Raw genomic sequence first — 288,358 nt, 5'->3', positions numbered from 1 at the left:
GTAATAAAACAATACAATTTGGCAAAAGAGATGAAAATTTTAAATTGGATGGCCTATAACCCCAAATTAAAACCTGGAACGTACGACTCAACATTCAAACACTGGATACATAAAGGTATCGCAGCTATATGTACTATCATCGCGAGGGGGGAGATCCAATGTTTTGAAACTGTAAAACAGAGATATAATCTGGAAAATCAGGATTTTTGTAGATACCTGGAAGTAAGGGACTTCTTTGATAAGGAGATAAAAAGGGATTGTTTAAAGGAAGGGAATGCAGTGATTGGGATATTTAGCAAAGCATATAAACAAGAAACCGGCAGAATAATCTCAGATCTATATAAGGGCCTTGTAGCATGCAGAAATACGTCAACCATATATCTAAAGGAACAATGGGAAACTGAACTTGGGACTGAAATATGGAATGATGCATGGCATAATATATGTAAGACACAACATCCAACCACTAACTCAAAGATTTGGAAGGAATTCTGCTGGAAAAATATTTTTAGATATTTCATAACTCCAAAGGTTAAAAGTAGAATCCTTTGTAAACAACAACTATGCCGGAGGTCATGTGGACAGACTGATGTAGACCATGCCCATGTATTTTGGAACTGTAAGAAGATGGATAAGTATTGGAATGATGTATGGATTGTAATGAAGGCAATATTAGGATGTAAAGTAAGATACAAGGTAAGCTCTGAATGATGAACTGTTTGTGTTGCTGCCATCGCTGCCTTATGAGGCATTTTGTTTGTTTGGAGCTTGGTCGAGTGATTTTAACTTAGCTACACAGCATCAGTTGCTTACCTGAACGACAAATGTAAAAGCCGGTCATTAGTTCCATAAATGCGGTTAGTTTACTATGATAATAATATTCCAGACTGATTGAACAAGTCTGGGCTTTCAACTAAGGGTGCTCCGATCGATCGGCCACCGATCCTTATCGGCCGATATTCGTTCTAAATAGTTTGATCGGTGGTCTCTATAAAGGCCGATCAGAAGCGCCGATCAGATGAGTTGGGAAGAGATCCAAACAGAAGTAGTCTCTTTGTGCGGTCTGCCTCTCGCTCTCTCTCTCTGTCTCTCGTGCTCTCTCTCTCTCTCTCTCTCTCTCTGTCTCTCGTGCTCTCTCTCTCTCTCTCTCTCTGTGTCGCGCTCTCTCTCGCTCTCTCTCTCTCGCTCTCTGTCTCTCTCTCTCTCTCACTCACTCTCTCTCTCCCCGGACCCGTCTGTTTGCCTCCCATTGCACACGCGGGTGTGAGGGATATTTTTTTTTCCATGCCAAGAAGACGACCGGCTGAATTCCCAAAAAGAAGAACTAAGGGTTATTAACGTTATTCGGAATACAGCTGGGTTTCCGAGACTAGCAGATGAGCTGTATATAGGCTACTGTAGGTGCTAGTCAGTATCCACTGAGTGGACTGAAAACGTTAATATTTACTTTTTAACTGACTCTGAATGTTTGCTCCCTCAATCCAGATTAATATTGAAAAATATTTTGTTATGTTATAGTTTTTATAGTCTCTAAAGTTGGAGTAAATTGATAAAGGCCCTGTGTTTTCCGTCTATTGGAATTGATTTTTGTTGCCTCAGTAGGCCTATATATAATATATTGTTCTAACTTGGTGTATTGTGCACATTTTAGCTTTTATTCTAATTTTTATTTTATAAAATTGTATTTATTTTATTCCACAGGAAAGCTATATTTGTTAAGATCTAAGCTGCTCCCAATAACCAAGCGTAGGCTGCTATGGTTTAAGTTGTGTCTCTAAGAGAGAGAGTGGAATATGTTGCACATGTTGCCTGCCAATAAACAGTTGTCAATTCATGATACTTTCTCATCTCTTAATTTTAATACTTAATATACAATGTTGTTAAGAATAGTTAAATAAATAAATAAATAATGCTACACGATGAATAGAAGGCTTCAAATAGACCCCGTGATCGGAAACGGCCGATACTGCTTCCAGCGATCGGTGATCGGCCCCAAAAATCCTGATCGGAGCACCCTTACTTTCAACAGATTAGCCTGCTAACACCAGACTTGCTGCCCCACACAGCCGGCATCAGCCTGGCTATGTGTGTGTGTTGGGGAGTGGGGGGAAGGGGATTTACCCCAAAACAAAACAGAGCGGCCTGACCAGCTTGGCTATTTTCAGAGCTCAAACTCTCAGCAGCCGTGACGGCAACAGTGGATTAACTGGTATTGATCAACAACACTTCTGTCCAGCAGCAGCAGCTAGCTACTGTGCAGCACCGCGCCTGTGTACTAGCCGGTATAAACTGAGCACGCATTTGATCAGTAAACTGTCCTTGACTGATTTAATTTTTGAGGTGTTAAATTTGTCATAACTCAGTTTAAGTCATATACTTAAGTAACGTAAGTAAGGAGATTTTTATCAGAAGAGTAACTGTAATGTGATTACTGAAAATAAAAACTGAATCCCTTACATTAACACTGTGGATGACATGCGCCCTTATGTGGGTCTAAGTTATGTAACACTAACCCATTCTGATATTACATAAAACTACATCAGTTTGACATTTTTTTATATATATATAAAAAATGCCAGAAGCAAGTAAGTATATAGTATAATATATATATATATATATATGTATATATATATTATACTATATACTTACTTGCTTCTGGCATTGGGTACGGGGAGCATTTTCCCTGTGTTGATAGAGTTTGTTGTCTGGAGCTGGTCCCTTGCGTAGATTGCTGACCAACAGGTGATCTTGATCTTCTACTTTGTTCTGTTTGGTGAGACAGGCCTCCATGAGAAGGTGGTCTGGTCTGCTCTTCTGAGGTGGGCTCCTGAATTTGACGTTTGACGGCATTAGACGTTGTCCTGACATTGACAGCTGGGTTGTCAGAAAATAATATTTCAATCTCTGACAACAAAGCCCTTTTACTAATTTATCAGTATTCATCCTCATCAAATATGCTCCCTTAATAATGCTACCATAACATACATGCCCAAATTGTCAGTTTCCGCAGTTTCACATTGACAGAGTGGTGACTACCCTAAATACACTGCAAAAACTCCTGATCTTGCCAAGACTTACCATCTTATATCTAGCCATAAATTCTTACTGAACTTGTTTTGAGAATAATGTACTATGCAAGAGCTGTTTGTGTAAGATGATAAAGATTGTTTTAAGAATATTTGACTTGTTCTTTCTTACTTGGTTAGCAAATCTTAAAATTAGGTATTTTACAAACAAATTAAACTAAATTACCACATTGCCTCTTTTCAATGAGTTTTTTAGCTGTGGGAACTTGTTTCAAGACTGCCCAGTAACTACTGTTTTAAGAATCACACTTGGGATTCATTAAAGTCACATTATTATATTTATTCCAAATACTGGTGATGTGAAATCACTACATTAATTCACAAAGCAATAACAAATCATAGATATCAACTAGAGATGGGACAATATATCAAAATTCAATGTATCGCAATACAATACTTATCATGGGGCAGAAAAATGAATGGTGATATTAGCTCCATTCTGTAGTAATGAGACGGCTTGACCATCACAATTTTATAAGCTCTCCATCAAAATTATATTATTTCTCTGTAACAGTTGGTCCCATGTCTGTAACCCCTTTTGTTGCTGAATTCAAACATACACCGAGGTCAAGGTTCAAAGGTCAGTATTTCAAAGAAGGAGCCATGTGGAATCTTCATATTGACATATGTTACTCTCCAGGTCGAGACCTTTCCAACGATGTATTTGGTTTAGCTCTACGACAAAGAAACAAAAAGCTTCATTTTATATATTGGGCCTTCAAAGTGCTCTGTGAAACTAGGCCTGGGATGGCTTGTGTCCCTGAAATGAGAAAATTAAAACTTTGTCGTTGAGCTAAACCAAATACATTGTTGGAAAGGTCTCGACCTGGGGAGTAACATATGTCAGTATGAAGATTCTACATGGCTCCTGCTTTGAAATACTAACCTTTGAACCTTGACCTCGGTGTATGTTTGAAGGCTTATAATTCAGCAACAAAAGGGGTTACAGACATGGGACCAACTGTTACAGAGAGCTGTTGACCTCAGCTATCATGTGAGTATAGTCAACAACTGGGGGCACTGTCAAATATGGGTAAAATATGGTTAAAATTAATTTTCACCCATTTAACAATTAAATATTTAAAATCTGATTACACAAATGTGTTTACCATCTCCTTAAACTCCTCAGTGTACTCTCAATTCAGTATTTACAACTTCCAATTGTAGGAAAAACACTAATATTTTTTAAAAACTACAATTCCCTAGAGCCGCGCCATGCAGCTTGATACAAATCAGCCCACAGTTGTAGTTCTTCCGGTTTGCAAATTAGGGTTGTAAATCTAGGGTTGTAAAAAGATCTACTGAATATATCAAATATCTAGTACAGCCGAACTAGTAATTACACTGCATCTAGATGATCTATGTTAAGAAAAAGTAAAGATGTTGGTTTATTTCAGATATTTTAGCCAAAACAGGAATCGACACACACATGTTGGATGACGTGGCTCATGGAAGGGCATTGCGGGCGGACTTGGTGCGTTCTGGAAACGCTCCTGTGGGTCGTATTAGAGGGTAGGAACAAACGACCTATGGGGTCGTTTTTTTGGGGAGGACAGTCTCGGTCACACCTATCATTTTGAGGAATCACATTCACGCGGGTTGGAGGCAGAAGACAAGGGAAGCCACACGTTGGATTCCGTGGAGGGAAGGTATCCCTTCTTATTATATTAAAAGCACATTAATTTGTCACGATAGAGATATTGTTGAAGTTGGAAATTCACTGAAAATTTTAAGCTACCTTAATACTGCAATAGCAAATGCGAAAGCTGCGAGGTAGGCCAAGCAATTATTTGGCATCTTTAGCCGCTAGCTAACGTTAACTTAGCTAATGTTAGCTTTTGGTAGCCTGGTGTCCAGCGGTCCAGCCCCTATGAATCGCAGTCTTTAGCACGTTTTGAATTTGCATGGCGATTCATAAGGCCTTTACACATGTATTATTCTACTGATATGCATTTTAATTGTTTTTTTTATCCACTTATTTAAGAAAGTTTGTTATCATGATCTATTTTGTTAAGTCTTTGGATAATCAGTCTAATTCATTGACAATAATTTAACCAATTAAAGGGAACATTTTCAACCGTTTTAAATGTCATGCTTGTCATTTCAACAAAATAAGTGGCTTGTAAGTTACGGGGTTTGTCCTATACTTTTAAGGTTGTATCACAATTATTCCAGTAAGTGTCCAAAGGTAATAGTAACACATGAACTCATTAATTAAGCTGCTTATTTTGTTAAAATGACAAGCATGACATTTAAAACAGTTGAAGATGTTCTCTTTATTAATTTAAGTTAATAACTATGAATTAAATTGATTATCTAAAAACTTAATAAAATATATCATAACAGACAAATTTATAAGTGAAAAAAATAATTTTTAAAACTCATAAGTAGAGTAATACATGTGTTAAAGCATTGCAGATAACAAGTTGTGCTTCTATTTTCATACTGGTAGTTTTTAGCCTGCAACCTGCTGAGCTGTCTAGGATTCTCATTCCCTGTTGCTCGTGCACAGTAGATCCCGCATTAGCTTTCAGCTAGGCAACTTTCATAACTTTTGACTGCTGCAGGACTTGAGATCCAAGATAAGCATCATACTGTAAAAAACGATCTTGAGGTATCGGGGATAACTTGTCCTAAGCCTGTCTGACTAAACTAAACATCATCTTTTTCTTCCCACCAGGTAAGGAAGCGACGAAAGGGACCACAGCAAGGGGACAATGGATAATGTTACAGTGTCAGTTTTAAATGGTATGTCATGTTTGGGTGTTAAAAAGCTAAATACTAAGTTTTGATTGTAAAATGTTGGATAGTAATGATCCTGCTGTCTTTATAGCTGCCAACATTGATGAGGCGTTGCTGCACACCCTCACTCGTGATGATTTGAGAGACCTTTTTCCTGGGCCAGAACACTTTCTTAGGAGGAAAAGAGTGTGGGCTTTGATCAGCCCAGAGGTAATTGGTTATCTACTTTGCTCTGAAAACAAGTTGCACAAGACATGTTGTTTCTGATTGTCTCCATTGTTTAACTTGTAATTTTTTTTTTGATCTGCTGTTGTAGGATGAGAATCCCATCTTACAAGATAAAGCTGGCTCTGCTGAAACAGGAACTATGTCTTCACCTAGTGGAACACTTAACAGTCTACCCCCAAGCATCCACTCCTTAGGTGAAGAAAAGCCCAAGGAAGACCCTACAGCTACCCAGTCCACCAGAATATGTGATCTATACAGACAGTGAGTTGGAACAAGCTCGTAAGCACTACTTTGAGATGGCCCGCACTGGCAGAGAGGGGGAATGTGTCATGTCCAAGGAGCTGAGATGCAGGCTGGTGAGGAACACAGTCACCAGCATGATTTCCATCCTGAGGGCAAGTCTACAAGGAGAGGAGGTCCGGTACCCTTCCAAACATGAACTCACTGCCATGGCTAAGAGAGTAGTGGAGTATTATCCCATGCTACAAGACAAAGAAAAACCTGTGAAACATGTAAGTCATTAAAATTTGGGAGTGTTTATTTCTTACACTTATGAAGTATTTATCGATTTATTTCTTCTTTTTTTATTCACTGTCGTTTCTCTGTGACATTTTTAAAAAAGTAGTCAAGGCTTTCATTTTTATTTTTCTCTCAAAATGATTCAAATTTTATTTGCCACAGATGAGCATTTACGGTAATCTTCACAAGAGGCTGCTGAACGTGAAGTTCTACACCAGAGAGGGGCCGTCCAAAGAAGAGGCGTTGCATTGACTTCTGAACAGGTGACACGGGAGAAGATTATGACGCTGACTCAAGTGGTGCATCAACAGTTCTATTGGATCAGAGTCCTGGGACCAGTTCTGATGATAACCACAGTACATGTAAGTGGAATCGCAGAGTTTGACAATGATGATGAGCGGTAGGGCTGGGCAAAATTATGAGAGTGTTGGATATCATAATATTTTACAGACATTGTGACACTAATTGGGTCTTGATATATTGTGATGTGAAAGTTGATGTCTAATTTATTTTCATTCATCAGGTTCTCTACTCGAAAGAGCATATCCACACATTGTTGAATGCATAACATTACGCACATTACAGTTGTATGTATTATAAGTATGTGTGTGTGGGGCGGGTTACGATAGTTTTGTATGTTTTCCACTTTATATTGTCGGATTATTTTTTACAGACATCACCCAGCCATAGTGGGCTGTTTTTAAAGGGTGTCAATTTTGGTTTTATGTTACACTTGATGATTAAAACCCATAGCATCATTCACATTGACATGTCCCATGCCCATACTGACTTGTGTTTTCCATTTTAGCGGACAAGGATAGTCTGCCAGCACAGGCCAGGCGTTATAAGACTCTGCAGGAGATGTACAAGAAACAAAAACCGAACCAAGATGCTGTCTCCCAACTCCTTGACCTTGAGTTTGAAGCAAGAAGAACCTTCATCGACAGTGATGCCCTGAAAGAAGAGGACAGGCCCACAAAGATCCTGGATGCATATCCATGCTTCAAGGATCTTAATAATGTAAGTGAGTAACTTGCCATTTTTGCTTGTCCACAACCAAACAACCAAAATTGCAGATTTTAACGCTCATTCGCACTGTATGTGATGGATGAGCTGCGTCGGATCCTGGATAAGGGCAACCGCAAATACATAGCAGAAGTAAAGAAGAGATGGGAAGACTTTTGCTCCAAAGTGCAGTTTTGTGCCTGGTGCCTAGCCCTACGAAGGGGGTTCCAATTGTTGTAGATGTTAATGACGGTTTATTATGTTTACAAACATGTTACCAGTGTTGGGAGGAACACATTACAAAGTAATGCACTGCTGTAACATTAATTTTTCCTGTAACAGAGTAGTGTCAGGCAATCTTGTTTCAAGTAGTGATGTCTCAATTCAATATTGTAATTCTAAGTAGTGATATAAATAATATGTTACTATTTTGAGAAGCAACAACCTATGTGTATTGTTTTTTGTTTTTGTTTTTTTGACCTTTGAACTACCCCAACACTGTTACAAGGCAATCTTTTTCAGATGGCAGTGCAAGTTGAATAAATAAATGTGGACAATGTCAGTTCTGTGTGTGTTTGATTTCATTTAGTGGAAATGCTTTGCCTCATTTTAAGCCATAAATGCTAAGGTTGGATTATTCTTGATTCAAGAGTATCTTGATTCAAGAGTATCTTGAATCAAGGATATTCATTTGTTTTGTAGTTCTGGTTTTAAGATCCTTTTACTTAAATTAAGAAATGAACAAACAGTAAAATAAGAATTGACAGCTTGTTTTGAGTATATTTGGCTTATTACTGTGCTTTGAATCAGTGTTTTTCTGCTTATTTATGAGGAATTACATTCGATTTTAAAGAACGTTCCTATATGTTGTGAAAATAATTATTAGGAAAAATTAAATATTAGGAAACACCTTTTAAAACCATGATATTCAATATAATACACACAAAGCAAAATACAGAAATTCAGAGGTTGTTTAAAACACACGGCACACTAAGACTAGTTAAGTGAATACATTATATGTTTAAAAAATCCAAATGAATAGAAAAAAATTTAGTTGCAGAAAAACATTTGCTGCAACTGGTGGTGAAGGTGGCATGACCTTACGGCCTCAGTATTTCTAAAATCCTGTCTAAGGCCTTAATAAGAAGAGAGACTCTTCTGTACAGCTCCTGGATGCATAGGTGCAACCCCAAAACACACCAGCATAGTATTTCAGCAGCAGCACTTGTAGTGCTTGAAGTAGTACTGAGAGTGGTTGTAATAGTTTTTGAAATTGTAAAGTAATTGTTGTTAATGTGTCAATAGATGTTAATAGTATTCTTCAAATGCCTATAGTGCAATATTTAAATTTCTCAGAAACTGTAATATTAGTAGTAATTATAATATGTTGTGCTATTTTTAGTAGTAGTAGTAGTAGTAGTAGTAGTAGTAGTGGTAGTAGAAGTAGTATTTGTAGTAGTATGTGTACTACTTGTAGTAATAGTGGAAGCAGCAGTAATTGCATTAGAAGTGCTGATAGTCATTTAGCTGTTCTTTTCTTTGTTTATTATTTTTGTCATTCTAATATCATATTATACTATAATTTGTAGTCTAATTAAATTGTTATATCTGAGATGAAGCTCTATTTTCTATTTTTTTAGTTTAAATGTACTGCCTGTCTTAGGTTGTGATCTTGTTCCTGTGCAGGCCACAGTCATGTTCTCACATGACTAAAACAGCCAATCACAAAAATTCCCCAGCCTTAGCCAATCAAAAAATTGGATTTCTTCTTCACCGTCTAAATCAAATTTCACCTGCACCTCAGAGTGTGTCCAGTAGGGGGAGCCCAAGAGCACTGGCTAAAACACATTTTTCTGTGTTTACTATCTCAATGTGGACATCTTCTGAAACTCATACAGATCATTCATTAGGACTAAAGGAGCCTATCCAAGCATTTTCTTTGTGTGGACCGGCCAAAATGTCCTCACAAGTAAAAACGTCCTCACAACGAAGGTGTTTTACGTCAATGGTTGTTCCTCACAAGCATAGAAAGACAAACACACACACACACACAGCCTGCCTCTGATAAGCTCTGGGCCAGAGAGAGTTGGAGGAACATTCATTGAAATGTTGCCAAAATCAGGAGAAATCTGCTACCTGGACACAAGCCGGGACTTGATCAACCCCGGCTGGGTCGCCTGGGCAAGGGTGTCTGATTGTTGAAAGACCCAAAACACCCAATGACCCCAGGTAACATCACTGATGATGTGTCCAGATGCATCACAAGATGATGTATGTCACAAGTATAGCCTCCGTTTTGATGAGTTGCAAACTGTGGTTGTGTAAACATTAACTGTGTGTGTGATATTGAAGCATGTAGCATTATTCAACAGCAGTTGAACGCCTCTCTCTTGTTTGGCTTCCCACTACTGTAATTTTTCACATTTTTGGTCAGTCTTGATATTTGGCAATAGAGAATACATATTTTTTAATCAGTTACACAGAATACAGTTGCACCACTTTAGCCCGACAACTAAAGTTGTCTTATACAGCCTTCAAAGCTTCACAGGGAGTGTGACATCACATGCTTATATTATATCATTCAACAATATTTGATTTTTGTCATATTTGCGTCTTTTGATATCATTCATGTCTTTATTACCTTGACTTCTTTGTCTGTCAATATGGTGTCTGCTGTAGTAGAGTCCAGGGTTGTTTTATTTATGTAAAAAAAATAAACAAACAAGAAAAGTCACTCATCATTCATCAGTATGCATAACTGTTACGGCCGTAGTGTGGGTGTGTGTGTTTCCTGTTCTTAGGCTGGGGATACACTAGACAACTATTGCCCCGATTTTAGCCAGGATTCACAATCGGGCCGAGTCTGTCCTGGTCTGCACTAGTCTGCAGATTTTGGGGCAGTCGGCGTGGCCAGTTGGCACAGAAAATCTATAAGTGTATGAGGGGTACAGACTCTAATCGACAAGTGTGTGAGGGGAACAGACTCTAATCTCTTGCCTCCCGACGTGAGTCGGAGCCACTACGATTATATCAAACATGTTTGATTTTTACAAGCGGAATCTGGACGCAGTCGGGTAGTGTATACTCATCAACAACTCAAATGCGAATGGTTCCCGTCAATACACAATGAAAACTGAGAGGAGGGGGGATACAGGAAATAGAAAGAAAATGGCGAACAGAGAAGGGAGGAATCCGCGGGTGCACTGGACTACAATAATGGAAGAAAGGTTAATTGAGTTGTGGCAAGAACACCAGTGCCTGTATAACGTCAGTTCCAAGGCTTACCACAACCGCACAGACAAAGACAAAAGTTGGGCTGCAATAGCCGAAGCCCTGAACCTACCAGGTGAGTGAAGATTACTAGCTAGCTAGCTAGCCAGCTATTGGTTATAGCTACAAGTGTGTGTGTGTGTGTGTGTGTGTGTACGAGCGAGAGAGAGTTACTAGCTCTCTACATTACTTTACTAGCTGCCTCACTAGTTATTACTACAATTGTGTGTGAGAGAGATAGAAAAGATAATTAGCTGGTAATATTTGTAGCTGGCTAGCCACACTACCAGTTAAAAGTATGTACACACCACATTTTCCGTTATTTTCACCATTTCCCACATTTTAGACCAATAGTACAGCCATCAAAACCATGAAATAACACAAAGGGTATCTGATATTCCAGATTCTTTAAAGTAGCCACCCTTTGCCGTCATTGAAAGGCAAAGGCTTTGGAAAGAATGTCAGACATAGGCATCGACTTCACTATTTGTATTTGTCTAAGAAACTAATTTCAAGCATTGAAGCATAAGCCTTTATATCAAGATGGCTTTTACAGAATGAAAAGCATATTACATTCAGTCAGGTGGGTCCAAACATTTGACTGGCAGTGTACTTATTGCCACAAATGTGTGTGTGCTTGTGGAAACTGTGTGTGTGTTTGTAGAGAGAGAGAGAGAGAGGAGTGTAGAGAGACAACAGAATGCAATGTCGATAGACAAAAATAGTTATGATGTGGTAAAAGAACACTGTACAACATCTCTACTCACACTGTTCTGAACTGTCTAGAAGAGTTGACTGTGTGGAACGTAATTTACATTTCAATTTGTAGTGTTGGAGGTGAAGAGGAGAACTGCTTCACTGAGAACTCAATATAGCCGACTGCTGAAACCCAAACCAAGTGGGAGTGGTGAGACAAGCCTAACATCGAAGCAGAACTGGAAAAATGATGAACATCCTTTATGAGGCCCAGGAGTCTGACTGTTTCCAACATACCCACAACCTTCACCATACCCACTGCTCTCACCATATCCACCACTCTTACAGCCACCAACTCTGTTTACATCTCAACCACCTCCACCAGCACATACCCCACCACCACCACACCACCAGCATTACCCAGCACCGCATGAGCATGCTCAGCCTCAGCCTCAGACCTTCACAAGGATGCTGCAAGATTTTGAGGACCAACGGTAGATGTAGACTCAAGACCGTTACCATTTCTAGTTGATGTATGTGTAAAACTTGGTTGATATTACATGATGTAGTCCCTTGGTGTTAAACTGCTCCCACTTTGAAATACTTTCACTTTGCCACTCGAGGTTGATCCTTTTCAGATGGCAAATAGGACAATAAGATGGTGTATTTAACTTTTATGGTCAAGTGATGCTGGTGAGTGGAGTTTGTCGTTTGAGCCTGAGTGCAAGTGCTGATTGCCAAGTTCCCCGTAGTGGCCGGTGACCATCATACTCGCTCAACAGGACCACATGACCACGAAAGTTGAATATGCACTGTGGATCCTCAAAAAGGACCTAGCTCAAATGGTGAAGCAGGGTTATTTAGTTCACACCAAGGTAGATAGCAATTTGAATACTTCAACATTCATACATGCTCAGTCACATGTGCCTTATTTACATTGTGAGTTGTACAAGTTTAACCAAAGTGTGTAGTATATTGTTTACTTTGTAGAACTACTGCAATTATAATAACTGTGACTGAAAGAAGTTTCTTCATAACAGCAGCCTATATTTTGATGGCTCTTGGTTTATTGTGCCTACTTTTGATTTTGAAAACTCACCACCTATGCAAGTGGTGTTGCCAACTACCTTATTGTGCACTTTGTATTTCTTATGTTTTTGTTTATTCTCAACTACCTCATTGTGCACTTTATTTTTCTTGATTTTCACTTGAATAAATCCTTGAAGCATAATGAATAGACTCCTGAATCTGATTGCAGTATCAATTTAATTCTCAACCTTCCTCATGTGCTAGTGAATAGCACACACCTTTTACATTTGCAGGTGGACCTTGACCCATGTTTTACAAACTGGAAATCACATGGTATCCAAAAACAATTCAGATATAACATCCGATATATGTAGTAGTTTACCTCAATTGGCCTCACTAACTCAAAATGAACTAAAATGCATGCCACATCATCAATAAGGTTACATGGAGTCAACATTACACTATATGCATTCATGCCTTTAAACATATGCATCCTGCCATGGAACAAGGCCTGCAGGGGAAACAAAGTAGTCCTTTATGGTGTCACGTTGCTGCTTGGCTTGGAGGCTGAAGTTTCGCGCTCTTCCTCCTTGCCAAAACTGCAGTGCTCCCAGTCCCTCTCTCTTTCAGTCTCCCTCCACGAACCTGTGGTCAGCATCCTCCCTGTCTGCCAGTCCCAGTGGTACATATGCCTCTGACCGGCGCTCTCGAAGGAAGTTGTGGAGGCAGACTGCAGCCATGGTGATCTTCGCTACCTTGTCTGGGTGAAGAAGGATTGTGGTGCGGAACACCCTCCACCTGTTGGCCAGGATACCAAAGGCATTCTCCACAACCCTGCGTGGGTCATAATTTGTATTTGAGTGTGTATTTGTGTTGTTTATCCCTCCCTGCCTGAGGGTGGTGGTGTTCACCCCGTTTGTGTGTTCTCCCCAGTTTGTTGAGTTGCAGGTGGCGGCTGGTGATTGGACGGGAGACTGATGGCGCCTACTTTAAAAAGGGCGTCTGTCCGATGCCGGCTCACTCCTTCTCCTTCCTGGCTCCCAACCAGACCGTGCTGTGTTTTGCCACATGAATGCTGTATTGACCTAGTGGTGTAGATTGACTTTGTTGTTCATTATGTAAATAACTTCTGAAAGAGCAGTCCCGGTAGCCGTAGGGGTGAGAAGCCTTTTCCTTTGTTTTCTTTTCTCTTGTTTATGATAGGGAGGCAGGTAAGCTGCTTGTACTTTTGTTTTCGTTTGCTTAAGTTAGGTAAGTTAGTTATTTTTTTCATCATAGATCGTTTTGTTTGTTATTTTGGCTGTGCTCCCCCCGACGTTTTTGCTACCTTATTGAAGAGTGATTAAATAAATCAATTCTGTTTGAACTGCACCTGCTGTGGCACTGGTCATCTTTGGGAGTGGGGAAAGAGGGGAGTCACTTTTGTGCTATGCCCGGTTTTCCCCTAGGCCGGGCGTAACAGCATCCTGCCATGGAACAAGGCCTGCAGGGGAAACAAAGTAGTCCTTTATGGTGTCACGTTGCTGCTTGGCTTGGAGGCTGAAGTTTCGCGCTCTTCCTCCTTGCCAAAACTGCAGTGCTCCCAGTCCCTCTCTCTTTCAGTCTCCCTCCACGAACCTGTGGTCAGCATCCTCCCTGTCTGCCAGTCCCAGTGGTACATATGCCTCTGACCGGCGCTCTCGAAGGAAGTTGTGGAGGCAGACTGCAGCCATGGTGATCTTCGCTACCTTGTCTGGGTGAAGAAGGATTGTGGTGCGGAACACCCTCCACCTGTTGGCCAGGATACCAAAGGCATTCTCCACAACCCTGCGTGCCCTTGACAGATGGTAGTTGAAGATCCTTTGCTGCTGGTCCATTTGCCTGTGGGAGTAGGGCTTCATCAGGTCAGTGCGGAGTGGATATGCGTCATCTCCCACAAACATGAAGGGTACCACAGCATCCGAGTTCGGTAGTGACTGTGGAGGTGGGATGTGCAGAAGTCCCCGCTCCAATGCTCTCTTGAAATCAGAGTGGGCAAAAAGACCTGCGTCTGAGGCCCGCCCTGAGTGCCCACACTGACATACAGGAACCTACAATTGGCGTCTACAGCTGCCATCATCAGGACAGAAAATCTGCATTTGTAGTTCCGGAATGTGCTCCCGCTGTGTGCCGGTGGCTGAATATGAATGTGTTTCCCATCGAGGGAGCCCAAGCAATGAGGAAACTGCCACTTTTGCTCAAACTCGTCAGCAATTGCACGCCACTTTGCCTCAGTTTTTTTGGTGTCTGCAAATAAGCCACAACAAGAATGAATGTAGTTATTCGTAAAGTCATGCTGTATTATGGCAAACTAACCCCAATGAGGTACTACCCAACACCCATGAGTTCCATCAAAAACATCCATGCTGGACCAAGTGAATGAGGCATGCCAGTTTCCTTGGTTGATGTCATTTACTCCTCCCAGCCCATCTCACACCCAGCAATTTGTTCTTAACTGTTCTGGCTGCGCATTGTATGGAGGGATGGGCCTGGGAAGAATGAATAACATACATCCAGGAGGCTGGCTTTCTATATGCACATGGCCCTTTGAGATGTATTAATTAGACAACAATTAACATGTCATAATGGCCCAGCCTACCTTCAGACAATCATCTTTCAGCACCTGATGCAGGGCTTCACAGGTTTCACATACAATCTTGGAGACAGTGCATGCCCCCATCCTGTATTGGAAGCTCAGTAACTTGTAGGTTTCACCTTTAGGAGAGAATTAAAAACATTTAGGAAAAATAAACAAACATGTATTGTAATCAATGACCAGGAACCACACAAAGCAATAATATGCCATCACAGCTACACACCTGTTGCCAAAAATCGAAGGGTCAAAGACCTCTCCCTGGCAGTGATGGCCCGTCGCATTTTGGTGTGCTGCTTGGTGATCAGAGGTTCGACTTTTCCAAGGAGGATATCAAATTCCTCTGAGGTCATCCTGAGCATCTGCCTGAAGCCAGCCCTGTCTTCTGCCTATCAACAATAACAAACAGAACAGTCAAGGCATGGAAAACTGACATCATGTAGTGCTGTAACATGCCCCATGGGCATGCCATAACAAGCCAATACAGCAAGGGCGTTTACCTACACCAAGGAGCAAACAAACTAGTTTGTTCTTCATACATTTGTAGATTTCAACCTTTCCTATTATTTGTACATGTCCGGTTGGTGGTCACGACCGGACACCGTACATGGTCCGGTTTTGCAACATTGCTCGTCTGGCAACCTATTTGGCCCATAACACAAATCTGTATGCTGTCTTGTCAAGCAATATGATGGCAATGTGACTGAACAAAGAATGTCATTATGAGCCCAATTAATGTTATCTCTACCACAGTGTTGTACCTAGCCAACATAGCCTACAAACTTTCTCAACTCCCAATTAATAGCTTTGGCTCCAGTATGTACCAAAAGGTATTTGATTCACATTTGCTACTCACCTGCTAACTCCCTCTGCAGTCTGTAGAGTCCATACTCCCCACGTCTACCCCTCCACGACTTCACCCAAATGCGTTTTGCCCTCTGTTTCTTCTTTTTTTCGGCGCAGATGGTGGCGCATACAACAACAACAGCAAGCTCTCTCCCCTCCATGTTTACTCTGCTACCGGTGTCTCGTAGTCTACCGCGAGAGCTCGTGTTTTCATGAGAGTTTGGTACGTTCAGATTGGTTCAGTTGCAGTGACAAGTCGAGTAGTGTGTGATCCCTCATCTGGAGTAGTCGTTAAGTGTGTGATCCCCAGTTTTTCAGTCGTCATAAAAAAATCTGCAGAAACTAGTCAGTTAGTGTACACGCCCAGTCTTTTCATAATCTGTTAGGATTTTAAAAGTTGTGTGGTGTATTCCCAGCCTTACCTGTCTCTCTCCTCAGATCCCCCCCCCTTCCTACCGCTGCAGCGATTGCGTAAGTGAGCACAGGTGTGCAATGGAATGGAACCATGGAATGGAACCATCATTAATGTTATTAGTTACACCTGTGTTTACCCTGCTATGACACTTCAAAATGGCTGCTGTGAAAAAGGTCTATTCTTTGTTTTTGCTGCCGTTCAGGGCGAGGTTGTCGTCTTGGCACCACAGTGCCAGGAGTCTGACCTCCTCCCTGTAGGCTGCCTCATTGTCATCGGAGATCAGGCCTATGATTGTTGTGTCGTCAGCAAACTTAAGAATTGTGTTGTTGTCTTCTCTGGCCACGCAGTCATACGTGTACAGGGAGTACAGCAGTGGACGCAGCACACAGCCCCGAGGGGCCCCCGTGCTGAGAGTCAGTGTGGAGGTGGTTGCCAGTCCTCACAGTCTGTGGTCTCTTTGTCAAAAACTCTGAAGTTGAAGTGCTCTCCACAGAGTTCCTCTTCTCCAGGGCCTCTAAGTTTTTAGAAGGGTTGATCTGAACCCTTTAAGGATAAATATACAACTTTTGTCTTGCCCCTCCTATGGATGACTTTATGACACTGCACAACTTAAAATAATCTCTAGCACTAACTACTAACAGTATGATCTCATTAAAAATGTATAAAGTAGACATCTAATTTGTTTCTTACCGTCAAAAAACAATTTCAATATAAAAAGACTAGTGTTAGGCTATATATCAAGTTTAGATGTCTCTTAATTTGAGATCCCCTAACCCATCTGTAATATCTTCGCTGGGCTTGTTTCATCTCCATAAAAGATATTGCATATGCTGTTGATGGTGCAAATGCCATTTGCAACCTTTTTGGCTGGCAGGACATCCCAAGTAGGTGGGTCTTCAATCCACTGCACTAGAATATAAGCCATTCTGCAAGAAAACAACAAAATGTACATTTTTACAATTGTTACACATATCTCAGGTAATCGTTTCAAGTTCAAGGTACAAATGTTCAGTTATTCTCTAATCATTTTATTATGCTCCACAACTGAGCGTAACCATATTGTTTGCCATGGAGATAATCACTATTAGTTGCGTGTGTCTGGTATGACTGGTCTTGTACTCAAGCAGTAATCAGTACCAATGTTTGGGATTTAGCATTCTGTAATATCTCAAAGGGAAAACATCCACTGCTTTTGTGTACTAAATATTTTTACAAGCTTTAACAAGCCATCACCAATAAATATTTTGTATATTGTTGCTCTATAATAACGGTCAGGATTAAAACACAGCTTGACTTGCAAAACTATAGGGTAAGGACCCTAACCGTAACCTGTGAGGGTTAGGGTTAGGGTTTAGCCGGGTTGGGGGCATTCAAGATATGCACATATAAAATGATTAACTGTAACATTCTGTCATTTATAATGTAATTAGTCAAAATATGAAGTAAGGCTATCAAAAGCTTAAAATCAATAAATACGCAATACCTCACTCTCCAAGTCCTTCTCAGGGGCAAGGCTCTGGAGATCTGCAGAGAAGACCTTGTAGGGACCCATCTTTGCCCACAAGATTTCGCCCTTTGTCCCATTCCAAATGTCATCGATCACTGAAAAGTTAAACCATTTAAGTCTTTTGTATAGAGTAGAATGTCAAAATGGAATATAATGTTTACGTGACATTACTGAAAGCTTTAAATACCATGTATACCGTGTGTGACATGAGTCTATTAGGAGAGGCAATGTGGCTGGTGCAGGTTCAGGAAAGTGGATGGTGGGATGGGTGCTGGCAGCATCAGGGTGCTTTTCTTGGTGGCTGAGTGAGAGACCGGGGGGGGGGGGGCAATATATGGCAGAAACATGGAATGGAGAGGCCAGAGGAGAGGACCCTTCAAATCTTCCTCTCTTTGCTGGAATCCTCTCCTCTGGCTCTATGAAATGCGTCAGCTGGTCTATATTTGCTGTCGTCATTGCCGACAGCGTTGCCATTTTCAGGGTTTCCAGCATGTCACTAGCCATTTTTCCTCCCTTCCGCTGCTGTTCTCTGATGTTCTTTCTGAGAACAATGTCACCAGGCTTGAAGTCGCCCTCTTCACCAGTTTCCTCCTTTCTTTTCCTTATCTTTTGCTGGGACTTTGTGACATTTGCCTTCACCTGAGTATATGTTTTGTGTTGGCCCTCAAAAACCACCTCCTCCGTTGCTAATGTCTCAACCTGCTGAATCTGCTGAAGTACAAAAGTACTAATGTTAATAAATTAAGTTAGCCAAATTACCATGAAGCATAAAACACCAGAAACAATTAGAGCCTCTTACTGCATATTCCATTGGCACCTCAGATGGGTATCTTGCCTCCTTGCCAAACATTAGGAAATACAGGCTGTATTTTGTAGTCAGCTGTTTCTTTGTTCGGAGACAAAACATGGTTGGGGCAAGATACTGGTCCCACTTCTTGGGGTGATCTCTCGCTAGCTTGTTGAGGGACTTGAAATATTCCATACATAAACATTAATATAGGTCATTTGATATTGCAAAATTAACTTTTATTAGCATTCATGATATCCATGTGGGTAGATTTGAGCAAGGTTTTACTTACCTTTGGATGGTGCCATTAAGCTTTTCCACAAGGCCATTTGTTTGTGGATGGTAAGGTGAACAGAAGCACCTCTGGATGCCCAGCCGTTCGCAGAGATGACAGTTCACCTTCCATTTGTTCATTATAGTTAAAAAAAAAAAAAAAACGTAGCGTGGATATGTCATACCAGGATATGATAAATGTTGTATATTTAAAATGTACTTTATTTTTAAACTCTGTGCCCTGATCTGTAAGGAGTCGCACCAAATTTGTATACAAAATCAAGAATGCAAGTGGTAAAGTTCATACAGTTTATCATAGTCCCAAATACAGATTCTGGGGTAAATTGAATTCCCCTGTTAACTTACCCATTTGCGGATGTCAACTTCTATACCAGGCCAGTAGTAACGACTGATTATGGCATGGTGGGTTTTCTCAATGCCACAGTGTGCACCAAAACTACTGGAATGAAATTCTTCAAAAACTGCATCCGGCTCCTTTGCAGTTAGAACCACCGTAGTCAGGTGCTCCTCTTTATTCTGCTTTCTACGGCATACGTAGTAAAGCTCTCCATCTGGTGAGGGTGGAGCTCATGAACTGTTGAGCACAAATTGGGCTAACACTATAATTACAGGATATTGTAAGATTATAGGATTACTTACCCTTTATTGTAAAGTTTGTAGCTCTTCTTTTGATCACGTATTTCTGGTGTTTAGTGATTCCCTGAGGGAATCTGTTATGGACTTTGTAGTCCATCAGTTCTCTTTTAATGACAGGATCCATTTTCGTTTGCTTATCAATCCAGTTCTCCTTCTTCCAACACAGTTCTAAATTCTGCTCCAGTTTATATACCATAGGCTTCCAGGTGATTGGACGAAGACCGAGAAATTTTGACGAATGAACATTGAGTAATTAGGGCGTATGTTTTTTTTCAGCGTCTTTTTTGTTGAGTTATTTTCTTCACAAATTTAATATAGCCTAATAAAACATGACAATGTATTTGTTGGAAATGGAAATGTTTGTGTCGTGTCGACTGTCCACATTTCTGTGTAGGTCTATTTAAGTTAACAGTTGGGCTGAAGCTACCTGTCCTGTATAGCGCAGGTGAATTGCACCACACTTCTGCAGTATTTTGTCTGTGATATTGAATCCCGTGTGGGGTCTATTTTTTGTCTTTCTTTGGGGGAAACATTCAAAATGCGGTTGATGAAGGTCACTATTTCAGCTGCATTAAAGAACTTACACATCAACATCACAATCAGATGAATATTTATTGAAATAAAAGTTACAATTGGCACAGAAATAATTAAGGCATTTGCGAGGTCAGCTAAATTTTCTCTTACTGGTTACAACATCTGCCGTCGCTACGAGTAACCACTGACGCATTCAAGCTAAGGTCACCAGTTAACGTAGAAACCAGTTAATATGTAACGCCGGAAAGACTCTGTGTTAGCCGCAAGCTACTTTGGCTGTGCTTTCTTCCGCATTGTGTCCCTCCTCTATATGACACTGTAAAGCCTCATTGGCTTAGTCTGTGATAGACAAAGGGGTCTGGAACCGGTTTGGTGAGTTTCGTCCCAAACGATTGTGTATTGGTCGAGCTACTCTGAATGACAGCCGCAATGTGCTATCAACAGTAGAGATTCAGTGCTAAGTTCCGCCTTTACATTCAAGCCCAGGGCACACACAACACTTTCACAATTGAACTAAGAAATGGTTGTATCGGTGTGATAAAATCCATTGTGAATATCACAAAAAACCAAACAATCCATTGTTTCAAGTTCAGCTCTTTCACACTGAGGTTGCCAGTTTTGCCTCTGTAAAAGTGTCACATATCAAGGTTGTAGTGCCAACAGGAAAAAAAATTGCTGTGAAACCCAGTGATATTGTCCGCAAAGTTGTTTTCATGGGGCAGTGCAAGAGAAAGGTGTGCTACAGTGTTTCCCATTAATTACCTAGACTGTGGCGGCCCGTCTAATTTGTCCCGCCACAGTCTCATAATGAACCGAAAATATTTTTACACTTCTCATAATAACATAAAAGTTATCTAACGTTGTGTTTTGCGCCGTTGCTTCAGCAAAGCATCTCTCACTCCCAGTTAGTCAGCCCCTCCCCCGCTGCTGTAAACTCGCACGCTCACACACTATGGCTCACACACACATACGCACTGGAACGTTCCTGGCTGCATCCGACTCGAGACACCTTTTCTTTTGTTGAGGACACAACATCGTTTCCACTGCAGTTATCCACTAGTCTAAACACAATTTATCATTATCAATGTACGACAGCAAACAGATAACGTTACTGCAGAAGTTATCATTGATAATTAAAGTTAAAGGCATACTATGCAGCAATTGTCGGTTACTGTTTGTAAACAAACCATTCAAAGTTGGCCCCTCCTCCCCGGCTCCACGAGCGAGAGAGAGAGAGCGGTGGTCGAGCGAGCTAGAGAGTGAATGAAGAGAGAGAGCGGCGCTGGCGAGAACAAAGCCGGTGAATCAGAGGAATAAAACTTTATTTTCTGATTGTTTCACAGCGGTTACGTTCTAAAGCACAAATAAACACACCCACACCTCCGCACAACCCTGTGGGAAGGTGCCGCATTGCCGGACTTTGTTTGAATGCAGTCCGCTGTGGCAGAGGAGCAGAGGAGAGAGACGGAGAAGCAGGGGAAACACTAGAAATAGGTCTTTTTTTGGCTAAAAGCTTAAATTTTTCTACTACAAAGTAGAAAAACAGGGAAAAATGAGACTATGTGCCCTCCTCATCCAGTATTTATTTTCTAAAAAATAAACCAGTTCAACACAGGTAACCACTTTGGCTTCATTTCTTTGATGGCTCAAATGTATGCTCTAGTCGATTTTGTGTTTTGACCATTTGTGAACTGCGTTAAACTCCGTCTCATTTACCATGCTTTGTGGGTGTGACTTTTTTGCCGTGTCATCACCATTCATATCTATACAATGTGTTTATGATTAAATTGTTTACTAGAGCACAAAATTGTTTACAAGAGCACAAAGTTCTTCATAGATCTAGCCTCTTAATTTTGCTCTCAAAGTGCACCAGATTGATGCATTTAACTTTAAAATGTACAAAATTCTTCCGGGGCAGCATGCCCCAGGACCCACCTAGAGGGTCCGAGGTCCACCCACCACAGTCTCACAAAATCCTGTGGGAAACACTGTGCTATCTGTCATTACAGCCAAATAGCATAGCGCTAGACTAGGAGAAATGTGTGGTGGTGTATCAACTGAACTTCAGTGAAGTTCATTATAAAAGATCTTTTTATAATGAACAGTAATATTGGATATTTATATGATGGTCAATCTTCTATATTTATCTTTTTTATTTATCTTTTTTGTTTTTTACTTTTGTAACTGCATGGGCTGACTTATTTGCGACTTCTATTGTTTTTGTATTGAGTGTATGTATTTTCAATTATTGTTTTATTGTGCCTGAGGTGAGACCAAGAATATATCAGCCTTGGTTAGACAATAAATTTCTATTTGATTCCTTCAACAAGATCTGATGTCGTTGCCTTTTCTATACACAGCTTTCCCTTGAAGACTTATTCTTATAGTATTTTTTATCAGACTGATTGTGCTCGTTTGTTTGTCTGTTTTTTTCCCATAATAATGTTTTCCCCATTATGATTAACGCCGATTATAATTCTCAGCACATAAATGACTTCACACCTTTTTTGAGATATCGCCGACTGCTACTGCTGCTCTACTACTGCTGCTGCCTCTACTACTATTGCTACTAACGGAATGGTATCCAATTCCGGACACTGTATCCAATTCCGGTCACTCGGTCACTTGCGTCATTTCCAGTGTTTCCCCGGCATTTCTATACGGAGTTCCCAACCGAAAGGTACGTGACGTAAATTTATACATATTTCAGAAGCTAGGTGTCAAATTTCATAAATATCTATACACATTTAAGCATATAAAAACATTAAGTTACGAACTTAGTCACGAACAAGAAGCGGGAAGCCTTAAATCCCACTTTGGGCGACGGTTACATCTGAGTCACACATTAACAGGGCCATTGATAGCCAGGATAATTTATGGTATTTGTCACTCTAACGATAATTCAAATTCATATGTGTGCACGTGAAAATGTGTCCGTTAATTGGCGAATGTATTATTATTATTGTTAATATTACCACTATTATTAAGACCAAGTTGAGTTATGCAACTTTATTTTACTTTTTGCTGCATCATCTTGGTCTTGTGTGTGTGTGTGTGTGTGTATGTGTGTGTGGAGGGCTATCTAATATATCTAACAGTTTACTGCTGTTTTATTTTTGTGATATATAGAGGTTGTAGTGATATGTTAGTCTATTAAGATGCATAAGAGTCTTGCAGTCAACTTTGTGCCATTTTTTGTGTGAAAAGAAAAGAGAGGCTGAGGCAGCAGCAGTGCAGAGTAGGGAGAGGAGCAACACACACATAACAGAAAAGGTATGTAGGGTGTGTGTGCATGTGTGCGTTTGTCTTTTTCTGCAGGTGGATCAAGGTGGAGAAAAGTGTGAGAGAATGATGCAGAGGTAGCAATTCTTGCCATGCTATACTCTGTAAAGGTAAGGTGTATATATTTGTGTGAATGCATGCAGTTATGTTTCTACATATGATATTAAACTGTTTGATTCCAAACTATTTTTAAAGCAATAGTACTGTTTTATTTATGTGTTTGCAGATGCCTAGCATTCGCTACTTGGCGAAGAGGGAGAGGATGAAGCGGAACTGGGCCCCGGAGGCTATGGAGCAGGCCATTGAAGAGGTGCGGGAGGGCAGGTGCAGTGTGAGGCAGGCAGCCCAGGTGTTTGGGGTCCCCAAGTCCAGCCTGTGTGACCGCGTCAGTGGAAAGGTGGTTTCCGGCTGCCAAATCGGCCGGAAGCCATCCCTAACCCCTGAAGATGAAAGTTCCCTGGTGGAGTACTGTTTGTACTCTGCCAGTTATGGGTTTCCACTGACAAAGCCACAGGTCCTGGCCCACGCCCTGGCAATATACAACCACCGTCATCCAGAAGGCCCCAAGACCGCCATAAGCCGGACGTGGTGGGACAATTTCCGCCAGAGGCACCACCATCGCCTGACAATGAGGATCCCAGACACCATTGACCGTGGGAGGGCGGCCTGTGCCAAGAGGGGACCCATCGAAGAATACTTCGCCTTGCTGTCCACCACCTTAGAGGAGCACAGGCTGAGGGAGAAACCCCGTCAGATTTCTAACTGTGACGAGACGGGGTTTCAGCTGGACTCCAACAGGAGGAAAGTTGTTGTGCCCCGAGGGAAGAAACATGCTTACAAGCAGGCCCAGGGAACAAGAGAACACATCACCGTTCTGACCTGCTTCAACACGGCTGGGGAGGACGTCCCCCCTTTTATCATCTATAAGGGGGGCTACCCGGGGGGACCTTACAACAAAGAGGGAGTCCCCCATGCCCTCTATGGGAAGTCGCCAGCGGGGTACATGGACTCCGAACTCTTCAGGAAGTGGTTTGTCGAGCATTTCCTCAAGTACGCCACCCAGGAGCGCCCTCTGCTCCTTGTCTTGGACGGCCACCAGTCCCACCTGGATCCAGAGCTGGTCCGGGCGGCACAGAGGGAGGGGGTTATCCTCCTGTGCCTGCCGCCACACACGTCTCACATCCTGCAGCCTCTGGATGTGAGTTTCTTTGGACCCTTGAAGGCAGATTTCTCTGGGCTTGTGGGAGATCTGTCGGTAGTTAGCTACTCCTTCGTGGTTTCCAAGAAAACGTTTTCAAGGGTCCTGAGAGATTCATATCAGAGGCTAAAGGATCGGAGAGTGGTGGTGGCGGGATTCAGGAAGTGTGGCCTCCACCCTCTGGACCCTACGGCTATTGACTGGTCACGGGTCATGCCGTCCGGGCCACAGCGTGGGACTCTCCCAGAACCACCAGCCACGCCTGCATCTCCTAGTGCACCCCTGCTGCTACCACCCCATCCAGAAGTCCCCAGAACCCCCCAAGCCAGAACCCCCCAAGTCAGGACCCCCCAAGCCAGGACCCCCCAAGCCAGGACCCCCCCATCCCAGAACCCCCCATGCCAGGACCCCCAAGCCAGGACCCCCCATCCCAGAACCCCCCATGCCAGCACCCCAGAACCCCCCCACGCCAGGACACCCCACCCCCGAACCCCCCATCCCAGAATCCTCCACGCCAGGATGCCCCAAACCCCTTCCTCAGCCATCCCCTGGTAACAGCAGGGAGGATATCAGCAGACCTGGCCCACCTCCTGACTGAAGTCAACTTGACCCGCAACACCGGTAAGATCAGGAGGAACATCACCAAGGCCCGTCTGCTCACAGCACAGGAGATGGCAGATGTCATTGAGGAGGTGGAGGACCGCGCTGCACGTCTGGAAGCCAGAGCTCTGGCCAGGGCAGACAGGGAGCGGCAGAACGAAGACATCGGCAGCTCGATGGCCACTTCCTGTACCCCACATGGCAGCTCCCTCCCCAGCCGCAGAAGAAGAGTATCCCTCTGGGCTGTTCCCGCCAGTTCTGGCCCCTCCATCGCCGGTCCCTCAGCCCCCTCGGGCCCCTCTTCACGCTCTCACGGTCCCCAGATGCCTGCCTCTAACCGCCATCCACACACTCACCTGCCTGAAAACCACCATCCCCCCACCTCTCCTTCTCCATCGGCTGTTCTGAACGGTATGTTGTGTTTGCTTAACAGTTTGGTTTCATAGCAATAGTAATAGATATTGATGTTATCTTGAACATTCATCATCACCTAGCAATGTTACCATATCAAACCATACAATTTCTTTCAATTCTTTTTCAGTGCCAACAGTTCCATCATCCCGTGGCCTCCGAGGGTCCAGGGCACCCTCCTCTTCCTCCCAAGGAAATTTTTTTCCCAATCTGTTTAAGCAATGTGAAGCAATGTAAGATGCAACTTAAAGGTCCCATATTATGAAAAACACGTTTTTCCTTGCCCATACACATACACTTTAGTCATCCTTCAACCTAACAACCCACAGAATGTGAGAAGTGAATGCCTCTGCATTGTTGCCCTGGCTTCCTTTCTGGGAAAACATGTGCTTCTACAAGCCGTTTTGATTTGGCTCCCCTTGTGACGTCCCAAGGGGAGCAATTTGCATATGCCGACCTCCGAGCTGGATAACCACTCCCACTCCCCTCTGCTCCTCTGTGCACTTTCAGCCGCCATTGTTTTACTTCGCTACTTCGCTTAGAAGATATCAAAAGCAAGAGCAAAACATGCTAAATGTTGCGTTGTTGGCTTCAAGGCTGAACACAAAGCTCTACATTGCCTCCCAGCATCGGAAGATAAAAATATTGTTTTTACAATAACGTTCTGACTACAGTAAACTTAGTCCAAATTTGCATGTTTGTGCTAACCGCTTTACCTCGGACTGCTTCGTAAACGAGTGTCAATACAAAGCAGGATTTTCATCAAAACTGCTCCTGAAAGGATGTGGCCCAACAGCAAATGTGCAATCGGTAAGTGTCGCCACTTTGTGATAATATTTACAGTTGGGTACATTCAGCTAGGCTTGACAACATGTCCCGCTTTGCTAACGTGTGTAAAGTTATGTTCCATTTGCTTGTTTGCGACATTGTTTTCATGTTTATTTTTTAATACAGTCTATGGTGCTTTGTTGCTAAATCAGTTGCCTTGTCTGGAGAGATGTGTCCGCTAACGTAGCTTGAGAATGAGAAATGGATAAGGTAGTTCATGGTATTTCAGTCCGATTAGCATCGGGTAGCGATTTAGCTCCAGTCTGATGAGAGAGAGTTTGATGCGGGCCTGTGAATACGAGGAAGCCTGTTAGCCACAACGACAACAGTTAGCAATAGGGGCAAAAACATGTGCAGCTAGAGTCGGTTGTAGGCTACCTCAGCCGGCCAAAACGAGCACCTCGTCTCGTTAACCCGGTGCCGTTAGGACACATGTACTATAATCAAGGTTAGGGGCTAGTTGAAGCAAGCTAATCTAGCGTTAGCGCTAGCGCGTTAGCGTTGGCGCTAGCTAAGGTTAGCTCCTCTGGCTCACTTTGCGGACACATCTCTGTACACGAGACAACCGCAACTGTAACGTGGCAAAACTCGAAAAGTACTTTGTCGATCAGGGACTCGTCATCATGAATATTTCACTTCTAACACCAAATGAATGGATGGTTGATGAGATGTAACATTTCACGTTCTTCTCTTTGCACCTAGTCTTGTAAATCTAGTCTTGTAATCAGCTAGGGTTGTGGCAACCTAGAAAACCTAGAAAACCTGAACAATGACAAGAAATACTACCTCTCTGGAGGTTATAATGTCCTATTTTCCTTGACTGTGGAGGAGACATTTAGAATCAACTAAATAGTAATTATTGAGGCTGTAGTTTGTGGTAATGTAGTTTTGGATTGCAGAGATTTCAGAGTTGGCTCTTCAGCTGTCCCCTTTGTTCCTCCACAACCTAGCCTGACCTCCCCACCTATCAAGAGACCATCCAGGAGACCCGTCTTGACCTAACAGAGGAGGAAGAGGAGGATGAGGAGGACCCTGGGTCTGCTTAGCCGACCCCCTGAGCCAACTTTCAGTATGTTTACCAACACATTTTTATTGCACACACAAAACTTTGTAACTATGAAAATTAAATAAATATACAAATGTCATAAAGTATAAACTATAGTATAAAGTAATCTATAAATGAAAATTGCAAATTTGCTTCACACTAGTATGTGATGTACACTCTTGTAATGGAACTGATGATTTCTGTGTTTCTGTTACTCCACAGATTACGTCGATGAGTTGATGGACCTCATCTTTGATCACGTCTTCCAGGACCCTGCACCTTATGTGAGCCAGGTTTTCATGATCCCCGTCCCAGAAGACCCGTGCGCCCAGTCTGACAGGCCAGCCAAGGAGGACGTCATTGCAGCCACGTGTCTCGGTTCAATCAAGAGGCAGTCTGAACCCGACGTAGCTGGCAGCATCAGGGAGCTCACAGCATATGCACAGCACCACACACACTGGTATCACTACTCTGACCCTGCGACCTAGAAAGCCCCAGCACTAGCTGACAAAGGATCTGTAGGCTAGACACTGAGAAGAGGGTACACATACTGTCAATATATTTCATTTGAATACTTAGTCTCTTCTTTTGTTGTTTTGGTTATCTGGCATGAGGTCAGGTTGTAGTTGGGTGTTTTCCACGAATACATAACAGATAACTAAAAACATCAAATTATAAATCATTTTTGTGATTGATACTGCACTACTTTACTACACTGCAGTAACTGCTACAGTGGAACACTCCCCTGTGTACACTCACAGATGTAGATTTTGTAACATAACAGCACCCCATTATGGTCCTGCAGCAGTGTTATGTTTTTACATGTGCCTTTTTTATGCCTTTTCTATAATAAAATAATTTTATTCTGTATGAACAGTCAAGTGTTGTGGTTACTTTTTGGTTTCACGTTTAATTTACATGGGTGTGTAAAGGGAAAAAAATATATAACCCCACACACACTGTCTACACTTACATGCAAGTGTAGACAGTGTGTGTGGGATTATATTACTTTTTCAGTAACTTTTGTCCGATGCCCCTGTCACTAAAAGACTTTTAGGTGTGCTACAGTTGTTTCTCTACATGGATGTGTAATAAAGTAGAACACAGATATTTTACTCAAATTTATTGTCATGTACAGTATTATCCAAAGTCACATGTTGGCCATATTATTTGGCAAATCAATTCATGCACAGAATGCATAAAAGAAACTTATTGTTCTATACCTCTGCTTTATAAATGTTCATTGCATTCTGTAGTGAGAACACATTCAAACATACAGGCTCCAGACCAGGATGATCAGCATGCATGTAGGTGGATCCTGAAGCCGATTCATTCTTCTGGTAACCTAAGGAATGAGAAAGGGTAACTTATTGAATTTTGCTAGCTTCATAAGAACATTACACTGACAATGACGTTTATATTATATGTTTATCATTTAGCACAGACAATGCAGAGTAAATGTGAGTACTGTACAAACTAATGTAACATACGACATAAACAATAAAGGTGTCAACTCTAAAAGAGGTAAGATGTTATGTACAGGGGGAATGACCAGCAGGCCTCCATGAGATGCAATGTTTGAGTATTTCAGCTACAGTTCTAAAACTGTTGAGCTAGCGTTATAGATGAATAACACTGGCATAAATTACGACAGTCATATGTCCAAATGGTAGATAGCGTGGGACATAACCATATGTTTACGTAATAACTACATAATGTCTGGTGTGGATTTTTTTCCTATCGCTAGCCAGTACAACGGCAATTGTAAGACACTTCATGGAATAACATTACAGCAGCTATCCAAGTAGCCAGCTAAAAGCTACCGACACCTACTGTGTTGACTAGACAGCCTCAAACCACTGGCACCGGTGAACGTCAGGCTAAAAATGAATCAAACAAACCATACGGTACAGTTACCGTGTGAGACACTCCGGCAGGTAACGTTAGATATCCTTTTTATGGGATATAAATTTGTCCGCTATGGCTATCCAGAAAGACAACATAGCCGACGCAACCACATACACACGCACGGTAAGAAAGTACGAAAACAGTGAAATTTCAACCTACCGTTCAGAGACATCCTGCTGTAACCGTGTCTGTAAAACTTCGGCAGTTGCCTCCTCTTGTTCAGTTGACAGATTCCTTCTCAAACATGTACGGTTTTACATGTTGTGTCACGGAGTTTTCTTCTACAAGGAGCTGCCATGCTGGTTTTGGGTTTTTTCCATGTCTGCACCCTCCCCCCTCACCCAGCCGATCAGGCGGCCAATCAGAGCAGCGCCTCATTATCATAGCAGCCCCGCCCACTCAGAACAGCGCATAGTTAATGAGGGGAGAAACTGAGAGGATGGAGAGGCTCCACAGAGCCTGGATTTGTGTGTTTTTTTGCAACAGAATTCATAACCTTGTTTTAAAGACCACTGAGAAATGTTTTAAACAGCTAAAAAGAGCATAATATGGGACCTTTAAAGTTGCCTGACCTTAAAGGAACATTTCGCCGTCATTGTTGTGGACATTATGTCAATCTTGAAAGTTTCCTGAATTAATTGAAGCAATTTTTTTTCAAATCGACCAAATATTGCCGGAAATATGCCATTTTTCTGCATGTTGGGCTGTTCCGAGTTGTTCCAGCAGATACTACAATACCCAGAGTTCATTGCAAATGCTGGCCTCCGAGAACCATGACAACTCCCACCCCCAGGTGGAGCTGAGTGTCCGCTATGTCAACGTAAAATCCAGGAGCAGCTTTGTTGCTAACGTCTGTGGCAAAAGGAGTTTAGTTTTTAGCTTTCTTTTAGTGTTTTTTAATATAAGAGAAAAATGCCTTCTTGGTGTGCAGTGCCCAACTGCAAAAGTGTTAAAACGGACGAGGGAGGACCGAGCTATCACCACTTTCCAGTAAAAGACGCTGTCCGTTGCAAGGAATGGCTCCGACTTATACAAAATCCAAAATACAGTGAAGACTGTCCGGTGAGCAAGTTGAAGAATATCCGTATCTGCAGTTTACATTTCACAGAAGAAAACTTTGTACGAGATATGAAGGCCGAGTTGATTGGGGGCAGCAAAATAAAAAAATTAAAACCTGACGCCAATCCATCCACCGGCCGACGTATGGATGTAGGTGTGGTTGTGTTGCAGCCACCAGGAAAACGAAGCAGGACAGATCAGGTGAGTTTTCCAAATTTCTAGCTAATTAACGTTATAATTTACGAATACAGTGGCTTTTGTCTAAGACCCATTCATACCTAGAGCGACAACTATAAAGATAACTATAAACTATAACAATGTGCTCTTGTTAAAGCATTCACACTACAACGATATCGGCGCCGAATATTCAGATTAGAAAAATGGAGCATGATTAGTTTACCGACGTGCTTTTATTTTACTCGCTCGCTAAAGTAAATAATGACACAGCCGAAGGATTTGGGTTCATGGATTGCCGCAAAAGAGAGAGGAGATGGCAGATAATAATGCTCTTTTACGGCGCTTTCATGACGTTATTGTGCTTTGTTTATATGAGAGCTAATGGTACTAATGGCCACCAAGTGAAGCTATTCATTTCTTTACCAGTAACTTAGGTGACTCTGAGCACCATCTACTGTGGATCAAAGAGTAAGTGTCCTGTAGCCCAGGTTGAGAGAAACACCTGTAACGTCACTGTGGCTAAACCGTCTACTGGAGGGACACATATCGTTACCTCCCGGTCATTAGGATAATAGCGCATTTCTGGTTAAATTGATCAAGACATGATGTTATTTTCTTAGTTAGCTAGCAAAAGTTAGCGAGTTAACTGTTCATTCCAATCAAATGTAGTAATACTAAGATTCAAAAATCCATGCAACAAGCACAGAATCTTATAACTTCATTGTATCACTTTTTCGCCCTTAGAGTACCTCTTCGACTGCCCAATCATCTAAAACGTCAATGGTCCTAGCAACAGCCAGTGCCAGAACCTCGGGGCAGCTTGGGACTTTTTCAGAGGTAAGATGAATATTCAACTGCTGGCGTTTGCATGTATTACAACATGCAGTTATAAACAGTGTATAACAATGTAGATATACTGTAGGTAGACACTAACTTATCACTGTGACAGTTTCATTTGGGTGGTAAGTATTTATGCCAGGGTGTACTTGTTGTGTTTGTGTGCAGCAGTTTTGAGGTATTCAGTTTGCTATTCTCAGTGTTGTTTGTCGACAAGCGGTCCTTAGTGTCTGAAATTTTGGGGGATGTGGGTCCTTACTGTTAGGAAGAGTGGATATTGTGGTCTTTTGTTGTCCAGGTTTTTTAGCCTGTGTATTCAGACATGAAGCTGTACTAAGTTAGTACATAATAATAGGGAAGTCTCTACTGCCCACATCTTTGCAAGAATGCTACTGTCTGCATTGTTTTGGGGGTGGGGTTGTTACTACTAGGACAGGAGATGGTGGTCTTTTGTTGTCCATCTGTTTGTTTTAAAACATTGTTGTCATCATGACACCGTTTCAGGATGTGGTTCCGTCGACCTCAACAATGTCAGCTGGACTCTTGACTTCAACACCAACTAAACCTAGAACATGGAATGTTCCCAGCAGACATTTGCCTGTAAGTGAAATTTAGCTGAAAATACATGATGATTGCACGGCTTAGCTACAGTGTCTTAATTTTTCAATGAATTTATCACAGGATCCCAGGATTGTTGGCAGCCAAAAACCAGCCAGCCTCAGCAGTCGACCTGGACACCAGTGTGAGCAGTGTTGGGTACCAAGACCCGTTTGATGACAGTTACCAACCAGACACTGACATCTGTTCCACATCTTCATCCACATCATCTGAGGATGAAGCAGGCAGAGATGGCTGGCGAGAACCGAAGACGATTGTTTACCAATCCAAGATCATGGATCTCTTCTGTGCCAGACATGCGGCAAACCAATCAACAGCACCAGTGTTACCTACTTTGGCGCTCAGATGAAGGTGAAGTGGGACTGTCTTGGAGGGCACCCTGGCATATGGACTTCATCCCCAGATGTCCGTGGAATGCCAGAGGTCAACCTATTGGCTGCTGCATCTGTGCTCTTCACTGGAAGCACCATTACCAGTTTAGAGGACTGGCCAAAGGTGTTAAAACTGTCAATGATGAGCCCAACTACATTCTATGACATCCAGAAGGCCTATTTGAACCCCGCCATTGAGGACCTGTACACAAAGCAGAGGGATGAAATTATGGCCAGGGTGTTCCTTGAACAGGAACCTGAAAGAGATGTACAGGAGGATCAATCAACACCAAAGTTGGTTCATCTGTCTGGGGATGGAAGGGATGGGATGGGAAATATTTATATATACAGCATGTATGTTGTATATCATATTTCTTTATTATTTCTATATTATTTTATTGTATTTTCAATAATACAACAACATTTTTTTGTCTTTCTTTCATCTCAGACATGACACACCTGGCTTTTCCAGTAAATTTTGCCACTACACTTTCATGCTGGACGACACCAAGGAGATTGTCCATACAGAGTTGGTGCAGGTGAGTTTCAAGCTTCAAAACATACACCACTATGATTCATAATATGCCATTATCATTTGCTCATGTTCGATTGTAGCATAGCATGGCAGGTGGTTGTGATCTTAGGTGTAATGAAAGCTTTTGCCTTATTTCTGTGATTGAAGTGTCAAAGCACTCCAAGTACATGCCATAACCTTTAACATTTTTGGCTATTAGGTCACAGAAGCCAAGAGTAGTGTGGGAATGGAAGCCTTGGGTTTCAAACGTGGACTTAAAGTGCTCCAAGACATGGGCTTGGAGGTCGATGTGATGACAACAGACTGCTCTCCGTCAATATGAAAGATAATGAGAGAGGACTTCCCAGAAATCATCCACCAGTTTGACCTAAGACAGTGATAAATGTGAGTTGTTCTGAGTTGTTCTAACATTCATTATCATAGTGGTAATAATGGTAACGACAGGTTAGTCCATTGTTGTGTTATAACTGCACCTACAGTGGATGTCCACATTGTGCTCATCCTGCTGAACTTATTGTTTTTTCAATATTTCAGGGTTCCAGAAGAAACTGCTAAATAAAGCAAAGAAGAGAGGACGGGGAGCACTTGTTGAGTGGTCCAGGTGAGTTTATGTATTTTACACACACACACACACATACAACCTCAATCACCTGCATTCATCCAGAAATCATATTTTATTAGAAAGGACCCTAATGCCTGTATACAATGAAACCAAAATAGAGGCACTTTTTTATACTGTCTTCCATAAATTTATATACTTCTCATTTTTACCATCAGGTCAGTTTCAAATCACATGTGGTTTTCCTCTGCGTAATGCAAAAGCAACACTGAGGTAAGTCATCCAAAAAATGATTTCTGTTTACTTTAACTGTTCTTCTAACTACTCTTTTCCATGCTGAAATGTGAAAGTTGAAAAAGTTATATGTATTCTTTTTTTCACCCCACTATGAATTGTTTGCTGTTATCTACTGGGTACATTGATCAACACATTGAAACCTGTGACACCTTTTTGTGTTATTTGATTGCATTGAAAATACATGTAGTTTATGTACCTGTGTCTACAAATTCCCTTCAAAGTTGGCATTATGTATTGTACAGATTTGTAAACTTATAATTCTATAATTCTTTTTTTACATGTGCCAAATACAATCTGAACTGATTCCTGGGGGTGCTGTTTGATTCACTTGTTCATATTTGCCAGGCTAAAAATATTTTTGTACACACAGGAACTGCAGCGTCGTTGGGTTTCCATACTCCACCATGTGCTGAATGTCCACAGCTGGACTGAAGATGGGGAAGCCCAACAGTGCCTGCATGCCCCACTGACCGAAGCAGACTGCAGAAAGAAGAAATGGCTTAGCGAGGACTCCCTGGCATATGAGGACTTAAAAGCTCTCGTACTGGACAAGCGTCTCCTGGCAGACCTCAAACAGATGGGCCTGTTCAAACATACTGGTGAGCAACCAGCCGTCTATATTTTTCCTACGATGTGTTACTAGTCATCATTCTTAAACCACTGTTTGTGTTATCACTCACAGGTCCCTTGGAGGTGTTTCACAGTGCCTTGTTGAAGTACATGCCAAAGAGACAGCATTTCCAGTACATGGGGATGAGGGAGAGAGCCCTGCTTGCCATTCTTGAGCACAATGAGAACATAGTGAAGAGAGAACAGGCAAACACCACTACTGGTAAGTGATACTTAAGTCTGTCCCATTCCACATTGACACACTTAGTCAAATCAGTATTTGTAGTTGGACAACTAACTCAAGGTGTAATCCTCCGAGCTCCTAATGTTATTGTCCTGTCAGTGTCGATTTCACAAATATCATGCCATTGTTATTACGATGTAAATTGACAAGTAGACAACCATTACCCTTTCACTGTGCATATCAAGTAATGTGTTATCCAATTTGTTGTACAAATTTCCATTACAGGCCAGCCCAGATTCAAACAGGTGTACTGCCGGCAGTCAAAGCAGTGGGTGCTGAAGATGGTGTTCAAGCCGCACACCTATGTCTTCAGAGAGCACCTCGTGGAGCTTGCCTTGGCCAGACGACATGACCCAACAGTCCTGTACAAAGTCTCGACGGCATCAATGCAGCTACCAAAACCGGTACTTCCACAAAACATTGCTCCAGTCCCAAAACCGGCAAAAGAAGACATGATACAGCAGCATAGGTCCAGATTTACGAAGTAAAAAGCACCACCCATGCATTTATTTTGGAACCGTTTGTTCACATTTTGGGAAGACATCAGTTGATTCATTCTGTCTGTAATAACCTCATCCTGTTGTGGAAAATGTTTTTGATTTATTTTAGTATAATAGTCAATATAAATGATAATAATTATAATAAATTATTTAATTTATGTAAATATTACATCCAAATATAAGCCATGTACATACTTTTTTTTATTGTAATAAAGTTTTAACTTTTTAAAATTTTAAATCGACCCAGAAAAGTTATTTCTTTACATACTCACAGAAGATGCAACTGAAGCTGACTCTGTCAGGCCATCTATGGTTGTGTTGTGATCGATGTAAACCTGCATTTACTATGCCCACAAATATACCAATAAAGTACTCCCTCACCATTTTAGAATGTAATTACACAACAGACTGAACAATGTTGGGGAAACAGCATGGAGAGAGCAAAAGAAGAGGAAAAAAGGTTATTGTCCTGGCAGTTTGGTAGCTATAAAAAAAACATTTCGGTAGGCTACTCATTGGACAGTAACCAAAAGAATTTAACAAAGAACAGAAAACATGACAAATGTGCAGAGATAAGTAAAGCACATAGTACTGTAACAACACACTAAAACATAAATGTAAAAAATCCCCAAGGTTACGATATCTAACTTAGTGGTCAGCTGGAAGGAATCAAAACCAACGATAGCAACATTACAACTACTCATTGGTTTTTACAACAAAGAGCCATGGCAGATGTAGAGGAAATGTAAATAAACTGTGCACCGCTAGGCCTGTAGGTGTCACTGCAGGCTGGTTGTATGTAAGTTTTCACTACTACCTGTGTTAGCTTCTCTCAGAGCAAAGTATAAATACCAACCGGTGCCTAGTGTCTGGTGAGAACAATAATTTCACTGCTAGGGTGATGACCTCTTGTAAAAAATAAAGCATAATCAACAGCAGTTAACTGAGTTTGCTTATTGAAGAAATTCCACCACACTAACCAAGGTTACCATAAAGTAGTACATATAGAGCTACAGAAGTGGGATAATTTCTTTGGTAATCCATTTGGCTCACGTTAGCCTGCTATGTAACTACCTGCACATTTAGCCACATTTAGCATTCAATGTCGAAGATTATTAGGTTACTTGATCTGAGCTCGTTAGCCATGTTGTAAAATATGTACTTACTGCACGGTCATACGCCCTCCTGGACCCACTGGCTTAGGTTGCCTCTTCCAATTTAGCTTGGGAATGCGGAAAAAAGTCTCCAAGACACCTCTATCCAAATGCGGACCCAAACTCTAATGTTCTGTTGCACAAATTGAATCTCCCTCTGGCTTTGCTTGTTCATCCAACAGAAATTGTCCCCGTTGAAATTCGTGGCAACATAGGGACTCTGCTTCAGTAGGCATTGGTGTACACTGTAAACAGGTACACCACCAGTCACTGTTAGCCCGGGGCGGTTCCATGCTAACATCTTCCCCGGCCGATGTAGCTGCAATGCTAACATCGTCCCCCGCCGATGTAGCTGCAAGAGACGCCACTGGACGGGCTTGCTCCTGCAGTTCCTCTTCAGTGTAGTCTGGTTCGTACAAGCAGGGGTTAAAGTGGGATTTGGCAGGTGGGGGAACCCTAAGATCCGGTGTAGCGGTGCAGCGGGGAAAATTGACTCACCTCAAAATAACTCCCAAATTGATTTGTACTGTGAGCTCCGGTGGACTTGTTTTCTTTGTGGACAGGCTGTGTGATCAGCTGACCTTTTAAGCACCCATTTCTTGACATTTTTTTCTGGATCCCACTGGTCCAAAGGAGGCCCAACCAAAGAAATTAACATCAGTGCTGAGACCTTGTTGATTTGTAGTTGTGTCCGTAGTGGCGTTATCACCCTAACATCCTATTAACCCTAAATGTTCCCAAATGTCACAGTGACAAAGGGGAACATTTTTGACATTTGCAATTGTCCATTTGGGAACCCTGACCACCCCATTCGAAAGTATGCCAAATGTCAAAATATCCCTTATATTTTGACATTTGGCATACTTTTGAATGGGGTGGTCGGTGTTCCCAAATGTCAAAGACCGGACTTTAAATGATGTTTACAGGTCATGCTTTAAATTATGTTTAAAGGTCATGCACTGATCACATGCACTGTGTGTGTGTGTGTGTGTGTGTGTGCGTGTGTGTGTATAATTAAAGTGAAGTGCATTTATTTGATTTATTGCCCATATTTTATATATTTATTGATATTTTGTCAGCCACAGCAATACTTACTGAAGCTTATAACCTGTGTTTTTGAATCAACTAAGAATGTTTTTCTTTGTTTTTTCCTTCAGACATGACTCTGCCAAAGAGCAGCAACTGCTGCCCTGTCTGCTTGAAGGTGTATTCGGCTGTCGAATCACCTTCGCCGTTCTCACAGGATAGCAAATATAAAGGAGAGGAAGCTCCTGCTACTCCTGGCAACCAAGAGGGTGAACATCAGGAACAAGGCCTGTCCAGTCTTGGGATGTGCTTACAAAAGTACGAGACTGGACAGGCATCTGGTAGACAGCCACTCGGAGCTGAGCCAGGACGAGGTGGAGTGCCACTTGGACGAGGTCAGGAATAAGAAAACAATTATCCTCCTGGCAGCTCTGAGGGCGACAAATCCGTCCCCGGCCATGGTGACCACCCTAGACCTGGAGGGAGAAGAGGAGGGGGATGAGGTGCATATGGGGGAACCGCCGGAGGAGGAGCCCATGTGCACTGACCCCGAGTGTGTGAAGCTCAAGAAAAGCCTCACACAGAAGAACCAGTGGATGCAGAAGCAGCTCTCCATCCTCCAGAGGAAGTACAAGCGCCTGGCAAGAAAGCACCACCGACTGTGCAAAGCTGGCTAGCCCTAGGCCTGAGTGTTTGATTATAACATGATGTTACGCCCCTGGTCTAAGGGAAAACCAGGACCCAACACGTTCGGTGCCCCCCCCCCCCCCCCTCTTCCCACTCCCAAGAATGGTCAGCCGCACCACAACCAACGTTCAAAATGTAGCAGTTTTTATTTTCTTTAAACTTCAGAGCTGAGCCAAGCCCAAAATAACAAACAAAACAATCCTAATTCAAAAATCCCTAACCTTCCCTAACAAAAGAAATAACGTTAAAACAAAAGACAAAGCTCTAACCTAACTTCTACTCAAACAAAACAGGAGAAAAATGATGACAAAAGAAAGGGCTTCTCACTCCTACTTACTGCTACTTTTGGTAAAGAATATTTACAGCATAGTAAAACAGATCCAACAGTTTTACAAAAGTGTCTAACACATTCTAGCGGGGTCTACAGCGGAACCCACAAACTAGGCCTACTCACAATGCTACCAGCTAAAGACACACACACACAGCTCAATGATTCAGCAGGGCGGCCTCCATTGTTGGAAATGGGATTGAGCGCGAGAGAGAGGGGAGGAAGGTTGGCTTCAGCTGGTTTAAATCCTCCATGATAGCCAATCAGCCAGCAGCAATCCCATCCCCTAAACCAATCCAGGAGAACACCACCACCTGAATCTCATCACACACACTGGAATGCACACATTGAGGAGAGAAGAGAGCTGTTAACCCACACAAACACAAATGACCAGTCATAACACCCCCCCCCCCCAAAAAAAAAATTTCAAACATTTTCCCCCTTAAGAAAATGTTTGATTTAACCAGACCTAACCATAACATCTAGATAGTGCGTCAGCCATAACATTCTCCAAACCTTTCTTGTAACGAATTTCAATATTAAAGTCCTGCAGTAAGAGGGACCAACGCATCAGTCGCTGGTTGCTGTTCTGCATCCGAGTCAAAAACACAAGTGGGTTGTGGTCAGAGAAAATGACAGTCGGCATGGAGCTAGAGCTAAGATACACAGCAAAGTATTGTAAAGCCAATAGCAAGGATAAGGCCTCCTTTTCAATAGTGCTATAGTGCAATTGGTGTTTTTTAAGGTTTTTGGAGAAATATCCGACCGGATGGTCAATGCCACGGTCATCCTCTTGCAGAAGCACTGCCCCAACTCCACGAGCGCTGGCATCAACTTCCAGCTTAAAGGCGCGGGTGAAATTTGGAGCTGCGAGCACAGGCGCACTGCAGAGGAGAGCTTTGGCAGCCTCAAAAGCAAACTGACATTCCTCTGACCACTTAAATGGTTGTTTGGGACATGACAAGCTCGTCAATGGAACTGTAACCTCAGCAAAGTTTTTGCAGAACGCACGGTAATACCCAGCCATCCCCAAAAAATGACGGAGTTCATGGCGCGTTTGGGGAGCTGGGTAGTCTAAGACTGCTTGCACCTTGGTAGCGACTGGGCTCACGCAACCCTGTCCCACCTGCTTACCCAAATACGTAACAACAGCCTTACCAAACTGTATGTATAGACCACTATATCATCCAAATAAACCTCACAGTTGCGAACACCACTTAGCACCATGTTCATCAACTGCTGAAAGGTGGCTGGAGCATTTCTCAAACCGAACGGCATTACTGTATATTATAAAAAATTATCAGGAGTTACAAAAGCACTGATTTCAGACGCACGGGGTGTAAGTGGGACTTGCCAATATCCTTTAAGAAGATCTAACTTTGTGACAAATTTAGCTGAACCTACACGGTCAACCAAATCATCCATGCGTGGAAGTGGAAACGAATCTGGTTTAGTGATGCTGTTCAGTTTACGAAAATCATTACAGAAACGTGGAGTCTGATCAGGTTTGGGCACAAGTAACGAAGGTGAACTCCACGCACTACTGCTTGGAACAGCAAAACCATGTTCAAGAAGATAATTTACCTCCCGTTGCATTAAAGCACGTTTTGTCGGATGGGCACGATAGGCGCGCTGCTTTATGGGTTTGTGATCGCCCACATCAATATCATGACTCAATACATTAGTTTGACTAGGAATGTCACCGAAAAGGGTTGGATAGTTTTTGATAAGCCCACTAATATCACCCCTGGCCGAATCAGGCAGATGCACCAAATATGCATCTAAATTTGACAACACTTCAGAATTTCAGAGGCGTACACCAGAAACAGAATCACATCTGTCATCTAGCCCGTCCTCCCTGGGATCATATGGAGATTTAGCAACAACCACGGAGGCAACAGGTGCAACTACAGGACACAAACTAACTCCACTTCCACACTCAACATAACTTTTGAGCATGTTGATATGACACACTCGAGTTTTCTTTTTACGATCGGGGGTTTTGATCACATAATCAGTTTCACTTAGTTCAGTTAGTTGCAGTTAGTTTCACGGGTGGCAAAGGGCCATGCAAGAACTTGGTGCGCTATATGCAGGGGGCCTGGGAGGAGATGGGCTTGCCAGGAAAGCCCAATTTCATCGACCTACGCACGGCTGTGTCCGCACACGTGAGTTGGTTTTCTTCAGTCACTCGTCCTGCAGCAGTATTGCAATTAAAACTGCTGGCTTTAATAACAGTACCAATCTTTTTGTGTCCCTCTCTTCTACTGTCTCCAGGCAAAGAATGTCCACTCAGCAGAGGTGAGGTCAAAAATGGTCACTTTCATGTGCCACAACACCTCTACTGCTGACAAATTCTATGCCCTAAATCTGGACGTGCAGCAGTCCATGGAGATGCGGCGGCATTTTGAGGGGGCCGTGTCTAGCTCCACCACTCCTGCCTCCACCTCTGCAGCCGCCTCCACCTCTGCAGCCGCCTCAACCTCCACCACTCTCAAGGCCTCCAGGAAGAGCCGCCGCCACACTTCTTCATCCGACTTCACAGATGAAGAGGGGGAGGTCCTCTATCAGGAGTCTGGGGATTCCTGCCTGGAGGAGGAGATGGAGCAGATGTTGGAGGAGCAGCGGGAACAGGAGCAGGAAGACGAGGAGGGAGACGAGGAGGAAGCCCCGACTCAACGTGTAAGTAAAGACGTGCCAGTGTCTTTTAACGTGTCTTTATCTCATTTTGTCCTGTTTAAAGTTGAGGCCTGTAAAGAATTCCAATCGGGACACCCAATGTGTGTTTTGTGTTTCCTCACCAGACGCCCGTAAAGCCCAGCAGCACTTACGCACGCTACCAAAAGGTCGTGATCAGCCTCAGCCCGATGGGGGACAAAATGAAGGCTGCACAGAGGGCGAAAGACAGGGCCCACAACAGCACCAGGAGAGCAGCCATCAGGAATGCCAGGAGGGCTGAGCAGCAGGAGGAAGAATCTGCTGGACAATAGCCCTCTTCCCCAACTACTAGTTGGTTTTGTAAATGTTTTTTGTAAATGTGTACTAAACGTTGTTTTGCTGTGTTTTGGGTTTGCTGTTGTTGTTTTGCTGTGTTTTGGGTTTGCTGTTGTTTTTTGCTTAGAGTTATCAGTCATTTTTTGAGATCCCATTAATGTCACCTACAGTATATAGCCTAGGGAATACTGTATGTATGGAGGCACATTTTGACTCGTTCTGAAGCTCTTTTCTTTCTACTGCAAACTCACCAAGTGCACTTTGGGGTAAATCAGTGGTGCATATGGTTCATATATTTCTTGCATGATAATGAGAGACACTTAATATATAGAAGATCTGGAAGGTCAGTTATTTGTTTTATATTTTTATACCACATGGTGGCATTGTTGACCTCAAAGTGAAACAGCAATTTCAGTGTCATGGTTGTTTGAATAAAAATTTGTTTTACTGTTTTAATTAAAGTGGTCTGCTGCTTATTCCATTATAATGACCCTCATAATGTATTGAAACAATATTGAACACATATGACTATATTGACTTATTGTTATGAAATATAAATATGTGCCATAATAGAGGCTCCTCTTGAAAAATGTTCCCCTTTGTCACTGTGACATTTGGGAACATTTTTGACATTTGCAATTGTCCATTTGGGAACCCTGACCGCCCATTCGAAAGTATGCCAAATGTCAAAATATCCCTTATATTTTGACATTTGGCATACTTTTGAATGGGCGGTCAGGGTTCCCAAATGGACAATTGCAAATGTCAAAAATGTTCCCCTTTGTCACTCTGACATTTGGGAACATTCAAAAGTTTGCCAAATGTCAAAATATAAGGGATATTTTGACATTTGGCATACTTTTGAATGGGGTGGTCAAGGGACATTGCAAATGTCAAAAATGTTCCCGAATGTCAACCCAAATGGCACAAATGTTCCAAAATGGACAATTGCAAGTGTCAAAAATGTTCCCCTTTGTCACTGTGACATTTGGGAACATTTTTGCCATTTGCAATTGTCCACTTGGAAAATCATATCCGTAAGTAATCTCGAACCGTAAGTCCGATCGGAACCAAGTTTTCCCGCGCGGGTCCCGGCCGAATATTAATGCGGATCGCATTGGTTCCCGATTTTTCGGGGCCCCCGTTTGGGCGGGAAGGGAATGTCCGTTTGGGGCCCGAAATTCCCTAATGTATGAATGGCCAGGGTTGCTAAATGTCAATGAGCTCCTAAGGCAGGAAAGGGGAAAGGCGACGAGGCAAAATGTCCGCTCAGAACCGAGTTTTGAGTTGCGTCCCTAGTCTGCTAACCTCACGCCGCCAGATGGTTTGTTACGTGATCTCGCGAATCCAGCTGCCTCGCAAGGTAGCTAGTCTGCAGCATGCTCCGCATTATCATAAGTAATTATCGGCATAAAATCCATTATCAAAACAACATTAATAAATGAATTTTCCTACTTCAAGTTTCAAGTTTCTGGTCAACTTACTGGTCAATATAAAATACGAAGAGCGAGCAGAGCATGGGCAGTGACTCAGCCGCTCGAATGTGAATCCCCCAGCCAGAGTAACGTTACGTTCAGCCTCGACTGCGTAGCTGGTGGACGCTAGCAAACTAACTAACTAGCTAACTCGTGTTCGTTTGGGGGGGGGGGGGGGGGGGGGGGGGGGGGGGGGATAAAAAACGAATATTGCGATCATGTTTAAAAACTAAACCAATTGGTTATACTTTCACATTTTATACTTTTTATCAAAAGCATGACTGATGAAATTTGTCCATCATGAGTCTTAGAACAAGATCATGGGCATAACAGAGGGGGGAAAGTGTTAGCTTAACATGAAGGCCACGAATTTAGCCTTTCCAGGCTATTAAAAAGCACGACCTACATAGTTAACGTTATTACATTACTACACCTAAGGTTAATGGAAAAAGACTTAATTAAAGACATAATTTTAACTCACCTCCTGGCGCTGTAACAAATCCTCACCACACTCCGCTCTCCTCGTTGCAGACAGTAACGTTGAGTTGCTCCCCCTCAAGGCCGTTGTCAGGTACATAAAGTTAGACTCCCTCCGCCGGTGGCAGTAGTCCTTTCTTGTTTACCACAAAGTGTCTATATTTTAGGTGGAATTTAAATTACTTATCTGCAGTGTATAACTAGTAGATTATGTCCATGCTTTAACCTTGCCATGGTTTAAAGAAGACAGTTTCTCTCTAACTCAAAAGTCGCGGCAACAATTTTTTTCTCTAGCTCCCATCCCCTCACCCTGCCTTTTTTCTTTCTTTTTTTTTTTTCAACTTATAACTTACAAACCCAAGTTCAATCAACATGTACAGATCTGACAAAAGTCTCAAATAGTCAACACAATGAATTACTTTAAGTTTAACTTTCGAAAACTTATACAGTTGAGTTCAAAATCCAAAACTTGTCAGAGCTCTTTGAGTTAAAGAGAAGAAGTAAGTGGACATAACTAAATGGGGCTGTAATGTTTTACAGTGTATCAACTATCGTGATAGCAGCACTAACCAGTCTGACATAAAGATAGCTGATCCTATTAGCTACCAGTGATAGCAGCACTAACCAGTCTGACAGAAAGATAGTTGATCCCAGAGCCATATATAGAGAGAGTTGCGTCATCTCCGTTCTCTCCAATGGACCATTTTTTTACAGCAATGGCGGATCGCGGAGCCTCTCAATAGTTCCCGGAAGTTAGCGGCTAACACTAGCAACGCAGTAGAGTTGAAGCGGAATGGACCGTTTGTGATGTACTTTGAAAGGGTAAGATGTTTAAAGAATCAGATTGTATATTATCAGCACATCTGTATCAAATTAACATGTGCATTAAAGCATGTTAGTGGATTATCCCCCTCTAAATTAGTAGATTTAGGGAACGTTAACAGATAACAGATTAGGCTAGGATACTGAATAAAGTTAGCAACACATAACGTTAACCACGAACAGCCTATTAATTATAAATTCCGTTCTCTTAATGCCATTTCATCCAACGTTGTGGAATTAGAGAAAAATACTTAACATTGGGGCATGTGTTTGTAGAGTGGTGGGTGGAGGTGGTGAAATGAGGATATCCATTTTGGAGTAAGAGCTAATAATAAAGTTAACGTTACACAATAATAAGGAAGAGAGCTATGTTTGTGATACATCGCTATTGATATGGATTTAGAGTGCATATTTGAGACTTCAAAACAGTAAACAAAAACGTAACTTATGGGTTGAGTGTTTTTAGGCTTTGTGATTCTGTTGACTATTACCTGTCTATATTATGTTGCAGCTCAGCTGATTTTGGATTGATGGCAAAGGGAGAGGGAAGTTGGAGGACCTAAGTGAGATTGAAAACACAAGGTAAGTTTAAAATAGGCCAGCAATTTTGAAAAATGAATCATACTAGGCTAAATGGGGAATCATACTAAATACTAAAAGTATTATACTACAGTATTATATAAGTAATCATACTAACCATGTATTCTATTACTGTATTATATAAGTAATCTTATCTTGTTAGTGTATATTAGTAACCTGCTGTAGGAGCACTGGACATGTATACACTCATTACATATATAAAAGACAACCAAGAACATGAGACAACTTTATATAAATTAATATCACATCAGTAACTGATGCCACTTGTCATACTTTGTTAAACATCAGCAGCAAAAGCTGTTGATGATCACAACTAATGAAGTTCCATAACTTAAGTTGAGGAACAAAGACCACACCTCATCTCCCAAGGCAATTTCCCATCCAAGCCTATATAGGTGTGTCTAACCCTTTCTCCTCTGTCTTTTTCTCCCTCTCTCCCTCTCTCTTTCAGCCCAAGAACCACAGGGGGATTCAATGGAGCCTGAAGACTCCCTGCAATGAGACAGCACCCTCACCCTGCACCCTGAGTCTCAACTCCCTGGGTTTTACAAGCCTTTCCCTGTTCCTTATTTTTAATAAACCAAACATTAAGCTTCCCAATGGTATGGTCTTTGTTTGTGAAAAAGTGCAAATGAAGTGTTTGAATATTATTACCTCGCATATTTTTTTGTTGTTGTGATCTTTAGTGATAGTAAGATTGCTCCTGCTGACTTGAGCCAACCATTTTTTTCTCCTCTCCGTGTCAGTGGGGAAACCGTACACTTATTTGTGGTTTCCATAACATTTGGAAATAAGTGTTTATTATCAAGGATGGTAACCAGTCAGTAACTGTGTCCACTTGGACACGAGACACTTTTTTAATAGTTTTATATTGTTTATCTTCATAGTTTTTATAGTGTGTTATATTGATCTATATCGCCTTCATCTTTTCTGCACCATTTTTATTCTTATTTACCTTATTATTTTACTGTATTATATACCTTATTTCCTGTCATTGTACTGTACACCACTGCTGTGACACCCGAATTTCCCCTAGGGGATCAATAAAGTGCAATCTTATCTTATCTTATCTTAGCTGCTGCTAACCATATATCATTTTATCATCCCCAGCTCCACCCCAGCATCCACCTGTAGGCTCTGATTCTAGGTCTCCCCCGGATTGTCCCTCCCTGGCTGCTCTCTTTGGCTAGCTAGGTGCACGCTTGCAGGGAGTGACAGGATTAGAGCCTAGACGCCATACTAAACTCTGTATATTTGCATTCATTCTCAATAATCTGTTAACGTGAGTTGGCAGACTGAATTATGTTCAAGGTCAATTTGATAGAAAGAAATGCCAGCGCTCATAATGTCCTTTCGTCTTTTTAATACATGGGCAGCTAGATAAAAACTCACTGATGAAGTAGGGATTGACATAAACCACACTAGCTTGTGAAAATACATTCGTACATTTGTACTCCTTTCTCTGAGCGATTGGAGCATCCCCATGCAGCACAGCAAACCATGGTGGAGACTATATGCAAGGACAACACGGAGGAAAGGGCACAGACAACCTGCTTGACATGCTATTCATGTTTCTGAGTTTATTAGAGATTTATTTAATGAATTCACTGCGGTAAATAAATGCATAGTAAAAAGACAAAAGATACATAAAATGTATATATTTATATGTGTATAAATATATGTGTTTTAATGTGTCCTGTCCTGTCTGGATGGGATGTGTTTTAATGTACCCTTTTTAATAAGCAGATTTCTGCTTAAGTCATTAAGATTACTTAGGCCCTCAGTTACCATGGGATTACTGAAACCACCATGAATTAAAGAAATGGTAGAAAATTAATCTAATCTGAATTTTGAAACATTCCTTCCCTTCCCCTCCCTTTAAATATATCAATAAACATTAGGATGCGATTACTCTTGACTACCATACAAGTTTTACTTTTTAAAAAAACATTGATGTAACTACATACACATGTCGGTGTGCTATATAAATATTGTATATAAATATTGTAAATCAATGCATTTATTGACTACTAATTACCAAAAATCGCAGTTCTGTCTCTCTGTATTTACGTTTTCAAATTGCCCGCCAAGTACTTCCTGGAACTATCTGAAGCTACGTGAATCACGTGACGATCAAGCATTTTGGACTTCCGTTGACGCAACTCTCTCTCTATATGGCTCTGGTTGATCCTATTAGCTACGAGTAATAACAGCACTAACCAGTCTGAAAGAAAGATAGTTGATACTATTAGCTAACTTATCAGAGATAACAGCACTAACCAGTCTGGCAGAAATACAGTTGATCCAATTAACTACCAGTGATAACAGCACTAACCAGTCTGACAGAAAGATAGTTGACCCTATTATTTTTATTTTTTTTATTTTTTATTTAACCTTTATTTAACCAGGCAGGTCAATTAAGAGCAAATTCTTATTTACAATGATGGCCTGGCAAGAGGACAGATGGACCTCTCAAAGGGTAAGGGGAAAGGGAGACCAAAAAAAAGGTAATAAAAGAAAGCAAAAGAAACTAAACAAAAAACAATCTAGATAGACGTCAAAATGGTCGTCGGTGGTGGATGAGTTGAAAAAGATAAAAGATATTTGATATTCCATACCGTTCTGATATAATTAGCTTCCAAAGTTTAGTCAAAGGTTGTGGGTGGGGTCTATTTGACAAAAATTGCCGTAACTCATGAGTGCATTGCGCTACCTTCACCAAATTTTGTACACTTGTGCAGATGTCTACTCTGAGATACAAACCAGAATTTGCTGTCATTTTGCCCATAGGGGGCGCTACAGCAACATTTTAGATTTTAAATGCCCATAATTCAGTAACTATAAAACATAGAAACAAAATTATTTTTTTCCTGTATCCCTTAGGTGAAGCCACATCATATTCATAGGCCCCGCCCATTGCCGCCATATTAGACTTTCCGCCATTTTGAATTTTCTCAAAAACCTATTTTTGCGAAGTCCTCCTACACCGTTGAACCAATCTACTCCAAATTTGGTATGCATCATCTCTGGACTCCCATGATTAAAAAACATTAAAAGATATTTGGTACTCCATATCGTTTGGCCGCTATATGCCAATCAATTTTATGCCATGGCACATATTTGACAAAATGAGCCATAACCCATGATTGCTTAAATTTGTGCTATCTTCACTGAATCTGGTACACTTGTGCACATATCTACTCTGAGGAAATGTGCAATATTTGGTGTCTATATCTCACATTTAACCCAGAGGTCACCAGGTGCTTGGACCCCGTCATTGCCGCCTGCGGCTGTATTTATTATTATTATTATTAAATGTCGCAGAGGCAGAGAAACCCAGTATGGGAACTGGGAAATAATCAAAACACACACCAAACAAACAACCAACCAAATAAAATTACAAGTCATGAAAGCAGAACAGACAAATTTACCAGTTACCAGTGATAACAGCCGATAACAGCACTAATAGTCTGACAGAAAGATTGTTGATGCTACTATCTACCAGTGGTAACAGCACTAACCAGTCTGACAGAAAGATCAACTAAAAAAGAATAACAGAAAAGCCTGTCTGGCATAGAGACAATTTATGATTTCAGCTCGGTGCTCAAAGAGAATATTTTGTCTAATGTTTGTGCACACAAGGAATTTTGGCAAGAATGGCTAAATGTCTTTTAAACAGGCTTTTCATTTAGCTTTGTGGCTAGCTTTCTGTAGAAAATTGCTAAGGCTAATGTTAACCAAGCATCTTCTATAAGAATCTAGCTAGCAGGCTAGCTTTAGCGCACTAGCTAGCATAAAACAATGACTGCACTTTAACATCACCCACTGTACATCGATTTTGCACTGCGAGTGGAAAGAGTGGGTTGGCTCCACATGATTCTCGTTCATGAAGGATGTAGTGTCTAGTACCACTAGAGGGCATCCTACATTCATCAAAGTGGAACACAGAGTGGCTTTGAATCAATGAGAACCGTGTGGATTAGAAGAAACAAATGCCTTTATTTCTCGTTCATCAGTCGTCAATTCGTGAATTCGTGATTGGCAGCGAATGAATATCTGTCAAAATAAAAATCACCATAAGCACATTGATTGTATTGAGACCTTTAAACACTTTTATTGTTATATTATTCCTGCAAATGGTGCATTTTGCGCTCGATGAGGCTGAGTCCTCCACGAAATAGGTCCAGACATAACTCCTTTTTCTTGTATAGCTCATTGCTGCTGTACTGTTTTCTTCTCCTCTCTTGGTGTTCTCTGTTTCTCCGCTCACCTCTGCTTTTGAACAGCACTCTTTTGGGGATGTCTTCACTGACAGGATGACTGTCCTCACTGACAGTGTCGGCCTCCCTGCTAGCCCTGCCCTTCTAATGCAATTTAAGTTACTTATTTGTACATTCCATTAAATTGAAAAGGTTATTTTGTAAACTAACACATATCATCTACAATAAGTAAAACAAATGAATAGTAAAGAGTGTTTATTTTCATGGCTATGCAAACAAAATAGATTATAATTGATAATGGAACAGAGATGATTAGGATGCACACAGTTTAGGATGTAGCCAAAATGGCTGGACTGAATTAGTCACCTCGCTAGTAAAATTACGCTTGTCTGACTGCTTATTTGGTTGCCCGGAACTGCCATACCACCACTCACTCACTCACTCACTCACTCACTCAATAGCTCATTGTTCACAACTCAGAAGTCACTGAGTCACTCACCCACCACAAATGATTCGTGAACGGATCTTTCATCACTGAAGGAGAAGAGTGTGGGCGAAGCATCGATTTATAATAAACAAATCTGTAGTAAATATTATATAAATATTCTAACAGTAATAAATGTAACAAATGCATCTATTTTCTCACATTTATATTAGTATATTTTATATTGTTATATTTATATTATTGTATTTTTTCAAAAACTCACCGACACGTCTATTTAATAGGCCTACATACTGCTCTTTAAAATTACATAAAATGATTACACCAAATTGTTTTCAGCAAGTTCCACTACATTCATGAAGACCATGTGGCAAGGTACTGCTGTCATGCCATTAACACATTTTAGTAAATGTTGTATTATGGGATTATAAAATCTACCATGTCACCTTTTTTGCCCCTAGTCTTGTGTAGTTTGTATTTTTTTCCACAAGATGTCCCCCTCTGTTTAGTTATCCCCTCTTTGTTGGTCTCTAGATTTGTGAAGCTCATGGTCTCCTGGTACTCATGTCATGATATTTTCACATTTCTAATGCGGGAATTAGGAATTATGGGACTGCAAAATCCACCACCATAATCACCATTAGGCAAGGCAAGGCAAGGCAGCTTTATTTGTATAGCACATTTCATACACTGAGGCAATTCAAAGTGCTTTACAGAGTAATAAAAATGCAGTAAAGGTAAAATATTTACAATTAAAAAGTGCAAAAGTACAGACAAGAGATACAAAAGATAAAAGACTTAAAAAGTAAACTAGTGCAGTTCAGATCAAGTGAAATAGAAAGATAAAAGAACACAACAAATACTCCCACTTTTAGATGCACATTGTGAGTGAACCCATATGTTTTTCTTCTTATCCCCGTCCTTCCTGATTCTACTCTTGATCTGATATTTACGTCAGATCTCACTGCCTAAGGCAGACGAGAATCATAGATTCTCCTCTTGGTCAAAAAACCTCACCATCCACAGATGGATGAGAATCATACAGGGTAAAGCTCTGTCCCCCTCACATGTGTTCACTCATGCGCAAGTAAGCATTACCTGGACAAGATGAATGAAAATTTGTACTTGCCCGAGTCAGCTCTGTTGGGATCCTGAACAGAAACAGTTAAAATGAAGGCTATTTAAAAGCTAAGCTGAAAAGATACGTTTTTAGCTATTACAGGGTAGAGTAGGCAGTGTAAAATAGGAAAGTTTTAAGCTTTGACTTAAAAGTGGTCAGAATCTGGGCTTGTCTAATATCATCTGGGAGGTTATTCCAGGTCTGTGTTGCATGATAACAAAACGCTGCTTCACCGTGTTTTGTTCTAACTCTTGGGACAGCCAGTAGGCCGGCCCGAAGAGTTGCCGAAGAGCTTTTTTTGAAAGCCCTGTGAACAGACCATTGCAGTAATCCAATCTACTGGAAATAAAGGCGTGGGTAAGCCTTACTAGGTCTTGTTTGGACATTGTTCCTCTGACTCTTACAATATTTTTTAGATGGTAGTAAGCTGACGAAGTTACCGATTTGATGTGGCTATGTCACGGCTCTTGCCGTGACTCTAGTTTTCCTTGTGTTTCTCTTTGTTCCCTGCCCCCTGTGTGTCTCCGCCTCCCTGGTTTGTCTCTCTGTGTTTGTCTGTGTCTGTTATGTGTGGCGTGGGCGTGGCTCCCTCTCCCTCCCAGCTCCTGGGCTCCAGAATTACCTACACACCTGAACCTCATCACTCATCACCTCCAGTATATCTACCCCGGCATACCTTCCATTCTTCGCCAGATTGTTCCACCAACTCCGTGGTAGACACACTCTCGGTCGCGCTGCATTTTCATGTCTGGACTATTCTTGAGTACCTAGTTCTGTACGTGTTGATCGTATTTCTCCTGTGTCCAGGATTTCCCTACGAGTCTCTCCACCTGCCCACGCCACACCTGCCAGTTTCTCAGCTTTCCTGCCTGTCCGCCTGCTCGCCACACATCTACCCGAGCTCCAGCCAGCCTGTTCGCTCGCCAGCTAACCCGCCAGCTCGTCTGCCAGCCCAGTTCAGATCATCTCCTCTACTCCGACCGGCTGCCTTCATCCCACTACACCCAATTCCAACCTCCAATAAACCTTTTTCCTTTTTCTCCTACCTGTTGTCCGTGTCTGCATTTGGGTCCAAGAAAACAACCCCCTTAACAGGCTATTGAAATTTAAATCTGAGTCCAGGATACCGCCAAGATTTCTGGCTTGACTCTTAGTTATGAGAGACAGGGAGTCAAGGTGAGAGCCGACATTCTGTCTTTCTTTCTGTGCTCCAAAGACAATTATCTCGGTCTTATCTCTGTTTAGTTGGAGAAAATTTTGCCACATCCAGTCATTGGGCCCAGTAAATGTAAATAAGGTTATATGGCATCACTCTATGTCCACATTGAATATATATATACCTATTTAATGAATAAAGACATCAAATAACATTTTATGCCAAAGATATTTTCCATGAAAAATCAATGATAACACTTTTGGAATTTGCATTTTCTGAACTGCGTGGACCTGAGAACAGGACAGTGCAGCTGAGGAACATCTCATCTAGCTCTGCCATTGAATATATTAATATCATATAATATATTCAATTTCAGTAATATGGATTTTTACAAACTACAAAAGCATTTCAATTGTTTTTTTTGCACAATGTCTGCATTTCTCATTGTGTGGCTCAGGCAACGGTGGAGGATAGGGTGACTAAAGTCTTCTGCAGTGGCTTTTCCTGTTAATATGCTGAAGTAACTCAGGAGCAAGGCATTGAGGTTGATTTGGCAGAAGACTTGTGATATGTCCTGCATGAGGACCATAGAGCCATCACATGTAATCATGACTGGATGTATGTTTCTGTGTCCATACTGTTTGGCATGATCTGTCTGAAATGCACTTAGAAAGTACAGAATAGAGGCAGTTGTGTGGTCATGTAGCTACAGGGAAAGGACGCCGAGCCAACGCCGAGGCCAATCCTTGCTTGAGTTTCTCACCACCAACTCGTACACATAGAAACGTCCACATGTGAGAAGGACAGAGAAAGGGGCAATGCACTGTGCAAACAATTCATTTGTGTTTTGCAGTTGCTCAAATACTTTTGCTCGTATCGCTACAATTTATTAACTATTCGGAAAATGCCTAAAATAATAAATTTAGATCGGAAGGGGCATTTTGCTTAATTAAGAGAAAAGGGGCAGGTGCCCAAGCACCCATAGCCCCCCCTCTGCACGTGCCTGGACCTGAGCTGTGCTTTGTTTTTGTTGGATACTCCCTGTTGCATCGAGATACAGTATGTCCTTTTTTTGATCGTCTTTGGAAAATGTCAGTGCTTCTCTTAGACCAAAGCATTACACCTTTTGGATGAAGAAATACTTCTTGAAGTATCAGGTGAGTCAGTTTTTTCCTCAACCATCATCTGGACATTCAAGTTTCATTTTGATGTTTCCTCTCCTTCTGTCTGTGTCTCCAGGAGATTGACTGAAGAACCCCAGGAGTTGAAGCTTCATCTCTGTAACCAGACTTAATTATGGATTCCTTCAATTTTTGTATGTTTTGAAGATGAAGAGCCCCTGGAAGCATATCCTTGATGGTAAGCAATACCAGTGAAGGCAAGATCACTACCCACAAAAAATATTAATAATCAGTCAAAACAGTCAAAATTTTTACTTTTACCAAACTATCTGACTACATATACAATCTGGATAGAGTCTACATCCAATCTGGCTATGCAACAATACAGAAATTTACTGGCTACACAACAATCTGCGGCTACACAGAAATATAGCACAGTACAAACACACAGTAGGCTAAACCCCATCAAATTTAAAATCTATATGAAAAACACTTAAATTAACAATCTAAAAGAAAACAAAAAATCTATGATATTGTCACTTTTATTAGCAGTCAGGTTTTTACTTGTTTCTCAAACCTACCTGATTTGGCAGTGGTTTCAAAAAGTTTCTCCTTCCAAGCTGTAGTCAGCATTTGATTCTTGTTTGAGTTAACACAGGTGAGTGACGTAATCAACACAATTAGTACTTGAGACCAACAGAGAGGGGGAAACTAAATTGAGGAGGACATCTAGTGGAAATAACTAAAAACTACACAAGACCAGGTTAGGAATTGTGAGATATGGTGGACATAAAACACCACAAATGTGTGAATGACAGGAATACCTGGAAACCTCAGGAATGTAGTAGAATTTGTTGATAATTTGATTTAATCATTTTATTGAATTTTAAAAAGCAGCATGTATAGAATTGAGTGGCCATTTTGGACAACTTTGCCATCCCATAATTCCAAATTGCTGCAGTAAAAAAAAATGAAAGTCATGACAGATACCTTGGGATCTGGTCTTCATGAATGTAGTGGAGGTTTCTTATAAAAAAAATTGCTTCTGATCCCCTTCATCCTCCAGATAATATAAAACCACCTTATTTGCCTCATTGTGCTAGAGTGCTGGAGTGAATTAAACTATTTCTCATTTGGCAGGGGATGCCATATAATGCCCTCAAGGACCCTTAGTGGATTACTTGTGGATAAAGTTGCAATTTAAAGCTGCACTAGGAAAGATTTTGATGTAAAAATACACCTGTCTTATCAGCCTCAATCACAAAGTGGGACTGCAACAGAGAAGAGCGTCACATCTACGCCGTACAGTCACCTTATTTTCCCAAATTAAATTCTTGTGTAGGGTATGGACACTGGCATGAAATGTTCTGAGCGCACACGAAGCGACAAATTGAAACTTAAAAGAGAAATACAAAACTTGTTCCAAAACAGCAGTGAGCCAGCGCTCCATCCAGAGAAAGCTGGACTCACCAATGATGGTTAAACCTGCTGTGATTATTTTTTCACCATCCCTACCACCCACTAAGAAGAAGATATTTTGGTCCCATCAGTGCACAGTTTAGTGACATCATGTCACTAATGGCTAATGAAGTCCATCAAAACATTCAAACAGTTATTGCTCATGCTGTGTTCATGCCATGTCAGATTTATTGGAAATATGACTTGCTGACTTGGGGGAAAAAAATCACGTGAGCCTCCTAGTTACAAGTAGGACGTGGACATTTTTTATAGGATATCCAGTTGTAGCAACTGTTTGTTTTGCTTCTTCTGATATATATTTTGATCTTACAAAAGGGTAGTAAGTTGTAGTCTTCAATTGTCGGTAACACTTTATTTTCTGGGTCCGCAATTTCTTATTTTCCTAGAAAGGAGCTGTTAATTTCTTGGGAAGTTTCCTGGAAAGAACCATGACATTATGCACTAATTATAGGGAAAATAGAGAAAGAGTTCAATGGTAGTTGGTAAGTTTCTCCAATTTCTTCTGTTGTTTCCAAGACAGAACCATGAAATTATATAGTAGTTATATAGAAAATTAGAACTTAACTAAAATTAATTAATAATTCAACAAATAACTATATTATATAATGATATGAATAATGACTTCTGATTATTGACCTCTGCCTATTATTTTTCCAGTAAATAGTTTATAGTTTGCAGTTCTTTCCAGGAAACTCTTTCAGAAATCGACAGTATCTTATCGACTCCACCAGACTGCTGACATTTTCTATACAAATGCTACATCATTTCATGATTCTTTCCAGGAAACTTCCTAAGAAATTAACAATTCCTTTCTAGGAAATTATTAGGAAATTGTGGCCCCGGAAAATAAAGCGTTACCCAATTGTCATGTCTAGGCCTAAATCTAGTGAGGATTATTCTTCCTGTACGCTTCCTCTAATGAAAGACGTGCTCATTGGTGCAGCATCAATGGGCAGATAATGTCACATAGAGCAACGGTTCTCAACTCCACAGGAGGTCACAAGAATTTTTTTGGGGGGAAGTCCAGGTGATTTATAGAATGTGGACATACTGTAGTTATACACAGTTATTATCATAGTTGTAATCTTTGTGATAAATGCATTTTTCTTGTGAGATAATGAATATTTGCTGACTCTAGGCTTCTCCCAATAATAAATCAAGTAAATTAGCCTGAGAGGGGAAAATACAAATCCTCATTTGGTGTAAAAGTTAACCACGCTGCACTTTCATGCTTTGCGATAGGGGGGTTGTGAGTAGGCATCACAGCCAAAAAGATATAGAATCGCTGCTCTATATACCCAGTTGGTAATCCATACATGCAGCAGGAGACACCAATATTGCATATTCTTAATTAGAATGACAACGACCAATGAAACAGAGCTCTCAATTGTGTACATCAATCAATGTTTATTTCAATTTGATTTTGCATCAACATATTTTCAGTTCTTTTTTTGTCCAGTAATTTCTATTACACTAGTATAATATCAATAAGAACGAAAGGTGGTAGAATCCATTTAAACAAGACGAACTTTGCTGCCATCGTTGAGAAAACCAGAGAAATGCTTGGTCAGGATACTACAGTGTGAAGAACTACAGAGTTCCAGTGATTTAGACAGAGCCAGAATACCAGGTACAGTACCAGCAGTAACAGGTACAACATATACAGAGAAAAATATCCTAAGAATGTTTTTTTTCTTTTCTTTTTTTGTTTCTCTTCACTCCCAGGGTTGAACTGTACAGTCGATATAAAAACCAAAAACATACTAACAAAACACCCTGTCAGTAGAAGTCAGATTGTTGTTTTTAGCTTTTTTGTCTTTTTTTGTTTTCTCTGCCATTGAAAGTCAAAGTTAGAACTGCACTGAACACAAATCTCATTGACGGTACAGAGACGGTAGAGAAATAGATTTTTTTTTTTCCGTCGTGTTCAAGACCACACCTCATTCAATCAAAGACAATGGATGTACAATTCTTAAAATCCATGTCGCTCGGCTTTCGGATTTCAGTCGACTGAGTTTAGTGAAAACGAATGGGGTCTGGAGGCCGTCCAGCCTTAAGGAATGTCTCACCAGCCTGAGAGGAAGCAGGCAGAAATGACGATGCAGATGTATCTTGTATCTGTTTTTTTTTTTTTTTTTTTTCCTGTATGTGTGTGCTGTGGTACATATTTCACGTGACTATGATATAATGCTTCATGTGCGTATATGCTTCGTGTGCATAAAGGCCTGATGCGTGAGAGATGGATATCGATAATCCTCCGTTCGGTTCTCAGATCAATTCAAAATAGAGACAAATACACAAGTACAAAATATCCTCCTCAGTTAATGCCATTTGCCAGTGTTATGTGGCCACTCACTGACATGTACAACACAATCACAATATGATACAATGTATCATGAAACATTTCTTGTTTTTAACATACGAGAGCCCTCGGTTGCGAGGCCATGGCCATCAAATATGGGGTTGGGACAAAGAAGATATCATAGTCAAGAGCAATAAGTAAAGAAAAACAAGATATTTTCCTTCTGCTCAAATCAATACCAACGTCTCACACGTACATAGATTCTTCAATGGCTGACTCACACCTGAACGTCACTGCAAAAACAACAAGATGTTACTCCTCCTATCCCATTGACTGCTTGCCTGAACAAATAGAAATGGTAGTGATTTAATCGGACCTCTTCTATCCACTCCAGTCAAAGACAAGATAGTGAGCGTCAGTAGAAGCATGATGTGAGACCATGTAGAAAGAGGATCGCTCTGGTTTACCGAGATGAAAACAGAAACCCCCACAAACCACGGCAACATTTAAAAGTTCATTCATTTTCGATTGCTTTGGCAGAGAAAGAAGAGTTTGTCTTTAGATCGGCTTGTGTGATGCACTCTCTCTTTCTCTCACTCACACACACACACACACACGCACAACCCAGTAGCTCACCAAACTCATACATCTGACAAAGGCAGCTGAAGATTTGAATGATGAATAAACAACCAAAAGTTAAAAAAAAAAAACCCTAACTATTTTTTCAGTTCCATGGACTTTGTCTCATCTATTCTCATCCACAGGAAACATATCATGACTACCACATATTAGCTCTTTGTTAGTTAGTTTACAGTGAGGGGATTCACCCATCTTGATTTGTATGGCACGTGAATAATACATATGTTTATAGATATAAACACGCTCAGTTCAGACCTCACAGAATATGCTTTGAACTCTCTCAGCAACCAATGTTTATTTCCAAACCGTTGCATACGTCTCACACCAATCTGTTCTCTGTTTTCATATAATTCTAGTTGGGGAATATTCCTTGTTGTATAATGTCTTAGTAAGTAGCAGCAGCCAAAAAAATGAAATTAGTGTGATTAGACTGTGCAGAGTTAAGTGTTAATATTACTGATTTGTGTTTGCACTGTGCAGACCACAGAGTTTTCAAAGTAATTTGTAAGGACATAGTTTTAGCATTAGTCTCAGTGGGTCTACGTGTAAAGAAAGCTAATATTAATATTGTGTCAAGTTTGTGTGCTGGAAACCAAATGAAATTTTTTTTTAAAAAAGGTAAAAGAACAAATTTTGGCTTAATAGCAATGCAGGTATACATTTCCCTTTTTATATATAGTTTTTTCTCAATATTTCAAAAAATATAAAGTTTTTCATAGTTTCTGTTGTTGGCTTATATCATTAAATAAAAGTTTTTATTTTTCGTATCTCCTCCCGTTAAAGTAGCATGCTGCTTTTTAATATGGCAGTTTGATATTTTTAATAGTCATCCATTTTTGTTTTCATGCATTTCTTGTTGGTTTCTTAACTTTTAGAGTATCTACACAGTGAGGTCCTGGAAACCCACCCGCTCACAACCGCGCGCGCACACACACTCTCACACACACACACACACTCACGGATGGACTTGTCGGACATCTCCAGTCTCCCATCTCCGGTTCCTCCAATGTTCCTATCCCCTCTCACCATCCACCGTCCCGTCTTACTACACGTCTAGACAAGTAGCTAACCTGTCCTAGTCCTTCGAAAATGTGACAATGCCGTACACAAAGACAGAGGCCCGTCAAGACAAAGTCTCTCTTGTGTGTCTCTCTGAATCGCTCTCGTCTGCAGAGTGAAGGTCCTTGTCCCGGCGTAAAGCTTCCAGCAGGCCAAGGGCAGCCTCAGCCCAGTGTCCTGCTATTAGAACTGGTACCATTTCTTGTCCTTGCACTTCAGCATCAGCTGTGAAAAGAAAGGAGACAAGACAATACTGTCAGTGGTGAAGAGTAACTAGTTATTACTGCATCAGTTGCTGTATTGAGTAGATTTCTTTAGAATAATGCGACGTGATTTTGCTTGTCTTGTGTAATTAAAGGTACTATGTGTAGCATGCTTAAAGCTTAATGTATCGTTATCAAATTAATTGTGATGCCTAGGTATAATTACCGTAAACAACTGAGACCATGGTATTGCTAGTGTTTCAAAAAAAATAAAAATATCTAATTGCAATTTGGGACTCTTTCCTTATATTTCCTTAGGTTATATTCTTTATGGACACTGGACATCACAGGTGTTCATGGGGTACATCTTTGTACAGCAAGCCTGCAGTAAACACACGTGTGCCATGCGTCTTTGTGCACAAATTACACCTCGTGGCTAAAGTATGATACTACAACAGGGGGCAGCGCTGTATGGGAGGCAGCATTGTAAGACGCATGTGTTCATGTTGGAGGGACATTCATGTACAGGGGGACAATCCAGCGCGGAACACCGGCTACTTGGCTAGTATTGAAACTTCACGATTCACCCCCTCTGAGACTAAAATCATGTATAGGCCTAATCAGGTTGCCTTGGGTCTTCTGGATTGTTGCCATTTGTGTGATGTTATCATCATCTTGGCTCAGATGTTGGGGATTACTGGAAATTTTGAATGTACAATTGATATACTTGGGTTTAATACTTTAAGCTATTATATTGATCAGCTTCAGACAAAACAGGAGGTGAGCTTGAAACTAGCATGAGGTATGGCACTTACAGTGAAAGTCACACCTTTCACACATTTTTGGACAAAATCTTGATTGCTTTGGCTTGAAAGTAAATAAGTAGTTGTATATATTTCTTCTGTAAGCCACTTTCATGTAAGTAATCTAAAAAAAACAAAAAAAAACACCTACTCTATCATGAGTAACTGGAATAGCAGCAATATACTGTAGCAATATTAAAGTGATAGCATAGGAGACAAAAAATACTATATGTCCATATAGGAATATTATAGGAATATCAGAATGATTTTGTTTTGGATTATAGGAAATTGACTTCTGCAACAAGAGACACTGAAAAAGGGGTCAGGTTTCAGCTCTATAGGAATATTAATGGAATATGTGACCCGTTCTATCATTTTCAGTCGGAAGTCGCAACAGCGCATTTGTGGATAAATGTGATTTTATGAGAAAAGATCGATTTTTGGCTGTTTTGGGGTTTCATCAGATTTTAATAAAATAAAGCCTTGGCTTTCATTCTGTGTAAAGATTATTGTGAAATTCAAACGCTAAATATAGTTTTGAAGCTCATAAAGGTAAGGTGACAAGCAGAACTACTAGCTTAGTTTGTCAACAAAGCTCGCATTCCTCATGTTGCCAGGTTCACGGTTTTTAATGTACTTGGAAATGTTATAAATGCTGTAGGACTTAAAACACTGTTTATAAAGTTTGTCAGGGTTGTATTGTGGAGTTTTGTTATTGGTTTGTTATTTTGGACTAGTTTCGTTGATCATTGGGCTGTTTATGGGTTGGGTTTAATTGGCACTGGGAGGGTTTTGTCGCTAAGAACCTGGCAACACTTCTCCCCGTCCCTCTCTCCCTTACTATGTGTCCCTTAAAATTATGAATGAACATCTGCATAGTAACAGGTTGACCATCGTTCACTTTATTGTCTAATCAAAATTATTGTTTCATCCGCGGGAAAACGTAGTTGTCAGGCATCTCAACCTGTGTGTGTGAATGATTTCTTTATTTGAATAAATGTCTCAGAATTGACTTCAAACTTTGAGGCCCTTTTTCTCAAAAACATCGTTTGGAAACAGTCAAGACATCAAGGGGTGCAACTCACTCAATCTTTGGAGTACAAAGATAATTTTGATACCACCAGAAAGCTTAAATTCTCCTCTTTCCAACAGTGTATGAAACTCAAAATGCTTTGAGGGGTCAATGTGACTGGAAATGATAGAGCAGGTCACATATTATAGTGATTTTTGTTTGAGGAGCGCTGCTGGGAATCATCGGCAAATCCCCCTGAATCTCCATTTTTTTACCTCATGAGCGTGTTTGGAGAAGGTTTCTGCGCTGGTCATCATGAGGGCGGTTCGTTCTTCCAGCTCCCCCAGCCTCTGGCCTCTCTCGTCCAGGGCGATGCGGGCCCGGGCCAGGTCACCCACCACCCCGCTAGCCGCTGCCTTCATGCCCTCCACCCCGCCCTGGCCGGGGATGTGCTGGGCCAGACTCCGAGAAGCCTTCCCCGCCGCCGCCTCACCAACTGTGGATATCAAGAAATAAGGAAAGAGAGGAGGAAAGGGAGATGAAGAGAAAAGTTTGTTACAAATTATTGTCTTTTGGGTATATAATATAAAGTAAATTCTACAAGTTAGTACGGGCTATATAGAGTCAGGCTAAACAAAACAGGGCAGGACTGGAGAGGACAGGACAAGACGTTGCACTGTGTGTATCTCTTTGTGATCCATAGTGGGTATGCATACATAAATTACCGTGAACACATGTTACGGGTCCAATTGTAGAAATCAGCTCTCAAGGAACTGAAAAAAGGAGGGCCAGGTATCTTGGAAGGATGTCTTTTAGGGTTCCGTCAAGATGTTAAACCAATAGGTTACAGACATTTTTGTTCTGTCTTTCCAATTGAGTAATATGACCTTTTTAGTCAATGATATTAATATAAAAGGTTTAAGCTGTTGGGGTATGTGAGTTGTGGCCAGATCGCCTAGCAATGAGATGGAAGTCATAGGCAGCTTGCTCAAGACCTCCGACCATAAGGACTGGATACATGGGCAAGTTCAGGTGGCATAAATATAATCATCTATTGAGTTTGGGCAGTGTGTACATACTGTATGTTACTGTTACTGAACCCCATGTGGTAGAGTTTGTGCGTGGTGATATGTGATCTGTGTAATATCTTATACTGTATGAGTTGAGTTTTTGCATTCCAGTTACATATGGTTAAGGTCAGATGTTTGTCTTATGGTGTAGATATTGTGGTGTTAAAAGTTTGAATTGACTAAGGTTATGATACAGAGGGGGGATTTGACAGTGAAATTGATAATTTTTTCTTCTTTTATTTGGATATACTGAAAGAGACAGTGGTCCAGCATATTGTATTTTTCTTGTATGTGGTTGAAGGTCATGAGCAAGCTGTCATTAAATACATTTTCCAGGCAGGTAACTCCTCTCCATCTCAATGCTGGAAATGTAAAAGGCTTGTTATTGATTTGGAACATGGGATTGTGCCAGAGAGGGGTGAGAGCGGAGGGCGCAGGCTTGTTGCGTAATGTATTGCGGCTGTGAGTTTGTATGGTTTTATCAATGAATGGTATGTCTTCAATGGGTAGTTCTTGAGCTATTGTTTGTTCAATGTCTAGCCAAGGTGGGTTTGTGTCGTTTGTCCAATATCGGATATACTGTAGTTGGCTTGAGAGGAAGATTGGGGTATCGAGTCCCCAAAGGGATTTGGGTTTCTGGAAGGTTGAATAACACACTGTTCACATTAGGTAATGCTTGTTGTGGCATACTTCAGTCAATGTCAGGATATGTTTAAGTAATACATACAAGATACAACAAGAGTTAGGGTTTCGATTTAGACAATACATTGGCATTAACAAACATGTATAACAACATTACTTAATGCAGTTGTTTATTGTGCATTTAATATTAACTCATCTTCGTTAATGTCACTGTTCATGCTTAATTCATGTTAAACACATTAGTTAACATTATTAACAAACATGTATAACATTAATGCATTTGTTCACGTGCATTACCTAATCTTTGTTAATGTTGTTACTCATGTTTAATTCATGTTATTAAATGTATTAGTTAACATTAGTTAATGAACACTTAATGTAAGGTGTTTACATATATGTTTGCTACTGTTATTTGGTCTTTTCCAATGGTGCCGTTAATTATGATATAGCAGCCCTCTGGGTCAGTAATAGTTGTACTCTGGGAATATGAGATATTTGCTGATCGAGATAGTCACGCTGCATTTTTTTTGCAGTTGAAGTTGGCATGGTTTGCCTGGCCAATTCACTTGGCAATACGTTTCCGAGACTCTGGGTCTCACAGAGGCAGCCAGTTCCTCTTTTATTCCAGGAAGTTATGTTAATGATGTTAACAGGATGTTAATGTTAATACACAATGTGCGACAGGAAATAAGTTGGGGTTGGGGCTATTACACTGTCATCGTCATCATTAGCTTCTTATTGTATATTGATGTTGGACGGGGGTGGAGAGGAATATTTAAGGTAGAGGAAAAAAACATTATGGCAAATGGATATTGTAAACAACAAGTTTGTGTTGTAAACAACATTGGGTAGAAGGGAAAATAGAAAATAAATAAATATAAAACTAAAAGAATATATAAATAAAAGAATGAAATAGAGGTAGAGGGGAAGATAGAGAGGCATAGAGAGAGAGAGGGAGAACAGGAGAGAGAGAAACAAGGAAAGAAAGAGAAAGGAAAACCTGCTCCGGGGAGAGAGAAGGGTCAGGGTGGGCCACCCCAAATTATTGTACAAATTATTGTTGACATGGAAATAAAGCACATTATGGGTTACTATGGCTATGAGGCATCTTGAGAACTTTGCTTGTAAAACAGTTGACACCTTTCACAGAGAAGGAGACCCTTCATGGAGAAAGAGAGAAAAAACATACACAGCTCCTCTCTGTCGAAGGTTTGGGCATTTCCTCCAAAGAAGCCCTTGAGGAAGCCTCTGTTCTGGGCTTCTGGTGTTTCTATGGGCGTAAACAGCTCTCCCAGCATCTCCTGAATAAAAATAAAAAATAAAAAATAGAATGAATTAGCAAACCAAAGTGCAGAGTTTTCTTGACTTTTACCTACATTTATCAACTCAACAAATACAAACAACTACAAATGTAAGTCTTAAGCTGATCAATCTAGATGATGTTGATGGCGTTTCCATATACTGATGACTTTTAATAAACACAGATCGGAGGCTGACTGGGGAAAAACAAACCAGAAGCTCAGTGACTAACATTTGCCTGCAGGTGGCACTATGGTAGTGTCATGTTGACAGCTCCAGCTCCACTGATGACTGCTCTCATTAGTGGGAGTGCATTAGAGGTCCTCGCAAATAAACACATCCATGAAAATATGCACACATGCACACACACAAACACACACACACACATACACACTGTAAAACCCAACCCATGCAATCAGCGCTGTGGAGCTCAAAGCACATATGACAAGTGTGACATTTCACTTCAATGGCCCCTGTCACCATTGGGCTTTACCAAAGGTATCAATTATGGCACCCGCTTACTTGCTGCACCAATGCTTCTCTGAACTCATGGAGCCACAATGTAAGATGCAAATTCCCAGTCAAGCAAACACACACACACACACACACACACGGATGCAGAGGTACTTAGGCCTACATGTGTGCATATGCATGGATGCCTTTCCCAAAACAAAACAGCAACGTTCTCAGACCTTGCATGTCACGTATATGCTTGCAAACATGAATATACATGTAGATACAGAGATACACGCTGAGTATACATTTTCCCACATGGTGACTAATGTGCACATGCACACACGCACACACAGACAGTGTGCTAGCTGACCTGCAAGTTGTCACACATCTCCTGGCTGTATGTAATTCTCTGGACCTCTGTGGGGGAGCTGAGATATAGCGCCTGCCCCCCATTTGTGAAGCAAAAGGTTCTCGCAATGCGCATGTCGGTCAGCGGTAGGTAATTGATGTCCATCAGCGGTCTTAGACTGGGCAGACTGTGGACAGAGCGAGGAGAATAACAGACATGTTAGACAGAAATCAAGACCATCTGTATAATCAAGATTGCATCGCCGGGCAGCTGTGAACTCAATCAAAGTAAACCAGACCAGACATCAAAGCCACTCTAAAAGTCTAGCAGCAGACAAAAATAACCATAAACACAGAAAAATACATCAAATCAGGCAGTAAATTCAGCTAAATTGCATTGGGGTTGCAGCTTAAATTCCGTGCACAGGCTTAACACGGACAACTGGTAAGAGAGATGAGCGTTCACTCGTAATTTAAGAATGCATGAGGTCATACCTGAGGGTCATGACATGTCCATTAGCGCAGAAGCAGGCCAGGCAGACACTGTTACACACAGATACCACATCGGCCCGCAGTACAAAGGAGGACTCTGTGATGTTGTGGACAAAGAGGCAAGACTGGGAGGGCATCAAGAACACTTTGGCCTGCCGCTCAGAGCACACCACAGCCAGATGCCCCTCTCCACAGGCGTCCTGGGAGGACGACGGTGAAAAGTTGATCAGCTTGCGCCTCCGTGGTCGGTCGGGGTCCTCGGGGGCATTGAGGTCTCGCCAAACCTCGTGGGGACTCTGGATGAGAGCGCCCACGCAGTCCAAGAAGGCAAAGCGCAAAATGGAGCCCTTCAGCATCAGGACTGCGCCTGGGAGTGTTCGGTGGAGGCAGAGAGGGAAAAGATAAGGCATGAGGCCTAAAACAATACGAGGCTCCATTCCCCCATCTCTCTTTTCATTGTCATCACAGCCCCTCTATTGTTTCTCATCCAAAACCTGAGACTGGATTGAACTCAGAATGTGAAGTGACGTGCGATTGAGAATCTCAGTATGAATGGGAGGTATATACACTCACCGACCACTTTATTAGGTACACCTATCCAGTACCAGCTGTTGCTATAGCCCATTTATCGTAAGGGCCAACAAGTTCTGAGATGCCCTTCTGCACACCACTGTTGTAACGAGCTGTTATTTGAGCATTTGTGGCCTTTCTATTAGCTTGAACAAGCCTGCCCATTCTCCTCTGACCTCTCTCATTAACAAGCTGTTTTTCGACTCTAGAGACTGAAAAGGAGGGCAGCTGTTTCTGAGATGCTGGAACCACCACGTCTGCCACCGACAATCATACCATGGTCAAAGTCGCTTAGTTATTGTGAGCAATTTCATGGAGCATCTATTTTCAGTTCCGTGTACATACACAGTTTCCCATATTCACACCAAGGAGCTTCCTAGTCCAACCACTTGTCTACGGTTGACTACTAAGTAATCTATTACATGGTGCATGTTGCCTCAGCCAAATTATACTCTGTACCAGAGCATTATGTAATTTCTCAGAAAACATTTACGGTGTTACACTAGCCACTTTACAAATCCACAGGAGCACTTAAGATTTCAATGTCCTTGGAGCACTTTGAAACTACAAGAGAGGGTTGAACAATACTCACTTCCCTCTTCACCAATTTTCCAAGGAATTGAACAGACAGCCTTCCTCTCTAACGTTCAGTCTCAAGAGAACAACTGCTGCTTCAAAGGACCCTGACTGATGTGTCTATTGCTATGTCTTTACCCTGAGTAGTACACCTTCACACAGCAGGGCTTTTGGAGCACCTAGACTGGTAATACATGTTTGATACAATTGCTCTGACCAGTTTGGTATAGTCAGTGTGAGAACACACAGAACTGACGTTGTATTAGGGAGTGAATGTAAGATAATCTTGCAAAAAAAAAAAGCAATGATGCATTAGCAACATTTTACAGCCATTTAGATGAGAAATTTTGTTAGCTAGTTAACGTGATAGAGCTAGACTGGCTTATCAGGCCGACCACCTCCATATTCCAACATACCCTGTTTAGTTTGGTAACCTCCAACCAATTCTACTCTTCCTCTTGCAAAACATTTGTAGTTCAACATCTGTCAGGAGGTAGTGTATGCATATCCATAAAAAAGTGCTTGGTACAACAATTAAATAATTAGTAGAGGTAGGGAAAAAAAGAGACCCACACAATGGATTAGTGTTCATTTTGATAAGTAGATAGTTGTATTCTGAAGCCCTGGTTTTGGTATTAATGTAATTCCATGTGTTGATTTAATTGAATGAAACTGGTCTAAAATGGCAGGAAATGCATTCTGAATTTTCAAAAATTTCTGGTGTAAAATGCAGTGTAGAGGCTGCCAATCTTCTCGCTGATGATTTGTTTGCGGTAATTATACAAATGACTTGGAATGAATGTGGTAATGATTTTAAAATGCAACATGTAGTGTTTAATAGCCCCCATTCATACTGCCTCAGTTGCCCTTTTATCACGCCTTTGTGAAACCCAATCTGGAAACCCACTGTGGCTTACCGCTGGGGCCGATGGTGACGGGCTCCTCCAACCTCTCCTCCTCTTCGGTGGGAATGGACAAGGGGATGAGGAGGACCACGCCCAGGCTGGTGCCCACCCACAGGCAGGGCGTGGGCAGGGCGTCGCTCTTGCGGCCGTAGGACTCTCCGAACTGCAGCGTGGTGACAGCCTCCTTGGTGTCCCGGTCGATGCTGGACACGCTGGAGCTGCGCGAGCGGCTGAAGGAGTTCTCACGACTCTCTGCGGCAGCCGGCGAACAGAGAATCACGACATGGGCGGACGGAAACAATGGGAGAAAAGAGAACGAGTTGGAAAGACAAAGGAAGAGGGGAGAGCAAGAGAGAAAACAAACCAGAGGTAGAAATTTGTGATATAACAGTAAATGAGGGAGGACACAGAAGTGGAGGACACGGACGTGAAGAGAGAACGGTGGAATGGAGAAGACAAATAGGCAAAAAGAGAAAAAAGCACATAGTAAGATGAGAGAGAATGAGAGAAAGATAGAAAAATGTCAAAAAGTCAGATATGGTTTGCATGTATATCGTAATGTAAAGCATTGGAAAACAAGAATGAAAAAAGCAATACACAGAGAAACAAAGTGACCGACCACAACAAAGACAGAGGGGTAGCTGAACAGAAACACATTGTCAAATCCAACCCTGCACGCACACAAACACACACACACACCTACACACACACTCTCTCTGTCATGAAGTCACAGCTGTAGTGTTTGGTTACAGTTCAATCAACTGGGACAAAACATAACCATGACTCATCCATCTGTGAATTAATGAGAGTGAAAGCAACATGAAGAAAGCCAGGGGTTCACTCGGTTTATCCCGTTTTATTCACTGGTTTTCACTCACTGTCGACTGATGACATATTCAGAGTCCTGGTGACACTGTCGACTGATGATATATTCAGAGTCCTGGTGACACACTCGGATATATTTTATGTGCTTGTGCATACACCCACACACACAAGAATGCACACAAAAATGCACACGCATACACACACTGACAGCACCAAATATGAAGACTCCTTTGACTCTTTTGATTGCTACCCATTCAGGTCCTCCATTATATATTTATAGCTTTAGCCTCCATCATAAAAGTATTTCTGTATTGCCCAAGTATGATTCCTGCACTGATGCCTCAATTATTTAGAGCCAGGCAATGTGCTGTGCTGCCTTCCCAGGCTAATGCTACACAGACTGCAGACTTTATGTAACAGCTACGGACTGGTGCAAAGCCCGATGTCCACAGTTCATTCTATAAGTGAATCAAATTTTGGCAGATCATTTTGAAAATGTTGCTTGGGAACCACATAGGGTTAAAAGAAATCCTGCTATCTATGGGGGGAGGGGAGGGATATATGCATGCAAAACTGAATGCTGCCACATAAGACATATGCGCTGTTTTAGAGATGGCATCTTGGACATGCTGTCCTATGGGCGACAAAAATAAGCCCTCGGAGAGCTTGTTCAAGGTGGTAACATGGTGAATAATATGGTAATATGGTTCCCCACCCCAGGACAAGAACAAGCGCCTCTGGGTATCCTTTAGACGAAACAGGGCCACAGGACGGACTGACGAACGGACGGACGGACGGACTGACGGGACGTATAATACTCAGCAGGACAGCGGTTGGCAGGTTGGCGGTCGACGCCCCCTTACCTCTCTCGCTCCAGCAGTAGGAGGTGGTGGTGTAGTGCTCGTCGTGGGAGTACATACTGACTCCGTGTAACTGCTGAAGCATTGCCCTCCTGGATGCATAACCTACTCATCCCCACAACATGAACCCCATAGAACAAACCACCCCCCCCAAACACATAAACACACACAGCCAGCCAGCCAGACAGCCAGCCAGCCAGCCGGGACCGGCAAACGGACGAGACGGACAGATGAACAGCGATGCCAGAGAATGACAGAGAGGGGAAAGAGAGAAAGATGCAACTGAGCGAGGAGAGATTGGTTAGAATATACAGTGACAGAGAGAGAGGGAGACCGGCCGAGAAAGACAAAGAGGCAGATCACTTATTTTCCTCGTGGCCGTACAACCCACCCACCCATCTCCTCTCTCACCCCCTCGACAAGACAAGACAAGAGTAGCATGTTTCTGTGAGTGATCCGTAACTGTGATAGAGACGCAAGGCATCCCTTGGCTGCATGCAATAAACCGTGGTGGATTCAGAGCTACTGTACGACAGCGTTGCACGATAACCAAAAAAATGCAATACTACTTCGATACTGGTGAGAAAGGCTGAGTTACATTTTGAATTTTAGAAACGTATAAATGTGTCCTGCGAGCTGAAATTCCATTTCGACGTCACCACCGGAGGGTGTCGACGCGTGGACTGGAAGAGTTAAAAGAAGAAGACGAAGGATTGGGATAGACAGTGCCGCAGTCTGTCTCTTGACAGACGGACTGCAGCAGATTCAACAGACAGCTGAAAACATGGCAACAGTATCAAACAGTCCACCACATCTTGAACTGGATCCCAGCCATTTCCATACCCAACCGACATAAAACCCCTGTGCAAAGATTGCTACAAAGCTGAGCAAGTCAAGTATGGAAACACATCCTTGTTTACTGTGGTACCGCAGTAGTATTGAATTGAGTTGGTGTTGAAGTCAAAATTCTGGTATTGTGACAACATTGCTGTACAATGCCGCTGGCAGCCACAGAGAGAAAATAGCCTTGTGCTGTGAGCCTGTGCTGGGTGATGGCGAGGGTAGCAGCAGCTCAGTTTTGCCATGTGTCACCGGGGTGTGTTTACGCTGTGTGACTGAGCCTGTGGGGTGTTGGCTAATGAAAGTCAGGCACAGTGGCACTCTGACAGGACACAGGGACCCCTGGGGGCCCCTGCAGGGAGCTAGAGGCAGGCAAGGGAAGGGAGGGCTGGGGAGGGGAGGGGATAAGGGAAGGGAGGTAGAAAGAAGGCAGACAGACTGAAAGGGTGAGACAGACAAAGACAGACACATTTACTCTTGGCACAGATAGATACATGCACATTCACACCCACACAGACAGTACAGAGACAAGGACAGACGCCTATAGCTATGCCATGCTCGTTCAATGCTTTCATCATTTCTATGTACCACCAAGGCCTGAGAATAGAGCTGAACAGAGTCAGTTTTGAAAGTCAGACATCTCAGAACTTGGCCGAGGAATTGTTGAGTCATTGGTATTGATCAATATCCTATTAACCCCCTGCAGAGGGGGCAAGGGAAGTGCATCCTGATGAATTTAGGGTCACACTATCGGAAGCAACACTTCCGAACAAATCATCCGCTGATTACACCCCATCTCTACTTTACACCATTTGCGCATTGATTCTCTTTTGCCATATCCAAAGCCAATTAAATCAAGCCAATCCTGTCAGACATTTTCAATATTTAATCGGCGCGCTGGCTGTCCCGGGTGTCTGACCGGGACGGGAGGGATGGAAGTGTTTACTGTACATTGTGCCTGGCGTCCCTTGCCATTTGCCTCCTCTGTCGCCTTGCCTGGTGTGCAGGCCTCATTAGCATCGGCCTCAGCTCTCGCACCGCTTGTTGACCTTTAATTATGCCAGTGACCCTGCTGGCTCTTCGCTGTGGTAACCCAGAGCTAGTGATATACCACCGGGCCAAGGGTGGTTCTCTTTTCCGACGCAAGCGATAGGTAGAAAACACGTGACGGTCTGCTGAGATGCAGAGAAGAATAATGCCTGTGAAACATAATGGAATGGATTGGTGTGGTTTCAATGTGTCTCTCCTTCGCCATTATTTACTATATACCTGTTATACTGCATTCATATGGCAACATATGTCAGAACGACTTCATGGTTCAAAGCAACTCGTTTAAAGCCACGATTCAACTTTTCTGTAGACTTTGGTTGCTCAATTAACACAATTGCACTTAGTGAGTGATACATTTGATTTATCTTTTTATCTTATATAAAAATATCATTCCTTAAATGATGCGAAGTGACAGGAAAATACTGAATAAACAACTAAAGAATACCCCCCCAAACACACACCAATATCACAAATTAGTTAAACTACACAATACTTGAATCATGAAACAGCAACAGCTATTTGACCAAATAAATAACACACAACAGCTCATATCTATGGTCTAAAAATATATAAGGCCTAGTAGGCTATGACACAGCATTCATTCCATCCATCACTTTTTTTTTTTCTTCTGAAGCGCGCCAACGCATTACGTCTGGCAAGCACCGCCATTACCAGCTATCATAGTATGCACAGATACCATTCCTACGCATATGCTGCAACTGACAACGCTGCCCTCTAACGAAAAACAGATTGGACACGTTTTTAACTCGACCACTAAAACAAGTGTCTGCCAAAGAACCAGAAACACAGACTGATCAGCCAACAAATACCAGTCCCAGAGCCAATGGATCATGAGGTGAGGTGAGGGTGAGAAGTGGCTTGCTCAACTCAGCTACCTTGTAGACATATTCAGCAAAACAAACAAGATCAACACAATGCAGGTTGAAATCACAAACAGTATTAGCCAGCATGAACGAGTCGAGGCTGTCAAAAGGAAAACACCGTGACTCATCGGGAGTCGCTGACATGGTTGAACAGATGCATGCATTCATAGAAGAAAGACAGCTAGATTTCAGGACAATCAAATGCCAGGCACCTGCCTAAGACCCCATTTACACTTGTCATTTAATGCGTCTCTTATCCGGATTGTATCGATACGGTTTATCTACATTCCATTTACACCTGGCCACATCAATGCGTCTCCGTTACCTAGATAGAAATCCCATTACATCTTGCTCTGCTTTCCCGCAATGTATGCCAATAAGGGAGGCCCTAATGTTCCGGGATTGTGTAGAGACGGCAGGTGCCACAGAAATTCAATTTTTGTATGCATTTCTGCATATTCTTCAAGTCCACGTTTCATTGTACCTGTACCTGTGCATTGTACAATGACAAAGGCCTGTACAGGATCTTTGCTTGTTCTAACACAATGCCACTAAGTAAGGTTTCCCCCGTTATCGAGGTGAAACGTCAACCTTTAAATCGGACCATTTCTTTTTTATTTTTAGTTAGCCCTCTCGGAGCTGGCGGCATTAACTGCTGCTCTGACATGTTGTCACTCAAACTTTTTTCGTTGGTGATGCCCGAACTGAGGCCACCAGGAAAATTTCTCTTTGGCATCTTTGCCATTTTCTCACAAAGAGAATGGAATGACAAGCACATTTACATAGATTTGTTAGTTAAGGGGGCGGAGTATGAGGCTTGTGCACGTGCGTACCATTTCAAGATTATTGGGATGTATTAATGGGGAATTGCGTGCTGATGTGCGTAGGCACGGTTTTATTTTTTGCAAAGACAAAATGTTGGTTAAGGAGGTGATTTCAACAAATCAATTCTGCCGAAACGGCAATGAAAAATCGTTGCATGAAAGGTTCAAACTTTAGGCCCGCCCACAAAGGCGCTGATTGGCTCAAATGTTTCTCTGAGCTAGAAGAAGTCGTTGATGAGGGAAACACCAGACTCTCTGAATCGCTCGACAAAATCTGAAAAGTGGGCGGGACGCGATTCTTGGCTAACTTGAGGATACAATGTGTCTCAGGCAACATCCGAAGGTGGTTTGAGCAATCAGATTACTGTCTCCAATGCGTCTCGGTTGCATTTACTCTTGGCTTTTTTGCGATCGGCTAGCTATCCAATCAGGTCAAGACACATGAAGTGGCTAAGTGTAAATGGAGTATAAGTTGCTGGATAGGTTTGAGAGTTACTTGCCTGTGCTCAGAGGGGCAAGCAGCTTCTTACCAGTGGATTAGTGAGAACACTGAGGCACAGCTTCCAGCCACACATCCACACTCACAGAGCTCCTAGACTTACCATCTGATTCCACCCTGACAGTTCGTTTCAAATAAGCGGCACCGGAGACATTCTGGTCTGAGTGCAGCGCTGAGTACCGAGCACGTCAAAATGCAGCAATGAAACTGTTAATACCATTCAGTGAAGCTGGCTTCTCAGCCATGACAGCCCTGAAAATTAAATACAGATCCAGACAGACCATTGAGGATGACATGCGCGTTGCCTCGTCAAAAATATCTCCATGCATTGATCATATCATTAGCAGGCACCAGCAGCAGTCCTCACATTGAGTGAGTAGGTATTGCAATTATGCTATGAAAATGGGAAAAATGTCAGTGACAAATGGCATGTTTCGAAAAAAAAAGTTTCGTTTTTGATTGTTGAGGAATGCACATTTATTTTGTGTTATGTTTACATTTAAAAACGCCATGGCACTAGCAAAAAGCACTTTCATTTTACTTTGTATAGGCTGCTATGTTTTTAACAGATTTTTATGGTTTTTTTTTCATAGGAGTTTTTCCTTTCCATGCATGGAGGGTCTAAGGCTGGTGGTGCCAGGTAGGTTAGGCTATGTTGAATAGGTGGCTGTTATTATTGCTGTAATCTGTTTTTGTGTGTCTTGCTCTTCCTGATCATCCTATATCCTATATCATTCTGTTCTATGGTTGATTGTTGATCAGTTAGATCTAGGCTTGGAAGCACAAATGTTAATCACTGGACTACAGATATTTCCTTGTTGATGACATCAGAACTCAGGAAATCAGAGAAAACGATGTGTGTCGCTAAACTTTCCAGTAGTATTTAGTTGCTGAAAGCTCAGGTAAATGGCATTTTCTAGTAGGAAGCTCGAATCTACCATCCTCCCCATATGACATGAATGCAACATTAGTGCACTGTTTGTTTTTTCCATGGTCATATTGTGATCATTAAAAGCCATATTCAGGTCAGCTAGGGTCAGGGTTGACACTTCACTCCTATATACCTGGCTAGAAAATCATTTTCCACAAATCATGCCTGTTCTTTATTGCAGTATTTAATGTAAGTAAAAAGTTCTATTATTGTGAAAAAAATTGACATTAATATTCTCACCCTCACTGTGAATGTCGCACAACATTCAGAATAACTATCTGCCACGGCCACAAATGCACCATGGGACATAGCTTGTTATCGCTGCTCTCCTCTGTGGAAAATATATTCTATTATTTTGAACGACATGCAGCTATCTTGTCAAATTCTACTGCAAAGTTTTACGTTAAACTACTCTGAAAGTCAGTCAGCTTCTTTATGAACATGTTCAGAGGTTAAAGATGTACTGAATCGACTGTGGAACAGTGATTTCTACCATGTCCGCATCAATTTGGTTGGTGCTGTAGCTGTAGCCCAGGAAGTGACTTTAATAAAACATTCAGCTCATGCTCATGGAGAAACTGCTTGCTTCTGAGCTCCAGGTCACTGCCATATAATGAGTTCGATGAAGAAGGCAATGTGAATCTAATCACAGAATTGGTATGAGTCATATAGTCCACAATGAACAGCACTGGGCCTATCCTTTTAATTATTTTATCTCAGCATGTCTGGAAGATTTCGCCAGGCGCTACACATAGCAAAGCCAACACTTGTGTTGCTATACTCATCTATTTTGTATCCCGTTACCTCTGTCACTGTTGCTTTTTTGTTAAGGATGTGTCATTTTCAACACAGCATACCTACACTGCCCATCAAAAGTTTGGGGACACCGGATTGAATGTACTATGTTTGTCATTATCTTAAAGCCATTTTGATCTAAAGGCCTCTATAGAGTACAACAGGTGGTGACATCACGTGGCACAAAGACCAGCCAATAGCAGATTGCCAGTGCAGTACCCTACTTTTCACCATTAGATGTCAGGCTTCACCACAGATTTGGGTTTGGGCTTTAGTTACTCTTTAAATGCTTGAAATTTGTTTCTTAGACAAACATAAATAGTGAAGTTGATGCCTATGTATGCATTTCTTTCCACAGCCTTTGCCTTTCCATCAAGGCAAAGGGCGGCTACTTTAAAGAATCTAAAATATAAGATAGTTTGGATTTAACACATTTTTGGTTCCTGCATAATTCCATTTGTGTTATTTCATAGTTTTGATGTCTTAACTATTATTCTAAAATGTGGAAAATAAAGAAAAATGTGGTGTGTCCAAACTTTTGACGGGCAGTGTATGTGATGTAACAAAAATGTGTTGACCCAACTAGAAACCTTTCTACCTTTGTATCTCTTATGCACGGCACATATCCACAGAAACCTTCAATGTCTCTCTGAAGGGAACATGCCAACATTTCCAACCTGTGTCTGATGCTTCGCGTCTGATGTTCTTGCGGTGTGACGGAGCTCGCTAACTCGAGCGCCGGGTGGCTAACGGTGACATTTTGGGGACTGTCACGGTCGTCTGTCTCCTGTGGAGAGATTAGCCTGTCCTGAGCTGACCAGGACTTTCTGTTAAGCCGACAGGGCCCTGACTAAAACGATGGATTGGGCCGCGCCGGAGTGACCTGGCCTGAAAGAGTTTCCGGAAGCTTAGCCACTCCAAGGACCCTGTGTTTACAGACACAGCAGCAGGTACAGCAGCACAACATGAAATCAATGCAGGGGTGAAGGGTTATGACTCAACAAAGTTACACAGTAGATTGCGGTGTCTAATATACCACGTTTTATGATGATATACGGAAGATACCTTAGTTCAAGTACATGAAAATGCATGGACAACGCTCATGGAGGATGTCTAGCAGTTCTCTATGCCAAGCTGCTTAGGGTAGCAAAGCAAATTTCCACTTATGCACACTTAAATTAAAAGGGCAGTGCATTCTCTGCCCCAGTGGGCTAGCATTGTGTCACTGTGTATGGAGTATCCATTTCCTAGAGCTGCACTGCAAAAAATGACCAGTGATTTTATCTTGTTTCCAGACCTGTCAAGCTTATTTCATGATATTTTTTGTCAAATGATCTCACTGCACTGGCAGTTAATCTTGCTGGTTTCAATAAATTTAACTTGATACATGCCAAAATGACATCTTTCAAGAAATCATCATAAAACAATGAAAAGAAAATCTTGGAACAAGACAGTTTCTCCAAGATAATTTAACTTTTACCAAGTAAATGTTCTGATTTTTCTCCTGGAAAAAAAGTCACATTTGTTGAAACCGGTGAAATTATCTGCCAGTGCAGTGAGATGATTTCACTAAATAAATCCTAAAATAAGCTTAAGTCTGGAGACAAGATACAATAACTTAACAAGTTTGTCAGTTTTTGCAGTGAGCAGTCACTTTGGCTAGCCTGTAGCACACTCCGGAAGCATTTCACTGCTGCCACATAGAGAAAATATCTAGTTCCTAATTGGGGTAAAATGGGCAACATGACGAGAGAATGGCAGGAATCCTGTCAAGATGGAAGAGCTGTGTACATCTCTTTTGTCTGAGTAGGAGGATGCTGTTTGTTCAAAGTCAACGGACACCCAGTGTTGCTGTTGTTCTTGCTGTCTGTCGCCCTGGCAGTGACCGACTGACTAAATGTATGATTTCATATAATGGGATGTTGATGCACGATCCAGACGGAGGCCATTTTCCTGCATCACTTCACACAGCTGAGGTAAATGTCTCAAAACAAAATTGGTGGGAGTGTGTTTCTGAGTCATCGCTTGACAGCTCGTTCAGAGGAATTTGTTTTTATATCCTTTATTTCTTTTGCTTTTCTCTGCTCTGTCTTGTCTTACTGTGAGCTGAACGATAAAATGCAGCCAGCAACAAGGCTAAACTTAAGCCTTTTCTGCTTTAAATTATTAGTAATCATAGAGTTCCTCATTTTTTTTTATTGTGTCTCTTTGGTGCCAAGTGATAATTGCTGTGGTGTGATCACTTGTCAATCAAACAGTGTGGGTGGGACTGTGACGTCTTTTTCCTTGGATTTTCTGTTGATGAAGTTTGAGTTTCTCTAGGTGGTTTGCTGTTTAAAACAAATAGAGCAAATGTAAAAGCTTTAATGAACTGGGTACAGGTTGAATCGCGATTCTGTTATATCAATCGGCAATAGAGTCTAAAACAGACATTTAATCATAAGAAGATCTGGATTATTACGTTAAATGAGGATGGGCAAGGAATGTATTAGCTGCTGAAAACAATGGGGAAAATTACAATCAAGGTGTTTGGCTTCAGGCACTTAGATCAGCAGATGATAATGTGGAGTGGCTAGATGAAACACCTAGAGGAAGATAGACAGGTGAAAGAGCGCAAGGCACCAGATTACCTGTTGGCGTCACACACAGAAACGCACATTTACACACACACACACACACACACACACACACACACACACTTACACACACATACACACACACTGGTCATGGGGACATGCAGCCTGTTGTGTCGTCACACTTTCAGATGGTGTGAGTCAAAGTGAGGGTGTGAATAACAGGAGATCACATGGAAGAAAATAAATGCCAAATGTGTCAAAGGTAGATGAATGTCAAAAATGCCAGTGTGCATAATATCATACTTGAACTTCTGTTCTGTGCTTCTTCTTTATCTTGTTATGCTGACAATAAGAGGAAATTTGAGAAAACAATACTGCACTTAAAAGAAATTATTCAAATAATGTACAAGTACACATTCTGTTGCCCAATTTCTTCCATAAATACTGAAATTAGTGTGTAACTTCTGGTCATTTGAATTTGAAGACTTAGGGAATATGTACATTAAATTATAGTTACAAATTAACAGATAAAGTACAGTATAGAAGTCCAAGTTTGATTCTGTCTGTATATTTAAATGCAGTGTTTTTGGCATTTGGCATTCTTCCATACGATCCCAGCAAAAGGTTTGCTTGATTATATTTCAGCAAACATGAGCAAACATTTTAAATAGCAGATATTTATTCAGCAATTTCCTCCGCTATTAGCTTGATTTATCTTTCAGAAATGAAAATCAAATGGGATGGAATGCTACTACTCTCCTCTCTAATGTTTCTGTATTATGTGGCCACACTGTGTAAACTCTATTTGCACTCCTTGAGTTACCTGATTTCCTCAGCAAGTTCCAGGTAGACATCCATTTATTTTAAAAGTTTCAATAAAACAAAAACTCATAAAACTCATAAACTTCTACCACTTTAAAGAGTAACTAAACCAAACCCAAATCTTTGGTGAAGCCTGGGTTACGCACTGGCCATCTGCTATTGGCTGGTCTTTGGTGCCAGGTGATGTCACCACCTGTTGTACTCTATAGAGAGTGACATCACCTGGCACCAAAGACCAGCCAATAGCAGATGGCCAGTTCAGTACCCTAGTTTTCACCATTAAGTGTCAGTTTTCACCAAAGATTTGGATTTGGGGTTTAGTTACTCTTTAAACACTATTCATAAGAAGAGGGAAAAAAAAAACAGTTGAGAGAAAAAAGGCACAAAATATAACACCACCACACTATGTAACACCACCGAACTATGACTGTATGGGAAAAAATATATATTACTGCGAGATCCAATGCTAACACTTGAGTGCTACTTTTACGATGAAATGGGTGCCCAGTCTCATGCAGGAAAGAAAAAGAAGCACTGTTGAAGTTAAAAAATGGTTAAAAACATTCAGTATTCCACCAACCCTCAGGCCTGTTGCATGGTCTACACAAGCAACAATGCAAAGGGCAACAACGCAAAATGTCTTCCAAATTTTAAATGCAAATACTGTTAAATGCCTCTTAGCGGCCGAATGATAATTAGCTGCCAATGCCTGTTGATTGGTCCAGTCGTAGCTCAGTGTGAAAGCTACCATGTTGGATGGATCTTGTAATGGCTAATCAGATGAAGGAGGTAATCAAATTTTGACGCTGACATTCTAAAATATTGCAAATGCCTGCCTTCATCTAAGTTCAAAATGACAGAATATTCCTTATCACTTAGCACTCTCAACCTATTTAACTGGATGCACATACTTCTTTTCAACTTTTTCTTTTGTCTGTGATTGAGAATGTATAAAAGTAGACATTCCTCTACATTTTTAAAACACTAATAATGGAGCTCAGGGTCACTGGCTCTGGACTAGTGGCCTTGCTGTCCCTTGTGTATAAGTGGTTTATAACCTCAGACAGGCTCAAGGAAGCCGCTCGATGTGCCTGTCCTATGTAAGCAGAGAGCTTGTGGTTGTTGCCAACTTGCGTTAGGATAAGCTTGCCCTGTGTTAACTATGTAACCAGGCCTTAATCCCACCCGCTTACCCCAAGGTGAGAGGTTGGCATGCACTTGTGTGTGTGTGTGGAGGGGGGGTGGGGGGTGGGGGGGGTTATAGGGGATGAGGGGTTTAGGGGTGGGAGTTAGAGGCGGGAAGACAAGCACACACCTTCAGTGTGGGATACAGGCAAAGAGATCTCCATGCAAGCAGCGGACTGGGCCTTGCGGAAGGGCGGTCGGCCGGGGCCTCTGCGGGTAAGCCGTGGCCCCTCGGGACCCATCGGGACGCGAGGCTTCCCTGCCGAGCAGGGCTGGGAGGTGGGGCTAGTGCAATGTCCATTGACATGATCTGTAACAACGGCAAAGCATTAGCAAACAACACAAAGAGGGAAATAATGAAATAAAAAAAAATAAAAAAGTCAAATCCACTGCAAAAATATCCATCTTGACAAGTCATTTAGTCAAGTATTGAGCAATGAAACATTATTATTATTATTATTATTATAAAAACAAGTGTAAAAAAAATCTGCAAAATTCAATGAGAGTTTCAATGCAGTTTCAAGAACTGTATTGAGAATTTCCTTGAAACAAGTGACAGCATCTTAGAATAAGGCAGATCACTCCACTAGTATCTAGATAATGTCACTTGATTCAAAGAAAACAATCGAAACAAGCAAAATTATCTCAGCCTTTTTTCCACCTGTTTGAAGAAAAATAAGATTTTAAGACTCAATATTAATCTAAATGACTTGTCAAGATGGATATCTTTTGCAGTGCGAAAGAGGAGTAGGCCGATGTTGAAAATCAGATTGTCAACAAGAAAGGTCGAAGCAAGGGAGAAGGGGAAAGTGAGAATGAGAGAGAGAGTTATAAGGATGGAGAGTGCAGAGAGTGGGTTTCAGAAAGTGTGAATAAGGAGGAGAAAGAGATGTTGGCAGTAACAGAGAGAGAGAGGAATGTAGAAGCAGAGAGTGGGTACGGCTTCATTCAATCTGTGCCAGGAAAGAAGAAAATCAAAAGCAAAGAAAACAGGTGATGTTTGAGTACTCATTCAGTAGGAAGGGGCATTGAACAGGCGTTTTTCATCTCCACTTTGTCAATTTTTTTCCTTTGTGCAATGTAGAAAACCTTGGCTCTAGCTGTTAGCAAACTTAGTTTCTTTTTTTTTTTTCTTTTTTTAAAGGGAAGGGAAGGCCAGAGACTCCCAAGGCCAACACCGGCAGTGGTGCAGAAGCTCAAATAAATCATAAAAGAAATATATTTTCTCATTGATTCTAATGCGAATCTACGGAAGAGGGTAAGGGCCACGTGAAAAATGTACTTGAGTTCTGAGTTTAAAGTCAGAATTCTGAGTTTAAACTCATAATTCTGATTTTGAAAAGTAGGGTACTGAACTGGTCATCTGCTATTGGCTGGTCTTTGTGCCAGGTGATGTCACCTTCTACAGAGTACAACAGGTGGTGACATCACCTGGCACAAAGACCAGCCAATAGCAGATGGCCAGTTCAGTACCCTACTTTTCACCATTAGGTGTCAGGCTTCACCACAGATTTGGATTTGGGGTTTAGTTACTCTTCAAACTCAGAACTCAAATACATTTTTCACATATGGCCCTAATCCTCTTCCGTACAAATCAGTGTTTCAGCCCAGTTGGTTGATGTGTCTGTGCATGCATGTGTGCTTGCCTTCGTGTACACAAATAATTTGTCTCGAGCCGAGACTTGTTAATGAGACAGAGAAAAGCAAAGTGGGATCCTGTTGATTGGGTTCACTCTGCGGTTCTTCGCTGCCCGCAGTTTAGTCGGCCGGACAAAAACCTCTGCGCTGCCAAGACAGCCATAATTAACCCCCGTGTGTCGTCTACGCCTGAGCGCTCTCACTTTCCCTTTTCCTGACGAGTCAAGTAAATAAAACTGTACCCTTGTCTTGACTGACATCCCTGGTGGCAGCAACGCCGCACCTCAACGTTAAAGCGAATTTGGTCTGACAAGAGGATCTGATGGGAGCTCTTCTGTTTTATTACTCTCTCTCTCTCTCTGTGGAGAACTTTGCTCATGAAGAGAATTAGTGGCGTTGTGTTAATTAGTAAATACACTGGGCACGGTTCCCTTGTCACTGTACGGCCAGTGTTTGGCACTGGTCGTGTATCTGTGATCCAAAAATCAAAACCCAAGATCCCCCGTCGGGCCTGTTGATGCACAAATGATTCAATCTCAAAGTGAAGATGAAAAGCTCCGGGGTGCCACCCAGTCCGCGTGCAACACTCGGCCAGTTTCGCGGCAGGATGTGCCGGGGCAACGCGCGGCTTGAAAGCTGCAGATAATGGCGCACTGTAAACCAATAAGGGAGCCGCAGAATGACACCATTGTGTGTCCGGCTCGAGGTTTTTGTTATCGTGGATTTCAATCGGAGATAGTGGCGAATCAGTCATTTGCCCCGAAACACTCTGCAGGAAATCAGGAAAAATGGCACTGTACCCTTATACCCCCAACCCCCCCGCCCCACCAACACACACACATTAATGCACTCTTCCATCGAGCACACACACATGTGCATACACACTTGTGCACCTACACACACACACATACACACACACACAAACACACACACATTCAAGTATATTGTAATCACATAGCAGTCCTGCTATGTACTGTCCTGACAGAATATTTTGTCTGTTAAGAGGTTCATATTAATTGCAGGTATTAACAAGGTAAAAGACTAAGTAGGCTTGTGATTATAGCGTTCTTCCCCTGATACTGACAAAATGCATCCTTTTGACCAGCCCGGTCTCTTCAATCTGCGTACAAATAACACGACATGTTAACAGCAAATTACGTGTTGGTGGAACGCAAAGTGTTAAATTTATGTGTTCCCAGCACGCAACGGTTACGTTAAGGAGACACGACTATAAACAGGAAGTAAAGTTATTACAGGAAGTAATAACAGTAAGTAAACTAACCCTTCAACCGTAAGTCACATTTAAATTTTTAATGAACGTTTTCCTTATTTAACCATGACCAAACCATTTCTCTAACCTTAACCAAGTTGTTTTAGTTGCCTAACCATAACCATAACCGTACTGAGCCTCGCTGGTGACGTCATGACCGTTCAAGGTGATGCGTGGTATTTGGACGCATCTGCTCTCCACAGAAGTTAATGGGAAGGTTTGGCGTATCACCTGCACGCAAAATTGGACTTTGGCGTATGCACTGCATGCAATTTGAAAGTGTAAAGTTGTGTTATTTGTATGCAGATTGAAGAGACCGGGTTGTTTTGACAGTTTGGAGGCCTGCTTGAACCTCACTGTTAATTTAATGATGGATTTTAAGTAGAGATTTTTTTCTTTCGTCAAATGGCTCCTCCTTGATGATAATGAATCTGCGATAAGGTAACAACTTTACCAAGATTAATATGGTTCCTGTTTACCCTTTCATCTTCCAATTTGGGTGAGTTTCTCACTACAGTTGGTACAATCAAATATGATGCAGGGTTAAATGCAAAAAACAAATAAAAAGTAGGTTATAGTGACACTTTGAAAACCTGTCAGAAAAAGAAAAAGTTATTAAATCAAGCAAGTCATAGGAATAAGTAAGAACCGCCACATTTTGTGTTAAAGAAGCATAAGTTCTCAGAGGGGATAGTATGTGTGAGGCTGCAGGAAACCTGTGATTCTGATGTATATATAGTTAGAGATGTATTGAGAGAGGGGCGATAACTCTGAGTCTCTGTAATGCAGGTGATCCAGTCACAATGGAGAAAAGACCGTTTGAGAGACAGAAATGGTCCAGGTACAATGGGAGAGGTAGAGAATGATCCAATCACTGGAGAGCAAGGCTGTCGATGAGAGGAAAGGCTGCGTAAAAAACAGAGGATGGTCCAATCATGATAGAGCGAGAGAAAGCCTCCGCTTTAGATATGGGCATGAGTTACGAATCACCTTTAGAAACACTTGCAAAATGTACAAGAAACAAACACGGGAAGATTCAAATCAAATCAAAACACATTAAGGGTCAAAGTGGACAAAACACTGCAGGCCAACAGTCTCATGGGCTAGTTGGATAGAAGAAGAGAGTGATAAGGAAATTGAGTGAAGAAACTTTGCGTGAGCACAAGTCACTACTAAAGCAACATAAAAGCCTGTCTGAGAAGAAAACATGATAAAAGCGGGAAAGTAAATGACTCAAATGAACAGAAGTGAAAAACTGCTGGCTTTCGCCTACCGTACCAAGATCAGTCTTAAGATCTGTTGGCAGACTTAACTTTCTGCCGGGTCCCTTTACTGAAACAAAAGAAATAAGAAACAAAGCACCAGTTAATCCCTTCAAATGAAAGACAAACAAAAAAAAGTAAGTGAAATCAAAGTCAAAAGGATGCCAAACCAAAGTACAAACAAACCGAACAAAACTGAAAGTACTGAAATGAACGGAGAACCAGAACGTGCAAATTGGTGCAGTTGCACATGGCAGGCATATGCAGTCAAATTCAAAATGCATGCTCCATTGTTTTCCCAGGCCAGTGTTCCCAGTTATCTCTATAGGGTCAGTGATATCTGTATTGGGTCAGTGTTAAGACCTTACCCAATGGACTCAATCGTCTAAGTCTTAACACTGAAGCAGTTGGAGCAGTGGTTCTTACCTTGGCCATTATTTAGGTATTGAGCCTAGAATTGCTTAAAATGCAGTTTGGGACCATCATAAGTTGCAGCCCAACTCCTGGTGGGTCCCCAAAAGACAAGAAGAAATATGTTCTCATTGTTAGGATGAAGCTACGTTTCTCAAACTTGGGTCCCTGTCTCTGAAAACATCTAAAATGTGATTGACAAACCCTGATAAAGTGCTGAAACACATCGGTTCTGCGTAAATCTTTGTCCTCGATACTTTAAGTTTCGCTAGAGTTTCCTCTTTCATTGTAAAATTGGGACTGGCCGGGATTTGACGAGGCCTGGGATATCTGACATGGAAGCACAAATAAACAGGGGGAGCTCACACCAAGGTCCATACAAAAAAATCACAGTCAGACATCGGAAGAAACAAAAGAATCTGTTAAACATTTTGCAAGCATTTTGCAGTAGATAGAGGGACTGCAAAGGTACAAGTTCAGATAGATGGTCGTCAGTTTCCCCTTCAAAGAGGAGACAATATGCCATTGTATCTTTGTGTTGAATGATGAACCTGGCATATGGAAGACACAGGATGGTGTTTACATGACATTGGATAAATTTCATGACCCCGAGGCCTCTTTGACAGCGTGACCATGAATTTGCATTTTTTTTTATAACGCTGATCATTCTAACAATACTTGAGACTTTGGAGCACTTTTTTACTTTAGGTAGACCGGACAGACACAAAGTCACTTTGAGTCTAGGCTCGCCGTATTGATTCTTGTCATCGAATGATTCCTCTGAAAAACTATTTTGGCTCAGCTTGCAGCCATTTGGTAATAGAGGGCCATAGAAAAAAGGAGTGGAGTGGAAGCAGTGGCGCATATTGGTATTTTAGTGGGGAGACGGTCCCCTGTAGAGCAGTCTTGCTTTATTGATTAGACCTCAGGGACAAAAACACAAAAAAGTGCACTGGCATTCAAAATCAGAGGCCAAAGAAGTAGTAAGTCTAATGGAATACGCAGTTTATTTGTTGTGAATAGCCTCATGGGCAGCTGAGGATCGAAGGTGATTTTGAAGTAAATAAAATGTCGCTCTTTGCAGAGGAAATTAAGGTGGTACGATGCTGTAATTGAATTCTTCAATCAATTAAGTTTCTTTTTCCAGTTTTTCAGGTAATGCCTTTCAGATTAGCGTTGCCAGTGAGATGAGAGGTGAGCTGTGTGTGTGTGTCTAGGTGTGTGTGTGTGTGTGTGTGTTTTGCATAATAAACTACAGTGACCAGATGTTGCAACCACAATACATCTAAAATGTGCAGCGGCAGGAATACAGAGGCAGGATAGGTGTTCTCATAATAAATCTGTTAGACACAGATGGTCTTCGTGCATCTATTTAACAGCTCAGTCACCCCACTATAATTCTTGTTTAGATGTATTAATGGTTCATAGAATTTGTTTAAATTAATTTAAAAAAAACAAGTGGACCAATATAAATATTGATATTTTGTGACATTTTGGGGTTATTCACTGAGCTAAAGAGCCTAAGAGGTTGGTTAATAAAAATATTAACCAAAAAAAAACCAACTTTTTTGTACCAACAGATGTAGCCATTGTTAAAGTCCCGCTTTTTACCGTGTGCTTGCTAAAGTATTGCTGCTCTTCAGCTTCGACACCACGAGGAAGTATTTCATTTCAGTTGTTTGGAAGTAAAAAGGAATGGCCTTGTAAGTTTGGTTAGTTGAGAAACATCAGAGTTTTGCGTCAAAATAAAGTAATTTGTTTTTACTGTATTACATTCAAGGAAGAACTGTCTGTCGATCAATGCAGAATAAATGCATGAAGAGGGACTTACAATAGTTACCTCCATATAAAGATTACCCTATTCTATGGTGACTAATCATATGATTATCTGCAAACATTGATGTGCGCTCTGTTTATGGCAGAAGTACTTCTCACTCTGGGATTGGTGCCTTGTTCTTGGTATCTGAACATGAGCACTTGTATGAAAACATATTATTTTGGAGTTAATCAGGTCAGACCTCTGATAAAGGTACAAAGCAAGCTGAAGCCATGTTTATCAGCACCACAGCCTGCCTCATGGGCAGCATGCAGTTAGTTAACAGACGAGACGGTGATGAACATTAGAAGACACCGAGATGAGGTTGTGGGTTAATCGACACACAAACAGAGTCTGTGAGACACGATGAGTGAGAGTCAGAGTGCCACAGTCAGGTAAAGCAGCACGCTGCCTTTCGGTGGCAGAGATGTATGGTTCCCTCCAGCGGAGGCACGATGATCGACACCACAGAGGATGAAGCGCGAGAGGCGCCGAAGAGCGAGGAGGAGGAGTACCCGGCCGGAATATACCTCCTTCCTCTTCCCAAGCCCGCCTGCCTCGCAGCGTTGCCCGACGATGAAGGATGCAAGGCAACAGCTCAGATCTGGCACATACAAACAAACATCACCACATCTGCCCCGCTGCAGTCGAGGCGGAGGCAATGCAGCGCCTGCAGTCGTCCGCACAAATGCATGGAATACAACGACAAAGCTGCGACAGACAGCCTACTACTAGAAACACAGTCCCTAACTGCTTGTTCACACTGCGAGCAACTTGGTGGACGTGTCGCATTAATAGTAAATAAATAAAAAAAGTCAATAAAATAACTTAATAAAATAACATCGATCCCAACAATGGATGCAACTATTCTCCACGCAACAATTTTGAGATGTTTATTCCTGTAGTCTTTCAAATAAAAGAGAACTGGGAAGCTTTGAGTGGCTATAATCAACGTCTTGTCCATTTTGTACTTGCCAGGCAGAGCAATTGTTCAGGAAACATTGGTAGGGAAACAGGAAAGCACAGAAAACCGATGAGTCGTGGCCAACTTCCATTGGCCATCCTTTCCCTGGTTGCTCAGCTCTATAGGAAATGAATGGACTCCCGGTGATGTGTTCATTGTGTTGCTCGCAGTGTGGAAGCACGGTTAGCATGCAAGGCGCAACATCAAACCACCCACCCGTCCAAACCCAGCCCAAATATCCCCTCACCCTCCCTCTGTACCTCCATAACCCCCCCTTCCCTTCCTTGCATCATCCCCATACAGTAAAAACCACAAGCAGATGTCTATGAGGGGGACGGGATCCTTGGGACATCCCTCCTCTTACCATTGTCCAGTAAGTAAAAGACTGGACTGCAGTGGCTGGCTCTCAGACTGGCCACAGGCTCTGGCAGGATGCGGGGGTCATTGTGAAGGGAGGTTGGGTAATGAACTGGAATAGGAGATCCAACAGAACAGACACAGACTTTTCAGGGAAAGGGGGAGAGACAAACACAATGGGTGAATTGGGGAAAAGAGAGACTTGCAGGTAACAGTAAGGAAAACAGTCAGTTGAGAGGTTATTAAAAATAAAAAGGGTTTAGATGAAAGTTACATGCAAGATAATACTATTCAGATGGCGCTATGATATCCATTAAGTATGACAAGCACAACTATTACCACCATAAACTACAATGCCACTACTACTACCACCACTATTACTAGTACCTAGGCTTGGGCGATATCCAAAATTTAATATCGCGATACTGTGCCACCAAAATATCGCGATATACGATATTATCGCTGTTTCAGGTTTTTTTCCAGGGTTGTTTTTTTTTTTGTATTTTATTTTATTTCTTCTAAATTACAGAAAATTTCTAGGCTATTAATAATAATAACAATTATCATTATTAATAGCGATATTCAATATTGCTGAAAATATTGCAATATTCACCAAATTTTGGCCCAAGCCTACCAAAACCACAACTACCAGTTACTTGCTGTTAAAGTGCAGCTGCTACTACTTCTATTGCAGCAACTCTGAAACTAACTTGTCAACATGTCAGGTCATTAGTAATAGATAAGAGTATGACAAAGGATAATACGGCATTTTTTGTGAGTTGTTTCATGCTCGGACTCGAAGCCTCAGCACTGGCAGCGGTCCCATACACAGTGGAGTACAACACAGAGAACATTTCAAACAGATTCCTAGATGAAAAGTTGTCTTGAGCTATTGATTTCATGGCTAACCACACACTGTCTCACTGCATCATCCATCTACCATTTAGGCCGACTTTGAGCATAAAAACACAGGGAAACAAACAGAGCAGTAACACTTTTCTATGACTACAAGGAATTATGATTCTTGCACTCCCTTATGGCCATGAATAGATATCACTTGTACAAGTGTGTTATCAAGCACAGGTGTCTGACATGGGTTATAATACAATATAATAATATATATTTCAATATGAGTCACGTTACAAATACACATTTGTGTATATGTGTATATAACAATTGCTTATAGTATAGTAAGAAAAATGATCCATGCAGCATCAAAAGTTACCATTGTATGCTTTAAGTAAAGTGGCATGCCTTCTAATGCATCTAAAATAAACCATGAAGAATTATCATTATGTCTTTTTCGGGGAAGGTGACAATGTTGAGTGATATATCTTAAAATACGCTACATTAGAAGTAATCCAACATTAGTGGGATGTCAGATAACCTCTGATAGATAGCTTGTCATAATCATTAGATGTTTGTACTTTATATAATTTTTAATTTACATCTATAATGGTTTTTGACTGCTGATATACTGTAATGCATCAGGTAGCATTATGTGCATTTATAAACATGATGATAAGACATTATGAGTGCACTGTAAGGCCTTAGTGCTTTTACCATGCACTCTAGATATGGTAGTAGTAGAAAGTGCTACCAACAGGGTTTAGTTGAAAAAATGTTTGTAGGTTTTTATCGTATCGTATTGTATTGTAGCGTATCGTAGCGCATCGTATTGTATCATTTCGTATCGTATCACATCGTACCGTATCACATCGTATTGTATCACATCGTATTGTATCACATCGTACCGTATCACATCATATTGTATCGTTTCGTAACGCTTCGTATCACATCATATCGTTTCGTATCATATCGTATCGTATCCTTTCGTATTGTATCACATCGTTTCGTATCGTATGTATCGTATCACATCACATCATATCGTATCCTTTCGTATCGTATCATAACGTATTGTATCCTTTCGTATCATATTGTATCATATCCTTTCGTATCCTTTCGTATCGTATTGTATCGTATCGTAGTTTTAAGTTTTACCCAACCGCCTCGTTAAAAAAAAAACGAAGAGCTGCCAAGAACTGAGCAGGTGGCATCAGGTCCACTACAAGGCAGCGCTGTAAAGTTTCAGCCATCACCTCCTCATCCTCCTCCCTTTCTCCCCTGAGGAGCTTGCTGCTAAATATATCTTGCTGGGTCAGGCAGCGCTCTCTGGTATCTCAGCTTGTTAGCCCGTCTCACGCCCGGGCCCGGCTGATCAAGCCTTCCTGCAGTCACACTCACCATCGAGCTGCCTGAGAAAAAGGTAACACATAACCCCAAAGCAAACAACAGACCTCGGGATGTAAAATTAAATAAGAAAACGGGGAGGATATGAAGAGGAGCGAGCTCTCATACAGGAGTAGGGCCAATTACCGGGCCTAATGACAAAAAGAGGATACGTCTTGGGAGAGGAGAGGTGAGCAAAAACGAGAGGGAAGGCAGTTCGGAGGGGAGGGGACGGAGGCCTGCAGTTACTGACACGCAGGGTGAATCAGGACGATGGCGGGCTTTCTTAATAAGCTGTCCACAGTCTGTATATGGCCCCAAATAGACACAGCGGGCCTGGTGTGACAGGGAGGGCCAGACAGCCTCTAATGGCCACAGAGGAGGGGGGGGAAGATGACATTCAGCAGGAAGAAACAAACCATGACTACCGCGGCTGAGCTGCGCTTCCTAATTTGTCTACAGTCGTGATCAGTTCAGGTGTACCCTGCTTCACCATGCCAGTGGTTCTCAACGTGGGGTCCAGGGACCACCAGGGGTCCTTGAGGGGGTCTAAATGCTGTTTCAGAGGCTTTTCTACCCTTTCAGATTCATATTTAAAATTTGACTATTGACTATACCAAAAAACTCATTACATATTCAGTGTTTCCCCCAGAATTTTACTCTTGGAAGGGTAGAAAAGCCTCTGAAACAGCATTTAGACCATGTGACACTAAAACTACTATTAATAGTAATAATAATAATAATAATAATACTCATGCATACTCAATTATACAGTGTATACGGTATGTAATCATACAAACACACAAACTACATCATATCCATCATATGCATTAGATGACAATGACTGGCTGATATGCATAAACACTGGCCCGATATATCAGCAAACTGATATATTGCTTCAACCCTAATTACCACTGCATTCTCTGCCATTTCATAATCCACAAGATCCGACGCTGTATCACACTGCAGCGTAACGCTGTCTCTGTCTCTACGCTTTCCATCCACATCTTTCCATCTCCATCCTCCTTCCTTTCGCCCTATCTTTCTTATTAGGAAGTGACAGGGCTACAATGGGACAGCGTGACCGTGACCTAGTTCACACCGCCGCACTGACATGCTCTCTCTCTTCACCAGTCAAGGTTCTTTAGAACAGAGGGGGAGAAAACCTTGTCTAGGTGTCTGTATTCCATGCTGAAATTCTGCCCAAGAGGGTCAAAGGCAAAGTGGGATGGTAAAGAATTGAGATCAGAAAAGAATCAAGGCTCTGAAGGAAACAGGAAGTTCATGGGCGACAGTCAAGGGCGACAGTCATTCTCTGCATCATTCTGCACTATACTGAAAGAAGAAATTGTGAAGTGCAGCTGTTGTATGAAAACCTTAGAACTCCAATGTTGGCATCTTTCATTTTCTTACTTGAATAGAAAGTTTAGCAAATTTTCTGAGCCTAGGATTGATAAAACCTGTTCAAATACATCCAGGACTTTTATCGACCTCTACCAAGCCGGTTACCAGTCTCACTTTGCCAGATTTTTCTGCAAGAGGTAGGTAGCAACTCGCTCGCTTCATCGAGTCCGCCATTATGAGAATTTTTCCGGTGCAGAATTTGACAACCAGCTTTAGAAAAGAGGTGAAAACAGCAACACAGCTGCTGTTGTATGGATATTGGTTTATATCATTATGTCTCAATGAAATCTCCACATAGCACACATTAGTTTCAGGATTGGTTATAAGGTCTGATATCGCTTATTGCAGGTTTAAATGAGCATCAGTTGGAATATTGCAACTCTTTTTTTTTCATTACGGATACGTTTGCATTTTGAAGATTTCGTCAGCCAGCCGCAGTGGAACACATTATACAAACTTAGCCCCAGCCTTTCAAAGTTCACTGGATTGAGGGCAAAGCAAGACTAAACCTTTATAAACCTGCTCCTGACAGGTTTCTGTGTATACATTACACTCAACAAAGGCTTATGGAAAATGACTGTTCCCAAAGCATAAGAAGCGTCTCCAAGCCGGCACAAACAAAGCCCCTAGAGCTCGAATTCTCTGAACAAAACATCACAGGCTCATGAAATATTTACGCACAATGGCACCTCTCTCGTGCCTCGGAATTCACATTCTCCTCAGGACAGATGTATTCATCACCAGCTAATGACATCTAGTTATAAAAAGATAAGCCCTGGCCTATCCTTGTTTGTGAGAAAACAGTGTTTCACCTCAACTCTCATTTCTTTCACAAGCTATTTCCCCCAAACATCCTCCACTCCTCCCTTCACGCTCGCTTTTCCCCAGAACTTGTTATACTTCGCAAACGTCACAAAGAGCGCCTCAAATCATCCTCGCTCTGCTGGCAGGTTGGAGAGATCAGAAGAAGATGTTGTTTAAATCGCTTGCAAATTGGACGCTCTTCTTCTCTTCCCTCATATTGACGCATCGAGACGAACGTTACAACAAAGATGTCCTGCAGTGCGACGGACATATTTAAAGTGTGTAAGAATTACTGATGGTGGCCCTGTTAAAATTTTTTTTGAAAGAAAAGCAGTTTGGGTTTTCCTAAATTGCAGGGGGAAAAAACAAACTAAAAAGTAGTTTGTCAAGTTTTTTCTTAAACTTATAGGGTGAAAAACATGCGAGTAGATTTGTTTTCTGTTAGATATTAGAAATATACAAATTAACCACATGCAGTAAAGAAAGATACACACCTAAACCAAAACTTTAAGTTTGTTATGTGGCCAATGAATATTGTGTCCATGTAAGCGGCTTTAAATTTGTTAATTTAGAAACCACAGCCTTATCAAGCAGACGGAGCTTAGAGAACACAGCAGGTCTGACAGAATGCTTGGCAGTGTATTAAACACACTTACGCACACACACACACACACACACACACACACACACACACATACACACACTCAATTTGACCTTTAAGTTTTTAATCTACTCTCCATTTTCTGAGACGAAGAGTCTTCCCACAATAGATACATAAACGCCTGCTGGGAAATGTTCTCATTCCTTCTCTCCATTCTATACTCCTTTCATTCTCTACAACCACCGACTCATTCCTTCTTTTAATCCGCCCTGTCTCCCCTAAGATAACCACACCCACCTCAACACAAACTAGGGATGGGACGATATATTGAAATTCAATATATCGCGATACAAAAATGTGACAATACGTATCGTGGGGCAGAAAAATGAATGGTGATATTAGATCCATGTTATTCTGCTGTAGTAATCACAAATGAGACGCTTCACCATCACAATTTCACAAGCTCTCCATCCAAATTATATTATTTACACTTTGTAATGACATTTTTAAATTGTTGTTTACATTCTAGCAGCCAATGCCATCGCTAGAAAGATTTGTGGCTCAGAAATAAACATAATTCTGCACCAGTCACTTTGTTGTTATTGAACTTTTATTTATTACATCATATTGTGGTTGTATTGAATCGTGAACTCCATATCGTGTATTGAATCGTATCATGAGATAAGCATATCATCCCTAACACAAACACACTCATAATTCATACTCTTATCTCTTTGTACAACCCTCACTCAATGAACTATATTTGCATCTTTTCTACCCATCGTCAGCCAGTGTCCCCAACTTCACTCTCCGCCATCTTTCCTCCTGGGTGTGATACCTAACTTTAACCGAAGCAGGGTACAATACGAGGACTATAACACCAGCTACCAACATGAAGTGTATTTCCATTATTATTTCCATTATCACCATCATCACTGAATTCACCTCTAAGGATGGACATCTATTTCTTTACACATCCTGCAGCGTCTCATGCGAGTCAAACACCACTTCACCCTAACTGCACCACACCCAGCAAGCATTTATTTGACTGATGGCGGCGGGCAAGAGGAGGCTAAGTTCAACGTCGAGCCAAACATTTTCACCGTATGATATTATGGCATGGTAAAAAAACATATTTAAACAGCTTTGGAAGCTTTTTTGATCTGATATCAGAAAGATATCTAGGTTCTGATTTCACAAAATCATGCAGGTAGCAGGATGACAACTTTCATTTTGCTGCTATTTTTATATGGGTTTCAATGCCGTATCGACATCTATTCAACATCAAAATGGTTGCTGGGTCTGCTCTCTCTAGCCAACTCTCTCTGTCCATCACTTGTCTTTCTCTATCTGTATAACCATGGGCTGCTGGCTACTTCTTTGCCATCCCACATGGTCCTTTATGTTGTTGCATGAAAACAAAGACTGATGTGAAACTGCAGCTGCTTCACCACATGAGAGAGCTGGTGCGCTCTGACGAGAGAGAGAGAGAGAGAAACAGACAAAGAGAGAGCAGAAGAGAGGTGTAGTGTTGGCTAGGTGTACTCTTTCTCTCGCTGACCCTTAAGAATGCACACACCTATTAAACACGCAGGGATAATGGAAAACCAGCCGAGACGACGTGCCAGAATGCATTAAAGAGGCCACAGGATGCTGCAACCAAACAATATGGTAACTACAGTAGGTTTTAGAATTAAAATACTTCCCGACAAGGGGGATTACGACACTTTTTTCAATGCTATGAAAAAGGGATATGGAATAAGCAATGTTACAACAACATAAGTGTGAGAGCTCTCCTGGTAAAGCTGCCATTTTACACAGTTGCCATTCACATCAAGTGAAGACGCTCCGGTGACGGGTGCAGTGTCCATACCCCGAGGTACCCGTGCGAGCTGAAAGACAACGGCATCCCAGCAAAACCTTCACAGTGCCAATCACAAGTGACATTTCCACACAGGGAAGGTGGACGAGGTAGTGGTTGGTGTGTGTGAGTGTGTGTGTGTGTGTGTGTGTGTGTGTGTGTGAGAGGTGTTACCTGAGGTGGGAGACTTGCTTCTCTCCATGTCACCGGATTGCTGGTTGTCAGACAGTTCAGTAAGGCCTGCCGCAGCCAATGGCAGCCGAGAGGAAGGGGAAGCGGAATGAGATACAGTTTGTCAGGTCATTTTAACCCCAGATGTCATATAGATTTGGCAGAAATCAGCCTGGTTGAGGGCAGCCATGCAGAGCCTGAAGGGACAGCTTGGATGAAATAGGGAATCTTTGGATCATCATCTATGGCAAGCTGGTTCTCAATGGTGCATCTACAACTATTTGTGAAGGCATCATATTAAGGGAATAAAAGCTAACATTTGATTTTCTATTTACTCCTCTAAATATCCTGGAGCATACTTCTTCAAATCCATTCTGTCTTCCAGGAGCAGCATGGCTAAATAAACAGCACCAAACCAGATGTGACCTGCACTGCAATTTCTTCAATATATTGTTTTTACTGTGCGTATTCAACCAATCCATTTCAAGATTGTGTTGAAATGTCAACAAGACCGCGATTATTATGCATTTATGCAGTGCAAGCCTCATACTAGAGTGGCATATACAATCAAAAGTACGAGTAGGAAAACGGTACAAATACAAATCTGATCTCGCCAAGATCAAAGCGATCTTCGATCAGACGCACCAAGCACAAGCCAGAACGAGAAGTCACACACTCATTTTTTAAAACCCAAATAAAGCACAAAAGCTAAAATCTCTGGTCTTTATTCCCTTTCTTTACCAATGTGCGGCGTTCAAGCTGAGTTCATTACGGCTTCATTAATAGCCTCACTGCGTCGCCACAGTTCAAAAGTTCTCATTAATTTTTTGACTCTAATCCACTTCAGTCAAACAAAGTTTTCAGCCGAATTTATTAATGCAAATTTTCCTTCAATCATTCACACTGTCTTTACAAGTCATTAAAGAAACTGAAGGGGACTCTTATTAAACCTTTAGTGGAGTATTAAATGATGAATTATTTTTGTAATCAGCGACGAAAAACGCACATTATAGTTTGGTTCGGCCCAGTGGATGAATGGGACTTTATTCACCTCGCTATCTGTGCTTCAGTTGTAATTGGCATCAAATGGGCGGTGCATTATTTAGAATTGCCCTTGTTTAACAAACTCATAGATGGGGCTCTCGTTCTGCAAAAGGACACACCATTGGACATGACTGGAATAGGACGGTTCTGTTTTATATGGCAAAATGTAGAGATGATAAAAATTACCCTCGTTCCGAAATACTGCGCTTACAGCAATGTTAATAACCAATTTTATCCCAATCATCTCTTCGGTGCATCCTCTTGCTTTTTGTCTACATCAAACCCCCCTCTCCCCCCCTACCACCATCCACCTCCACCACCCCTGTTTTCCTGTGGTCTTACCCGCCCCCCCTCCACACCCCACACACCCATCACCCAGCCTTGAGGAAGGCCCAACTTACTCTGGTAGGACGTACGGATCCTTTTCTTTGAATCGGAATAAAAGTTAGACAGGCCGCGCATGCAAAACTCTGTCAGGCAGGCCCCACATGCCCACACCAGCAGCCACAGAGTCACCAAAAAAGGGGAGGTGGAGGAGGGGAGGGGAGGGAAGGGAAGGGAAGGGAAGGGAAGGGAAGGGAAGGGATGAGATGAGATGAGGGAAGGAGGGAGGAGAAAGAGGGGAGGGATGGATGAGGGAGGGGAAGGAGGGAGTGGAAAGAATGGAGGGCAGGTAGGAAAAGGGAGAAGGGGGGTCGGAACGAGCGATGGGAGGGAGGGAAGTGAGGGAAGATATGGATGAGGGAAGGGTGGGGAGGGGAGGAAGGAAGGAGGGGAGGAAGGAAGTGAAAAGAGGGGGAGAGGGGAGGGAGGGATGAGGGAGGAAAGGAAGGAAGGAAAAGTGGCAAGGATGGAGCGCAGGTAGGACAAGTGGGAAGGAAGGGAACGAAGGGAAAGAAGGGAGGAACGTGAAAGATGGGAGAGAGGGGTGTAGATCAGGGAGGGAGGGAAGGAGGGAAGGAAGGGAGGGAAGAGTGGGAAGGATGAATGAGGGTGGGAGGGCGGGGAGGGTGGGGGGAGCAAGTGGGAAGGAAGGAAGGTAAGAGGGAAAGAAGGGAAAAGGAGGGATGGTGTGATGTTAAGGGTGGGAAGGAGGGAAGGGAAGGATGGGAGGGGGGGAAAAGGAGGGAGGGAAGGGAGAGAGAGAAGAACACACAGGCTTAGAGTGGAAAAGAAAGTGAGAGCAAGCAGCAACCGAGTTAGTGTTAGGGGAGGACAGACAAGAGAAACCCAGCTACTGTACCAAACCACAGAAAAGCTGATGTGATTGGTCATTTTGCACAGATCTGGGAAGAAGTGAACTACTGTGTTAGCAGGAAACAACAAAACCACTGCAAACACTATTTCTCACACAGCAGCAAATTCTCTATCCAGCCCCCTTTAATCAAAATAAACGTCTAGCTCGCTGCATGAAATAATTGCTTTATGTAAAGACAAAAAAAACCCAAAACACATTGCATTTTGTTTGTTTGCCTCGGGGCTAAAGAAAGCACACCGTTGCATTTTTTCTTCTTCTCACACATTCAATCTGTTATTAAAAATGTGTTGCACAGTCAATAGGGCAAGACACTGTGATATTACAAATAATGAAGCATCGGTTTATGTGAGATGAATACACTTATAAGACCCAATTGACATCCATGTATATGCGGCGACAACAGCTAAAAGATGCTCTGGGGAAGGACAGTAAAGCTATGTTTTAAAAGCAAGTGGGAACAAATGGAGCAGTAGCCAGTATTAAGACTAGTGGCGTGTAATCTTCTGATTGTTTTTAGTGTTTTTTGAAGTGATTATTGTCCTCCAACAAGGACCACAATGAAAAACACTATCCTCTGGGTCGAATACACATCTTTTATTTTATTTTTCTCAATTTATCATGCCTTTTTTCCCCCTAAATCAAATCAAACATAGCAAATACTCAGCATGATAACAACAACAGGACAAGACTTCCTCGTTTTAGTTTTCCTTCCTTATCCAAATTGATTTGAAAGACCCAACCCGAAGAGACTTTTACAAAATGGGAAGTTAAGGAGCGTAAAGTGCTGCAGCAGTCGATAAAAGCACTTACGCAACGGCAAATGAAAAGAGAGGGCTCTAAAGCCCGGAGTCATCCTTCCTTCCACCTCGGTTTCTCCCTCGCACAAAGGCCTGAATACCTGGAAGGCATTTTCAGGTACACTTGCAGGGGAGTTATGTAATAAAAAATAAAAAAAGCCCACTGCTTTAAAATGGTTAAATGACCGTCTAACCATATAAAACATTAAGGAGCCGCTACGCCCTCGATTTCGGAGGTGAGTTTAGGGTCAAATGGCAACGTTGTGGGTCGGATGTTACGCAATAATTCCTGTGCGGCGGGGGCGTTCTACATCTGTATATTTTGTATACGTGCGTCTGAATGAGGCGTTTGGATTCGGAGACCATCACCAGCCCAGATTAGTAACAGAAACAAAGGGAGGCGGGGGTCAGGATCTGAGGAGAGAAGACCTCTGTGGCTTTTGACTACAGATCTGTGGCAAGCAGGACTACCAACAGAAAGAGGACAGAGAGATCAAACGACAACATGCATAGTAATGCCACCGTAGAATGACACGCAGCCTGTTAACATGCACTTCATGTCATAGTGCTGATCTGTGAAGGGCACACTGGGATGGATGGGACGTGTTTGGCTTGGTATGTTATAGTGAGAGAGACAGAGAGCAGAGAGTGGGAAGAAGTAGGGTTCGACCGATATGGGTTTTTGAAAGCTAATGCTGATAGTAAAATTTTTTGAATTGAAGATGCTCAAAATGCCAAAAAATTACAAGTATTCACTATTTCCTGCAGAATGTTATTCTTGTCAGGGTGGAAAAGCCCCTGAAACAGCATTTAGACCATCATGGGACACTAAAACTCTCCACTGAAATTCACCATAATAAAATAATAAAACCTTTTTTATGAATCCTTGTGTGGAATCTGATCAAAAAGTCACATTAGAATCAATTCAGGTTAAGGGCTTCCAATCAATTCTACAATAAATATGTAATCAAACAAACTGCATCATATCAGAAGTCGACGGCACATGCTGACTGATATCCGATTTTTAATAAAAGACCAATATCGGCCCCATAGATCGGTCTAACCCTAGGAAGAAGGTAAAGGTACAGAGGAGAGAGAAAGAAGAAATAGAAGGAGAAAAACAGAAGGAGAGATAGAGGACAGAAGAGACAGCAAGATACATTGTGGATATGTTTGTGCATTTACGTGAAGCCAGTGTGCATCTCATGTCACCTTATTGTGTGGATGCACAGTGTGTGTGTGTGTGTGTGTGTGCGGTCCTACCTGAGGTGGACTGTCTGTTCCTGCGGGGGGAGCGGGTGAGGCGCTGGTAGGGGTCGGCGGCTCCGTACAGATCCAGGGTCGACATACACAACAGGATGCTTTTCTGCAGGTAGTCCACCACCGCCAGGCCGTTACAGTTCCCAAACGCCAAACTGGACACACGCACACACACACACACACACACACACACACACACAGCAAAGAGGCACGTGCACATACATAGACACACACAGAGACATTTGGATTCACATAGGGTTGGTCAGTTGAGAGGTAGAGAGAGAGATTTACACTTTTGGTAGATTTTATTATTACTTTATTTGCATTTATTTCACCAGGTTAGTCCCATTGAGATTAAAGGTGTTACGGGTAGCATTTTTAAACATTTTATCTAAAGCCATAGTAATTAATACATAATTTCTTTAATTTTAAACCCACCCACACAGATCAAGCGATTCTTTTATGGTAATTCAGCCAATTGGTGCATTGGCTGCTCATCAGTCCATGATGGATATTCATAATTAAAACAAAAAGCATATAGAAAAGACACCGCTTCAGAAGGTGACCATGGAGAGATGAGATCACTCATAGCTATTGTCTGGACTATAGGAAACGGAGGCGTAATCATTACTTTATTATATTAAATATTACAGGCACATCGCCCAAAGCGCTTGAGTAGCAAACCAGCAAAAAGAACTGCAATTAAATGATTAACAGTAACAAACTATAAGGTATTTCATAATCATGGCAGGATTGTTCAATCAGCGTGAATTTAGTGCATGGAATTCCTGGAATGCGCTTTTTTACGCACACACTAATCTCATACTTCATATAGCCTCTCGTACAGTTATGCTGATTGGTGTTTATGTCCATGTTTATTGCATGCACACCCGTTTAACCTGGTTTGGACATAAACAACAAGCATCATCATGTGCCAGAAAAATCAGACTCGTTCTCTGCTTACTAACAACGCCACAGCAGCCACTGTATCATTACGCACAGTCATTACAGCCACGCTATATCTTGTGAGCCATAATAGCTTACTGATTGATCACACATGATTAGGTCTAATTTATGATCCGATATGTGCGTTATTCTTATTTCCACATTACTGTACAATTTGGTGACATTATGTAAACCTGTTTACTCGCACCAGAATTCAAATCCTGCTTGGAGAAAATAGGATAAGGAGGAAGATGAACTTGTTAGAGCTATTGCAGCAGGAATAGAAACAGGACAGGACTTTCGATTAGTAAAATGGTCTTTGAATATATTTTCTATCAGAAATAAAGGTTACTAGTATTGTTACTGAATTAAACAGTGCCCCGCTCTTGCCCCATGTCTCGCTCTCCATGGTGCTGAAAGGGTGCACAGCGCTGTATGCGGACTTGTAGCGCAGCGGCTACTCCTCAGTACCAAACATAAGGATCTTGTTCCCACGCCTTAAGAAGTTGTGGCCACGACAAAATTATCTCGTTCCCACGTATTACTAAGTCAAGGCCACGCATTATTTTATTAACATGAGGTGTCACCAGAGGGGCTTCTTATATCTATATATATATATATATATATATAAGAGAGAGAGAGAGAGCTGCCGGTTGACTGTCTGATATCTCCAATTTGAGATATCTTCACTTTAGTTTTGACTAGTCATAATGTAATCAGAGATATCTGAAATTAGCATTTTGACTAGTCATTGAGAGATATCTTAAATTAGCATTTTGACTAGTCATAATGTAATTCAAAATATCTTAAATGAGAACTACTGGAACTACCACCACTAGGCCTGTACTGCTGCAGCAGCTGTAGTAGTAGCAGCAGCAGCAGCAGTGTTGTTGCTTGCCACTACTGACTACGAGCACCTGGCTTAACGGTACTGCTGCAGCAGCAGGAGCAGCAGCGGCAGCACCCACGACATTCCCTGGAGCCCTGGTAAAGCTCTTACTGTGGACTTTGACAAGGGCCTACAACCCTATCAAAATTAACGAGAAAAAAAATAAAAGCTTAAAAAAAAAAGCCGCCACGAGAGACACCATCAATCTCGCCCGACCTCTTGCGCAAAGCCTATAGGGGGCGATCACACCGAGAAGCGGCGCTACAGGCGGGGCGCTTCAAAAACACCTAGGCAGACCGTGTCAGGAAAAACAGCTTGGTGCGGCTGTGGAGCAGGGCAGCGTGTGCGACAGGGTTAAAGACCTAATATCAGCGGTGCAACTCCGCGCCTTGCGCTAAAAAGTTGATAATATTTAAGCTTTTATGCGAGCCTAAAAACTGCCAGAAAAACGCGATGCGCGTCGCAAGAGAGGAACGCGCGCCGGGTGGGGCCATACCATAGGAAGACAATGGTTTTACTGGCGGCGGGTTCTAGCGGGGCTTCTCGGTGTGATTGCCACCTGATTGGTGGAGGAGAAACAGCGGGCCAAGCTTCCGATTGAATGGCAAAAATGAGTTTGGATTATTTGAAATGATATTTAGCCTATTACAGAACTTTATTTCTATTTGGAGTAGGCTTGTAAATGCATGCATTTACCTGTCAAACTTTTCAAGACTAATGTATGTGTAAGGAAGTGAGTTACACTTAATCGCCAGTAGCGTTCTTGCACTTTTTGGCACGTATTGTTTCTTCTGTTGTGTTGCCATAGTTTTGAGTCTTTTGTCCCTCCGTGGCCACCATAGAGCCAGTTCTGTTTTCATGTTACAAGGTAGGCACTGGTATCTACTGTTCGCCCGCATAAATCGGTATTTTAAAATATGTCAAATGCCCATCCTTGTTAGACTTTATATCAAATGACTGTTATAGATGTTTTTATACAACAGAGCCAATTATTGTTTGAAAAGGGAAGTTGGAAAGCCGAATTTGACACTAAACCTTGTTGCATCCTGTCTGAGAATTACTGTAAACATTTAATTGCAGTAATTATACTCATACTTATGTCTCAAAATGAATGCCGTAATGATTCATTGATGTTAAATACGACACGTAGCACCTTTAAGAATCTGTGTTTCAAGGGCTAGACCTCATGGCAAACATAAAAGCTGCAGACCAACAGCATACAACAATGTACTAGCACCGGGAAGTTCGATTCTTTTTGGTGATTCGTTCATTTCGAGTCAGTACATCTGAATGAATTGAACTTTCCAGTTTTTTGGGTTTTCAAGCTTTTTCTTAGCTTGAGCTATCTGGTCTTCATAACTAATGAACGGCTCGCTCAACAATGTACTACTTTCTCAAAGAACGGGTTTGAAAGTGCGATGTCTTTGTTTGTTAAGGTACATGGCAATCATTCAATCGTTGAATAAGCTTTGAGGGAAACTTGAAGTGGGAAGAACCAGTACGTACCACTACACACTCATGTTTCGAGCTCGAGAATGATTTGTTCAAAATGATTTGTTCGTTCTTTTTGGCCCAGCACTACAATGTACAAAGTCAGAATACAGTCAAAATCACATAAAAGACAACGCTTCAGCAATGGCCTTGGCTGCCAGTTTCAGCAAACCAGGGTTGAGGTGATCTGAACTGCAGCTTTTTGGGGTCCTGAGCTTTAAAAGGCCTTGAGAACTTTCTGTACTGTAAAGTGAATGAAGGGACACGAAGCTCAGACAAGTTAGAGGAATCTGCGTTGTATAATGGTTTTTAATTTTGTAAGCTGTGTGTATGCTGTGTGTGTGTGTGTGTGTGTGTGTGTGTGTGTGTGTGTGTGTGTGTGTGTTTTCAAATGCATGTGTGAGGAAGCAGAGCAAACATAAAAAAGCAATGATTGAAACCCTATTCAAGCTGTGAATACCTTTACAGGAGCGAAGCAAATGACCCCCCTGCACTGCACTATACAAAGCTTTTGAAAAAGGGCTGTGAAATTATTGGATTTTGCCAAGAAGTCTGCCATTCTCAGCAAAACCATGTAAATGGCCTTGAAACACTCTATTGATCGTCTGCACTGAGGAAGTCATCAGACCTTTCACTCTAACACACCGCTGTTCTTTACCATCACTGCCTTTGTGCGCATTTGCTTTTACTGATGACAGTATTTGAAAATTATCAATGTTTTTGAAAAGTTCTTTCCAAAATGCTATCCTTCTACTGTGGAAAAAAAAATACTTAAAATTTATCATTCAGTATTTCTCAAATGTTGAGGATCCAATCTAGATTAAAATGTATCATTTTGTCAACAAAGCACTTGAGTTACCTTCAGTAATTCAAAAAGTAGCGTAATTATGTTTAAGTTTGTGTTATCAAACAATGTATAAGAGTAGGTGTCAATTTTTTTCAAATATTGGACATTGATGCATGTCCATGGTTGCTCTGTAAGGCACTTTGTAACAAACCTATTTGTAAAAAGCTTTATATAAATAAATCTGACATGACCTAAAGTCCCCAGCAGCTACAATGACTTCTGAGAGAAACATAAAGGAATATTAACCTAAAACAGAGTAACAACAATTCCAAGACTATTTCATTTTTTTTTTTTAAATAGGAAATTTAAAAACTGCAGTGCAGACAATTGAACAGAATGTTTTGGTAGTGGTATAAAAATGAGTAAATTTGGGATGGCAAAGAAAGCAAGAAGAGACAAAAAAAAGACAGCATTACCAACCCTGAGATAGAAACCAAAAAAGTCTGACTTCTGCAGTGTAAAAACGATTCAAATAGAATCAGAAAAGAATGAGGCTATGGCTCTAATATTGATAACTGAAGAAAAAATGGGGTTCATTCAGTGGTCAAGTAGTTCCAATAAAATGAATGGAAATATGGCCGACACTGAGCTGCAGCTGCAGTTACTCCAGCTCTGGCAGCAGTCTCATATGTTCAATCATAGGACTGAGTTTTTTATGATCAGTGAGTAGGTACCGACCATATAATCATTTGCAGGGATCAGTGTTGACTGTTGACCCAAGTTGACTGTTAACATTTTCTAAAAATATTGAAATATGTCATTAAAAATTTAATGTAAAAATCCAGCTGTTTTATCAGCCTTATTCACAAAGTGTGACTGCAACGGAAAAGAGCATCTCATCTAATATAGAGACACCGCGGATTCACTGTAGATCCAAAACAGCAGTGAGTAAGCGCTCCGTCCAGAGAAAGCTGGACTCACCAACGTTAGATCTTTTGACAATTGCGTTGGGAATCTAGTTATCAAAGCGACACAAAAGACCAGTGTGTGCAAACTTTATAAAAGCAAAGGACAATCCTGTGCTGTGTAAGGTATCATGGCTCCACGACAACAATGCTGAATCATGTCATAAAGCATCGAGCTATTTCTACAAGCCAGGAAGATGGACCTAGCCAAACTAGCATCAGCAATTGTGCAAGCTCCTCTGAAGTGTGACAGAAGCCGGTCTGAGAGAATGGCTGTCCTCATTGCCAAGATGATTGCTAAAGATATGCAACCCATCAGTACAATAGACCAGGGGTTCCCAATCTCCGGGCCGCGGACCGGTGCCGGGCCGCGGAGATGCTACTTCCGGGCTGCGGAATGGCTGCGGAATTATAATTTTCTTTATCATTAAAAAAAAAAAAATTGCAAAAAGTGTTTAATTTTCGCACCTACACCAGTCATGTTATTTCATCCAAAACATAAAAAAATCTGAATTAGTTTCTTTGACTAGCGGCAGCCCTGTGATCGGTGGAGTTTTGAATGTCGGCTTGCGGTTCATTAGTTCCGGTTCCGAACTGCACAGCACAGTGCAGTGTACAGGCAGAGATGAGTGGGCCTCAGCAAACCTCCATGGACCGTTTCTTTACGGGCTGTTCGGGTAAAAGAGATGGTGATGCACAACCATCTCAACCAACTAAAAAGCCCTTTACAATCGTTAAGTTAATTCTGCCCGCTGCAAAAGACATCTGCCGTGAACTTTTGGGGGCAAAAGCAGCTAGCATGGTAGGAAATTACAGCCACTAAGAACAGACTTAGAAGCAGACTCGATGTGAGGAATACCCTGCGCGTCTCATTGTCAACCATCACGCCCCAGTATGATGTTCTTGTGGCCGGCAAGCAAGCCCAGGGGTCTCACTGACACGAATATCAGTAAGTTGATGCTCATTAATATTTGTAAAGCTAGCTTGATCTCTACATTTACTTTTAGAAATGATAGGCTGAAATCACTATGTGAGTTGCGTATTGAAGTAATGTCTTTAGTGATGAAGAAATGTCTAATTCTGAAGCGGTCTGACCGTTGAAATAGGCTGTTACTTACATAAAATTAGCCTTTGTTGCCACCTGCTGGTGAGTAAATATATGCAACTAAAACCATTGTAAATTAACCATTGTAAAACAATAATAATAGCCTAATAATAGCCTACTTTTTACGGCTACGATGCATATTAAAATTGACCACCGGTCCCCGATTGTTTTTTTTTATGTATGTGCCGGTCCGTGGCACAATAAAGGTTGGGAGCCCCTGCCATAGACAACAGAAAGTGACGGAAGTGATTCTCTTGTCCCCAATTTGCTTTAGTAAGTTTTGGCAATATGGACAGACAGACAAATACACAGACATACAAATAGATGCAGATAGATAGACAGACCAGCTGACCACAGACTGTCAGGCATGCAAAATGACAGATATACAAGCAGACAGGTCCAGGACGTGACTTACAGGCCATAAGCGGAGTTGATGTCCAGGCTGGTGATCTGTTGGGGAGGTTCTCCATCCACCCACAGCAACTGGACCACCAGTTCTGCCTGGTAGCCTGGAGGCATCCGCGCCGCCCGGTCCTTCACCCTGGACCACAGGGAGACACAAGAACAGAGAGAGAGACCTTTACTTGTGCATGGGAGTCAGTTGGATATAGAGGCTTTGCAGTTGTCACCAATCTCCTATCAAACACAGCACCATCACAGAGGCCCACTGGAGAATAGGCTGTGCACAAATAATATCCAGGGCTGGCAATTTTTCAGAAAACGTTGGAGTGAGATTTGATGGAAGTTGGGTGTGCGCGCAGCGCGAGTGCGGCAAATTTTTTTGGGGCCCGTTCGGAAGACATTTATTTTTATTCATTTTTGTACTTGAAGTAAAGAAACATGACTATTTACAGCCATTTCCCCAGTTTCATAACTTCTAATCCTTACCCCAACCATTAAAAAATGAACATAGAAATAAAACAGTTTTTGGCCACCAGAGGGATCATTGACCTGGTGGCCAAAGACCGCAACCTTAGTATTTTCAACAATGTGGACAGGATGGAGTCAGTGAGTGAGTGAGTGAGTCAGTGGCCGGTCCCCTACACTACAGGGTCCAGCAAAAAAATTGACTTTGTGAAAAGACAAGCCCAACTATTTTACATCAAACAACATGTACTGTAGTAGTCAGTGCCTGAATTGGACCAAAAAAGGTGCCAGTACCCTAATTCAGACATAATTGACATGAGCATCGCATGTCTTGGACATATTTATATTTATACGCATATCTTGGTAATATATCCCACTTCAAATGTATTTTTGTATGCATTTCATTACATACAAATATAATATTGCATATATGCTACAATAAAACCAACTGAAAATGAAACAAGACTGCAGCCAGTTTAGCTGCAAAACAACTAGTCCTAACCTACCTTGCCATTTAAAAAAATCAACACAGAAAGATGTGCTGGGTTAGTGCTGTAATAATATCAGAGAAAGATTACATCAGAGAAAGATTACATACTTACAAGCATACAGAAGACTGATGCAAATAGACAGAGGCCAATATTGTCTTTATATAACTGACGGACAGAGCTGTCTGTGCTTTTTGGAGGTAGTGGCAACAAAGCAATATTGACCTGTTGACAGTCATGATATAAGAAAACTAGCATTATGTAACTTTTAACGTAAATTTATTCCTCCTTGGCGCAATAACATAGCTTTCATTTGTGCTTGCACATCCTCTATTTTCTTTTCTCTCTCTATTGGCACCTGACCAGTAGTGTTGATTGGTTATATTGGCGTTTGATTATCATGAATTTCTTCATGACACTTTCACGGCCCTGTGCTCCACTGACTGCTCTGCTCCATCAGATCAAGTGAAGAGGCATCACTCTGCTCACAATATAAATGTATTTATTTTTTCTACACAATATCATTCCACTGTCGTTTTGCCCACAAAGTCCTGCATCAGAATGTAAGCCATTATATTCTTTACAATCTGCCTTTGCGGGGCAAAACGTCAGTAGAATGGTTTTAATATTGCAGAACACGTAATTACAAGAGGCTATTTAATTTAGGGCCAGAGTGACACCTCTTCATCTATGCAGCTTTGTTTTCGGTTGCAGTTTGACTCACCGTGTGTGAGCGGAGCACTGCCTTCAGTCTGTAGGATGCTGTCTGCTTAAATGAAGCCCTATCAAGTCTATGGCGCACTTTTTTCATACGGAGATAGTCTCTTCATTCAACTAAGGCGTACCAGGAGGTGGCGGTACGGAATAAGAAGTATTCCCCTTCCGGTGGACCACCATGGGACCTTATTTCGGAAAAAATATGTACGGTAGTCAACGGCGAGAGACAAATAATTGTTTAATCCCGTTTGAATTGTGCCATGAATTACACATATGATGTTTTGTCTATTTAAAAGATAATTTTGCAAGTCAAGAAAGTAACTGTTAATGTTGATACAGTAACTGTCAATGTTGATACAGTAACCGAGAAAGGAAATGACAACCAGGAAAAAGCACAGGCAAAAAAGACAAACCCACCAAAAAGCACATCAACCAGTGCAGACCTAAAGAAAGCGTACCCAGACCAGTTTGATAAAATTGGTAACTTCAGTGGAACTGCTAAGCTTATCCTGAAAGAGGATGCTGAACCATTCATAGACCCACCACGGAAATGTAGCATCCACATCAAAGACAAGCTCCAGGATGAGCTGAACAAACTTGTCGAACAAGACGTGCTATGAAAGGTAGAAGAACACACAGACTGGTGCTCCAGTCTTGCATATGGCACCAAAAAGGACGGGTCCCTTCGAATATGTCTAGACCCTCAGAAGCTAAATGCCAGCCTTAGGAGGTGCCCACACAAGATTCCAACTGTGGAGGAACTGAACCCAAAGTTTGCAAATGCAAAAGTATTCAGCAAGCTCGATGGAAAAGCAGGATACTGGTCAACACACCTTGATGAAGACTCACAACTTTTAACAACGTTTCGGACTCCATTTGGCAGGTACTGCTGGAAACGCTTGCCATTTGGACTAAGTGTCTCTCAAGATCTCTTCCAGGCCAAGATGGACCAGATCCTCGACGTAGGCGTAGTCAGCATAGCCGATGATATAGCAGTCTATGGAGAAAATGTGGAAGAACATGACAGAAACCTGATCAACCTGATGGAACGAGCAGCCGAAGCAGGCATAGTGTTCAACAGCGACAAATGCACAATAAAACAGTTGCAACAAAGAGTTGCATCTCATTCTTCGGCAATCTGTACACAGACAACGGCATCAGACCAGACCCAGCTAAGATCCGAGACATACAAAAAATGCCAACTCCCCAAAACAAAGATGACCTGCATAGGTTCATGGGGATGCTGACCTACCTATCACCCTACATACCAAAGTTTGCAGAAAAAGCTCACACCTTGAGAGGGTTGCTAAAAAATGAAGTGCCATGGATATGGGATACTGACCACCAAAGCTTGAATGCTTTGAAGACTTGAAGTCAACAATCACTGAGGACGCCTGCTTAAAATACTATGATCCAAACACACCCTTATCCCTTGAAGTAGACGCGTCACAGAAAGGCCTAGGTATAGCCTTGGTGCAGAACAACAGACCCATTGCTTTTGGCTCAAAAACACTAACAGACTGCCAATCAAGATACAGCAACATAGAATGTGAAATGCTTGCTATTGTTTATGGGATGCAGCGATACCACACTTACCTGTACGGGAAGTCATTCCTTGTGATAACAGATCACAAACCGCTCGTCACCATATGTGCAAAACCACTGCATGCTGCGCCACCACGACTCCAGCGCATGCTAATAAAGACACAAGGGTATAACTACGAAGTCATGTACCGGCCTGGAACCCAAATGGTCCTGGCAGATACTCTCAGCCGGTTACCAAACCCCGAAAACCACGGAGACATGGAGCTAGACGAGCGCATCGACGGAATAGATGCAGAAATTGAGGATCCAGAGTTGCACACCGTCGCAATAATACATTTCTCCTCTGAAAAACAGGACACTCTCTGTACAGAAACTGCCAAGGACCTCAGACTCAATGCACTGAGGGAACTGATTCACCAGGGATGGCCAGAAAGGATAACAGACCTGCCAAAAGATCTGCGTGCTTATTGTTCCTTTAGGGATGAACTTGCAATGGAATCAGGAGTCATGTTCAAGGGCAGACAGGTACTCATTCCAGACTCCATGACTGATGCTATCCTAAAACAGCTACATGTAGGCCATCAAGGCATTGAGAAAACACGTCGCCTTGCAAGAGAAAGTGTCTATTGGACAAAGATGAACGATGACATCGAAAGAGTTTGCAGATCTTGCAATGTGTGTGTGGAACATAAAGATGCAAACCCGAAAGAACCTCTTAACCCACACAACATACCCTCAAAACCATGGCAGTCTCTAGCTTCTGATCTATTCGAAATCAATGGCCGTCAGTACTTGCTGACTGTGGACAGATATTCCAAATATCCAGTTGTGGATGAAATGCCCATGCCTGTGTCAAGCCAAGCAGTCACACAAAAGATGAAAACGTACCCTAGTGTCCCTATTCGGACGACCTGACGAAGTACTGACAGACAATGGACCACAGTACACAGGGCAAGCCTTCAAAAAGTTTGTAACAGACTGGGGAATCAGACACATTACAAGCTCACCCCACTACCCAAAAAGTGACGGGTTCATCGAAAGGCATGTGCGACACATCAAATCAATTGTGAAGAAAACTCTGGAACACGGAGGTGATCTACAGATAGCATTACTACAAGTCAGAGCGACACCTATCGATAGTAAGCTACCATCACCTGCAGAATTGATCTTTGGAAGACCCGTTACCACCCTGTTGCCGAGTCGAGCAGACCCAGGCAAGGAGGGGCATCGACTGCACCTAGAACGGAGAACAGCAGACATGAAAGAGCATCATGACCGCAGCAGCCGCAGAGAACTACCTCCACTCTGCCCTGGACAGCATGTGACTGTGCTAAATAAGGAGAGAGGAACATGGCACACAGCAATTGTTCTGCAAAAGTGCAATGAGCCAAGATGCTACATTGTCCAAACGGCAAATGGAAACAAGGTCAGACGTTGCAGGAGCCATCTGCGTGAGCTATACAATCCACATATGCAGAAAAGCATAAAAAAGATCCGCTTTGCGGAGCCACAACTTCAAGATGAAGCTCACAAGAGTCACAGTGACCTAGTGGAAACATCTACCACACCACCCTGTGAAACAAACACAGACACAGAGGAACTTAATAGTCCAAAGCCAATACGCACAAGATCTGGAAGGACTATAACCAGACCAGCTCACTACAAAGACTATGTATAGAGTAGCCTAAGAATAACATCCAGAGTGGTAGTATAGACTACCCTGATGAGGACTCTTATATTTTCTTTATTTTTCATGTACAGTACACATTTATAAATATGTTGGTTTTTTTTAAAGAAAGAGAGGAAAAATCTTATGTTACTCCAAGAGACAACATATGCACTAGTTGACTCATTTCAACCTAGATGTTGAGAAATTTATTTTGAAGATATTTGATGGAAACTGAAACCTTAGTTACTGTTTATTACACAAGACTGTTAGAACATGTTTTGTTATGTTAAAGTCTGTGGGGCACTCCAGCTAAACAGGGGGGATGTTGTGATATGTCTAAGACATGTATAATGCATAGTGCGCAGCGCGGAGTGATATGTGAATAACACAGAAGTCAATAGGTGATGCTGTACCACTGAGACAGAAAAAGTAAACGTTCAGTTCTACTCTACTCTTGTTGTCTTCATTGTCGTCAATAACACTTCAGAAGCCTCCGATGTAGAGCACTAGTGGAGTCTGTCCGTCATGTTTTCAAAGCAGGCTGTAAGTTCGCGGATTTGACAGTGAGAAATAGGAGGTGTGGCGTGAGAGCGTGTGAAGAGGGTCATTTGCGTGAGAATATCTGAATATATAACAACCAGGCTAGAAAACCTGAAAAAGATTGTTGTGGGTGTAGGTTAATTAACACGATAAATAAAAGTGAATAGTTTGTTGAGGTAGATTTGTTTCTAAATTTAGATTACTTTAGCCCTAGTCTCTACTTCACTTAAACACTCTGAGTTGTAGCTTGAGAAGAGTCAGCTCAGTTAACCTGAACAGTTTTTGGCTTTGTTAGCTAGCTAACTAGCCAGTAGGTTAATTTAGCAGTGCAACCAATGTTAATATTAACATGCAACTACTAACCATTAGCCTACTAACTCCAGCTTCTTCTAGATATGTTAGCTAGTGTGCTAATCAGATGTGTTCACAACAAGCCAGTCATGGTTAGCTAACCAGATACTAACAAGCTATAGTATTATCTAAACACAAAATCAATTAGATTTATCAGTGGTGAAATGATCAGTTCCCAGTCAAGAACAGCACAGAAATTAACCATGTCAATTTTGTTGAGACGGCTACTTGTGTGTATGGAAACACAATTAGGAGTTCACAGTCCTTGTTGCCCAAGAGCTGTGGACCTTCAACATGGCTGCCAGAGGATGTTACGTCATTTGAAAGCTCTCTATAGCAAGGTATAGCCACTCTTCATACCTTAGCCTAAGTGAGTATAAAATTATAGCCTTGTTAACTTCAATAGTTCTGGAGAATGCTGAGATGGAACTACAGGGGCTAACTCGCTGTGTGTTTTTCAACTGACATGGGGGTGAGAAGATAATGACTGGATTTTCATTTGGGGGTGAACTATTCCTTTAAGACTCAGCACTAGACTAAGTGACTTGTCAACATGGATATTTGTTGCAGTGAAACTATGGTGTGTGTGGAAATTAAGGCCTTACTTGAGGCAGGGGATGCTGTCTTTGACACCCTCCGGGGTGCCGCTGCTGGGGCTGGTTGGGTGTTGGTGCTGGGGTGAGTGGGAGCTGGGCTCTGAGAAGCAGGGATTGTTTTCAGTCTCCGACGGAGAGATGACGTCCTCCGACTCACACTGCAGACGCACCTCTAGCGACTGGGGATGACACAGATACAGAAATATAGATTATAGTTTGCATTATGCACAAATGAAATGCTCAGACAGCGAATAACTTCCATAATAATGTGTCACATGTTCAAATGTTGGATATCTAGTTTTAGAATGAATCTCCTCCTACTATATATACTGTAAAAATAAAGTGAGCTACCATGTCGAAACGGCCCCAAAATGAGTAGTAGCCCTTAACTGTAATTTACCCTCATAACAGATCCCTCTTGTCCTATTTTTAGATTAATTTTTGGCACTGCTAGCTTTATTCAATAGTTAATAGTGGAGAGCATCTGTAATGATGGGAGAGAGTTAGGGGCTGACATATTTAACAAAGATCCTGAGCCAGAATTCAAACTCATGATGGTGTGAGTACATACACTAAAGCCGAAGTACTTTAGCCACATCACAGTAAATTAGTGGTAGCTATGCTGATGCAGATTTCCATCAAGTTGGATCCAGGGACATGGTATAAGGAAAAAATGCATTAGATAATCTTCTACATTCAAAACCACAAGACTTTGTTTCACTAAAAATTCAACCATGTAATTTTTGAAACTTGAAACACCAAATTACCAGGATTCCCATCTCACTCACCACTATCTGAGTGTTGGCATCGTATTTGCTGAAGCGATACAGGATGATGTGGGCGGAGATGCCAACCACGCAGAAGATGCGACTTTGAGGGCACCAGCTGACCATCTGGACAGCGTAGGGGTCTTCCTCCACCAGCTCGGCCGCCCGGCCCTCACCTGGCTTGGGCTTCTCGAACACCTTGGAGGTCTTGAGCTTGTACAGCATCTGCAGTGTGACTGGTTGGAGAGGCAGAGAGGTCCAGCAGACAGCTAAATGTAGTTTTAAGTTGGGACCCAAAATGGGTACAGATTGGAGGTTTTGTTATACAAGTATTTCTCTGAGGTAGAGCTGCTCTGGATGCAGAAAAAAAACTTCATTGGTTGATTTAAACCTCAATGAGTGGAGTCAAAGAAGTCACAGTTTTTCAGAACACTAGCACTGGACAGTTTGAGTCTTTTTGGTGATTTGTTCATTTCGAACCAGTACCTCAAAATGAATTGAACTTTAGAGTTTTTCGGGTTTTTGGAGTTTTTTCCTTAGATTGAGCGATTGATGTTGACCAGGCAACGTCCTGTCGTGCTTTATGCATTAGCTGTTATTAAGCGCTGTACACTCTTTTCGGGTATGCTAATTCGCTAGTATTGCAAGGGAGTCAATGTAATACACGCATGGCATCAGCACATATCGTATCCATTTCAATTTGATTTATTTTATTATTCTATCATTACATTTTTAAACGGTGACCTACAAAGTCATGCAAAGTGTTTTATCTTTTAACAGTTTTGAATTTTACTGGTTCTACTTGTCTATTTTACATGTTAAGAGAAACACTTACAGTATTTTTCTAATTGGTGCAAAAGTACACTTTTTTGTAAGATTATTTGTAGTATTGCTTGAGAAAATTGGTTACACTAATACGCAAAACAAGCAACTACCAACCAAGCTGAAAACTGCAGCAGCGTGCCTCACCAAACACCGCAGGCACAGCATCTGCAGGCTGTCCGGTCCGAGACAAGCAACATCTCCAGCTTTCAATACCACTGTCATGTCGAGTCGAACTCAAGTTTTCAGTATACAGGTACACAGACGACTCGTTCAACAAAGCAGTATCTAAGTACGGCAAGACCCGAGGGGAAAACCACAAGTCGGCACACCACTCAGAACTACACAACCGCGCAATACAAGAACACAGACTAGTTTGTCATACTAACACAAACAGTATTGTTTATTTACTCAGTGAAAAAATGCCTATCAACATTATCGTCCTTACAAAGAGACACTAGTTCTGTTCTTTTGCTTCCTAAAAGAGTTTGAAAGTGAGATATCTTTGTGCAGGTATACTGCAATAGATTGATTTGGCCTAGAATGCTGAGAAGATGGAACAGACAGTACAAAGTTGGCAGTACACCGACTACTCAACCTTACTTCTCTGTGTTATTGCAGCTTGTACATCATTATAAATGTGAAACGAGGCCAAAAGATTGTCAACAGCGCAATTCACATTATTGTGGACTGAGTTAAACAAAATGTATCACTTGTATGGTTCGGTTACAGGAAGATGGGAGTGGACTTACTTGCAGACGCGTCCCAAAACTTAATGGATCCGTCAGCATGTCTGAACAAAGACAAAGAAAGAGAAAATGTTGGTTTTAAACATTTTCTACCCTACGCCTGTATAGATGAATAGAGCACTTAACCTTTCTCATGCTTTAACACCGTAGTCTTCCAACTGTGAAATGGAAGTTAGACAGCAACAGCGGTAGCTATCTTAAAGCTATCTTAGAAGCTGTTACAGTTTATTTGTTTTCAAGTGTTCTACTGTACAGGAACATTGAGTAGTTGAAGAAAAAACTTATGTTTGTCAGCTCAGTCCTTGTGGATTCTAGTGTCTGAAAAATTAATGTGAATCCCTAATCTTCTCCATAACAATGAAGCTACTATGAGGCAAGCATTTCAGCGTTTTTATTTCATTCGATAAAAGCTTCTATGTGTAATAGAAAAATGGCATGATGGTCTCAAATGGCTGGACTGCCAGCGATGCTCTGTGAGAGTTGCCTAGATGCAAACACCACCCAGCATGCATGCTTCAAAACAGGTTTACATCTCTGTCAAGTATGGCCGAGGGCAGGGACTGTGCTAGGATTGGCATAGACCCAAACCACTATCAATACAGAACATAAAGTAGTATTCTGTTCCTCTCATGATCTGAGTGAGGACATGGGTGAAATATTGTAATCCATCCGTTTTTTTTCATTAATCTATGCTCGACTGAGATTACCTTGTGATGCCACTAGTCAGAAAAATCACAGGTCTGCACTTGAAGTAAATATAGTTAAGAGTTAAACTAATATATAGTACTGTGCAAAAGTCTTAGGCTCACGCGAAGATGCTTTCAAAAATAATGAAATGAAAAGTTTCTAAATATAAAATAATTTACTATATAGAGCAGTCTACTGACACACTAATGCAGAAAATAAATAAATAAACATCTAAGACAAAATTTAAATAAAAAAATCTAGGGTGCCTAAGACTTAAGCACAGTACTGTAGATGAATGTGGACCTGTGATTTTTCTATTGACATAATTGGTCTATGCACCACAGACTATACTGGAGTAACATGTGTAGTATTGCATTAATCTACAGATAGCACTAGTCACTAGTCATTGCAATGAGTGTACAGCTACTTTATATACATTTTCATTGTTATCATTAGGGTTAGCAGTACATCCATCTCCACAACTACTGCTACACTGCTGTTTCATTGCTGTTTCTACCCAGTACTAGCTTCTTCACCCTTCTTGGCTTCTCAAGCAAACAATCAAAGCCCTGCATCTGGTAGAGTCCCAGTGCACATTAAAGATACATCTATGTCTAGAGGTCAAATCAAGCCGCATTGAAACACAAGTGCAAATACATCCAAGCTGGGTGATGCTCATGAAACCTGACAGAACCTGACAAGGCAGCGATGTGAAACATGTTGTTCGCTCTTGTGTTTGTAGTAGCATTATGAAAGATTAAAAAGTCAACTCACTTAAGGCAGTCTATGAGTAAGTATGTGCTTAGAAAGCTTTCAGTTTTTATGGACATTGTTTGGAGTTACAGCTATACACAGGTCATCTGTTTATTGGACTCTATGTAGGCAGATTCCAATCCTTCTTGGATGTGTTTGCGGATGGATAGAGTGATGGGATAGACTTACCCTGTGATGATGATCTCTGGGTAGGTCTGGGAGCCTAACGTCCACGTCCCTCCACTGATCGGCCACTCCTGACATGGTTACAGACACAGTGTTGATCATCTTGAAAGCCCAAAGCATAATCTTTTATTTCCCTCGTACTCGCCCCTCTTGACAAGAAGGTTTTCATTCCAAAACACTACATATTATTCATAGTGGAAAATTGTTGCTTTCTATTTCAAAAATACAAATGCTTCCTCAAATATAGAGCTATGTTGAAAGCACACATCTTATGATGACTCATAATTTTAGTAGTAGGCCATAATTTTCTTTAAGTTCACACCAGCAATCATTTTGTAAGACGATATCTCATTTTTGGAATTAAAGTGCATTATGATTACAGTCATAATAGTGTTAACCTTGAAACCCTGAAACAAAATGATCTTTGTTTCTCACCAAAGCACCACAAAAAAAAAAAGAAAGTGTGCACAGGCACACAAATAAATCACCAAAAACACACAAGTGATACCATTAAAGTATGGTTAGTAATACCTCATTACACCTCACGATGCCTCTATTAAGTGTTATGATGTTTGAGAAGTTTTAATAAAATGCTTCCCCCACATGTCCTTGTAATGTTGTAGGGATGAATAGAAAAGCACCTAACTTAAATGAATACACAGTTTTTAGGAGATATATATATCATTGGCTCTGAAGCTCCATGCTAACACTTCAGCATACACTATGCTGAGTGACAGTAGGCTCCATGCTAACACTTTAGCATACACTATGTTGAGTGATAGTAGTAGTTGGTGTCTATGTTCTCATCACTTAATGGTTATGTTGACCAACAGGACAATCTCTCAAAAACTTTGTGTCTTCCTTTTAATGAGTGGTAAGCCAGTAGTTATGAGGCAACAGAAATAAGCTCACACTCGGTCACATCCTTTCAATAGCCAACCACAGCATAAATATAATTTGGACTGTATTACTGCACTCAGCAGTAGAGGTACTCCCACTGTTAACAGGCTATGAGCAAATCACTGTGATTACATAGCTAGAAATCAGAAAACAGTCACTTAAGCTCTTGTAAAATGGTCAAACATCTGAAGGGGAGTTAAAGGTTGGCAAAAAAGACACGTAACCAAATCCTTCCCACCTCTGTTTACGAAGGAAGGTGTGCTACTCCCTTCCCTACCTTTTGGCTGTAGCCGGTCTTCTTGTGTTTGGCTCCTATGGAATACAGGATGGGGATAATGTCGGGAGGACACTCCGCAAAATAGGCTGTGCAGGTGACTGGAGACTCATGGATGTCCATGGGGTAAGGGTTCTCAAAGATAGGGAAGCTGCAAGAGACACATAGTAGAGCTCATGCCAGTGGGGACACAGGGAGTTTCAGGCCATCAGAAACCGCCTTTGATCAGAAACTCCCAAACAAACGGAAAACAAGTTTGAGATCCCTTGGTTTAAGTTTCACCACACTTTGAAAACTGAATTGTTACGGCATGACTAAGGAATACTTCAAAAATACATGGGTAGCATTAGTAAAGATATGGATACTGTCAGAGACACCTGGGTTTGTATATATGGAAAGACAAGAGAACAGCAAAGGGCTGAGGTGGAATCAGTAGGAGATGCGGGAAACAGACAATGATGCAAAGATGGGAGATACTCTCTAAAATTTGGATTTTGCTTTACATTTGCATAAAGTCAAATCAACTTTATTGATATAGCACTTTAAAGAGTAACTAAACCCCAAACCCAAATCTGTATAAAGGCTGACATCTAAAGGTTAACAGCATGCTACTGAAATTGTCATCTGCTGGCTGATCTTTGGTGTCAGGTGATGTCACCTTCTATACAGTACAACAGGTGGTGGCATCACCTGGCGCCAAAGATTTGGGTTTGGGGTTTAATTACTCTTTAAGTACAAATCCAGTTTGTCACAAAGTGCTTAATAAAACATAAGGTAAAAGGGAAAGGGAAAAAAGAGACACAAATAGGAAAATAGACAAGCAAAAGAAAGACAAGGATGGACAAGGATGGGAAAGCACATCAGATGGATTTAAAAGCAAGTGAGTAAAGTTAAAGGCATGAACAACCTTCTCGACGTCTGAGAAAACCCCAGAAAAGACCTGATCTTAGAAATAATCCTGAGCTGCTAAAAACAAGATTTCACAACTGCATTTATCGGTTTATCAAACCTCTAGGAACTGTCAAAAATGACACCTAGATTTTTGGCATAGGGCTTGACAAAGGGGGACAGGTGGCCAAGATCTTGTCTGAATGTTTGTGGACTATGGACTGAATGTTAGACTATGGACTATAGCATGTTTAAAGCATAGTTAGTGTTGAAGACAACAGAGAGGATGCTAGGATCTCTTTAAGGAGTCAGGTAGGGATGCAGTCTAAGGGGCAGCTGGTGGGCTTCATATAGGACATAGTCTCCAGTCAAAGGAGTTAAAAACAGCTGAGTTGAGGAGAGACACAGACAGGAGCTGGGCAGTCTAATTTTCAGTCTAATGTCCTGATAAAGAATTTTTAGGAATTCTTCACACTTTGGGGTGTGAATGGCTTTGACAAATTACAAAGTATGAGAACACACATTTAAAATGTTAAATATACAGTGTCTTGGTACGGTGCCAATTATTATTGGACACTTTTATGGACACTTTAAACACTAATAGAGTGCAACAATTAACAGCTAATTAGCCAATGAGTGATTCTGTACAATTACCTACTCATATGGCCACAGACAATTTGGCAAGTCAAAACTAAACTAAGCCTAAATGACCTTCTCGTCTGCCTTCATCAGGAGGTATTTATACCTAATTGGAAAGTGTTATTGCTGCTATTTGAGTGCATTCCCTGGCCTTAGGTGTTACTCTGTCAAAACGGCAACATGTCATCACCTTCATCCCGTCCCATAGTGATGACAAGTTAATTTGACTGGAGTGGCAGCAATTGCACCCGGAATGCAACGTGACACGTAAGCAGCTGACCTCTTCTTTCTCCCTACAATATGGATATGGATGAACTGCATCTACACAGGATTAGGGCCACATGTGAACAAATTATTTGAGTTCTGAGTTTGAAGTCAGAATTCTGAGTTTAAAGTGAGAATTCTGAGAATGAAGTCAAAACTCAGAATTCTGACTTTAAACTCAGAACTCAAATACATTTTTCACATGCGGCACTAATTCTCTTTAGTAGTTTTGACAGGCTTTGGCTCTGGATGTGTGGTATGAGGGGTGTTATTCCCTTCAGGTGATGCCTAACGTGGCTCCTGACGCCTACTCGTCTGCAGTGAGTGGATGAAGTCAGATTGTCTCATGTCAAAAGACGACGAACCTCCCCTCCCTTATCTCTGCCACATGCAGCCTAGCAGCTAGAGGCTACATCTGTCTGTGTGTGTGTGTGTGTGTGTGTGTGTGTGTGTGTGTGCATGACACATACTTGCTCTGTGTCAGATCCACAACGATGAAGTCCTTCTCCAAAAGCACCACCACTGCATAAGGCTCCTGGACCTCTGTAAGATACAAACCCATACTGAGGAGGAGAATGCTAACTCCACATTCACATCAGGTGTAGTCACATTGAAATAAACATTAAAAAAAAAAACATTTTTATCTCCAAATTGTAAGACTCCTCCTTTATAGAGGACCAACAATGAACAATCAGGGAGAATTCCATCGTAGAAGACGCAGAGATACCAATTTTTCCACTGACTGTAGCCTCAGTAGACCAGAATGCAATGCAGCTACAAGACATGCTGACTTTTTAGTAAGGCGTGCGGCTGCAATCATAGATGCACCCCAATATTTACCAGCTAGTTGGCTAGCTAGCTATATTTACAGTATATGCACACCTATGATTGAAAGAAACAAGTTCACGCCCCTTCTCTGGGGGTTATGGAAAGGCATTCTGGGAAACACAGGAAATCACTAACTGAAGTAGAAGAAGACGAGGCAGGTTGAGGGAAAGTGTGTACACCAAAAAATGTAAATTACAACACTTCACTTCACATCACAAAGTAAATTCTGTAGTAAAAAGCATAGTTCCTCGTTAGTTGTTGAAATCCTCCTGACCACATTGTTTACTGGCACCTAATACAACCAGGAAATGATCATTTGAGGTTTGTTACTGTAGTGAATAAATCCATGCATTAAAAACTGCTTTTTTTCTTTTGCTCAGTGAAATGGTGAACATGAAAAAAGGTAATGACCTAAAGCCTCAGGATACTATTGGGGAAACAGGCTACAGTCTTCAAGTTAGTAAGTTGTTTTATTGACTTAGTGGGCCTTTTAGTTAGGAAGTATTCACAACTGAATATTAATGCACTCATGCTTTATTTTAATTCTGCAGCATATGACAATAGAACTTGGAACTTGAGCTTGTGATTTGTTCAAATTAATTGCCCACGTCAGTGGTGACGTGAAGCTCATTTTCTCATTAATGTTTTCCTCAAGCTGAGAGCTATTAAAGGGGAAGTAGTGCATAATTGTGTGTTGGCAAAGACCACCTCCTCATCTTCCCTCAACCCCTGTTATTACTTGAAAAAAATGAATGAAATGAATACATAAAACAGACGTGGAAAAAGCAACACTTCTGACGTCAAACGACTACCAGGCTAAGGCAATAAATGTCGGTTCTAATCAGCAGGGGGGCTCAGTGGCCCCCCACACAAATCCATTTAGCTTTCATGTTATTTCATCTATTGGTCCAAATCAACAGCTTCCTGCAGTTTAGTCACTCTATAGAGACCAGCAGTCCTTCACCAGAAAAAATAAACATCATGAGTCACGGGAGTCAATACTCAAAGTTTTCCATTATACCCAACTACTTTGTCAGCCTATGATTCATCATAAACGAGAATAAATATGCGTGTGAGAATTTGAGGGAAGGGATTGGTGGTGGTGGTTGTGTGAGTGTGTGTGCGTGTGTGTGTGTGTGTGTGTGTGTGTATCTCACATGAAAATGGATTTGGAATTGAATGGAGGTGTGTATTTACATGTTAGAGGGAGAGTTTGTGATGATTTTGTGAGGGTGACCATGTATGTGTATGTGAAAGAGAGAGAGAGAGACAGAGAGAGAGAAAATAAGTAAGCTCAAAATCAATTTTTTTCGGCGCTATCTTCAAGTGCGAGACACAGAGCAATTTAAATCCCGTCAAAGTGCTAATTAGCAGCCCTGCATGGAGACTCACAGTATACGTCAGCAATACAGCTGAGAGAGAGAGAGAGAGAGAGAGAGAGAGAGAGAGAGAGAGAGAGTGAGAGAGAGTTTGATAGAGAGTGATATTATTGTTGGAATTGTTATGTACACCTACTGGTACATCGCGCAGCAACCTCTAAAAATATGATGTTTTCCACAATGGAAAAGTAATGGGTTTTTGATATAAAAGTACACGGAAATAAATGTTTTGTATATTTCCTTTGGCATATATTGTTTAGTAGGTATACGTTAGGACAAGGAAAATTAGCAAACAAGGTGAAAAAGCCATTTTTCATTTCATTTTGTCTTTTAAAGTTTAACACCTTACTTTAAAGAGGCATGGAGTAGACATAGAACTAAGGGGAAGTGACAATGACAGTCAATAGTCATCAGCATATATAGACAAAAATACAAAAACACTTCCTCTGGTAACATCGAACTTAGTGTATACTTGCTGATCTGTAGGCATTTATATATTTGTACAGTTTCCAAAATTCCAATCTGGTTTTCCGTCATATTTCATACAAAAGACACAATCTTTGGCACCTCTACCACTCTGTCAGCCACTTACCACCGTAGAAACCACACCAAACTCAATCCAGAAAATATGTAACACTGGTTTTGATATCATCTTTGTGTCACTCACCGTTGTTGTATGGGGTCTCGCAGAGGGCCATGAACTCTACGATGGGATGGTCCATCTCCAGCACGGTGATGGCCTTGCCATGCATGATGGTCAGGGTGGGCCGCCGTCCTGCCTTGTCGTACGACAGCCCCCCCGAGAAGATGACAAAAGGTTCGCTGCTGTGGAGGGAGAACAGGGCTTTAGGAAGGGATGAATGAGTGAGTGAGTGAGTGAGTGACTGAATGAATGAACCAATGAAACTTACAGTGTACCAATGCCTGTTGAACGAATGAATTAATGAATTACTATTACTATTAAGCGGGAATCCTCTGATTTTACTGTGCCAAGACCAGTGGGAAGACTCCAGCTAATGAATGAATGAATGAATGAATGAATGAATGAACATCACAATCCCAATGCCAATATGAGTTGACCTGCCAAATGAGATAAAATGAATAAATAAAATGAATGAATGAATGAATGAATGAATGAATGAATGAATGAATGGTTACAATCCCAATGCCAATATGAGTTGACCTGCCAACTGAGATCAAATTAATAAATAAAATGAATAAATGAAGGAATGAAGGAATGACGGAATTAATGAATGAATGAACAGTTACAATCCCAATGCCAATAGGAGTTGACCTGCCAACTAAGATAAAATTAATAAATAAAAGAAATTAATGAATGAGTGAATCACTGCATCTTTTACTGTCAAACTCACATATCACATGATGCCTACTTTCATTCTGATGAACAGACAGTATTATATCTTATGCAAAGGCACCATTAAAACAAATCTATATAAACTGAACAGCACAATATTAACATGTGCTGTAATAAAAGATATACCAGTTTTTACAGTATTTGCATAATAGGGTTCATATAAATCTATATGACTTTGGTGTTAATAAGTGGAGTTTTTAAAGCCAACATAGTTTCACTCGCTCAAATCATACCCTGCACCTGTTTTCTGAAAATATAATCGATTTTTGTTTCTACTGGTGTTTTTTTATTGCCTTATGATTGGACTGGAGGTCATACCCAGGTGGGCACAGAGCACAACATTTAATCTGGTTTTTCAGTATTGAGCCAAAGACCAGAGTCATAAATCATGCAAAGAGAGAGAGTCTACATCTGAAAACCATCTCGTCTGGGAGACATCCCATCATGTTATATGGTTAACAACACTTTAGCCCATATGTCTGCTTGTCAGCTGCCCCTCCCATGACCACTCACACTAAATCAGTCTAATCTAGACAATATCAGTCTGCCTGACTCAGTGTACAGAGGGACTATGTGAAGAGAGTCGAATAAAGCAGAACATTATGCAATAGAATAGAATAGAATACAATACAATGCAATGCAATAAACCAGAACATTATGCAACAGAACCTAGGTGACAAAACAACACAACAGAATACATAAGAGGACCAAAAAGTGCACAAAACACATGCAACAAACTGCTGGCACTGACAGGAGAACAGCCTGTGTTGTTCTGGTAAAAACTAGGTCCAGAGTGATAAAACGGATCAAACTGACCCTGGATCGGTTAACTTAACACTTAACCACCCACAGCTTGTCCTTACTTGTAGTTTACAAAGCCAAACCGTTACTTGTTGTGTTTTTTAGCAGTGGGTGTCTGTTTTTTGCCTGGGAGAAGTTTCTCATGTCCCAGTGTAGGTAGCGGTTTTATTTTCAGCTTTACAGACACATGAAACACAAGGTCCTATTCTCCCAACTATTGAACGGAGCTACATAAAAGACAGTAGAGATCAATCATTTGCTCTAAACAGGTAGAATAGGTCCATCAATCGAATGGATAGTAGTCAAAAAGACATCTGCACTCCCATGTCTGGAGATGAAGGATGATTTCCTAAGAGTTGCTGTCGTTAAATTTGAATTCTGATTCGGTGGAACCCTAAAACTTAAGACTTCAAAGGAATTCAGATAATCTGGGTCCTAAACTTTTGCACAACAAAATGGATACTGTCTAAGAAATAGCATTTGTAAACCTTGATAATAGTAGATGAGCTCTGAACATGATGGCACTCTGAGCACTATTAGTTTGGCCTGATATTGCATGTGAAATATAAATGGAGTGGATGAACAATGGGTTTGGTCAAAGTGTACAACATCATTCAGAAAGCACATGAAAAGCATTGCTCACATCAGTAGATTTAATCATGGTGACGATGAACTTAAAGCTTGGAGACTAGCGGGTTTTACTGGAGAGTTTGACAGTTGAAAGGAGTTGTTTACCTGTTCCTAGACGTCTTGTACTCCACTTTGAGGATGGGTTTACACGACTCCTTCCTCCCATCCTTCTGTATCTTACCTGAATTAGAAGAAAAGGCAAAATAATAGACAACATTTCAGGAAAATACCAGTGTTTAAACTTCTTGAGGCCATTTAAGGGCTTTTCCGCTCTACTGAAAGGAATATACAGACTTTTTAGCATGTAAGCTGTGTGATCAACGTCCCCTTGTGTGACAAAAAGACTGGTGTCAGTTTCACCTCTGCGTGGCGATTATTAATTCAGTTTGCTGAAGCTTAAGCACACTGTGTCTGTTTACATGTCATCTCGAAAGCTCAGCAGAGCAATACATACTCAACAGACAGAGGTGAAACTGCTACCAGTGGTTAGTTGATGAAAGTGCTTATTTGCTAAAAACGTAAAGATTACAGCAGTTTGAGTTATGTGTTCTATAAATCTCCTGACTTACTTCAAGCTATTAATTTTATTCAGCATAACTACCTCATGGTTCACTGGACCAATGCACTTTCCTCTACAGCTGCAACCACACTGTAAGTCATAATGACTACACATAATAATAATAATACTAATAAACTTGATTTATATAGCACTTTTCAAAACCGAGTTATAAAGTGCTTTACAACAATAGAAATAGAGTTTAAAAAGTCAATAAAACACCATACGAGATACAGGACTTAAAAATAGAAAAGAACACTATCTAAAAGAAGGAATACAATGAAAAGGAATACAATAAATTAAAAAAACCCCAATTAAAATAGAAGTTAAAATAAACACTAAGAGAAGGCCTTAACATAAAAATAGGTTTTAAGAAGCGACTTAAAAGATGATACCGACATAAATAGTGAATGTCTGCTTGTACAGCAATATGTATAGTCTCTATTCTCGTTTCTTTAAACTTTAAACTGTATATGAGGTCCTGTTGTCCTCGTACCATGTGTGCTACTATGCCTTTTGAAAGTTTAAGTTGTCAGTATGTCTCTTCATGCAACTCTCCACGACAAAAACCCACACACTTATTATGTTTGGCAAATAAAGTGTCTCTGCTTCCAATTCACTTTCTGATTATGCGCACTGTGATTCCAACTCTTCTTGTCAGGGAACTGCAGACAGCTATCAAAGTTAGTGCATTAAAGAGAGTCATTTCTCTACACCGTGGCAATGCTTCAGAGCATTGATTTTGCCTTTGATTTGATGCAGATGTCTGTCAGCTGGATATTGGATGGGGCTTTGATGGAGTTTCAAACCAAATGGGATCCTCTGTGTGACATTGGGTTTTACCTCATGAGCATTATACTTAAACAATGGCCTGGGTGGTTCTGAACGAATGAAAGAAATATGGAATTATGAGTCTATCTTTTACTCTTCTATCTTTCATTTGTCTCCCTTTGTGCAAGATCCTTTAACACCAAATCATCAATAAAATGCCTGCCCTTAATAAGCTTACTGACAGTGCATCATGCACCTATGCTGCATCAATCATCTGTCAGCTGCAGCTTATTTCTTATTTCTCAAAAAGTGGATGCGAATAAGCACAGAAAGATAGAAATTTATTATTCTCTGAAAGCTGGTCGGCAGAGCTTTGTGTCTTCTGACTAATGAAAAGAGAACAAAATTGATTTACATTTTCCAAAAAACACTTTTCAGTGCAATGAATATACACACTGCTGCATGTGGTGCTCGCAGGAAAAGTGGGACTTTTGCAACAGCTGTGTATACAGTTCAATCTGTACAGTACTGAGGTGTGACCAAGTCAACTTCACTCGAGTCCCAAGTCAGTCTCAAGTCTTGAGGCACAAGTCTCAAGTCAAGTCTCAAGTCTAAATGTAGAACAGCAAGTCAAGTCAGAACAAATCAAGAGTCCAGTATCAATTTAATATCTTAAAGAAAACTAAATATCGAGGATTTTTCAATGCAATATGGTTTTAATAGGATAAAATCTGGGTAAGAGCATCATGAGTTTGATTTTTATAATCAGTTTCAACTTCAATAAATTCAATCATTCCATACAAATTCAGTCGACTGGTGGAACAAATCTCATCACTTTCAATCTAAGTCATTTACACAAACACAAGATCTCAAGTCAAGACTTTAGAAACCTTCTCAAGTCATCAAAGCACAAGTTAGAGTCAAGTCACCAGAACCCAAGTCAAGTCGAGTCATGCTTCAAGTCAATTCTCAAGTCAAATGAAAATTGTGACTTGAGTCTGACTCGAGTCCAAGTCATGTGACTCAAGTCCCCACCTCTGGTACAGTACAATCTGTATACAGTTCTCCAGTTTATGTAATACATGATTTAAGTTGTTTACAAGTTGTTTCTTATCTGCAATCTCTAGTAGGCAGCAAAAGCTCTAGGTAAAAGAATGGCTTATCAACACTGATCAGGCTACAAACTCCAAAGGCTACAGGATTACTACACACTCTGAAATGCCAAAGCAGAAGAAGAGATAGGAACAGCAGAAAGTGGAGTAAATGGAGATGGGTATACTCGGCGACCCTTCCTGCTGTTCTGATAACAAACAAACCCAAAACCTGACCCCCTCTCTCAAAATGTAACCTGGCACAGCCTAGAGTCCAAGCTTTTAGTGTTTGCATGTCATACTTTGCATATACTGTCTATTAAATTATGATGCAAACCGTAGAGGAAACCAGATGTGACAGCAAAGCCTTATGAAGCCTGAAGTCATAATCTTCTTGAAGATTCTCTCTGTCTCTTTGTCTTCTAACTCTCTTTTTTTTGTTGTTTTTATATTTCTTATCTTATATTTCTTTTTCCAATCCATAATCTCTCATTTTTTTTAGCAGTCTCCATCCCCTTGTCTATCCCTTTATCCTCCTTCTGTCTTTTCACCTCTCCCTCTCTCTCCTCCCCGTCCCTTTTCCCTTGATTTTTGGGAACTGTCAATCGGTCTCCATCCATTCAGTCATCTATTCATTTGTTTGTTCGTTTGTCCGTTCATTCATACATACGATCGTTCGTCCATTTGTTTGTTTGGTCGTTCCTCTGTCACATGTGTTCTCTCAGACACAACTGATTGGATTTTATCAAAACTTTTTCAAAATTATGCACAATTACAGGACAAAATTAAACATTTTAATAACTAGTTATAGTTGGACTGACATGAAATCGGGTCTATTCTCCTTCAGGACTAACAATGCACGCCATATTGGATTTTCAACCAATTTGGATTTCTTGAAAAACAATTTTCCCTCCAAGGCTTTTTCATGTATTTACCGACCGGCCCAGAGGGGGACTGTATCATTCATGGGGGACATATTTTCTCTTTTCTGTCCTTTCATGCCCTGAGATTCACCCCTATCTCTTCACTGCTCCCTCTGCCTTCTTCCTTATGCTTCCTGTCACTCTCCCCCTGTGAGTAATACCAAATATCTGACAAATTTCTGGCACATCTACAGCCAGTTGGCATTTAGCCGTGTCTTTAGGCCTGTCGCCCTATCCCTGGCACTTGTCGCCCACGTCCTTCCGTCCTGCCTTCCCGTTTCGGGATTCTGCCTGAGATCAGAGCAGACAGTGAGGGATTTTTCATCAACGGCGAGCTGCCGAGGTCGGGATGCCCTGCCAGCACACAATCCACTCCATCATAGTGGGAAAGGGAAAACAAAGAGGGGCGATTAGGAGGAAGAGGGACATCATTCAACCAAACCAGTGGTATTCAACTAGGAGTCTGACTTGGACAAATATTACAGACTGTGAAAAGATTGGACATCAGAACGACTGGCGTTCGCAGATTTCTTTTCTCTTGGATTTGGTGGACACACACTTGACCAGTTGGATTTGAGGAACATACACTTGACGACTGGTTGGATATGGGGAACAAACACTTGATGACCACTTGGATTTGGAGAATACACACTTCACGACCAGTTGGATTTAGGGAACACACACTTGACGCAAGGTAAAGACAGAGAACACAAACTTGATGACCGGTTGGATTTAGGCAACACACGCTTGATGACAGTTTGGATTTAGGGAACACACACTAGATGATCGGTTGGAATTCAGGAACACACACACTTGACAACCAGTTGGATTTGAGGAACACACACTTGACAACCAGTTTGATTTGGGGAACACACACTTGACAAGCTGTTGGAAATGGGGAACACACACTTGATGACCGGTTGGATTTAGAGAACACACACTTGATGACCAAAATTTCAGACACTGGTAGAGGTAAAGACTGAGATCACACATTACCTAAGTTCTAAAGCCACTCCACCCCCACAATCTCACAAAAACACAAACCTTTATGCTACTAAAACAAACATGACGTTGGAGCATTTTTCTGTCCGTATATGCCTGTACTTTTTCTCATTTGCTATTGTCAGTCTGCATTCAGACCTGTGTCCCATACTGTAGACAACCAGTGCAGCATTGGTCAATCATACAATAAACATGTAATCAAACAAACCACATCATATCAGAAGTGAATGACACCTGATTTTTAATAATAGGACAATATCGGCCCTGACCCTAGTTGTAATCGTCGGTTGCTTTTTATTTAATATCTCCCATTTGCTCTACTCTTACTTACAGTATATTCTATTTTTGCCTGCTGTATCCTATTACAATTTTGCTGCTGCAAGGACCCAATTTCCCAAAATGGGATCGCTGAAGTCTCATCTTGCCTAATAGCTTTATGTGTGTTGATGTGTGTGACTCACCGTGAGGGAAGGTGATCTGGAAGGGCTTGGTGGTGTTTCTGAGGTTCCATAGGGTCAGGCTGCCGTCTGAGTGACTGCACATAAACTGCTTCCCCTCATGGTGCCAGCTGACTGAATGAATGGCCTGGACCAAACACACACACACACACACACACACACACACACACACACACACACACAGAGAGAGAGAGAGAGAGAGAGAGAGAGAGAGAGAGAGAAAGAGAAATAAATTGATTCTCCTCCTTGGTGCCAGGGAACTGAATGGATGACCTGAACAGGGGAGAGAGAAGGAGTGGGCATTTCACATACATTTCATATGCTTCAGAATATGTTTAGAGGTAAGTTTCACAATTTTCCTTTCTTTTTGTATATTCCAAAACAGGCATATATACAGTAGGGTAGGGATGTTCTCTTCCCTATGTTCTACTGAAATAACTTGACTGGCTTTTCTCACTGAGGGGAGAGTTTGTTTGAGTCTGTTCAGTACAGCAGGATGTTGGTCTGAATCCCTGTCTGTCCTCTGAGTCTGTTCAGTACAGCAGGATGCTGGTCTGAATCCCTGTCTGTCCTCTGAGTCTGTTCAGTACAGCAGGATGTTGGTCTGAATCCCTGTCTGTCCTCTGAGTCTGTTCAGTACAGCAGGATGCTGGTCTGAATCCCTGTCTGTCCTCTGAGTCTGTTCAGTACAGCAGGATGCTGGTCTGAATCCCTGTCTGTCCTCTGAGTCTGTTCAGTACAGCAGGATGTTGGTCTGAATCCCTGTCTGTCCTCTGAGTCTGTTCAGTACAGCAGGATGCTGGTCTGAATCCCTGTCTGTCCTCTGAGTCTGTTCAGTACAGCAGGATGCTGGTCTGAATCCCTGTCTGTCCTCTGAGTCTGTTCAGTACAGCAGGATGCTGGTCTGAATCCCTGTCTGTCCTCTGAGTCTGTTCAGTACAGCAGGATGCTGGTCTGAATCCCTGTCTGTCCTCTGAGTCTGTTCAGTACAGCAGGATGCTGGTCTGAATCCCTGTCTGTCCTCTGAGTCTGTTCAGTACAGCAGGATGTTTTGTCTCTCCATTGTTCCACACTGCTGGTCTTCACAAAACACAACTTAGAGTAATTTGACAAGGGACACAGTAGCCAAAGATAAAGGCTATTCCTCCTGGGGAAGCTTTTCATTTTTCTTCCTTTTTATTTCTACCAGACTATGCCAATTAAACAATGAAATGGATTATGCCAGTCCATTTCCACTGCTATTTATCGCATCATTTCTTTATTAACAGAATCTTTTCAGCCTCAAGTGAGTGTAAAAAGGTTTTTACGATATTGAGGACATTTTCTCGAAATTTGCCATTTACCTTGTGCATGCCTGTGTGTGTGTGTGTGTGTGTGTGTGTTTGATTGATACGTACTGGTTGACGTTGACCAGCTTGTTTCCATCTGCTCACTGATAAATGATAGTGGATATGGACTGAGCACGGGTGATCACAGGAAAGATCAGGAAGCCCCAGATCAATATCCCGGTGCACAGATCATCCACAGCAGCGGGAAACACCGCAAACGGATGCAAGGGCAAATAATAAAAAGCAGCCTGGTGCAGAGTGATAAAGTCTTTCATGAAACGTGACGCTCCCTGCATTTGTTTCATCACTATGTCAAAATAATGAAATTGCAATCTCATTTTAATAATTATAGTACATGTGTTCTGTTGCCGTTTCAGCTGATCGTTTCAATACAATACAACAATCTGATTGGTACAGACTTCACTCAGAGCTGAAAGCCATAAACTTCTCAGAACAGAGTGTTGAATGTAAAGATTATTTGATTTGTTTCATCCTAACTGTTGATTTATTACATTTCCATGAAAATATATAGAAGCGCAGTACACTAATTAAAACTATAGGTGTTTCAGCGCTCATCTTCTCACCCTTGAAAAAGAATTGCATCAGAAAATGGATAGAAAGAAGATGAGAAGAATAAGAACAGAGTGTTTAGGGATTCAGAAGCAGTCTCTCAAACTTCTGATGCCTGTTCTCCTGTCAAAGATTACAGGTGTGTCAAAATTCACGAAGGCGGCTGTTTATCCGGCAGCTCCATGCCTCGCTGCTTCAGTGTCGGCAGCGAGGTGCAGAGGTGGAAAGAACCAAAATATCTGAGTCAAGTAGAACTAGAAGTAGAAAATTGTACAAGTAGAAATTGTACTTAAGTAGAAGTAAAGTTACTTGTGTAAAAATCTACTCAGAGTAAAAGTTACTGAGTTACATAAAAAAAAAGACACTGTTACATGTGATCTTTCCCATGCAATGTAAAGGGACAGAGAGGATAGAGAGTTCAATATGTGAAGTCGTATCTGTTTTTAGAGACTATGTTGAGCGTTCTAAAAATAGGATTCTGAAATTCATGTCATTATTTGATCTGGGATAAAAAAAAAAACATTGAAAATTCCATCCCAATTATTCAAAAACATTTCTACATTAATGTATCTTTGCTATTAGCTGTCCAACTAGCAAGCTAGTGAACTACCTAGACAACAACTAGACAATCGCAAACAAATAAAACTGTAGCTAGATGGACGGTTTTTTGACTAATGTTAAAGGGATTAATAAGTAAGATTTTTCTGCCTTTCCAAACTTAATTAATACAGTATTTTGCATTGTGAAATATTACCTCTTCAGTCGGCATTTCTGTTTGATCTTTGCTCTAATTAGCAAGCTTACTTGCCTCTATTGTGAAAATGTGACTTCATTGTTTGTGCTAATAAACGGGGACAATTACAGAGGTTGAAAAAGGTAATAGATTACTTAATGCCTCCATAACTAAGTTACTATCAAGGATAAATTTGAGCACTTAATGTTGCAGTTAGTTAATGTTTCCTCCACATGCTTGTATAGGTTCGATGCAGATGCAATTTACGATTGGCCCGTTTGCTGATGTAATGCTTTTGGAGAGCCAATAAAAGATGTGCATTGTAATGGATGCAAGCAAAGTACAACAAGGTAAAAGTAAAATTCCTGACTCAGAAAAGTAAGTACACCAAAAAACTAGCTAGCAGCGAGAGTAACTGTAATTTGTTACTTCCACCTTCGGCAAGGTGCACAGACAGCCATAGCAGAGAGAACTGTGCCTTTGTCAGATGTAACTGGTGTCTTCTTCTTCTCTTCTTCTTTCTTTATCTGGCTTCCCAGAAAATGCCTCTCGCGGGCTTCCAGTGCACAGATAGAAATGCCATGCTACACTGGAGATGAGAATGAAAGAATCAAACAGAGGTAATTAACGGAAGCCAGACAAGACTCTTCAGATGACAGGAGATGAGCAGAGGCAGGAGATGAGAGATGGCCGTGCTCTTTAGAAGATGCAGAGGATCAATGGCATGAGTTCTATCTGGTGGTGGTGGTGGTGGTGGTGGTGGTGGGGGGAGAGTCGATTTGAGGCCACACAGAAAAAAAACAGATTGGATAAGCAACGTGTGTGTGTGTGTGTTGTGGAATTCACCAAGCACCTTTGATAAGTTGTCTTTAAATATATACTGTATAGTATATATAGCTGTTGCCTTACTCCAGTTTTTGTTCACATAGTATATAGAGGATCAGATGAACTTTTCAGATGACAGGTAGGAACTACCTTATGCTATGAACTGCCCAACCCCCCCAACCCCCCCAACCCCCTCACTGGGGGACACTGAACATTTATGGACAGGGGAAAGAAATCTTAGAGATCAAAAGTGCAAATGAAATAGCATGCAGTTCTCTTTTTAAAAACACTTTAATTTTACCTCTACTTTTTGTTAATTTTGCATATTCTGGTATAAATAAAAATTAAGAAAAATCGAAATCTTACCTGGGAGGAATAGCTTTTATCTTTGGCTACTGTGTCCCTAATCAAATTTCGCTATGTTGTATTTTGTGAAGACCAGTAGTGTGGAGCGAGATACAACATCCTGCTGTACTGAACAGACTCAGAGGACAGACAGGGAATCTTCATCCCAGTCAAACCAACTCCCTCTCGCAAATCAGCAGAGCAAAAGAGAAAAGCTGGCCTCACTAATGCTAAATTAGTAATTACAATAATTAGACTATACCCGGAGCAAAAAACAACAACCATGTGTGTGACAGACTGGCTAAGAAACACACACACTGCCCCCTTCTCACCTGAGTTCAATGAGAAATACCAGTCAAGTTGTTTTCAGTTAAACATGTTTTCTTCACAACTGTAGGCATACTATTATCATATTACAATAATATTGAGCATTTTCAGAAGAAGAAAATATTAGTGTCAATTGAATATTTTGTTCAGCGATTCTCTTAGTTACAACACTGTACTACCACAGCGCTTTGGTGTTAACATGTGGAGTTTTTAAAGTCAACGTAGTTTCACTCACTCCAATCAAGCATACCCCCCAGCACCTAAAAAGCACAATTGTTAAATCATTCTCAATGTGTTTTTGTTGGAATTGCTTGTTGCATAATCTCCAATATTCTCTATTTGTCGTATTCTTGTCCATAACCTATTCTCTGCTGCTATGATGGCCCAATTTCTCCAAAGGGATCATTAAATCTAATCTACTCTAATCTAATCTAACATAATCTAATCTAATCTAATCTAATCTAATCTAATCTAATCTAAATGTTGTACAAGTATGACCCAAGAACCAATCAAAGCCACTCAAAATGCATTCTCTAATTTCTAAGTTACATGGATGTCAATTGGAAAATGAGAAACACAAGGATTTCATCTAATAGCAGCAATAGATTAACTTCCAAATTGCTAAATCCATTCTGGGGGGGGGGGGAAATCATTACCTGAAGTTTAGTATTGAATACCTCTGAAATATGGAGGAAGTGGTCTGTAAAAGTGTCACAACATATATATCATATTATATATACAGTAGTTCTTGGTGTGACAGCATGCAGTGGAGCTCACCTCATCGTAGTAGATTCTGAAGTCGGCCTTCTTGCCCCGGAGGTCCCACTGCACTATGGTCCCGCTCTCAAATCCAATAAGCAGCTGTAGAAAATGGGCACATAGAAAGAAATGATGAAAGAAGACAATTTAAATAGCCTGAAATAGGATGATGAGCACAACATGCACAAATCGATGTTGTTTCCAAAGTTGAAATTGCTCTCTTTGTTGTAATGTAGGGGAGCTATTTTGCCTCTCCCTCCTCTCAGTCCGTCTCTCCATCCCTCCCTCCCAGCCCTTAATTCTCCCCTCCAGACACAGTTGTTCCTGGTGGTGAAGTCTCACGGCTGCCCCGCCTGTGTGAGTTGTGATTAGTGGGATTGGGAGGGATGATCTCCATCATGAGTGTACCACCGAGCACACCGAGGCAATTTGCTACCCTGTCCGCCTGGGTCTTCTCTTCAACTGTGATTTGCAGAAGTTTTTTTTTTTTTTTCGAAGAACGTGGAGCAGGAAATGTCAAAGAAGTTACAGATGTGATGAGTGGGATGGGGGGACTAAGACAGGGATGTCAGTTCATTAAACCACTAAGCTATGGCAAAGTCCTTGCATCTAATATGGCCACCAAAACTTCCAAACCTGCGTATATATCAACTAAAGTTCTACACAAAGTGGAGCAATGACTGATAACTGACAGTTTATTATTTCATCAGTGAGATCAAATATTAGACGTGGGTCACCAAACTTAACTAGCAGCTTGGAGAGACTTATTTTTAGATGTGGCTACCAGATACATTTCTGGTGATTTTGGCATAATCTTTGCTCTCCGTTATGATGCTAAAAACTATAAGACCACATTTGGACTCACTTAGGCTAAGGCAGTGGTTCTCAACGTGGAGACCACCAGGGGTCCTTGAGGGGGTTCCAGCGGGTCCCCAGCAAACTGATGAATTGTTAAACTTCACCATTACTTTATTGACAAGAAGTGAACACAATTAGAGAATGTAGAAGAATGACTGTTTTGATCATAGTTTCACTGTTATCTCTCTACCTACAATACAGATAGTCATGGAATTCCGGACAAAATCATATCTAACAATAAAAATGTTCTCAGATTTGGATTCGAGAGACAAAATCTCATCAAATGGGGGTCTGTGGCCCTAATGTGGACTAAGTGCCATACCTTGCCGCAATTGATGCCCATGGGCTAAGATATTCTTTTTTAAAGATTATTTTTTGGGCATTTTGCTTTAATTTGACAGTACACAGAGACAGGAAAGATTGGGAGAGAGAGGGATGATATGTGACAAAGCTCCCAGGCCAGATTCTAACACAGGACATCATGGTTGTATGGTATGTGCTTTAGCCACCTGAGCAACCAGGACGCCGCGGGCTAAGATATTCTCGGGGAAAGATAGCAAGGGATGGAGAGACAATAGAGAAAGTATTGTACATTTATGTGCTGTCGGGAGTATTGGATATACAACTTTCCCACTAGGAAGTACCACTTGAACGTTCCCCAAAGACGGGCACTTAAGACGAGGAAATTGGGATTCTAGATGGTATAAGAACGGGCTGAGTTGTGATGTAGCGGCCTTAGCCAACATGGCTGACAACAGCATCACTGTCTGTTGAGGGTAGAAACTATTCAAATTACGATGCATGTGACCCATCTGCCAAAATTTGACGCTGAACGTAACTAGCATGTACCTGTCGCTACAAGCCAGGTCTTGGGCATAATACGTATTATGCTTGCAAGTCAGGTCTTCGACTTCACAAGTGGAAGAAAAGTACATCCGACATGCATGCGAATGCGACATAAGAGAAGGAGGGAGTTGAGACCGAGGGAGAGGAACAAAAGATGAGTGGCCTTGAGTTGAGCTGAGTTGCCTGTCAGCAAAAAAAATAAAAAAATAAAAAAATCCAGCGCGTCTGCAGTTTAGAGGTTGATGAGATAGGGTAGGGAGAGCCTATCTCACCAAAGGCGAGATGGATTCACCTCTGACTCCCATTAGAGTCTCAGAGGAAAAGGAAGTTACAATGGCTGGCTCAATGGCAAAGCCTGTCCCAGATATACAGGCAACACACTCCCATCTTATGTGGACCCATCTCAGCTGCTCTAAAATCACTGTAAAGCACTTTATTGCTTATTGCTTAAAGATGCTATGCGTGGTGTTTAACATCAATAAATCATTACCACATTCATTTTGAGACATAAGTGTAATTACCGTGAACAAACAAGAACATCGCCAACTGCAGCCTTGACTGGCCATTCTACACTGTGTGACACCAAGTTGGATTTGGCGGGAATTTGCCCCATTGCTTTACTGCACAAAGGGATACTGCTTTCCTGCACAAAACAGGAAGAGGGCGCTGTTCTTCCCGTGCAAACGGAGCTAAAGCTTTTTCGTTTTCTGGCGTTACCATTGATTCTGTTAACGGCAGATGGTGGAAGGAATGAAAGGCCAATGGAAAAATCATTGCCAACATGTTCATCCCCTTGCCAGGAAGAGGGAGGGGTTTATGGGAAATGTGGTTGTAATTTTGAGAAAAACTAGCTCTAACAATACCACTGGCGTGAGATAGAGGCTACCAATCATCTCCACCATAGTCTCATTTTTGTACAATTATTATCCCAATGTATCACAATTAATTTGACACTGATATATGGACGTTTAAAAATAGTGCACATAGCACCTTTAAAGTTACAGATACAAAGCAAGCACAAATACATATGGACCCACAAATACGTATCTAAACTGACATGTACACATATCTATGGACTCACACACACACACACACATATATGCACAGTACATGCCCGGTACATGCCCGTACAAACACAAACACCCACACTTACATACAGACTAGGTATGCTCCGATCAGGAGTTTGCTGCGCAGTTTGGTACCAAAACACAAGTGTTATTATCCGTGTGTTCCATTACTTTGTTTAGAAGTAAGAAATGCTGAATATTGAATTATAAGGCTGCTGAAATGTTGTTACTTAGTCCTCCTCCATTGTCTGTTGTTTATTATAGCGGAGATACCGCCAGCTGTCAGATTACACTCCATTTTCGCTCATGCAGCGATGCGCTTCCCTCTGACCTTGACACTACGTAATCAATGTATTGGCGTTGCGTTTTGGAGCGCACCCGCTATTCTCTCGAGGCATGTGGAGAAATCTGTCTCACGCAATGATCAGTTTATGAGATCGGCCGGTTTGGAGACCACCGATCGAGCCACTTGTAATGAAAATCGGCCGGTTTAAATCAGCAGCTGATCGATCAGAGCGTCCCTAACGCAGACACACACACACACACACACACACACAATGAAGCGTAAGATAAGAGGGAAGAGCAGAGTGGCACACAGTTGGACAGACAGATCAGAGGAGATGGAGAGCGATGCTGGAGGAGGATTTAAGGCAGCGCCGCCTTTAAGACAGAGAGGGTGAGACAGCTCTCCCGCCGAGAGGAAAGGCTGTGTGGCATCACAGATCACAAGATGTGAAATGGAGAGCAGGTGGGATGGAAACAACAGCCTCTCTCCATCCACTCTGCCACTCTCAAGCCTTACATGAGCAACACCAACCGTCACGCATGTAAACAAATAGTACAGATGCACAAAAATATCCTCTCACATCCACATGAGTACATCCTCAAGGGGATTAATAATTAATTCATTAATTCATCTTCATTAATAATGTATTCTCTATCGCCGATTTATATAACACAACAGTGACTCAACCTATATCCAGTCCATGAAAGCTTTTACATTTACTGTTTAAGCACCCGGTGGTAGGTCTTTTCCCGGGAAAAATCCTCTGGTGCGCAGGAAGTGATGCGTTTGCAATAGCAACAGCGGTTTGTTTGGAATAATTTGGTGATCCACTCACACTCTACTGTTTATCTATTATTGGCCACTTTGGCCACCTCGTAGTTGTAATGTTTCCAATCTTTTCATTAATTAATGTGTGTTTGTTTTTGTTTTGTTTTCTTTTGTTTTGTTTTGCTTATGTCTTGTTTTGTTTCTCTGTCGTCTGTCTGTACGTTGCCGTATTGATAATTGTATTTCTATCTTTTAATTTATTTTGACACTCCTCTGGTGTTATATAGTGATTGTGATATATGTTGGGACCCCCTTGAAAATGAGATGGTACATCTCAAGGGGTTTATCCTAATAAATAAATTTTGAACAATAAATAGAAGAAAAACTGGGTGGTAAGCATGAGCAGCGATAGGCATACGAAGGGTCATCTGTGCCAAAAATCTGGCTTTAAGAACTCATTCATTCCAATTGCAGTATCACTGTTGAACAAATGAAAGAAAGACAATACAGAGATATGTTGCACTTTTCCACACTGCACACAGCACCCTACCATGTTTCATGTTTATTTTTTAGAACATTTGTTTTTAATTCTCTTTTTTGTTTTTTGTTTTTTAAAAGTATTTGTTTTTGATTGCTGTCTCGCCGTTTTGTGTTTGATGAGCCCGGCACAAGCCAAAGAAAAATTTGCTTTCAATAAAGAAGAGGACAATAAAGTTTTCTTGAGTCTTTCATCTTGGATAGCCATCATGACTGAACAGACAAAGAAAAGAGCACCACCTACAGAAACTCAAACTTCATCAACAGAAAATCCAAGGAAAAAGACGTCACTGCCCACACTATTTCATTGACAAGTGAGTGCAGTGCAAAAAAACAACAACAACACAGCAACACAGCAATAAGCACTTAGCACCAAAGATGGAGACAAAACAAAAAAGACAAGGTCATCAAAGATTTCTTCTTTAACAGCTCTCAATAACCAACAACACCCCTCTCCCTCTTGCATACACCTCTTGAAATGTATTCAAAAACTGCTGCCTGCGGCAAAATTATTGAAATGTGACATCTATGTCTTATTGTGCAGTTTTATCTAAATCAATGACACTGCATCTGTCTCCACACAGCTGCAGTCATCCCTAAATTCTTCATCTAGCTTGTGTTGCATTGACACTACTGTCCGAATGGCAATACCAATACTTGACATCTGCACACACGTGTAATAAAAACAGACCCCCAAAAAATCATACTCAAGCATGAATGCTATATTAATGTCAATATTATTTTATGTAAGAATGCATGCAGAACTGTTTCGAGATGCAAAAAATGACTGTAATGACTATTGTTTAAATGGCAACAAGATGGTGCTGTTCATACACTACAGTACATTTACTGTTGTATTCTTCTTGAATCAATTAGCATTATCTTGATACCAGTAGAGTGATCCACATTATTTCAAGGTATTGTCACTGATTTCAAGAAAATTGAAGGTGAAACTGCATTGGAAAAAAGTGACTTATCTCACTACACTGGCAGATTTGTTCACTTGCTTCACCACCACCAATGTTTTAGCAGCATTTGTGACTCACAGTTCTACGGAAAAACAAAATTTTAAGACTTCTTTCAAGACTAAGAAATCTCGTTAAAGTTGCTACATGCAGAATTTAAACATCAATATACTGTATCACTGTGATGCCTCATTGGTAGCCTCTATGTCACATGGTGGTATTGTTAGTACTAGTGTTTCTCAAAATTAAGACCAGATTTCCCATAAATCCTGTTGGTTCCTCTCACAAGGAGGACGCTGCTACTTGTCCCCCCTCCTCTTCCCTGGCAGAAACTCTGAAAGCTTTAGCTCCGTTTGCTCTGGAAAAACAGCGCCCTTTTCCTGTTTTGTGCCGTAAAGCAATGCAGCAGTTTTCCCGCCAAATCTGACCCAGTGGCACACAATGTAAAATGCAGTGTTCAATTGAAGCCGGAAGAGTCTGCCAGTCAACTCGGCAATGGCTTTTGTTTGTCTGACCCAAATATTTTGATATTCAGCTAGTTTAAATAGCTGTGTAAACTTTTAATAACTGGGGCCTGAAGTTGGAAAAATAAGTTTCAATCAATGCAAATTGACTGAGGAAAAGTTGTTGCTAACAATTGCTGAATTCACTGCTAAACTCATCTTAACAGCCTGTGTAGACCCCTGTGAGCACCGACAATTTCTGCCACCTTCCTCCAGGCAGCATTTCTAATCTCTAATCAAAGAGAGAGGGATCTTACAACTCAGGAAATCCCCACACTGCTAGAATTCATTTCCCTTCAAAAGACATACTTGGACAGCTAACGTTACTTCTCGATAATGCGCAATCCATGTCATCTGTTAACTGGATTCAACTTTTGTCATACCACGTTACCGGCATTGCACGCTAGGTTCGCACTGCAAGCTATCCCAGCATGCGCTGTGCAGCAAATTGCTCACTTCTCATAGAATATGAATGGAGAGAAGGGAGAATTGGTCACTTGGCAAATTTGGTAGCGCTTCACTGTTAGGAGTGGAAGCCAAGTACAATATCCTGTCCCTACGGCATCAGCAGAGAGCAGATTCACATCTATCAAATCAAACAGTTCTTCGAAATAAGAAAAGAAAGGCTGCCATATAGAGTAAAACCTTTCTTGTGAGCCTCTTATGGTATATTTAATATTTTAAAGTTAAATAAGACAATTTATTTTACAGTAGTAGTTTTTTGTAGTTTGAATGTTGCTATGGGAACCTCTATAGGTAAGGACTGAAATAAAAAATAAGACTTTGAATTTTGTGGAAGCGTCCCTGCGCCACACTTTCACCCACGTGACCAAAAGTGGTGAACAGACCGACCGACCGACTGACATTGCGATCCTTAGAGCCCCTGCTGTTGTGGGGCTACAATGGAAACTGGACAAAATGTTCTTTTTCACAGTTTGCACTCTTCCAATCAATGATAAGGGAAGAACCTCCCATCTCAGCAACTCTGGTTTTACATCTGTCATTCATTTTCCATAGTTAGCTTCATACAGTTTTGAGGTGAAGGGAGTGATAGTATTCCAGGGTATCTTAAATCCATCTCTAGACCAGTGGAATTTAACCATTTCATCAAGCTGTGGAGGCCTTTTACCCGATAAGTAGTAGGGAGGGAATCCACATACTGTCACATGCTTAATGGGAAGTCTCCGGTCTCATTTGTTTATGGTAATTAAACTCATGTCTCAAAATGAATGTGGTAATGATTTATTGTTGTTAAAATGCTACATATAGCACCTTTAGAGCAATGTTCCACTTAAACTAATCACCGAGATCGGATGCAACTGGGACGAGTTTGTAGCATTCCGATTTTTACTTCCCATTCATTTGAATGAGGCCACGAAAATAGCCTGAAAACTTACATTTAACACGTTGGTGAACAGATTCTGTGATTTTCAATTGACTGCGGGTCCAACATTTTAGAACATACTTCTACTTTTATTTTTAAATACTAATTTTAGTGTAAACCAAGAATAGAAATGCAAAATGAGGATGGACCCAGGGCTTCTTTATTGTCTTAAAAGCAGGATCTGTTGTTGAATCTGTTCACCGTGTTAAATGTCAGTTTTCAGTCTATTTTCGTGGCCTCATTCAAATGAATGGGAAGTAAAAATCTGAATGCTACAAACTCGTCCAGCTGCATCTGATCTTGGTGATTAGTTTATATTCTGGTTTTCATGGCGGTCAAGAGCCAAATAACCCCCATGTTAAAACTAAGTGGAATACTGTTGCTCTACTTTAAGTTGGACATGTTTTTGCAGCATTCAGCTCGTCATTCATTCTAGTGAGCACGGTGCTGTGACAGCCAACCACTGTAAACTCCCATCTTCCACCCTGCTGCTTTTACTTCTTGACAGCTTCTCAAGTCTGCTTTCACCCAGAGGCGCCCACATGCATGGCTTGCTGAGAGGCCATGGCAAATCAATATCCCCCTCGATGACCTCTCTTTCACCGCCACCCCCACCCACCGCCACCACCGCGTACATCTACTTTTGCTGCCGATCTGACCACAGCTTGACCCTGAAAAACCGTTGCTTAAAGGACATCATCTGCGCGTCCTCCCACCTCAAGACCAATAAAAGAATGGTGCGGAAAAGCCAAGAGGGTTTTCTATTTAATCAAAACAAAAGTTGGAGGAACAAGCATCCCAGTCAAAATCTGGTTAAAAAATATTTCACATAGTACTGTCCCCAATTTTGCTACATGGGAGTGAAGTGTGGGGCCCAATAATGTATCCAACTTCAAACAACTGGGACAAAAGCCCAATAGAGAAATTTCAATTGAATTTTGCAATAAAGATCCTGGGCAGAACTGGGATTATTCGCACATTAAAACGAGAGCTTCTAAATTCTGGCAGCATTTAAATCAATCAGACCAGCTGCAGTCATTAAAATATCAAGCCCTTCTCTGCAACCAGCACTCCCTACAATCTGTTTCCCTGAACCAACGGGCAGCAGACCTCAGCACTATGTGTCAGCACAGACCAATGGACACCAACAGCCACAGTAAAGTGCATTGACCTCCACTTAAAACAACACTACACAGATAATTGGAAAAAATGTAATTAAAATCCAGAATAAACTTCAGTGCTATCAAACACTAAACAGAGAAATCAAACTGGCCAAATAACTTCATGAAACTAAAAAAAAAAAATCTTACTGAATATAACCTTAAAATTGAAAAGGAAGACACTCAAAAACCTGGCAACCCAACGACTAGAGGCTCTGCAGCACTGCAAAAGAGACAGAAATACACTGTTCTCATGTCCAAAATATGACAAGATAAGAGAAACATAGAACCTTAAATTTAAAGAAATATTCCCAAAGCTGCCACTCCTCTCCAATCCTGAGAGAACTGCTACTCTAAACTCTTCTGATTATTAATATTTTACTGTATATATTTCCAAGTTATCTTAATGAATGTTAACATATACTGTATGAATTGCTATTGCGCAGTATCCACAGTTTTGATTTCTTAATGTTCCTATGCTTAACTAGTCTATTTGTTGTTGTTTCAAATTTCAATTTGAGAGAGAGAGAGAGAGAGAGGGGGGGGGTTTAGAAAGAGAGAAAGCAAGAGAAGTTGAGAGAGTGTGTGACAGAGAAAGAGAGTGAGGAAGAAAGAGAGAGACAGATTTAGAGAAAAAGAGACAGCCTCTATGTTGCAGAGGGAAAGAATGGTAACCTTTGAGCTTGTGCTGGAAGAGAGACCAGGAGGAGGAGGAGGAGGAGGAGGAGTTGCTGGTGTTTCTTTCATCTGCCTACTCACCTTGCCTTCATCCTTGGGGCTGTCACTCAAATGAACCACGGGTCCTGGATGAGTTTTAGTCGATCTGTGTCGAGGAGGAATGACAAGAGAGAGGAGAGAAAGAAGGCAACGTCAATGCAATGCAACAACACTGTGATAAGAAAAATTTCACTTAAGTCATTTAATTTGGTATTTACTGTTTTAAAATCGTATTTTTCTTAAAAGAAGTGAAATGTTCTGCCAGCGGGGTGAGATCCTTTCAATTGTTTCCAATGCAAATCAACTGTTTCAGGACTTTTATTGAATCAAGTGTCATTTTCTTGATACTAGTGGAGTAATCTGCCATATTCTGCCTCATTTCAAGATCAACACTTTTTTTTTTTTTTTTTACTTTAAACAAGTGACACTGCATTGGAAACAAATGGAATGATCTCACCTCGATTGGCAGGATTTTTCACTTGTTTTGAGCAAAATTTGATTTCAAGACTGCATATGAAAATGACTTGTTAAGATGGACATATTTGAAGAAGTATCATTTCTCATCTTTTATTCTTGCTTGTGGCTTTTGTTTCTTTAGATAGAATACAGTTGCCTGATACAGGAAAAGTAGTTTATCGTTTATCATCTCTCAGTGGAATCATATGGTGATGATATGGTGGTTTTTGGATATCATCATACATACAAACATTACATACATTTCTGCTGTCCAAGTTGATGATAACAAGCAAATCTTATTAAATAACTGACAAAATGAGGTATGAAATGGGATGAACACTAATTTGATTATTCAACATGTGATTTTGCATGGAAAAAAAACATTATAATTATCGTGATATTGATTTCAACCATATCACCCAGCCCTAGCCCACTGCATCTTGCAGCAAACCCAGTAGCCACTTTCACTTTTCCACCAGCCAAACTGTATTTTAACTGTATATTAACCACAGCTGGTTAGCTGCCAGTGTGGCTGGTAGAGCAGACGAGCTTACCAGCCATAATGAGGATTTTTCAGTATTGGGCGAGTGGCTGAAACCTGGGCGTAACGTCGAAGTAGAATGTGGCTGACAGCTATCAGGTTCAAATGGGCCCAATTTTTTTATGCCTGCTGCCGGAAGGTGATAAAAATATGAAACAACAGCAAGCTCTCAATAGGTTCCTATTGTGAAGCAACAGTAGTAATAAGCCACGGTATCAGCAAACCATCCACAATACAGAGCAAGCCGCGATGGGTGAATGCCAAGACCTAATCTTGCTACAGCAGCCATCCAGAACAAATGTACAAACAGTGTATACTCTCTCTCTCACACACACACACACACACACAAGCAGAAATACACTCCATGCACGTGCACTTATGACCCCTGACCTTTTGTTGCAGATCAACAAAGCCAGTGTTTCGTGTTGTAGACAGATGAATGTAATGTAATCTGACATCTCTGCCACTGACAACCCCCCCCCTACACACACGCACACACACTGTGCCACTGACAGCGCTTGTAGTATGCATCTTCATGAGATCATCGGAGAAGAAAAAAAGGTTTCTTCTTTTCTCGCTGTTTTTTTTTTCCTCGCTTAGCAATTTTTCAATTTCCAATAGAATAGGTCTGTCATTTAATAGGCAGAGGCTTGCCATTATGCTGAAAGCTGTTTTCTTTTGTTGAAGAAAGCCCGCACACTGTGTGGAGACAAAGAGTGAACCGCGGAGAGTTACTGACTTCTGAGAAAGTTTTCCTTTCACTCGGCAAGGTCTCCACTCCCTCGCAGAGTGCAGACAGGCTTTGAGAGGCACACAAAGCAAATCAGAGAGTGCTGAGGAAAAAGATTATTAAACTGTACTCAATCTTTGGGTTTGTGTGTCTGTCAACACTGGATGCGGCATTGTATTCTGCAAAGCTGTGTGGCTATATAGCTGGATCTAAGACTGTACTCTCCAGTCTGTTGGCTATACACCAAAAAAAAAGTCCATCTTAACAGGTCATTTAGTCTCATTTTCAGTATTAAAATCGTACAACTCTTAAAACAAGTGGAGAGGTAATTCTACTAGTTTCCAATGCAGTTTTACTTGTACTCTATAAACCAAAAAGAGATTGTTCCACTAGATTCAAGAACATTCTTGAATCTGCATTGGCGACAACTGAAATTGGAGCATCTTGCTGCATAAATTTGCATATTAATGAAGGAAAGATTTTCTTAAAACTACTATAACTCCTTCATACTTTAAGATACAGAGTTCATATTAATACTGCCCATGTGTTATGTGAAGACAAGGATGCTGACATAGAAATAATAGCTAATTAATGCATTAATTAGCTTAATTAATGACATCATCAGCATAACTGGCTGTGCTTAATATGGTGATTATGGTGAGGCATTAGGAAGCTCAAGTGCCTCTTGTTCGCAGTGTATCGCTCGATGTAGGGCTACATTCTATTGAGTTGTGTGGCTATTACGGATGGGACGATATTCTTATCTCACGATATGATTCAATATACGATATGGGGTTCACGATTCAATACAACCACCATATGATGGAATAAATAAAAGTTCAATGACAACAAAGTCTGACTGCAGAATTATGCTTGTTTCTGAGCCACAAATCTTTCTAGCGATGGCATTGGTTTGCTAGAATGTAAACAACAATTGCCACAAAAATGCCATTACAAAGTGCAAATAATATAACTGGAAAGCCGCCTCATTAGTGATTTCTACAGAACTTACTATCGCAATTAATTTTTCTGCCCCACGATACGTATTGTCACATTTTTGTATTGTGATATATTGAATTTGATATATTGTCCCATCCCTAGTGGCTATATAGCTGGATTCAGGGGGATCAGGGTCTGTAGCTGGAAAGATAAACACTTCAGGTGGACAGAGCTTCGCTGACGTGACCCAATCCTCCTCCTGAGTTATTCTAGGAGGGATATTCTAGGAGGGAAATACAGCCAAGCATAGCTGATAAAGTAGAGTGGATCAGCCAGAACAGTGGCTAGTCATTGAGATATATGCACACACACACACACACAATCACCCAAAAGTAGTGGACAAACACAACCACAAGTAAGTCACAAACATGCACACACAAGATACGATGAAACTTTCTTGATCCCTTTGGGGAAATTGAGTCGCTGCAGCAGCAAATGGCAATAGGATACAGCAAAGAAAAACTGAATAAACATATAACCGACAATGACAACACTAGAACATGTGAGGTAGAATGTATGAATGAAAAGAAAGTAAAAAAGTATAGATTACAACATTATCATGGTGTGCAACATAACAGCAAACTTACAGCTGTGGCAAAGAAAGAATGAATGCAGAATATGTACAATATGAAAATATATCAAAAATATGAAATATATGCTGTATATATAAAAATATAAATATGTGTAAATACTGTATATGCTATGCTGTATACGATATGAAAATAGATGGGTTCAACCCTAATTACAACACTAGAATTTATTATTTAGAAATATGAATGAGTATTAAAAAGTATGAAAAATATTTTAATTACAGCTTGTATGAGGTTGTGCAAAATAACAGCAGTACTACATACTGAGACAAAGAAAAAATTACTGAAAAATATGTATGATATGAACATGTACCGCAAAATATGAAATATATGCAGTATGAAATAGGTGGAAACATAAAAATATGCATTTATATGCAATATATTACAATGAGAAGGATATGGAAATATGAAGAAAACAGGATTGTGTTTTTCAAAATGTGTGTCATATTCATATTAACCAGTCTACAGAGGGACATACATATGTGCACACACATGCAATTGATTGCAGTTGATTACCAAGGCTGTTGAGATCACATAAACACAAACACAAAGATGCCTTGTGCTCCAGCAGGTCCAGGGGAGCCATGGCAACCAGTCACCCATAGGATACAGTGGATGGTAAATAACCAGCAGGGCAGGAGGGTAAAGGAGGGAGGGAAGGAGAGACATGTCCCCAGCACAGTGAGGTGAGGACACATGAAATGTCCGAGTCGGAGCACATGAGGACATTATGCCTGAGTCTTTTGCCTAGTAAATGCATTCTTTAGTTCTGTAGAGGCTTTGTGTCACAAATGTCCCCGCTGCCACGTCTGGCACTGTTGTGGAGCTCCAATGGATAATTGGCTGTACATAATTACTGCCTAAATATATAACAAATGGGCAAGAAAAAGAGAGAAGAAAACCTGAAAAAAGATTGTTGTGGTGTGGGTGGGTCCATTCAGTAACCTTAGGAGTAAAAATCAATTTTTTGACAGGTAGATTTGTTTCCAAATTTAGGTTACTGTCACACAATCTTGTGTCACAGTCCTTGCCCCTTTGCCCTATAGTCCAAATAACATTGGAGAGTCAACCCTAAAGTAGTCGACTCCTTGACTCTAACTTGAGAGTTGGGGTCGGCTCTCAGCCAATGACTCTTGGTATCTGTCGATTCCGCTTTTTCAACCAATAATTTGTGTACATAACCAATAGTTTGTGTACATAAAATTGCTAATTGGTCAAGAGGCATATATACTTGACCATTACTTTGTGTGAATTACCTTGAGGCTAGTCCTTCAAGAAAGAATTACCATGGCTTAGCCTTGTGGGTGCTGCATACACAGTGATGTCAAATTACGCTTAGTTGGGGAATTGGTTCCAGTGACTCCTACAATTATAATTGGAGTTGGCATCGACTCCAGAAATTTGGCAGTTGTACACCGCTAACTTGAAAGCATTCTAGAATCAACTCGTAGTTGATGCTAGAGAAGTGTCAGCTCAGTTAACCAAAACAAAGTTATTTGGCTTTGGTAGCTAGCTAACTAACCAGCAGGCTAAGTTATCAAAGCAACTGATGTTAATGTTTACATGCAACTACTAGCCACTATTAGTGGTATCTTCTACTATATATGTTAAGATAAGATAAGATAAGATAGCACTTTATTGATCCCTTGGGGAAATTCAGGAGCTGTTAGCCAGATGTTAGCCAGTGTGCGAATCAGATGTGTTTATAACAAAACAGTGATACTTACTTGACCAGATCCTAATTTGCTCACTAAAAAGCTGGAATTATAAACACAGTGGTCACATGATCCGTTCTCAGTCAAAAAAAGCACAGAAATGAACCAGGTCTATTGAATTCTATTGCAGATGGCCAAGTTGTACGTTTGAAACACAATCAGCTGTTCACAGGTACTGTAGAAAATGGTTCTTAAAGATTGTACCATTGCAGAACCCTTTTTGGTGCTATAAAGAACCCTCTTAGAAAGGTTCTCTATAGCAACATGCTCAAATGGTTCTACATTCCAAACCAACCAAACTGGTTTCTTTATTTTCATTTACTGTGTTTTTTATTTCAACAGATCACATTTTTCTTTATGTAATTAGCCTACGGTTTTATATAGAACCAAAACCAAACCTAACCTAACCAAAGAAAACTTGAAAAACTATTTTTCTGGGTGTGGATGATGTTCATATGATTTTTTTCTTGTTTTGGGCAAAATCCATGAGTAATATGCACCAAACCAAATGGAGGTTTTACATTATGCTTTGCTTAGTGACTGTTACAATGTAAATGCACTCATCCTTTTTTAAATCAAATGATAGATTAGATAGTACTACACAATACAAAAAATGTTGTTACACAGTGAGGCAACAAACTGTTGACCACTTTTCAGTCCAGTCATACATCAGAGTATGCAATGTTTGGGACTTCCTGCGTGATCCAGCAATGCGTCATCTGCGACCAGCCGCTGCCCTTGTTCAAGGGTCTTTGCTGCAGACTCATTACTCTGGCAGCAACTCAACCAGCAAGATAATAAACCAGCGAGTCCACCGGCCAGCCGGTCTGCAGCCAACAGTGCTGAGGCTGCAGGGCTACAGGTTCGTCGACTCAACATGCTCCAGTTTCAGCGTCTCAGCCGTGAGCCGATGACCTACATCCCAGCGAGAAGACTCTTCCTTGGCTGAGATAAGTCCCTCCGACACATCAGTGACTCAGTCAACAGTCTACCCACAATCCCTTTCACCCAGCGCGAAGAAAGCCGAGCAATTCAATCAAACGAGCTCGAGTGAAATCCTCCTCCCTCCGTTTTCTTGTCGAATTTTGTCTTTGCGCTGCGAGAACTAGATAATGAGAATTATTATATTTTCGTGAGGCTCACAAAGGATTACTTTGTTTTCGTGTCCTCCCACCGTAGCAGAGAAAACAATCTGTCGCCATGGAGCTTTAGATGTGCTTCCCCTCCTTCACTTTTCATCTTTTTCCAGAGCTCATCTGTAATGGAATATCAATTATTAAAGTAGGATTTCGCTGCCTCGTCTGCAAGACGCAGTGAATCACAAACCCTTAATGCAGGATTAGAAATGCAATGTGCTTACAAGACACTGTTCCAGAAGAGAGAAATATTAAAAAATATTGCACTCCCTTAGCGTTGTTGGGTGTTTGTGTTCTATGACAACAGACAAATGTAAGGGTGGATTTACCTACCAGACTGACAAATCTGAAAACTGTACAAAAGCTGACAGTGACTCGGACCATATAGTCCAGACCAGTTAACTGGTGTAATATCCAGCAAATATGAACCTGGAGTAAATAACATTGTTTGGCACCAATGGGTTGACATATTGTAAATATTTTCAGTAACCCTTTAAATTACAGGCTATTAATTACGTAGTGACTGGAAGTAACTAAGTAATATCCAAGTAAAATAGATGTAATTACTAGTTATATCATTAGAATGACTCATAATTACTGAGTAATATACAAGTAAAAAAGCTGCTTTTTACCAGGCAAGGCCCGTTCGGTTTCTGTTGTTTTCTGTTATTATTTGTGTAGAGTTACTATGGAGTACGTTTGTATATCTAAGTGAATATTGCACATAATCAATATTAGTTTATCTTTTCTAAAATATATAACGTAGGATTATTGTATGTATTTGACATTATAAGCATATGAAAACGTAATGAAAAAACACTGATTCTGTGCAGGTGTAGTCACTTTCTGTAGTAAATGTCGCTCCTCTCTGTGGAAGATAAATCATAGATAAATGTGTTTTTCAGCTACTTTATCCTTCACCTCCAGCACCCTCAGTGCTTACTCAGTAATTACCAGTCATTCTAATGCTATAACTAGTTATTACATCTATTTTACTTGGATATTACTTAGTTATTTGCCTGTAATTTAAAGGGTTACCATATTTTCTAGTCCTACATTGTCCCTACTCTCACTCTCTTATTCCCCTGTCTCTTTCCTCTGTCTCTTTGTCTCTTTCCTCTCTCTCGGAGGTGCTATGGAAACAAACTAATTCGTAACAGCTGCCCAGAGCCAGGCTGAGCACGAACATGGTTATTCACACTGCCTCTCGGTGGACCTTGAATGCCCCCAGAACATACTCAAACCCACATCCACACCCACACCCACAGGCACTCAGGCACAGGTACACACAAAAGCAGGCAAAAAAAAAGGGAAAAAAAACACACTTGTACAGTACATGCTGGTGCCCTGCTTGTATATTCATATCCAAACTAAATCAAAACTTTTATTTGTTAGTCTTTTGGGATGTTTTTGCATATTTGGCTGTCTCTGCTGAGAAATGGTAAGAATTTATAACTTTGTAATACTACAAATATGAAGAGAGACTATAGTGTTATGATTGCTAGTGAGTTGGCTGTACCTCTCAAATACCTATAGGTTAGAGAAGCAGGTTTGTAGGGATGGGACGATATATCGAAATTCAATATATCGCGATACGAAAATTTGACGATACGTATCATGGGGCAGAAAAATGAACCGTGATATTAGCTCCATTTTATTCTGCTGTAGTAATCACAAATTAGACGGCTTGCCCATCACGAGCTCTCCATCCAAATTATATTATTTACACTTTGTGGTGCACAGTGGACTTTCCCTGGATACATAAAGGTTACAAAAAACACACAAGCTAGCACATGTAACACGTATGCATGGAACTCTAGCCTTCCTTTTATCTCCCATCACAAAATCAGTCCCCAATCACGGCACCATTCACTCATTTCCATCGTCTTCCACCTCCCCCCCTTGCACTGATGTCAGTCCCTCCACTTCCCTCTGAAAGTGTCTGTGGAGGATGGGAGGAATAGAACTGTAGCACACATTTCTATTAACTGGCAAGTGTTTCTTCCATTCCCTGCGGCTCTCTATCTCTGAGCTTCGGGGCTACGTGCGGGTCCACTGCCAAAGACGGCGGCCAAGAAACGCCGAGATTACATTAGCCTGATAAACTGGGGCTTAATGAGAAAATAATGGAATAATTAGGAAAGCGGGCAGAGCATTACGTATCTGTTTAGAGGGAATCTGGGAGGAAGCGGGTTAACGTATGCAAACGAGCAGTGGGGTAAATGCTAGAAAGGCACCCAAATGTTAACATGACAGATTTGTGTGATGTTTTTCCCTCAGATTCAGATTTTACATGCGTTTCTTTTTGACTCAAAGGCACCAGACAGTGAGGTAGGAGCCTCTGTGCCCGTAATGAATAGATCCCCCCCATCGGTTTCCCTCTTCTAGCTCTATTTTGATTTGAAAGCCACAGCTTGCTTCTCTTTCTTTTATAACACAGGCATTAAATCTGGAAGCGTCACTGGAGGATAGACCCAGGCGAGAGCATTATGGGTAGTGCAGTTTGAAACCCGCCGGGGGAATAAGGAACAAAGAACGCGGAGCTATATTGCCTACTTTATGTGAGGACTTACTGTACTGGAGAAGGGGAGAGAGAGAGGCTGAACGGTTTGATGGATGATGCCCCGGAGAAACAGGAGAGGTATGGGTCTGCTGTAGTCCACATCCATTGGGAGAACAAGCAAGCAGGGAACTCTAATGTTTATGGGCCGCGTACATCCCATTTCTGTCAGCACTTGAATCATATGGAGATTAATGTGGCATCCACACACACTTGTTATTAATGGAAAAGCAAATTCATGTTGGATCAATAGCCTCACCGTTCATTGATACTGGATGAGATGAAGAAAAAAACACCCGATATGTAATGAAGTGTCATCGCCTCAAGCTGCTATTCTCAACAACATGAAATCATACATGGCAAAGGCCAATGATTACGTAGTACTTTGTGTGATAATGTATTATATATGATTGTAATCTGTGCATGTGTGTGTGGATATCTGTGTGTATGTTTTTTTTAGTGTGTAATTGGTTGAATTATTTGTTTTTCTCTTGAGTTTCAGGCGAAGGGGCCCTAGTGTTTGAAGTGTCAAAATCATGCTGCTTAAGTAAAGATTCCTCCACTGTCATGCCTACATTATATATTTTTGTGTTTTTGTGTTTTGTGTTTTTGTGTTTTTGTGTTCTGAGGATTATACATTTTGAGCACGTTTGGTGTGAGTGCATTTTCATGAACAGGCTTAAAAAACACAAATTAAATGTTAAATTCTGTTCACTGCAGGAATATACTGGGGCAGAGTGTGTACTGGGCTGGTGTGTTTTTCCCACTTCGCCTCGCCTCTCCTCGGATATCTAATTTTAGAATAAATCTCTTGAAATCAAAATTCTGCATTAAATGTGTTGTTAGTTGTCGAAGCCATTTGAATTTCAATGAAGGCCTGGCCCTCCTGTTTGGGTACAGTGGCCCCAATAGCATCATTGCCATAACAGATTTGTTTCAAGAGAGCATACTTTGTATTAAATGACTGCATCTGTGGATAGTTGTCATAGAAACCAATCTTGTGAGGACTCGCGTACGCGCACAAGTGCAAACACACACACGAACGTGACTCACACTCGTCTGCTGTTCCAGCGGAGGAAAAATTCAGTTCCCCCCGTGCTCTCTCTGTGTTCCACCGGGGGAAAACACACAGTCCCTCCACATCCCTATTCATGTTGAGTGGATAACACTCAAACAGTCAAACTATGAAACCTCCCCAGCCCCTGTGTGTGTTGATGAGGAACGAGTCAGTCTCCTCTAGTTCAACTTCCCTTGAACTCCACTTCAGAGAGGCGCAGAGTGCTGACAGAATACAGAGGATGTGGTGTACGTTGAAACAGAACAGAATACACTTTTATACTTTTATCTATCCTGACAGTGATTGTTGAGCCTGATGGTTCTGTGCACTACTCCCTACAGTCACTTCCCATCTTCTCATGTTCAATCAGCACGTCTGTACATAGCATCTATATCTGTAAATAGGCACGGGCCGATTGAATATATATATTATTTTCAGCAATATCGAATATCCCCCCCCACACACACACACACACACACGGGCGCAGTACCATGTGTAGCTTAGATCACAATTGTGCAAACTTTTAAACTTACAAACCTATAATCTACTAGTGGTAGGATAGTAAAAAATAATAATAATAATAATAATCACAGTGGTAGTGAAAAATTGGTCATTTTACTTCAAGTGGGTTCCATTTTCCACAATCAGCCCATTTTCCTGGAAACAGCGGGAATGAGCAAATTACACCATAATGGCCATATTTTCCTCCGATGCTTGAATAATTTAGAGGAAATAAAATACACAAAAAAAGAAAGAAAAAAATACTGAGATTTGCACCCCTCGTTTTTGGCTGCTTGTAATTTTTGGGTGATCTGGAAATTGAAGCTTATTCTACTGTTGCGCTCATTCTAATTCACTCTGTACAAGAGTTCCAAAATTTGGAATTTCATTTAAGATCAAATTTAAAAAACAAAATAAAGAAAGACCAATTGTGTTTAGTAAAGCAGATGGGGTGCAGACAGTACTAACCCTGTTCTGTATTAATCTAAGAGTGGAGCGCAAAGGAACCCGTCACTGCATGGTGGAAAAAAAACTGCATTTAAGGAATTTTAATACTTTATTTTTAAGATTATGTTTTTGCAATTTCTGCTTTATTGGATAGACACAGTAGAGAGAGACAGGAAAAGACAGTAGATGAAACCCCAAAAGACAGTAGATGAAACCCCAAATCCCTACTGCCAGCTTTGTGGCAAAGAACCATCAAACCAAACTTCTTGGTGAGATCCCCAACCACTGTCTCGCTCTCTGAAACATCTAGAGTGATTGGCAGACAGTCCTCCCACGCGCACATCAGTGTTGAGACTGCTCACTCTAGTCTGGGCTGTCACAAGGCGACAAGATGGCTTAGTACGAGAGCGACTTGTGACTGACACTGCAGCAGGGGACTTGTCAGGGTAACACTAGAAGGACACTGCGTAGGTGGGTGAAAAGAGGAGAAACAAACAGGCGTGCAGCACGACCGAGCGAGATTTGTGTACTTAATGCTTTATAAGTCATCAATCTACAACATATGCCGACTCGACTGTCAATACTTAATAATAAAACAATAAACAAAAGCGCATGTCAACAAAGTCATAAAGTCTTCTGTTGACCAACGGGGTGAACATTATAATATGATAAGATAAGGGTTGTTGATGCAATGCGATGCCGTTTTCCCTTAAAGTCTGTGGAATAGTAGAGGTACAGCCGGCATGAACACCGCTTTCCAGCAACACACTGTAAAAAATAGCCATCGTAACTAGTTGTGTGCCGTCTTGTATCGAGCCTTTAAAAAACAAAAAAAACAACAACAAAAAAACATATTTTTCTTAAAAGAAAATCAATGAATCAAGTGACATTATCTTGATACTAGTGGAGTGATCCGCCTTATCTCAAGATACTGTCACTAAATTCTCCAGACAGGTGAAACTGCATAGGAAGCAAGGAGGAGAGGAGAGGAGGAAGGAGGAGAGGATGATGGAGGAGAGGAGAGAAGGGAGGTTTGGAGAGGAGAAGAGGAAAGGAGGTGAAATTTTCTCACCCCATTGGCAGATTCTTTTCACTTGTTTTAAGGAAAGCAAGATTTTAAGACTCAATACGAGACTAAATAACTTTTTAACGTGAATATTTTTCTAGTGTGGCTGCACTAAAAACAGTCTGTTACTTTGTCAACTCCATATTCATCCACCATTGTACTGTATGTACTGGATCCACAGCTATCTACACCTCTTCATCATCACCATCATTATCATCATCCTCATCAGTGTCAGTTTAGGAGCATTAGCAACTCACAGTTCTATGGCCTTGTTCCACATGATGACGTATCCGGACAAAATGAAGGACTCGATGTTGACGATGTGTGTGTTCCCGCGCTCCGTCCCCACATACAGCCATTTACTCTGAAAGGGAAGGTGGCAAAACGTGATCCTGCAGGAGAAAGAGAAACAAGGGAGGAAACAGACCGGGTGTTAGAAGAGGAACAGTCACACAGCGGCCTCAGCTCCACTTTGAAATGACTTGTGTCCGTGTGTGTGTGTGTGTGTGTGTGTTTCCATACAGTATACACCCTAGCCTACAGCCATAACTCCTTCTGTGAATATATCCAGCCCAATAACTGTCCTCCTCTCAGCTAAGCCGTGTGCATTTCAATTTCCGCAATAATATCATGATTACGATTGGGCTAATTGTGTGGACTTATTGGTTTACCACAATAAGCGGATGGCTGACTTAATTGAAAATACTTGCAATGAGACTTTCCTCCAAATTACTATGAAACAACGAAGGGTTTTACAGAAAAGTTTTTCTCTTCTAAAAATGCACAGATCTATGAAATGTCCATTGGTCTGAGCTAAAATCAATGAGTGGACACAACAGAAGCCAATGGGACGAACACAAGCCAGCGGGCAGTTATTCAATGGGACAATTTTGGCAAGCAATTAGACCGGTTAAAGCTGCTTTCTAGCCATGATGATAGAGACGGCTAGCAGAGCTTTATGAAAAATGAAATTGGTTGCTATAGCCTACTAACTAGCGTGGATAGGACTCTGCATACTTTTAGTGGTGAGGACTCGAGTCACATGACTTGGACTCGAGTCAGATTCAAGTCACAATTGTAATTGCTTGAGATGACTGAAGAGAAGACTTGACTTGACTTGGGTTCTGCTAACTTGGGACTTGACTTTGACTTGTACTTTGTTGACTTGAAAAGGTTTCTAAAGTCTTGACAAAAAATCTTGTGTTTGTGTAAATGGCTTAGATTGAAAGTGATGAGATTTGTTCCACCAGACGACAACATTTGTATGAAATGATTGAATTTATTGAAGTTGAAACTCATGATGCACTTAACACGTTTTTATCCTATTAAAACCATATTGTATTGAAAAGTCCTAGATATTTAGTTTTCTTTAAGATATTAAATTGATACTGGACTCTTGATTTGTTCTGACTTGACTTGCTGTTCTACATTTAGACTTGAGACTTGACATTAATGACATGGACTTGACTTGGACTTGACTTGAGACTTGTGCCTCAAGATTTGAGACTGACTTGGGACTTGAGCAAAGCTGACTTGGCCACACCTCTGTCACCTCTGGGCACAAGAACCCTGTACCTACCACATCACTATCAGCCTCCATTCACTTCTCTTGCCTGCTACGTTGCCTCTCCTAATTCTCAATGTACTCTCTATATCTCAATGAACTTCTGCACTCACAGCCTGTGAGCTGGCTGTTGAGGAGCACCATGGTGAAGAGTTCTGCCCCTCAAAACATACAGCTGAAATCTATTGCTTTTGAAACACTTGCCAGGGGTGAATGCTTGCACGCTTCCATGTTCTTTTATTACATTACAGAGCAGCATGTACAGACTTGAATTGGCCCGCCATTTTTCATACACTCACCACTCCTCTGTAACATGCGATGTTAATTATGAAATCATTAGCACGTCAATAAATAGCCATGCAGCCAAGCGTGGTATTCGTGTGGCATATCATAATAATTCAGAGGTATGTGGCGCAAGGCTGCTTAGGCTGTAATTCCTCTGGCATTAGCATCCATCATCTTTGTAAGCACCTTATCCAGGGAATAAAGATCAACACACACTAATTCAGTCCTGTCCATGCTGATTACCTCATCGGGATGGGAGGATCGCTGGGCCCCAGCTCAGCACCACCCCACCTCTACCCACCCAGCGAGAGACAGGATTATTAGATAGAAGACAAATAGCATGGCAGACAATTCAATAAGGATTTAGGGGCCTGGGGAGATGACAATACTCAAACTGGCAGGAGAGGGCAGAAGAGCAAGAGAGGATCATATTTGACCTCACTGTTTTTACAGTGTTACTGTCAAAAGCGTCCTCCGAGGCAATGCATCTAGGGATAACGCACCAAATTTACATGTTTTAGCATAGCATGCTCCCTGATTCTTTTCTACGGAACAGCTTGATGTTCCTCAGCACCGCAAAAAACATCTATCTTAGTCTCATATTCAGCCTTAAAATCTTATTTTTCTTCAACCAAGAGAAGAATTCTGCCAATGAGATGGTGAGATAACTCCATTTGTTTCCAATGCAGTTTCACTTCTTTCAGGGATTTCCAATAACTGAGTGTCAGTATCTTGAAACAAGTCAGAATAAGGCAGATCACTGCACTACTATCAAGAAAATGACACTTGATTCTACAAAATTCTTGAAACAAATTGATTTGCATTGGAAAGAAGTGAAATTATCTAACGCCACTGGCAGATTTTTTCACTTATTTTAAGAAAATTACGATTTTAGGACTCAATAATTGACTAAATGACTTGTCAAGATGGAGATTTTTTGCAGTCAGGGATCTATTGTCGGTTCACTTCTAATTCTCCAACATAAAAAAACAACAACAACAACAGATGAGATAAATCTAAGCCTTTTCAATAGTATCTATATAGGTCACATAGTACAAATCATGTATGATCTTATCAAAATGTTTTGTATCGTTCTTCCAAATTGCCTTTATTCACCAAAAATGTCCATAATAACCCGCTGATTCATAATGATTCTTTCCCCGCACAAGAAATCAGCATTGAGGAGGAGGCCTCTTCAGAGAGACCACTTAGCACTGATGACCTCCGTCATCTGCTGTGCATTTGCATAATTGAAATGTCACAGGAATATCAAAAAAGAAAAAATCAAAGCCTCAAGCTTTTAGACGAAAACAAGGGAAGGAGGGAGGAGAACCTGGCAGGAGGGAGAAGAAGAAGAAGGGGAGAATACGCAGGTCCAGAGGGCAATTTGGGGGAAAGTCAAAGGAGTTGTTTTGACTCCTGACAGTCGGACTCATAATTATCAATCAGAGAGGACAGGAGGAGACGTGGGTTTAGCCGCCAGCTGGCAGGCCACCGAAAGACCAGCTGAGGAACAAATAACCTTAATGAAGTAAACAGATAAAGAGATTAATTGAAGTTGTCATCTGTTGGCGACGTCATCCGCGTCACCGCCGACCTTCCCATCTGCTCCGCACGAGACGTGATGCTACTGCTTAAGGAATTCATCCCAAAACTCCATAAATCCACTACAAAATATTACCTGTTGAACGTTTCTAAAGCACAGAGGATTGCAACGGTGCTATTTAGTATGCAAGAATCTTGAAATAGCTGATATGTTAAATGATGTTGTATTTTTTTTTAAGGGTAAGCGTCCAATTTTGTCCAAGTGCTGCATATCTCATTTTGGAATGAAACTCCTCAAATGCACTAATCAACTACTAATCAAAGGGCCTGATTAGTAGCTCATTAGAGTTTGTATTACTAGAATATGTACTGTGTTTGTGTGTTTGTGTGTGTGTGTGTTTGTGTTGGGGCAGGGGGTTGGGGGTAGGATGGAGAACTTTCACATACACACTGCCAGAATTTGGTAGTGACAACCAAACTCATGAATGATAGTGAATGCGCAGCAGACGGAGTAAAATAACTAGACTGTGTATGTACGGGTAACAGGAGTCACTCCACTCATCTGATCTCGTGATAGCTGTAAATAATCTCTGTTACCATAGTGACGTTTACTTCAGACCAATATGGCGGCTAGCATCATCCGTGTTTTCAATGTACTTGACACCAGTAACACCAGTAACCAGAGGTGTACATTTTTTGACGCAAATTCAATCAGGGAGACTACCTAAATCCGCCCTCCTCTCTAGTTCGTTCATGCTTTCTCTTTACCCAATCAGAGTTGGTGAACACTTTCCCTCTTTTTCCAGAGAACCAATCAGAGTTAGCCGTCACTTCCGTCTCTTTTTCAGAGGGCCAATCGTCTGTGAAGTGACGGGAGTATAAACACGTCACCTACTATGCTATTGTGCTACTCACAGATCTATGCTGTATGCTGCTGTCCCTCCTCCACCCCATCACCACCAATGTCCAGGCTCCAGAGGAACTCCCCAGAGGGACTTCCTAATTCCTACGTCCATCCCGAATGGGAGGAGTTTCTCCATGGAGCTTACGCCAAAGTTTCCATCATGTTTCGCTTCTGAATAAAGTTTTCATTTGAGCATTCAACCTAGTCTCTCCTGATTGAAATAAACTTGATAAACTTGATACTTTTATGCGACGCACTCTCTGTGGACGCAACATCTGGGTTGCTCCCAGACTGGTAGAAGCAACTGCAATGTTGAGGAAACAGGCTGGATAGAAAATCTGAGAATATCTCACTTACTTTTTCAAATTAACAATGATAATGCCTTAGGTCACAAATGAGTGTACCAGCCCCAGTCTGGTTCTGGTACACACTACTCTAACTGAATCCACTCTTAAAGGAATAGTTCACCCAAAAATTAAAATTCGGTCATTATCTACTCATTCTCATGCCAGTACAAACTCTCACCCGAGTTTGTACTGGCATGAGAATGAGTAGATAATGACCGAATTTTAATTTTTGGGTGAACTATTCCTTTAAATTCGGTAGTCAATACATGCACTTTTCAGGTATTGACTATCACCTTACAGGATTAAGCACTCCAATGAGGACTGACGGCCATATTTAGCTGCAGTGTGTATGTAGCCAGTGTAACAGTCAAGGAGAGGTTTCTGGCAGGAGATGGTGACTGACAGTTATCGCACAAAGCGATTCCCTCCGCCATTTCCAGTGACTCACAGTTAGTTCTCGGGGGATTCTGAGGGGGTGTTGCGGTGCTAATTGTCAGGGGTTTAGCCTGGAGACACAGAGCTAACCGGCAGGTCGCTTCCCAGCCTCTGATGGATGACTCATGATGGCTTTTTTTCTCCTTTTATCTGAGCGTATGATTCACTGCCCTGCCACTGGGGAGCTGGCGGCTCTACCACCTACCAACTCACTACAGGTAGAAGGCTACTGAGTGATTTCAGCACCTTTGGAACAAGGCATTTTTCTGAGTTTCACCTTTGTGTGTGTGGGGGTATGTGCACTACACACAAAAAAAGATGTGTATCATTGCCAAACAATAAAATATAAAGTAAAATAAAAAATAACCTAGTATACAATATTAAGTCAATAAATCTCACACAGTCCAAATGGAGAGGGAGAGTTTCCTTGAAAGAACATGGCAGGATATGGCTGCAATACAATAGAGTTAATTGTAGTAAATAATAAAAAAAATTTAATTATGAATTTTTTTTTTAATGTTTGATATTCCCTCATCACTCCTCTGTTCTCATTTCAATAGTAGAATACTTTCATTTCAATTTTTCAATTTCTTTTGACTTATTGAATTATATTCTATACTGTTGATTCACTTGTTAGCTCCCTGTTAGTTGAAACTGAACCCTTGAGGAAACTTGAATTAAATTAAAAGCTGCAGTTTTGATCTTATTACTTCTCTTCTCACCTTTTTGGTAAATTAAAATGTAAGACTGTTTGCGCCGCAGCTTTAAAATTCATACCACAGCCAACACGGCTATAGAAGTATGTAGAAATAAAGCTGTGTGTGAGTGTGTGTGTGTGTGTGTGTGTGTGTGTGTGTGTGTGTGTGCGTGTGCGTCTTGTTATGCCGTCCCAGGGGCATCACCGGATGGAAGTCACTCTCACAAAGGGACGCCCAGAGAGAGGTCTTCCACTGTGACATTCAACTTTGATTCATCCACTTAAAATGAAAGCATTAAAATGTCCCCCTGCACTGAGAGTCTGTGGTGATGTACAGCTACAAGTACACAGTTTTGACAATTTCCAGGTCATTAAAGCTAGCCGAGAGCCCTGAGATGTCACAGCACACCCCCTGATGATGGCCTAGTCGGGTGATATGCTGGTTCTGTTGCATGAAATTAAATGACAATCTGACTGGAAGCGTCCGCAGCCTTAAGCGAGAATGGAGAAAGGCTGAGTGTAGATTGAGAAACACCAAACTTTAAAGCAATATTCCATTTAGTTTTAACATGTAGGTTATTTGGCACTTAATCACCATGAAAACCAGAATATAAACTACTCACCAAGATCAGATGCAGCTGGACGAGTTTGTAGCATTCAGATTTTTACTTCCCATTCATTTGAAGGAGCCACGAAAATAGACTGAAAACTGACATTTAACACATTTGTGATCAGAGACGTGATGCTACTGCTTAAGGGATTCATCACAAAACTCCATAAATCCACCACAAAATGTTACCTGTTGAACGTTTCAACACCACAGAGCATTGCAATGGTGCTATTTAGTATGCAAGAGTCTTAAAATAGCTGATATGTTAAATGATGTTGTATTTTTTTTAAGGGTAAGTGTCCAATTTTGTCCAAGTGCTGCATATCTCATTTTGGAATGAAACTCCTCAAATGCACTAATCAACTACTAATCAAAGGGCCTGATTAGTAGCTCATTAGAGTTTGTATTACTAGAATATGTACTGTGTTTGTGTGTGTGTGTGTGTATGTGTTGGGGCAGGGGGTTGGGGGTAGGATGGAGAACTTTCACGTACACACTGCCAGAATTTGGTAGTGACAACCAAACTCATGAATGATAGTGAATGCGGAGCAGATGGAGTAAAATAACTAGACTGTGTATGTACGGGTAACAGGAGTCACTCCACTCATCCGATCTCGTGATAGCTGTAAATAATCTCCATTACCATAGTAACACTTATTTCAGACCAATATGGCGGCTAGCATCATCTGTGTTTTCAATTTACTTGACACCAGTAACACCAGTAAGAGGTGTCATTCAATCAGGGAGACTACCTAAATCCACCCACCTTCTAGTTCGTTCATGCTTTCTCTTTACCCAATCAGAGTTGGCGATCACTTTCCCTCTTTTTCCAGAGAACCAATCAGAGTTAGCCGTCACTTCCCTCTCTTTTTCAGAGAGCCAATCGTCTAAGTGACAGGAGTATAAACACGTCACCTACTATGCTATTGTGCTACTCACAGATCGATGCTATATGCTGCTGTCGTTCCAGTCGCTGTGCTTACCTCCGTCCCTCCTCCACCCATCACCACCAATGTCCAGGCTCCAGAGGAACTCCCCAGGGGGGCATCCTAATTCCTACGTCCATCCTGGATGTACTCCTAACTTCATGAATGGGAGGAGTTCCTCCATGGAGCTTACGCCAAAGTTTCCATCATGTGAACAGATTCAACAACAGATCCTGCTTTTAAGACAATAAAGCAGTCTTGAGTCCTGTCATTTTGCATTTCTATTCTTGCTTTACACTAAAATTACTATTTAAAAATAAAAGTAGATCCTGTCTTCCAAATCTCCTAAATGCTCTGCTATGTTCTCTTCTATCAATAAAAATGCTATTCGGTGAAATTATGTTCTAAAACGTTGGACCCACAGTCAATTGAAAATCACAGCAGCAGGATCTGTTGTTGAATCTGTTCACCAACGTGTTAAATATCACTTTTCAGTTTATTTTCGTAGTAAAAATCTGAATGCTACAAACTCGTCCAGCTGCATCTGATCTTGGTGATTAGTTTACATTGTGGTTTTCATTGTCAAGTGCCAAATAACCCCCGTGTTAAAACTAAGTGGAATATTGCTTCAAGTCCACCTTAAAGGAGCTATTGGCTTCATATAACCAAAAAGTTAAGGATGCAAGAGCTGCTTATTTCTTTGATTTGATGTCTCTAATCAGCATAAACCTAGGTTCCTTTTCCAAACCATTGATAAGCTTGTAAATCCTGCTCTATCTCCTGTTCCTATCTTAGTTTTCAAACCGTGATTGTGAAAATGTTTTATCATTTTTTGTTGACAAGACAAACATTATCAGATCTAAGATTAATCCTTAACTGTCGAGCCAGTTTAGCCCTATTTCCCTATATGATCTGTTTGATATAATTTCTCATATGCGGATGTCATTTAGTCCCTTAGACATTGTACCCCCATCTTTCCTTTAAGAGATCTTTAGTGCTATTGGCCCAGAATTACTCTCTCTCTGTGAGTAGCTCTCTTATTACTGGCTGTGTCCCTGACTAATTCAAGCAGGATATGATTCAGCCTCTGCTGAAAAAACCCAACCTTGATCCTTTGCATCCTCAAAACTACAGATCCATATCCAAGCTCCCGTTCTTGTCTAAAATCCTTGAGAAAGTGGTTCCTATGCAACTCCTAGACGTGCTGGAAAATAACAATATATTTGATAAATTCCAATCTGGCTTTCATCAGCAACAATCAACTGAAACCGCTCTCCTCAGGGTCACCAATGATCTCTTAATGCCTGCTGATTCTGGTAAGTTCTGCTGTTACTTGATTTCAGTGCTGCATTTGATACCAATGCTCATGGTGTCCTGCTGGATAGGCTCAGGCAGGGGGTGGGTTTATCTGGAACTGCCCATGCTTGGTTTAGATCATAGTTGCCAAACAGAAAATTCTCTGTTTCCATTGGCAATTATGCTTCATCATCTGCCCTTCTAACATGCGGTGTGCCCCAGGGGTCAATTCTTGGTCCAATTTTGTTCTCACTAGATATGCTTTCTCTGGGCAAAATAATTCACTGCTTTCTAAGCCTATATCTTCACGGCAAGGACAATAATAATATCTGGCCTTTAATGCTATAATACAGCTGCAAAACATGCAACTTTCTTAAAATAATAAATAAATTGGATATATTAGGCATTATTGGTGTGTTGTCTGTGTGTACATACACAATTGCTCCCTTTTGCCTGACATTGGCTTTTCAATAATGACAACAATAATGTTGGGACGTTTTAGGGTGTATTCCATTTGCTTTTGAGCTTGTTGTATGGGCGTGGCCAGCAGTGAGCTGGTTGTGGCTATCAAAGTGAGGCTAGCGGCCATAAAGCAGGGAAGCCACAGCAACAACAAGAATGGAGCAAAGCAGTAAGTAAAGAAAGTACAGTGAAGCTAAATGTGCAGCAGACAAGAACTGTTCAAAACTACGATGAACATTGCCGTTGGTTTTCCACGCTGGTGCCATCTAAAAGAGACAGAAGGGCTGAATTGCGACACAGAGCTGCTTGTATACTGATAAACATCTAGGATACAAGCCAGTATGCTAGGTTTGCAGTAAGCTAGTGGCGCTAGATTATCCCAGAGTTCATCAGACAGTTCGTCAAGATGACTGACAAGAGTTGGGCATGAACTTCCCAATTGAGGGTGGGAGGGCGGGACTAACAGTACACTTCACTGCTTTAAAAGTATGGAAAACTACACAAAATCAAACAAATTCACCACTGTACTGTGATTTGCTTGCCCCTGAAAACATCTGTGTATGCCACTACTAGTAATATTAGCCTGCCGTCAATGGTATAAAACAACAAATGGAATGAGTCTAGAATTCCTGAATATTTACATCTGGAAAAGTTTGGAATTATTGACTGGAAAAGAATGTGGGAGCCCTGCAAGTAAACATTTAAGAAAAATAGCCGCCTACTACTCTCTGTTTCCTTACAGTCTGCATTCTAACAGTTTTCTAACATAAGTGACTGATGGGTAAAAGCCTGTCACTGGATTACAGAGACAGAGAGTTCTTTCCTTAGCAACTTGGAGACAAAGAACAAACTTCTCCCACTCATGATCCTTTAAGCCTTTGGTCAATTACAAGAGTGGTCCTGGTCCTAGTTTTATGATGTGCTGTTTTACTGCGGGATTGAGATTCTTCTGTCTCTTACTGAAGTTTATTGCTCTTCTGTGATGAAATGTGACCGTGGAGAGAGAATTCGCCCTGTGACTCAATTGAAGTCCTTGGCTTATAATAGCAAGATGGTAGAGCTTCCTATGATATGTGATTCACCACAAGTCAGACTTGCATTAACTCCTCTGACCCTGCACTTTATGAACAAAGGAACCAGTCTGAAAATGTGGATTTAGGATTTGATCCTTGAATGAATGCGTTACATTCAGTGCGGTAAAATTCCTCGTCTGTGGCCCAAAAGACTTTATCACTTGGAGGAATGAATAGAATGCTTTTTTTCATTACGTAATTTTGTAATCTTTAGAAAGGAAATATTAACAGAAACAGAAAAGTAATGAGTGCTATCAACAGTTACCAATTATATAAACTTAAATATGGATTTATACATTATCACCAGGGACTATAAGGAGAGAAATATGCGTATTCTTCTGCGAATCATTGGGATTTATTATAATTAAGTTGTTTTACATTTCATATTTTCATGCAAAATTGTGCTTTACTGAATGTAGGCACTTTGTAAAACAATATAGTTCAAAATTGAGACAGACAATTGAGATGTACCTTCAAATTCACATAAGAAAGTTCTCCCTTAAGCACCTCTGTTCCTCAGAGATGCAAACTGAATGTACCCTTTCAAGTTCACTTTCATTGTGTGTGAAGATTGCTCCCATGGATTTCTGCAAAACCTCTAAAGTGAGACAGGTCAGTGAAAGGGAGGAATGGTATAATAACTTAACTCTCCCAAAGCGCTTAGCAGCAAAAAACACTCAGTGCTAACCCGGTCAACAGTGACTACGTCTAAGTCTCTCCAAAGCCTGCTGTGACCCATTTAGACTTCGGCTTTATGATGTTCTTGCGACATTGTGATACACATCTTTACAGCGAGGGTCGGCATGTCTGAGCTTTATCAATGAACAAGGGGCATAAGAAAGTCTCAGGACGACTCAACTTATCACATCCTCCATATTTCTCTCTGTCAAACATTCCAAGACCTTGTCCTTAGTCAAAAAAGTTAACTTTGGTCAGCGTAGCACTCTTCAAAGTTCTGAATCTCAAGCTAAGTTTGCCAAACTCTGAATTTTATTGCTTTACTCGCCCCTTAACACTAAAGAAAGTCACTCTCCTCGGCTGTTGCAGAAAGTCAGCAAAGTATTGGAAAGGGCTGCGGAGCGCTGGAGAAAAACATTCTGAAATATTGAGGCTAGAGATGCGAGCTTATCTCTCAGGTATTCACAGTGAACCTTGAGACATAGAGATTTATTCAGTCAAACATTTTATTTATTTTGGTGTATATACTCACCTAGGACAGTCAAATCCATCTTCCATCAGAGCAAGGGCCCGAACTGAGCAAGGATGCGTGTCTGAGTGTGTGTGTGTGTGTTTGTGCGTGTGTGTTTTCATGTTTTATAGGGTGCAGATTTCTGCTCACCTCTCTCTGTTGAATTTTAGCGAATGCAGGATCGCCGGTCGCCTCTGACGAAGGTTCCACAAGTGTAGCGTGTCGTCTGCACAGGCCGTGACCAGCGCCCCCTACAGACCAGAAACACAAACATCAGCACTGAATCCTTCATCCTTCAAGGACAGGCATAAAGAAGGCGGCTCAGTAACATACATGTGAAAAATGGTTTGTCAGGATTGTCGTGGATGGGGAACCAAGATGTTTGCTGTCAGTTTTAAAGGAAACATTCACCCTTGGATACTCTTACACTGTTAGAGGTCATCAATCTATGCTGTTCAGTACATTCCAGTCCAAGTTTTGTAATTTACTTTTTTTGATGTACCCACTTACCCTTGTCCCTTGCTCAAAACACTTCTTGTCTTGTAGCTGCATTGCATTCTGGTCTATTGAGGTTACATCGGTGAAAAATTGTGAGTCTAGAAAGAAGCCCATGCTCTTTAATTCTGAGGCACTGACACCAAAACCTGACATATTTTAGATAGTTGAAAACTGTTCTGCTAGCAAACAGTCTCACAAAATGGACCCAGAAATGCAAGGTACATCACAGATAGTTATTTTGTAACAGTGTTAAAGTGTTTTAGGGTGACTCTTACCTTTAAAGGATGTAAATATAATAGGAAGAGACGTGCAAGGGAAAGAGAAATTGGATGTCACTGTGTATATTGGGGTTGCATTTTAATGCCAGGTGTAAATATAATCCAGCTACATCAGATCCAGACACAATCTAGATATAAGACACATGTTAATGCCAGGTGTAAAGGCAGCAGAGTCACACAACCAGTCAACACCGCTGCATCGAATGCATAGCATCACTATGCAGAGGGCTGCTGAGCACACCAATGTTCATACCAGGGCTAATGAAAGCAGCTGGTGGAACTGTTTCAAATCAATAGCCAGCTCTCAGTGCAGCTTGGATGTGTCACCGAGCACGCTGATAATTAGCCCTAATGAGTTTGGAATTGAGAAAATGGCGGTGAGGTGGAAAAGAGCTGAAAGAGAGAAAGTACCTTGAAAAAGGTAGTAAGCAAACTGGTGATGGAATTCCTGGAATATCGTAGAATTTTGAGAGGCATTATTCCAGACAGGGAAATTGAGGAATGTGACAAATTCTCTGGGGAAGTCAGGGAATTGTACAAAAGGAATTACACCCAGAACAACTTATTTCACACATTAATTGCATTGGATGGTGGGTTTGAGCTGTTTTTCTCCATAGCAAACCTGACTGTAGCGGAAACCAGACTGTTTACCCCTTTAGAACTTCTCTGAGCTGGAAAACATTAACAAACCAGGGGGGAAGAATATTTTTAGGTCATGGAAGCACTTAGCTGACTTAGGGCCAGATCTACTAATGTCACAATTGCAGGCGCTGTGCAAAAGCAATTGCGGGTGCAATTGGTACCGGCAAAGCAAATGAGCAGAGGCGCAGATAATTAAAATTGCAACTGCACATAAGGGCCAAACAATGAGTGCAATAGCCCGTTTGCTGCAACTTAATGATGGACAAAAGAAGAGCAAATTTCTCTCCAGTTGAGCTGGAAGTGTTGGTGGTGGATACAACTCCAAAGAGCTCTCTGCTGCAAAGAAGAGATATCGTACCAGCGTGTAAAAAGACACTCTGGGACAACATAACAAAGTGAATGCAGTTGGGCACCAGAAGCGTGATTTAGCAGAGGTAAAAAAGCACTGGTATGATATATGAACCAAAACGCTTGCCACAAATAAAGCCTCTGCACGATTGTGGCGGCTCCTGTGAGGAAGAGCCATCGACTCCCTTGGAGGAACAGATGCAGCAGACCCTGACTGAGACGCAGGTGACAGGTGTGGGAGGGATGGAGACCTTCTGAAGGTACGGTTAAATATAGCTGGAGAAGCCGCACACACCTGTCTCCATATTGAGTGTGCTTTCTGCTGCTCTGACTTAAATGGTGCATTTACTCATTTAAACCTAAATGGAATTGTAATAAAAATCTAATGAGCGCATGTTTGCAGATGACTGTCACCTTGATCTTTGAGCCGGTTCCATAGATGGAGTCGGAGGCTAGGGCCAGCCTCAGTGGAGCCATCCAGTGCACAAAGTAATACGAAATGCTTTTCCTAGGTCTTAAATTACGTGCACAATCAACAGATGATCATCATCTCTTACCACTATTACCACTGTAACATCTATTAGCACTTGCCGGCTCTTGATAATGCCAATTTCCATAAAGGACTGGAAACCTAGGAATTTTACATGTATGTAGAGTATGTGTTTGTGGTCACTAAAGTTTTTGTTACAAACAGACATGCACTACAATTTTATTGGATAGTGTGTGTGTATGTGTCTGTGTTATGCTTAAGCTGATATATTGATATGCAAGTTGGCCCTTTAATAAAAATTAGATATCGGCCAGTCAATGTCATCCGCTGCCAGTATGATGGAGGTGAGGATCTAATTTTTCTAAACAGTTTCAGGGGCGTCAGTCTGTAAAACCTGTAATGAAACCTGCATCACCCTGCCATAAGGAGCTGCTATTTGAATGAATTTCATTAGGCTTTCAATGGAGAGTTTTAGTGTCCCATGATGGTCTAAATGCTTTTTCAGAGGGTTTTCCACCCTAACTAGAATAAAACTGGGTGAAACACTGAATTCTTGTCATTTTTTGTGGTGTTGGTGCATGTATTTTTTCACCCATGCATGTTTGTTTATACTTGTGTATGTATTTTATGTGTGTGTGTGTGTGTGACAGTAAGTTTAATCGGCTTTCATGTTCTACTGTATTCATCCTCGTAGAGGTGTGTGTGTGTAGAACATACTTCCCAAACACCGAGGAGGGCTACAGTGCTACAGCCACTTCTTGGGAGGGACACACACACACACTCACACACACACAGATATATATATATACACACACACAAGCAAGCATATGCTCCGATCAGAGGGGTACAGAGGAATCATTACAGATACACAAACACCAGACAAATTCACACACACAAGCACACACACACACACACACACACACACACCTCCCTCTCTCAGCAAGCTCAGTGTCCATTATCAGAGCAGGTTCCTTCATGTTTAATTCAGCAGCCTCTTCCCTCTGGCAGCAGGCAGCAGAGAGAGGGTCGCTGTCATTCCTCTCCGGCCCAAAATTGACACGGCGACATTGAAAGGAAGTCGAATGAGACTGTCACAGCAGCCCAGAGCTCTCGCTAATTCGGTTATATTTCCCCACGGCCCCCGTGGACGAGGATGTCTGTGTTTTCTGGGCATCATGACCGACTGAACATGAGCGCTTACTGTTCGCTCGTCGTCGGCTATCTGCGCATCAGGAAATGAAAGAGGCTTTCAGCGCCCTGCCACGTAGCGGACATTAAGCGCCATTATGTTGACAGCTTCGTCCTGACAAACCTATGTACCAGCTGACCAACCTTGGAAAAAACATAACTACAACAGGCCTGCTAGGAGATGTGTAACCTGTATTTAAGCAGGGGAAGTCAGCTGCTCCATGCTCTTTTCCAGCAGCAAGATGCCAACCTCAAATGATCAGAAAGTGTAGTAAGAGGTCGTGATTCTCCAATACCCTAGATTTTATTATTTCTGGAAAAGTTTTACTGTATTTGTCTATAAATTTCGGTCTACTTTTGTTAGCATTCTGCATTTTCAAACAATGCAGCCGCCAACCCCTGACTGCTTAACTACACTGGGTGTGTTTCTGTTTCGTCCGTTTGTGTCAGAAGGGTCGGATCAGATACGCAACCATTTACTTCAATGCAACCTGCTCCACTGGCCGCGTATGCAGCATGATGACGAATATGCAGACAGAGCCGGATCAGAGCCGCAACTCTGGACATACGCATGACTTCTATTTTTGCAAGACTATGCATCCGTCTCTTGCAGATTTGAGCCATATAAATGTATATAAATGCCAAGATTTTGCTTATTATAGTCATTCATCAACATGTCAGTAAACAAAATAAAGGATACATAAACCAGTGTCACTGAAATAAATGTTGGAGATGAGGTTATATTTCCAATGCAAATCAGTTTCTCAAGCTTTTTTGAGTGTCATCTTCTTGATACAAGTGGAGGTTTCAAGATGCGCATGGAGGTGAGGTTATCTACGGAGCTACTGAGAAGCCTTGTATTTGGCGACAGTGCGCCTACACTCTCAGAAAAAGTAACGTAAGTACTTCTATGTGGTACATTAATGTTCCTCACGGTAAAACTTGAGTTGATTATGGAAAAATAAGCAACACTAGATAATTGTGTTCACTTACCCACAGGTAAAATGTAGATCGGTGCAACAGAACGGGCAGACCGCGGACAGAACAATAACAGAGCTGGTGTAGCAGCTACACATGCTGTGTAGTTAGATTGGTCAAGCTACAGGAGGACAGAAACAATAGCCTATCATGACCCTCACCCATAGACTGTATAAACATAGGCACATGTCAAAGCGTAGTAGTCCTAGAGTGTGTCGGAGTAGCGTAGTTTATCATGAAAATCGTACAAACTATGCAAACAGTGTAGTGGTTGGCATCTCTGCATCAGATGAGATGATCTTGAGAGGAAAATTACTAATCACAATGACGTCAACTAGTTCCTGTCACAGTTTTGAGGATGGTGGTTATAATTAGTTCGAGTTCGAGTAGAATTCACTCAAACTCCAAAAGGAGTCACTGTGAAGACTGGAGCCCAGGGGAGAATTAGCTCTAGATTACAGACTTAATCATGGGAGAAAATGACTGCATACAGTCCAAGGGAGGATGAAGACACTGCTAATCCACAGAGGTTCCCAGCTTGGTAAACATTTTGCTTGCGCTAACTGATGCTCTCTTCCGTTCTGTCCCTCTACACTGCAAAAATGTCCATTTCAGCACGTCACTTAGTCTAGTACCGAGTCTTCAAATCTTACTTGTATTAAAGAAAAAGAAAGATTCTGCTAATGGGGTGAAATGATTCATCTGTTTCCAATGCAAATCAGTTTGTCTCAAGCATTTTTGAGTGTTACCCCAGTGGGATAATTTTTCACAGTATGAGAACATATGACTGAATATGAGACTAAATGACTTATTTTGGAAGATGGAAATTTTTTGTAGTGTAACTTTTTGTCTGTCTCACTGTGTGTGGGCGTGTGTGTGTGTGTGGGCAAAGTCAACATTCCGAATCTGTTTTCAATGCCTGCACACCATTTTCTTCCCATGACGCATACACACATTGTCTTAAAGTCCTTCTACTTATTCGCTCAAAAACTGCACGCATGCTTGATGACAACAATAAAATGATTCATCGTTGTCTGGTAAACACTGCTAATCAATCTGCGACGGATTCCCTTACTCCATCCCTCCTTCATCTTAGATATGAGCGAATGTCCTTAACTTTTTTAGTGCCGCCTGTAGCTCCTCCATCTCACTTAAAAACACATGACAGCCACCTCATAACACCCTCTTTGCAAATGAGGAATGAGGCCCTGCTTAAGAATTCAAATCATTAATCTTCCCCAAAATAATTAAACTGGAAAGGAAGAAATAACGAACGACATAATTACTTTGCGCTTTTTCTGCCTATTTGTCCGATTCGGCGGCGGTTGCCTCTTATCCTTTTTTGGCGCGCCCCCCCCTGAACCCCCCCAGCATCTCAGCGTTAATAGCATTAGAGAGGATATGCTGCCGCTAATCCATGTCAAATTTGACTGATGGGGAATGTGCCAATGATTAGCTGGCACCTTCAGGAGATTAGGATGTCTGGCATTAGCTTTAATTTCGTTTTCTTTTTCGTGTCAATAACCGAGATACGGTATCTGTCGTCTCTTTCGGTTTCACTCTCACCTCTTCGTCTCGGTGTCTGATATAATGTAATTCTACCATGGTGGAGTTAATGAACATTTTTTGCTTAATTGTTTTGATTTCACTTTGTGGCCTTGCCTTTCTCTACCTTACACTCTTATGACACTAACTCGGTTGTTCAGTGAGACAATATCACCCAAGTAATGGAGTTTTATACTTTCCGATGAATTTGATTTGAATTTCCACCCCACTTGGACAGAAAAGAGAACTTTGCCTAGATTTTAAACCAAATAACCCAAGTAAATGTATTTTGAACTAATTTTGTAACCCAAGAAAATGCAAAAAGTCAATGGGGAGTGAATACTTTTCATACCCACTGTACACAGTATCTCTATGATGGTACTAACTGGACTGAAACTAATTTGGATAAGTTTAGTATGTCTGTCTCACTTTCTCTTTCTCTCGCTTGATACTATCATCAAGGTTTCCCATGTATTGGCTATATTTGGGTGACTCACCCAGGTGAATTAACAGGCACCCAAGTAAAGTTGATGTATTTCAGGCGCTATGATGCACTAAACAGGTGTTCAAACCTAGTGTTTCTCATCAATATAGTTTATTAAAAAAACTTGTACTACAACACCATAATTCATTGCACCACAGCGTGCTGTATGAAAAATCATTTTATTCCTCCATTCAGTATATTCAAACAATGATGGGCTTGATGTTTGTCAGTTGTGTGTGTATCTGAGCCGGCTATAATTTGCCTGCATTTTTATTGACATTTCATTTAGCTAGTCCCTATCTCATCTTTGTTCAGGCATTACTCTCTTACTCTATTTACTATAGGTTAATTGGCTGACTTGCTACTGCAACTTTAATTTTCTAGCATACTGCCAACTAGAAATGGGTGATGTCAGTATTTTAATAGACTGAATAGAGGAATAACAAAAATTTCATGAACAGCAGCTGTGTCTGCTAGCTGGCGTTATGTGACTTTAGCTCATGGGTCTCAAACTCGCGGCCCACGGGCCAATTGCGGCCCGCGAGACGATATTTTGTGGCCCCCACCTTAATATGAAAGTTTAATGTTAGTGCGGCCCGCAAGTTTTATATGGATGGCACTTTACAGTATTGTGTGCGGAGCTGAACGAACCTACCAATCACGGTGGGGTATATGGCTCTCGGGGGTGGGACATCGACCGGGCTTGATGCAAGCAGAGAAACATTTCTCAATGAGTGAAAGTTACAGCAGCGTTGCCATGGAGAGTTTTCTTCCGTGCCTGGCTGGCTGCCTCGTTTCTATTGGGCACACGTGGACATTCGTCCCAGCGCGCTGCGTTCACAACACTTCCAAAAAAAAGTTTTTTAAGTTGCTGCCCAGCGGGACATTATACGTATATATGTCTCTCTCTGACAAAATAAATCAAAGTGATGCGTACGCGGCGGGATAAAAGAAAAGTAAGGAACTCAATGTAGCCTAATGTAGTCTGCAGTTACATAGCGACACCTGTCCGTCGGCGATAACAGTCCCCGGTAACCCGGACCAATTATAGGGTCGTACCGTTATTTGTGGGTCATTATTTTTTATTTGCATCGCGCTATTTGCATTGCCTCACACGATGAACACTACATATATTTCTATATGATGTCATTTGTTTTTTTTGTTTCTATGACTACGTTTACAACAACAACAACAGCACGGTGTCATTTCCGCTTCTTTTTCCTGTAACAACAGCACGGCGGATAACACTCCGGGAGCAGTCGCCTTTTTGCGCTCGCTATCCCGGTACTTTCTACCATCTACAAATGCCATGGTGTTCATGTCATCATGAAAGACATGAACATCGAGCGCAAAAACAAAGGAGACTGCTACCGGGCTATTATCCGCCGACCACCGTGCCGCTGTCACAGGAAAAAGAAGCGGAAATGACGTTCAAAAAGCCGAAAAGCCATGTTCAGAAGAACAGTTCATGTTCTTCAATGTTCCATTCATGTTCAGGACAATTCATATTCAGAAGAACCCATTGAGGTTAAAGAACTGTTAATAAAGACGTTTAAATCTTATTTTGTGTTAAAAAATAAAAATAAAGACATTTGAGAAGATTGGATTTTTTTTAACAAAGCTTTTCTTGTGGAATACCTGATGCGGCCCAGCCTCACCCAGACTCTGCCTCCAGCGGCCCCCAGGTAAATTGAGTTTGAGACCCCTGCTTTAGCTGGTTCAAACTGCCACTAAAACTATAGCTACGCAACAACTGTTAACATTAGCCAATGTTACCTATTAGTTTGATAAATATAACGTAGCTGACTGCTATCATTAGCTAACTTTATGGACCTAGTTGGTTTGGAGATATAATGTAGCTCAGTGCTAACATTAACCAACGTTATGGACCTAGTTGGTTTGATAAATATAATGTAGCTGACTGCTAACATTAGCTAACATTATGGATCATCATCAATCCAGTTGCTGTAGTCTTTGATTTGGACTTTCTCCAGCAGTCATCACTCCAGCTCCAAAGATCATTTTATTTTAAAGTTCTTATCCAAACACTGGTTGAGTTCACTCTGTTTCCATTGCTGTCTTCCAGGTAGGGTTTCCCGCCCAGAGTATGACATAAATCAAACATGGCTGCCATGTGAATAGGGCAAATTATCTTGTTTACAGAAAAACACTCCCTGACGCCCCACTTCGAAGACATGGAGAACCGAGGAGACGAAGCCACCACGAGGCAGGAGGAAGGACCATGCAGATTAGGAGAAATGAAGGTCAGAGAAGGAGGAGCAGCTGCTAGTGAAGAAAACATACGAGAAAGGCAGGCGAGAGAAAACGAGAGGCGGGCGGGGAGGGAGCCGGGTCCTGAACTCCATTATGGTGTAATTATCTGGATGTCTTGATGCCGACACGGGCGAGGCCACCAGGGTCAGGTATACAGTATGGGTAAACAGCCTATTATGGTATCCAGCAAACAGCTTAAGGTGTGTTTTTGTGTGTATTTGTATGCATAGTATGGGTAGCAAATGTAACACAGGAATGGTGGTCTGGCACATTGATGGCTTCCCTCACATTTTCCCTAAAGTCTATAATATGTTCTGTATCACAACCTACTGTACCCAGTAAACACTGGGTGCATCACTGGGTCCATTATTGGTAATCAATCAGTAAAGACAATTTTTGTGGAGAATTCTACAATGGCCACCAATGCATATCGTATGTGTGTTTGCAGATTTGATTCTCCACAGCACTTATATGAGATGTATATGAGATGTATTTGAGATATATATTTCATGTGCAGTGCAAGAACAGGAAACTGAATCACTACTGAACTTTGTGTTGGTTCATCAGCTACAGTGAGGTAATTTTGTTCCTCAAACACAGGGTCAATTTGTTTCAAGTCAAAGGTTAATGAGGTGTGTGTCTGGTCATTTGGTGTTGTGTTCTCGGCTCTGGCTCAGCCGTCTGCCCTCTACTCCACCTTTCCTCCTCCTCCTCCTTCTCCCCCTCAGCCTCCTGCTCTCTGCACTTAGAAAAAACACGATTCAAGATGGAATTTGAGAGGTTGTGGTCATTAAGTCTCAGTCTTAAAATGATTTTTTTCTTGAACAAGTGAATAATTCTTTCAGTGGGGTGAGACAATTCCACTTGTTTCCAGTGCAGTTTCACTTGTTTCAGGAATTTCCGAGAAACAAAGGAAAGTTGCATTGCATTCATCCATAGGGCTTTACTTTTGAAGCCCCCACTTGTGCCTCACAACTGTCTTTTAAATCCAATAATTGTGGTACCAGATCACACAACTGATTAGTTTAGCTAGTTGATTGGTTTCAGCTACTATGCATCTAATAAATAGAACAGAAGGCAAAGCACTGTGAAATTAGAATTCCTTGTCCCCCTTAACGATTTTAAAGCAATGATGTCTCACATTTTCTATGATGTTTGTGATTGCTTCTTATAATGTATGTGCCTATATAATGTATGTCCCTGTATGTTGCTGACTGTTTGACTGCTGGAATGTGTGACTGACTGGTACTGTATATTTGTATGTGAAGTTTATGAATATGTTTTCTTCCCAAGTCTCTCTTGAAAAAAGATTCTGAATGAGACTACCTGATTAAATAAGGTTAAATGAAACAAGGGAGAATGAGGCAGTTTGCTCCTCTACTATAAAAAACAAAATTCCTGGAACAAATTGATTTGCATTGGAAACAAGAGAAATCATCTCAGTCCATTAGCAGATGTTTACACTTGTTTTAAGAAAGATTTTACACTAGACAACATGACTTAAGATGGGTGTTGTCTACAGTACGCCTACCCTTACACACTTCAATTCCCCCTTAGCATCCTTTCCGCTGTAGCACCTCTCATCCACCAGCCCCAAAACCTCATCTGACACCAACCCTCAGCAGCCACCTCAGCCTATTTATGACGCAAATAAATTATTCAACGAGCAACATAATGAATTCAGAATAGGCAAACAAACACATTAATTAGCCTATTCATACCATCCACTGACACAGGGACAGAAAAAAAAGCATTTTCTCCACATAAAAGAGTGTGAGACAGGCTTATGAGTTTGACGTAAAATAAGGAGATTATGATGGTACTGGATGCGGTGAATTGTGTGAGAGACTGTGCGCGCGATATAGAGAAGATAGATACTCCTCATCATGCAAAAGCTTGTCGTTCACTCTCAAGAAGTGGCCTCTTGTGTGGGTTCAAACAACTAATGGGAGTAAGTCATTACACCTCGCTGAATGTCAAGAGGCCGGTCTGGATATGCAAACCGGCCATTAGCAGGGCAGCCGACAGCCCACACACTGAATCCATGAGAGGACACTGAGATCCAGCACCGCTATTAGTCACTCTGTAAAAAAGTAGGGAAGGCCTAGTCAGTGTCAGAGTGTGTTAATGTCAGAGAGACCAGTGTGGAGTGTGTATGCACGCGCACGCGCACACACACGCACACGTATGCACGAACCCACAGAATGAAGTACAACAATTAAAGTACGTATATACACATAGTATATATCCACACACACAGGCACGCACTGTGTAAGCACAATGATGCACACACACATGCACGCACATTCACTCTCTCTAACACATATATACACATATGCATGCATGGACAAACCTATAGAATGTACAAGCACATGCGCGTAGCATACACACACACACACACATACAGTAGACACACACTGTGCAAACACACACACACACACACACACACACACACTCATAAAGTCTCTAACACACATGCACAAACCCACAGAATGAACAAGACCCACCTACACCCACACAGGAGCATGCATGCCTACACACAGACACACAGTCCAAACACTCTTGCACACACACACTCACTAAGTCACTCTCTAACACACACACACGCACACCTCTCTTCAGGCCTGTCCTCCTCCATTTGCCTCAGACACATCACAAAGTAGGCCGGTTAGTGCTGCAGAAGTGGGCTGAAAGAGCCAGTGGGCAGGAGAAGAAATAGAGTGGGTACAGAAAAAAGTGAGTGAAGAGAGAGAGAGAGAGAGAGAGAGAGAGAGAGAGAGAGAGAGAGAGAGAGAGAGAGAGAGAGAGAGAGAGAAAGAGGGAGTAGGTCGGAGTGGAAGAAAGAGGAGAGAGAGAGAGAGCTTTGCTATCCAAAAACAGGCGGCATCCAGTTGCCCGTCTAACTTGGCTTCTGCTCTTCAACCCTCAGCAGGACTCTTTAGTTTCTCTCACCCACCTACGGGGCACTAGTATACAGAATATTGTACAGTCCTCGACTAAGTTGCGGCTGAATGCCAAAGCTACTGTTACAGTCCTGATTTCAACAGGCTGCTTCATGCTGTGCACTGCGAGTGTGTGGGCCCACAAAGCACCATTCTGACACAGCAGATACAAAAGGCGAGAAGTGAGGTAAAGGGGGTTGGGAGTCTGGAAGAAAAGGTTCTGTGTGTTCTTGAGCAAGCAATGGTTCTTTACATGGCATGATGGGAAGAGTCTGATTGCGCGGTAATAATTTATCATTACACAGGACATGATGTTACTATCCGCTGTGCCATAATACAAGATGAGCATGCATATAAAGGCCCAATTCAGAGTTTAACAGAATGATATACTACCATGCAAATGAGTACTATAGAAAACATCAGGCTACACCGTCATAAATCTACAGCACCATAAGACAGGCAGCAACATTCACCAGCTACCTACTCTAGCTTTCAGGGTGAGTGAGTGTAGGCAAATCATTGGGGTTATCAAGTGGGCACCTTCCTTCACCGATGATTTGTTGAATTAGACCCATGACACCTCAAGAAGGATCAACAGTGTATTCAAGTGTCTCAGAAACACCCCCCTCTTTGCCAAGCCTCAGCAGACCCAAGTCCACTACACTGCTATCACTGCACCTGCACCTTTGTTACCAACAACACTACAACACACTTTCTACTCCAGTTACTCACCACATCTGCACCCTACAAAGCCACACACTATAAAAGTTACATCCTACACTTGCCCAAGCAGAGAGCAGATACCCGGCCAACTCAGCAGCCTGCATATCCACATTGTATCTGCTTAGGCTAAGTCTGACTGGCCCTGCTGACTTGACAGGCAGCTTCATCCGGATGCCAGGGCCCGCTCAGCTGGCCACCCTCTTTGTTTATCTAAGTCACACAATTACACAGAGGCCCTGTTTGTGTGGGCTTTAAGTATGGCTAATACCAAACTAATGTGCAAACAAATGCTAACAAAAACCTATGCTAATGTACAAAAATGCTACAAGGCTAATGCTAACACAAGGCTCAGTATTTCTTCTAAACTTAGGCCCAGTTTATGCTCATACTACCAAACAAGTGTGCAAACTAATCCTAACTCACTAATGTTCAAGCATGCCATCAAGCTAATGCTAACACAAGGCTAACCCAGTTAGGCTACCTACCTACCAGTTAGACTATGTAACTCACTAATGTTCAAGCATGCCATCAAGCTAATGCTAACACAAGGCTAACAAAGGTAAAAAAACAAAAAAACAAAGGTAAAAGGTAAAATTGCACAAATGAACTGTTTCAAAGATAAAAAACAATATGTGCCGGGTTTTTTCCCGCTCTGGCGCTCGAAATATGGCAATGTGCTTTTCCACATTTTTGTTACACTTTTTTGTTACTTTTACATCTCATACTCAGCGCACAGCTTCAGTGGTTTGTGTGAGCAGGTACTACACACAAATCGTTTGACATCACACAGTTGTCCCAGGACACTTGACACTGCGTTTTCTTCCCAGAAGAGATGGATGTCTGTGTGCCTTGGCAACTGTACAGTCCCTGACGTGCGTTGTATAAGCAAAGAAAACTGTCCAGTTTACTGGCGATCTTGGTTTTGGCACAGTGAGTAGGGCCTGCTGTCATCATCTGTGGGAAATTGCTTTCACTAGATTCTCCAATGCGCTGTCTGTCTCAATGGGTCAGTCGTTCAACCCATTTGAAGCGAGCCGGAAGAGAGAGAGATGCACATTCACACATACCAACGCGGCAGTATTGAGGGTTTTTAGGCTAATTGCAAAGATGCAGCAAATATGCAAAGTGACAAGTGACTGTATCTATTTCCTAAGTGGCTTTTTAGAATTACAAAAAGTTACAGTTATTTAAAGCCCTTATATTTACGAAAGGTTATGGAAGGAGAAAGAATTAGCATTTTCAGTGCTGGAGGAACTCAAAATTGAAAATAACAGCAGATGGGCTTTGGCCTTTCTAGTGTTAAACATTACCCACGTAAATAACCAAACTATTATGGTGTATCAGATTAAATAATTCTGTTTTTTCATAGACCACTTCAGTGAGTGAATTGAGTGAGAATGTGATTTTGAAACATTTTGAGAGTTTCACTACTAAATGTACGCATGGTCTAAAGTTTATTTTTATACATCCCGACGTCTGCATGAAAACTGTAGTACGCAACCATTTATACATGAGGCCCCACCTGGGTTTCTTCCTCTATACACTCTCCCACTTCATCCACTGGTCCTGCTTTGCCTGAGACACTGCCTTGGCACACCTTGCTGCCTCCTCCTGTTGATGTATTTGATCTACAACCATTTTTCTCTTCCCTGATGAAGTTGCCCTACTCCATATCGGTTGCCCTATCCCCAGGCCTAAGCCTCCCCACGCTTGTTGCCCTACAATATCCCTGTGTCTTAATGCCGACTGCCTGTTGCACTGCCTCTCTTGGGTTCCATTTCTGCTCTGCTAATACAGGAGGTGCTGCACATGACTGCATTTACATGGACTTGAGTATCCCGGTTTTGAGGCTTATCCCGGTTTTGATCATATTCGGGATATGGCGTTTACATGGAACAAAGAGAAATCTGGTTATTCATATCCCCGTATACATGATAGATACTAGTATCCCGGTTACTGATTACTGCATGCTATTTGCGCAGGCGCCTGTGATGTTTACAACACAAACCGGCAATTTTGAAATCGTTAATCTGATATTCCTCTGTAACTGTTAACCTTAAATTAATTTGACTGTGGCTATTGAAAATGAGACCACTTTGGATTATAGCGGGCTATAAGTGGCTATAAGCTATATTTAGTAGTTTTCCACTGTGACCTGACTTGCTCCACTGTACGTGTTAGGAAACCGGTGTCCTGTAGTCTGTATACTACAGACTTGAATAAGTCAGCATTTCTATGCTTTCTCCCATCTAAACTGCCAAGTATATTTAATTCTTTCATCACCGAAAGACAAAACTCTGTTTCCTCATCGCTCCAGAAGTGAGATGCTCTCGTTGCCGCCATTGTTTGTGTTTTTCTGTTACGTCACTTGGCTGAACCGCGCCTGCGCAGGTAGTCGGCAGCGGTCAGAAACCGGGATAAGATGTATACATGCAACAGTATCCCGGTTTCTTTTGGAGTACTTCAGCTAGCATAATTGGGTTTCTCAAAACCGGGATAAGGGCTTATCCAGGTTTCTGAAATCGGGATATGATGTTTACATGTGCAAACACAAAAACGGGTTACTTCAAAAACCCGATCATAACCGGGATACTCAAGTCCATGTAAACGCAGTCACTGACTGTTGGATCCTTAGAATCTGTCAGTGTCATCTCCAATCTTACCTTTGCACATTAAACTCCTCTGCTAGGCTAGATATAGGTAGTTCCAGAATTCCTTTCCCATACAAAGCTACACTACTAAGACTTCGTGGAACTCAAAGCCATTTCCTTACGCGAGCTGACCAACCTCTCTAACTTCTCCACCTTTGATAATGGTATCTCATACTGTCAAGGGCCACTTTAGCCACGGCAATAGGCCAAACCGCAAACACCACAAGCTCAAGCTTGCCTGGTAACCTTGATCTCTCCATGTCCTCAATGCCTCCACCTAGTTGCTGCCTTATCTCCTAAACCTGCTCCCTGTTATTCAGATTTGTATCCATATACCACCTTCCTATGCTTTTGACAGGCTTCTCTAGAACTGTTGGTATAGCTTTCTCATCTATGTAAAACCGTTTGCCTACTAACTTCCCCTTAACACTGCAGCCGCCGCTGCGGTCTGTGGGACCGTTTTGATATTTCTAATGCATGTAACTCTATTTCAATAAAAAATATGACCCCACCAGTCCATGACTTTTCCTAAATATGTGTTTTTTATTGTCTATCAAAGTTTTAAAGTTATGCAATAAAAGGTAAGAGAGTAATAATAATTTCTTCCTTGGACCGCCAAGCGCAGTCCCAGGGGCTACTGTGTCTATAGGTGAAGGAATGCGGTTTTTTTCGATTTCTGCGTGCTTCGCTGTTTACTGCCTGGGTTGCCTAGCAACTATATTGTTATTTTATGATATTCTAATATAACCAGCGGGCATTACAATAACATTCATTGAATGAACGAGACCTATTGACTGTATATAGAAAAGGATTAGAATAGAATAAAATTAAATAGCACAGAATAGCTAGAATAGCATAACAGAACAGAACAGAATAGAATAGAATAGCAGAACATAATAACATAGAATAGAATAGAATAATCGAAAGAACAAAATGGATCCAAAGAAGAGGAGAAATATGACCCCGGAGGAGGCATTGGCATTGTTCCACGACCTCGGTGAAGCGGAGTCCGATGGTGAGGAGGTGTTGGTGCCGGTGGAAAACTTCAGTGATGAAGAGGATGATCTGCCGGAGCCAGACAGTTCCGACTCTGACTACGAGCTTCCTCTGCCTCTGAAAAGGAGAGCCCCAAATCCCGCACCCGCTGTGCCATCTGTGCCACAACTTCAAGGTGCAAGCTCTTCATCTGTGCCAGGTAGGTTTATTATGTCTAGCCTATTTATTTGTTTATTTATCTCCCACATAGTGAAACGAAGCGATCTGCTGATGGCCAGACAAAAATTACGCTGAATGTGGCCCATCCTGCATTGTTTAGGGCTATCGGAGAAATTAATGTAGCCCAGCTAGCTGTAGAAGTGAATATCTCGGATACCTATGCCTTTTTATGGATACTTTTATTTTATTTGTTTATTTATCCTATTTATTTATTTATTTAGGCTATTTTTACACTGCGCCTGTAGCCTAGAACAGGCTAATAGTAGTCTATTATGCCTAATGATAACAAAAATACAATAATGCACGAAAAAATTATATAACCTACAATTTATTTTTGTTGCAGTGCCAAACCAACCACCAGCCCAAGAGGGGAGAGGCGAGACAGGGAAAGATGGGACCCTTTGGACTGTCCTTCAGCCAGGAGAAAGGCAGCCGGGGAGAAGACAAGCCCAAAATGTGTTGACAGAGCCTGCAGGACCAACACCACATGCCAAGCGCAACATAGACTCTCCGCTTGGTGCGTTTCTGTGCTTGCTGGATAGGTCCATGCTGCAGCACATTCGGGACTGCACAGTGGCCGAGGCACATAGGGTGGGGGACAAGTCATGGGATGTGACTGTGGAGGAACTGAAGGCATTCATAGCATTGCTGTATGTGCGAGGGGCCTTCAGCAAGAATATTGAAATGGAGAGCCTTTGGGCGGAGGAATGGGGGCTACCATTCTTCACCACAACAGGGACAGGGGAATCATGCGCTTCCTCCGATTTGACAACAAGGCCAACGGGGCAGCTCGTCTCCACAAGGATAAGTTTGCCTGCATGTCGGAGGTTTGGGGGAGATTTGCGAACAACAGCATCGCCTGTTACAAACCAGGAGCCTACATCACTGTGGACGAGCAGTTGTTCCCCACTGAAGCGCGCTGCCGATTTACGCAATACATGGCAAGCAAGCCCGACAAATTTGGCATAAAGTTTTGGATTGCAGCGGATGTGGAGACCAAATATATGCTGAACAGCTACCCGTCCCTCGGCAAAGACAAGAGCAGGCCCGTTACTCAGCGTCTGGGAGAGAGTGTTGTATTGAAGCTGGTGGAGCCATTCGTGGGAAAGGGAAGGAATGTCACAACAGACAATTTCTTCACCTCTCTCTCTCTCTCCCAGAGCCTGCTGGCAAAAAACACCAGCCTTGTGGGAACTATGAACAAAGCCAGGAGGGAGCTGCCACCATCCGTACAGGAGAGGCGGGAGCTGTTCTCGACCAGGGTCCTGGGCACTGAGCGCGCCACCCTCACCATCTATCAGGGCAAGCGACTGAAAAATGTTGCCATCCTCAGCACCGCTCACCAGGATGTTGACATCGGAGGTGACATGAAAAAAAATACCAGAGACTGTCTGCCTCTACAATTCTACCAAGGTCGGCGTCGATGTGCTAGACCAGACGGCACGGCAGTACTCCGTCAAGGGAGCAACCAGAAGATGGCCTGTGGCGGTCTTCTGCAACCTGCTGGATCTGGCTGCTATCAAGGCTCACATCCTCTACAAAGGCTGTACGGAAGAGGACATTGCCAGGAGGAGCTTCATCTTGGAGCTGGCCAAGGAGCTGCGCGCAGACCTCCTAACAGCCAAGCAGGCGACCCCGTGTGTGCGCGTCAGAGGTCAGAGAGCAGCCGCAGCCGCAGAAGAGGAGGCAGTGCCAGGTCAACACTGACTGCAAACAGAACAAGACCTGGATCACTTGCGAAAAGTGCAAAAAGCCGGTTTGTGGAAAATGCACTCCAAAGGTTTTCAGCTTTTGCCCCAGCTGTGTAAACAGTGCATCAGCTGTGTAAATTAGCCTGTTGGTTTAGGATTAGTTTTAGTGTAGCCTATGTTTGTTTGTAGGCTATAGGATGTCTACAAGTTTATATTGATCAAAAGTTTTTTTTTCGTTTTTCTTGGTATTTGTTATGTATTTTAGGAATTTAATTTGATAATTTTGCATTACTGCATAACGAAAATAAATAATATTGTCATGTACTCGCATAATAAACATTTGGTTAGTTCAGATATTGTATGCATGTGATAATTCTTTATTTCTGTTATGTCTTAACGTAGATGTTGAACAGATAGGCCTACTTTGTCTGAAGAGGATAATACATATCTTTAGCTTTTTAGACTAAATCCTTGATCCATTGTTTAGGTTTGCCAATGTTTCACCTTTCACCAGTTTCCCTTGATATCGCATCTTTTCAACAGAGAGAGATAAAGTAGGCTATATAATAATTTTGATTATAATTCCATTTGTAATCATACAAATCAGTTACTGCCTTTGAAGCCCAAGTCAGCCGATATGGCTATTAAAGACACTTATCATAAACATAACTTGGCCTTCATGGTTTACATAATTAATTAGTCATATCTGTGTGCTATTAAGGATCCTTTTTAATTTAACTAATATAAAAATCAATTTATTGTTAAGACCGTCCTTATTATTGTGAAATAACGATACATCTGTCTGACAGACCGCTGCGGCGGACAGAGGGGGCGTTAAAAACCTGGCGGCCGCAGTGTTAACAATGGATATGCTCCTCCTCCTTCCCCTGTACCACCCACCCTGATGCCCTAATAATTACCCCCGTTGCCATAGTGAAAGCTAAGGGAAAGGTAAGGAAATGATGCACCCTGCCATAATTCCTGTCTCAAGATGCTGCCAGGCTGTAGTAAACTCTGTTGTTGTGAAATGCATCTGAATATCTTGAAAATATGCTCTTACTAGATTCTTAATGCTACTTGGAACCCTAAAGAAATCAAAAGCCTCCCGCAATGGATTATGTGATACAGAGCCAAATGTCAGCCAAATGTAGCAAGGTCCAAATATACCACATGAAGATCTCTCTTCTCTTGCTTAGCTGCCTGAATTTGATGCCAAATCATGCTTGTGTGCTCTAAGCACCCGGAAAAGCTTTTTGCATGGTTTTGTCAATTAACCTATTCTTTCCCATGTAATTTGACAGCCTCTGCACCACAAAACTCGACTTGTTCCCTCCGTCAGTTCATCCCCCTGGTTAAACGACACTATTCGTTGTTTCAGGCGTAAATGTCGGAGGGTGGAGCGACTGTGGAAATCCACCAAGCTCCAAGTTCACCGTATCTATTGTAAAGACCTTTTAACTGAATTTAACAATATGGTTAAGGATGCGAGGGCTTCTTACTTTGCTAACCTAATATCCTCCAGTAAACGAAATCCTAAAGTCCTATTTGACACTATCAACAACATTGTCACTCCTGCACCCCCTGATGTGCCTGTATTTTCAAGTGAGGATTGCAGTAACTTTCTCTCCTTCTTTGTGGATAAGGTTAGAGATGTTAGGGCAAGCATCATCCCCTCTTCCACTCCCCTTTCCGTCTGCCCAACTCGGCCGTCAATTTTGAACTGCTTCTCTCCCATTTCCCTGCAAGACCTCATTGATCTGGCGGGCAGTATGAAAACGTCTTCAAGCCCCTTAGATATCTTACCAACGTCTATGTTTAAAAATGTACTTAGGTCTATTGGTCCGTGCCTGGTGTCTATTATTAATAGCTCCCTGCAATCTGGTTGTGGTCCCATCTTATTTTAAACATGCAGTTGTTCAGCCTCTCCTAAAAAAAACTAACCTTGATCCATCCCTGCCCAAAAACTATAGGCCTATATCCAAGTTGCCTTTTATTTCAAAAATTTTAGAAAAAGTTGTTGCCAAACAGCTCACTGCTGTTCTGAATGCACACAACATTCTTGACAAGTTCCAGTCTGGTTTCCGTCAGAAGCATTCCACTGAAACAGCTCTTCTCAGAGTCTCCAATGACATCATGATGTCTTCTGATGTGGGTGAATGCTCTGTTTTGGTGCTGCTGGATCTTAGCGCAGCTTTCGATACTGTAGATCACTGCATTCTGATCGAAAGGCTTAGGCAGTGGGTCGGTGTCTCTGGGAGCGCCCTGGACTGGTTCTCCTCCTATCTCTTGGATAGGAGTTTTTCTGTGTCGGTTGGTCCCTACATGTCTGCAACTGCTGCCCTGTCCTGCGGTGTGCCCCAGGGTTCTGTTTTGGGTCCTATCTTATTTGCTTTATATATGCTTCCCCTAGGACTGATTATTAGCAAATTTAAAGGTGTTTCTTATCACTGCTACGCTGATGATATTCAGCTGTACATCTCTTTTAAGCCAGATAAGACTGACAAACTGTCTGTTTTGCACGATTGTCTGAGTGCCATTAAGGACTGGATGGCCAACAACTTTCTACAGCTTAACGCAGACAAGACTGAGGTTCTTATTATTGCTTCAGACAGTATCGTTTCCAAGGTTGCGCAGTGTATTGGGTCCCTTTCCTCAACTGTACGGTCTAACCTTAGAAATCTTGGTGTTATTTTTGATCAGGCTATGTACTTTGATCAACATATTAAGTCATTGTCCCGTACATGTTTTTTCCATCTTAGAAACATTGCCAAACTCAAGTCTGTTGTGTCACAAGCTGAGTTGGAGATGATTATTCATGCTTTTATATCATCCCGCCTGGACTACTGTAATTCCCTTTTCACCTGCCTCAGTAAGTCATCCCTGGATCGTCTACAAATGGTCCAGAACGCTGCTGCAAGGCTGTTGACCAGGTCCAGCAGGACGTCTCACATCACTCCCATCTTAGCTTCCTTACATTGGCTTCCCATCAAGTTTAGGATTCAATTTAAGGTTCTTGTAATCACATATAGAGCCCTGCATGGTCAGGCACCTGTGTACATCTGCGACCTACTCCATCCCTACATTACCAGCAGGTCACTTAGGTCTTCTGACCAGGGCTTACTGGTCGTCCCTCGCTCCAGACTCAAAACAAAAGGTGATCGAGCCTTTGAAATTGTAGCACCTAAACTATGGAACACTCTTCCACTGGACTTAAGATCTGCGGTCTCTGTTGACACTTTTAAAAAGCAGCTGAAGACTCAGAACAGAAAAAGCCAGTCTGAACAGAAAAATCTGTTCAGACTGGCCTTTGTCTAGCCTCTTGTGTCTGTATTTCTGTGTGTTTTTATGTCCTTTGTTTTTATGTTTTATTGTTTCTTACTATTTGATGGTCTTATTTTAACTATTTTACTCCTATGAAGCACTTTGTGACTTTGTTCTGTGAAAGGTGCTATATAAATAAACTTTACTTACTTACTTACTTACTTACACACTAAAGAACATTTTACCTTCTATGTTACACAGGCAAATAGGCTGAAAATTATTTATATCTGTTTATATCTTTTTATCTTTGAGAATTAGAATCCCTCTACGCAAGGACACAAGGACAAGATGTGCAATGGCTGAGCCAGGAAAGAAAAAGAAACCTGAATGTGTTCTCAGTCTTTTTTCCATGCAAATTGCAGCACAAACCACAATTGCTGCAAGCCCTATGGGCTGCATGTTTATTTTTGGTATCATAATATCGTGGAAAAATACATTCTGCGGCCGCTTATTCTCAGTCTTTTGTATACGGTCTATGGTCTTTTGATTTGTGCTCCTCAAAGACAGCCGTTGTTGTGTGCGTGCATCACAAGAGACTGGAAAGAGACTGGAAATCTGCAAATTTCAGTTGTAAAATGTGCGCTGCTCAATCTTTTCATTGTCGTTTATGTCGTCATTGGAAAAATCTGTTAATGTGTCCCCAGCTTAAGCGGTATGTGGCAGCGGGGTGTGGCTGGAGCACATTCTGAATACAGAGAAAAGGGACGGCTCTGTCAATCAGCAGGTGCAGCTGCAATGCGTTAGGCTGATTAGTCTGTAACCTGTATGCCCTCTCTTTCAGAGTGAGACGGTGCCTGACGCACGGACACCACCCCAGGCCCATACCCGATGTCTGAAAAGACATATCTGGGACTTCTTCTGCTTATTGTGTTTTGGGAGCTTTGGCTCCAGGCTGTTGTGTTAAGAGAATAAAGGCAACAAAAAGTCATCTCTGTTCATCGCCGTCTGTTTTTCTACAAACAGTGTTACAATATACTACCATAGAAAACATCAGGCTATACCATCATAAAATACAGTACCATAAGAAAGTACAGTGTGAAACCTCTGACTGCTGCACTTTGAAGCTGCAGCAGGCAAGATCTGTAAGTAAAAATATACCCATCTTATCAGTCTAAATTAGGAAGTGGTGTTTCAACAGAGAAGAGAGTCCCATCCTTACTTAAAGAGACACCATAGATTCGTCCTATTTGCCCAAATTTACTTCAGTCGTGTCGTATGGTCACTGGCAGGAGATCTTCTCGGTGCGTGGGAAGTGACAAATAGAAACTTAAGAGCAAAATGCAAAATTGTCCCCTTACCTCATTGATGAGGAACTGTAGTTGGAGGACAGCCGCTCCGCTCTCATGCTGACAGTAGCAGTCCACCCCGGGCCGTCCCAGTCTGATGGCAGTACAGAGTCAAGGAAGTGTACAGGATGTGTATTGATACAGGTATATCAGCACAATACAGGCACAGACATGGGACATTCATAAGGGTTGTGAGAGACAACAAACAATAAACAGCTAGTTACAGCTAACACAGTTAATGCTTTTCTTGAAGTGCATTGTGATGCATTACAAGGTGATTATATGAGCATTAGAAGCATAGATAAACTTCTTCTACCATGCTATGATCAAACATTGACGTAAAAAGTATTTGCCGTAAACAAGCATCGTCCACCACTTACAGCAGTGCGGCGCACTGTCGGGAAGCAGCTGGCAGCAGTCATGTCTGCACAGTCGGGAGTTACTTTAAACTGGAGAGCGAAAACAGTCAAACAGCTAATTGTACTGTTTGCAATGCAAATGTTTAATTATGACAGCAGCAGAGCTAATTACAATATGACTGTTTCAATCGAGCATGTGAAGAAACACCATATGAAGGAGTACAAGTTCTCACAGACAGACAGTAGGCTAGCTTACGAGAAGTCTGCACCGAGGCAGCAAACATTAGCGGATGCGCTGAGCGACCGGTCCCTCTTGGTGGTGGAAAATGTGGGCTTTGGCCGTTTAATGGAGCATTTGGAGCGACTCGGACACTGCCCTCCTGCTACTGTACAACAAGTTATGTGAACACGCGTTGGACTGTTTGAAAGATGGCGCGCACTGGATTGATTCCAGCTTTACTTTACAAAATAAACACTTGAATTTAAGAATGAAAATGCCCAGTTTAAAAAAACAAAAAAACAAAAAACACTTGGTTGACCATTGGTCGACTATGCGTTTTGCTTGACGAATCTTGGTCGACCAGGAAAATCTTAGCCGGGGACACCCCTTATTGACAATATGCTAATAATATGCTTAGGATGTCTTATGCTGCCTTATGAGCACCATTTAAAATAAAGTGTTACCACAGTCAGTGAAACAAACACTAGCAAACACTTCCATTTTTGTCATTTTGAACTTAATAGGAAAGAACACGATCTGAACTCAGCCTTTTAACTCTTTCACAGTATCATGCCAAATTCAGCACTATAAAAAAGGAACTTCCATATAAGTTATGTAAAACCACACCGACATCGTTTCAGATGCTGTTCCTCACCTCATTTGCCCATCTTTTCCAAGGTAATGTGCTTAAGTTGCCATAGCAGAGAGCTACAGCTCTCTCAAACAATTACCCACCAGCAATTCACTCAATGAGTCGTATGATTGGGGACGCAGGAGGAGTGAGGATGGGTGTGTGTGTGTGTGTGTGTGGTAGGTGGGGAAGGGGTAGGGGGGTTTAGTGGTACAGCTGAAATTAGTACAATAGACGCAGGGGAAGAGTTTTATGTTAGCATACTCCAGTTAATCCAGTAGCGACCCGGGGATTTCAAGTAGTCTCCTGCAGGAACTGTTCCAAAATCCACCATCGTCTTGTAAAGGGACATTCCACTAATCAGTATTATACTATCAGTACTATTGTACTATCAGTATTCTAATGTGTACAACAACAGACACTGGAGTGATTCGCGCCTGATGGGCATTATGAGGACTGAAGTAATGCACAAAAGTACGTAGTATTCTTACTTATTCAGACTACTCACAGCCTAAAGACATACTGTAGATGTGGCCTCATAGGGCAGGATTCATCTTACCCTACCACAGGGATGATAATGATACATGGGCCGCATTTTGAAGCTTGAAGAGGACAGAAAGGCAGTAGAGATGTGTATAGAGGCTTTGCAGTTGTGTCAGAAACCTCCTTGCAAACAATGGCCAAAATTAATCAGATGTCCATGACTGTGTTTTTTCCATACTGTTGGGAAGGCTGAGTTGCAAATTTAACCCTGAAGTGTTAGTATTTGTTTTTGCCAAGACCTAAGAGCTTCCAACTTCCAATGGCCACTAGAGGACCCGTTACGTCACCTGAAAGCCCTCAGAAGGGAAGTCACTATGAAAAATGTAACACTGAATTACTGTTCATCATGATTGTTGGCAAAATAGTCCATTCATTATATAATGCTCCAGAACGTACTGCCCACCGCAGGGTATAGATCGGTTCTCACCATTGCCAGCAATGTTAAGAAGTGAACTTTCTGTCACCCATAACTCTGTCTGTGTCACTTATTTTGTGTTGGCACTGACATATATTTCTGTTTCTGTTGTCAGATGACTGCGCAACTATAAAGTGGTACAAAGTGATTTGCTCGAGGGTCACAATGCTAACAGTACAGAAATGACCTTTAGCCTTGGTTAACCAGTTAGCATTTTGTGACCCTCGATCATAGTTATTTGTGCAGTCGTCTGACAACAGAAACAGAAAGATATGTCAGTGGCAACACCTGTATTGTGTTATACATCATGTTGAAACACAAAATAAGTGATCACAGACAGAGTTATGGGCGACAGAAAATTGGCTTTTTAACATTGCTGGCAATGGTGAGAACCGAGCTATACCCTGTGGAAGTACAGTAGCCATGTTTGTGAAAAGGGCCTATTCAAGTCAAAATTCTGTCCAGTATATACACAGTAGGCTAATATACCCACAATGTGTATACTAATCATACTATATAGCATGCAGAATGTGAAAACTTTTAAACTGCTACATGGCAATTTAAGCCTACATCCAAACTCCATAGCAGGGTGAAGGCCGTTTTCTGGGATTGGTTGATTTCAAGATCACATCATGTCATACAGCGCTGTTAGAGAAAAATGTATTTACTGAACCATATTAAACTCAGTATACTGAAACAGCCTAGTCATCAGCAAGTACTACATGCAGTTCAGACAGGGATCATGCTACCAAAGGAAGTGTGAGCCCCAAGCACTTCCTTCAGAGCAGGTGGAAATCAACAGGAGGGGGAAATGACACGGCAAGAAAATGGAGCCAACTGGAGCCAGTACAGGGGCAGTTATTTAATCACTAAAAATGGTTCACATTTCATAATGTCTCAAAATTACTCAAGAGACAGTACAGAACCCTACATAACCAACAAAATGCATTTCCGATATGACGCTCTTGCAGTAGGTATTTAAATAAATCAGTAGCTGATTATTTGTATTTTTTGTATTTGTATACTTTATTATCCCCGTGGGGAAATTTGTCCTCTGCACATTTGACCCATCCTATACACACACTAGGAGCAGTGGGCAGCCGCAGTGCAGCGCCCGGGTGCCAACTTGGGGGGCACTCGTCAACATACATGTCTTTAAAGGTGTGAGGAAACCGGAGCACCCGGCGGAAACCCACACAAACACGGGGAGAACATGCAAACTCCAGCTCAACCTGTTGCCAATATAATATTGGCAACAGGTTGAGCTTGTTACTCAAAAAAGTAATGTATTCAATATTATGAATTGAATTGAATACTCGCTACTGAATTCAAAACAAAAAATACTACTACATATTCTTTGCATATTCTTTTCTGCCATTTCCCATCTAAACGACACATAGTTTAATGGAGTGAAGGACAGTGACTAATTATGTGGAAAATGAATCAGGGGATGAGTAATAACAAAGGTACCAATTTATTTTTATTATTAGTGAAATTGAAGTTGTAATTAATTGCACTACCCATTTATGGGATAAGTCATATTACTGACTGACAAATAGAGATAAAGTGTTGAATTCCACATACTTATTGTGTAGGCTAATGGCTGTATGTGTTCAACAATGTTCTACATACAGTGAATACGCCCCAAGGACTCAATCAGGAGTCCAGCAGATTGAAACCGCAGCGAGCACATCTCACTTCAATTTCACTATGTACTCTGAAGCCAATGGGCAGAAACGTCCAGACAGTCTTGCTAGACTGACTTATCATGTCTACGGTAGCAGCCGTGGGTTTCTGATATGGTGAACTGTTGAACCTCAACATACCGGTCTGTAGACCCCAGGCGCAGTGAGGAGGAAAGACAACAGTGCATGGTTCACAAATCTGCCCATGCACCTCAGAAAAAGTTTCATCTCAATCTCTCAAAAGAATCCTTAACCTTCTTAACAATGTACCTGCAGAAGTTTAGAAGCTTGCTAGTAAGTCAGTTAAAAATACTGTGGTACCATAAACAAACAAGACCATCAGCGAGATTGTCAGCCTCTACCAGCCTCCGCACGGCATTTTCCATTGTGTGCCACCAGGTCTGATTTGGTGGGAAATCTGCTGGATTGCTTTATGGCACAAAAGAAGGTTGCTTTACTGCACAAAACAGGAAGAGGGCGGTGTTCTCCCAGCGCAAATGGGGCAAATAGCAACATACTCTTTGTGACACAAAGCAACAGGATTTATGCGAAATGTGGTCTTAATTTTTGATGTTAAAAAATGCTACACGTAGCACCTTTAAAAGATCCTATCCTCCTATAACATACATCAGTTTGATACTACTTACTATGATGTATACTATCAATTTAAGTCATAAAGGTTCATGTCAGCCTAAAAAGGTGGGTATAACCTCCATTGCATCTAATATCCGACAAACTTTGAATGGATCTGAGTGAATATTTTTATTGTTGAATATCAGCACAAAATATAAGCTATCATCAGTTTCAATCTGAAAATGTTGTTAGCAGCCTTCAAACGCCCATATCGATTGAAATCTAGACACAACAGACACCATGACGCAGAGGACACTGTGCGAGTATTACTGTGGGCACCAGGTCCACATATCTGTTTAGATGGAGGATTTGACCTTGACATGCTGATATATAGTTGTCTGGTGCGTGTGCCGGCGTCTTCCCTGTAACAGGTCATTTATGTGTTACTCATTGAGTGGGAGTCCAGCACAGCTGTGGCCCGAGCATGGATGACTAAACACTGGTTGAAGGAGGAAGAGGCACAGGGACCAAAGTATCTGGGGAGTTTTAACACACACACACACACACACACACACACACACGCACACACACACACACACACACACACACACACACACACACACACACACACCTTTCACCTTGGCTGAAACTTTCACCACACAAAGAACTTCAATGTCTAACTTACTTTGACACCCACGTGCACGCATGCACACACACGCGCACACACACACACACACACACAGAAAGGCTAAAAAGGCTTTGGTCCGTTAATTCCCACACAGACTTGGAGAGCAAAATCACTGGAATGCTTTATATAGAACAAACCCACTACTTCTGAATGATGGCTACTCATGTGTTTTCAGCTGTGCTATAATAACAATGCAATTATGAATGAATGCAGGATACGACTAAGCAGTCCTTATGGAATGGAGGAGGTTTTGAACACGCACACACACACACACACACACACGCGTACGGAGCACCACGGTTGTTTTAAATAGACCATCAAATGGGAATCCTCCAATTGATTTCCCCCCTTTCCCTCCTCTGTCTGTCTGTCTACTTCTTTCTCTCTTTCACTCAATCTCTGCAGATCCAAATCGATTAAAGCACCTGAGAGAGAGAGAGAGAGAAAGAAAGAGGAGAAAAAAAAAAACACCGCACATCTAAGCCGGGGCAGAATCAAGCGACAAAGGTCTTTCATGCTCATGCGTCCCTATTTAGCCGCCAAACCGAGAGAAAAATCTGTTTCTGTGACCTGGCAATCAGCCTGTCCACTTGGATTCCGCTAAGCCAGGTGTCTGTCTCTCTTTTCGCCTTTGTTTAGCGTGGGGCAGCTCCATTTAAAACCAACACAGCAGGTAATAGCCAGCACAAAAGGCTTAAATGGACACAAGTCAAAGGTGGCTGCTTCAGAGTCTGTTGCAGTGTCAGCCGTGACCATGTGCATATACGTCTATAGGTGTACACAAGCATGAGTTTATCCATGTGTAGATACAGATATATATGCTGTATCCTCTCACTATGGTTGTTCTCTATGCTCCATTATCTGCTGGGAGGGATGATAGCGTGTCCAGCATACAGATGGCGGTTTGCGGATGGCTAAGATCAGCACTGTGGCTGCTGGACCTGGGGGAATGAATTAAAATGCTGCGGCCGTCCCCGACTCCAGTCACTCAGGAGAGGAGCAGGTGTGTGTGTGTGTGTGTGTGTGTGTGTGTGTGTGTGTGTACGCACGCATCAAGGGCTGACTTGACAGCAAACGGTAGGCGACAAACATAAATCATCTCTCCCTGACGAGTCTTTGTACACAACGAGCTCAAATTCACATCACACTTCTGACCACGTCAAAAAACAGATGCCATCAACGCACGACGCCGACGGGAAGGCGTGGTCGCGGACATCCATGCGGGAGACGAACTGCGTATTACTGCTAGATAACAGGAAAGAATGCAGATGAGAAACCGCTGTTGTATTTGGTGATTTCAGCTTTGAAGGCCAATGTGATTGTGGGAATTTAAATGGAGATGTGTTGTTTGACACTCAAAATTGGGCCCGCAGCAGTCCCTCCGGGTCTGCTTTTGTACGGCGCGATAAGGATGGGGAAAATTGTTTAGTTGCTAACAGCAAAAAGTAACTGGCAATTTTAATAAACTGTTGCTGACTTTCACTGCTGTGGATAAACAACTGAATTTGGTTCAAACAAAGGCGACAATTTGGAGCCGCTCATTACTGTTTCCATCAGGAGGCTGTGTGTGTGTACTCATCTCGGCAGGAATGACGACACTTAAATCCGTCGCTAGAACAAAGGAAACAATAGCAAATATTTCTGTTCATTTCACAATGGGAGCAGGACAAGTGACAAGGACGAGACGGGTTTAATTGCACCGCCGCATGGCTGCTCACTAATTGACCTTGCCTTAATTACCTCGGTAAACAGTCACACGAGAGCCGCGGCGGCGCGGATCCACCAAAGAAAGGCCAACTGAATGCTCTCTGCGACTGATCAACCCAAACGCATTAGAAAGCTGTCATGCTGCACGGAGGCAAAAGAAGAAGAACTTTGCACAGTCTTCTGCTTCCAGTGGAAAAGGTGGATACTCATACATTTGGCCACGCAAACCTATATGAAGCCATCTTTGGTTATAGTATGTTTTCATCACACACACACACTTGAGTCGCAACATCACCCAACCCCAAAATCACAAAACCACAAGCTCTTCTGCTACTACAGATATGAGTGGTTAACCAGTAGGCTTGGGCCGATATCGTGATATTTCATGAATATTGCGTTATTTCCCGCAATATCAAATAATCATACTTGAAGTGAGAAATTCATCTTTTTAATTCAAGTGAGTTCCCTTTTCCACAATCAGCCCATTTTTCTGGAAATAGCAGGAATGAGCAAATTATACCAAATCGCCATTGTTTCCTCCAATGCTTGAATAGTAAAATCAAATTTCTAGGCTGTTAATAATAATAATAATTATTATAGCCTAGAAATTTGATGTAATTTAGAAGAAATAAAATAAAATACCCCTCCCCAAATAAGCCCAGGGAAAAAAACAGAAAAAAAACAAACAAAACAAAACCGATAATATCGTATATCGCGATATTTTGGCAGGATAGTATCGCGATATTAAATTGTGGATATCACCCAGGCCTATTAACCAGCCCACAATACAGGAGAACATCAACACTTGACATCCAGATTTGAGTCGTAAAAATCAAGCATGTTTGAAATAATGGTGATGGTATCATCTACCAATCTTTGAAATCAGCTGTGATGCCCAGTCATAGCTATAATCAGCCTAAAAGCTGTGCAGTGCGTCCCCAGCCAAAGGCAACATCAATCCAGTGTGTCATCTTTTCTCTCATTTCAGCGTTCGTGAACTCACCTGGCTCTTGTGAACTTTGCATGACTCTCCGCTACTCCAAAAGAAATCCTAATGTCCTATTCAAGTCCTTCTCAACCATATAAAGGCTAAAAATATATGATGATGACGTTAATGATGACTAAATGAATGAAGGTCTGTGGTGCTAATGGAATCAAGAGAAATGAGTCAACCGGATATCGGTGACATTGGACACATTGAGAGTTGAGAGAGACGTAGAGAGTGGACACAAGTTAGTCACAAAGAAAATGCTCCTGAAATAACTACAGACCGATATCAGAGGTCAGAGTGGGTAGACTGAGAGAATGTGGCAAAACTAAAGGCCCAGTATTAATGCTGAATCCATGCTTATCACATTCACAAACAACCTGTGAGTGATTTGCAAAACACGATAAAGCTGCGCAACAGAGTTTTCGCCCATTGGCAGCCCCAAATGGCTTTGTACCAAAGGATACCAAAGGGATGAGAGAGGAAAAAGATGTAACATTTTCCACGAAACGTAGAAATGTCTTCTTTTGAGGTAACTTTATACCTTGTAATCTTATTATTGTTTTAAAGATGCTCATAAAACATGTATTTTCCTGTTTTGATTCGTCACTTTCTGTGCGCCGAGGAGATTTCCCCCCGACCACATGGGCTTACGGTATATGGACAAAACTTGGACGTCTTGTGCATTGCTGATGGATGGATTTCTCTTGTTCAGCCCAAACACATTGCTTGGATTAAAATTAAGGCAATATGTTTTCATGAAAACGTTACATAGCGGATCTTTAACGTAGAATTCTACCAAGCAAATCAAGAGCACTGAATCAAAACTTGTTAAACTACTTTGTCAGTTCTAGAGAGCGAGCTTTTGCTTGTTGATTGTTCCATCATTGGAGATAATGAAATTGTAATTTCTCTAACGATCTGCCTATATCCCCCTGATCAATAAAGTCTATGAGTCTTTGTGTATCTGTATTCATCATTTCTCTAGTCCTCTTTCTCTGGGGCCTGCAGCAGAGAAGTAACGATTGTAGTTGACTGTCAATTGCACTGTTTTGCTGTTTAGCTGACGCAGTTGTTCTTGTCTATGGCCGGCTGTGCTCCTGGGCATGTACATTTGAGCATATGTATACACATATGGCGGTGTCTGTATGTGCTTGCATAATACATTTGTGTGTGCATGGGCATTAACTGGGTATGGCAAGGTGTGGCACTCTCCATACTAAAGTGAATTTGATTTTGTAGTTTTTATAGTAACAAAAATATAATAAAAATGAGGCAAAAATCTATTTGAAAGCCATATCTTAAAAAAAAAAAAAAAAATCACCTGGTGACCTTTGTCTAATAATATCACAGACCTAGACCTTTGTCTAATAATATCACAATTTGACCAAATAATATCTTGTCAGTCCCTACATTGACGTCGTATGTGTGTAAATGTGTGCATATGTCTGCCTGTGTTTCTCTTTGTGTGTGCTTTTAAAACACACCTATTAACAGGTACACATTCTATTAAAGACCATCAAAGGCCTCTCTCTGTGCCTGAACCATGTGACCTGTCCGGTTTAATCTGCTCTCTCCGGCTTCCCCACAATGCCTAACAGGCGCTAGCAGCCTGATTATAGAAGGTGACATTTCTCTCTGTAGTCGTCTGGCGTGTTCAACCCTGTTCAATCCACAGCACCTATACTTTATCCTACTTTAAACACAGAGTGGATGGATGGAGAGCTGATGGAATATGCAATGGAGGAGGATGCAGAGTAGAGTGCCTATTATCTACAGTATCCATGACAGTGTTCGCAACTCAACTCTATGCATCATGTTCATACTTTGTAGCTAAGAGATGGTGGGTGTTTCAACGGCAAATGGAGAATGTCTTCATCTTTTCAGTCTTTTTCTTCTCTGAATAATATTCTCATGACCCATCTGTATGCACTGAACAGCAGTTTCTGAGTGCGTAAGTATATTCCTTTAAAGCTACACTAATGTTTTATACATTGTGTATGTGTACAGTGATGTAGTGTTAAATTAAAAGTTGGGGAAACTTTGATGACCATTCCAATCAGTGATCACCAATGGTGATCAAGGCAAACAATCACCACTGTCAAAATCATTCATATTTTCAGAAGAACATTAATTTATGCTTTTTTCCTTAAAATACCCTATCCTAATATAACTTACATCAGTCTGATACCATTTGCTACGACTATGAATTTACCTAATAAAGATTTATATCAGTCAAAGGTGGCCAAACTGTATTCTACAAATAAAAAGGAGGGTTAACATTGGAAAGGCCAAGCTGCAGTCAATTGATGGCTGTTTTTAGAATTTTTGAACTGAAACAGGCAGTAAAAGTTTTAAAAATAAAATAAATTATGAATAACTTAATAGATAGGCCTACTAACAACACACATTTGATATTGGTGACACACTGACAAGAGCGTTAGCAAACTTACGCCTGCCGAACAGCCAAGTTTAACTAACAAGTGCATTCATGTTGTTGAGAAGTTAGCTTAATTACATAAGCTAACGTTAAGCTAACCACTACGGCATGCCATTTGACACTTAGCACATCAAACCTTGGTGTGTTAACTTTCATAATGTCAACCCTCAACATCCCCGCGTTTACCTTGGCTGAACAGTTCATATTTGGTGGTGTCTAGGCTACTGGAGGGAAAGAGAGGTAGAGAGGAGGACTGAACGTGAGGAGGGAGGGACATACCGAAGTTAAGAGCGCTGATTGGCTGGGAAATTGACACTTCATGATTGTCAGTCATTCCAGCTTCATGCTTCAGCTATAAGATTTTGATCAGGTAGCTTAAAAAACAACAGGGCTTTTTTGGAGTATTTTAGCATAAAAACTCATAACAGCATAGGCAAATAGGTAAATCTAACAAAATGGATCCCTACTAGCCTGCTGTGTATTCCATTATTCAGTGTACTTTCCTTTACAGAACTGTGAAAGTCATGGCAACGTAAGTAGCATACTCAGAGGCAAAGTAACATAATCAGAGGCTTTGGTCACCAATTATTCCACTATTTAGGGACCCATTTTACCATTCCTACATCCAGCACTGTGAGCATCAATTTAGAAAGTCAAATCCAACGCTATTTTATGTTCATTGCTCGATGGTCAAACTGGTGAATTAGTCAGCAGCTCAGTGACTGTAAAACATTCTGCAATCTAACAGTGACAGACTAATTATAATTGGTAACAGCAGGGGCACTGAAGTAAAATAACAATAGGAAATGGCAATAGCAAAATGGCATGTGTAGTAACAGCTACAGTTAAACCGATATTGGTTTGCCAATATACAGTACTGGGCTGATATTGGCCTTTCATTAAAAATAAGCCAGTTGTTGTCATCATATGATGGATATGATGCAGTTTGTTTGATTATATATGAATTGTATCATTAATCAATACTAAACAGGAAGCCTTTAACCTGAACCTACTGTTTCAGAGGCTTTTCCACCCTGGCAAGAATACAATTCTGGAGGAAACACTGAATACTAGCATTTTGGGTATTTTTTGGCATGAAAGTGGTCAAATTTAAAGATAATGAATATTGGCACAAAATATCAGCTATTGGTAGCTTCAATCCAAAACCTGGATCGGTCAAACTAGTAATGACCACATGTTAGATATCAGGGACAGACATGTGCGAACACACACACACACACACACACACACACACACACACACACTCACAAGTCAGAGTGAGGAAGGCTTGATTCAAGGTACTTGAATATGTTTGTATGTATGAATGTATTTCTACCCATTCTGCTGTCTTGGAACTATAGTTTTGTCCCTCTCACTCCTTAATAATTGTCTGCTCATATTGCAGGTAAAGCCGGAATTTATGCTTATTCTACCATTACACAAATTGCAAGTCTCTTTTACATAAAAGCATCTGCTGAATACCTCAAACGTACATGGAAGTGATTTGTCAACAGGGGCAGAAACCGTCTTGCTTCTACAATGATGTTCTTGCATAGAATCGGCCTTGAAGCTGGTGAATCTGCGGGTGCGTACATGTGTCTGTGTGTTTGCACGTGAGCACATACATCATGTGTAGGCTTGCATAATAAGAATTCAGTCAAGGACATTCGCTTCTTGTGGAGTGCAGCTAAGGGATATATTCGTAATAAATCGATAGCATTTTCATCTGGTCTAAATAAGACACAACTCAAAACTATTTCTGACTTGGAGACCATTCAATCAGCTTTAATTAAGCAACAGCAAAATCAATTTGATTCAGATAGACAAAAAACATTATCTAACATTGAAACAGAGTTAAATGCGTTAAATCTAAAACGAGGTGAATTTCTAGTGCATAGAGTGAGACAATCCTGTTACTTAGATGGCAGCAGTCCAAGTTTTTTATTGGCAAGCAAAATTCGGATGAACGAACGATTAGCTGATATTCCAATTATTATGAACAATGAGGGAGTCCTACTTAATGACCCACACTTAATTAATCTTGAATTTCAGCACTTTTATAAGATCCTGTACACATCTGAATTGGACACATCAACAAAAGAATTGGAAAGCTTTTTTGTAGGTTTGAAGCTACCTAAACTTACAGTCAATGACATTAATTTTTTGGACTCTCCTATAACACTACAAGAACTATATGACTCTTTGAAACTCATGAAACAAGGGAAATCTCCAGGATGGGATGGTCTCCCTCCGGAATTTTACTTGCAGTTTTGGGCTGACCTCGGTCCAATACTATTAGAAATGATACACACAGCTATCGATCAAGGAGGTTTCCATAGGGACGTAAATACTGCCATTATTTCATTGTTACATAAGAAAGGGAAAGACTCTATTTTATGTTCCAGTCACAGACCTATATCACTTATAAATACAGATATCAAATTATATGCTAAGGTCCTAGCCTGTCGACTTGAGACAGTTCTGCCAGTATTAGTACATCCCGACCAAACAGGCTTTGTGAAACATAGGCTATCATCTGACAATATCCGCCACCTCCTTCATATTATTCATGGAGCATCCAATTTGCAGTCACCATGTGCTGTGATGTCAGTCGATGCTGAAAAAGCATTCGATAGGCTCGAATGGCCTTATCTTTGGTATACAATGCATAATATGGGATTTGGTGATAAATTCATGAATATGTTAAAAATATTATATCACAACCCAACAGCAATGGTTTTAACAGGAAATCAGTGCTCTCCACAGTTTTCTATTGCACGCGGTACAAGGCAGGGTTGTCCTGCCTCAGCATTACTATTTGCGATTTCCCTTGAGCCGTTGGCTCAAAAAATTAGAATATCTGAGGCAGCTAAACCAATAACAATTAACAATACACACCACAAAATATCTTTATACGCCGATGATTTATTATGTTATATGGACCAAGTACCTACAACACTCCCAGTCGTTCTTGACATATTTACGAAATTTAGTGCAATATCTGGTTATAAGATCAACTTGACTAAGTCCTTATTACTACCTTTGAATGCAGCAATGACAGATCTGGACGGAAACACAGAAATTCCTGTTGTACAAAATTTTAGATACCTGGGAATAGATATATATCCATCTCTAGATAGACTTATAAACCAAAACTACAAAAGTATGTACAAGTCTATAAAGGCTGATATTGATAAGTGGGCCAATTTAACTGTATCATTAGCTGAACGCATTTCAATAGTGAAAATGAATATTCTGCCAAGAGTAAATTTTTTCGCTAGTATGCTACCACTGCCACCTCCTCTTGGATTTTGGGACAAACTTCAAGGTCGTGTCTCAAAATATATCTGGAAAGGACAGTTCCCTAGAATTAGAACAACTATATTACAGCATGACAGAATGTCTGGGGGTCTAAATGTCCCAAATTTTGAATTGTATTACTATGCCTTCATGCTTCGCCCTTTAAAGAACTGGTTTAATGATAACTCAAAGGTGCCGTGGATAGAGGTTGAAAAGCAAATAGTGTCACCTTTTTCACTTAAAGACGTATTGTTCTCTGCCTTGTCTGACCATTATTGTTTCGAACATTTTGGCCCGATTGTTGCTCATTCTATTTATATATGGAACTGTGTAGAAAAACTGGGCGCTTGGAGATTGGATTGGCACCTTGATACTCCAATATTCAGGAATAACCATTTGAATATTGGGGGGAAACCAATCTACTTCCCACAGTGGCAAAATCAAGGAATTTATACTCTACCAGACATTATGAATGACGAAGGATTAAGGTCCTTCCAAGATCTGAAACATGATTTCAATTTGCCTGGGTCATCCTTTTTTTTTTATCTGCAGTTACGCACTGCTATGCGCACATATGGCGTGCCATGGAACCAGCCTCTCAAAATGCACCCAATGGTGGAAATGATGAGAACTCTCCATCCAGGTGTGGGTTTTGTGTCATATGTGTACAAAAAGATGCAACACAACACTCAAGGTTATATGGGAATTGTTAAAGTTTGGAATACCGATTTGAAAAATGATGGCTTGACAATAGATTGGAAAAGAGTATGGAGGAACATTTCATTAACATCTCGCAATTACAATAATCAGTTGCTGCACTATAAAATGATTCATAGATTCTATCTATCGCCTAGAAAGTGTTGCCAACTACAGATAACCCCCAGTCCTATTTGCTCGCTATGTTCACAAAGGTCAATTGGCACCTACATCCATATGTTTTGGGAATGTTCAGGTGTAAGATCATTTTGGGTACAGATTGCACAGGTCTTATCAGATATTATTGGCACTGAAATACCATGTTTGCCTAATGTTATATTGTTGAATGACGACTCCTCCCTCAATATATTAGGCAAACAAAAAAAAAATTTCTTTTGTGGTCTTACAGCAGCAAAAAAGATTTTAGTAATGAGATGGAAACCACCGCACGTCCTTAAATTAGATCAGTGGATGTCTCTATTTTATAGTATACTTGTTGTAGAATCATCAATAGCAAGTGTAAATGGTGCAAAAAGGGAAACAGTTGAAGCACTTACAGATGCAGCCGAATTAGTCAAACGGCATATATAATACTAGTGGGGTGTAAAGTATATTATACTGTATTGTATTGCATGTATGTATGCATGCGTATGTATGTGTATGTATATGCGTACATGTGTACTGTATGTGCTTGTATGTGGGCTGTATATGTATATGTATATACGTGTGCAGTGCGTGTGGGTGTGCGTGTATGTGTATATGTGTGTGTGTGTATATGCGTACATGTGTACTGTATATGTACTTGTATGTGGGCTGTATATGTATATGTATATACGTGTGCAGTGGGTGTGCGTGTATGTGTATATGTGTGTGTATGTATATGTGTATGTATATATATATGTATGTATGTATATGTATATATGTGTGTATGTGTATATATGTATATACATATATGTATGTGTATGTATGTATGTATATGTGTATGTATGTATAAGTATGTGTATGTATGTGTGTGTGTGTATATATGTGTATGTGTATGTATATGTGTATATATGTGCATGTATATGAAACACTTTGCACTATTATACCCCCCTTCATTACTTTTTTTTTTTTGTTTGTTTGTTTGTTTCTCTTTAATATTTATTTATTTATTTTGCCTTTATTACTGTTGTGCTTTACCGCGTTTCTGTCAATGGGTAATACCTGGGACGATCTTGGTGTGTTTCCGATGTCTATTCTCATGGACTATGTATTGTAGTTGTGCATTTGCTACTTGGTTGACCCAGCCTAATTATGTGGGTGTTTTCGCTGGCGTACTGTGGATGTTTTGTGGATAGTAGGTCAAGCAATGTTGTACTATTGATGGCTTGACACACACATGCACGGAACTTGTACATCTAAATTTATTTGTTTTGTTTTTGTTTTGAAGAGGCCTGAGAGGGGGAATGGGGAAGGGGAATGCTAGCGGCCCAAGTCATGTATATGAATCAATAAAAAATTGGTCATAAAAAAATGTGTAGACTTGCATTTGTGTCCAGGGCAATTTTCCAGGCAGACTGTGCTGTGTTTTGGCCCGGGGGGGATATCTGTGGATCACTGTCAGTGGTATATGTTGAGGTGCAATCTCCCAACTTCTGCCAGAATGCAGCGCTCATTAGGAAGATTAGCGTTCTGCATTAGCACTGGCAGCCTCTGGCCATGTACCGATTTTTACCAGCACAGCATGATGTAAATAACTGTCAAAATGCACCTAGAAAACTGGAACCCTATACAGGATAGCAGTGTTGCTATTATTGGCTCAATGCTCTAAGTATACTATGAAAAAAACGAGACAAGGACTCAACTCATACAGTTATATACATTCACACTGAGAGCTGGGTAAGCTTGCTATGTCTCTCCAACATGCCATTTTGTCTCTTTTGCATGTTTTGTTTCATATTGTATCACATCATTTTGTTCCGTGATTGATTGTTGATCAGTTAGATCTAGGTAGGCTCATTCTCTGTAAAGTCCTTTGAGACATGCTTGTGATGAAGGGCTGTATAAATAAACTTGACTCGATTTGACCAGAACTGAACTTTTTGTTAGTATGTGTGTTAGGGTAGCGCAAGGTGAACATGATACAATATGAATGGATCATTTAACACACTCCCTGTTAAGGATGTCACTTACATAATTCTGCAGTATAAACAATATAGTAACTATAGCCTACATGTAAAAAGAATGAGGGACAAGATGTTCCATTTCCAACTCTCTCCTGCTAATGAGTACGCCTTACTTTCTGACGCTATTCACATTATTTCTTATATGATAAGTTCCATGGTGTTGCTCTTCCCACCTGGCTTGCCTTCTCCTTAGAAGTCCTTGCACGTCCAACTTGTGAATATATATACAAACAAGCACGTAATGATAAACTGCGACCAGCTTGGCACTTGCTCAATTGCCAAATCTGCCAAACAGGTAACCAATGGAAGTTTGGACGGTGGTTGGGCAAAATGATCGACATTGCTGTAATTACCTCCTTGTCGTCGTAATTTGAACCTGTGTCTCGAATTCCCATTCATAATCTTGCATAGAATGTAATTATTTAGAGGACGTTTGGCAGGGAAAAGTTGCACTTAACAAGCCTACATTGTCTGACTCTAGGTTTGAACCCATATCTCTAATCCTTAGCTTTACCAACTGAGCTATACAGTCAGTGGTGATGCAAGTAAGCTGTGTTGCCATAGGTTGTCTGTTGGTTCTGCACGTACACTGCAGAAAAACGCTATGCCTTGTTAAAATTAATTGTCAATTGATAATTTCAATGAATAATTTCTGGTTTACATCACACAATGGCTTGTATGCAACACCTACCTGGGTATAGTTACATTCATAGTCACGTCAAGTGATGCAGCTCATGGAGTGCTGCAGCTTAGTGGGCACATGTGCAGTAACTGACCGACAGAGTGACTTGCTGTTGGTCGCAGCTAAAAAAATACAATGTTTTATAACTGCTTCTACCGAGATGAAAGTCTTTTCAATAATTCCGTGCAAAAAGCGTGCTACATGACAACTAAAACTAGCCACGTCCATTTCTTACTACCAGAGAAGATGCTCCTAGAATGAAAAAGGATTAAGAGCAAAACAGTGAGAGAGAGAAAAAAGTTAAACTGTGAAAATAAACATACAAAAATACTAATTATATACACAGAATGCCAAACAATAACGTGTAATACCAAGGCAACAGTAAACACTTTTGCATTTGGCACTTACTTTGCACTTGGCATGTACACTTTATATCTGAAGCACTTTATGTACTTCATAGTGTTTTTATACACTTTTAACTGTTTACATTATTGAATGACTGTGTCTTTTTAAGCCTTTTTCATTTATTGCATTGTACTCTTGGGAGCTGCGAACTCTCTTTTTGTTGAACAGAACAGAACAGTGTCATCCGCATAGAATGATGCAGTCCCCATCTGGGCCAGTCAATAACAAATATGTCATGTTGTTTTGACCTGTAATTGTTGCGCCCCCCTTGGGTCAATCAGTGTAATTTTGAGAAGGCTGGAGCTCGGTGGTGAAATGCCCATAATTTCCCAAAGTTTCATTAAAATCTTATCAGCAGCGTCTGAGATATTGTGTGTGAACAAACAAATGAATAGATTTTATCGTGGGTGGACAATAAAATTGATCGCTTTGTTGGGTCATTCATGTTTAGCTCAAAGTACAATATTTCCGACAGCACTTGAAGGCAGCATCATTCTCATTCTGCTCTCAAACTAGCTGCTAAAAAAACATGAGCAGTTGTCAAGTATGCTCCAGCTTTTCGGTTTGAAGAACCAAACTTCTGATCAGTAGAAAGAAACATGGCATTTTCTGAACTTCCTGTTCAAATACAGAAGATAATACGTTTTGCAGGAGAGTAAATTGGAGGGTTAGGATTCTCAGGGTCAATCTGCTGGGACTAAATGCATTGCAGTGGGTTGGGGCATTTGAAATGAATGTTGCCAGCTGCAATACAATTCCTCAAAATCTCATCACAGTGCTTTTATCTTTAATTGACTCCTGTGTATGATCTGCTGCTCATCTACTTGGTCTGCTGTGCACACCTCTCTCTCTCTCTCTCTCTCTCTCTCTCTCTCTCTCTCTCTCTCTCTCTCTCTCTCTCTCTCTCTCTCTCTCTTTCTCTCTCTCTCTATACTCCAAATAGTTTGTCTCTCTCTGTCTGTTACCTTGCCTCCCTCTTTCTCATCTGTTTCTCTCTTTCTCTTCTTCTCCCTCTCTCTGTCTCCCTGCCTCCCTCCATCATCATAACTTCCCTCTCCTCTTTCCTCTTTCTGTGTGTGACCTGGGCAGAGATTGGCGGTATATAATAACTATGTGTGTGTTTTATGTGTGTGTGTGTGTGTGTGTGTGTGTGTCTGTGCAAAAATGCTGGCAGAGCGGTAGGGACACAGCTGGGCAATTTGGAGATGAGAGAGTATAAATATTACACAGAGTGGATAAAGGGGAAGGTGTGTCTGTGTTTGTTTGTGTGTGTGTGTGTGTGTGTGTGTGTGTGTGTGTGTGTGCACATACACACCCCTATACACGTGTACTCCAGTGTGTGTTTTAACCAATAAGTACCTCTGCACACCAACATAGGCAGATGGTTGACAGGTCCCATATCAGTGGTAAGTTTAAATGCACAGAGAATTCCATTCTTAACCCAGTTAATCAAGTAGCCTGGTTTTGGTTCAACACATGTAAAATGTCATAACTGGGTTAAGCTCATACTCTGATTATGAGAAACTGAAATGGTTCACCCAAAAATGACAATTATGTCATTATCTACTCGCCCTCATGCCAGTTGAAACCAAAAATAACTGAAGTCCATGGGGACCGGTTCTTTAGAGTTCCAAAAAGGGCAAAAAATTACCATAAAATTACTCCATACAGCTTGTGAAGCCAAACGATCACACAGTGAGTGGAAAAAACCTATAGTTACACCATTATTTAGCGCAAATCTTCACTATATCCATTGTTGTTCACAGACCAAAGACCGAAAAGGTAATATTAGGTCTGAATAAGGCACTACAGAGTTATTTTAGTTTGTGTGACGTAGACCTATGCGTAGGAGTGTAAACACGGAAGTGGGGAAGATTCCCGTGAACACACAAGGTCTATGTGCACACAAACGTGTGTGAATATTTTCGAAAACAACAGCTGTAGTGAAGATTTAGCTAAATAATGGTGTAAATGCTGGTCTTTTCCACTCAGTGCGATCGTTTGGCTTCAGGAGACTTGGATTATGCTGCATGAGCAGTATGGAGTCATTTTTCTGTACATTTTTTGCCCTTTTTGGAACTCTAAAGAACCGGTCCCCACTGACTTCAGTTGTTTTGGAGAAGGCTGCTACGGAGTTGTGCTGGCAACCTTCCTGTGTGTTATATGGATTGTTGATGGTTTCAACTGGCATGAGGGTGAGTAGATAATGACAGAACTATTCCTTTAAGATGCCTGGTTTACTCCCATATCAAAAAGTTTACTGTGGTATGGAAACATCTAACTGCTTTCACTTTTGGTTTTCACCATCTGCGCAAACTCAGACTCACACAGCATTATGGGAACATTTTGATGTCAAACAAAAAACATGGCAGCAAGCAGTACTGACTATTACTATTTGGATCATCATTTCTTTCCCATCTATTACAAGTAATCTCACTGGACTATTCTGTGTACACTATGATCAGACCTCTTTGGATTAGACAAGCAAGTAGCGAAAATGAATGTGCATCAGCATCAGTCGTATCCATTTGTCGCCAAAGCACTGAGACAACAGTAACATTTTTCATGATGGTCAGAAAAAGTCGCTTGATGTGTGCTAGTCACTTCTGAGAAATAAAGTTGCCATGGGAAATCTAGTGACACAGTCGCCAAGTTGGCAACAGTGTAGATGACAGGGCTACAATTACCTCAGATAGCAGCCATTACAGCTAGGCAAACCGTGGCAGACTCATTATCATCGACCTCCTCTCCTCCCTCCCTTCCTCCTTCCTTCCCTCCCTCAACCTCATGACCTCCCTCCATCTTTCCTTTGAAATACCTCCTTCCTTCTTACCTCCTCCCCTCGCATCTCCCTTTTTTGTCTCCCTCGCTCTCCTTCCACAGTCTCCAACTCTGGTTTCATATAACAGGAGGGGGGAGCAGGAGCGGGGGTGTGTGTGTGTGTGTGTGTGTGTGTGTGTGGGGGGGGGTAGAGACAAGGATGTCAAGAAAATGAAGTGAAAGGGAGAGAAAGGGAAGGTGACACGACTCTGAAGAGAGAGGCGATGCAACAGCCGCCAGCCTGCTCGCTAATTATGCTCTGGCCCTTCCCAGTAGAAACTGGGGAGGTATGTGGCGGGGACGTGTGATGAATTCTGGGTAATCTGGACCAAAGGCATAGGGACCTGAGTGTCCGCGGGGAGCTATAATCTTTCATGTGAACATAATTGTTCTTTTTCCTCCCTCAGCCCCCTCTTCTCTCTGCTTTCGGCTCAGCCCAGTGGCTGATGTTCAGGAGGAACAAATGTGTCCTGTTCAGGCAAATCAATTATTAAGCTCATGTGTGCCAGCAGTGCAATATGTTTGCAAATGATGAATCAGACAGACACCTTTCCTGTGGGAATATAAGATTGAGGGAAGGTGAAGGTCACAATGCAACTGACCATATGATGTCACCCAAGTAGGCCTGGGCAATATCCAAGATTTTATATTGCGATACCGTCCCGACAAAATATTGCGATATCCGATATTTTATACTTTTTTTTTTTTTTCGTTTTGTTTTCCCAGGTTTTTTATCTTATTTCTTCCAAATTACATCAAATTTCTAGGCTACAATAATAATAATTATTATTAACAGCCTAGAAATGTATTTGATATTGAATGTCATGGGAAATATTGCGATATTCACGAAATAGCCTGATATTCGATAATATTGAATATCGGCCCAAGCCTACACCCAAGAGAAATTAGACTGGTGTAAGATAGAAAATAACGCTAATGCTGCATTAACAGCATATGGGAATAACTGTTGGAACAACTTCATGGTTAAAAGCAAGTTAAGTGCTCACATGATTAAACTCATTTGAAGACTTTAGTTACTCCTGATCAGCTTTTTACCACTTAACACACATTTACTAAGTGATGATACATTTGAGTTCATGTTTTACAGAAAACGAAACGTTGCAATGTCAACCACAAACCAAAAATCAAGACTTGTGATTATGACATGATCTATGTGATGAAAATCATTCATTTTGTTCACTTACTTGAAATAAATACATCATTCCCTACACTGGAATACAGGTATTTCCTTGTTGGTGATGTCAGAATTTAGGAAGTTGGAGAAATTAGGGTCCATCCCCAAATACAAAAAGGTACTATTTAGTTTTGATTATTATTTATAATAGCATTTTTACTTAGTATTTCCTGGTTAATTCCTACATGGTGTGAATGCAGAATATGTGGAAGGTGAAATGCAAGCACAATCTGTAATCTTACTACACTACCACTGTACTTTCTCTGTATTCATGTAGCAATGAACTTGGTATGTGCGTGTGTGTGTGTGTATATGTATGTAACATATGTCTGTTAATCTATGTCTGTCTGTATGTGTACATCCATGAAATTACACGTTTCCACCAAGAAAGCCATTATCTTTCATTATGGTAATTATTATTGCCAGTTTGTTCGGGAAAGACTGAGCATTTTTACCGCTTCTCCCTTCATTCAGCGCATGAACGCAGGCATCGCTTCAGACCCATGAAGCCAATTGTGTTTTAATGCTGCTCAGGGTAATTAAATGAGGGATCATCAACCCCTGCCTTGGTAGATACAGTTGCATGCCGACTATTTTATCATTGTGAATGAATTCCTTCTAGTTGAAGATTCCTAATGAACTGTTTATTGTACATAACTGCTATGTAAAGTGATGTGATGAGGTGTGAATTTACATGCATATGTATTCAGAAAGTGTTGAGAAGAAGAATGTTTTCCTGGAAATGTGTTGTCATTTACTTTAAAGAATATTATGTATTGTATTAGTAGTGTACTATATATGTACATGTATTAGTAGCAGAGGTGGAAAGTAACTAAGTGCATTTACTCAAGTACTGCACTTAAGTACAATTTTGAGGTACTGGCACTTTACTTGAGTATTTCCATTCTGTGAGACTTTCTACTTTTCCTCCACTACATTTCAGAGGGAAATATTGCACTTTTTCCTCCACTACATTTATCTGCCGGCTGGAGTTACTAGTTACTTTGCAGAATAAGGTTTTACATGCAAAACATACGATAAGCTCATAAAATATGTTGGATTGTTAGAGTTTAAACTCCCCAACAGTATATGGAGCAGTTAGACCGACAACATTAAAATACTTCTTATGCTTCAATAATTTAACACTCTGAAAGAATGAGGACTTTTACTTTTGATTCTTAAGTACATTTTACTGCTAATACTTCTACACTTTTACATAAGTGACATTTTGAATGCAGGACTTTTAATGGAGTATGGTATTTCTACTTTGACTTAATTAAAGTTTGGGCGTTTATATGACTATTAGCTGTGAATATCCTCCTAATGAACGGATTATAAAAGGTTTATACCTCTCTTTTCATAGTGAACAAAGTCTATTCTGTTTGAGGTGCTTCCATGAGGAATTTTTATTCTGATTGGGCTTTTCTTCTGGTTATTCATGACTTAGACTCCATGTAGCCCCAGCTGGTGATGATTATAGTACAGCAAGGTCTGGTGGATCGATGTGGCCTTGTCAGTTCAAGTGGCCTCTTTCTGGGAAAAAACTGCTCCGGCTTCCAAAGGGACTAATATAAGACATAATCCCCCACCCATTTGCCTCCTGTCTCGCTCACATCTTAGGGAATTGGAAATAAAGGTCAAGCACAACCATGTTTTTTTCTGAAGCGCGCACACACTGCAAGAACATCCATATCCAAGTCATACAGTTCAGTAATGAGTCTTAAAATCTTATTTTCCTTGAAACAAGTGTACAAATCTGCCAGTGGGGATGACATCATTTAACTTGTCATCAATGCAAATCAACTTGTTTCAAGAATTTTCTTGAATCGAGGCACATTATCTTGATAATAATGGCGTGATCCAGCATATTTCAAGATATCGTCACTTATTTTATTGTCAGAACAGCTCTAAACCCCTATAAGCAAATGTTTCAACTTATTTTAAGGAAGATTTCAAGACTTAATATTAGAGTACACTCCTAATGTAAGATCAGATGCGTGTGTGTGTGTGTGTGTGTGTGTGTGTGTGTTCGTCTGATGTGTGCTTACACGTTTTTGCATGCATTTCTGCAGTTTGTTTGCCTCATTACATGTAATTTGTGTCGTCTTTTAGTGTCGTCCACCTCTGATATTATGGATATAAAGCAGTTTGTTTAATTACATATTGTAGAATTGATCAATGCTACACTGGTTGTCTATGGGAGGACTTTAACCTGAATTGATTGAATACATGTAATTTTTTGGATTTATTCGGCATGAAAGTGGTCAAATTTAAAGATATTAAATATCCACACAAAATATTAGCAGCTTCAGTCCAAAAGAAATATCGCTATCAGCCTTCAAAAGCCCATATTGGTCAAACTATGCAAGAAGGGCTGAGAAGGACTGGGTGATGGTCAAAAGAGGGAGACAGGGGAGGATAGAAGGAAAAGCTGGAAGGGAGGGATGAGGATGGAGGGAAAGACAGAGGGAAGGAAAGGGAGACTATAGAAATAAAAATGAGATGCAGACAGCAAAGGGAGCAACTGCAGACAAATATGGGATTTTTTTCCCTACAAAAGAAGAAGAGCAGGTGCCAATGTGCATAGACTGCATGTGTGAATGTGTGTGTGTGTGTGTGTGTGTGTGTGTGTGTGTGTGTGTGTGTCATAGCTTAAATCTGGCACTAGTGGTGTGGTATCTCACGGGCCACTGCTTCACAAACACTGCCAAGTATGACTACTGTACAAGAGCGATCCAACACACACACACACACACACACACACACACACACACACACACACATATCCAAGCTGCACATCCAAACTTGGCTGCGTCTGAAAGAGCTGAATGAGTAGTTAACCTGGAGCTTTGGTGCGATGAAACACTTTTCTGGCAAGAGTGAAAATGTGTGCAGTGTGGTGATTTTTCGAGGTCAGTGGAGACGACTGTAAACGCACCAATCTGAAGTTTCTCTGGCTGCCGAGAGCGGAGCAGGGGCCAAACAGCTCTGTTCAACTGCCAGGGAATAATACCAGAAGTGAGGTGACTAGCCCTTCAAAATAATAGCGTGAACATTGTCATCGTCCCCTTAAATGCGTTCACTTTTTATTACTCAAAAAACATCGCAACACGTTCAAAGAAATGATTTTTTCTTATCGTGGCTGGCTTGACTCTGGTAGGCTAACTGACATGAAATATAAAAAAAGAACTTTCTGCTCATTTTCTATTATTATTTTCCTCTATTTGAGGATTTTTACACATTTTTCAGTGCATATTGTGATCAAATCAAGCACTTGTTCCTGGTTTGTTTTTATAACAGGCCAATACTAGGCAGCATGAATGAATGTTAATTGAGTTTTACTTGGATTGGTATGCCAACTCCCACATATGGATGCGGTCGTACAATATTTTGCCCATGTTGCTGAGGTTGACTGCTGTTTATCAGTGTGTCATCTGGGAACGGTACCCACTGGCATTTGAGCTAATTACCCCATAGTTAATGACTGTTTAGCCAAATCGCATCTTCCATATGCCACCATCCACAACACATGAGCAATTTTTATGCTTTCAGAGAGCATTGTGCTGAGTTACGCATAATTCACATGGGACAATCCATATATCGCTTTCTTTAAAGGCACGAATCAAAGGCGGCTTCACAGCGAAAACAAGGAGAATCGCACAGCTCCTAATTAGCTGAATGTTTGCACGACTGTGAAGATGTGCAACACAGAACAGAGCAGCCAATGAGGAATCTAATGTAGTATTAAAAGTCAGAGGCACGGGCCGCACAGCCGCCACGCGACGCCAACACAATAGGAGATAAAATGGAAAGCCGAAAGACAAATTTACAGTGCCAGTCACCTCTGGTGCCGTCACAGTTTGACTTTGGATAGATGTAATGGGGAAAGCTTTATGGTCCAGATCCATCACTGTGAAGCAGCAAATGGGCCTACACAAGCGCCTTGTGCTTTCTGCATAGCAAAAACTAAGGTGAAATAGAGCAATCCTGATTTATAATGCACCTAAAACACACATACACACACACACACACACACACACACACACACACACACACACACTCACATACATACATTTGTACTAGACTTACTAGTACCTTTGTAGTACCTTCCATTGATTACATTCATTCCCTAATGCCTAACCCTAACCTAAACCTAACCTAAAACTAACCATAACAGTAACCCTAAACTAAATCTAATCCAATGTCCTCACTTTAGAGGATTTTCCACCATTTTCCACTCCATCTTTCCATCCTTGTGAGGACATTTGGTGCACATTGGGATAAAAGTACAAGAACACACACACACACACACACACACACACACACAAACACACACAAGCACCTGCACCTTGTTCAAGACGATGCCAGTTGAGAGATACACACATGCACACAACCGAATCAGCAGCCTAGTTCCTGTTTTAGAGCTGCCATAACTAATAGACCAATCTGTATTTGACCAGTGTGTGAGTTTGTAGGTTTAAAGAGTAATTCAACACTAATTAAGTCCAGCTGTGATGTGTTGCCTGGAGGTAGTCTAAAACTGCTGTAGAAAAAAGATGGATTTTTGAAAATAACTTTAAATTTAACCACTCTAACAAAATCAAATTTTCACAATGTTTTCATTAAACATCTTTGATAATGTATGTACACAAATAGAGGAAAATGTGAATTCCTATGATAGCGCCCCTTTAATATTGTGTCTACGCTGCATGGGTGCTTATGTTCCAGGCCTGTGGAGAGCAGAGCTGAGCTGCCCATCTACTAACACAATGACAAGCCCAGCTAGATTTTCTAGATTTCCACATAATTAAGTGCGGCTAATACAAGGTCCTGCTGTGGCCAAGCCTGCCAGGGTACACACACACACACACACACACACACACACATACTCAAGAAACACACACACACATACTCAGACACAGAGTGCAGCAGCCAGTAGCAACCAGGGCCTTTCTCAGCTCCTGTGTTGCTCTCTCTGGGCAAGGCTCAATTTGCCATCAGGAGATATTGATTCAGCTGCCTGCAGGCTTTTTATAGAAACCAGCACCATCATTAAGACCCGATGCCCGGCCCAGCCTGCCTGCCTGCCTCCCTGCCTGCCTCAATGCCTACCCATCGAGGGAGAGACAGGGTGTGGAGAAAGAGAAAAAGGGGTGGCAGAGGTAGGAGAGGGGAAGATAATGACGGGGATGGCAGACACAATGAAATGAAGGGGAGTGAGAGGAGAGAGAGAGAGAGGGATGGGAAGGAGAGACAGAGAAGGATGGGAAGGAGAGTGAGAGAGAGAGAGAGAGAGGGATGGGAAGGAGAGACAGAGAAGGATGGGAAGGAGAGAGAGAGAGAGAGAGAGAGAGAGGGATGGGAAGGAGAGACAGAGAAGGATGGGAAAGAGAGAGAGAGAGAGAGAGAGAGATTGGAAGGAGAGAGAGAGGGAGAAGGATGGGAAGGAGAGAGAGAGAGAGAGAAGGATGGGAAGGAGAGAGAGAGAGAAGGATGGGAAGGAAGGATGGGAAGGAGAGAGAGAGAGAAGGATGGGAAGGAGAGAGAGAGAGAGAGAGAAGGATGGGAAGGAGTGAGAGAGAGAGAGAGAAGGATGGGAAGGAGAGAGAGAAAGAGAGAGAGAAGGATGGGAAGGAGAGAGAGAAAGAGAGAGAGAAGGATGGGAAGGAGAGAGAGAAAGAGAGAGAGAGGGGGGGTAGAGGGGAGGATGGGAAGGAGAGTGAGAGAATAAAAGCAACAGGAAATGGAGGGCGAGAGAAGGTAGATGGATATATTTGTGCGTAATATTTGTCTGGACAGCAAATGAAAAAAGGCGAGTGAAAGAGATAGAGACGTGAGAAGCAAAGAGAGAGAGAGGATGCTGTTGTTAAGTGAAGCAAAACAATAAGCAACACAAATATTGTTGCTTATTGCTAATTACTATATAGCCTACCTCATACTAATTTCAGGCAGCCGCCGCTGCGATATGTGCTGAGGCATTACAAAGAGCTTAAGCAGGGTTTTAAAACCTAATGTTAGGTAACACAACCATAATCTCTTTTCTGCCTCACTGTTGGAACAAGCAGAAAATTAATATGTGCCTTATATACCTTTCAAAACACAGCTATGGGGGCTTCTCCCGCCGCTACCGAACATCATTAAAATGTATAAATATAATCCCCGATGCATGGGATTGTAATTAGTTTATGTGCACATGTGTATGCAAACATGTGGGGGAGTGACACGTGTATGCATAAGAGTTTAGGAGCCGTGCCGATATGCTGTACATGTAAAGCAGGACTATTCAGTTACTTTGGATTATGAAATTGAAACTGACAGAGGGGCCATATATTTTTTCCAATTTTTTTGATCCAAGCTCTTCAGCATGCACATAAAAAGCAGCAATATACAGCTTGAATTGTGCGGTACTAGTTTACCAAACAAGTGATGATGCATCCTTGGTCGGCTATTAGGCCTGTTCTTGTGAATATATATACTGAACAAAAATATAAACGCAACACTTTTGTTTTTGCTCCCATTTTTCATGAGTTGAAATAAAAAATCTAAGACTTTTTCTATGCACACAGGCTTATTTCTCTCAAATTTTGTTCACAAATTTGTTTAAATCCGTGTTAGTGAGCACTTCTCCTTTGCCAAGATAATCCATCCACCTGACAGGTGTGGCATATCAAGATGCTGATTAAACAGCATGATTATTGCACAGGTGTGCCTTGGGCGGTCACAATAAAAGGCCACTCTAAAATGTGCAGTTTTATCTTGAAAAAAGACATTTATTAGGCACTGAACTATGGATCTCACATGACTAGGGCTACAGATTTGCATTTTTTGAAAACCAGTCAGTATCTGGTGTGACCACCATTTGCCTCATGCAGTGCGACACATCTCCTTCTCATAGAGTTGATCAGGTTGTTGATTGTGGCCTGTGGAGTGTCGGTCCACTCCTCTTCAATGGCTGTGCGAAGTTGCTGGATATCGGCAGGAATCGGAACACGCTGTCGTACACGCCGATCCAGAGCGTCCCAAACATGCTCAATGGGTGACATGTCTGGTGAGTATGCAGGCCGTGCAAGAACTGGAATGTTTTCAGCTTCCAGGAATTGTGTACAGATCCTTGCAACACGGGGCCGTGCATTATCATGCTGCAACATGAGCTCTGGTGGACGTTCCTGCAGTCAGCATGCCAGTTGCACGCTCCCTCAAAACTTGTGACATTTGTGGCATTGTGTTGTGTGATAAAAACTGCACATTTTAGAGTGGCCTTTTATTGTGACCAGCCCAAGGCACACCTGTGCAATAATCATGCTGTTTAATCAGCATCTTGATATGCCACACTTGTCAGGTGGATGGATTATCTTGGCAAAGGAGAAGTGCTCACTAACACGGATTTAAACAAATTTGTGAACAAAATTTGAGAGAAATAAGCCTTTTGTGTGCATAGAAAAAGTCTTAGATCTTTTATTTCAACTCATGAAAAATGGGAGCAAAAACAAAAGTGTTGCGTTTATATTTTTGTTCAGTATAGATATATATTCATAATGTTCAAATTCAAATGACGTAAAAGGACATTCAACCAATAATATTTCAGTGAGGTTGTAAAACACTTGATAAACGTATTTATATTGAAATGGGGGAAAGAAGTAGTTACACGAGATCAGCCAAATGAAATGTGGTGTCAAGGTTTGTTTGTGACCCTTTGTTTTGACTTGAATATCAGGAGTAAAATTATACTCCTTTGTATGTCCAAAGACATGCAGACTCTAAATTGGCCATAGGGATGAGTGTGTCTGTGTGTAGTATTATATATGGTGTAGTATATGATATACAGTATATGATGTAGTGTGTATATATATGATGTAGTATATGATGTAGATGTAGTATGTATATGATGTAGTATGTCTATGATGTAGTATGTATATGATTTAGTATATGTTGTATGTATATGATTTAGTATATGATGTATGTGTAGTATGTATGATATCTGTGTAATATGTATATGATGTAGTATATGTCTGTGTAGTATGTCTTTGATGTAGTATATGATGTCTGTGTAGTATGTATATGATGTAGTATGTATATATGATGTAGTATGTATATATGATGTAGTATGGCATACAGTGATGTATGTATATGATGGTATGTAAAGCCCTTTGAGACATGCTTGTGATAAATAGACATGACTAGACTGGACTAGACATTGTCACACAGATGCTCTCTCTGCACAGTAAACACACAGGCTTTGTACCAACGGGCACAAACAAATACTTCTCTGTCCACTCACTATTAAATTGCCAGTTTTCATAGTCAACTTTTTTTTTTATACAGCGACATTTTTGCTACGAGTCTGGTTTGGTCAGAAAGCTAGAAAGCGGAAGAACACAAGAGCTTGCCACAGTTTGTCTGTGTTGTGTGTGTTGACTGTAGGTTGAGAGACTTATTCCCATTGGCTTTCTAGGAAAAATAAATGTTTTTGAATTAATTGCTTAGAATCAATCGAGGGGCCTATTTGAAATGACCAAAGGGCCGGATTTGGCCCGTGAGCCACCAATTGAGGAGCCCCAATGTATACAGCCAGATATCTATGTGTGTGTGTTTGAGCCTGTATTTCCAACAACCCCGCTCAAGGGTGAGGCTTAATCTCTAACTGGCTGTCGTGTGTGATCCACAGCAGAGTAAAGCCGGTCCTTATCTGTGGATAGGAGCTCTGCAAGGTGTTCAAAAGCCCATCACAGGGCCACCAGCACACAGAGAAAGACAGAGAGAGAGAGAGAGAGAGAGAGAGAGAGAGAGAGAGAGAGAGAGAGACTCATTTAGCAACTATTTGTAGTGTAAAGACTGGAGTACCATCGATCTGTAAATGAGAAAAAAAGGAGACACTGTCATCCAAATTTTGTTACAGAACTCACGATACGATTCGATATACGATATGGGGTTCACGATTCAATACAATCACGATACGATGTAATAAATAAAAGTTCAGTGACAACAAAGTCTGACTGTGCAGAATTATGTTTATTTCTGGGACACAAATCTTTCTAGCGATGGCATTGGCTTGCTAGAATGTAAACAACAATTTAAAAATGTCACTACAAAGTGAAAATAATATAATTTGGATGGAGAGCTTGTGAAATTGTGATGGTCAAGCGTCTCATTTGTGATTACAACAGCAGAATAAAATGGAGCTAATATCATGATTCATTTTTCTGCTCCACGATACATATTGTCACATTTTTGTATCGCGGTATACTGAATTACAATATATAGTCTCATCCCTAGTAAATGCGAAAAAAGACACTTTCATCCAAAATTTCTTACCGAACAATGAGTGTATACATTATCAGTATGGGTACTGGACATGCGAGTTGTGTCAGAGACACAACTCGTAGCTCCAAAGGAGATACGAGTTTGGAGATGTGTTGAAGTGTTTCAGGAACTAAGAAAAACATTTTTGAGCTTATGTAATTGGTTTTGAAAGGATTTCATGAAACCCAAAGTTTGTAGAACGTTCTCTTCTATCAATAAAAATGCTATTTGGCGACATTATGTTCGAAATCGTTGGACCCACAATTGAAAATCACAGTAGCAAGATCTGTTGTTGAATCTGTTCACCAATGTATGAAATGTCAGTTTTCAGTCTATTTTCGTGGCTCATTCAAATGAATGGGAAGTAAAAATCTTAACGCTACAAACTCGTCCAGCTGCATCTGATCTTGGTGATTAGTTTATATTCTGGTTTTCATGGTCAGTCAAGAGCCAAATAACCCCCATGTTAAAAATAAGTGGAATATTGCTTTAAAACATGAAAATCACATATATTTGGCGTTACGGGGTTTGTACCCGACAGCGACGATATGCAAATCTTGACCTCCTTCATTGTCTCTGAATACACTATCTTATTCTACCCCTCCCCCCTCCCACTGCCAGCCTTTAATTGCCCTATGATTGGTGCACGGATGGCTCCAGCCTGTGACAGTGCATATTGATAAGCTGCTCAGACTGTCACAACAACAGCCCCTGCCTCGTGCCGATGTCGAGTGTCCATTTACCGTATCCCGGCAACCGTGATGTCCTACCACTCCGACTCTTAGCCTAGAGTCGGCGATTACCATGTGACCAAACTGCTGCCTTTCTCTGCCCCGGAATCTCATCGTGCCAAGAGATTGAATAACACAATCACATTGTAATAGGCCCCCATAAGCTAAACAGCCCCGTGGTTGTGAGGCGAATGGAGGAGCTTTCAGAGGCGATGATATAGCGGCGGGGGCGTTGGGTCTGAAGCCCCCGGGAGCCGCAATCACGGGCCTGTCACTTGTGAAAATGCCCCATAATGCATTTCTGTTCGGGGGACATTAACCGTTCTGTGGCGCTCGCCAAGCGCCATTACGTGTCAAGATTTGACAGAGTGAGTGGAGGGAAATGGTGAAGACATCAGGCACATATCAAGACATGTGCATGTGTGTGTGTGTGATTGACAAATGAACATAATCGCACATTCAGTACATAAACAAAGAAACGCATACACATGCCAGCTTCTCATAGAAAACATGCCTTGCTGAACGTATTCAAAGTCACTATCACCGAAAAAGCGAAAGAGAAAAGAGAAAAAAGAGAAAGAGAAAAGCGTTCCACTTCGCCTGCATGATTGCTCACATACAAACACATAAATACACAGACAATCATCTCAAAACATACTGAAAAATGCATGTTTTCAGTGCATATTAAATATTGACATATTCAGCTGCATAATCCTCTGAAATCTTACACACAGACTTAACACGTGCTCCAAAACCAGCTTCTACAAGTCACTATCTATTCACGGATATTTATACATTTCTAACTCATAACGTAATGTTGGCTCATGAGATGGTGATTGCTTAGGGCGGTATCCTATACAGCTCACTCCTCCCACACACACGCAGTCAAACAACCATGTATAACAAGATCATATTATGTTATATGAACAATCCTTACACTCTGCCCTCGGATCTCTAATGTTGATGTTGAAGCTGTGTCAAGATGGTCATGGTCATGAGTGTACAGTTCATTCCAAAGCTTCATTTGCCGAGTTTTTATGTTAATGGATTTGCAGGTATAGCCATGAAAGAGGCACTGCAGGCACTGGATTCAGCCCATTTTAGGCTTCTATACCTGTGCCGATGTGAAAACGACAGAAAAGCGTTCCACTTAGCCTGCATGATTGCTCACATACAAACGCATAAATACACAGACAATCATCTCAAAATATACTGAAAAATGCATGTTTTCAGCACAGATTAAATATTGACATATTCAGCCGCATAGCCGCAAATCTCATAGTACGATTATCTTGGTCAAAATTATCTGGATACATCATCCCAATAATTATTAAGAGGAAAACCTTAAAACCAATACTGTAATATGCTTCAATTATGTAAAAACGAATTTATTACATCAATCACAAGACATTTCTCTTTTTTTAAACACGTTTTAATATTAGACTGTAGAACATACTGTATGCAAAATTAACTTTTTGCGTTTGTTATTCAGCTTCCCAACAAATAGCCGGTTATCACGGCGGTCACGGTAATAACAATTAGTGGTAGTAGTCATAACCGCTATTGTTTTATACCGATACCGATATATAGTAATACCGGTTATTGTCCCATCCCTATTTATAGTACTGTTATATTATTACAAGTCACTGAATCCAGTGGTGCCATTCTGCCCCTGACCTCTGACCTCAAGAGAAAAGACTATTTCCCTACAGGGATCAATAAAGTATTCCATTTTGGTTATTATGCCTGTGAATTGCAACTCTGAGAAATATTCACTGAGGTGTTTCAGAGTCCAGAGTTCTTGATGCACCAGATGTGAAAAACACAACTCCATTTATCTTTGATCTGGTCAACCGAGACTGAAAAACAATATTTTTTACATGAAAAATAATGCTGGCTCCAATATAACCAACAACCAGCTGCATTATTAAGTGAATCTAGCAAATACTAGACTTGTTCACAGTGAGACTGCTGAGCTGCCAAGGCGAAACACACACCGCACTGGATACTCAGTACACCACATTGTCCACAAGCAAAAAAAACTTGAGTTTTCAGTTTTTGCATCATTCAGTGCAGTTTTTGGCTTTTTCTTTCTCCAAGAATCCACAGCAGCCCACAGCACAAGAAAAGTTGATGCCCTACTTTCTACATCTTCCTCTGAAATTCAAACTCGGTCTTTTACCATCTTCTCTCTCTTGCTCCTCTCTCCTCTCTTCTATCCTGCTCTCTTTTCCCCTTTCTCTCTCTCTCTCTCTCTCTCTCTTTCTCCGTGTCTTTTAGTAGCTCCTTTGAAATGTAAACTGTACGGCTGACAAATGGTGAGTCACAATGTGGGAAGATAAATCGGCCTGACTCTGCAACGCTGCCAAGAATTTCTCTCTCTCTCTCTCTCTCTCTTTCCAAACTCTTTCTCTCTCTCCTTGCGGGCGTCTTTGCGTTCACACATGCACACCTACACATGTCACCCGCTTACACTTTGAAGCACGCATCTTTTTCTCAGATGAGCCTCCGCCGTCTTTTCCACCTTCTCTCTCTTCCCGACAGAAGAAAGAAATAAGGAATATTTCTTTCTTTCTTTCCACACACACACACACACACACACAATGCATGCATGTGTGCACAGGTACACACACACACACACACACACACACACACACAGATGCAGCACTGAGAACATGGCGGGTGTGTTTCGGTCTCTCTAAAGCCACAGGCTGTATTGAGGAAGAGATTACAGCTGCATGACTCATTCACCCCAGAATCTACAAATGCCAAGAAGAACCAGAGCAGAGACCAGCAGGGGAAGGAAGGAAGGAAGGAGCAAAGGAAGGAAGGAAGGAAGGATGGAAGGAGCAAAGGAAGGAAGGAAGGAAGGAAGGAAGGAAGGATGGAAGGAATAAAGGAAGAAAGAACCAGAGCTGCGATGAAAACACTCAGCACTGATGACAGCTCCCATCTACACTTCCACAAGAAATAGAAGGAATCTGCACTGATTCACAGTGAGAATATAATCATTTAGAAATGAGGATACAGAGGAAATGGAAGGGAATGATGGAAGGAAGGAAGGAAGGAAGGGATGGAGGAAGGAAGGGAGGGAGCAAGGAGAGTAGAAAGGATGACTGGAAGGAATAAGTGCAGGAAGGAAGACAAATCAAAGAGGGAAGTAAAATAAGGAAGGTATGGAGGATGAAAGGAGGGAAGGAAGGAATACATGAAAGAAGAATAAGGATATAGGAGGGAGGCAAGTACAGAAAGAAAGAAAGAAAGAAAGAAAGAAAGAAAGAAAGAAAGAAAGAAAAGAAAGAAAGATTTGTCTAATGATGGGAAAGGAGAGAGTAAGGTCATACCTTTTGACACATAATCCATCACTGCTAAACAGCCACGCCTTAGGAAGCCCGGGGATACGACTACACGTGTGTGTGTGTGTGTGTGTGTGTGTGTGTGTGTGTGTGTGCGTGCGCGTGCGCGTGTGTGTTTTGCAGGAGGGCAGCAGCCGGCCGTGCTGCAGCCTATTCAAGCAATATGCCATTAAAGCAATCATACAGTAGGGTCTCTACTTAACATTCAGAAAAGAAGATGGAAGATAATGACGATGATGATGATGGTGATGGTGATGATGATGGATGACAACAGCTTAGATGGGTAATTGCAACGAATATCAGCCATGATGATAATGAATATGAGGCTAATAGTGCTAATAGCTAATTATGGTCCAGATGGCCCTGCTGATACAGAATGGGGGAAGCTCGTGACACCGGTCCTCGTCCCATACTGATGACATGCTGCTTGTGTCCTCCATGGTTCCACATTATAACTAAGGGCTGAAGTATGATTCCAAAACAAAAGACAATATACGATATATCGAAATTCAATATATCGCAATACAAAAATGTGACGATACGTATCGTGGGGCAGAGAAATGAATCGACTTATACCATTTTTAGGTATAGTATTACTTTTTACAAGGACCTGTGCAGACAAAAGAAATTACGCCCCACTGCTTGGCTAGTGTACTGATCTGTTGGCTATCTATGGATCTGTTGCTGTGTGGAGAGGGGTGAGGTACAGTGTGTGTGTGTGTGTGTGTGAGTGAGTGAGAGTACCCTACAAAATGTCCATCTTAACAAGTCATTTAGTCTAATATCCAGTCTTCAAATCATTTTTTTTTCTCTTAAAACAAGTGAAAAATTCTGCTATTAGGTGATGAGATGCAGCTTCACTTCACTCAGTTCACTTCACTTTCCTAGTGTCCATATCTTGAAACAAGGCAGAATAATGCTTGATTTACAATACTGCCCACCCCCACCCCCCACCGCCCACTCCACTAGTATCAAGAAAAGGACACTTGATTCAGAAGGACACTTGAAGAAAATTCCTGTAGCAAGTTGTTGCAAATTCTCTCACTTCAACTGGCAGATTTTTTCCACTTCTTTTAAGAAAAATACGATTTTAAAACTCAATACTTGATTGGGAGGATCGATATTCTTCACAGTGTGTGTGTGTGTGTGTGTGTGTCTTCTCTGCCAAGGGCACACAGCCTTATCACCCCCGATCAAATCAGTCCACAACACGGCAGCCCACCCCAAAATTTCCATTTAGAAGAATTCACTCAGGATCTGGCTTTACACCCTGCTGCTCCGCTCTTTAACCCCCTCTGTCCCTATCAACCACACACCTCTCTCTCTCTCTCTCTCTCTCTCTCTCTCTCTCTCTCTCTCTCTCTCTCTCTCTCTCTCTCTCTCTCTCTCTCTCTCTCTCTCTCCTGTCCTCCTCTGTTTTGATTCTTCCCACCGTCTCCCTCTCTCACAGCCTGACCCTACAATATCTCCCTATCTGTCCCCGGGGATTTATACCTCCCCGATCTGCCCTTATTTCCCCTCCCTCCCTCCCTCCCTCCCTCCATCCCTTTTCGGGGGGGGGGGCCGGAGAAGCAGATAAAACAACCACCTATTGGCCCGAGCATGAGATGAGAGAGCCAGGGGAAATAACAGCAATTTTTATGTTTTCTCTGCTATCTACTCGCTATCTTTCTGCTCAAAGGCATGACCGACGTCAAAGTGGGTCTGGCGTAGAGTCTCTTCGGCAGTCGGAGACACACAAAAAAAAACACCTCTCCATAGTGCGCCGCATACGCTTGATCACAGTGGGGATTTAGACAGTGACGCCACAAAGAAGAAAAATATGGTGGAAGTGCACAAGAAGAGTAACACCAGTATAGGTAGAATGCATACAACATAGCTAGGGGTGTGTAAAGAAAACAAATATTTATCAATGTCAATACTTTTTTATTGGAAGAGTGTGGGGCAATGTTCATATATTGTTCACGATCCTTGTAGAATATTGAGAATAGGGTTTTTTAAAATCTGGAAACCTACATTTATGAATATGAAATTTGCATTAGTATCACTCCGCCTTGTTTACATTTAATTTATTCACACTGTACAATGGAATGAAGCAAGCCATCATGTTTATTGCTTAACTGAACAACGTTTTTGTTGGTGGAGGGCCAAAATAAAATGATTAGATTAAAACCCAAAGCTAGTATCTTTGTTTAATGTCTGATACTATTGTTGTACTATTGTCAGTGTCAATAAAAGCAATAAGACACTGGAGGTTGTGCTGTATAGTAGTTATTGGCGCTGGTATAACCACGATATAGCACTCCCTCTGGTATGTTATTGCTTAAATATTTGATTTGATTTGCTTTTATCACAGTCCAGGACATAAACATTCATAAGACGTAGATAAGAAGTGCATTATAATTCCTTATGAATGGCCTTATGATGCACTCTGTAGCTTGACAAGAGTCAGCTCAGTTAACCTGAACAAACAGTTGGTTTTTAGTTTCGCTAGCTAGCTAAATAGTCAGCAGGCTAATTTAGCAAAGCAACCAATGTTAATGTTAAAGGATAATTCCATAATTCCTTCCTTTTTCTCATTTTATTATTATTATTTTTATCTCTGGGTCTTATTTTCCTAGTTTTTGCCATCATGACGATTGATTGTGTTCAAAATCTGGTTGAAAATAACAAGAGTTATCCTTTTACATTATTGGTTGCTTTGCTAAATTAGCTTGCTGCTATATAGTTAGCTAACAAAACCAAAAACCAACTGTTTGTTCAGGTTAACTGAGCTGACACACTAGTTTCTACTAGGTAAGCATGTCAAATAGTATTAGTAGTAATAGTAGTTGCATTTTTCCACCCTTAAACTTCCATTACATCACACCAAGCTTTGTCTACCAAGACAAAGGCCTGGCCATTAAACTGCTCCAACAAACAAAGGTTTCAGCAGATCCTCTCCAGAAACAGATCTGCCGTTTCACAGCACTTAGTCACACATATCCCTGTAATGTCTTTTTTTTTTACAGCACTGCAGTCAGGCAGAGTTGAAAGCTCATCCTCTGAGATTTCACATCACACCAGTGTCTTTCAGCTGTTGCCTCCACTACCCCCTCCTCCACTGAGTCCCTCACTCCCCTTCACTAGTGTATATTTTCCCATCTCTCTCTGCTCTCATGGGCAGTTCTTTCCCCCTCAAAGGTGGAAAGGAGAAAGCTATCTACTGTATCTTTCCCCAACACCTGGCCTACATGTAGACCCTGCAGCCAGATCACACAAACACAGACCTGTGAAGGAGACAGAAAATCATAAAAACAACAATAAAAGTCCTTTTGTGTGCATAAGCAGATGTCTAGACAAAACACCTGGACAGTCCAGCGGCTGACTGCACCAGGGCCAGGCAATGAGGTGAGGAATCAAATTAACAAGGGAGGCAGCTGGCATCGGCAAAGCCCTTTGGCTAGAATCTGTTGTCTTGGTGATAGGCGGGATGAATTAATGGGACACAATGTGCTACGCTGCACTGTCTCACCTTGTGACTCTGCGACAACGGCCACAGCACCCTGCCTGGACTCACCAAGGACACTCTGGACAACAGACTACAAGTTGTCAAATCTTTGGTGCCATCTTCATGAAGCAACGGTATTTTTTCTGTGTGCATGTCCTTGAAAATAAACAGAAACCAAAGGATCTTAAGCTGTTTTGGCTTAGGGCCTTTTTGTTTTTTTCAATTTTGTCTTTCTGTGGGATCTGCACTATGAAACATACTGGTTCTTGTCATGTAGGAACCTACCAGAAACAGGCTCATGGCCCATGTTGGGCACAAAGGCATTGATGAAGAGGCACTGACTTAGGCAAGACAATAGCAATTATCATTCATTATCCCTACACTTAATTTCGATAGCATTCATTACTTGCCCTTACCTACAGTGACAGCAGTGTCCGATGGAATCCAATGGTAAACAGGGGCAGTATGCCAGTCTTTGCACTGCACCCATGTTAACTCTCTGAGTGTTGAGCAGTTTGACACATTTCCGATTAAAAAATGTAACTTTACACACATCCTTACAAACACATGCAAGTTTGGAGCAAATTGTAGAATATTTAGTTTCACTTTTTCGTTTCTGCTTAGATCACCCTCTAGTGGTGAAAGTCGATATAAGTGGTATGACCGGGATTGAGGAGGGAAGCACCGCCGCTGTAAAAATGGCACCATCGTGACAACTCTACTTGGAGTTGTGCTGCGGCTAAGTCCACCAGGGCTTTGGGCTGTCTCACTGCAATAACACCAAGTGCTCAAGAGCTTTGATGTGACCTTTTGGAGCCGTCTGTGTGGACCTTTAGCGAGTCTGCAAACCTGCAGGCTTTTCACTAGGACTTGCCCATAATTCAAATGTTTTGCATACAATTTCCATGTCTGTTTCCATCTGGTCAATAAAAACAGGTAGTTAAGTACATCTGGGCTTTCCGTGAGACAGCTGCGTTGATGTATCTAAGGCAATTTCGCAAAGCCTGTAACTGACTGAATGGATAGGAGGGTAGACAGAGTGCTGCAATATTGTTAATGAAACATTATCCATTTTATGTTTGCCATTATTAATGAATGAAATGTCCAGTGCTGTCCAAAAAGCTCACTGAAGATGCACGTCATTCTATACATTATTGCTTGTCTGAATGCTGCTGGACAGGTGCGCTATTATTCAGCCGAAGGTGATGATTGTGCAGTTTGTGAACTTCCCCAATAAATAACACCGCCTCCGGTTGGACTACAGACTCGACTGAAGTCTCTGCTGAAAACAAAAGTTACAGCAACTTTCTACACTTAACGGCAGATAAACTATTGTACAAATCATCAGCAAAGGGTCTAAAAAAACATGGCAGTTTACCATTGAACTACGAAGCCTCTGAGTGGATATAGAAATGCGCTTACAGTAGAGCTGGCTGGCCCCTAAAAAACCCACAGCAATGAGTGCTTGGCACCAAAGATGGAGAAAAAAAGAAAAGAGGATCTAGCACATTACCACTTTAATATATCTTCAGCTTATGCTTCTCAGTCACAGGCCTTAGTCATCGACTGAGTCACTCTACTCTTTACTAAATGGATGCCATCGACAAGGACTCTAGTGACAGGGTTAAGAACTGAAGGAATGTAACATCTGCAATGACATTTATTATCTTACTTAGGACGTCAAGGCTGACCGTGTTCCTCTGCCGGTAACAAGCAGTTAAACCACATCAAGATGAGTCACACCAGTCTATCTGGTGCATCTCAGTGTACAAATTTAGTGTCACCCACGACCTTCTTGGGTGTCAGCACTGAGTCACAAGTCACCTATCTAAAGGTTACACCGATTTTGTCGAATAAACTCCAACTTTTACCCGCTGTCTGACTCGGCTATGTTGCTCCTGAATCAGTTGCCTCTTGAAATTTGGATTCTGACTGATCTCCAAAACCCTTGAACCCGGTTTTCCAACTGTTCACAAGGAAGGCATATAGGTCAGAAACATTAAAACCAAGACCCACATGGGGCCGTACTGTATGGTTCCAAACAGAAGGGAGACGGGTGGCCGTAACTACTGTTCCACACATCAGCACTGTACTCATGTGTTTGCCCTTACACCACCTGATTGCTTGTCTAATCAAGACCCAAAATCGAATCTAATCAAGATCCAACTTCAAGGATGAGGTGGAAATTAAACCCACCTAAACTCAGTGTGTCCATCATTGTAGGGTGACATAGATCTTTCTAATGCAAATTCATAGTATACATCATAGTAAGTAGGATTAAACTGATGTAGGTTATATGAAGATAGGATGGTGGCTCCCCACATGACTAAAAATAGCAATATGTTTTCATACAGCTTAATATGATTAGTGAGAGCATTATTATCTGATTTGGTTCCCAGAGCCACAATCTTTGCTTCCAATCCCTGTTATATTTGCCACCTGAAATTTCACATTTCCAGAGATCTTACAGATATCCCTGAGGACATGTAGCCATCTTTTTTACTACATCCTACTCCTACACACTGTACCTTCTCTTACATGTATTAATCCCACCTGTCCCACCTCCCCCTCTCCCTCTCTACGCCTAGAGAGGTGATTCACTCCTTCCAGGGTCACTGCCCTCTTCATTTGTCATAATTACCTCCCAAACTGCCATGGAAAGAGCTGTCTGTGTGTGTGAGTGAGTGTGTGTGTGACTGTATGTTATTATCTATGTATCTGCGTGTACCACAGAGGCAGATGTGATATATTGCACAGAACGCTGCCTAATACCCTTTCAAAAGGTACTATCGTTTGACCTCCCATGTGAACAATATGAAGACATGATTTATGGCTCCAGTTCCCCTACTGGTCTACATACTGGCTGACAACCACCCACTCTCTCTCCCTCTCCCTCTCCCTCTCTCTCTCTCTCTCTCTCTTTCTCTCTCTCTACAAAAGACTTTGTCCCTTTGGTGGTGTATACTGAACTTCAAAGTCAGTGGCAATATCATAATCATTAAAGGGGAACACCGGCCATTTTGAAAATTTTAACTTGTTATAAGCATTCATTGTTAACATAAAAACTATTCAGATTTATTAAAAAACGTACATTTAGATCGCAAATTTTGTTGCATTTCTGATGAAATAAACCACCTAGTGGTTTGCTACACGTTCTTGATTAATGTGCAAGCATGAGTAGGCAGCAGTGTCTCTTCAATTATGTTCCATTACCTTCGGAATAATATTACATTATTTTTAAGTGGCCAGTGTTCCCCTTTAACTGAGGTAGTTACTGTAATATTTAAACTTGTTCCGCTCTTATCACAGTGAAAGCACAAATGCATCAACATACATCTTGCAGTTACTCAAAGATAAATTACTACATCAGTACCTTATCTTATAAACAACTGGCGATTTTTATCAGGCCAGCGAAATACAAATACAATGGCACTATAAACAAACGTTATTGAATACATATTTCCAATATATGTAGTGGAAATACCAACCATTTCTATATTGTATGAGGACCCAATCCAATATAAGCAACACTGTGCCACCAAGTCACCTTTCCCTTTACATTAAATTTTTCATGACCAAAAAACCATCTACCTGAAGTCCACCATTCAATATGTCTAAAATATATAGGATCCAGTCACTTTTTTATGGTGAAAACTGCATTTTGGAATGAAATGAGATCTTCTATTCTCCCAGATTCTGAACACACATCAGTATGTTTTTGTGCGAGGCCTATTAGTTTCTGTTCCCAAGCATCACCACAGCCCAGAGCAGTCACTGACGTACACTCATTTTCAGATTGTCAGAAGAAAAAAAAGGATTATTTGACAAAGTAATTTTCAAATCGGCCCCCCTCTCTCGCCTCAGTGATAGTAATTTCCCTTTTCTAAAGCACTCAGTGAGAGGGCTCAGAACTCCGTTCATGAGTTTTTAAGCCTCAAATTTTCAGTCTAAATTATGGGTATTAGGATTCAATTCAAGAGTCTGCCGATCTAATGCTAAGAAATCGACAAGACTTTCAGACTTTCATACGCTCAAGTGTCCTGCAGAAACCCCTCCTGTCTCCAAAAAGTCAACTTTTCAGGATATGAGAAAGATTGGACTACCATGTAACTTTTTTCCATAACACATTACGTGAAGTACATTATGATGCAATGCAAGACGATTACAAACCTATTAGAAGGAGAGATAAACTTTTCTTACAATATAATCATCAGGCAAAACCCATTCAATTTAATATCTTATTAACTATACAGTTCCCCATAAAGTATCCAACCCCCTAAATTCATCCCCTCTCATTATAATATTTATCATCACAATATGCTTACAATGTTTTCATGATATTGTATAACGCCTTATGAGCATCACGTCAAGGAAAGCGTTACCAAATTAAGGAATCTGCAGACCACCAACAAGTGTTTAGAATCTGCCTTTAGCATATCATTCAACATAGTGTACGCTAAAGTGTTAGCATGGAGCCTATCACTCAATATAGTGAATGCTAAAGTGTTAGCATGGAGCCTGTCACTCAATATAGTGAATGCTAAAGTGTTAGCATGGAGCCTGTCACTCAATATAGTGAATGCTAAAGTGTTAGCATGGAGCCTGTCATTCAACATAGTGTATGCTAAAGTGTTAGCATGGAGTCTACTATCATTCAACATAGTGTAAGCTAAAGTGTTAGCATGGAGCCTATCACTCAATAGTGAATGCTAAAGTGTTAGCATGGAACACCAGATACACAATGATATACCAGGGACACCGGGGATTTTGGTGTCTATGTTCTCATCCCTTAACAGGTAAGTTGACCAATGGGACAATCTACCAAAAAAAAATGGTGTATTCCTATAACTGGAAGGTAGAAGGGTATAAAAAGTGGGATGATGCTTGGCCCTCATTAGAATTCTAAATATTTCTTGACTATTGAATTCCATTGTAATGCAACATAGACACAGATCTAAAGGTCTCCACTGTGTAGATAAGCATACCTCAGCACATTGTTTTCCACGTGGTATAACATGGCAGAGCTGCTCTCTCTGACTCTGTCTGTCATACTGTCAACTGTAACATAAGAGTATTCTCCCAGTTTCCCCATTTTTCCACTCCTTTATGCTTCCTCTGCCTCTGACGAAAAGAACTCCACCATTATGTAACTTGTTGGTGTAACGGAGGCGATGCGAGGCAAAATCATGCTCAACACACACACACGCAAACACCTCCATGCCATCACATGGAGTAAACACTGAACCCCCATACGCTCACTCATATAATTCACAAGGACACATAATAAGGACTTCTAATCAGATCTAATTAAAGACATTTAGATTACATGTAACATTTCATTGGCAACGCAGCTAATCGCAATCACAGAATATCGCTGCAGCTTGTGATGATAACGCTGTGACCTCGATTCTTCCAGCCAGATGCTGGCTTCATTAGCATAGCTCCTGCTAAAATATAAATGCGGGAAACTGTGTGTGTGTGTGTGTATGTGAGACAGAGAGAGAAACCAAAGTGCATGAACATAAAATCATACTAATGAAGGCGATTTGTAGGCATAGCGGCTAATTAGCTGGAATGCAACATCGATGTTGGTCTACACTGTGTAATTAAGACGAAGGCGGCTACAGTGGTTCAATATCAGCGTCCTTGCGGTTCACTGGGTGGGTGTAATTCCAGGAGGATTAACCGAGGTTCACCAAACGGTTAACCGAGGTCCTATGGGAGCCAGCGGAGCGACTTGGTGGCCTGTTTTGTCATCTTCTGCCTCCCTCCCTTTGACTTGCAGCCTCTGTGTTCCGCTCTGCAAAGGTATGTTTGAATCCTCTGCCTCTCTCTTTCTCTGTGTTTCTCTCTCTGATTGTTTCCACCCTGTACTTTCAACCCACTCAAGAGTGTCTCAGACCACCCACCTCTGAAGGTAGGATATCAAACACACACACACACACTCACACGCATCCACACGTACACATGCAGGCCTCTGTTTTGATCCCCCCTTCGCTTCCATCGCAAGTGTTTCTCTGCTTGAGGGGAAAGTACAGCCGATAGGACATCATTTGTAGTCAGAGGCACTACTGTGATGTTTCTACCTGACAAAATATCAGTGTGGTTCAAACTAGACTCACATTGTTTGTGTGTGTGTGTGTGTGTGTGTGTGTGCAGCCTCATGAGCCAGAAGAGCTCATGAGTTGATCACCAGATTTGGGTGGTAACACGCTACAGCAACATTGTTACTTCTCCCAGTAACAAGTCATATAGGCCTAACGAATTTCAACTAGAAGGCACTCGGAGGGCGCAAACCTCCACCGACACTGAACAATTCTCCAACTTGCTGACATCATTCCTATTCTAAGGAGAATGGCAGCTTCTCAGTCTTTGATTGAGGAGTTTCTGCATTAGCTAGGAGTTAGGTAAGAGCTGCGAACTGGTCAGTTTTTAATTATTGGGGTTATTGGTAATCTCATTTTGTTGTGATTCATAACAGCAGCTGCCTCACACATACACATTGTTCATTTTTGGTGATGCTAAGCTAAGTCTACTGTATATTCAGGGCAGTTGAATTGTCTTTTTTCCCCCTTCTACTAATGTCCTACTTCTGAAGTGTCCCAAAACATGACGTTTGTACACCAAAAATAGTTTAAAGATGTAGCTCAACCGGAGGACTTTGTCACTCTATTACACTATTTAGAGCACTGCCGCTATTAGCCCTCAAACAACGACCCACAAACTACTGTATGCGACTCACAGTCCTTTAGTCTTTATATTTATCCTTTGTGCCTTCACCCTGTCCAAGGCAATCCTGCACTCCAACCTATGATGAAGAAACATTCCGTTTTTATGTCACCTAGTCTAATTGCGGTTTTAGAATATTTCATTATTATTGGTTTCAATGGATAGTTTTGGATAGTTTTTGTATTTCCTGGTCACCCTGCTGTTTCAAAGTATTTCATTATTATTGGTTTCAATGGAGAGTTTGTGTATCACCTGGTCTAAATTATCTTTCATGGTATTTCACTATTCATGGTTTTAATTGAGAGTTTTTGTGTTACATGGTCTCTTATGTTACCTGCTGCTTCAATGTATTCCATGTCTTTCATGGTCACATGGTCTAAATATTGTTTCAAAGTATTTCATTATTATTGGTTTTAATGGAGAATTTTCACGTCACATTGTCAAAATTCTGTTTCAAAGTAATTCATTATTATTGGTTTCAATGAAGAGTTTTTGTGTCATCTGGTCCAATTGCTGTTTTATATTTCATTATTATTGGTTTTAATGGATAGTTTTGTTTTTCCTGAGCAAAATGCTGGTCCAAAGTATTTCATTATTCTTGGGATTTTCTATTTCAATGGAAACTTTTCATATCACCTAATTGAAATGCTGTTTCAGAGTATTTATTTCATTTCTGGGGAAAACAATGGTGCACAGCATGTTGCAGATGCTTTTACCCAGAATTAATGCAACAGTAGAATAAACCTCCTAAATCACCAACATTACATGCAAAAACTAGTGAAGAGGTCAAGGGTCAGAGTCCAATGAAAGGTCAGAGTCGAATAAAATAAGAGCTTTCCTCCCTTTCTCTCCCTCTTTCTCTCTCTTTTGATTTGATGATGATAAAGGCGTTTCCTCCCCACAGATCAATACACTTGAGTTATTTTCGGCCTTAGGCTAATACACATCTTCATGGCGTCTTGTAGGATAAATCTGTCGTGGTCAACTGGCCAGTATATCTTCATGCTAGGTGGAAAACGTTAGGAAACTGAGCACAGATGGGTCATGTGCGGGACGCTTAATACCCATAATGTGCCTAAGTCTCTCAATGGGCCATTTATCTCTCTCACACTCGCAGATAAGACAGATCAGAGACTGCTGGTCAAAGAAATCAATGGTAATAGTATGTGCGGCCATTGGCCTTGCTTGTGTGGTTGTCAGTGGATTTTTTAGAATGGTTGTTTCTTTCATTCTTTAGAGAATTAACACTTGAGCTTTTGAGATTTTTTCCTTACTTATTTTTCACCTCTAATGTCTTTAAATGCTCCCACGTCCTCTTATTGCATTTGTGAATTCCTTTTGCCATTTTAAATGGCACATAATGGTGAAAGTTTACTTCAAAAATTAGTTATCTACCATTTGAAACATGAAAAAAGATGCATGCAGGTAAAACCCACTGCTGAATATCATTGGAGTCATTATCTATCTCAAACCCTTTGCTTACAAAATAGTAGTCTTTCAGAAGTTAATGAACAATGAAATCAGGTAACATTTTCTTCAACAATGAATGTCACTGTTGTGATGTGAAAACCTTCATCACTCCAATTTATGTAATTTTTTATGTAATGTTTTAACCTCAGTTGAATAATTATATGCTCCTCTCTGGGGTGGGAAAATTCTACCACCTTGTGAAACCCTTTGAAAACCAATTGGATAAACCCAAAAATGCACAGTCATCAAGCTAAAAACAATGCAGTGTCTTAGTTCCTGAAAACCTGACATTTTGGAGACACAAGGTTGTCACCCAACAGCGGCAAAATACAACAATTTTGAAATAAAATGAAGCAATGCTATTCTTCCTAGACTTGCGATACCCTCTGCATCTTCTACGATGGATTTCTCCCTGTGTGATTATTGAACGTTGGTGCAAAATGGCGGCTCTAGAAAGAAGCCCTCGCTCTTTGATTCTGAGGGACTGACATCAAAACCTGACATTTTAGATAGCTGAAAAGTTTCCTGCTACATTGGGCCAGTTGATACGGAATAAGAAATATACAACAAAATGGACCCAGAAATGCAAGGTACATTACTAATAGCTGTTTTTAACAGTGCTAAAGTGTTTTAGGATGAATTTGTATTTTAAAGTTCAACAATATGACAAAGACTTCTAGTTCTTTTTAAGACTACATGCCACGGCAACATCAGTAGAGGCTCCTGAGTTCAAGCAACACAAATTGACTAACAATGATCTAACTAATCTGGAAAGAATAAATTGTCAAAAATCAGTTTCTTTTCAGCTGTGTGAGCGTCAAAGTTGTTTTTTCTCTGCTCTGTGTTTGTCGTCCTTGAAATTCTTTTGTCACGTTGTACCATATTGAGGTGGTAAACACAGGCTGAAATAATTATGCTCATGTCTACAAAGCCCTTTCACATTGCTAAAGTGGAATTTCAGGGTCCACGGCTGTCATTTTAGCACAAGCAGTGGGGCCAAATTCAGACAACAATCGAAAAACAAGAAAAAAACAGCTAGTCATGTGAAGTTCAGAGTTCTTTGTCTCTCCACCACACATGCACTTTACACGCATAAATCAGGCAACTAGACTACTGTATATCCCAGCGACATTTCCCCTGACTTTCCCCAGTGCTATTAATAGTCAGCTGACCTTTCCTTCCTCCAGCATAGCTCACAATCTCTCTCAGGGTGGAGGGAGGACCAAGGAGCAAAGGATGATATCAAGAAGGAGGAGGAGGAATTGGGAGAGGATAAGGATGAAGAAGAGGATGAGGAAAAAGGGAGAAGAATTCGTGTAACAATTATACAATGAGAGCTTAAGATGCAGACAAATGCTACAATCACAGGTTCGTGATTACGTCATTTGTGGCACGCGAACCTCAGGACCTAGTGACTGCATCACGTATAAACTAAGCCTTAAGGTGACTGCGCTTTTACGATCAGAGCGGGTCACGTTCGCTGTCTTCGCCCTGATTTTTGGGCTTGTGTTGCTCGTGGTTTGATCTGCTCGCAATGAATAGTGCGTGCTGGCTGGGCTCATTGCACTCTCCGCAACAGATGCTGGCCTTGTGTTTGGGTGACTTCCTCTGCTGATGATGGTGGCTCTGGTTGTGCTGCTGAGTGTCTCTGGCTCGAGGGTCTTCGGTGAGCACTGTGGTGAGATTGTGGTGCACCTGCAAGTGTCGGTTGCCGGTGGGGAAGCCCTGGGGTGCGGTCACTTGTGATGCACTAGTTATGGGAAAACCTGTGGTGCACTGCTTGTGGGATCATGGGTGCTGCACTGGTTGTGGAATGACTGGTGTTGTACTGGTTGTGGGATCACTGGCGGTCCACTAGTTATGGGAAAACCTGTGACACACTGGTTGTAGGATCACTGTTGATGCACTGGTTGTGGGACCACTGGTGATGCACTGGTTGTGGGACCACTGGTGATGCACTAGTTATGGGAAATCCTGTGGTGCGCTGGTTGTGGGATCACTGTTGATGCACTGGTTGTGGGATCATGGGTGCTGCACTGGTTGTGGCAGGTCACTGTGGTGGTGGTGGTGTGTCTCATTGTTTTGTGTCATCTTTGGGGGCTGTTGGTTGGGTGCAGGGTGGGTGTCTGATGTGCAGGGTGCCGTGTGCTCAGTTTGGGCCTTATCATGGTGGGTTTTCACCTTGCCCCAGTTTGGTGTGGTTGGATTGTGGGGGGCATGGGTTTAGGTTTGGGTGCGGTGGATGTGGCAGGTATGGTGGTGTTGACTGGTGGTGGGTTGGTGGAGGGGTGTGGTGTGAGCAGATTGGCTTGGGTGTCGTGTTTATAGTGTGCTTGTGGATGTCTGCTATGAAGGTACCTCTTGGGTGTTGTGGCGCTGCTGTTTCGCTGGCACAGTGTGTTTGGTGGGTGATGGGTGCGCTCTGGGTGTCCAATTAATGCAACACATTACCATTTGTTGTTTTTCTTGCTATTTTAAGTTATTATTATTATTATTATTGTTACATTGTGTGCCACTGGGAAGGATTTGGTGTCTAATCTGCTCAGTGGCTTTACGGCACAAATCAAGAAGAGGGCGGTTCTTCCAGCGCAAACAGAGCTAAAGCTTTCAGAGTTTCAATGGCAGATGGTGGAAGGAGTGAAAGGCCGATGGAAAAATCACTTCCAACATGTTTATCGTCTTCGGGGAGGGGGAGGAGGGACAAGAAGCAACAGGGTTTATGGGAAATGTGGTCTTCATTTTGAGAAACACATGCACTAACAAAACCACTAGTGTGAGATAGAGGCTACCAATCGTCTTGACTATGGTCTCATTTGTTTACGGTGATTACACCAAAGTATTACAATTAATTGGACAGTGATATATTGATGTTTACAAATTCTACACGTAGTACCTTTAAGCCAGCCATCTCCCTCATCATGTGACCTACAGGAAGAGTCCAGAGCTCCAGCAGTTGCAGTTGCAGCTGAAAGCCTGTACTTTCAAAGCAACAGGCCTCCATGGCGGCTCTCCTGCTCCCCTGTGGACTCTGGGCAAATTGACACAATTTTCTGAATAGAATTTCATTCCTCACATAACACACAAACATTGACACACACACATTGACACACACACACACACACACACGCACACAATAAAAGGCATGTGGCGTCTATGATTGTAAGCAGAGGAAACAGAGAGGGTCAGCTAGAGTAATTCATACTGCGTACATCTGCCACAGATACTTGAGAGCTGATAGGCTGTCTTCAAAATGCAGTTTGTGTGTGTGCGTATGTGTGTGTGTGTGTGTGTGTGTGTACGCACAGGAGAGATGAGTTAATCCTGGCCGTGGCCAAGAATTGAACTGCATAAATCACATCAGCATTCTGCAAGAGGGCATCACTATGGGGGGGTAAGGACAGCAAAAGAAAAGGAGAAAGGGGAGAGGGGGGAGATGAAGTAGAGGGATATTTTTATTCTAATAGAAACAATTTTAAGTCTGGCATGAAATTTGCACCCCGCCCATTTACACCTCAGAGGGAGAAGGGAGAGAGAGAGGGTGGAAGACAGAAAAGAGAGTGGAGAGAAAGAGAGGAGAGTGAGAAGAGAGGGTGGAGGAGAGAGAAAGAGGACAGAGAGAAGAGAGAGAGAGAGAGAAAGAGAGAGAGAAAAGACAGCAAGGGAGCGCAGATGTAAAGGAGAGGAAAGAGAGCTGGGAGAGAGGAATGGAAGAGATAAAAGAGAGAACAGAGAAAGAAGAGAAAGAGAGGGGGAAAAGAGACGAGAGAGAGGGTAGAAGATGAGAAGAGACTGAAAGCGGGGAAAGAAAAGAGAGAGAAAGGAGAGAAAGGGAGGTAGAGAGAGGGGAGAGCAAGAGGGGAGAGAGAGATGAAAGGAGGACAGAATGAGAGGAGGGAGAGACAAAGAGAGAGAATGGGAGAAATGTGGAAATCAGCCAGGCATACTCCCTCTCTTTATTGCTTCATCCCTTTTTCTTTTATAACCAGCATTCACAGCCAGCGGGACACAAACAGCCAAAGTGATGAAAGAGAGAGACAGAGAAACAGTAAAGCGTTGTGGGGCGTCGGGCGGTTTCTTCCCCTCTGACCGGTCGATGGGATCGTTACAGAGCAGGAAGAAATCAGCGGTCTTTCCAACCAAACCAAAAAGGCCAGGGTTAATGGAACCCCGAAGAGCGATAAAGATAAATAAAAAGGGGACGGAGGGACGGAAAGAAAGAATGAGACCACACAATGACCACAGTTGGGAGCCTGCGGAGTCAGCCCATTAGCGGTTACATACATGTTAACACTACTTGGTGGGGCTGTACTGAAACAAGAGCTCTGTAAGTCCTGTTACTATCTGCGCAGGATGTCAGTGCAGCTGCATGATGTAAGCCCTCTGAGATTATTTTTATGGCATTTCTTTATTTGGTTGTTTACAGTGAAGAGAGACAGGAAAAATGGGAGAGAAAGAGGGGGATGACATGCGACATAGGTCCTAGGCTAGATTCAAACCTATGATTTCACAGTTACATGGCCATAGTCAGCTGAGCCCCAACACTTGTCCCAGCTCCATAATAGTTTTGGCAGTGTCCGAAATTTTGTGGCATAATCATGTACTGCGGCAGGTGTTACAACGCGATTACTATGTGGTTATTTTGCTGAATGACCAGTAAGACAACGACAAAAATGTAAAACTCAAAAAGAAGGCTGTCGGCGGATGTAGGATGCAGGACATAGGACAGACAATGTAGGATGCGGGGCGCAGGACATAGAGGAAAGGTTGTAAATGTAGGATGCACAGTGCAGGGCACAGGACAGGATGACATAGGATGTACAATGTGAAATGTAGTACCCAGGGCATAGAATGCAGGATGTAGGATGTAAGCCGTATGGCGCAGGATGTAGAACAGACAATGGATGCTGGGCAAAGGATGCAGAAGGTATGATGCACAATGTAGGATGTAAGATTGTAGATGTACAGTGTGTAGGACGCAGGCGTACAATGTAGGACATAGGACACAGGACAAAGGAAGTACAATGTAGGATGCAGGATGTACAGTACAATGTACGGTATAGGACACAGGACGTAGCACATAGGATTTACAATGTAGCACATATGGTGTCGGGTGTAGGACGTAGGATGTACAATGTAGGATGTAGGATGCAGATGTACAATGTAAAATGTAGGACGCAGGACATAGGATGTACAATGTAGGATGGAGGATGTACAGTACTATGTACGGTATAGGACGCATAGGATTTACAACATAGGGCATAGGACGTAGGATGTATAATGTAGGATGCAGGTCGTGGGACATAGATGGTAAGATGTATGATGCAGGGTACAGGACGTAGGACACAGGAAGTATAATGTGGGTGCAGGGTACAGGACGTAGGATAGGATGTAGGATGCAGGGTACAGGACGTAGGACACAGGAAGTATAATGTGGGTGCAGGGTACAGGACGTAGGACAGGATGTAGGATGCAGGGTACAGGACGTAGGACATGTATAGGACATGGGAAGCAGTATGCAGGACTTACAAATAAATAAAACCCCATCCAAAATGGCTTTATGATGTCTCTCTAGAACCTGTGTGTCCTGCCATCTTTTTTAATTGCTGTTTGTTGTATAATATTGCATGCTGTCTAAATTACTCTAAATTACTTTTTGACTCAGTGGGTTGTTAATCCCCTTTTTGAAATAATAAGACCTGCAGGATAAACAAACAGAAAAACTGCTACTGTATTTAATGTTGACTCAGAATAAACTGCCTTCCTCTAGAGGACTTTTCCTTTAATCCAGGGGTGAACTGCCGTGTGGGGCCATTAATTCTATTATCATGCACTCTACAAGGGCACAGTAAGGGTAGAGTGCAGTGTGTGGTTATGAATAGCCTAATATTTCGGCTTCATTCGCCTCCCCTGCTCCACTCCCAGTGCAGCACTTTGCTTTGCTCACCTTTTGGCACCGGTAAAACTGTCATTACTCTAGTTTACTAATAGAGGGCCGCAAATCCTGTTTGTTGTAATTCAATCAACACCTAGTGAGTCAGCAGGCAGGACTGTATGTTTTTTTTTGTGTGTGTGTGTGTTTGATATGTGTGTGCATGTACGTCTGTTTGTCTTTGTGGTGCGTATGTGTGTGTCTGCACATATGCATGGCGGCAGCTGTGTTTGAAGCAATGAGCTCATATGTGCACATTTGCAAACAGAGTTCTGTATGTTTACGGCGCAAATAGTTATTTACATGAATGTGTAAATATAGCATGGCGTGCGTAAATATACCCAACACACTTGATTTGGAATGCATTTGATCATGGCATTGGCCCATTTCTGTGGCAGCTGCCCTACTGAGAGCAAAACAGTCATCATGTTCACAGGCATGCTCACACAGTCAGCAAAGCCAGTGTGACCACGATGAATGCTTAATAGATGATTATCATCAGCCGGTATTGTTGTTTGTCCGACTGGCAGCGCAAAGCTATGCTGTCACACACACTCCAAGACAAATAATGCTTCATTAATAATGGACTCTAGCAGTAGCAGTGCATTTACACAGCAAGTGACCTCGGCCCATTGCCCGCCCACTCTCCATTGGCCAAATTAGGTTTACTGATTGCTCGCTGCCGGACCTTCCTAATGGCAGGACATTTAACAACATGTGACTGGCTGCTGATGAGTGAATTGCTCGCCCCAAAAGTGAAGCCGCGGCCAACTTTTCACCTAATAACAAACAAAGGACTGCTGTCAACATCGGTTACTCAGCTCTGTCAACACATTTCTGACGAGGCAAAACTCGGAGCTGTTGGTGGTGTGGACACGTAATATCAGCTCCGGTCTGGTCTATTGATTTGCTGAGCGTTGATATCGCACTCGGGCACATTAGCGATCACGATCAAAGATATTTACCAGAGCTGATCGTATTTCAGTATTGATCGCGTTAAGAGAGTGTATCATATCTTGTCATTATCATGTTATCTGGATGTTATTAAGATAAAGCGCCCTGGAGCATAAACACACCTACACACAAACAGAGTCCGCCCGCTTTTTCAAGCTGGTAGAAATCTTTATGATATGACTTCATGCGATGCCTTGTGGTGAATTGTATCGGACATAAATTATGAAAAAAAGGCTTTTCATGAATATAAATATGAATGGGGACTTCATAAGCAAACCTGTAAATCTGTTAACAAAGATGGTGTATCTATTTATTTGCTGTATTATTCTCAAGAGATTCATTTGTTGGGATTACTTGTATTACTCTCAGTAGTTTGTATTTGCCATATTCTTATCTAAATCCTTTTCTCTGCTGCTGTGATGATGCACTTTCCTCATGGGCCTCATTAAAACTTTAATTAAACTAATCTATTAATGGTTGTTCATTTAATGTTTATCACAGACTGGAGTTTATAGTGTACCTAACTTTTTTATTTACCACTACATCACAGTTTCTCTGCTTTTTATACTTTCAGCATTGGCCACATCCAAATTCTGGCAATGTCAAATGAATGCAAACTGAAACAGTCTAGCTGCAGGCAAACAGGCTAGTACTATAAATTTCTGTCTCTGCATCTCATATTGCCATATTATACAGCACCATTACATTATCGCCACTGGTATTACTATTATACAGCACTATACCGTCAATTTATAGGCTAATCCTAATCCATATGATAACCCATGACACGTCTCAAATTTTTCATTGGTTTCTTGGATTTGAGCCAAGTAATGCAAGGCAGCCGCTTTTTGTTATTCTGATGAAGTCAGTCTGAGTATTACCACACACTTTGACAGCGGGACAGTGAATAGAGCAGAGACAAGCAGACATCTGAGCTGCAGCAGTGGGCTGCAGTCAGCACAACCAATGGCACAGCCTATGGCACTGTCATTGTCATCTTTAGCCAGTGTGTGTGTATGTGTGTGGAGAGAGGCTTGATTGCTATGTGTGTGTACAGATGCAGATGCATCTGTAAGTGTGTGCTTGGGCACGCTTATATGCATGTTTTTGTCTATGTCTATGAGTGTGTGTGCACGCACGTGTGTGTATGTCTGCTTGCACATGTGCAAGTGTGTGTGACATTGAGTGAAAGGGTCTGTGATGAAGCTAACCAGAAGCTATCCCTAGCTGTCTGTGACAGTTGCAATATGGCAGCTGTCACTAGGCCCCACTATTTGGTTAGTGTGTGTGTGTGTGTGTGGTGGGGTGTGGAGAGGGCCGTCTGGTGACTACTGTGCTGACTAGAAAGAGGTTGGATACACTTCCAAAGTCCCTTCCAGCTGGTGATCAAGAGCAAATGTCAACATAAAAAGGACGATGATCATACAGTAGGGCGGAGTGTGAAAAGATATGATATGCCATTACTAGGGATGGGATGATACGCTTATCTCACGATAGGATTTGATACGTGATATGGGGTTAATGATTCAATGCAACCACGATATGATGTAATAAATAAAAGTTCAATCACAACAAAGTCTGACTGTGCAGAATTCTGTTTATTTCTGAGCCACAAATCTTTCTAGCGATGCCATTGGCTCGCTAGAAAGTAATGTAAACAAAAAATGTAAACAACAATTTAAAAATGTCATTACAAAGTGACAATAATATAATTTGGATGGAGAGCTTGTGAAACTGTGATGGTCAAGCGTCTCATTTGTGATTACTACAGCAGAATAACATGGAGCTAATTTCACCATTCATTTTTCTTCCCCCATGATACGCATTGTCACATTTTTGTATTGCGATATATTGAATTTCAATATATCGTCCCATCCCTTGCCACTACTCTTTCAGCGGGAAATGCCACTTTTATTGGTGTACACCTCAGTAGCTCTCCATATGCATATTCAAATGAAATGTGCTTTGTCTTATGATGTTATTTTACAACAGCTTAGAAAACGTAAATCGCCATTTGTTTGGTCATTTTTATTATTGAATGTGGTATTGATTTATAGCTCTAATGATTTGAATTGAATGGGATCCCTCCCCTCTTCCTCATCCTCTTCCTCCCTCCTTCCATCCTTTCCTCCCACCATCCTTCTCAATTGCTCCGGCTGTCTCTCTACCCCTCTCCCTCTCTCTCTTCCTCTGTCCCTGTTATTTTGGTGGTGAGTGGTGAGTGTGCCAATGGACTGTTATGAGAAGTGACTGTCTATCAGACTCAGTGCAATTCTATTACCTGGAGCCTTTATTGAAACTGGATTCATTTTCACTGCACCAACACACCGGCTAACAGCCATGTCAGACACACACACACACACACACACACACGCACACACAACATAGACACAGGTAAAGGCTCAGACATACACACTTACATAGATAGATAGATGCACATGAATGCACACTCAGAAAACAGATACACACACAACATAGACACACAGGTAGAGGCTCAGACATAGAGAGATAGATAGAAACACACACACACACACACACACACACACACCTGTCACCCTCTCTCTCCCTTCTATTTGTTCTCAATAAACGAGATCTCAGCAGATCTTGGTAATCTAGCCCCTGGCAGAGGGAGGAGTATCCCAGAAGCCCACTGCAGAGAGCCTCGGTGCCAACCCGCTGCGCCAACCCTCATGACATCATCACTATGCACCATTCACCAGAGCAGGACCAACTCTTAAGGGAAATGTGTAGCATTACAGACGCACTCCAGACAGATTAGACGCAGCACTGTGGGACAGATTGTAGCACCAGTCACTATGTTGCTACACTGGTTAGTTTGTTTCTTAAAACATGGTTGAGGCATAATGCGGCATAAGGCAAAGTTTGATTGACACTGTAAATAGCACCTTCTCCTGACCATAGCGGATGTCAGCTAACGTCTTAACCGACAGAATATGGTTGATTTCTGTGCTTTTTTTGGCTGGGAACTGATCATTTCACCACTGATATATTGGATGTATTGTATGTAGAGATAATGTCAGCTTGTTAGCTAGCTAACCTATAGCATCAGGACAGCGAACTATGACTGTCTTGTTAACAAATTAGCTAACATTACATGACCAGTACCTAACAAGTAGTGGATACTAGTTGCATGTTAACATTAATGTTGGTTGCCTTGCTAAATTGATAACTGTGGGCATATCCTTTCCATTCACAACAGCTTTGATTGACAGGCTGATGACCACACACTGGTTGACTACGCATGTAAACTGTAAACAGTGTTGGACGTGTTGGACAGAAGCTAGCGTAAGAGAGACAGCCATATCAGTATTAAGCTAACAGCTAGCTTATTAGTAATGAATAAAAAGTGGTGGCTTCTTGCAAAGATTACTTTTCCAATAAAAATGATGTAAAACAAAATACTAAATAGAAACTAAAGGCTATATATAAAATATATATTACACATACTCTATGTATGAGGAGTTGAATTCCAAAAGAGAGAAGAGATAGTGACTTATATTATTGATTTTGGAAGGGCACACATTTACATTAAAATGTCTTTGTGTTTGCAAATCAATAGACAATATGCATATTAATGCAGTCATTGCCAGCTTGGTCAATACAGATATCTGTAGTGGTGCCATTTATTTGTGGAAGGAGCTAAAAACATGAGAAAGAGAAGAGGTGTGGATTACTGAGGTACAATCTATTGCACAATTCAATTCATCATGAACATAACTATAAATTTAACAAATATCACAAATGATAAGCAACAAAAATCCCTTATTTTATATCTGAGAGATGTCTGGTATCAAATACATCAATATCAATATATATGTCTATATCTATTGTGCCCCATCTTTTATGTAAATGCAAGTATTTTGTGGATTCAGTTTTGTGGGTGTGTAGTTTTTAGTTTAGGCTGGAACAGCAACGTCACTTACGTTGTTTTATCCATGTTTTTTTTTATCCATGTATCGTTTCCTCATCCTACTCTTCTCTCTTTCCCTTCAGGTGCCTCTCCTTGAACTTTTACTTTCCCTCCTTCCTTCCCTCCCTCCATCCTTTCTCTTCCCATTTTTTTCTCCTCCCAAAGCCCTAGACAGGTGCATTAGCGAGGAGATTAGCAACTCCTCGATCCGCTGTAATGAATTCTCAGCCACGCTTCGCCCAAACTCCCCAAACCTATTTTCTGCCGAACCTACTGTACATAAGCACTCCGGGCCAAGTAAATACCACTCTCAACTCTGTACAATAGACCCACCTTATACAAACACACACCCATTTGATGAGTCATTTTTTGGTAAATTTTTTTACGGTTGATTTATTTAGCAAAGTGGTTGAGTGGGTGGAGATATTTACAGGCGTTTGTGCTAGTGGCTAGATTTACATGTGCACTAGTATTCCCTCAATATTTGGGATAGGCCTACTCGAGTATTGTGTTCACAAATTGATTCATGTAAACGCCACATTATGTTTACAATAACTCGGATAATGTCTGATCCCGGCTATGAGAAACCTGGATAAGGTAGCTGGGATGTTCCAATATTATCCGGGATATGACACTTGTAAACATCTTATTCCCATAGTATCATGGGTAAAGACATTCGGTCAAAGTAACATTTTACTGCAGACTATAAGCTCATTAGAAGCAGAGATACACTTTTCTTGCAATATAATCATCAGACATACATCAGAAAATTACATTCAGTTTAATATCATGTCACTAAATACATGGACCCATACCGTATTCAGCCCCTTAAACTTTTTTCACATTGTGCTTATTATATCATGCTGTAGTTATAAATGTCATCCACTCACAATGTGCTTCATTGCACTTATGATGTTGTATAATGTCTTATGGGCACCACTTAAACCTTGGTAATTCTACATCCTCACTTCTGGAGTGAATATGAAACTGAGTTGTGACTTTTTGTCATGAAAGACATTAATATTCTCGGTTGTTGGGATAGCAGACAGAGATATCACAACAGCGATTTATTTAAAGCAATAAGCAAAAATTTCTGGTGACAAAAACAGCAACACATTTGTAAATAAACTCACATCGAAGCCATTTCTCCCTCCCTCCCTCCCTCCCTGTCGCTCTCCCCCAAAAAATGGCTAAGCTAATTAGCTAAGCTAATCGTACCTACGGAGAAGTCTCGCCGGTTACCTCGCTCGAAGAGGTATGTAGCACGTTTACTACTTTACTAAGTTTACTCGCTCGCTTCAGCGATTCCGCCATTATGCAAAAACTTTCATGAATGGGAGGGGGAGAGAGCCGCTTTTAAACAGCGAGAGAGGAGCCAAGCTAGTTTAAAAAAACTTGGATAGCTACGGGAGGGACTGGGAGGAGCTTCAACAAGATTTAGAAAAGAGGTGAAAACAGCAATACAGCTGGCTGCTGTGTGGATATTGGTTTATATCATTATGTCTCAGTGAAATCAGGATTGGTTATAAGGTCTGATATCACTTATTGTAGGTTTAAAGTAGTTGTCGAAATAATGCAAGACAAGTAAGACGTACAAGTGGCTTTCAGCATAGTTGTAACTAGCTTATCTTGCTAGCTAAATCACTGGCGGGAACCACAGGCAGGCAGCAACTCTGTTTCCTCATGAATACTGAGATATTATAACAGCCCGTCCCAAATAAGACCTTAACCTGAATATGAACCAGTATCCAGCTTGCTGCGTGCATGCAAACATAATCATTAATTAAAATGTGATCAGGAACAAATGTTTTCTTCCTCAGACCTCAAACCTCAGACTCCATAGAAACTGTCAGTGTGTGTGTGCATGTGTGTGCGTGCACGCGCATGTGAAAAGGATTCAGTTCCAGCAGAGACCAGCAGATATATTGATCGCTCTTCTGCCTACTGACACATACACACACACACCCAGGCACTCAGGCAGGCAGGCAGGCATGCCTACACACACACACACACACACACACACACACAAACAAACACACAGACTGGAAAGAGGCGCCTCCAACAGAGCACATAACCACAGTCCCACACAGTCGATCGATAGCACCATCTGAATGTTTAACTTTGAGCCCCCGGAGATCAATACGGATTTCTTAACACAAACAAAATATATATTTCTGCCAAGTGTCGATATGCTGCTAGAGCAGAAAGCACAGTCTACAGTTTTGGGTCAGTGACAACAGACAAATAGGGGCGATAGAGATGGAGTCCCGGCTTTAAACATGCTGGCCTTTTACATGCTGCTCCTCCCTGAAGAGGACTTGTTTGGAATATCAAGCCAATGACTGACAGACTCTTTCCAGTTCATTCTGGTTAAGAAAAATTGATAGATTTTTGATCAGAAAACAACTGAGTATGCAGCCAGAAGTAGTAGAAAATCTCTCTGATGTGATGGTATATTATAATTTAAAGTTCAGTAAAGGACCAAAATGCCGCTGACACTAAAACGTTCTTACTCTGCTCCACAGTATATAGTACTAAAATGGCTGTAATATAGCTCTAAATAAACTGGCTACAATTCAAATTACTGTAGGCTAATATTTAATTATGATAAATAATGTAAATAAAATAGATGTGGATTTACCACATTTTGTTTGAAAACAATTATGTACAATAACATGGATAGGAATTGCACTATTTTCATTATACTGTTTGACAACTATGAAATTACCATAAAAAGGAAAACTATGGTAAGTTTTTAATGTTTTCCCCAATATATAATAAAAAGTTGATATAAACTCAAACATTAACCTCTCTGGTCAAAACATACATTTTACAATTTCGCCATTCATTGATATACTTATTAATTATATTTATACTGAGTATTATTATTATTCATTTTATTTATGTTTTAATTTACTTATCCAGTCATGCGCATAGAGCTCTGAAACAAATATACTAACAATAATAAGAAAATGGGTGTTGCTCAATCTGTGTAATGCACCAATGATGGAGTCTTCTTTTTATGGTCTATGGGCAGCGCTGCATATCTCCAATAAAATTGAAAACATACGCTGCCACTAAGGCACAGCAGCTGGCTGGTGACGTGCCATGTCAACAGGAAGCAGTGACAGAGGGAAGTGCGTCCCAGAGCTGTTACTGCAAGTCGTTCACCCTCTCACCTCGGCTCCTCGCCTGTGAGCGGCCCTTCTGCTACAACACTAACACTTCTAACTGCGTGTCACTCAAAACGAAGGGGGAGTGTTTAGGGGATGCAATGGGACGGGGGGGGATACAGTATCGTTGTAAGGTGTGGGGACATCTGCAATGGCTACCACTGAATACAGTACTATAGCTGTAAAGGAGGGGAAAAAGAGAGGAAGAATGGCATTTGCGAGCCATGAGGCAAGCCCAAGGACAGCTGAGATAATGAATGCAGAGGTAGGGGTGGAAGAATACTGTGTGTAAGGGCGCGGGAGGGGGAGGGGGGGTGTAGAAGACCATTACAAAAACAAGGACAGACCATGACAGGAGATGACAGGCGGATGTTCAAAAGCCCCGAGACGAGCGGAAAAACAGAAAAGATTCAGACAGAGAGGGAAGGACAGAGGAAGGGTAGATTGAATAAACCAAAGTAGAAATATACAAAAAAAAAAATAAAGGTGCTGAAGACAGAAGACGATGGAGGGCGAGCGTGAGTGAGAGATAGGGAAACGTAGGTGTGTGTATGAGAGAGAGAGAGAGAGAGAGAGAGAGAGAGACAGAAAGACAGAGATATTGGGGGGGAGAGACAGTGACAGGCCACATGGGAGCAGAGGTGTGTGTGTGTGTGTGTGTGTGTGTGTGCAGCATGCCAATACTAATGCTAAGTCACTCAAGGGCCTCCATCAAACTGAAATCTCAGCCTTGCTCCGCAGCCAGGCATTCATTAGAGAGAGAAGGCGACGGGATACCAAGCAAAGGATATCTAAATTTGGAGCCGAGTTAATAATGTAATCAAGTCACATTTTTGTCTGTTTTTCATCAGTTATTCCCTGTGTCATCAAACACCGCTGTGTACATCTTCACCATGCCCAAAGGCTCATCCTCTTCTTTCTCTTTCTCTCTCTCTCTTTTCATGAACCGTGTTATGGTTTATGTGGAAAAACAGTGAATGTACAGATGTATTTGTACATTCCCCGAAGTTGCGGTACATGTACACATGGACCAGTGATGTGGTAAATGTACAAATAGCTCGCCAAAGATTCGTACATATCCCAGTTTATCTGCACACGCCCCGGTTCATGTGAACAATACTTAGATTTGTTTGCAGATTACTCAGTTTCCCTGGAATGTAAAACAATACGCACGTTGTTTTACGTCCGAGCTGACGGTACGTAGCACTGTCAGCTCATACAGCCCGGTCTTAAAAAATTAAAGGGTCAGTCATAATGTGGTGCATTAAGTTTTTGAAATACGATTATTGAGTGATCTGTATCGACGCAGGATCATTCATGAATAAATTGTGATGCATCTAAGAATCGATTATCTCCCCACACCTACAGAGGAGTAGAGGAAATACAGTTTGATTACACTATTGGTTTTGCATTATTTAAGCGGCAGTGTTTAATATTGGTTAATTACTTGGTTTAGTTAATTTAAATGGAGGGAGGGAGGTTGCTCCCCGCCACACCCCTTTTCATTGATGCAGATAACTCAACAGTCAGATTTGAAAAACCTAATTCACAACATTATGACCGGCCCTTTAATTTTGACCTAAATCAATTGGATGGTGCTATGTGGACTGACATAAAACACGTGCGTACTCTCCAACTGCACACTGTATCAGTAATAATCTGCTGGTATCCATATTAGTTAAAAACAGAAATATTACACAGCTTACAAAGGGCTTCTCAACAATTCTATGTTAAGCCAGAATTAAACTCCAGGGGTATGCGCACTGCTTGCAAATCAATGTGGTATGGGCTGGTGCCACCCAATTAACACTTTAAAGTAGCCTAAGCCATTACACATATCAGACAACAAATGCCAAAAAAAACACAACGCACATAGAGATCGCTGAACGAACAGAAAACAAACCAGTTAATGAACCGAGGCATGCGCAGATAAATCGGGAATTGTGGGAATTTTTGGCGAGCTATTCGTACATTTACCACATTGCTGGAAAATGTACCACACTGTTGATAAATATACAAATTTACCGGTACATGTATACATGTACTCACTGTTGGTAAATATACAAATTAACCGGTACATGTGCACATGTACCACAACGTTGGGTAATGTACAAATTGAATGGTACATTTGTACATTGACTGTTTTTCCACATACACCTTGTACTGTGTACTGTATATACTGTATATATATATATACCTCTGATATTGAAATAACATCACATCTCCCTCTCTCCCTTTCTTTTTCTCAGCTTTTCTCTTTTCCTTTCTCTCTGTGGAAAAATCTGCCTGTCTGTCCATCTTTTCCCTCAGAAGGACTAGCGCTGTGGCTGCTGCAGCATCTATAGTTATTAGCCGCCCTGGCCTTGGGTTCCCCAGAGGGATACTGGGAGCCATGAGTATTTATGAGGGTGTAATCTCCTACCTGAGGCGCTCTCATATGTCCTCTCCCATCCCCGTGACTGGGTGACCCATGGGAGACACTGTTGGATGGGCAGGTCTGAGCCTGCGACATGACAGCCGAGCAATACGAAATGACAGGACTGAAAGAGGGATGGGAAGGAGGAGAAGGAGAGGAATGACTAAGGCTGGAGACACACCAGAGCTGTGCCAGAGGTTTGTGTCGGAGAAGATAAGTTCTATCAATGTTGTATTTCCTACTGGTAGTTAGAGTTAGAGCCCATTTAGTACTGAATTGTCTAGTTTACATTTCCCCCAATCATTTTAACAATGCATGCCTTATGTAACTTGATTTTTTAACATTTATGTTATTTTTAAAATTTTACAGTGTCAAACCTAGCTTGAAATTAACTGCTGTCCTGGCTAGCAAAGACGCCCTAAATAAAAAGATATGGATGTGACAATAAAGTTTGTAAGAAACTTAAACTCCGACTTTTGAGGAGTTTGGCACATTGGTCACTTTACCTAATATGTGACGTGAGGATTGGCACCAAAATCATTTCTGTGAGTCGGTAGATAGCTCTATGCGGTGCACATGCTAACACTTTAGCATACAGTATGTTAAGTAATCTTAGGCGATTAGCATTATCCTAAAAGTGAGAAAATGAGAACTTGTAGCAGCTCTAAGACTGGATGGTTAGTTCATTTTAATGACAAGCGACTAAATATACCAGGCTTGTTTAGGTAAAATGGACATAAAATTCAAGAAAAAGAATGCAGAAGATCTCTCTTCTGCGAGACTTCGAACATGACTTGTTTTGTTTACACTACGGTGACCAGACGTCCCGGTTTGTCCGGGATTGTCCCGGTTTCAAGATGGGTCTCCCGAGTCCCGACAAATATCTGTAAAACACTAAAATGTCCCGGTTTTCAACATTCACTACCAAATTGTCCCGGTTTTCACCACAATTAAAATAATAATAATAGTGTTATACTTGTTTTCAGCGCTTACATAGACGTTTATCATGTTCTGTCCCGCTCATTATTACCTAACCCAATCAAAAAACATAAACAATGCACCGCGCGTCTGAATTCAACACTGATTTGTCTGTATGTGTGTCAATCAATCAATGTGTCGTTGTCAAGGCTGTTGCTAGCCTATGACGCTTGTGGCTCTGTCTGACAGAATCTGTCAGTACGCTAACGGTCAGCTGTCGTGCCGAAGAGAAAGTCGGTCTTTTCTAAAGACCTCCAGAAGGCTTAAGTTACTCTTTTCTTCGTGAAGTAGCCGGCAACGAAAATGCTGCGTTCTGCACACACTGCAAGAGTACATTTTCGGTCGCGCACAGTGGAAATGCCGACATAAAAGATCATATTAAGACGGCCAAACATAAGCGGTGGCTACAAGCTAGTAGTAGCACCGTTGTGACCTACTTCAGCGGGGCAAACACCGGTGACAGTGATCTGAAACTGGCAGCTCAGGACGGGACCTTTGCCTAACGTTACCATCTGGTGAAACACAACCAGAGCTGAAAGGTATCTGACAATCAAAAAATATGTTATATTACACCAGTGCAATCCTTGTGTTTTGTGTTGTGTGTTATTATACAGTTTTCATATGTTTTGGTGGATTTTTGGAGACAAAACATCATTTTTTGTTTGCTGAGGCGCTGTCCATGGTGTTGAAAGGTGCAGTCACTAGGTGTGCTAAGCGCTGAAATAATTGTCCCCCATCCTGATGAAAACACCTATGGTGCGTGCATAAGCGCATACATGTGCGCGTGCATGAACGTGCGGTACACTTAAGGGTCCCGGTTTGGGAGTTTGAAAATGTGGTCACCCTAGTTTACACACAAAATGAGTGAAGTTAGTCAGACAGCTAAAGTGTTTCGTTGATTCATAATGGACATAATGATGAAGATTGAGATTTTGTTTTCAGAAGTTTTGAATCTACAGTCCATATAATAAAAAACAATACCAACTTTGGATTACTAAAAGTTTATCTTCATACTTTAGATAATGTTAATTGCCTACGATTACTTAACATACTGTATGCTAAAACATTAGCTTGTGCACCGGTCAGAGCTATCTATCAGATACACAGATGATTCTGGTATCCTCTCATCAGAGATTGGGTAAGGTGACCAATGGGACAAATTCCCCAAAAGTCAGTGAATTCCTTTTAAAAAACATTATTATTATTATCCTCTAATACCCCTTTAAGTGTGTGACACCCAGTCTTTGCCTAATCGTCTAGTGAGAGGATATTTCTGACTTGAGAGACAAAAAAACCCTGTGAAATCCATCATTATTTGTGTGATACAATGCATTTTCAAAACCGGCTAGCACTTCAAAAATCTTCTAGTGTGTCCCCAGCCTAAGGGAGGCAGTGAGCAGATGGCAGGGGGAAAGGATACATCCGTATGCCGCCTGTTCGGGAGCCGATGGCCACGAGCTTCTGCACGGGGTCGAAGGCCAAAGCGGTGGGCTGGTAAGGGAAGCCGTGACGCACCGTCTGCAAGGCAAAAACACACAGCAACTCACATTAAAAACATAAAATGAAAACATGTTATGATAATTGTTAGGGTAATTAAAGTGTTTCACTCTACCTGCACATTTCTCCCCTCACATAAATAAATATGTTTTTCTGCCTGCCAGACCGTATGAGCTTCTATGTGGTAAATTCAATTGAAGCGTGTCAATCCAAAGTGCTGTATGCCTGTTTTAGAAAACTGTGACCAGATGTTCATTGCTCAATACTTAAAAAATACAAATGGCTACATCTTCTAAATTGTTACTAATTTCTAAGTAAATGTCTCAAGCTAGCTAATGGCTTAGATAATATTCCATAGTGTGTTTTATTTTCATGCCAGCAAACATTTTATCAGAGTAGGTGCCACATCATTGCATTTTGGAATGAAACTGTAATTGATAATTGATGTTTGTATCACTTCCACTTCACTGTTTATTAAACTAAGGCAACCAAAAAAGCTGTGAGAAAGGGATCAAAGAGCAAAGTTTTTCTTATGATATTTCCATGTGTCTGCTTGCTATGGTGAGAGTATGATGTCTGAATTCTAATTACTGTTTGAAGCACTGACCAGCTTCTTCTGTTTACTTGTCTCCTGCTACTACTTCAACTACTACTACTACAATTACTGCTACTAGTACAAACTGGTGGTTTTGCAGCAAGGACCAAAGCAGTGGAAAACTAGCGGAGGCTACTTGTAGCTGAATTAAACTGTGACTCATGCCTCCACTAGGTGGAGCTCTTTTACCAGTTGCTGCTGTCTTTTTAAATAGGTCAAAAGTTTTGACATCTGTGCACAGTTAGTAGATGTGGTTATAGTTGAGTTAATATGTTCCAGATGATGTCCGTTAGCTGTTTAAAGTTAGTGAACGCTAACTTGATGATGCTTACCAGCTAGGTTTGCTAATATACAGATGTTGACTAGAATAGCTAGTGAGAGAAGCACAATCTTTGTTAGTGCTATATTAACTTGTTGCTAACGTCAGCTTTCGGTTGAGTTTTGACAATTTGCTAAGCACTCATGCAGCACACTCATTTGCACTCATGTTGTCAAGCAAGTGTGACACACTTTACTGCCCGGACTTGCATTGTCACCATAGTATTTAACCCTTAAAATTCCATAGTTGCCATTTTATGGTGTACTAACCAAATTACCATAGCAAACAGTGGAAGGACTGTTCAGTCCATTCAAGGTCTGTGGTTACTACACAGTAAATGTGATTCCTCTCTGACCTGTGTGCTCCTTTTAAAACATGTCCATGCATCATTCGCCACAGGGTAAGAGTCAATTCACTTTCAGTTTAGTCAATCAATATGTTCACTGAAATTCAAATGCTGAACCTTTCCCAGATCCAAGTTGTCCTATCCAAAACAATATAGAGTCAATGATGTGTCATTAGCAAAGAAACTGCAATTTCTGTGTACATTACATATGGATTAAGTTAAAGTGAACCAGCCTCAAGACTCACACGCCCAACCGACTGGCCATAGCAACACTGTCTCCCACACTATTCCCACTCTGAGATGCACTGGAGCTGTCCATCATCAGTCATGTTAAATTTCCCAGCAGTGCCTCCCCTGACTGTAATCTGCTCTGGTGGGATGTAGAGACATGGCCATCATCACCAATGTTGAATAGTAATGTGTTACAGCAATATTATTATTCCTACAAGCAATGGGCAGTGTAACAAGTTACTGTTTCAATTTCAGTAATAATATTACATCCTGTGATTTGTTTTTGTCATAATTAGTCATCCTCCTCTCACACTCAGATAGCTTAGGTAAGAAATGGTAGAAAAGTTGACTTTCTCTAGATGAAAGTTTTCCCACTACTTTGTATTTTATCAAGCAAAAGGATGACAAGAACGTTGAGCATCAACACTTTTGTTTTCATACACAAGTTGACTGAGTAATGAGTCATATATTACTTTCCTGACTACCAAGCCCATCACTGTCTGTCACAGCACTCCCGCCGTTTACAGTATGCCAACAATGTTGCTTTCCCCCCTGAGAGGAGAATGGAAAATCCCTCTTCTTTGTTCTGCCTTCCCCCACCATCATTTGAAAGACACAAGTTTTGTGTTGAATCATACCTATTCAGTTCTGCTTTATGAAAACAGAAAAAGAATAGACAGCTGCTAATACTGCTGTAGTACTAATGCAGGGTAGATGTATGATGTAGTACTTCTACTGGCCACTACTGTAGTACTACAGATAAAGACACATATATTGTATGTCTGTACTAACTTTGCAGTCTCTGAAGCTGTTCAGCATTAGTGGTGATGAAAGCCTCTGACTCTATACTGCAAAGATAAATGTGGAGCTGTCCATTAGCACTGTGCTGATGAAATCCACCACACCACTGCCATGCTGATTACTATTCACTGGAGCTGAGACTGCTGCTGAAACTCAACAACTGGCTGCCCCTGTCTGTCTTTTTACTCCCAAAGGTGCTGAAATGTGTGCAGGGATGCAGTCTGTTTTTCACTGGGGTGCTGAAATCCACAAAGGTTTTTGATCAGAAAACGACAGAGGTGTACGCAGCCTGAAGCAGTCAAACATGTTGGCGCCAGATAGCCAGCAGTAGGAGAAAATGCCAACACTACACAAAGCACCGCGCCAACAAAAAACAAAACAACCAATATCGGGAAAAACTCAACAGTTGAGGTTTGGAAGATGGACTGGTTGGAGACAGAGATGGGAAAATGGCACCATCCTCTTCTGTAAGTCCTGCTGCCAGTTTCCAGCAGTGGGAAGAAATTAAAAGGAATTTTAGTGGTGCAAATTGAGTGCTAATATGCAATGCACATAAAATTGCCAACGAAAAAGACCAAAATGCCACAAAAAATCAGATTAGGGGGTAAAAAATGCCTCGTATAAATGTTAGTTTCTTACCCTGGTGTGGACACATACAGAGACACAAACACATTTAATATAATAAAGGCCAATGGATTTTGGGGGCTCTAAGGCCATCATTTGAAAGGGGATAAATACTTATTGCTACAATGTGGTAAAATGAAAATAAAATTAAAATCTAACAACACTGGTTTGTACAGAAAGTTGGTCTAGGAAAAGTCATGAGGGACATTTGGAAAGATGAGATGTTTCATTTGCAAAATTCAAAACACAAACAAACACTTCCATGGTTGAAGCACACAATAGTTGAAGCACATAATAAAGCCGCCAGCGGTGTGTTTGTACACAACCCAATAGTCCATATTGCCAGGTTTCCAACCCCCCGCCTCCCCAACCACCGCCACCTTTGTTCGGCTGCCTGAATTATTGTACCAGGGTCTCTGTCCTTTCATCAATAATTCATAGGCATGAATTTGGAGCAGCAATAGAGAGAGATAGAGGGTTTGTGGATGAATGAGGTGGTTATAAAACACAGACAGAGAGAAATCACTCGGCAGTGATCACACCAGCCAGAGGAACAGGAGAAACAACACGAGGCCCAGAGAGACATTGAATCACACTGCAACCAGGGGACAGAGACGGAGCGTGTGTCTGTGTGTGTCTGTGTATGCATGTACTGTATGCATGCATGCGTCACATATACTGTCCCTGCATGTGTGCATCTGTGTGTGTATGTGTGTGTCTGCAGGCAAGTGTGTATTTGAATGTTTGTGTATATCTACGTATTTATGAAATCAGTGTCATTTAAATACTTCTGTTAAAGAAATCTAATGCAGATGTGTTATTCATCTAAGAGGTGTGTGTCTGTGTTTGTATGCATATATGTATTCATATGTATATGTGGGTGCGCATGCATGCATACACTAGTGTGTGTACTGCTGTACTTGCATGTGCATGCATGAATGTGTGTGTGTGTGTGTGCTTTCACAGGTGTGTGTGTATGCGTGTATGCATGCACATGGTACCTACCCTATTACTCACAGTGGAATAAATGAGGGAGTCAACCTATATATTTTCATTCCGGCAGCCTGCTATATTACCTTTTATTAAAGGCCAGCAGCCAGACTTTCACTGTGTGTGTGTGTGTGTGTGTGTGAGTGGGTGTGAGTGAGTGTGTGCGCCCGCACCATAGTAACCTACCAATTCAGAGTCTGACCTCTAGATATACACATAATCTGTCACTCAACTAATATACATACAGTAGGGTCCTAGATCTTCCCACGACTGCATATAAGCCAATGTGTGCCTCGCATACCAATGAAGACAACAAACAATAAAGGTAATATAGATGAGAGACACAAAGTGTAAACCTAGCAGCATGTATGCCATGGAATCTCAATTCCTGATTTACTCTTTTAGCCACAAAATGGCTTTATAGAAGGACAATAGCGAGCACAGTCCGAAAGCTGGAATATTCTTGTCATGTCACAAAGAGAAAGACATTAAACGAAATGGACAAAAAGCTGTTTGTGTTTTGATGCATGATTAATAGTTCCCAGCCACATACTGATGAAGATGACAAACAGGAAGGATAAAAATCGATGATGCGTGTTTGGTGTATTCAAGCAGTAAACACAGCAGGGCATTGTAGCGTTACTGGCTGTGCCACTACTTAATAGGAATGCTAGTGTGGCTAGTTGGTAGCCTACTGGAAAAAGCTTCAAATAAAAACTTCAAAACTTCACAAAGTCATAAGGCAGAGGTCTGATGCAAAAAGAGGTGACAATTTTATTAACAAAAAAGAAACGTAAAGATGCGGGCCCGGCATACTATAACATACTCGGAGCATAAACCACAGAGCTTGAATCGATAGAACAGTCATTCCCATTCAAATCAACGTTCCAGGATAGTCGGAGCGGCGGACATTTTTATGTGTACCGTTGGGCTAGCTTCCGTATAAACCGACTTATGACAAGTCGCTGAGGTGAGAGGTTTTGCAGCAAAGACCAAAGGAGCTTCTCTGTCTCCTTGCTGCCATGGATTGCTAACATGCTAATGTTGACTAGAAGAGCTAGAGAGAGAAGTACAGTCTGTGATAAAGCTACGTTAGCTTTGTCGCTAACGTTAGCTTTCAGTGGAGTTTTTTTTGCTAACAGACTCATCTGCACAGTTCTCAAGCAAGTGTGACAGACTTTACCGCCTCAATGCCCAGACTTGCGCTGTCACCATAGCAGTTAACCCTTAAAATTCCATAATCGCCATTTTATGGTGTACTAGCCAAATTACCATATGGCAAACAGTGGAAGGGGATCCATTCAAGATCTGTGGCATGAACGTAAATCATTCAAACATTTCCACAGCCTCACAGCAAGCTGTTACAACCCTAGTTAGATTGTACTCAAGTTATTACACAGGTAAGTACAGGGTAGGCTATTGTAAGTATTCATAAAATACATGATACGAGAATAAGACTTTAAACACCACTATTATACTGTATATGATGACTATTTATATCAATTTAGCTACCATATTACTGTAGGCTTCAACAAGGGTACCTCCCTCTCTCATTAACTGAATAGCACTCTGGCCACTTCATAAATACAGGAATTAGTACATAATGTTAAAGTATACGCAACAATGGATATGAAAAGATTTCAACTCTGCAATATAATTGGCACCACTACTACTAAAGTTACTATGTGAACTGAAAATGGATAACTGGCATTATTTAGGACGCACAAATGATTCTACGGTGTACTTAGGGTCACACAATAGGAAACGCTACGCCAAAGGTAGGAGAGAAACCTTTTCACAGGCACACAGCATTGAAATTTATTTCCTTATTTACAATTTCTCTTCCTAGGCACAAAATGGCTCCAGAGGCGAACGGTATAAAAACATTCTTTTCTATTTCTTTCTGCAATAGGGCAGTGCCCTGCTGCAATTTCCATCAGACAACCAGGAAAACACGCATAAATTTGTGTTTTTGTGATTTTTTTCATTGTGCACTGAAGGACGACAACATCATGAATTTGTGAGTGTGTATGTGCATGTGAAACGACAAGAGGATAGAGGATATACTGCTATAATCAACACTACTATATTCTAAACATCTAATCATCTCTAACAAATCATCAGTCAGTATGCCTTTGGAGGAGCTTAGACTGGCTAAATTACTTCTCAACATCCATTTGTGCCATACTGAACTTTTTATTTTTATATTGTTATTATTGTCTTGTCTTATTGTCTGTTTTTTATGACCCACCACCATGGTGTGTAGACACATTCTTGTGAACACAATAACTCCAGAACAATACATGATAGAGACTTCATACTTACACCACAGGTTCCCCACTAGAGTAAATGATCTGATTAGACTTTGGAACACCTTGCTGCATAAATTTAAATATTAATGAGGAAAAACAAATTTCTTTGAAACTACTAAAACGTATTAATTCTTTAAGATATGGAGTTCATATTAATACCACCTATGTATGTTAACATAGAAATATTTGCTAATTTAATTAGCTTAATGAATGACCTCATTAGCATAACTATTTGTTTAATATATCATGGTGATTACGGCGGGACATTAGGCAGTGCATGCTGTTATATATTTATTATTTGCTTGCTATTTTAATTTTATTGTCTGTTAAGCACTCTGTGACTTCTGTTTTAAAAAGTGCTAAATATACAAAATGTATAAAAAATTCCACTATTTTTATTATTTAATGTTAGGGTGGGGAGTGGGGGGAATAGGACTACCCAGGGCCCCAAGCTGAGGGAGGGCCCCTCAAGTAAAGACTAAAATACCTTTTGTGGTTCTCAAGTGTATATTTATCAATATTTTAGACTTTTATTTCATACTGCTCTGGTTTTGAAACAGGGTTTGGTTGAAATAAATGCAAACATATTCAACTTTCTCCAAAATATGATACAGCAACTGTGTTGTTGTGTTATCAGAGACAAACTGGAAGCAGCAGGAAAAAAATGTGGCTAGCTTTTTCCTAGGTAGACTAAAACAAAATTGTCGACTACTATAGTGGATATGACAGCCCAGCCGATTAGCGCTATCAGAGTAGTGCCCAAAAGCAATAATTCCAGTTTGGGATGTGTCCGATAATTGATCAGTAAATTCATGTGTGGTAGTGTATTTGAGTTGTAGATGGGTAGACATACTGTAGATTGTATTAGTAGTTTGTGTGCACGCAGGTTGTAATGCCAGGACTGCCCTCCACTGCAGAGGAACGGCATCTAAGTTTGACAAAGTACAGCTAAACCTAACACAACTCCATCTAAGTCTGACAAAAGACAGCTAAATCTGACGAATGCCATCTAAGTTTGACAAAGTACAGCTAAACCTGAAACAACTCCATCTAAATTTATTCCTTTTCATGTAGTACACGCTAAGATAGATAGATAGATAGATAGATAGATAGATAGATAGATACAGAGGCTCTCAGTCATCTTCACTTCTACTGTAGCACTCAGACTGAAACCAACTCATGCCCAGTATATCTCCAATAAGATCTAATAAAATCTTGAGATGTAAGGGCAAACCTGGCCACACACATACACACACACACACACACACACACACACACAGGGACACACTTCATGTTGGGATCCATAGAGCACTATGTTTTAATCATACACACACACACACACACACACACACACACACACACACACACACACACACACACACACACACACAACACACACACATACCTCCAGGTCTTGCCACCAGGCCCCCTCATATCCTGCAGCCCAGGTCTGGTGCACTCTGGCTGGGCTACAGATGGGGCCAGAGACCCCCCTCCCAGAGGGCAGAACCATTAAAAATACATACAAGAGAGCCAGGGAGTGGATGAAAAATGCATTTACCGTGGTGAATCTCAGAGCTGCTCATACATATTTCAAGGCCTCTAAAGCCATTTTTTTCCCTCTTTCTGTGTATGTGTTTAGATGTGTGTGTGTGTGTGTGTGTGTGTGTGAGAGAGAGAGAGAGAAAGAGAGAGAGAGAGAGGCTGTAAACAGGGCCAGGTCCAACCTTACATCTCAAGATTTTATTGGATCTCTTGGAGATATACTGGGCATGAGTTGGTTTCAGTTTGACTGCTACAGTAGAAGTGAAGCTGACTGAGAGCATCTATCTATCTATCTATCTATCTATCTATCTATCTATCTATCTATCTAAATATATAACAACCAGCTTAGAAAGAGAGATATCTGAAAAATATTGTTGTGGTGTTTGACCAACTGAATCAAATAAACGAAAGAGTCAGTTGAACAAATCTTTTCACTGAGTCACTCATAAAGAACCGCCGAACCTTTCATCACTAAGTTGCAAGAATAACGCTTTGGTGAAAATACAAAAAAACAGAGACAAAGTTTAAGATGTTCATTAAAATCATACCAATACTTGTTGATAAAGTACTCTTCTGTTGGTAACTCACCAGCATCATGGGAGCCTAGCATTAGCCTAGCTTGTTGCTAGTGTCTGGGACAGGGATGTCTCTACTCGGAATGCTGAGTGTTAGTGATCACATACTGATACTTGGGGTAATGTAAACCAATTGGAGTAATGTAAGAGTATTTTTGAAATGTTTGTATATTGCATTAAGTGCATTTTGTGTCATTTTTGTTCATGCTAAATGTAACGTTAAGCTAAGCTCAATGCGTTCTACTGATCTGATATACCTGTAATTGTGTCCTGCTAGATACAGCTTTTAGCTAAGCTGTTACTGCCCTGTGAGGTAAAAGTTATCATTTCATGGTGGTAAAAGGTTAATTTATGCAACTGAAATGCGATATTGTACGTGGTTGTGTGAATATAAGAACACATTTCTTTTCAGTTTTTATTTTATTTGCATTTCATAGTGTAAATTATATGAAAAAATATTTTAAAAAATATTTTTTTTCTACACTCTATGGTTGTATATTTCTGTAATCTATTAAGATTGTGTATGTCGTTAATAGGTCCTAATTACTTGTTGGCCTACTCACACCAATTGGCAAAAATGTCCAAATGTTTTTGATTGGGCCAGTATTGGACGGTTTGCCTCTTCTTATGTCTGCTGATAGGCACACAAAGTTTGATGGTGTCACATGAATCCATTCAAAAGTTATGCAGTATGCCTTTTAGTGAGAAGCCACGTCCCCCTTTAGGGTGTGAAAAGTTGTTCACTTCTTCTTTGCCCCATGACCAACCTTTCAACAAAGTTTCCTGGTGTTACGTGAATCCGTTCGTAAGTTCTATACCTTTTTGTGAGAAGCCACGGCCACCGCCACGCCCCCTTTTGGCCATTTTGTGTGAAAAGTTAATCACTTCTTCCTTGCCCCATGACCAAGCAAAAAAATTAACCCCTGTAACAATAACAGTAATAACATTAAAGACGCAGATACAGCCAAGAGCAAGAGCCAGAGGAAAAAAAGACAGCGAGATAAAGACAACATAAGAGATCTCGGTTATGGCTATGACTTGAGAGATTTAAGGGATCTGCTGTTGATCTTTGGGGCTCAGGATGCAGCAGCATGGTGAGTGTGATTCCTCCGGTAACAGACAGCGTGTGTTAACACCCTTCCCTCTCTCCTCTCCTGAGACTGGAGCTATCTTGGCATGTTACACAATGTGTGACAGGGTCTTCCTCTGAGGCTGGCTCACCCATCAACTCTTCGCCCATCTTTGTGTTTCCATCCATCCATCTACCTATAGACCTGTTTCTTAATCTCCTCCTGACACCATCCGTGTTCTTTGTCTCTTGAGTTTTCTTTGTCTCCTTCTCTGTTTTCTAATCCTGCTAGACATGTTGAGCCTGAATCAACCCCTTCTCTGTTGCACTGTTTGGACAAGGTTCTCATGTTGCTCCATCTACGCTTTGATGGAGCTTCATTATTATGATTCATCACATCAGCTAATGCTCACAGTTCTACTCTGCAGTAAATGGGCTGCTTCTACACTATCTAGGCTTCAATTTAGTCCAGCAATCAGCGTTGGAAAACTCCCCGCATCTAATGTCCTTTGCACCAAACCTTACATATATTGACTAATACTGGGGACAAAGTGAAGCAATGACTGTTGGCTGACAACATATTATTATCTGGTCAATGCAATAAATTATTAGATTGGTCCTGAAGACTCTCCTGATTGATTCTTTTAACATTTGGCTTCCAAATAGATTGCTGGCAATTTTTGCTCGATCTTTGCAAATTATCATAAAAACGATCAACTGCCAAAGTAGCTGGCAGACAATCTTACCTGACACACACAAAAAAATAGCAGCCTTTGGTTAGTGCCTGGTGTTAACTTGTCTTCTTGCTTATTAAGTATGGAACCTGGCTTTTTCCAAGTAGGTAAGGCCAAGCAAAGCACAATTTTGCGTCAAATTGCAACAAAATTCACCACCACAGCATTGTAAGAATATCCAGAATTCTACTAAGTTTGTATGACTGAATAGCAATAGGAGCACAGTATTAAAAAAAAAAGCTTCTATACGTTGTCCTTGAAAGTGAGGACTTATTTTTCCAATGGAGTAAACAAGGCAGACTGACGACGTTGCAGCAGCCTGAATGGATGGATATTGTTGAGATGGAACACGAGGGTAATGTAGTGAGCAGACTGCCGCTCCGACCTTGAGGGAGCTTGTATACATATATCTTTACAACAACAAAAAAATCTGAATAGAAGCCTTATAGACACAGAGAGGGCATAAATAAAGAGGAATCTTGGGAGAATAGATGGAGAGGACACCTGTGATGTGCATAGTGTGAAGCACTGACGAGCGGTGAATAATGCATTGTGTGTGTGTGTGTGTGTGTGTGTGTGTGTGTGTTAGCAGTGTGGGATGGCAAGAGGAAGATGTAATGTAAATGATGGAGAGAGATGTATAGCTATATCACTTTTTCAGCCTTTTTTCACATACCACACAGTTGCATTGAACATATAGACATAGATAGTTGTCCACGTCCAGCTGAGTGAAATCTCCCTGTCTTATCGCCTACATAGCAGATCAGCCGTAGAGTGGTGGATGCTTCTCATCAGCACTCAAGCCTTCATTTACACTGCAGCTGAAAGTGTCCCAATTTGAATTAGAATTTTTCCCTCAGATCTGATGTTTTCAAATCAGCAAAAAAAAAAAAAAAACTGCTTGGTTTCACATTCCTTCAAAGGTCCCATATTATAGGAATTCAAAATGCGCTCTATTTATGTACATATATGATTGAGGATGTTGAATATATGATGAATACATTGTTCACTAGAGAACAGTGGGGAAAAAACATAAGTAGCAAAGTAGAACAGTGATACACACGATGCTACAGGCGGGATAAGCAACGCGTTTCAAGCTTAGTGCTCTATGGCAAGCCAGATGGGTCAAAACATGTATACCTTTTGCGCATTTCTCACATAACAAAGGTGTTTGATAATCCACTATTATTCTATACAAGAAGATTTGCTCTCATGATACACGTTCCATTTTATGTAATACACGTAAGATAACACATAATTCCTATTTTACACGTATGATAAGAAATGCTGTTTATTATGCGCGTATAATAACATATGGGAAGCGTATAATAAGAAATGTACAGAATCGATTGCGATTAGTCTGTCCTAGGCTGAAATGGTTTTGATTGGCCATTATCAAACGCGTTTGTTATGTGAGAAATGCACAAAGGTATACCCGTTTTGACCTATCTGGCTTGCCATAGCACTGAAACAGAGGAGCACTAAGCTTGAATGCTGCTTGATACTGTAGCCCACGCATAAACCAATGTGTATCTGTTTGTGTGTGTGTGTGTGTGAAACAAGAAGATAGAGAAAAGGTGAGAGAGCGGGAAGGAGGTGTGGGTGTGTGTTTGTGTTTGTATAAGTCTCTGCATTCTTGTGTGAACACACTGTACGTACCGGAGTGCAGTTGCAACAGCAGCATGTGTGTTTATGTGTTGTCTCTGCGAAACCCAGGTGTTTTTCCGTTTACACCCGTCTCCTCAGGCTAAATGTCAGCATGAGACAGCGGTGCGGGGAACGTACTGTATTCCATTCGCAGACAATCATCCACAACACTGGTTTACAGAGACTTTGCAGAGGTAGAGCACCCGTCAAACAAACAGAGGTAGACATGGTTTGCCCCTACCGATGCTTGTATGGAGGTATATTTCCCCCAAAACAAGTCGTACGTCAACTCAACATAGTGAAATACATAAAAAAGTGATTTGAAAAACCAAAGTCAGTTCTGTAAATCTATAAACAGGTACAACACTCAGTTTATGATTACAAATCACCATTTACATCTGTACAGACAGACAGATTGTGTTTTACAACTCTGGAAACACAATTATGACTACGAGTTTTGGTGCGTATATCTCAGACAAAAGAGAAACATAACTTGTAAGGCATGTTTAGACTACAGCTCCAAGGAAAAACCTCAACAGGAAGTAGTCATACCCGGAAAGGAAAATGCTGTGATTTTTCAATGTAAAAGTCTCATTTTTGCTTCAGTTTTTCCAGAGTGATTGTGTGGTCTCTAAGCAACATAGTTTAAGGCCTATAGCTGACGCATATGTGTATTATGTTTTCATCAGCACTTGTTGAAAAAGGAGATATTAAGTAATAGCCATACTGGCTATAGGCATAAGCTTATTTGCCTATATAAAAAAACAGCAGGCAATGGGTTTTATTCTCTAGATATATGAAAAATATTGGCATATAAGAATAGGCTATACAGTGTAATTAGGACTGCAGCCCATGTGTTTATTTTATTTATCAAAACTAATTCATATAGACGTGAATGGGACGTGAATTCAATTCATGTATGTGTGCTACTATACAATCGGGCTATCTTAAGCCCAATCCTTCCTATCAAAAAAAGAACAATAATAATAATCATAATAATAATTTAAAAAATAGTGATGCAAATAGTAATACTGCCAGCTACTAGTGTACTAATGCAAGTGCCTCAGTTAAATCTCAACTTTTATTTTGAAACAGTGAAACCACAGAGGCGAAACCACAGTAAAAATGCATTACTTCCCGGTCAGAATCAGGAAAACACCGTCTACGTACAAATCGTTTTCCAAGTGGGGATACAAACAGCCAGAACTCTGAACGTAAAACAGAATCTGTACATGTAGATGCAAAATGAGAAGTGAAGGCATAAATAGTCATTCGTAGTCGTAAGTTAAAGCTACACTAAGCAATTTTCAGACCACTAGAGGCTGACAGAAACCGCAACACATTTGTAAATAAACCACAGCAAAGCTGCTGGACTATGGAAGCCCCAAAGGACAAACCTAGCGAAGGGCTGTGCATAAAGGCTAATAGCTAAGCTAAACGTACCTAAAGAGAAGTGTCGCCGGTACGAGTCTCGCTTTGCCAGATTTTTGTCCCACTGAAAGTTACATGTCCAATGACAAGTGAAGAGGTAGGTAGCAAGTTTACTAGTTTAACAAGTTTACTCACTCACTTCAGCGATTCCACCATTACAATAATTATTTTTTCAGGAATAGGAGGAGGAGAGTGCCGTTTCAAACAGTGAGGGAGGAGCCAAGCTAGTTTTAAAAAAATGAAAAGCTACTGAATGGGTCGGGAGGAGTTTTGAGTCGGGCAGCAAGCTTGACAACAAGCTTTAGAAAAGAGGTGAAAAGTGCAACACAGCTGCTGCTGTGTGGATATTGGTTTATATCATTATGTCTCAATGAAATCTCCACATAGCTCACGTTAGTTTCAGGATTGGTAATCGGGTCTGAAATCGCTTATTGCAGGTTTAAGGATTTCATTTGTAAACCATGGGTTACTAATCTGTTTATAGATTATATAGATATAGAACTGACTTAACTCAAATTCGTTTTTTACGATTGAACCATATCACAATCTTCCGTTTACGTACTATTTGTTTTGCTGGAAATATAGCTCCATATATTTGAAGGGAGATATTTTAAGGCTGATCTAAAATTCCTTTGATCTTGTAGGGAGCAGCCCGAAAATAAATAAAGAGGCATATGTGAACATGGGTAGGAGAGAATATGCTGGGGGGAGGGAGGAGTGGAAGAGAGGAACAGGGGTCTCTGGATGTTAGAAAGGAGAGCTGAAGCGAACCGCGGTTACACAACACAGCAGAATCCCATTTCTCGGCAAACAAAAATCCCTCTTGCCTTTATTACCTAACCGAGGGTGAGCTTATTTGCCCATGAAAGACAAAATGTATGAACAGCCTTGTGCAGCTAAATCCAATATGCATCTCATTTCCAAACCTGCAATAGCAAAACAACCCCTTTCTCTTCTGCTTGCAGCAGCCAATACGCATTCATCATAAGTCATGTTTCCTAATGGAGTGTCCTTGAGTAAGACACTGAACCGCTGTACCTGCTCACTCATTGTAAGTTATCCTGGTTAAGAGCAGTGGCTAAATCCCCGAAAATGTAAAAGCTAAGTGCAGTACTGCAGATCAAAGATTTAGATAAGTTAGCTAGCACAATGTATTGTCCTAAACAGATTAAAGTAATCATCTGCAACATTTTAATCTCAATAAATATGTGTTTTGCTACTCTCTATCATTGATTGCTGTAACACAATAGTGATTCAACCTATAGCAAGTTCATGAAATTTGCTGTTCTAAACATCCGGTAGGTTTAAGAACAACTGACTAGTGAGCATGAGCAGTGATAGCCACCATGGCTGAACAGACAAAGAAAAGAGCGCCACCTACAGAAACTCAAACTGCAAAGTGCAGTGCAGAAACACCACAGCAATGCACACTTAGCACCAAAGATAGAGATTACATTTAAAAAATGACAAACTTGTGGATTACCACTTTATAACAAATGCAGTATTTGACCCAGGTCTGCTGTATGTACAGTAGGGAACAAACTGATGTATGATAAATCAAAGATCAAGCGTGGTTTGTGACGTTAGAGACTATCTTCAGTGTCTTTTGAAAGTAGACATTCATGTGTACCATGAATGAAGTGATTCAGGGTTTCCAGGGCGTCATTCTTTATCGCACTGACAGCTAAAGGTTGAAGGGACTTCCATTCATCACTGAGGCTGAGGCAATTCTTATCCCTGTCTGAATCTAATAAGCGCTTCCTGTATATGCCTGCTGCACGGCACGTGCGCCCACACGCCCACACACACACACACACACACATAGGGTGAGAATGCAGTGTGAGAGCAGCTTGGAAGTATGAAAATGAATGAATGAGCTTCTCTCCCAGCTGACTGTAGTGGGCTCATTGGTATGGGAGCCATTGACTGCACAGTGACATATGCCTGCGTGTGTGTGTGTGTGTGAGGATGCACGCTTTATATATATATATATATATATATATAGTTTGCCTGTGTCTGTGTGCATTCATGCATTTGCATTAGGTATTACAGTATCACAGTGATGGATTTTGTGTGGGAGGATGATGTGTTGGTGTGTACAATTATCTCATATAGTCCTAGTCAACACAGACGCACTTGCACACACATACAGTACACAAGCACACAAATACACACTCAATGCAGCCTTAGTAGCATTCTAACACTAGCCTCTTAAGGGTCAAATGCAATGAATAATGTTAAGTATGTGTCACTTTAGATGATAGCTTGTGCTTAATGGCCATACATGCATAATTTCTATTCCGTAAATGCAAAGCATTCTTCTGTCTGTGTGTGTGTGTGTGTGTGTGTGTGTGCTTGTTGTGTTTGTATGACAGTGTTTCACCCTGCTTTCGTGTGACCTTGGAATCAGAAACCAGTCACGTGTGTATATATGCGGTTTAACCCTTTGGCGACTGGAGGGACAGGCGTGTCAGTGAGTCAGCCATGGCATCAACATTACGCCTCAGGCTGGATGGGACACCAGGAGTGGAAACAACTAGTCATATGTTACTATCCAGGACTTACCCAGGATATGTAATAATTTACATATCCTATCACAATATGTGATAATCTTGATGTAATATCTTTGGTAGAGACTTTTTTCCATAGTGTCTTGCAGTAGTGTAACATCATTTCAATACCTTAGGGAACTGAATCCTGAGCAGGGTTAGAGCTATTTTCTACTCATGGACCTCAGGACCGCAAATACCAATCATCTTTACCTTGGCTGTATTATTTGTCGATTCTCTTTTATGCTTTGCTTTGCTTTCTTGGATTTTCTTAAGTCATGCTGAATTCATCAGTCTGGGATCTAAACCAATCCTTCCACCAGTGAGCTGATCCTAAAGAGATGACTTCATAGCCATTAGAGGCCCACTGCCCGGCATCCACAGGGAAAAGCAAGGACTGGACAGTGTTATCACATGTCCAGAGGCCACAACTGGGGGTGCAAGACATTTAGAGTTAAATTATACAAATAGAATGAAAAAGATGGACCACATCATAAAAAGTCCATGTTGAATAATGTAATAACTTGTCAAAATGCAATTAAGAAAATCCAAGAAAGCAAAGCAAAGCATAAAAGAGAATCGACAAATAATACAGCCAAGGTAAAGACGATTGGTATTTGCGGTCCTGAGGTCCATGAGTAGAAAATAGCTCTAACCCTGCTCAGGATTCAGTTCCCTAAGGTATTGAAATGTATGATGTCACACTACTGCAAGACACTATGGAAAAAAGTCTCTACCAAAGATATTACATCATTGTGATCTTAGAAGATGGTGCAGTTCCTATTGTAGTTTGTCCTCAAACCTCCTGGCTGTATGGACAATAAACCTTCACTTTAGAGGCAGCAGTGTCCAGTGTTGTGTTTTCTCAAAAACTCACTGATGGCGACTTTTAGCGGAAAGCACTTTGTTTTCAGCTTGTCGGAAAATTGCTTCAAATTGGTCCAAATAGTCTCCAATTGATGCCAATGTATTGATGCTCTTTTTCCGCCACGCCATTTTGGGGAGATGGGGGTGAAAACCGGTACTCAGAGAAGAATGGCTGAAATTTCAGTAATAGCTTACTGAGAGGTAATACCTGTCAGCACCCCACCATTACACCAGGGTTACAGCGTGGGAGTGGCTGGATAATGGTTCAAATATTGTTTTGTTTTTTTTGTTTTTTACATTTGTTTTCAGTTTTAAACAGTTTTTCAACATTTCAAAGCTTTTAATGCAAAATGTTCTACAAACTTTGCGCTCAAAATCCCATATACTGGTGCATGCAAAATAAAAGCAGCTGTGTCAAATCCTGCAAAAGGTTTATCCTAGCATTAGAAGTGGATTTGTTCCATGTTGTATTTTAGTCATAGTCCTTCTAGCTCCTCCTACAATGATGCTGTAACAAACAAGATTCACAACACATTGCGCTGTTTTACAGTAGCGGTAACCCAAAGAAACACAGAATAAAAATACTAGTAGTAAATGGTGTTGCTGTTTTAGAAACAACCATGCAGGTTTTCAACAGTCTTTTAACCTGGGTAATGCCATTGGAAGTAACAGTTTGGCTCTTTGCATTAAGAGTTTTGTACATTGAAACTCTGTTCTAAAATTGGGTCAACGCAATCGTAAAAAGAAAAACTCTGTAACAGCTGAACACAAATCATAATAAGATACTGTTAACAGCAGCGCTTTCATGTATGTGCAATTTTCTTTCCAAAATTGGAAAATGCCATAGAAGACTCCTTAACACCCTAACCAGTCACGTTTCTGAAGATAAAAAACCCCTTCGCCAGAAAGGTTTCGGTCTCTCGACAAAGACTTCCGCAGGAAGAGTGGCATCAAATAGAATGAGGTTTGTGAAGTGCTTGAGTGTAGCACTTAAGAGCAGCAGGATCCACGAACCACTCAGAGGTGGGGAAGGAATGATAATGTTGATTTAAAGGATTGCAGAGGTGCAGTTACAAGTGGATTGTTTTCCACAATAAATTGTAATGTTTCTCGAGGTTGGGCGTCCTGCTAGGAGACACGCAGTTGATGCTTTGCCAGTAGAAATTAAATTGAAATCAAGAGGGGCTACACACAAACTTAGGGACTGCATGTGACACTATATTACAGTGTTGCGCAATAAAGGATGTTGGCAGTACAGATGTAAATGGATAAATAAACAGGTGGGTAAACTATGACCTCCATTCAGTGATTGTCATAAGGCATCACACCCAACATTATAAATAAAGATCAATTCTGCACTCATTTATGCTTTTTTTTCCCTTAAAAGGCCCTATCATATATATATATATAACCTACATCAGTTTGATACTACCTATAATGATGTATCAGAGGTGGGGACTCGAGTCACATGACTTGGACTCGAGTCAGACTCGAGTCACAGTTTTAATTGCTTGAGACTTGACTTGAAGCATGAAGAGAAGACTTGAGACTTGACTTGACTTGGGTTCTGGTGACTTGGGACTTGACTCTGACTTGTACTTTGATGACTTGAAAAGGTTTCTAAAGTCTTGACTTGAGATCTTGTCTTTGTGTAAATTACTTAGATTGAAAGTGATGAGATTTGTTCCAGCAGACGACTGAATTTAAATTCTGTTTTCTGAATTTGTATGGAATGATTGAATTGATTATAGAAATCAAACTCACGATGCTCTTACCAAGTTTTTATCCTATTAAAACCATATTGCATTGAAAAGTCCTAGATATTTAGTTTTCTTTAAGATATTAAATTGATACTGGACTCTTGATTTGTTCTGACTTGACTTGCTGTTCTACATTTAGACTTGAGACTTGACATTAATGACATGGACTTGACTTGGACTTGACTTGGTAATCTACATTTAGACTTGGGACTTGACTTGAGACTTGGGACTCGAGTGAACTTGACTCACACCTCTGTGATGTATGCTATGAATTCCATATCACAAAGATTTATTTAAGCCTAAAAAATGTGTCAAATTCTATTCTGCAAATAAAAAAAAGTGTGTAAAAGTGAGTGTAAGTGGGTTACCCTCTGCTACATCCCTGGTTATGACTCACATGGTTGAGTCTGTCCTATATAGGAAAAGTGGCTTTTGATGCTTTGCCTTTAGAAATGAAACCAAATTCAATCAACACACTGAGAGCCACACACACCGCCACAGTTCACAAAATAGAGGAATTACCATGGTGGTTGATCAAGCGCTGCAGGAGGAAAATAGACTTTGCAAAGGTAAAACGATGGAAAATTTAGTCAAATGAAGGGATGATTGAAAAGCCCACTCAATTATGTTTGCACCACATGAGGTAAGGCAGGCAATCTGCCATCACCCACAGAACGAATAGACCAAACATTTTCAACACCCACACACAAACCAAGAGGAGGTTCATGACTGGGTGAAGAATCACACACACACACACACACACACACACACACACACACACACACACAATACATTTTCATATCATATTCTTTCTTTGTCTCACTCTACTGTGAATGCTCTACTCTGCCATACTTTTTCTCATACTTTTCATTCTACTTAACATGTTATACTGCTGAAATTGTCAGCTGCAGTTGTGTTTATACAGCTCCCATTTGCTCTGTTCTTGTTGATATTATATTTCCCTTTGCTCTTCACCCTATTACTATTTGCCACCGCAATGACCCAATTTCCCCATGGGGCTCATTGAAGTTTCATCTCATCTTACACATACTGTACATATATGCATACAAACACAGACACACACACACACACACTGCAAAAAACATGACATGTTATTTAGTCTTAAAATGGTATTTTTCATAAATATAAATATAATTCCACTTGTTTCATGAATTTTGTCAGTATCCGGAAACAAGGCAGAATAATATCAAGAAAAGACGCTTGACTCAAGAAATGTCTTTCAAGAAAAGTTGATTTGCATTGGAAATGTGAAATGATCTCACCTTGATTGGCAGAATTTTAGAACTTCTTTTAAGAAAAAAGACAATTTTAAGACTCAATACTAGATTAGATGGTTTAAGATGGATGTTTTTGCAGGACACGCCCACACACACACACACAAACATCTTTTTTACTTCCCGAAAATGTTCCATCCTCTATCTCACTTGCGCTGCACATTGTTCTCTCTTCTCCTATCGCCTGTTTCCTCCAGACTGACGTCGCCTCCTCCCTAATTGATCCCACACTGAGGCTGTTGACAGGCAGCCGACACATGGTAATGTGAGACTAGCTGGAACTCGACCTAATGAGTCATCGTGCCCGAGAAGGAGGCCGGCGCGAAAAAGACTTTGCGGGGTCGCTGGTGAGGGAGTGCGGTGATGTCATCCTCGCGCGCCCACGCATCGTTACCCGCCACAATGGTGGAGGAGACGCTGCCAGGGAAGAGAGAGGAAAAAGCAAAGGGAGGGATGGGGAAGGGCCCGACCTCTCATCCTCTGAACTCTGACCCTGTACTTCAGAAACATTTATTCATTTTCACCCAGCCTTATGAATTCTCAGACTACAACAAACCTGACATGTTTTGAATTCCGTTCTTGCATTCAAATAAATGGTTTTCTATCTATAGAGGCTCATTTTTTTAATGTTATAAATAAAAGTGAATAGTCTGATTAGGTAGATTTGTTTCCAAATGTGCACTGCAAAAAATGACAAGCTCTCCAGTGATTTTATCTTGTTTCCAGACCTATCAAGTTTATTTCATGATATTTTTAGTCAAATTATCTCACTGCACTGTAGAAAAAAAGAAACTTTGTCCAAGACAATTTCACTTTTACCAAGTAAATGTCCTGAAACAAGTTACATTCTCCTGAAAAAAAGTCAAATTTGTTGAAACTGGTAAAATTATCTGCCAGTTCAGTTTTTTCACTAAAAAAAATCCTAAAATAGGCTTGATAAGTCTGGATAGAAGATAACATAACTGATGTTAATATTAACATATAATAATAATAATAATAATAAACTTTATTTATATAGCACCTTTCCAAAACAGGGCTTACAAAGTGCTTTACAGGGTAAAAGCAAACAACCGGAATCATGAGGTGTTAATCATAAAAACACTAAGAACAAGTAGCACAATAATAAAACAATATATAAAATAAGCAATAAAACATAAAACAACAAACACAGTAATAAAACATAACAAGAAAATCAGATAAAACAATAAAACAAATGGTGTAGAAAAGGTAAGATGGGATCACAGGAAAGCTAGCCTATAAAAGTGCGTTTTAAGAAGAGACTTAAATGAAAAGATAGACTTAGCCATCCTGATCTCCTCTGGAAGGCTGTTCCAAAGTCTGGGGGCCCTGATGGAAAATGCTCTGTCACCTTTGTGTTTTAGTCTGGATTTTGGCACCACCAGGAGAGCAGCATTTGAGGACCTCAGGGCCCGTGACGGCACATGGGGAGTTAAAAGGTCAGAAATATAGCTTGGGGCCAGGCCATTCCGGGCTTTAAAAGTGATAAGTAAAATTTTAAAATCAACTCTAAAACTAACAGGCAGCCAGTGCAAAGATGAAAGGATAGGTGTAATGTGCTCTCGTTTCCTGGTACCTGTTAAAATCCTGGCAGCTGCATTTTGGATTAGTTGTAGAGAGGAGAGAGACTTTTTGCTGCAGACGGAGAAAAGGGAGTTGCAATAATCTAGCCGTGATGAAATAAAAGCATGAATGACCGTTTCAAGATTTTTGGTAGACAGAAATGGCTTAATTTTAGAAATTTTCCTAAGTTGAAAAAAGCATGACTGTATGACAGATTTGATATGGCTGTTCAAAGTGAGGTTGCTGTCAAATAAAACACTGAGGTTTCTACACTGCGGAGAAATAAAATGGGAGTATGAACCAAGGATGTTTCTAATTTGAGTGTTGGAGGAGTCGGTGCCAAACAGAAGTATCTCAGTCTTTTTTGAGTTCAGCTGAAGGAAATTTTGAGCCATCCATTTATGAATGTCTTCGAGGCAGTTCATGAGTGAAAATATTTCATTGAAATTATTGGGGTCACAGCTGAGATAAACCTGGGTATCGTCTGCATAAAAATGGAAACTGATGTTGTGCGATCTTATGAGATGTCCCAGTGGCAGCATATAAATGGTGAACAGAATCGGGCCAAGCACCGAACCCTGAGGAACCCCACAAAGCAGCCTAGAGGTGGAAGAGTTGGACTCAGCAATACCAACACAGAAAGACCTGTCTGTAAGGTAGGACTTAAACCATTCAAGGGCCGTGCCACTGATGCCCACCCATTTCTCTAAACGGGACAAGAGGATGGTGTGATCAACTGTGTCAAACGCTGCACTGAGATCTAAGAGAACTAAAATGGAGGGACGTCCAGCGTCAGCAGCTAAAAGCAAATCATTCATGACCTTAAGAAGGGCGGTTTCTGTACTATGGTGAGCTCTAAAAGCTGATTGGAAAGACTCAAACATTGAATTATCATTCATAAAAGCTAAAAGTTGATTTGCAACAATCTTCTCCAGGACTTTAGCTAAAAACGGAAGTTTAGAGATAGGTCTAAAATTGTTAAAATCATTTGAATTGAGTCCAGGTTTCTTTAACAGGGGTTGAACAAGAGCATTTTTGAAATGACGGGGCACAGTACCTGACGAAAGGGAGCTATTTAAAATGTTCAATATAAAAGGACAAACTGTGTTAAAAACTTCTTTAAAAAATCTAGGGGGGAGAATGTCCATAGGACAGGAGGAGGGGTTCATTTTGTTAACAATTTCTAATAGTGTAGGTTGAGAAACAGGGTCGAAGAGAGCAAAGCAAGTATCAGGCCTAGCGGGTAAACAAACTGACGGGGGATCCACGGGTGCGGTAATACTCTGACGAATGAGGGAGATTTTTTGAGTAAAAAAGTTTAAGAACTCATTGCAGGTTTCAGGGGTAGCATCTACAGAAGGGACAGGGGGAGCATCAGTGGCACGGCTTACAATGTTAAAAAGCACTTTCGGATTAAAAATATTAGATTCAATGAGACTAGAAAAATAGGCGTGTCGAGAGTTTTTAACTTCTGCATTAAAAAGCTTCATCAGAGCCTTAAGATCCTCATGATGGCCAGGGAGCTTAGAGGCCTTCCACTGACGCTCTGCTTTACGACATTTACGTTTCAGAGCACGAATGTTCTCATTTATCCAGGGCTGGGACATGTGTTTAGTTTTCCTGGTCTTAAATGGTGCAATTTCATCAAGGATGGAGTTGCAGATAACTTTGAAATTTGTTAGATGCTCATCCATTGATACTAAGGGCTCTATCACACAAGGGATAGTGTTAAAAGCTTTACTAAACATATTTGCAGAGGTAGAATTAAAAACTCTGGACCGTAACTGAGTATGTGAGCTGTTAAAACAAGGAGGTAAAACCAAATTAAAACGTATACAATAGTGATCCGAAATACAAGGATCAAAACATGTCAAGTCAGATAATGTAAGACCATAAGATAAAACAAGATCAATAGTATGGCCCTGACAATGAGTGGGCCCAGTTGGTGAGAGAGATAAATTAAAAGAATCAATCAGGGATAAAAACTCAGCCCTTAGACTGTTAGAGGTACAGCAGACATGAATATTAAAATCACCAAGAATTAAAAATCTGTCATATCTGGGTAGGATTATTGATAGGAGCTCTGAAAATTCATTTATAAAGCTACATGAAGATTTGGGGGGTCTGTAAACTAGAAGGCACAGATACTGAGTATCCCCTTTAAAAACAAATGGAAGTGCCTCAAAAGAAGAAAACAGACCTAAGTCAATACGAGAAAGAGTTATATTATTTTTGAAGAAAACAGCTACCCCTCCCCCTCTTCCCAAAAGCCTAGGTTGGTGATAAAAAGAGTAGCCAGGAGGAGAGGCTTCGATTAGAGGAGTAAAATCCTCAGGTTGCACCCATGATTCTGTTATCATAAAAATGTCCAGATTCTGTGATAAAATAAAATCGTTGCACACAAATGACTTATTTAATAGAGATCTTACATTGAGTAGCCCTGTCTTGAAAATATTCGGTACTTTGGCATGGGGCAGTGGAGGAGACGTAGGCTGGCAGGGAATGAGAATGAGATTAGATGGTGTGACCAAACGGGGAGAGAGATGGCTTGTTGAAGACCTGATCCTTCTGTCGCTGGTCACAACGGGAATTACACTTTTAAAATCACAGAAAAGGCCAGCAGGACCCTCGCTGTTGTGAAACGGGCTACTCTGCGGATTAGTGTGGAAAGGGTCATGCTGAGATGTGTGTCAGAGAGAATTAAAAGCTATAAAATGGATAAAATTGGAAACCAGCTGCGTGGTTCCTTTCCTATTTGGGTGGAGGCCGTCCAGTTTGTAGAAGTCTTGCTTAGTCCAGAAATAGTCAGAATTGCTGATAAAATTAAATCCTGCTGCCAGACAGAAATTGTGCATCCACTGGTGGAGGCTAAAAAGACGGCTAAAACGTTCAACGCTCTTTGAAAGAGTAGGGATGGGGCCAGACAATACACAGCTTTTCCCCAGACTCTCGATTGTGCAGCATAGTGATTCAATGTCCTGGTGCAGCTTGGCTGATTGTCTAGACATGACGTCATTAGTCCCGGCGTGAACTATTACAGTGTGGACTGAGGGGTGAAGATCAATGAGCGTTGGAGTAAGCTCAATAAAATCCTCAACTTTTCCACCGCTGAGACAGTATGTGATGGCGGACGGGATTTTAACAAATCTTACGATGGAGTCGCCCACCACCAAGATTTCGGGCACAGAGCTACCCCCGTCGGTGTAAACTGCAAGGTTGGAAGGGAGTTTGCAGGTGACAGGAGTAGCCGACCTCGGCGAGGCAGGGGGCGGTGGCACTCGACTGGGGGCATCGGTCCTTGCAGCTGGAGACGAAATTAGAGCAGCTGAGGTGATAGCCGGCTTGGGTACACTGGGCGACAGGCGACGCCGCTTGATCCAAGGACAAACGGCTTTGGGGGTTGAAGCGAAGGAGTCGATCGAGGAGCCAGACGAAGAGCCAGGGCCAAGGCGCTTCCTGGGGCGAGACCGTGGACTTCTCCGCCGTCCCTCCGGGGTAGAAAGCTCAGATAGAGGCAGGGAGGGCATGTTATCCGATAACTCCTGGAGCGGTGCATAGAAGTTGGAGTATGGGAGATCGTCGGTGATGTCACGTTCACCAGATCCATATGGGTCAAAAAAGGGAAGCGAAATTCTTCGGTGTTTTCCTTTCCGGTGTTTACCTTTCACAACTGAGGCCCAGGAGGCAGCTTCACCGAGAGTCGGTGGGAGGCTACCGGCAACTGGAGCCCCACCGCCAGGCAGTTCCAAGGAGGCCAAGCGGTCTTGGAGCAGTGACTGCCGCTGGAGGAGATCATTTATGAGACTTGTAATGGAGGAGAGCTCAGTCTTAATATTGGAGATTTCATCTGCTATGGTCATCGTTGATGAGGCCCACAACGAGCCTAGTAGCAGTCCAGTCTCTCAAGTAAAAACCCACGACTGGAGGGGGTGAGTAAAGTCAAACGGTGGGATTTTAATCCCACTTAAAATCCCACTTAAAATCCTCAGTAAAATCCTCAGTAAAAAGCGACCGGCTAGCCACTAGGCTAAAAACAACCTAGTTTAAGCTAGCAGCAGCCGAGGCAGTCCAGTCGTCAACATCCAGCTAAGTTAACTTAAGATCCAAAAAGCCGATGGCTAAAGTACAAAAACAACCAGGATCTAAAAGTATATCTTAAAATGTGGCGTAAAAACTGGATAAAATGTCAATTTGTGCCCGAGCACAACTGTAGCCTATGACTGATTGTGTTTCTTCTCTGCTTTTCAGCTACTGAGAAGAATTCTCCAACATGAGCTTGAAGACGAAGACCAGACAGATCCAACTCTCCACGGGTCCAAATACATAAATTCATTCCTTTGTGTCTGTTTAAGTGCAGCTGAAACACTGAAGTGTCACATCTACAGCAGCTGTCCGACTGCCTGGTTCATTTCTGTACAGTTTAAAAATAGTTTTGACTACTAGCCACTACAGTAAGATGAAACTTAAGCAATCAGTGTGGGGAAATTAGGTCACTGCAGGAGCAAAGGTAGTAGGATTCAACTGGGAAAAAAGACAAATAGAATATAAGAACACACACAGAGTATAACATATAATGAAACAATAAGAGCAATAGGGGTTATGTACACTACACTGCTGACAATTTCAACATGTTAAGTAGAATGTAAAAGGGAAAGAGTGTGAATAATTATTTCATTCAACATTTATGAATTTATTTACACTTCCCAGTCAAAAACAGCACAGAAATGAATCACGTCTGTCGAATTCCATTCCGAGTCATACATTTAGAAAAGCAATCAGCTGTTCACAGCCGCTGCTGCCCAAGAGCTGAGGCCCTCCAATATGGCCGCCAGAGGGGATGTTACGCAACCTGAAAGCCCTCTATTATAAAAGTCATTACAGTGCATGTCCTGTCCTGATCCCCCCTGCATAGGTGAACCCCAATAGAATTGTTGGGAAAAATGCAATTGGATTGGGTCTCAACAAACCTATAAAAATCCTTGATAACAGACAACAGTCTTATCTGAATCTGCAAGTCAGACAAAACTCCTACAGAATTTGAAACTACAGCTCTATCTGAACCTTATAGGACATTAATCCTATTAAAGTGTCCATGTCCATCTTGAAGGACCGGCTCCAAAAATATACCAGTCGGATTCTGCTTTGAAACCAGTCCTATCTGATTATCCTATTAGATACCTACAGGACTTTCTGACCAGGTAACCTAATTTGCAGTGGTATTGTGCTGATGTTGCGGGTAATCATACATCCCTTTTTTGAGATTAATCGTTATTAAAGGAGATTAGAAATGTGAGCGGGGTCAAGATGTCCCAGCAGCGCAGCTCTAACAAGCTCCAGATCCAAACTATTAGAGCAGTAAAAAAAGCTGATAATTGAGTTGAAATGTGAATTTTCAGTTGCAGAGATCTAGAGGTGGCTTCCTCAAATCCCATCTTGTGTCCAAACCTGGACATGCAAAACTAGTCGGGCATCAATCAAAAGCATAAATCCAAAGTGGAGACTTATTCGTTATACGCTCATCAGACATTGTATTCATTCACCTCAACTTGCAGCCATCTGTGACTAAAGGTTTATTTAGCCTCACCAGCGCTATGTGGTTTGAGACTTTGAGACTCCCCACAGCAACAGGTAGCCGAGGACTTAATGAATATGGAAGCCATCGCATTTCATTCATTAACAATCCATAATGTCTGTGCTGCACTGCAGAGAGGTGACGAGGTGAGGAGGCAGCAGTGCCTACAATATGAAAAGTCAACTGAAGGGAAGGCTTCACAGAATGCAAATGACAGTCATTATGACAGAAATTGGTGGCTGCTGCATGTAGCATCAAACGTGGATGGGAGCGATTTTCCAAGTTCGAAGGGCTTCTATCTATCTATATATATATATATATATATATGTATATAGATCTCAGGCCCTAGAGTACTGCTGGTTTTCTGTCATACCAGGTAGTTACTTGCAGTTAATTGCGTTCACCTGGCATCTCAGGTGTGAATCAGACCCTGATTAGATAGAGTGCTGGAGTGAAAACCAGCAGGGCTCTGAGTCTGGAGGAGCAGGATTGCTAAGCACTGGTTTAGATATTCACAGCCAAAATATAAAGTTAGTTATTGGCTGATTATCAAATCCAAGAACGGCAAGTCGATACTTGTGTCCTTGTGCAGAACGTTCTTCCTAAGTCGTCTTGGGGAGAACGATCTTCTCATGAAAGTAAGCACAGAGACGCTTCCTTACAGTTTGAGATGGACTGTGTGATTAATTAAGACACAATGTTAATTGTTGTTAATTTAAACAATGTAAACTGTTAATTTTCCCAGCTGTTAGCCGGCTCTGTACTGTAGACTACAGCGCTGCTTGCCGTTGTCGCAATGAATCTCGGGGCTTTCGATTTGTTCTCATCAGTCAAGTCTCCATCCATTGCTTCCTCGATATTTTGAGGTTGGCGAGGAAACTTCTGGGGTTTCTATCTGTCCTCCTGTCGTTCGTTTGGTTTGGGAATCGTGCTTCGGCGATATTACGTAAAACACGTCATGACACAAGAACGCATATTGATAATCAGCCATTGTCTCTTCTGTGTCATTAAAGTCGCACTGAAATGAAAAATGACTTTATCACCTTTTTAGCTCATTCTATCATACCATACACCTATTTGACAACTTATGCCACAAAAACATGTATTATTATATTTTTATATCAATGCCTTTTACTTCCTGGAAAACGGAATCCTAAGTGGTGACATCATCGTGTACCAGGAGGCGACATAAAAATTCCAACCAATAAAACCATCACCATTATCGAACAATCCCGCCCCTCCCATCAAATAAAACTGCCTTTCGCCCTAACTGATATCCCATTGGTTTACATTTTTGAATGATCCCTCCCCGCGTTTTGTCCCGCCCCAACATCCTGTTTCAACAGGAAATACACATTAAGGAAGCAAGATGCTCTCAAAATGCGGTTTCATTGGGACTTTAAGTCTAGGTCCTGAGCATTGAAAACCACCGAAAACCACAGAGGAACTACATTTCTTCAAATTAAGGTCCATGCTCTGAAAACAGTTACCACTGCCATCTAAACCTTTGATAATATAGTTTTCCCGCAAAATACAAATACATATATAATTTTTCCATTCAAGTCCATGCTCTCAAAATAGTTCACACAACTGTCAAAACGAATAGTACTTTTAACAAATAGCCTAATATTACCTTTTTATTGTTTTCACACAAATGACAAAACTACATATACTATAAATCCTTGTCGTGGTTAAAGCCTCTCTTGCATTCATGTCACTATTTCTCCTCATCTTTCCTTCTAAGCATCTTGCAGTCCTCCATGTCTCTCTCTCTGAAACACATTGAACTCATTTTTCTCTGGCCGGGGAATGAGACTTGAGACTCAATGAGATTCTCAGCCACCTGGGTCCCTCAGCGAGATTTCATCAAACCTCGCCCAAGCGCCTCGGAGGTTGCGTTCCATCACACCTTCACTATGAAGACATAAAAATATGATCCAAACAAAATGTGCTATTGCATCTTCCCACACGGCACACCGAGGAGAGAAATCATGACTAAGTTAGCAAAGTTAGCCAAGGTGCCAAACCCTCCCACACACACACACACACACACACACACACACACACTCTAGTGGATTTTACTCTCCACTAGAATGTAGTTTCCATCCAAGTGTTTTTTGTTTTTTTTGCAAATGTACGTGTTGAATTAGAAAAGCTGAATGGAAACAGCATAATTGGATAAAATAATTCCTCAATATCACATGTCGTTAAAGAAATGAATGCAATAATGAGCAATGGAAACACATTTGTTGAGTAAATAATGATGTAGGCTTTGCATGATCAGCCTGACCATTGGTTTAAGTTCATTGCAGGTCAGAAGGGACTTTAAATGCTGAAGTGTTGTGTTGTAAAATATCTGTCCACCATCTGCATGGCCATTAGTTGGTACATTAGAATATTGCCAATATTGCATTTCTGTATTTTCATCATCTTAAGATGAAAGCATGAAATATGACCAACATTAGCTAAACAATATCAACTCACCCAGTACAAATAAATTCTTCTTCTTGAAAGACTCTTCCCATCTTTTTGGTGGATGTGGTTTTTGTACTTTAAAGACATTAAAAGACGGTTTCCGCTGTGTAGGTAATGCTCATACTTCATAGCCTAATGAAATGGGAAAAGGTCAGGGGGCGCAATTCCCTAGATCTGTGTGCTGTGCATGTGTGCATGTGCGTGTGTGTGTGTGTGTGTGTGTGTGTGTGTGTGTGTTCGCCCCACACACTACTCCAAACCCCCTAAGACCTAATCTCCAGGACCCCAATATCTTCATTACCTCCAATAAAGAGAGAGATGGCAAAAAGAAAGGCTTCTTCTGCACGCTCACTTTTCCATCCACTACATATTGATTTCATTCTGACTTTCAGTTTCAGTCGGGCCACATCAAGAATGGAAATTTCATGGTTTTGCATTTGATGGCGAAGGCAGAAGTCAACTACATATTTGCAAATTGATAATTGAGGTTATCTTCAAGCATCTCTCCAGTGAGGTTAAGGTTGGAGTTAGGGTGAGGATTAGGTCAGATGAGTTCAGATTTTGTACCAGAAAGTAATACATTTGAAAACTTATCCTCACCACTCAGAATTAGAGCAGTCAATGGATATGCAATGGAGACGCCATGTTTTTAGACTGTTTTTGAAGTGGGAACGACAAGACATAAATAGAGAATTAGACTGTGAGTTAATGGATATGGAACAGAGATGGTGGCCAAAAAACACCTGGCTACTGCCCTTATTGCTTTTTCAGCAGAGCCCATCTGTGGCTACTGGTTTCAATTAGGCGAGGAAGTGATAATTAGATGCCTAAGTGAGAATTAGAGTGTAAGTTAATGCATATGGGATGGAGATGGTGGCCAAAAAACACCTGGCTACTGGTCTGTGGCTACTGGTTTCAATGTGTTGATGATGAACTGATGAACAAAAACATAACCCCGAAAAATACAAAATGGCATGGTCTCCCTTTTACAGTAAGTCCATCCCTGAGTCACATCAGTAACACACACACACACGATACAGATCTCCCTCCATACACACAACACACACACACTTTGAGCATTCATGAAGAAGTGTGCTGGTTGGTGGGTTGGGGGGGGGGGGGGTGTTAGTCCTCTCATGTCTTTTTCATGAGAGCTTCAGCGAATTGAAGGTTTCTAGTAACCATGATGCATTAAGCCACTCGCTGAGCGGAGGAGCAGCTCCCTTTCTGCATGGGATAAGGCCATCACACACACACACACACATCGTTCTTTTCCAGCACTTTCTCCTCCCTTGCCTGCCTGCCTGCCTGCCCAGGATGCTCTGCAGCATCTACATCCAGCTTGTGAATCAACCTACCCCCCCTCTCCACCAGCTTCCACCTCCCCCTAATAACACAGCTCCGCAAACAAACCCGGTTTCTCTCTTGGCTTCTCAATGAATTATTCACAGCCAGATTCCAAAAATTCACCCCCCTCCTCTTCTCTTTTTTGGGGGGGCTGGCGAGGAATTATCGCTGCAGTCAGCTCCAAATGCATCCAGCAAAGGGGCTGCAATGGGCGGCAGAGGCTGCTATAAATAGGACCCCCCCCCCTCCTTTTTCTCTCCTCCCCCCCTCCCCTCCCCTCCCCTCCCCTCCCTCTACCTCCTCCGTTCCCAGTGAAAAAGCACATCAGCTAGGATAGTACTGCAGGGTCCCTCTGCTTCGCTGGCTTGTTGTTCACTTTTTTTTGTTCTTTTTTTTTTTTGTAATGCAAGAAGGGAGGGACACCAGTTATGTCAGCGCTCCTACCACCATTCTGTCCTGTTTGCTGATGCAAGGCTAGGCTTCTATTCATTGACATCCTTTGTTTTGTTTTTGTTTGTTTGTTTTTTTTCTATCATAAGTGTCCTGCATCCTATGCACCAAGCCTATAAAGGGGAGCGTATACACTGGTGCACAGATGGGAATTGGAGGTGGATAGGACCGGATGCCGCCGTCATCGGTACCCCAGACTGCACACACGCACGCACATACACACACACACACACACACACACACACCATGTTTTCTGACAAGTCAATGGGGCATCACCAGCTGTGCACACATGGCCGCGATGCCAAGGCTTTATGTCGAAAAAAAAACACACAAGCGGTTACTAATGGGATAACCGCGACGCTTTAGCCTTAACGCCTTAAAGCAAAAGCCACACAGGCTGATGAGGACCAGCAGCTCTCATGAGGTTGGGGCTTAGGGATGAATCAAGTATCGGCTAGGTTTAGAAATGAGTAGCTGTCCGCGGTGCTGAACTTTAAACCTGATCCCAGAACAGTCTCAAATGCAGTGGAGCAGTTGAACTCATTCCAGATTCAACTTTTATGACCCCCCCACTCCACTTTACTGCGCCTATTCCTGCCTGCTACAGCCATCAGAGGTGCTGATGAGAGAAGCCGTTACACTGGATTCGATTACACTAACACCTCGGTCCTTTTGTCGGGCTCGGCTCCCGAATTACCTGTCAAAATAAAGGCCTGTTACCCACCTTACACAGCTGAAAGTTTTCCGACACCAGCGTCTCCTGGACGTCGATCTCCTTGGGAGTGGGCGCCGCGGTGGGAGTCCCGGCCGCGCTGCCGCACGACGGGGACCCGATAGTTCCTCCCGGGGAGGAAGTGGTCAAGCCGTCCAGCACCTTCCGAAACTTCTTCATTTTGGTCGTTTATTTCGGGGGTGGAGGAGGGAGGGAAAGACTACTCTGCGCTCTTGTGTACCCTTTCCAGAGTTTCCCCCCTCTCAGAGACTATCAGATGCGAGATAACCAACTCGTTTGGGGGTAAAAAAAAAAAAAAAGAGGAAAGGAAAAATGTCGGTTCCTGCGGCAGTAGCAGCCGATAGAAGCCCGCTCTCTCTCTCCCTCTCTTCTCTCTTTTAGGTGGAATTTAAAAAGTCACAGAGGCACCTCATCTTGCTCTCTGGCTGCTGTCCACACACACACTCACACACAAAAAAATGAATGATCTGAGGAGAACCGGGCAACGTTGCGGATGCGGGTCGCCTATCGGAGCATGGAACTACTCAACTTCATGGTTCTCTTGCATCCTAAAGCAACGTCCAAGTCCAGGCTTGCGGGAAAATCCCAAACCGAGACATCATCAGGGGGAACAGGGGGAAGGGAAGCAAGCGGCGGTGGTTGAAGGGGGTGCGGATGAGACAGAAGCCCAAAAAATATATGCAAGAACTTCCGAGGAGATCAATCCAAAGCACTGTTGTTGTCAATAAGAAGAGGAGAAGGAGGGGAGACAGACTGGTAGACGCAGAGGCAATGCAGTTAAACGCTGGTGGACTCCACGGTCAGGTCGGAAAAGCATGTAAGTCAACCATCGAGGAGGAGGGGGGGAAGAAAAGAAGAGGTGTTAGAGGTGATGATGGAGATTGGAGCTAATCTACTGGATGCCGGTTTGGTGTGTCACGTCCAGTCGCCGTTTCAGCGCCGCGTCCCCGCAGTCACAAGCGACAGGAGACGAGGAGCTGTCCGCGGTGCTGAAAGACCTCAGCCGGGCCCCGCTCTCTCTCTCTCTCTCTCTCTCTCTCTCTCTCTCTCTCTCTCTCTCTCTCTCTCTCTCTCTCTCTCTCTCTCTCTCCACCCTCCTCGCCAGCGATTGGGCGACGGCTCTAAATCAAAGACTACTGAATGGTGAATAAAAAAAACAAAAAATACCCTGGGAAATGGCATTAAAGGAGTAGTTTACCTCAAAATGAAAATTCAGTAATTTACTCCACTGAAGTTAATAGGACCACCAAACACACAGTTCCATCCCAGCCTTCTCCCAAACGACTGAAGTTTGCACTGTGGGTCCAATTCCAAAAGTCCAATATTTACCTCATCATCTCTTGTATTTTCATTGTCAGTGCGGAAAATATTGGACTTTTGGACACACAGTGCAATCGTTGGGCTACAAAACACTTGGATTCTGCTATGTTTGGAGAAATTTTATGGACATTATATGATTTTTTTGGAGCTATAAAACGATGGCTCCGTTCATTTCTATAACTCGCTGTGTGTTTGGTGGTCCTACCAACTTCAGTGGAGTTTCAACTGACATGGGGGTGAGTAGAGAATGACTGGTTTTTTTTTAATTATTTTGGGTGAACTATTCCTTTAACTTTGCTTGGCTGTACTTTTCCACACCCACCAAAAGGAGGTTCAGGAGGTTCAGGGGTTCTTTGGTAAGAGCAGTGCTTCTATATAAAACTGTAATGACATAAAAATAAAAAATAAATGTGCCATTACAGTTTTATGATTTGTTCAAATTAGAACAAATCAGAAAAATGAACACAAAACAATTTGAACGTGGTGCTATAGAAAACATTTCTAAAAGGGTTCTTTATAGCAGTGGTTCTCAATGTGGGGTCCGGGGACCACCAAGGGTCCTTGAGGGGGTTCCTGGGGGTCCCCAGCAAATTGATGAATTGTTAAACTTCACCATTGTTTCATTTACAAGAAGTTAACACAATTAGAGAATGTAGAAGAATGAAGAATTTTGATCATAGTTTCACTGTTATCTCTCTACCTACAATACAGATAGTCATGGAATTGTGGACAAAATCATATCTAACAATACAAATATTCTCAGATTTGGGTCCAAGAGACAAAATCTCATCAAATGAGGGTCCGTTGTGTTCTAAATTAGGGGTCCTTGATATGAAAAAGGTTGAGAATCACTGCTTTATAGCACCAGAGAGGGTTCTGCTGTGGTACAATCCTACCGAGCCCTTTTTGTTTAGAGTGCACACAGGAATGAGAGAATTGCACCCAAAGGCATCATGGGCATCAGCAGGGTAGGGCAAGCTGTGGAGTCCAAATTTGATGCTATGAAAATGCCACAATGCCACAGCTGAACCGACATATCATAATAAAACAGAGAAAAGAGAGTAAAAAAGAAATATAAAACACAGCACAAACATGCTAATAATAAAACAAAGCATATAGTTAGAATCTGTGGTGGTCTACTCATTAGTGAGTTTATAGTGACCTTATGTATTTATCTCCTTTGGTATCACTATAATATTCCTATAATATTCCCATAATATAAGGACTTGTAATTTTGCTGTTATAATTATATAGCATCCTGCTGAAATGTGTTATAGGATTGCTATAGTGTTCATAAGGGTAAAATGCATGGAGGACTGGGTGTTATTGCATAAGTGCTTACATCACCAGCCTCTCTGCCCCTCGGCCATACTTCATGTTATGGAGTCAGAGCGCAGCACACGGTCAGTCTGCCCTGCTCTCCAGCCTCAGACCGGGCAAAAACAAAGAGGTTTCTTTCTTCTTTCTTTCTTTTTTCTTTCTTTCTTTCTCTTATTCTTCAAGACCCTTGTGAAAAAGAACTATACATTTTAGAAGGATGCTATAGAACTAGATAGAATAGAATAGAATAGAAACTTTATTGTCCGTGAATGTGGAAATTAGCGGTCAAGTTAAAAACAGACAAAATACATTAAGTACATAAAACGTTCACAAGACGATATCAGACATCATAATTTCTTTCTTTCTTTCTTTCTTTCTTTCTTTCTTTCTTTCTTTCTTTCTTTCTTTCTCTCCTTCTTCAAGACCCTTATGAAAAAGAACATTTTAGAAGAATATGCTATAGAATAGAATAGAATAGAATATGATAGAATAGAATAGAATAGAAACATTATTGTCCATGAATGTGGAAATTTGTCTCTGGTCTCACAGCAGTCAAATTAAAAACAGACTAAATACATTAAGTACATAAAACATACAACAATATCAGCAATCATAACTCACAGTATCCTATATGTGCGCAAATTAGAGGGTAAACTGGTAAACTCAGTGACTTACTGTAAGAAATGGCATTTGGAATGAAGGACCAAATGAAGGCGTTTTCTAAATGTCACAGTCTCTATAGAATTATTATAAATCTAGCAGTATTCTAACGATACCATAGGAGATTAAAAAAGAAATACCGTAAAGTATAATAAGGCAAGTATAAGTACCACAGACGCGCTATATGTCCCTATAGGAATATTATTGTGATACCATAGGAGATCAAAAAATAGCGTACCTTAAAATATACTGTAGAAATATCACAACAAAACTATGAGTTCCAAGAGGGATATTATTATAGGACTATTACAGTCATACCATAACAAAAAAAAAATACCATACATATGATAAGGTCAGTATAAACTCACTGTTGAGTAGCACAGAT

The 288,358-nt window shown here is 41.3% G+C and overlaps 2 protein-coding genes and 1 long non-coding RNA gene across 4 annotated transcripts; 2 read left to right on the top strand and 1 right to left on the bottom strand.

Annotated features, from left to right (window-relative positions):
* The first annotated feature begins 5,885 nt into the window (after positions 1–5,885).
* On the top strand, positions 5,886–11,980 carry LOC144539838 (uncharacterized). Its single transcript, XM_078285935.1, has 7 exons — positions 5,886–6,038; positions 6,251–6,568; positions 6,738–6,750; positions 6,839–6,937; positions 7,384–7,590; positions 7,672–7,783; positions 11,821–11,980. The coding sequence occupies exons 1-7, from the start codon at positions 5,886–5,888 to the stop codon at positions 11,978–11,980; spliced, it is 1,062 nt and encodes a 353-aa protein (XP_078142061.1).
* A 32,231-nt stretch (positions 11,981–44,211) lies between these two features.
* On the top strand, positions 44,212–45,446 carry LOC144539921 (uncharacterized). Its single transcript, XR_013505155.1, has 3 exons — positions 44,212–44,246; positions 44,758–44,828; positions 45,298–45,446. It is a non-coding gene; the product is annotated as an uncharacterized LOC144539921 (long non-coding RNA).
* Positions 45,447–58,483: 13,037 nt separating this feature from the next.
* Positions 58,484–284,832, bottom strand: stxbp5l (syntaxin binding protein 5L). Of its 2 annotated transcripts, XM_071914581.2 has the most exons (28): positions 284,665–284,832; positions 252,749–252,846; positions 187,372–187,453; positions 164,956–165,056; positions 153,730–153,864; positions 141,717–141,780; positions 132,602–132,685; positions 127,700–127,823; positions 123,001–123,076; positions 120,757–120,911; positions 118,353–118,425; positions 116,095–116,242; positions 114,921–114,988; positions 113,295–113,335; positions 111,742–111,956; positions 110,963–111,132; positions 104,596–104,721; positions 98,002–98,153; positions 96,925–96,927; positions 95,085–95,153; positions 93,643–93,708; positions 78,982–79,161; positions 66,773–67,012; positions 64,713–65,076; positions 64,240–64,405; positions 63,304–63,415; positions 60,678–60,898; positions 58,484–58,609 (listed from the first exon to the last, which is right to left on the bottom strand). In XM_071914581.2, exons 1-28 carry the CDS (start codon positions 284,830–284,832, stop codon positions 58,568–58,570), a joined length of 3,543 nt encoding a protein of 1,180 aa, XP_071770682.1. In that variant the 3' UTR covers positions 58,484–58,567. The 2 variants fall into 2 exon arrangements, with proteins under 2 accessions (XP_071770682.1, XP_071770683.1); XM_071914582.2 differs by lacking the exons at positions 95,085–95,153; positions 96,925–96,927.
* Positions 284,833–288,358: the final 3,526 nt, after the last annotated feature.

This window comes from Centroberyx gerrardi, chromosome 10, assembly GCF_048128805.1.
Source record: "Centroberyx gerrardi isolate f3 chromosome 10, fCenGer3.hap1.cur.20231027, whole genome shotgun sequence".
NCBI lineage: Eukaryota > Metazoa > Chordata > Actinopteri > Beryciformes > Berycidae > Centroberyx > Centroberyx gerrardi.
This window is presented reverse-complemented; position numbering and strand designations above follow the sequence as displayed.

Coding starts and splice junctions, on each gene's coding strand:
- stxbp5l (XM_071914581.2), bottom strand. CDS start 284,832: ATGAAGAAGTTTCGGAAGGTGCTGGACGGCTTGACCACTTCCTCCCCG. Junction 141,781..153,729: donor TGGAACAAGGCCATAGAACT/GTGAGTTGCTAA, acceptor TCCTCGACACAG/ATCGACTAAAACTCATCCAG. Junction 64,406..64,712: donor GGACATGTCATGACCCTCAG/GTATGACCTCAT, acceptor CTCTGTCCACAG/TCTGCCCAGTCTAAGACCGC.
- LOC144539838 (XM_078285935.1), top strand. CDS start 5,886: ATGTTGGATAGTAATGATCCTGCTGTCTTTATAGCTGCCAACATTGAT. Junction 6,039..6,250: donor GGGCTTTGATCAGCCCAGAG/GTAATTGGTTAT, acceptor TCCACTCCTTAG/GTGAAGAAAAGCCCAAGGAA. Junction 7,591..7,671: donor TCCATGCTTCAAGGATCTTA/ATAATGTAAGTG, acceptor GCTCATTCGCAC/TGTATGTGATGGATGAGCTG.